This window comes from Brachionichthys hirsutus, chromosome 3 (genome assembly GCF_040956055.1).
Source record: "Brachionichthys hirsutus isolate HB-005 chromosome 3, CSIRO-AGI_Bhir_v1, whole genome shotgun sequence".
Classification (NCBI taxonomy): domain Eukaryota; kingdom Metazoa; phylum Chordata; class Actinopteri; order Lophiiformes; family Brachionichthyidae; genus Brachionichthys; species Brachionichthys hirsutus.
In genome coordinates, this window is record NC_090899.1 from 12,077,202 (window position 1) to 12,358,385 (window position 281,184).

The window sequence follows — 281,184 nt, forward strand, 5'->3', positions numbered from 1 at the left end:
GCAAGCAGACAGGACTGGATGCTGTCTCTGGGCCAATTTCACAAACACTGATGCTTCTTATCAACATCAATCTCACTAATAAATTGTGTTGCTGAGTGCATTTTAATGTTGTGTCCCCTTGTTTGAAAATGGGTGAGTTAGTTTTTTATTATTTCCTGACGATTAAGGCACTGCAATAGAATATCTAGTTCATATTCTTGTAATTTATGGAAAAGGACATCATCTTGATAGCATAAGCAGTTAAAAAGAGTTAAAGTTTGTCTTCTTGAATGTTGATAAATGCTTCTTCTTTACCATAAATGCAAATATTTTCAGTATTTCCATTATTTTTTACCACCTGTATGGTCTTATACAGAAAATTCTCTTCTGTGAAATGCAGATTTTACAATATTTTATTCTTCTGAATCATTAGTTTTACAATGATTTGTAAAGATTAAACAAAAATTGTTTTCATGAACATAAGTTGGCTTTTGAGGAGCTTGATGTTTTTAATTGTAACTATTTGCTCTGATTCCAGTCTTTATATTATCCTGAGCTAACGTGATTCAGGCCAACCAGCATGAGAGCACAGCCATCATTTTATTTAACTCTCAGCAATAAAACAAAATAAGCCCACCTCTCATTATATGAGACATTTCATATAAACAGAATACAGCCAGTGTTTTCATCAACAACTCATCTGCTAAATTTGAGCAAACACCTTGTAAGATTACAAGGCTTGATACGATGCTAAGATAAATTTTGGGTGGAGGATCATTTTAATTTTCCAGCTAAGTGGAACTTTGGCAATGGTTGTGAAGGAATATGTCAACACTTTGAAAGCCGGTTTCAGTCAAGGTTCAACAAGGACCAAAAATAACAGCGCAAACCAAGGGTTAAACAAATTGGAGATAATGTTTATTACTGTGACAGACAAAGAAACGTTAGGATGGAAGCAGGAAAGGAAGGAGGACCTGTGTCCAAATGTAAGATTAGTGTTGGAGTTGTTCCTCCTATATAGTAATTTTAGGGGGCACACAGCTGATTACAGGAGGGCTTTAAACCTTAAAGGAGAAACCAAAGGATGGTGATGAAACTGATGCTGAGTGTAGCATGATGTTTGTCCATTATGAAGCTCAAAAATCACATTTTCAAATCAGTTACAAAGACAACCTCGAAACCCCTGTTGAACAGATTGAAACACTTTCAAACAAACGTGTTATCAAATGTGTTGCATTCATGCTCTATATGACACGACATTTGTCTGTGACACGGTTGACAAAATAATGAATCAAAGGTTTAGTTTCATTAAAATATTTAAAAAGTCATTAGAGTTTAAAGATCAGCAATTTATGAATTTTGCACATTTAGGGGGTAAATTATGGAAATAACTAGATTGTTGATCAAAAAGGAAAACTGATTTCTTCACTTTTTGTATTAGCTTTAGGCATTTCACCAACAAGAGTCGACCTGTCTGTCTATTTCTGCTTAAACCTGAAATTTGTTGAAAAATGACCATTTCAAATGAAAACACGTGTTTGTCAATTTGTATGACTGGTTGTTGTACAGTATATTGATGGCTCACAGATTTGTGAGCCGACCCTTGCTGTTGCACCCTCCAGAGTCCACGGTCACCTTCAAATAGCCACTTATCATTTGCCATCCTTTGGCAGTGGCCTCCCTACCGAGAACACAAAGTAGAATATCAACAGTGATATGTTCCACCTATCAAAAAACAGCTGTCCAACACACACGGTGGTTTCCAGTACTGGCTGTGCCGTTCCCAATGTTTTTGAAGTGTGAAATTGAGCCCAGATGCTCCAATAAAGCAATAGAGTAAGGAGATTGTGTTTGTATGTTTGTTGTGCAGCGATTCCCAGCCCATGATTATTCTCACCAGTCCTGAAGCAACTGTGACTGTCAGCCAGATTTTCATTGAATCCATGTTTAACCAAAGTCAATGTTAAACCATGACCCTGAACACTTTTACAACATGAGACATGACCTACGTGACGTACGTGTCTGTGAGCGAGCTCAAAGTCAGTTCTCGTGCCTCCTCACTCTTACATATGCAGAGCAAATGTAGGCCATTATCTCCGATTCCGTCATCCACCTTAAATGTTCCCTCTGCTGTGGACTGGAGTAGCAGCAGAGAGAGACGCGGAGGATTTTTTTACCACTGGAAAATGAGCTCACGAGACAAGAAGTGTGTTTGTGACGTTACACTGCAGCATCATGTCAGTTTCCGTCCCGGCTAATCACCAGTTGGAACGGAGTCACAATGGCTGCCTATCGCCGTCTGTGTGTTTTTACGTAGGTGTTATCCACTTCTGTGCATAATGTCATTTTAGAAGTCTGTATCGCTCACTCAACTACACACACACACACATCAGGAGTTCCAGATGTTTTGTCTCAGCTTTGATAAAGTCAAGCTGTTTTTGTCGACCACATATACACACTATGTCCAAGCACCATCTGCCTGCCATTCTAATTGCTTGAATGCTCTCTGTCTTATGAGACAGTATTTGTTCTGAATTATGTGCCTGTAATTTTGAGTCATAGTTATATAGATATTAATCTTAAAGTATAATATCTTGTCTCTCAAGCCATATCACACCAGTCATCGACACTCACTGGTTTATACTGGCAGTTATTGTCCATTACTGGTAAAACTAGGCGTCTGAGCCAAAACTAAGCGTCTGGTTTCAATGCACCTCAATGAAAAAAATAACAATCCAATTCACAAATGCTACAATGGGAGTCACAGTGAAAATGTAGTTGCTTCAGAAGTATAATAGAACAAGATCAGCAGTAAAACTACTGATTTGTGGTGGTGAGAGGTGAGACCGCTTTGTTTCACAGTGAAAACACTGAAAATTTAAATTCTGAACAATCTGTGTTAATATCAGGATTAAATCAATCTTAAAGTAATATAAATTAAAGTAACAACAATTGATGTTCTGATAGGAGTTGGTAAAAAAACACAATCCCTTTAAACATTGAGGCCGTTTTATTTTTCAGGGTTATTTTAGACATTTCAGTGAAAGTCAAGTCAAAACTGATATTTTGAGTTAATTTAATTTAGATGATTTATTAAAAAAAAAAGGTTAAATGAGTCAGATTGCATCTTTGTAGATAGTGTCTAGTCTGATAATGTCAATTTAAGGAATGCATTTCAACATGAACATTTTCTGATTCACATATAGATTTTTAACCTTGCCCATCTCAAAGACGATGGAGCCAAGCTTCTCAACCATTTGGAGGAGGAATAAATTTATAATTACCCAATAAGAGTGAGACTATTCTGCTAAAAAAAAAACCTTGGCACCAGCTGCTAGAATGGTTCCATTCGTTTTTACTACAGTTTTCATGATTACTTCAAGAACACCCTGCAGTCTTCAGCTGCTGGTGGTTTCCTGTCACGGCTCAAGCATCTTTATCAGTTGTTTTACCTACAGATATGGAATATGTAACTAGGAGGAGATAATCTCTTCACTCTCTTCATACCACAATGGTTACTTGCATACATAAACATGTAAGAGAAGAAACCACCAACAAGTAATAATATATTAAGGTTTCAGTAAGTGAGGTTTGGCACTTTTATTAAAGAAAGGCGGTATAATTACTATTTCTTCATACACTTTTTTTTCTTTAACAAATCCATTTTCATCCAATGAATCCAGCCAAACTTCAGCCTATAGCAGATATCCTCTAAATCTTAGGCAGTGCAAGGCATTATGGATGCAGTATGGGGCACATAGTTCATTCAACTAGTCAAAGGAATGTGGAAATTTGTGTAATATAAAAACATTTACCCAGACAGTGATCTTTGCTGCTTTTCTCACAAATTATGTTTCTACCTCCCCAATATCAGCATTTCTTCACAAATCCTGGCATGTGATATTGACTGTAGGGAAAGAAGAGGCTTCTTTGTTATATGCTCTTTGGATAAACATGCTCTTTGAGCCAGTTTGTAATTTAAAAGTATGTCGTTCATACCAGCATTTTTACAGTTGAAAGTTTACACCGGTTTCACCCTTAGCATAATTTATAATCATTAAATTCTTTATCCTTTATTTTAGAAAACAGCTATGCCAGCAGCAGGTTCTTATTTTGAAAATTACTTTTCTACGATCAAAAGTACTATTTATGGAAAAACAATATTCTTTGACTGGAAGCAGAAGCCTTTCAGGTAACTAAACACCACAGCCTTGAACGATTAAATAATTCCATAACCCAAAGTTTCTTTCAGATCCTTTAGATGAAAGACTAGTTAGACTTTGGACATCTGTGTTTAACTAAAGGCTCAATGCTAACTGGATAGCTTGTCCTGATCTGTCACCAACTCAGTGGCATTCAGGCAACACCCCACTCCACTCATTTAAACTCTGAACTGAAGTCAGTTTGGATCTTTGTTCCAAGTCTTTTTAACAATGCATGAAATGATTAGAATCACAACATTATTATTTTTATTTTTTATTTTTTTAGCTCCACCAAGTATATTTTGTATTCAGCTGTGTCCCTTTCTTTGTTTCATGGCTTGATGTTTATCACAATTTCACAAGCACAACTGGAGGGATGGGCTGTGGGCTGACCTGGAAGTTTTTTAAGCTGATTAATTACATTTTGAGAGTCAGTCTTTTCTTTTTCCCTGTGCTTTTATGAAATTAAAATGATTTCAATAAATGTGCCATGTATGCTAATTTTTTTATTTAATGCTTTTGATTTAGTTCCTAGTTCTTTAGTTGGATAAAGGAACCAAAATCTGCATGATAATTTGAGAGCCAGGCATGGAAAGGCATTTTATTTATATAGCGCATTTCCATATAGGGCAGTAGCTCAATGTGCTGTACAATAAAAACAAAGGTCTATTACACACAAATCAAATAATGGAAAGAAGAAAGAGAAAAAAATAGTCAAAACATTTAAATACGATAAAAACAATTTACATTAAAATAACAGTGCAAAATTATCATTTTCAATGCTTTAAAAGAGCTCACCCAAATGCACATTAGGATGGGTCATTAATTCTAAATAAATATGGTCATAAATAGCATTGCGTGTCTTAGGTGCCTTCCTGCCATCGACATAACAAGATTTTAAAGAATATCTTGATATATATTGACAAAAAAAACTCTTCTTATAAATGCATAAAGTTGAAGTATTAAAGTAAAAGTATTTCCAAATCTTTCATGCATGAAATGTTTGAGGTGCGATTTTGTAAGAGTCCATGGCATAGATTAATGCTAACAAACCAGAGGGTTCCAACCTGAGAACTCTACTCTTTGACCATGAAATGACATTTTGGTGTCATATTTAAGCTTTTTTTCCTCTTCAGAAGAAAGGAAGTAATCATACAGAAAATTGCAGCCATGAAAGTCAAAAGAAAGATCTGTCGCAGCAGGCTGTAGTCAGTATGTAGGATGCAGGATGTCTGCTCCCCGTAGACATAGATTTTTACCATTCACCTACCAATGATCAACTTTCTTCACAAGTTACTGACTTGAATCCTGTATTTTCTGGTGAGGACCTAGAAAAAAGAAATCAAATTCTAGTCCCAGAAAATGTGCAAACAGCAATCTAGAGCCAGGATAATTTAACTGCATAAAATAAATAGTGATAATAGTCACAGTCCCCCTCAGTAACTCATGCAGCTCACAAAGCTTTAATTAGTGGCTTGGATGGGAGCATTTCATTGCTGCCAGGTTTGGCGGCTGTCCACAGCACCACAATGGCGGTGAAATTTTATGAAGAAAGGGGACTGATGCAGGATAATTTGTTGAGTTTTAAAAAAATATAGCACAAATCAGAGATGTTCACAAGTCTCTGCTCCACTTTGTTCAGGCTGCTAGTAAAACTGAATCCCACATCATTTACGAGCCGGTTGCCGACAGCGCATCTACTGAGTTATTTTATTCGTTCAACTTTATCTGTAATGTACATTCAGAATTCTGTGAAACTAAAAGCCACGGGACAGACACTGTTTGAGATGCTGCTGTGAACTGGTTGAGGGTATCCACCAACTAAACTATTCCGGTTTTTCCTTTGTGTGACAATTTTTTCATAAAATACCAGTGCTAACAAACACATATTTCTGAAATCTTCATTTACAAAATGAACAATGCATTTGTGAGCCCAAACACATATGACTCAGGATTAATATGTACAACTTCAATATAATCCGTACTCCTGTTGCTTTTGACTGGACTTCTAATAAGCTAAAGTTAAATATATTAGACTTTTTTATGGTGATGCAAAGTGAGATGATGGCGCCAGATGATTGGCACGACAATGGGCTGCAGGATCTCAACACAGCACCTTTGTGCATTCAAATGTTACATGTGATCTGTGGTTGCAAGATCAATTGGATGTACTGCAAAAGACGGATTATGGTAATGAAATAAATATTTAAGTCACAGACAACAGCTCTGGACAGTCCTAAAACTGGTATGCCAATTGAACAGTCCCTCTGACCTTGGGACATCTGTGGCAATGTTCATTTGTTTTTCATTCATGATGAGGAAACCATTGCATGATGTTCTTTCTCATATGTTTTGCATGTATGAGAAGTGCTTTACAAATAAAGGGATGTTACTGTGTGTCAAAACTGTCTTAGTGCGACTAGTCCGACGCTCAACTGTGTAAATACAAGACAATGTTTTTGTTTGGTGGCTAAACTAAACTAAAAATCAGATTTCAACTTTGTTTTTGGCTGCATTGGTAAACTTTGTCTGCTGCGCATTCTTGGATCCAAATCCTTGCTCGGCTCGTAACACCCATTTATGGATTCAAAACTCAGTTAAAAATACACACCAACTCCGATTCACTTTTACTTTTGATGGTACGTGTATTAAGATACTAAGACCAATTTAGAACCTTTTGATGATGAGCCAGATCACCATGTGGATGGTGTAAATCCAAGTATGAGGCGAGTGAGCTGCTTGGCGGAGGTTTGCGCTCTCCGGGTGCTTTTCTAATTTATAGGCATTATCATACGAAGAACCTTAACCCTGCTAAATACTCTTTGATCCACTCATGTATTATTTTTGCTTATAATATGACATGGATTTACAGCATTTGACACGATAAGATTTTGAGTCCCAGATTGACCCTTAAACCAGCGCATGCCGGCAATTCTGATTCAAGTTTGGAAAGGAAATGTTTTGAAAGAAAACACAATCCTCTCAGAAACCACATGAATGTTTTTTTTTTTTAATTTGTTTCTTTAATTGTCGCACTCCCCAGTCATCTGGTACTCTTTGTACTGTAGGTGTTTGTGTGTGACGCAGACAAGACAAAGACGTAAACAGACTCGCCGACTCAACCACTGGAAAAGTGACCGCTCCCTATCTCACGTCTCTCAGAGGGAGATATGGTGATGTTGTGTGTGCTTGTGTTTTGCTCCCAGGGAGATTATCAGCTGTAGTAGGCGGCAAGACCGGCTGCTCTTCTGATATACCACTCAAATACAAAGGAGACAAAAGTAGACAAACCCTGTTTGTGTATGAGTGTGTCAGATGAAGTGTGTGTGTGTGTGTGTGTGTGTGGCTCAGAAGCAAGGGGGTTATTTTAGTTGGCACACAATAATTAGCTCTAGGAAGAGTCATGGTGGTTTCAAATGTTGAAACCAACATGTTCTCCAGGAAAATGTAATGCTCTGGCAATTTTTACACCCAACCATGAGCCACAGCTCTTTGTCAGAAGTTTATATAAGGCTGCTTTCCATGCTTTTCATGACTGTTGCAAACACAAAAACATCATGTTTAATATTTAGTTCTACTGATATCTGAATCTGCCTCACAATTTGTTCAAGAAAACTAAGAAAGTTGTAGCACATAATTTACAGGTTGTGACAACAAGAGGCATCAGCCTCCAGCCTGCCTGAGAGCCAAAGCAGAGTAAGAGTTATAATATGAATCAGCACAGCCCATAATGTTCTTTCAAAAGTGTTGTTAACGACGGTTTGAGATGGGCGGGGGGAAAATAATAAACCTGTGTTGGTCTCTCTCTCTGTGTGTGTGTGTTTGTGTTCAACTGTTGAGAAACTTTAATTCCTGGCACTTTCTCAACCAGGTTGATTTTAAAATCATAGTAAACATTACACGCCAACAATTTCACAGAAACAAAACTTGATCGGTTTTCTAACGGGGGGGTTACAGTTATTTGAAACGGGACCTCAAACACAGACACACGCATTTCAATTAAGGTCAAGTATTCGGTTGATTGGTGTTGTCTCTTGATTTAATGTTTGTGGTTGACAACTAATGGTAAATATTATCACACTTTGCAGTGATAATTACTTGAAACTATTTTGTGCACACAGTTTATAGAAAGTTGTGGTTTCTCTTTGATAAACAAAGCACTTTACAGCCCAATGATGAAACACATAAAACAGAGTCAGTGCTACTGTGACATTTACTGTCCCGATTTCCGTTCACGAGATCGGATCGGGACATCCCCTCCTGTAAACTAGTTGGCTCGCATCACATGACAAATGCTAATTAATTTCCTTAATACTTGTCGGACCATAACAAAACACACACTTGCTGTCCAATCCCATTCTTCAACATTAATGTATGACCTGTAAACACGGGACAGGATACATTTGGAAGTGACAGTCTTTACAAATAACTGACTACGCCTTCATGAGCACAAATATTTGTGTGTGTGTGTGGCATTTTCTGGTTTACAAAGATGCATGAATGTTGAACTCTGGTGATGATGGGATGTTTGGATTTGACATTTCTGGAACCCATATCGCTGCAAACATCGACACAGCCCAGCCATTTTGATGACACATTGAAACTTGGAAAGAAAGTGAGGGACTCTGTCTTTAATTGCTATATGGCTGTTGCAGCGGTTATATGATGGTGGGACAAGCTATTAGTTGCCTAAACACTGATGACAGCTAAATAGCTTTGTTCATTCCAGAAACTAGATTAATTTATCCATTTGTGCACACAGAGTTTTGTTTTCTTGTTCAGCATCAGGGCTCATCCTGACAATTAGTCATTTCAAAGAGAATAATATAATAATAAAAAAAAAACAGAACTCCAAGCAGCAGGAAGAGAAACACCAGACTGACAGTAAAACAGGAAATAAAACAACACCGAGTTTTCTTCGACTCCACATCCTGACTTGTGCCATGCACCAGAACATTGTTGGAACATGCCTTGAAGGTCGCTAAGGTTCACTTCAAAGCTTGCAATGACTGGCTGGAGAGTTTCAAGAAACACCAGAGTATTGGTGCTATAGCATGACCATTTGGTGGTTGAAGCCAGGGTGAAAACAAATCCACAAAATCACAACCGAATACTCTGCAGAGGAAATCTACAATATGGACAAGACACTTTCTGAAAGACGCAAATAAAGATCTTGTTCATGAAAATTAGTTATTTTCTGTGCTTACATTGCACAGTTCGAGTTTGACTGATCACTCAAAATACTTTGCAACACAAACCAGCATTCACCCTTTCATTTCAGGTTGCAGAAGCTACCGTGCAAGATTTTACCTGCCCATAACTAGTGATACCTTTTTTCATTGTAGTCACTTCCACACCAATTGTTTTCATTCATTATATAAGGACCTTCATTACATGGTCCTTATTTCTGTCCCTTCTGCAAAAATGAGTTATGTTTGAACCCATGTTTGTTTTCCTGTTGGTTGGTTTGGTCTGTAGGATGGAGGATGTACTTGGAAAGAACCCATTATTTTTGATGCAGCTCAAGAATGAAGGCCAAATCAGATAGATTCCAAAATAGCTTTTCTTAACATCTTTTTAAATGAAAACCAAAACATAACCAACCAAGGACAATGGTCTGAAAGAAAGAAAAGAGGACTATGACAGAGCTTTTTGATGGAGCTTGGGTGAGCAGAACAAAGGTGAAAAATGTCACATCTAATGTATTAGATAATTAGATCTTATATGATCGGCACAAATTGTTTGATCACATCAGAATAAAGATAATGTAATTTCAGTAAAATTCTATTATCTAAAGAAGCCTATTGGCCTTTGTTGAATGTGTACAATATCAACTATTGTTTTTCATTCATCATGAAAATAATATTAGTTGCATAAATAAATAAGATTTTATAAAGTTGTTATAGCAGTGGATTTTCTTTATTCACTGAGTCATGACTAAAGCACAAAAGCAACTCTTTAGAACAGCATATAGAGCTACATACACACACACACACAAGCACCAACAGATGTGCTGTATTGTATTATAGAGTGATGTCACAGTGACTCCCACCTCTTATTTATTGATGCAGAATGTTTTGCATCTGTTGGCCTTTCAAAGCCACTGCTTAGACAAAAGCCTGCGTATGGAGTATGGGCCTCTACTTTTGCAGATGAAAGTAACATGTTAGAAGTATGTTAAAGTTAACTTTTAAAGACCCGCAATGCTTTCCTGCTGGATAAGAAAAATTAAATTGCTTTGTAGTCACTTCAAATTGTGAAGCATTTTAAGTCTTGGTGATTATTTTTTTCAAATTATTAGAAAACAATCAAGAACGCTCCAGCAACGCCTGTGACCTGCAAGGTGGATGAAGTGCCTGTAGATGACACCACTGAAGTTGTCTCATCTACAAGAAAATGAATGGATGGAAGAAGGTTTATCAATGCAGCTTCATAACAAGCTGATTCCGGGCTTGAATCGAGTTTCCAGGGGTGTTTAGCATGTGCAGCTTACATGTTCTCTCCGTGTTTGCATGGGCTTGCTCTCACATTCCAAACACATACAATGTAGGGGGTTGTTTTATCGAGTCATCATTCAGTTATCTTCATGGAATTGGCATCAATGACAGTTTAACCGAGTTGCTTTATCAATAGGCCCTCAAGATACTTCTACTCATGTATAAATTTAAAGGACAGGGTGAAGCGGAGAAGGTTGGTTTGCTGTTTCCACTCCTGACGGGACAAGCCCAAAGTACAGTAGTAGTATACTGATTGTAGTGCATCAAGTTATTGTTAAATCAGCGCTCCTTGATGTGAAAGGTTTACTAATGCATTGTAATGTGTGTTTTTTATTAAATGTAACTTTCTTTTAGTTTTTATATGTGTGCATTAGTGTGGTGGAACAACACACTGCACCTTCGCTCCCTGCACAGCAACCGCTGGAACGGGGAACGAGAGGGACTGACATATGCAGTCAATCTCAGACATCAGACTGTTTCAATTATTTTCTTGGTTCCTATGTGAAGTTTCATGTCTCATTGATCTACTTGTACGCTTTATGGCCTGCCTGGCAGCATTTTGGGCAGATCATGCAGCAAGGAGAGATGCAAGACCCATGATTAAATATAATGCTTAGAAAACTCAAAAGCCAAAGGATTTGAGAATCGGTTAGCAAAGTGAATATGGCTCCACGGTTACTTTTCTACTAAATTTACTGAGTCATGTTTTATCTATTGTGTGGAAACCAGCATATGTGGCCCGTTTTCTATGTCAAACATGTGGAAGTAACTCAGTATGGATGATAGATTTTTCACGGCTGTATCATCAAAAGGTCAAAAATATATATATATTCATCATCAAAGGGTTAAAGCAAATCCTAATATGCTTAATGTGACACAACGAGAGTGCAACAGGTTAACAAATGTGTGAGGAGACTTTTTTTTTTTCATCCGCTGGACTTGGCTCAAACCCTACTTGTGGTCAGGAAGACAAAGCAAGTAGCTAATAATTCAGAGTCTACTGTCCAGATGGTTGGCCAAGAAAGGAACTTGCTGAACAGCATTTTCTGCTTCCTGTACAATTTGGTTATATGTAACAATTCTGCATTAGCAGTTCAATGTATTGTCACAAGCAACATGTATGACCAGGCCTGGGAGTTGCATGAGTTCACGGCCAGTGTTGACATTCAATCACCATGATTAATCCCCATCTTTAATGACGTTAAAATAACTGAATGACATCCACACATTTAATTCCAGGTCAATAAAATGATCTGAGAATCAGTGTATAATATGTTGAAATAGACTCGTTGGTAAATGTCTAAATCTGAATGAAAATGAAATACTTTATGTCACATTCAGTCACTGAGTAGACCTAATAATAGATAGTCAGCAATGAAACAATGTATTGTTCAGATCAAGGTAAGCAGGAGAAGGATTTTCTTGACATGTCATTTTCATTCAATACCTTAATTTCTTGGTTTATGTTGGACTGGTCTTTCTGTTTGTTGGACCTTAGCGTTGCTTCTGATTCTTTGCAAGCTGAATGGAGGTTTATGATCTTGCCACCTCATCTGCCTCCCCTAAACTGCAGTTATTACGTCATGGCTGTAAAGCCTGGTGATTTAATCCAACACAAACAATTTGAGGAAACCTTAAATAATTTAAGTGTACTGACGCAGCTATACTGTACATTCATAGTTATTTGTTTAGCTTAGAAGTAAATCAAGAGCTTATTGGGAACTAGGTTATATATAGGTTATCATTTAAAACTTTGGAAAACAAACACCTGTTGGACGACTCAATAAACGCCCAGATCTGTATTTGTTCTTCACATAATTAACATCAACATCTGGGCATGTAGATCCTTGATTAATCCTAACTGCAACACAACAGTATGTTATAAATTGATGAAATCTGGGAAAATCCTAGAATCAATTTTAGGCTTTAAGGGATTACATTATTAGATGGAAATATAAATCATAATCTTGCCTCACCCAGTCTTTATAAGGGTGTGTTTTTACTTTCAGAAATGAAAAGCAGAGAAGCCTACAAGCACTAGTTATCAATAAAAGCATTAGCTCCATGTGTGTTGTTTCCCCTCTGGCTAACTTTCAGATGGTGGTATCTTACTGAGGATAAAAGGAACCACACCACTGACCTGACTGATAGCTCGCTTCCACGCTACAGCCCTGCTCTCCCAGCCTATTCTGTCTTTCAGTGAGGGGTTCACACAAAATGTATGTGCTTGCACATGGTTTCCATTTCCCCTTCCCACTTTAGTTGACTGCCATCTCTATTTCGAATTTGCCCCCTTTTCTCCAGTCATGGTTGTCCCCTGTGTCTGGTGTACATTTTAAGATGTCCAAAGACTTTCAGACAAAAATAGGTTTAATTCGTCAGATGAAAGGACCTCAGTTAAAACTCTGGACAAAAGTCCCTCTGACAAAATGTTCAAGTTCCTCCAAAATGCAGTAAAGTGAGATAATTTATCTATATTTAGATCTTGCTTCTAAATACAATTAAGTGGAATTCGGCCCAAGTGGTTTGTTGTGGACAAGTCAGTTTGTCATGTTACTTTATTATGTTTAATAGGGACCGTATCTCCAAATTCTTAGAAACCTGCATTTGTGTATCACAAATGCACTCCAATAAAGAGCAGCATAAATAATGTGAACTTGGAAAACTGTGTGCATAATGACTGTTCAATATGTATCCTTACAATCAAAATATTATTGATGTGTATTTATTTGACATGAAGTAAGGTTTGCAGTTGATGATGAAGTTGCACCAATGCTCAGTACAGTTTCTCCTTTGCATCATTTGTGGAAGATGAGTTGAGAAGCCACAGAAGCTTTTTTCCCCTTCAGCTGGTTTAAGGAAGCGTCGGGTCCACAGCTTGGATAGCTGAGCTCACATTCAGAATCTAAAAATACACATGTAACCAATGTTGTTTTTCCAATAGGATATGTTTCAGCCTTTCCGGCTGCCACTTGTAGACGAAGTGACAAAGCAGGATATGTGCCATTCCCCATTGGGACCATCTTCTACGCACGAGTAAAAACACTCACCCACTTCATGAGAAATCAGTCCATACCTCTCCAATGCATCACCGTGCAACGACACAACACGGACAGTTTGCGCCAAGAAAGTACATGATTTTCACCATGAGAAAAGAAAAGATAAAATCCACTCCTGTGAGAAACGGAAATGATGAGCTCCATTCCAACATGCATGGGGATGAATTTGCAGATCGTAAAGATCACAGAAAAAAACACTCAATACAACATGAGTCATAGAAAAATGAGAGCATCTACAGATAAATACAAAAGAAAGAGTGATGGCGTTCACAGATAACTGCAGCAGTTAGTATTATATTTAGAATATGAGTGGGAAGGCTTGTTCTTGGACTGTATAGTATTTTCTGACTGCGATTAAACACGTCATGTGATCTGCAACTTCAGTAAAGCCTAGAACAAATATCTCTGGAAGCACGGCAGAAACTAATGTTGCAGATACTCTTACTGACCATTTAACATGCTAAGTTTAAAATTAAGTGCGTTGATGGTTATTTTTAAGCATTCAGCACTGAAAATGTCACCAGTGAATTTTAACACACATGTTTTATGACTATAATAAAATCTTCACTTCCACTCAACCTTGATAAGCAGGCCTCACTGATCGATCACTACCTTCAATTTCCTCCTTCCTTTCTGATTATTTTCTCTTTAATTCTTGTATCCATCCTTTCCTCTTTCTCAATAGACTTCAAAGGCAATTCCCCCAATTCCCTATGCCTATTTGGCTAAATGGGAAACGTAAACCAGGGCTGATAGTTAGTGGTAAAACACCAGAAGGTAGTTTAGGCCTCCCAAGCACACAGACCTGTCAATCTCCCTAACTCAAATCAGGCAGCCACTCAGATTGACTGAGCGATAAGACCGGGAAAAACTAGGTCATATTTAGGAGCATGGTAGAGTAATTATAGAACCCATATACAGTAATATTGTTACCCTTAAAGCAGGCTGAAACAGATCGGCATCGAGACAGTGAGATTTGAAAGCTTGATATGAAAAATGAGAATTCGAGAAGAGTTGAGGCCCAAATGAAATGGATATTCTGTACCCTATGGCACAAATCTGAGCCTGTCTTTGTACATTATGCAACAGAAGGTCACATGTGACCCATAGGTGTCCAGAATGGGGCTCTGAAACAAATGTTTTACAGCATTGATCCAAGTACTTCACATTGTTGCCCTCTGTTTTACACTTTTAATGCATCGTCCTCCCCAACACCAGCCACTCTCATGTCCTCCCTCAGGGAAGGACACGAGGGAAGGATGGGGCTTGAGATTGACAGACGGATCGGTGCAGCGACTGCTGTGATAAAGAAGGGGCTGAGCCGAAAGGCAAAGCTCTTGATTTACCGTTCTACGTTCCTACTCTCGCCTTTGGTCATGAGCTTTGGGTCATGACCGGAAAGACAAGATCCCGGACACAAGCGGTCAACATTAGTTTCCTCCGCAGGGTGTCTGGGAGCACTCTTAGAGACAGGGTGAGGAGCTCAGTCACCAGGGAGGAACTCTGTGTAGCGCCACCGCTCCTCCACATCAAGAGGAGTCAGCTGAGGTTGCTGGAGCATCTGTTTTGGATGCCTTCTGGTTGCCTCCCTGGGGAGGTGATATGAGCATGTTCCGTTGGGGGGAGGCCTCCGGGAAGACAGAAGACACGCTGTAGAGACTATGTCTCTCAGCTGAACTGGGAACGCCTCGGGGTCCCCACGGAAGAGCTGGAGTCGGTGTCTGGGGCAAAGGAAGTCTGGAAATCCCTGCTGAGAATGTTCCCCCCCCAACCCAGTCCCGGATAAGTGGTGGATGGATGGATGGTTATTTTCCATTCAGGTAAAGATAATCACTCAATGAAGCCTGTGAGACTGGTGGAGTGCAGTTTGATGACAGTAAAGGCAGCATGGAGGTGATTAACCGTGGTTCCTCTGAGGACTATAGCTCTCTCATGCCAGCGCAGGGACAGAAGTGATCGAGGTAAATGAAGAATGTGATTAAATTAGTAACAAGGCAATTAAACTCATATTAGTCGAAGTAGAAGAGACTTGTTTAATCTCAGGAAGGTTGCATCATCCCTTTAGAACTCAAATGCTGGGACAGCTTCTGAACTATATTTATATCATCAAACCTTTGATAATTATTTACATAGTCCACCTGTTACAACTGCTACTATTAGACAATCACTTTTACAAGTATGAAATTCTAAGACATGACGGGCAGGTGACATACCACCGTTACCATGCCAGACTTAATCAGAAATCTCTGCTGCAGAAACAGTACGTCATGATATCAGCATGACAGCATTTGGTTTTGTCCTCTGGCCTAACACGGTGATACGCCTTAATTGGTATAACCATGCCAGCCATTACAAGGATACCTTCTCAAAATACTACTGTCTAGGTTTCTGAGTGAACCACTTTACAACTCAAAAGGTGCCGCCTTCTTTCTGTCACGTAATTTCATAAGGACTCCACGTCACTTTAAGTCAGCCTTGCAGCTCTCTCTGCTCTCTTTATCTGAGCTCAATTCTATGATGGAGGTCGAGCCAGAGATTTTGACTTTGATTTTTATAAACACGCTCTATGTTAAAGAGACGGGGAGGATAATCGATTTCACCGTGACGAGGAGGAAGGGGAAATTGCCTCGCATGTCGTCATGTTGAGCCAGGTTACAGTGGGGGGGGGGGCTGCAGGTTTGGGTTATTTTGTTCTAAAAAGCTGCTTTAACTATTACCATTACTCTCTGTCCTCCCCATACACACACACACACACTTCTTGTATACATGGTGCATTAAATGATTAAATGAGTCACTTGATTGTGAACCTTTTCCAGAGTAGACTGATTAAATCTTTAGGTTAGTTTCTTGTAAGTAAAATACAATATAGAGTATTTACATAAAACATTCGGTATATGTACATGTTTCACTTCACATTTATACATAAACATTTTCCTCTTGATGAACCTGCTGCAAATATGGAACAGGAAAACATGATTAAAGTTGATGCTGACCATATTAAAAGACGTTATGTAAGTGAAGTATTCCCATGCATGTGACTCTCATCCTCCATGGTCGGCTTTCATCAAGTGTGAAATCCATTCAGAGCATGAAACAATGTGAGGCAATGACTACTTTAAAGCTAAAATAAACAAACCAAGCAATAATAGACATCCAATGTCCAATAAAGCAAGCCAATAGGGTTTAGCATGAAGATTGCTATCAGGCGGGGGGGTTGTGGGGGGGCCTGGAGTAATAATTGTAGTTAATGTCATGCTGCAGCCAGAGCTGGACTGTTTTTGGTTTCTATTGGTTCTCATACATTTATTCCACTGCTTGTGATTTTAATGCCATTGCTTTCCTCCTTAGTTATAAATGATTCACTTGAACATATTTACCTTCTTTACTATTTTACAAGAGCTTGATCAATCCATCCCGATATTTTCATTAATTTTCCTTCATCATCAAGTTGCATTTTTTTGTTGCACAGACTTAGTTGAGGCTTGATGATAATATGACGGTTTATGAGGCGAAACAGAGGGGGAGCTAAATACAGGAAGGCCCTCTTGTTGTTTTCAATCTGTAGCTGAATGTACCAGACTAAACTTCCACACTTACTATCCGTCTCACAAACTGCTACACAGCATCTCCTCCAGTGTGCTCACCATCAAATCATTGCAAAAGACAGTTTGGAAGGAAGGAAACGTGGTTTTCATGGGAACGTCCCTGTTACCACAAGCAACATGATGTCCAATGGGCTAAATAACAGCAACCACAACTCTAGCCCATGTCCAGTTGCAGAACTGAGTTGGATTCTTGGTTTGAATCTCAGACAATTTCCTAATCCCCAGCCCAGACTATTATGTTGGGCTGGTTGCCAGGCGGGGAGAACCATTGAAGACCGGTTTCCCCACAAGAGGTGGTTGGGATCTGGGTTATTGGTTTGAATATTTCTCAACAAGTGCTACAAATGTGATATTTAATAGTAAAGTAAGAGCAGAATTTCATCATTTGTAATGCATTTTCAGTGGCTGGCTGCCCCCCCCCCCCCCGGTTTGTTGTTGTAAGTCCTACCATGATTGATGGCCTTGTGTAGGTTTCTCAAGCAGAGAGGAGAGAGAGATAACAGACCAGATAAACCACATAGATGCACACAGAAGTTACGGTCGAAGTACTTTTATTAGAGAAGTCTGTAAAACTATGTTCAGTGGGACTCAAAAACACCAGATTATTGACACAAAGCTAATTCTGTGTTGCTGCACGTCCTTTTTTTTGTGTGTCGTTGCCACTTCTGGTCAATTTCAGACCCTTTGTCTCAGTCTGTCTCTCTCACAAACATTCAACTTCCTGGTTCTTGTCTCTTACTTTAGCGGCTCAGCCCAAACAAAATCAAACCGTTTAAACCACTTTATCTGTCGCTACCCTTCTTATCACTACTTGACTCCGCTTGCGTCACAGCTGGCCTTGCTGATGAAACTGTTCCTACAGGCCAGCCCTGCAGGGCCTACAATCACAACTGTTGTTTTATCATGACTCCACTCAGTTAATATGGACCTTCTAATATGGAACTGCACATATCATTAACTCAAAACAGAATGAAAAACTGAGAACAAAACCTAGATTGCCTTGTATAATGCCATCTGTCAATTTAAAAAAAATCACCAGAAAAAAAGTATTGAGTAAATACAATTATTCTGGCAAATTATTTGCCAATTAGTCTGGCAAATTCATTGGCAGGGGATTTGTCTTGGGTGTGGTGCTATACTGCTTACACAACTTGGACTAAATGCAAGTGTGTGTGTTCCTGTCTGGCCCACATATGTAGAGGTCTGGCAGACAGATACACACCAGGGTGTTCCTCCTGGATAAGTGTGAGAAAATAAAGAAGGCCGGGAAGCGAGTGTTTCTTCAACTGTGGGCCAGATCAGAACGCAAATCTGCCGTCGCACTGGTTTGATTTATGAGAGTGCTGCTCAAGGACACTTGTGCAGCATAGACACACTTGGAAATTATGATTGGTTGTGCAACGCCTTCATTTTTAAAAATATTTTCAGCATTTCAGAACCATTTAACTCGGCATCATCTTGAAAACATTGTAAACCGGTTTTTCAGATTCGTGCATGGTTTGACGGATTGTTATTGAGCAATAGATTGCCGATGGATTGTCTTCTTTATATGATTTCTTTATGTAAGCATCTCAAAATAATTGTCGATAGAGGCTTCTTCATTATGACACTGTGATAGCAGTGACAGTAAGGTGACAAAAAGAAGAGTCGCAATGGCACCATTTTGTTTCCCATTGGATTCATGTTGGTGAACTGGTGTTTGAACTCCTACTCTTCAAAATTACTTAATTATATGGCTGTAAATTTCTCCTCCAAAAAAGAGCTAATCAGAATGATGACAGAATTCTATCACAAGAGTATCACAAAATTGTCCCAGTTGAATATAAATGACCACAAACTCTTCAGTTCTGAGTGAGACACACTGAGCTCAGATCTGTGAAATGGATAGTTTATTTTCTTTGTAAATCTAGGCTTTGACATCTGTCGCCTTTCCCCTCCCCCACAGTTCTTAAATTCCTTTCACCACTTTAATCTGAGGCCTCCATTGTTCATTCTACACTACTGAAAAGACTTGGCCTCAGTTTAAGTGAATCAAACTCAAATCTATGAAGAAAACTGCGCACAGAATAAAGTTGTATCAAAAAAAACATCAACACTCACACATTCATGCCAAATGACCTTCACATCAAAAATGAGAAAATATAGCAGAATGTTCATTTTAAATTGACACTCATTCACATTGTGAACCTGCAGGCATTTTTAACGGCAGGTTTCCATTTTTCTGCAGGCATGCCTTTTAATCCTTGACATCTACGAGGGGTTAAATATGGCCGGAGGGCATATCTTTGCCGTTTCTCTCCAGATTAAGGCACAGGTATCTCCTTGTCAGGCTGTCAATTAGTGATGTAATTACCAGGGCTGGGTAGTAACAGATTATATGTACTCAGGCTGTTCATTCATCATTCATTCAGTCATTGAGTCTGGGTCTTCTGAAATCCTGGTGAAAGATGCAATATGTGTTAATCACATAACAAAAACACTTAGAATTAGAAGCACTGAAACAAAAAGAAACAACATCCAATATGTTGTGTGCTGGCATGCCCAGACATTGCTCTATAGTGCTGTATCGGAAGTGGAGAGAAACACTCATTATTCTTCTATTCAAGCCCCGCCCACCCCACAGGGGGAACAAGCAATCTCTCTCCATTGATTGTGTATTGCACAAAGGTTACTCTTGGTCATTTCTGTCTACAGACAGACAAAAGAATAAAAGCTGCTGCATGTTGTGATGTGCTACCACCAGCGCAACGAACCCTGAGCCGAGTTTTACTAAGCTTGGCAAATGAGAGGGTGACCTTTAATTAAAATAAATGGATCCGACTTGGGGATCCTGACACTCAGTGTGTCATTACCTGACTGGCAGACCACAGTATGTACGCCTGCAGAGCTACATGTCAAACAGAGTGATCAGTAATCCTGGGGCACCTCAGGGAACTGTTCTCTCTCCCTTCTTCACCCTATACACCACAGACTTCAGTTATCGGTGGGCGTCCTGTCATCTTCAGAAGTTATCCGATGACTCGGCCATAGTTGGATAAATCAGCAGGGGGGGAGGAGTCTGAGTACAGGGCTGTGTCAAGAACACTGAACAGGATGGTATGGATTTAAAATCAGAGGCACGTACTGACGGTAGAGAAAGCACGATGTCACCCCTTTGGATCAACTTGGGTGAGTATGGCTCCAATACCGAGGTCAGAAGCGGCAACCTCTACCACAAACTGGTGGTTGGGGTCCTGAAGAGCGAGAACAGGGGCAGAGGTAAAGCTTCTCTTGAGTCTCATATTTGGGGGCTCCACACAAAAGATCTATGGGAAGAATAGAGCTTGTGAAGAGGTGATCCAATGGAACTGTAGTTAAAAATGAATTTCCAGTAGAAGTTGGCAAAACCCAAGAACCTCTGAACTGTCATCAGCGTGTCTGAAGCATTTGATTCTAATGATCATGACATTTTGTTGGATAAACTCCACTCTGTTTGATTGGATGAATAATCCCTTCAGTGGTTCCATGACTGTTGACTTAAGAAATTGTATTCAGTCCTACTTCCTTTTATGGTAAAGCGTCCCACAACATGTCATTCTTGGTCCTCTTTTATTCACTTTGTTAATAAACGGTATTTTCCTGCAATTCTAATGTGCAATTTTCTTTGCCTATTAAATTATTTTCCTGTCACTGCATCTTTCTGGATTTCACTATTACATATCTACACTGGCAATTTCCCTGTTGCAGCTGGACAAACCTTGCTAAGACCTGTGAGAGATATTTCAGGCTTGAAAACCTACTCATTGTTTCAAAATATGCAGAAATGTTCTGTATATTTGCAAAGTCGGGTCACAATTATCTGTGGCTTAATCAGCTGGGGGAAAACATTGATTATGCAGATTTGAAAGGCAAGACAAGTGTTCTGAGAATAATTACAGCTTTCTTATATACTTGGGTAGAAATATATTTGGAGGTTTTCTGAGTGCTGAAAGGCATCCCTTCATCTCAGACTCTAATCTACTTGATGCTAATTCACTGTCATCAAATGTTTCAATATTTGCTCATATTCTACATGATTTTAAACTGACTTGACAAAAACCAACACTAAAGATGAAAAGTCAGCAATATGGCCAGAGTTGGCGATCTTGCCTGTTCTGGTTAAGACTCAAACAAGAATCAGCATTTATATTGTTTGGTCAGCATAATTTATTTTTTTAACCAACAATGTCTCAATAGTGGAACCATGTTGTGAAAGTCTCCTTTCCTCTCCCACAGCCTTTACTCTTAGTGTAAGCCACACCATAAATCTCAGGGGCTAATTATTGCATCACAATATCCAGCCACCAAAGATGAAGAAAGAAACTATGAGGGAAAATTACAGACGTTTCCCCTGTTGTATTACTGATAGTGTAATATCTGTGTGGAAATTAGAAGTTTCTGCCTTTATGAAAAATGCACAAACCCACGCACGGCACGCTCAAGCAAACATGAACATTTTACATTCATACTCTTCTTCTGTTTTCCCTGTTCAGCTCTTACTTTCTCTCTCTGTCACTTACGTTCATACACACAGATGCACATGCATATGAGAGAGAGAGAGCGAGAGCGAGAGAGAGAGAGAGAGATGGTTTTGGCTGCTGCCATCTCCTGTGTTTTGTGAGAGATGGGAACCTAATGCCTTCTGTATGTTCATGGAAAAATCAAAACTGCACAGCTGCGAGTGCCTGTGCGTGTTGTGTGTGTGGCCATGTGCATTCATGCATCTGTGAATTGTATACAAAAGATACATCCAAGTTTGTGGATTTGTGGGGACTTCATGGCAGGGAAACAGCAACTTCCATGAATTACTGACAATTACTGGAAGACTCAGAAAGACAAACAAACAAGCTTACAAAGCGTATTTCATTCTCTCACAATGTGTCTTTCATTCAGGACCACTTGATTAAAGATTAAAGATTAAAAAAAAAAAAATCCAGTTAAATTGAAATTGGACATTCCTATTTTTCTCCATGAGGCATGGAATAGGATGTAATCAAATCCTTTTGGACTGCTGGTGTGTGAGGCAGGGCTCATCTCATGATGATGAACATGGAGATATTTTATTGGATGACTTGCAAACATTACAAAAAAGTCAAAACGCAGAATGTTGTTGTATGAATGATGTCCTTTCACTTCTCACTTATATCCCATACATGTCAGTCATTAGCATTGTAGCTTTGAAAAATGTAAATTCAATTGCATTAATAATGTAATAAATGCATTTCATCTTTGTTTTTCTTGACTATGACTTCAATTCTTCATGCCTTAAAACAACCAATATCCATAGTTACACTGATATTTTAGTAATTAATCAAAAAACATGTTAGCAAAATTAAATAGAAACAAACTGTTTTCAACTTAAATAAAACAATGCATCACGTGACATCTTTGCAGCTACTTAACTGGCTCAAACTAACTTTTCCCTGGCTTAAGATGTTGAAATGCAACAAGCATCATTATCCCCATTAATGCAGCATGGGGAAAGAGGGCCTGCTGCATGTTTACTGTGGCTCACACATGTCTATAAAGGCTTAATGGTGGGGTCATTGTTGTTCCACCTCTGAGCCAGAAGCAAAGGCAGTAGCAGTGCCAAATCAGTGTCTGTATAAATGGTGCCAGCCAGCGAATTGGAAGATTTGAACAACAGCTAGTAGCAATTAGGAGAAGGTTGACCAATAATCTCTTCATAAGGGAAACAATTCAGGAGATCTTCACCCTCAGTGGAGAATGAGATCAACCTCGATAGAACAAGGAAGGCTAATCACTCATCCTTGTTCTTTAGCTTCCATATAAAACAAACTTCACAGACTGCCTTTTATTTATTTTTTACCTTTGAAACACTGCAAAAATCACACCCATCCTGTCCCAAAAGGATGCAGAGAAACTACCGTAGTTGGTTTTTTAAACTTTAAGATGAGATTAATCCCGACTGTCAGGCTGCTTCAATAATTAAAACTCTTCAGCTGATCTAGAATACTCCAGTTCATATACTGATGAGAACCAGGAGAAGTGATCCAGCTGCTCTTCAGTGACACCATCTCCCAATTTCAGTGCAAGAGGCAGACACTCTTTATTTAAGAGTAAACCCAAAATGTTTCTCTTTTCCTCCTCTTTCCCCCCTTTGTTAGGGCTGGACAAGGCTTGCTTTGGCCCAGTTCCGAGTCATGCCTGTTCAGGCTTACTGTGTCGGGGGGGGACATGATACACTAATCTGTTTCTTAACCTCTACAGATTCATGTTTCTTATATGTTGCTGGCTTTGCATTTGTCAGAGTACTTTCTGCGCTTTCTCGTTTCAGAGGGCATTGAGATGTGGTCCTACTGGGTTCCTGCTGGGCTCCTGCTGTTGTCATCTCCGTTGGTCTGATATCAGAACACTCCTCTTGTTGCTCTGACACCCACTGCATTGCCAGTAGCTTTCATCTTTTCTCCCTGTGAAAAGTTTTGTTTGGGAGTGTTTCCTTGTTCGTGCACTTTGTAAAGTTCTGTGAGGCATATCTGTGATTAGTTATACTGGGCTATACAAATAAAACTGAATTGAATCTGAAATTATTAAGATGTTATGTCATTGTTTACAAATTGCCATAACGCAGCCCTATATGCAAAATATCACTGTTGTTGCTGCTGGTCATACTGCTCTCCAAAGTTAAAGTCCAGCATGCCAAACTGTGCTTATTGTTTTGTGTATTTCTTTTTCTTGGAGTAAGCATCAAAAAATGATTCAATACATCAACAAACCACAGGAAAACCTCAAAACACAGTTTTTAAAAAATACATCTCCAAAAATAGTTCGAGTAAAGGTGCTGAATACTGACAAAACAGAGTGGATATTCTGGTCGTCACAACCATGATAAAAACAAGGAGATACGCCGTTTAAACTAAGGAAACAAGAGGGATTTATTCAAAACAACATAATTTAAATCAGGCAAAACAAGTGATCCAAAATAATCAAACAGAAGGAACAACACAATTGCTGGCGCATCTGCAAGCACAAAAAGGAGCAGTGGTCATGGCAGTTCATACCGGCGACAACTAGGCCGGGTGTCGTCAATGACCCTGATCACCACTCCAGGGACGACGCCCTGCCCACAGGGACCGTCACAGGCAGAGAACAGCCCAGAGAGGCGGGTCCAGAGAGGCAGGAGCTGATTGGGTGAGATGTGTAACAGGTGCCTTTCATTCAGTTCAACGATGCCTCCGCAGCTGTGCAGGAGCAGAAATCAACCTGCAGCAGGAGGCTGCAGGTTGACTGTGATCATGACTGTGATTTTTGGTGAGTGAATTGAATGCATATTTTTGCGAGATATGATTTTTTGAAAAGGTCTCAATTATAAGTAAGTGGGAAAATCCGGATTGCGACAGTGTCCGCAATCTGGATCCAGGTCCCCACCCTACATAATTTTGTCAAATTCCATAAACATCGGACAACCGAGGTACTGAGGAGCAAATTTTGAAGCTCCATTGACTGCAATTTTGGCGAAAAATTCAAAGTAATACAGAATCCAGGATCACCGCTCAACTGTTCCTGGTAAAATTCACAACCTTTTCTGAAAATTTTGTCAAGATCCATCCAGAACTTTTTGAGTTGTCTTGCTAACAGACAGACAGACAAACATTCAAACCAACACCGGCAAGAACAAAACCTACTCGGCCGGGGTAATTACTGATGCCCTGCATTAAGGTGCAACGCTGTGATTTTGACATCAGTCTAAAGTTCACACGGAGCTGAAGGATCTAAGAAATATGGACATGAAATGTTAACAATCACAGTCAAATGCTTTGAGTGTGCTGAGAATACACACACACCTACACAACTACACACACACAGTATAATTTTTTTTATAAATATAGTTATATAGTTTGGTACTCGTATATAAAATCCCTGCAATTTGTACAGACCCTCAAACCAGTTACATTCTGAGAATAATCCCAGAGTGACTTTTTTGGTTTGGCCAGCATGATGTAATGAAAACTGTTAACTTCACAGCTCTGTTTGACTGAGTGCGTCTGCTCCAGCAGTAATCCCACCCACACTGACGGAGGGCGAGAGAGTGTGTGCACATGTGCAGACACAATCTAATTTGATATTGTGTTTCAGATTTGCTGCCAAATTTTTTCTGCCTTGTGTTGATTTTTACATGAGCACATGTGGAGCTGACAAATCTGTAATTTCTTGTTGTTTGTGATGTGTGATGTTTGCAATTGACAAGGTTCTAAATAAATCATTCACGTGTCTGTTTATGTGGGACGGCCTGGTTGTGTGTCAAACCCCCTGCGGGGACGAAGGAAGTCATTTCTCACACATGTGGAAGATGGCTGCTGTCACTTTCAACACACCTGCGTACACAAACACCTCACATTAAAAAGTTCCACTCATTCACCCACCCACCCACACAAACACACACTTCCTGTCTCCTCTAAACGCAGACGTGCACTCACAGGTACTCGCACCCAAACATATGAAATAAAGTGATGTCACTGCTGTCTCATGCTCATGACCCAGAGAACCTGAAACAGAAAATGATCCACATAAATCAATTAACCCTCAATCTGTTTAGTGTATGAAATTTGAGACAATCAGACTCTTGCCACTGTGTTTATTTCTCCTGGCATGAACACGCACACACACACACACACACACACCGTTTAGAGCCACACCAGTTAATGAGCATTACTGGGCAGCTGTTCTTAATTGTTTTTTTAGGAACCAAAACAAATAAATGCCACAACAACTAGTGTAGGTTTACACAGGAGGGGAAACCACATGTTTGACCCTCTGTGTCCGAGGTTAAACCCATAGTCAGGCTCAAGCTGGGCCTCCATTGCTACCAACGTTGGAGATCCAGACACAAGAATGCAAGAAAAATATTATCGTTGCACCATATGACACGGATTCAGTTAGGTGTAAAGCAACGCATGTTCACAATCAAAAGCCATGAGTTTTAGGAAAAGTGTAAGTTAAAACAGCCACTCTGTATCATAACTCACAGTAATTACACAATAGCAAGCAGCAGCAGTAGTGCGTATTTATGCTTCCAATTTAATTTCCTTCATGAAAAAGTTCATTTAAGTCTGGCCAAGTGTGGGGAGTCGAGATGTGGGACAGAAGTAAGAACACAATGCTCATCTCAAGAGATAAAATCTGCTTCCAGCTGCAGACAGACTGACGGCACATCCCCACTAACCTTTGAGCAGTCAATAAAACGTAACTCTTAACGGAAGCCATTATTTTTTATGTACAGCTATGCATTTTTTTTCTGGAAGAAAACAGCAATGTTTTGGGCTCTGTTTGTTTGTGTTTGCCATTTAATTTGGTGGAAGTGTTGAGCATTAACATTTGGTTAAGAAGTGGATCTGGATCACAGACAAACACATTTTCATTTCTTTTTCATTCCCATTAACCTGGTGAAAAAGGGCGTTCAGGCCTAGTATAGTAAATTCAGTTGATGGCATTAAAGTTTATAGCCTCTTGCAAAAATATGCAATGACAAGCCAAGCTCTCAGTTACCAGAGTCGCCTCTGCATGTTGTAGCTCAAATTTCAAGCATGCAGCATTATGGAGCCTATTTCACTTTACATCAACCGAGAGGCTGCTTTATCCCCCACAAAGTAGCCATGGAGCCATTGTATAGAAATGTTTACCAGGCTCTAATATTGATGTGGTGTAGTGGGTAGCGCTGTCGCCTCACAGCAAGAAGGTACCAGGTTCTAATCTAATAGAGTTTGTACGTTTTCCCCGTGTCTGTGTTGGTTCTCTCCGGGTTCTTCGGTTTCCTTCCACCTCCAAAAACATGCAATTTAGGTCAATTGATTACTCCAAACTGTCCATAATGTATGAGTGCGTTTGTGTGTGATTAGTTGTTTGTTTATGTGTAGCCCCACGATGCGCTGGCGACACATCCGGCGTGTAAACTTCCTCTCAAGCAACTCCCGTGACCCACAAAGCGGAAAAGCGGCTGTAGATGAGATGATCATCTCACCTACGAGAAAATGGATCGATTTAAAGTCATCCTCAGCACGTTTCACGTTCCACATAGATATGGAAATGGATAATTATGCGAGTCTTTCTGTTTATTTATCGAAGCCTCACATTGTCCTCAGTTGAACCTCAGATGTCGTTTCTGCACAGAATGAAGACTGAGGTTTTTTCCCTCTCACATCGTCCATGACAATCCTCCCAACCGCTGAGCAGAGCCAATTAGAAGCCGGCAGCAGAAGACCATGTTTAAGCTCCAACATATGAATTTGTTTAGCTCAAAATGCATTCTGAGCTAATGCTGTGGGGCCGTAAATCATCCCTTTCCTGTTTACATTTGAATCAAAATCTCACCATTATTATATGTCTTGTATTAATTATGACCCACTCGTTTATGTATTTACATAAAAGAAATTGGGTTTTAAATTATTTGATCAGCTCAAGGACTGGATCCTTTTAGCCAACAACGCATGTAAAATGTTAATCTAACATGTCAAACTCCAGTCAAATAACAAATAAAACGGCAGATATTTACTTGAGAAAGGCACATCTCAATTACACATCCCTTTTCTTTCGCTCTGCGGGGTCGGCCTGGAATCTACCCCAGCTGGTATTGAATAGAGAAGAGGGAACAACCTAGACAAGTCACCAGTTCATTAAATTCATAACCAATTCACCAATAGTTTACTATGTGTTTGGGATTGTGGGAGGAAGCCGGGCCACCCGGACGGAGGGCTGCTGACACATGGACAACATATCAACTCAGAAACCCAGTCCTAACCACTGCGCCACCAGACCGCCCACTACGATGCCTGACACATCAAATACTGTTAATGATACAGTGAAATATTTTGTAGATGTATATGCAAATACAAATTATACTGTGTATTGCAATCATTTTCATACCAGGTCATTAGAGTTCAATCAAAACATGTAGTGTGACATGTTTAGGGCATAGCATCAGTAGCTTTTTTGTATACATTTGTGTAATGGTTGACTAATAGTACCCCAGAAAATACTTGATAAAGTAACAAGGCAAATAAAAAAAGGTTCAGAAGAGAGGAGATGGGCCTAACACAGGCATGGGCAAACCCAGGCCCGGGGGCCATATGCGGCCCGTTGGGCTATTTAATCCGGCCCGCCAAACTTGTCCAAATTATATAGTTAAATTACATTTTATTATAATTAAACCTCATTCATTTGACCTTTTCCCCGTAATGCTACCTGTAAAATGCCAAATCTTTTAATGTAATGTCTTTTACATGTCATTTATATTAGCTCACACAAATACTCCATCCATCTGTTCCTGGCCCGGCCCCTCTGTCGTATTTTAGAACCCATTGTGGCCCGCGAGTCAAAATGTTTGCCCACCCCTGGCCTAACATCTGGGTCAACACCACTCTTCTATAAACTGAGATTGACATTTCAAAAATCCAACCCTTTGTATTGTCCTGCTTTAATGATCTGTTTCTCTCACTCTCTCCCACACAACATGCCAAACTTTACAGTGAAATAGCCCCCCCCCCGATGGTGGATTGTCCTCTCCCACTTAGATCTTTTACGATGGCATTAACATAAAAGCGAGGAGAGGAGTTGCAATAACGGACCAACGGAGTGAACAAAGGCGATATGGTCGAAATGTATGGTTGTAAAATGGGACGTTGAGCGACATGAATGCGAAAATGAAAGGCGGTGACGATGATGAGGTACTGAGCTTGGACACAAGGACGTCAAAGCTGATCCGACTGTTACTTCTCAACAATGGGAGTTCTGCAGTAATGCAAAGCAGCGCCAACAGCATTTAACGGGTGATGGATTTATATTGCTTTCGTATTATTCAGGTCAACTGTTCAACTCATCAATCTGGGCCGATTGTTGACATATTGGATATTTTATGGTACAGTGCAATGATGATAACAAGGTGGCCCTGTTATAGCATGTATATACAGTCAACGTAGGGTACCCACCCTTTCTGGGGGTGACAGAACATTGTGTCAGAGCCAGGACTACAAAAGGTGATTTCTCCCATATGTGTGTGCTGAAATGTTCACTATGTTTGAACATACTTAGAAAGGTGAGAAGAAATAGAAGCCAGATTATTGGATATGTTGGAGCAGTCCGATATCAAACCTAACCCTGAACCTTGACCCATTTCTGGGTGTAGATTAACACAGCTTGCCAAAGGGACTACAACATTAATAAGGTCATAGAGGTCATGTTGGGTTTTCGATGGTTTAAAGAAGAAAACGAGAGCCAGGATCTTTTTTTTATTTTATTTTTATCTTAAGCAGAGTGACAATGAGGGGAACCAGCCTGTTCTGAAATGCTGTTGTACCATCATCCATTGCGATAAATTTGGAGATGCGAGACGATGGAAAGAGTGATCCTATAAACCATTTAGTTCATTAATTAGCTGTGTGATTAAGTCATGTTAGGAAAAAATGAAATACATGTGATGTTCACTGAGGTGTATTACATGAGTCACGCAGCTGCATGATTAGCTACAAGCTTATTTTAGAAACAATGGGAGTCTGTAATTTTTGGGAGTCATAGCAAGCCTGCCTTCATGCTGGTGACACATGGAAGGAAGTCAGTTGTTCAGACTGAAAAATTGCAAAACCACATTAATGGTATCTTTTACGTATGGGCAGTGTGCCCCAGCCATATCCGGACAGAGACACGTTTTACGGCTTGTACTGCTCGATGCCATGTTGTAAAGTATATAATGCTGAGTAGATGTTGGTTGGGTTTTCATGCTGCTGTAAGTTTTCTGTCTCTTGTTGATGACCCACATCATAGCTATAACTGAGGCCCGTATGTTAAAACAGGGAGCACATGTTTACGTACGGTACATATGCTTACACAGACATAACCGCTATGGTGAAGAGGGAGCTGAGCCAAAAAGCAAAGCTCTCGATTTACCGTTCGTTCATTCCTACCCTCACCTATGGTCACGAGCTTTGGGTAGTGACAGAAAGAACAAGGCCGCGGGTACAAGGGCCGAAATGAGCTTCCTCCGTAGGGTGGCTGGGCTCTCCCTTAGAGATAGGGTGAGAAGCTCAGTCATCCGGGAGGAGCTCGGAGTAGAGCCGCTGCTCCTCCGCGTTGAGAGGAGCCAGATGAGGTGGCTCGGGCATCTATTCAGGATGCCTCCTGAACGCCTCCCTGGTGAGGTGTTCAGGGCACGTCCCACGGGAAAAAGACCACGAGGAAGACCAAGGACACGCTGGAGAGACTATGTCTCTCAGCTGGCCTGGGAACGCCTCGGGATCCCCCTGTAAGTGCTGGAAGAAGTGGCCGGGGAGAGGGAAGTCTGGGCTTCCCTGCTTAGGCTGCTGCCCCCGCTACCCGGCCCCAGATAAGCGGTTGAAGATGGATGGATGTCTATAAAATGTGTATAGTCCTGTGTCGTCCTTTCTGTACTTTAACTCACATAAAGATGTTTTTGATAAAATACCACAAACAATCCAACAATACACAGCATGGGCGTTGGCATAAATGATTTGTGCTTCATATCAGGCGTAATTCTGAACTAAACCTGTCTCAGTGTTCCGTCTGTTACATTTCCATACAAAATCACAATGATTTGATTTTTTTGGAGCTTTTGTTGAATCTGCTCATCTTTGTCTGTGATTTGTGGTTTTTGTAACTTGTCTCATAAAACAAAACCCTTACTCATAATTGTTGAATGGACTAGCAGGCTTGAATGTGAGCCTCAGCTAAATATATCAGATTTATATTCTTAATATCTATCTGTAGCGTCAGGCCATTTCTCTTCTCCAGGACTGCTTCCATCCTGTCGTGAATTTCACCTCCTTCACTCTGCTGCCATTTTTGCGGCCCGGAGGGGGAGAAGGAAGAATTATTTTCAAAAAATGTACCGACAGCTATAACAATTCAAAGAAAGCCAAGGTGAGGCACTCAAATGAATGCAGAATTTCCTGTCCGCACAACCAAGTTACTCATGGGATGCTAATTGAGTTGAACAGCGTAGTTAACACTGTTTCAGTGTTAAGAAAGACACAAAACAGGACTAAGGCAAACTCATCAGCTGACAGTGTGCTGTGCTTCTCTCTCTCAATCTCTCTCTTTCTCTCTCTCTCTCTGAAAGTTAAATAGCGCACCAAGCAGTCGATGCCCCTGAAACAAACGGATGATATAATAATGATATGTTCATTACAATATTATAACCAGATCATTTAATCAATAGAGTATTTGCCAAAAGTAAAGAATAATTTCCTCAAATCAATGGATGTATTGATCAAGACAGCCCATAGCAAAAACAAACATGAGAGTTAGTATTTATTAAAGTTCCCATGATTTTAACAATACAGATTTTAAAGCATCACAATTAACTGAACATACTTTTTTTTTTTAGAGAGAGATTAGTTGGAAACCACCATTGGTGATGGCTAGACTAACAGATGAGGTGAGACAGGAAGTATCAGGTGTGTTATGTGATAGGAGCGTATCGGCGAGGATGAAAGGAAAGGTCTGCAAGACAGTGGTGAGGCCAGCCATGATGGACGGCTTAGAGACAGTGGCTCTGAGGAAAAGACAGGCAGCGTAGTGAGAAGTGGAGGAGATGAAGATGCTGAAGTTCTCCTTGGTAGTGACCAGGTTGGATAGGATTAGAAATGAGGGACAATAAGAGGGACAGTGAAGGTTAGATGTTTTGGAGATAAGGTCAGAGAGACTAGACTTCGATGGTTTGGACATGTCCAGAGGAGAGACAGGGACTATATCGGTAGAAGGATGCTGAGGATGGAACTGCCAGGGAACAGGGCTAGAGGTCGACCCTGGAGAAGATACATGGACGTAGTGAGGGAGGACATGAGAGTGGCTGGTGGTGGGGAGGACGATGCAAAGGACAGGGTGAAGTGGAGAACATTGATCTACCGTGGCAACGACGACAAACTTTCAGTTTAAGAAAGAAAAGGATATAAGACTTCTCCTAAAGTCTGTTCAATAAATGATCAGAGCTGTCTCACCATCACTGTTCCACTCCTGGAGCACAGAGAGGGCTGTCAAGTCAAGTCAGTGTTATTTATATGGCGTCACCACAACAAAACTTATCTCAAGGCCTTTTCCGGGAAGAGCAGATCTAGGCTTACTCTTTATTCTTCAGAGACCCAACAATGTCCCATGAGCAAACACTTGAGTGATTGACAGTGGCAGAAAAAAACTGCCTCTTAACAGGCATGAACCTCAAGCAGATCCAAGACTGAAGCAGAGTGGTCTTCCCTTTAGTCAGCTCCACTGATGCAGATAGGTGGAGAGAGAGGGAGTGAGAAACGGGGACAAATACGTGCAATCCCAATAACATGAACTATTATGTAGGACAGCATGGTGGCGCAGTGGTAAGCGCTGTTGCCTCACAGCAAGACGCTCACACGTTTGAATCCGACTTGCGGCCTTCCTCCCCGTGTGTCTGTGGGTTCTCTCCGGGTTCTCCGGCTTCCTCCCACCACCAAAAACACACACATTAGGTAAATTAGTTACACTAAATAGTTGTGAGTGTGTGTGTGAATGATTGTCTGTCTGTGTGTGGCCCTGCGATGAACTGGCGGCTTGTCCAGGGTGTACGCTGCCTCTCGCCCGCTGAGTGCGGGGATAGGATCCAGCACGACTCGCCACCCGGTAACAGACAAAGCGGATCAGAAGATGATTCTTCTATTATGTAATAGAAATATTGAATTTTAGTTCATTAGTATATTAGAATCTGTAATAATACTAGTACTAATAATAATAATAACAACAACAGCAATAATGCTAATAATAATAAATATAATTCTTATTATTATTACATATGTAAATGTATAATTTAAAACCAATTATAAAATATTATATAAAATTCTAATAATTTACATTTGCTGCACTTTTTATTCATTCTTCCATTTCTAAACGTTTATTTATTCTACACTTTATTGGGAGAAAAAAGTAATTTTATAGAAGCTATGGTTTCTAATAACTTGTTACTTCGTTGGTTGCTCGCTTTGGGAGCTCTTGCAACACTGATTGTCTTTTACCAAGGCTAATCTGGAATAAGTAAAAATGTCATATGCACACATTTTATTTAATCTTGAGGATTGCATTCGGTTAAAAAAAAAGCAGTATCTTGCTTCTCACTATTAAAAACACTCTGTCTGTTTTCCATTCCTTTAGTTCTATATAGAAAACAGACCAGGCTAACTGCAAGAGAGGAATTGAATGGCGTTCTTGTCTACTGTCTGATCTCTTCTGTGTTTCCCAACTATTAATGTTATTGTTTCCATATGCTTGGCTCCTGTTCTATACATTTTACCATGATGTATGCTGGGAAACCAAATAAACAGCAAACTAGCTGGGAAAGCACAGATGATGATGATGAAATAATGTTGCCTATACTACAAATACTAAAACTGGTTTAAACTTTGAGACAAACAGCTGAGCATTGGTTCATTTTGCTGGATCACAATCTGAGGAACGGATAAATTATGGATCTTATTCCATTTATATATCATTGGACCACAGATCACACATCCCAGGGAAATGTGGTGTCCCATTCATATTTATTTTTTGATTCTGTCTAATAATGAAATCTCTTTATTGTCTCGAAAGTCGAATGACAAAGAAAAGGGAGAAGAGATGAGTAACATAAGAAAAACATTCTAATTATGACAGTAATATGACCATACAGTTGTCTTTTGAGAATAAAAGTCTTGAGGAAAATTACACTAGAAGTGGAAGACCTTGAGAATCTGTATGTTTGGCCAAAACCCAGAGGTTGTAGAAATTAAGTGAACAAATGTATTTTGTTGAACAATATATCTAACATTTATGACATTCAGTTAATAATTCACAACAATATGGATGCAAAAAAGTTGGGAAATCCTCCTAAAGCAGAAATTAGGCTCACTGGTTTTCGCATTCCGAGTGCAGTCTCTGGGAAGACTGGTAGAAAAGGAGAGTTTGTGTCTAGACAAACAGTAACTGGAGAGGTTGGGATCTTTTATTGGCTTTAGCCATTTGGTCGCTGTTTGTTTTGTCTGAGGTCTGTTTCATGGAAATACAGACACACAACTACACCCACAGTAATCAGTTGTACATTTCTGGTCAAAGTTTGGACACAGTTTCCCATTCAAGCGTATGAACTGTGTGTGTGTTTGCCTGCTCAGGATATGAAAGATGAAAGTAATGTCCTGCCGTGTGTGCGTGCGTGCAAACGGTGAACATTTAGACGTCCCCCTAACCCTAAACAAACCTATCATTATCTGAGCAGCTGCTGTAAAAACGACAGGCAAAGGTATTGACAATGCGGCCTTGCAGAAGTTGCCTTGCCAAAACCACTTGACTTGGTGAAGACAATTTATTAATACAGGAAGGAGACAATCTGGTGAAAGGAAACGCAGCCGGTAGAAGCGGCAAGAATTCAAGGTGTGACCTGCAGCTGCGTCACGGTCAGCGCAAGATGGGTTTGCCAAAGAACTCGGCGGATGTTATTTTACAAGCTGAGGTAGACTTTACCAAACGTAAGAACGCCGCGTTCTTTGGCTCTGGATATTCGTGTCAGCCGGGAGCTCAGCTGGGACAGCAGTGTGTGGTCCTGCGCTTGAGCAGTCACGATGATCTACTATGTGTACGTGTCGCACTACTGACAGTTTAGTTCTACGTAAGTTGTAGAGTTGTTTGTGTCCCATGAGCTGGTGGCTGGTTTGGTTTGTCTTCACCTACAGACTGCAGACATTACAATAAACAAGCAACGCAGTGTATGAATCCGCACACTTAGGTTTACGGAAGCTTGTGACAGTGCCGTCTCGAGTGTCTTTTACACCACGGAGAAATAGTCCACTTCTTTCCATCACCCCAAATCTCACTCTGTAATCCCCAATACTGACAAAGGGTAGCTTTCGGCTGATATAATAGCATTTACCTCCATGGGGCTCCACAGGAAGCACAACACTAATTTCCATGTTATCAATACAACAACTGACCCAGGTGTCGTGAGTTAATATGGGTCAATATCCGGCTCACTCGTGGTAAATGACACTGGATAGGATCATGACCTCAGCCTGCCAATTACAGCGTCCGACAAGTCTTGTGGTTTTACAAAACTACTTTGGAGCCAGAGTGACTTCAGAGCTCTACAGGTAGACCATCGGAATACTTAAAAGAGAAACATCTGTTGAATAGATGTGAGACTTCAGCAGGAGCTCTGCTGCTGTTTGAGAACAAGCGTGAGGAGTAGCCATTTGGTCGGCTCGTGCCTGTGTGTCTATCTGCAAGGGTATGTGTGTGTGTGTGTGTGTGTGTGTCCAGGTGTTATGGGAGGAGAAGAAAGTGACAGGAAATTCTTCCTGATAACAGGAACCAAAAGGTGTTGACTGACTGACCGGCTGGCTGGCAGGCTGAGCCGATATCTCTGTGGGTGGCTGAAGGACTGAACAATTGACCTGTTTGGTTGCCATACAGAATACATTATCTGCAACGGTGCAGCCAGCTGATTGGCTGGCTTAAAAAAATGAATTGAGGGATGATGTTTGCAGACTGTCAATCAGCTTGCAGACAGTGAGCAGGGGGATGCCTCTGCTGGTGTGTTGTTAACAAGGCTGTAACAACATGGTCACCCACTTAGCTTCCTCTCTGTATCCATCCATGCTGTTCCCAGCATCCCAAGGACTTATGCAGAGACTTTATCTCAGGGAAAATCCAGAAAGAAATGCCTTTACAATGCAAAAGTTGTACGGGAACATTTGTGCTGTGTCACATTTACTAAAGTCAAGTTGTCTTTGTTCACACACATAACAGGGGCGAAAATCTTTGGTCCAGTTCAAGCTTTTTATCAGAATTTTTCAATTGCTAGGTTCCTTTAACTTGTTTTATGCAAATCTTGATTATACAATTTGCTTTTATCTTATTATCTGTAAGAGCGCTGATGTAAATACTCAGCCATAAAGAAATATCCTTGTTTCTTATGTTGCACACTCTTAACCCCCCCGGATATTTGTGAATGAAATGGAATGGTGACTATAGATATGTTGTTTTTCAATGCTATAAATTTGACACATTGTTTACACATGACAATACGTGGCCTTTTCTAACTTATTTAACTGAATGACTGTTCTCACTTTAGTACGCTTTTCTGTTTAAGTAGGAAGGTTACATTCATCTGAACACTTACCTGACTTTGACCATTACAAAAGCACAATACCACCTTCTTGCTTGCACAGTTGAAACTAAATATTGTCATGCATAATGTATGTACCTTGCAGAGAAGAAAGCTGGAGTGGCAACAGGAATCAAAGCTAATTAAATATTGGAACATAATACTCAAATAAATTAAGACAAACTTTGCTCCAATGGCTGCTGCTAGTCGCTTGGATATGTTATCATTCTGTTCTCAATGAACTTGCATCTAATTTGATTGAGCAAGTCTCTTCCTTGTGAGATTTGAGTGACAAAAGCAATGGGAGAACGTTGAACACATAGTATATGTTTTAACAGATGGGAATAGCCCCTCCAAATCACAGCAACTCCTAAGAAGTAGTTTCACTTCTGATTACTTTAAATTGATTTGGCAAAACATCTTCCTCCCTGGACAGCAGTGATTTGATTTCCAACTCGATTGGCAGCTCGTCCCGTCTGATGGGAGAAACACAATTTGAACGGTTTTCCGCTGCTTTTTTATTTTCATGATAACATATCTAATTTCTCTCTCTGTTTAAGCTTACAATAATCTGACAAAATGAAAATTTCATCAATTTGTCTATGGCCATGCTTTTCATAAGTAGCCGCCAGTTATAACAGCTCCTGATGAAAAGGAAAAAATTGCCAGTTCCGGAATAAAAATAATGGCCACAATGAGGTTTGGTGTTGGGTGGCTATGCAAGCTTATGGTCTGTGGTTTGAGTGTGATTACAAACTTTGTCCCTCCAATCAGCGAGCGGTAAAGACCTAGTACTACTTTATACTCCCGCAAAGTCTGCATCAGAAGCAACTGTCTGTTCTCATCAAAATTGTTGACAACTATGATGAAAAAATTATTCTATTCTAATACCACTTTTATTTTGCAGTCTGGTGGTTGCACATTTTTTAACCCGTGGAAGATCTAGAGACACAAGGTATTTTTTTTTTTTTTAATAGGAACAACGCATTCAAATACTACACATAAAATGAATAAAAAAAGAGTTTGGATTGTGACAAAGGTAAATTTGCCCCTGAACTACAGGATTCCACAGACTCCTTGTCCCTCTATGTGATAAATAAAGGTGTGTGAGGAGCCTCAGCAGTTCTACCACCTATTTAACTTCTTTAGATAAATTGGTCCAGTCTATGCTGATAAGATTATGCAGCAACTCTCCCACTGTGGTGTCTGTGGATTTGTGCCTGCATGGCTGTGAGTGCCATGTTGTTTGATGCCAGCAATTAGAAAGTGCACTGGCCTCCTTAATTTCCTGTGCATTCAAGATGGTCTAAGAACAACAGGAGGGCAACTTTGGGCAGCTGAATACATTTAGAGAGATGAAAGGTGAAGTGCGACTGTGTGTATGTGGGGTATCTGGCTCCAGGCCTTATTTGCCATAGTGTTACTTTGCTTTGAAGTGAGCAACTGACTTACTGAACTGACTGCAGAGTTACTTGTGCACTTACTGTATGTATACTGTATGCATCACACTACTGGTCAGATTCAATATGATGCCAGGACAAAGGCACTGTAAAAAATAAAAATAAAATACATAAGATATACAATAAAGTGACAAAAATAAAATGTGAGAGGACTGGGAGGGGAAGGTACACTACAATATTTTTACAATAACTGACATGGGGGAGCGGCATCCAGATGTCATGCTGTACACAATGAGATATTCAGTAAAGACCAGGGATTTAAAGGAATGCTTCCAAATCTTTCTTGCAGATGCTCTGTTATGAAAGGATGATTTATGGTTTTTATTTGTTTATACAGGGAAAGTGTCAAATGTAACATTGATCATGTAGGAAAGATGCTTTGTACCAGGTTATAGCAAAGATGCTAATTTCCACCTGCAATCCAGGAATCCAGGTGTGAGTTAGTGAGGATGAAAGGAAAGGTCTACAAGGCAGTGAAGGTTAGACATTTTGGGGATAAGGACAGAGAGGACAGACTTCAATGGTTTGGACGTGTCCAGAGGAGAGACAGGGATTTTAAAGCGTCACAATTAACCCAACATACTTTTTCCCCCCGATAGATTAGTTGGAAACCACCATTGGTGATGGCTAGACGAACAGATGAGGTGAGACAGGAAGTATCAGGTGTGTTATGTGATAGGAGCGTATCGGCGAGGATGAAAGGAAAGGTCTATAAGACAGTGGTGAGGCCAGCCATGATGGACGGCTTAGAGACAGTGGCTCTGAGGAAAAGACAGGTGGCGTAGTGAGAAGTGGAGGAGATGAAGATGCTGAAGTTCTCCTTGGTAGTGACCAGATTGGCTAATTTTAGAACCCATTGTGGCCCGCAAGTCACAAAGTTTTCCCACCCCTGTCATAGAGCGATAAATCAACACCGACTTTCTCCTTTATTGCTACCCAGTCTCTTGAACAAGGGAATATTGTCCCTCATTAGAAATGAGGGACAATAAGAGGGACAGTGAAGGTTAGACGTTTTGGAGATAAGGTCAGAGACAGGTCCATCCTCAATTCGAGAGGGTGCTGGTTTCCAGTTTGCTCCACATGAACACGGGTTTTCTGTTTCACATTTTATTTTTTATTTTTTTTATTTGAGCATCGAACATTAGGCATGAACTCAAAATGAACAAAAATAAAATAAAATAAAGCAAAAAAAAAAAACACATTTTCAGAAACATACATGTTTAGGATGCTCAAAAGGAGTAGGATTAAGTGCGAACTTATAAATTTGTACCCCCCTTCACAAACAGATCATCTGACAACTGTCATATAACGTATTTGCCCACACATAATAAACACCTCCATGAATGCAACCTCTCAGTGGTTTTCCAGTAGGTATTCAAACAAAATACATTTGTAGGTAGTAACTTTTACCCATCAATACGTGCATACTTAAAATACCTCATATTTGTACTTTACTTTGACACAACTTCAATTCATTCAATCTTCATATAATGGAATTGAATGTACAGTTTAAAAAAACAGAACAGCTACTGTTTTTTATTTCTTAGATGAAATGATAATAAATATTACTCCAGTTTAGTGCATGAGGCATGAGCATGAAATATGTGTGATCAAATTGAAAGCAGTCCGTTACATTCAACTTTCAAGGTACTTGTGTTTGAAGAGTTTCTGAACTTTGCATATTATTAATGTGAAACCTGATCCAAATACATCACAGATGGAGAGTTTGACATGTAAAAGATGAAGTGTGTCCTTGGCCTCAAAGAGTTCTAGGCCTGCTTAGTGAACACTACATAGATATTGGGTATCACAGATGGAGACAGTCCCTCTTTCATCAAGCTGACAAACATATCTTATCTACATTAGCACCTTAAGGACACATCTGGGGGGTTCTTTTGAAGCTCTGATACAGGACTTAGGGAAGTGGGTGTGTTCATGTCAAATGGCTTTAAATGGGGTTCCATCGGGTTCAGGTTCGGCCTTCATGGCTTGCTGAAGTTGTGCATACACAATTTGAAAGTAAAAATAGGGATTATTACATAACATAGGGATCTTCATTTCCTAATTAATTTGCTTGTTAACAAGAGTACAATTACATATCTTTGATGCAATTGCATTAAACTTTAGTGTTGTGCTTTTATAGCAATAAAATATATATTTGAATACAATACCCAAGTTGTAATATACCAATGTACAACCTGTATGCACTTTGCATCCCAGGTACACATTCTTGCCACAAATTATGTTGATCCATGCTGTCAATGTAAATGAAAACATTGTGATGTATGTGTTCAATTGTGCACCTACAGGCCTTAAGTCTAGATGCAGAGGAAGAGTTAAACCGTTCATGGTGTTGGGTTCAGGTTCAGGTGACTTTAGTCGTACCCGTCGGTAAATGGCATCTGCGTTGACATTAAACTGAACAACAAAACAACAGAACATCGACAAAAAGGCAGACAAAACCACAACACCACAAAGTACCCGCCGGCTTCCCGGGACCTGAAACCAGGACAAAGGCCCAGCAAAAGAAAGAAAGCCACATGAGCAATTAAAAGACCATTAAAACATCATAGTAAAATACAGTCAAAGACAAAAGGATATGGCTACCATAAATACATAAATACATAAATAATTACAGTATGTGCAATGTTGCTGTGATTTATTCAAGAGAACTACTGTGGCTGGAACTAAGCTGTTCCTATAGCGCTTTGTTCTGCTCCTTGGGACCCCGAGCCCCCGACCAGATGGAAGGAGCTGGAACTCTCCAGACAGAGGGTGAGAGTCAGCAGCTGTAATGGAGCAGCAGGATCATTTCTCCAGACAGCAAATAGAACAGTTCACCGCTCCTCACCAAGCTTTTGACTGTTAATTGAGTAAATTTGAGTGGTAATGTCAAAGCTAGCCTAACGTTACATAACTTTTAAGATGGCGTTCATGCACACCATTCAAATCACAGATAGTTAAATGTAAATTTTCATTCACAATGACAAAACTACTAACTGCCAGGGTTAGTTTATTTTGATCATTTGTGTTCCTGGTATTTCCTTTCATTCATTCTGTTCTCTCTCTTTCGGCAGTGGGCGTGGCCGAGGACAGATTGGCTGAGCGGAGCAGACGCACCTGTGACCCATCTTCCCATCACCAGACTGCTTTAAATTACCGCTCTCCTGACCACTTGTTACCGGGTTATGCTTTTGTCTCTCATGCCGGCCCTGTGCTATGACTATTGTGTTTTGCGCCGTGATGCCATTCTGTGCTCCGCCGAGGTTAAGTGGGTGCTTTTGTAGTATTATCTTGACTGGGATTTTTTATTCTGTTTTTTGTGCTTCCAGTCCTGCTTACCTTGTTTTTTGGTTGGCTGTGATTTTTTTTTTGATTACTCCACGTCCAGCCCATCCCCCCTTAGTACTTTTTCTGAGTGTTTTGAGTTTTGCCTTATTAAAGACGTTGAACTATAATTTTTCTCCGTCTCTGCATTTTGGTCCTCATTCCTGCTAGTTCTTTATTGGAACCTAATACTAAAATTAATAATATAAATACTGGTAATAAGAAATAAAGAAATAACAAGAAAATAAGAACTCTCATTGAAAAATATTGTAAGGATAATGATAATAAGGATACAGATAATCACATTTTCAAAAACTTTTATCCAGTGTGTTAAAGACCTACGCTACCTTTGGACGTGTCCATCAAAAATCTACGCAGGTTGTAGCATGTGATTCATTTTAACATTTTGTTCACTCTTTTCTACTTCACATGTTGCTCTGCTGGTTACTATTAAGTTTACAGTACATATAATGGATTTCTTGCTGTAACACATGTTTCTCCTACATTGCACTGCATTTCAATGATACTGTAAAATATTATCCACAGATTCACAGCCAAGTTTTACAGGAAGGTCTCGGGAAAGTGGTGGGAAAGCAAGTGAACCAAGCTTTGCGGTTCCATGACTGTGCTCCTGAGAATGTTTTTCCCGAGGTTGGAATATAATGTGGAATCTCTCTTTGGATGGTTGAATCACGGAAGACACTCTGACACTGACATAGCCGTCAGTCCGTTATGAATAGCTTAATCAGGATTAAGCTATATATATATATATATAATATAATACGGGCATCCACAGCCTGCTGTACATCATGGAAACTCTTCACAGATGGTTTTAACAACACAGAGAAGCTTTACCGAGTGATAAATGACTCGAGACACGCAACAGTAATCTGTTTGAGCCTTTAGATCATCCACCTGCTACAAGCATCACTAATATAGCTGTGGGTGGATTTTCTTTGTTTAAAATTTCACATTTGCAGCATTCACAAAATCTTTCTAACTGGAATGTTTTAACTGCTGACACTAATGCTTTTGTTCAGCTGAATGGATCAAGACTAAACTGATGCTCCTGTTTATATTGATGCACTTTGTTCAGATTTTAGAAGCTGTCTCTTTCTAATGTTTCTGCAGGGTTATCATGTCCATTGCCTGAGATTTCAACACATCACAACTCTTAACACACAGAAGGCCTGATGCATTTTCTTTGTGACAAAGTGATCCGTGGCAAACTTTTCATATACGATTGGTTTGGATGCAGAACACCAGAAGAAGCTTTGTGCGTCATTTATCTTCAGCACCGATCATGCAAAGTTTTATAACTCGGTTATGAGAGAGCATGTCCTTAAGTCCAAGGAATATTAAGGCAACACTGGACTGACACGGAGATATATGGTTGTGGTTACACACCGCTGGTATTAAACATGTTGAGGGAGTTACAGATTATGGTGTATTATACTCTTAATTTTGCCAAAATACTGATCAGTCTCAGCCTGAGTCAATCTTGGTCTGGCAGATCTTTTAGGAAAGCCAAGTGGGTGGCTAAGTGCTGAAAATGATCTGCTGGAACCAAGCCACAAACATCTCCCAATGTGAACGTTTCTTGTTAAGATGAATTTTCTGCAGTCGTAGACATTACATTTTTTTAAACTTGCATTTTTTTCTGTCATACAGTAGTCATAGAGCGATAAATCAACACCGACTTTCTCCTTTATTGCTACCCAGTCTCTTGATCAAGGGAATATTTACTTTTCTTTCTTTCTGTTGCCAACCAAAGCATTTGAAAACTATATATTCAACCGTTAATAACTTTCTGAGACTGAAATTCTGACATTTTTATACACTTTCTGAAGCACAGGTGTGTGGAGGTGAGACTTTGATATGAACTTCATATTAAATGTTGGGCTGGAAACAAGCCCCTCTCCCACCAATCAGCACTCATCACAATGCCCATTGTGATGCGAACAACTTTTGAATAGGAAATAAAAGAAGTGGCTGCAGTCACTGTGATTCACACAGATTCAATTCGCTTCATTTCACCTCGAGCTGCCAATGAAGGACAAAATCCCTGGTCCCCCCAAAAAAGAATCTAGAACAACAGGAGCAGGATTCGCAACCAGATAGATAGATAAATGAAAACCCATTGATTCCACCTCCTGCATGCGTCCATCACAAATAGATGCTTAGTTATAAGGGAAAACGTATATTCTTAGCTGTGGTCAGAATAGAGGGGCCGGTTCATAGCAGAGGAAGGGATGGTGTCAAGGTGGGTAACTTCCATACCTTCACTCATATGGCCCAAAATGGCCTATTATACACAAATACTTATTCTCAATAAAATACCTATTAATTTAAAGGGTTAGTCTAAGCTTAATGTTAATTAGGTACCAGACAATATCTTGTGAAGGATCGTGTGTTGGTGCTTGATTTTTAAGCTGCAGACGTTACACGTTACTTTCCCGTTTGTGTCACTGATGATATAATCCTAATTCCAAATTGTAAGGTTTTTGAATTTAATTTCTGAGTCCTGCCCTCATTACTGTGGTTAAATTTGTGACTATGCCCTCTATTTATCGCCGCTGTAAGTTATTTCACTGCATTATAATGTTACTTGTATTTATCTACAGATATTTACTACTATTCAGAACTATTCAATTTGTTTCCAATCAAATACCCTCAAAAATCCAATTTGAACCCCATACGTTTTTCATGTTACAATTTTAACAAATATTTAAAGCATTTGACTTTCCCCAGCTTTTAGACAGGGGGGAATACCATTACATCATTGCTAGAACTTTACTCTACTGTCGGTTTCTTAAGCAACACACGGCTCACTGCTGTGTTTCTTGGCACCAAAGAACCTCAATGTAATTCCCTGACTCAATTTTGGCTAAGATCCCAGAAACGTATGTACTGTCTGGTAGACATGACGAAGTAGCTTGGGAACAGAGTTAGGGCATATATATATATATATATAGAAAAGGCTGGATTTAATTCAGAATGGAAAGAGGAATGGAAAAGAGATGCCAAACAGGTGGGAAAGACAGAACACACACACACACACACACAACCTGACAGCAGTTTAAAGCAAAGCTATGCATCCAATAGCTGTGATGCTCCCTTATGAACAGATGCAGCACCAAAGGTGGATGATGAAGACAGAAAGTTGATTTACTTGCATTGAATTCTTAGAGTAGATTGCACATATACTGTAGGCAGTACCCATTTTGACACACGCCTGCCTCTGCAGACATGTGCTCGCTCAGTCTGGATTCTTAACACCATGATAATAAATCCACATATTACACGAATACAAGTTTGAGGAACCGGAGCTAAAAGTGGCAGTGATGAAGATGCTGGGGTTCTCCTGGGCTGGGGCTCAGATTTGGATTTCATAACTTGTTGTGATGGATGGGTGGGGGCCCATGTCTAGCTTCATCTAACATTCTCTTGCTTTTTCTTCCATGGACATCCACAGCCCATGTCAAAAGTATTGAACGTGTATCAGGTGGTGAGAGTAGATTAACATGAATGGGAAGAACCAACCTACATGTGATCAGAAATGATACATCTGGTAAGAGTTAACAGATAATGGACACTAAAACACAATAGGCAGAGCAGCTGTCCATATGTGGGTTTTTGCAAGACTAAAGAAAAAACAGATATGGTAATGGCCCAACTTTCATTACACTCACTTACTTTAAAAATGACATTCAACCGAATGTGGCAACTTGATCAGCAGTGTATTTAAGCAATACACATAATTATAACCTTTAAGTGAAGGTGCTGAAAATAGGCTTCATTATCCGTATGTTTGTGTTGTGAGACGTTTTGACTCAAACATATGGCAACCAAATATATGAGTATATTAACCTCACTATTCACTTTCAGTACTATATATATATATATATATATATATACAGGAAGCCGTTGACTTATAAGGAATGCAACTCACGACTGTTTTTTTTTTTTTTTGTCTGTTTGCGAGGTGTTTTTACAACATGCGGGAAAGCGAGCGAGCAAATCGAGTGTATAACAGTTTCTGCGGTCTCACCCACGATGTCTACCGAGATGAAATTGTCTCTTTTACTCCGATATTTTCTCCCATATCTCGACGCAGCATAATATACTTATACAGTAATTTAACATGCAAAAAGAAATAGGGAGAGAAAATTACAGAAATAGAAGGAATAGATTAATGTGACAGAGAACGAAGGATAGAAGATGGAGAAAAGGACAGGGAGAATGCGAGAGATCAGTCAAGCAGGGAAAGGCATTGTGTGTGTGTGTGGGTGTGTGTGTGGGTGGGGGGGTCTGACTCACTGGTCGCGGGCAGCAGATGTCAATGCAGGGGGCTTTCTTTGAATTGAGCATCCCCCCCAGGAACATTAGTTACTAACATACCAAATGGAGACACGGTGGAGGGGGGTTGTGGAGAGAAGGAAAGTAGAGAGGGAAAGGGAAAAAGTAGAAGAAAAAGCAGATGAAAGGAGGGTAAAATGTATAGGCAGTGAGGAGGGTAAATCAGGAGAAAACTGGGGGTCTAAGGGGAGAAAAAGTGGGGGTGAGAAGAGAGTAAACAGAGAGGGGAAGGAAAGGAGACATTAAAACAGGAGATCACAGGAGAGCATGTGGCCTGAAATGTGGGGCAAAAGTCACATTGTAAATCCAAGGTCCTTGAAGGCAGCGTGTATTAAAGGGTTAAAAGGGTTGCTAGGACAACCATATTGAATTTAATGTATCCTAATTTTGTTGTATGTGTTTCACATAACACAGAGGTAGAATTGTATTTATTAAGAAGAGGAATGAGTCAGCAGTTTCATAGGAGCATAAAATTATATGTGGTCAATATTCCAAAACGTGAGAGAAGGTCAAGGTGCTGCATCCTTTACCTGTCAGTTCCTCTCAGAGATATTAGTTACAGATTTGATATTAAATTGCCAAATCCATCAAGCCACGAATCAAACCAAAATCCACAACCTGTATACGCACACATAGCCATATGAATATCTCTTTAACTTTCCTCCAGTCAGTAGGTGGTCGTTTAATGCTGCGGGTAGAAAACGACTACATATGGAAATAATGAAGACTCCTGGGAAAACAGGAGAGACAGCATTGCTCTCTGTGAGTAATCAATTGCCGCCTGCAGTGTTTTAACTCTGGTTTTTATTATTGGTCGTGGGCTACATATTAGTGATGAAAATATAGGACGGAATGGAGTGATTCCATTGGTTCCTGAACAGAGCAGGCCTGCTTGGTGGGAACAAATCGTAATTAGCACCTCAGCGTGTTTCCCCATAATACAGCAACCTTAAATGATTACGAATCCATAACGCATGTTCTTTAGCTCTGTAGAGTACTCGGGTTCTAAAAATCCCGTCGGTATATGAAAAGCATGCAACCGAGTGTCACAGACAATGAGCAAACGCAGAACACAGTTTCACTGAAAGTCTTGAGCACATGGTTCGAGCCGGTACTTTTGGTTAAGAGCCTCTGACAGAAAATGGAACCAAATCTGTTGAAAACTGTGTGAATCCATCAGAAGCCAATCGAAATGCTGGCGACGCAAATATTGTGCAAATCATCCCTGCAAGCGAGTTCCTGCTGGCGAACAATAAATGTGAAACCACAGTCCCTTCAGAGCTTTCCCAGAAGCTTTGGGAAATATAGTGTTCAAAGAATCAGTCAGACTATTCTCATTATTTTCCCATTACTTGACAATAACCACATGTATTCAGAAGTATAACTTCTCAAAAGTGTCCACTATCTTGGGTCATTATTAACTGTAAATGTGGTAATAAATAAGGGAGCTCTTTACAGGACTGCAAAGTCTTTGTCCTTACCTGACACTGAACAGTCTTACACCTGTAGTGATGTCATTAAATGGTAGAAAGTACCACACTGGAATTGAAAAGATCCTGGAATGCTTGGAATTGTATTCTGTCATAAATGTTAAAACAAATCATAAATTCAAATGCAAGCAGTGAGGGACGGAGGTCTCTACAGGGGACATTTCTCCGGCTGGATTATCTTAATCCACTTTGAAACGAGATGAATCTGGACTGAGCTTCTGGAAAAGGTTTTGTCTGCTCAGTAAAAAAAAAAAAAAAAATCACCACGATCGCAGTTCGTAAGCGAGTTAAAGAGCATGTTTTTGAAGTTGCTTGTAATGACATGTGACATTCGAAACGTAACCTCAACTCGCTCACTTCATTTGCTCAGTGCAAGTAGGAGTCTGAGTATGACATCATAAACGACCAACGCACACACATGAAATGAAAACAAGTTGAACAACGGGGAAATCCCATTTCTTGCTTTCCCCTAGAATAACAAATGAACACGTTATCCGCATGACACAGTGTCAACTGTTGTGGCCTATCATAAGCTCATCTGCAGCTGAGTGACACGTGTTTTTCTTGCATAATGACATGTGTGACAAGGCAAATCACTGATGATTGATGATCGCTGGTCGTTGAAATAATCATCACAGTAGACATAGGAATACGATGAAGTACTTTAAGATTCTATGAGTGCAAGAGCGTTTGGAGCAAATTAGGCTCCACATAGTTCACCTAATGCCAACAATCGATGTGACACTTGAGCGCCAGATTGCTTAAAAGAGAAAGTTGCGTTCTGTATTTGTACCTGCTTGCATGACTCTAGCATGCACCCTTAATGGTCACCAGTTTATTTAAAACCAATCACTGAGAAATCTTTTCCAGCTCAAAGCAATCACAAGGTCCGTTTACAGCTCCTTGATGATTTTCCCGTGTAATTGACCATCGGCTCACTCTGCTGCCGTCGATGGGGAGGAGCAGCTGCTCCACTCTGAGAATGTCCAGAATGACTGAGCTCCTCACCCCTCACCCCTCATCTCAAAGCGTGAGGGCAGACACTCTGCAGGAGAAGCTCGGCTCAGCCGGTTGTATCCGTTGTATTTTTCCCCGTTATTGTGCAGCGTTCATGACTATCGGTGAAGGTAGGAGGCCATACAGTGAAAGGTAAATAGAGCTTTGCCGTGCAGTACAACGGCTGACCCGTATGTGCTCTCTGAGTGTTTGCCGACCTTTTTTTACGCCTTGCTGGGATCTGTAAATTCTGCAGCATAATCAGCTGACTGCGATCAGCTGTGTTGAAGAGGCTTGAGGAGGAATAAAACACTACAGGATGAACAGCCAGATTTCACTCAAGTTCACTCCTTCCAAGAATCAGAGGATAAAAATGGTCTGGATCTCGTGTAGATTCCAAAACGCTTTTGTTAAAATGTCACATCTAGTTTTCACTGCACGATAGACAACCCATGCTGATCACATCTTCTCAACCGCATCCTGACCCTCGCTTCTGTTTCCTTGTTTATGGAAACAAAACTATCAACTGGCCAATCACGTCGTCAGCTATTTTGTTTACGTAACACAGCTGCTTCTAAAAACAAATGACAATAATAATAAGCTGAGGAATTTCTTGTTCTTAGTGTGTCTTAAGTTACACCTACTGCCATCCATTAGTGGCAAAAAATAAGCTTACAATATCACAACACATGTGATGACTGCATGATGTGAAAGTCATCAAATTGAATTTAAATGTAACTGATGCGTGGTTTTGAGAAAACACAACCCTGTTTCCATTCAAATGTAATTTTTCAGCGCTTTGAACAGACAAATGACTCGACATTTTTCACAGCAGCTATAACTTGTCAGAGTAGGCAGAATGCAGGAGTCAAATGTCCCAGTGATCCACGATGGTGTAAGCTTGCGTGACACTCTGGACCTTAAACGTTCCTAATTTATTTGATTTATGTTGGTGCTTATCCTAGTGCGACACGTCAGATTGTCCATCCATACATTCATTTTCTTGTAGACAAGACAACCTCAAGCGTCTCATATTCCCGTGACCCGGCTTCGGATAAACCGGGTCACAGTTTTACGCCGGAGCTCATCCCAGATGACATCGGGCAGGAGGCGGAGCACACCCTGGATAAGCGCCCAGTTTATCGCAGCGCCACACATAGACAGCCCACCGCCTATTCCTTCTCATCCATGGGATGAGACGACTGGATAGTGTTGACTGCAGCTACTGTTTTGTGCTTGAAAAAAGATGTCAATCCATGTTGGAAGAATATGTCAATCCATAACTAAAAAACTTGCCTCAAAGACTCCAACCCAGACATTTCTCCACAAAAGCCTTCAGTGGGGAGAGGCTGGAGTATTAAAGACATGCCAGCGTCCTGCAAAGTCAACCTAATCCTTTAAAACTGCTGCTTTAGTGTGTGCAGAGGCTGCTGGAAAACTTTGCTGCTGCTCTCCCAGTGCATGTCCCTCATCGGAGTCATGATTAGCAGCGTGAAATGAGTGAGATCAACGACGTGACATAATGTCACAACTCCAGGATTTTTGGTAGCTGCTCTCCAGCCCAAGTCTGGTGTTTTCCACCCAGCTTGTCTTGTAGGGATGGTGCCTGGATGCTTTGTTGTTTAACTTCAATGGATAAAAAATGCTCTCTGGGCATATCTATCTGTAATGAGTTCACCGTACTGTACTTCAACTAAATAAAGGGACGTTGTTGTTGTTGTTTTTTACTTTTGCAGCTCCCTCTGTTTTTCACTATTATATCTAAAGGTCTCAACAAACCTAACAATCCAGACCTAAAACCCCCCCCCCCCCCCCCACCCCATAAGGATTTACCCTTGAGCACCTTCAATGACCCATATTTGCACAAAGTGCTCATAGCCAGAACATAAGCAACCCCCCTTTTCACCACTAAATCAATCACATCTCCAGAGTTCGATGCTCTGCCTTGCCTAATAACCTTTGCTCTATCCCCAACTACCCCAGACATAAAATGCCCCAGCTTCAGGTCTGGTTACATTCTCTCCGTTACACCTCCAGAGTTCCTTCCCCTGATCCTCCCTTCAGAAGTATTAGTTTCAGTCCAGCCAGATACATAACTCAGCCTAATCTAAACAAGGCCAGAGCCAGTGTAAAACAGGGCGGGCTTCATATGAAGGTGATGTCACCTAGCAACGCAGACAGTTGGGACTCTGTACGTGGAGCATTTTAGTGTGTGTCGGTGTATGTGTGAATGTTGTGTGTGTGTGTCAGCCCGACCCAGTCTCCAACAACAGACAGTTTTCAGTGCACTTCGAAGTAGGCTTTGAAGTGAACTCATGGGCGCTATTAACCAAAGTAACAGTGCAGCGAAGAGAAGACTGGCATCATGGAAGAGAGAAGGGTGACAGCATTCAGCTAACACATTTTTGTGATGATGGAAATAGTTAAGTGACGTCTGGAGTCAGCGCACTGCATTTTATTTCAGAGAATTATCTTTTTTTTTTTTCTCAAGCTTTCCAACTCAATGATTCAATATAATCTAAATTCAAATCTAATCTAATTTGTGATGTTTTTCTAATTTTCTCATGTCAACATTATTCTTGATAGTCTCATTGCCCAATAATCAATATTAAAAACAAAGGATCAAATGGCCAACATGCTTGACATGGATGAAGTCACAGTTAATTATGACTTTCAGGTCAATGTTTCCGGTCAGGAAAGTTTTCTCTTACTTGAGGGTCACTGTGCACGACCTGCCCAGAGTGAAACAGTAGACGGTTAGTCTACCTGATGGACATGGTGGAGCATTTTACAATTGAAGAGCCAGATGTTTCCCACAGGAGGTGGAGAACAAAAGAGTTCAAAAAGAGAGCGATAGCCATTAAAATGTTGCATTCAATTATAGGTAGAGTTGACAAATAACATCCTGACAGCAAATAATAAATCCAATACTCAGAAAAAAAAAGTATTGTGTCTGTTGCAGGCCTGTAATATATCCACCCAGTTATTTATTTGTACCTAACAGTACTTGAACACTGTGTCCTCATGACATTTAATCTGAGTTTCCGGTCATAAAATAAGAGGATGTGTTGATGAACTGGACAGTTTCCTTTCTTTTAAAAAAGAAAAACTTTGTATATAATAACTTTTATTAAACATGGATAAAGCCATAAGACTTGTCATGTAAATTTCTGTTTAATAAAGAGTCTTGAAACACAGAAGTGGTTCTTATTATCGTTCTTATTATGGTTATCTTGTTATCGAAGCTTCGGGCGCAGATCATACAAGCAGAAAAGCCGGTTGTAATGAGCGTGCCAAGTGGGAAGAGAGTGTGTGCTATTTATATTGTCTTGGATGCAATGCTGCAAGTGTGGAAGGATAATAAGAGGATGCGATACTGTCTACTGCTGTGGAAAGGCGTCACCGTCTCTCACCTTTAGGAGAGGGGGGTGATGTCGGGTGCGTTAGGAAAAGGGTTGCGTCCCCTAAACAGTAGGTGAATCGAGGACAGTGGAAGAAATACAGCGGAAGAAGTGTCAGCAGTTCAAAGAGTCCGCACACAGTAAATCAGCATGTTTAAACATGATTAATAAGCAGGTAAAATAGTCACTTCCACAGACTCCTAACATGAATATGAATATATTTATTAGATAGAATGTTAGAGTACAAGTACAGTCAAATAGTAGCATAACTCATTTATAAGCCTCGTCACACAAGAATGACAGAAAAAGTGCAGCTAATACTTCCCAAGACTAACGCGGTAGTTTGTCTGCTTTAATCCATCCACTTTTGTTTAGAATGCATTTATTAGACTAAAATAAGCTAATGGGGCATTTCTCATTTGGTCAAGAGCTACAGGGCAGTCAATAATGTTGGCACCATTTTTAGCTGGTTTGTTTTTGCATCAAGAAAATGCAGCGTGTTGGACAATTTCAAATTAACACATTACACCGTATTCAAAGAGTTGCTCAACATCCATCCATCCTGCATCGCTTATCCGGGACTGGGTCGTGCAGGCAACAGTCTCAGCAGGGATTTCCAGACTTCCCTCTCCCCAGAAACCTCCTCCATCTCCTCCAGGGGAATCCCGAGGCGTTCCCAGGCCAGCTGAGGGACATAGTCTCTCCAGTGTGTCCTATGTCTTCCCTGAGGCATCCTCCCGGCGGGACATGCCGGAACACTTCCCCAGGGAGGCGTCCAGGAGGCATCCGAAACAGATGCCCCAGCCACCTCAGATGACCTCTCTCGACAGTCAAACAGTTAAAAAAAAAAAATCTAATTTGTTTCAAGATTTTTTATTTAGATAGCATTTTATTTAGCATTCCTGTATTTATGTCATTTTACTTTTACTTCTTCCCATCTTCTCCATCGTTGTGCTCTTTTTTCGCTCTCCTCCCTTCCAAACACTCTCTGTCGGACACACATAATTACAGATACATTTGCACAGTGATTGAGGCGCCACACCCTTGATGAGGTTACACCCTGTTTGCTCTGGCTCATATTTGAACTAGACACAGTGGGCAAAAAAAAACATTCATGCAAAAAGTTATTTGGAAAATACATCACATCTGTTCTGTCATAAACGGATATATTGATGTTTGGAATGGGCAAAATACACTTGAAATGAATAATGAACTTTTTTTTATGGGGGCTGTTTCCTCTCCAATATGACATTTGTATAATGTGTATTATTGGTATAATTATTGTTCCATATGCAGGCTTAATATTCTGATTCTGATTTTGAGTTTGCTTTGCTTTGCAGTTTTTACTGGTCTGAGATTCAGTAAATGATCGTTAATGGCGGTTTGGCATTTTGAGAAGCCCAACAAAAAACCTCACATCCAGGATTTCTGGGTGTGTTAGCACTGTTCACAGCTGCTGCCCCATGCACATGTACAAGCACATTTTTGAATTTGTATGTTAAATAATACACAGCAAAATGTGTATCATGAATATTAAAAAAAACTATTGGCGATTATGATGTATGCTTTTGAGCAAACTCAAATCTTCCATTTACCTGTAAAGTCTTTAGTATCTATACGCTATGTGCATTTATGTCAGCAAGCATGTAGGCACTAATGTGTGCACGAGTCTCCACCTTAGACGTTTCCTTCAAGCCAACCTACAGCGGATGTGAAATGTGGTGGTCCGGTTGTTTGGGTTGAGAGCGGGGAATTTTACAAGTTAACAATAGGTCACTGTTGTTAAGGTGACAGGTATGGTACAAACCCAGAGCCAGTCAGACACAGTAAGTTGAGCAATCAGACTTTGAAGTCAAGGCATTTCGTTAAAAGGACTGCTTCATGTTGCTCAAACATTTGATTCAGGGTGTTTACGCCTACCAGCTCCTCATTGTTTGTTTAATCAAAGCACAAAAAAATGTCAGGAAGTTAAGTGGATTTTGACAAACACAAGGCTGTAAATCCGGCATCAATTAGAGAAGCATACTTATGCCACCTATACATGACACGTGCATAAGTGACATAAGTCATATTTTAATATTAATAGTCAAAGTGCACACTAACTGCTCCCACATCAAATACCACCATGAATGAACACGTTCTTGTAGTTCAATCGCACACATATGTTATGCTGCAGGGTGTTTATGTGTGTTAATATAATTGCCTCAAAACAATACTGTCTTTCTCTGTGCTAAAGGAGCTATAAAGGATGTATGGCCAGATGTTGCCAGGGTAGCTGTCTAGCAGTTTGAATGTTAAAGCACACACACACACACACACACATAGTTTTTGCACAATGTGTTCCTCATTTGATCAGGCAAAGTGACACACCACAGACCCACTATCTCCATTTAAAAGCTCACACAAGACACAGAAGAATAAGCTCTCTTTCAGGGCTTCAAGGAAGCGCACACACATGTGCATGCACACAAAGACAAATGCAATCCAACTTTTACATCCAGCACTTTTGTGACAGCACACAATGTGTTTGGACTAGCGTGAGCTGACAGCATGTTAAACAGCTTTCTTCTATTTGCCTTAAGGCCAGTATTGTGAAAATAATAGAAACCTTTCCTAACGTAAACCCGAAAGACTCACATCTGATGAGCAGTATCTGAGGAAGATTCAGGGCATACCCGATGCTTATGGGAAACACAATAAACCAAACCCTTTAAAAAGGGAAAAGTGTTGCACCTAATGCAGAAACACTCAGAAATGATTAATGATCCATGTACGAACAACCAACTCAAAGTATATGGGATTCTGGGAAAAGAGAAGAAGAGGAGACCTTTCTGTTTATCACCCAAACACAGACCTGGCCAACAAACTAGAAACAACCTGGTAGTGATTTCACAAGACAAAGGTAGTCTGTCTTTTCCTTACACAATTCTGCAGTTGAACAATGCGCTGTGCTGCATGTACATGCACATGAGCATGATGATGAGGATTTAATGGTGGAGATGGAAAGCAGAGAAGAGCTGGCAGTGCTCGGGAGAAGAGGGTGATGGTGAGGTGCGGAGAAGCATGTGGGAGCTCCCAGGGAGCGGGGTGGGAAAATAAAAGCTGGCAGAAGATAATCATGAAAGTAATACCCCTTTAACACGGGATGGAAAAAAAACCTGCAAACATTGCCAACATCTGGCTCTTGTCTTCAGCGGGAAAGGATACAATTGACATTCATTTCCAGATCCAATCGGTCCCAGCTTCAATCGGCACTGATAGAAACATGAGCATGATGCTATGATGCAAGCTGGGGTTCCAGACAATGGTGAGTAAATAACATCCATCTCCATTAAAGCAAGGCTCACGTACAATTTGGCCGGCATTGAATTTAAATGAGGCTAAAGTAAAATGTAAAACTAACCACAATAACGTCACTGGACTCCAACGCTTCCTGGTTTGTGACATTGACACTCCTGTTAATGGAGCCGCTAATTACTACATGTGTACAACAGGACTGAAGTAGAATGTTGAAAAATATCGAAAAAGAACTGATTGCAATGGTGCACAAAACAGTAAGAGAGGAAGCATGAGGTGGTTAATGAATGAAGTACAGTAATACCTCGACATACGAGTGCTTTGACATACGAGTATAACTTTGAGACACGAGCAATTACCAGACGCTGACGCTAAATGGCAGAGCGCTCCAAGAGCGCTTGACTCGTTCAATTCAGGTATTCACCACCTTCCGTACCCGTCTTGACGGTATTTTGGCGGTATCTGTGCGTATTCCTTATAAGTGATGGGTCCAAAGAAAGTGAGTGTTAAGGATGGCAGTGTGAAGAAAACACGCGTGATGACGATGGAGATGAAGCATGAAATTATCGATCAACACGACCGTAAGTGTCCGTAAGTGATTTAGCACGCCGGTACGAGCGGAGTACATCAAGGATGTGTACAATCCTCAAACAGAAGGATGCTGTCAAGAACACAAAGCCTTCCAAAGGCAGAACTATTATGTCTAAGTGTATGTACAATTACGTAATAAATAGATTTGAATGTATTATGTCATTGATCGTTGTGTGTGTGTGTGTGTGTGCATCTATATAGCAATTCAAAACACTTTTTACATTTTTATTAGCGTTGATTTGAGCGTTTTTAGATGGCTGGAACGGAATAAATTGTTTTTAGTTATTTTATATGGGAAAAATGTATTTGACATGCGAGCGATTTGAGTTACGGGCTCAGTCTAGCAATGAATTATACTCGTATATCAAGATATTACTGTGCAGAGAATCAGTTGCCCTGGAGAGTTGTAAACATAACTGGAAACATTTTTGATGTGGATTGAAGTTCCAACTTTCTACAGTTGCTGGTAGAAAACATGAAGATCTATCAACTTGCAATCAGCCTGCACAAATAAAGAGGAAATGCAGTGGAATGCTTATTTGTTGATAGAACATTTGAGGTAAGCAGCCTTGAATGAGTGAATAAAGGCTTCATGCAAAACGCATTAGCTGCATTTACACTGAGTAAACAGAAAAGAGATCTGCTGAAAAGCTTTGGCACAGTCAAGTTTCCTTTTTTTAAGCGATTGTTTAATTCTTGTGCAAACTGCATTAAACCACACATGCATCATATAACGGCGATACATTTGAAATGTGAGCAGTTTAAATTGTGTCCTCATTTGTTCATTCATTCATCCATCTAGTTCCACTGATCTGGGGTCAGGTCGCAGTGGCCTCAGGCTAATCAGGGCATTCCAGATCTTGCTGTCTGCAGCAAATCTTTCAATTATTCTCAAGGATCCCAAGGTGTTGCAGTGTGAGATGACATTTGTAATCCCTGCAGCGACAAGTTTACACTTTCACAAAGAATGTGGACACAAATTCCACTTAGTTCACACACAGAAGAACGTCACACCGGCAACAATACCCTGTACTCTTGTAGTACTCCCATGGGACTCCCTGCGGGACAGGGTCATAAGCCTTCCACAGATCCACAAAACACATGTACACCCCCTCCCACCCCAACATCACCACCCATCACATCACACACGTACTCACAGCCCACCCACACAATTGTTCCTCCTGAATTTGGAGCTTTCTTTCCAGCACCCCCAGTAGACTTTCCCAGGGAGGATGAGCTGTGTGACTTTCCTCAAATGAAACACACGCTTTGATCCCCCTGTTTGAACAGCGGTGCTGCACCCGGGTCTGTCAATCAATAGGCTCGTTGCTGCTTCCTCAGCTTTGCCTGGGATGTGGAAAAGTCTTTCCTCAAGTATTTGGACTCTTCCTTCATCATACGGGATGTGATGATCAAATTCTGGAGCTCCTCAAATTCTTCCTTCCAATCATGCTCCCTTTAGCCAATTTCCTGTTGGGTCCAATCAATCAATAGAAACTAAAATAGTCTGTTTCTACCACTAGAATGATGTTTAGCCAACATGTAGCATGTGATATGGTAATTTCTGAAGTTATTTATGTATTTATTTTGCAAGTATCTAATGAATTTGAGTATTTCGTTTGTGGTCATGGTCATGAAAGACCTTGAAGTCAACACGGACTAGAAACTCTGAAACTGGACTTATTATCTTAATAATAATAAAACTCAAGCCAAAGCCAGCCAGAAAATGCACACAATTTTCAGAAATTACCTGAGCCTATCATTTAATTCAGTGGTAATTCAAATACTTTGCTAGTAGTTATATGATTTATTTGGATAGGGAAAAAATGTTGGTCTTAAAACCACAGCATCTATTGGCTTGTATTTTACTGAGCAAATTCATTGTGTTTGTATCAACACTTGTTGCATCCCATTCACGAACTTAGCTATAAACACACTCATGTCCAAACCTATAATCATTCTACCCACATCTCCTGCGTGTGAGCCTTGGGTTCGGTTACATCCACATATTACAAACGGCACTTCCTGGCATTTGTTATGTGTCACCTTTTCAGGAACAGAGGAAAAAGCTGCTCAGTTTCAAAGCTGACCTCAAAGATTCTTGATACAGGATAATGCATCATCACTGTGAAGCATTGGTGCATTTATGAAATTATGTCTGCAGTGAGATCAAGCTACAGGTTATATCTTAACAATATAAGTGTATCATCATCAAATTGGTTCTCTAATATAATGGACGGACTAAGCAACTATTATAAATTGGCAGAGTGAGGTCGAGATTAAATTTCATGAACAAGGAAAATTAAGCAAGTTAAGGTTAGCATGGCCTGAAGGATATTCTGCGGTGGTCAGTTCTTCCTTTTCAAAATAAATAGTGGTTGGGTAGTTTATTTTCACTGCTTCTAAATGGCTGGGGGGGCTGAGAGACAAGGAAAGAGAGGTAGCGAGAGGTAGCGAGAGAGAGAGAGAGCAGTTTATTTTCACTGTGGCAAAGCAGGTTTGTTTTAACTCAGCAGTGTTTGGAAACGGAGCTACGCAGAAAGTCCGAGACAGGAGAGAAAGGAAGGTGGACAGATCGACAGGAAGCAGTAACAAGAAGGTAGCCGTGAAGGCAAAAGCTTTGGGAGTAAGAGGAGAGAGAGAGAAAAGAAGTTGCAAGACTAATCTGTTCATGGGTGGTGTTGGGAAATCATAGAATCAAAACACAAAGTTTAAAAGCTCCTCTGCCACAGCCAACTCTTTTCCTGAATCCCGCTGGAATAATTTCACTCGTGTGAATGAGTATTATCAAAGACAGCTACGCTTTTGATGCCTTCGCTATGTTATTACATCAATGATTTGTGTGATTCCTCCATCGGGACAAAGGAAAAAAGATGTCTTTGAAGAGGTCGGTACTGAGAAGATCTCTCAATTGCTTCACAAATAACATTTCATATTACTGGGTTATGCCAGACATTGCATCACATCCATTCTTATTTGAAATGCAGATTCTGTTTTCCCTTGAAAAAAAAAAATATAGCGTTATGAAATATAATGTAATAGCAGAAAGCTCACACAAGAAGTATGGTGGTGCACATTTTTTAAAAGCACAAACTGTCAGCTTGGTGCTGTCTATTAAAGTATGATCAGGCCTCTACTTCTAGTTCTTGTTGCTGTTATACATGTTCCTCCACCTGCCCACGACCACGCATTCTTCAAAGATTCACGATCTTCATCATTTGATGAGACTCATCTGGCTTAGATGAGATCTCTTTTCTGTGATGGAGCCTTCAGCCTCCATCACTTCCAGTTTCTGGACTCAATAGCAGAAATTATGTTGCTGCTGCTCAGGGCCATTCGATCATGAAACAGTCTAAACACCAAAGACTCCTAACAGGCTCATGATCACGTAAATACTGCTTTATTTTATTTTGCCATCCGGCATATGTCGTTCAAGATTTAAGTCATACATTAATTGTAATATATTTATAATGATGTGACTGTTACACCATACTGTAAAATTATTTGATTTATCTGAGGTTTCTTTGTCTCTCATGAGTTAAAATCCCATCTGGATCTGGAAAAAGGAAAATTAATGTTGTGCATGCATGTGCGTGCGTGTGTGTGTGTGTGTGTGTGTTGGGGGTTTACAGGATGACATGAGAAATGTGTTTTTATACAATGGTTTTTGTAAAGAAAATGGAGGATGGACAAAATATGTACATGTATGAGTATACATTACATTAAATTATTATCTTTTAAATCCTTATACTTGTCCAATAATGTCTACATTTGACCAAAATACATGAACACTGACTAACTATGAATCACAGTGAATGTCTTTCAATGCCATTTCAATGTAAGCCACTCTTGTTTCATTCATTAGCACAACAAATAAAACCAAACCGACTTATTCAGAGATTCGATAGTTTGCATCTTGACAATAAGCCAAACACATGTCTAATCTGACATTTCTCACACACACTTTGCTTCTGCCAATGTTGCATTGCTGCCCAATTCAATACCCCAGCCATCAACTGTGTTATCATTCAATGTTCATGTATATGTGTTTGATAAAGCAGAGCACTTCTCCAAGTTTTTGAAAACCCCACAAGGAGCAGATCTCGTTCATTTTTTTTCTTTAGTTATTGAATAATACTGCCATTAAAATCCTGTCTCTAAGCAAAAACCCTATTGCTCAACATGATTTCTCAAAGAGCCTTAAAAAGACAGTTTCACCAAGTTATGGTTCTAATTTTACAGCATTGTGTTAGTAGCAGGAGCAGTATTGGATAATTTCGAATGGAACTGCAACTGGATGGACGATAGAGACTGAGAGCCATAAACGTTGAATAGCAAGGTAAATCCAGATACGTCACTAGACTGTGACCTTGTCAAAGAGACCCCTGCATGATATAGTCTAGTTAAAATGCTCACTGTGTAGTTCAGTCATTCTCGAAAAGGAGCTCCTTTGGAAAATCATCTGGGCTTCATAATGTAAAACAGAGGTGAAACATGGCTTGCAGTGTTGTTGTTCACTGATTCCTTTATACCCTCGGGCTGGATTTTCAAGTTGCCACATTGGTCTGCACAAGCTGGATTTTCAAGTTGTCACATTATCTTGACCTTGTGAGATTGAGTATAAATCTTTATGCATCTAGCATTAATCGATCATCTGCATTACACTTCAAATGACCTGTCACCTAAAATGGAACATATTTCTAATGCAATGCTTACTGAAAGGATCAAGAGAGCCTCAGGGAATACAGCTAGCTAAGATCATCTCCATGTGCCCCATATGTCGAAAGACACAGATCAAGTTATTGTACATCTGATGGCAATCAGGATCGCAAAACGCTGTCAGATATAAAACACAGAAGATGCTTTGTGTGCTTAGACAGTGGCTTTGGTGGTTTTGGTGTCATGGAGCCACACTTTGTTTTTAGTTCTGTATATTGCATGTCTCTAATTGCATTATTCCTTCTCTCGTGCCACACAGGTGCAGCTGGAGACAAACCAGCACAATCCCTACGAGACACACCTGAAAGCCTTTGCCACTCGCCAGCAGCCACACTATTTACTCAGACTCCGCCTTCTGTTCCGTGCCGGATGATTATTGGCAGACCTGCTCCCTTCCCTCCTCTGACCACCCGTATTTGTTTTGTTAATTATTTTGCTTATTGATGGCTTTTGTTTTTGGCTGTACATTTATGTTGGTTTCTGACTGGTCTCCAGCCAGTCCTCTTGTTATATATGCTTTATAGGACCTGCTGGGATAGGAATGAAAATCCAAAGATTGACAGTCTTTAAAGACTGTGACAAAACAATACCATAGGCCTCCAACATGAAAGCCCAGAAAAATGACTTAAGCACCCCATCAGAAGACACGCATTCTTTTCTGTAACACACCGTCTGAAACACCATGAACGCTCCTTTAGCCTTTTGTCAGTAACTAAACAGGTATCCAAAGGATGACAGGTTGGAATGGTAACACTTAACGGCTCCCTTTGTAGTGTTGCAGGGTTATCAATTAAGACAGTGATGTATTTGGCCACTGCAAAGCTGTGTCTCTTTCTCTTTGGTCTCTGCCGTACTGTAAGAGAGCATTATGGGTAAACTCAGAGATGTATTTTTTTTCCCGGGGGGGGGGGTTAAACTAAAATCTGGTTTGGTATCAATGCTGTATATGCTTTACTTTATATCCTTAACATTTAGTGCTATTTATTACATTAATATCCTTATATTCCATCAACGTTAACTGATGTAATTACATTTATTTACCCGGATAGAAAACATTTCACTGTTTCATTCACACTTCGGAAGGTTACATTATTTAGGCCGACTTTGATGACCAGACCGAGTGAATAGTTCCTGCTTTGGGAAAGATTCAGACTAAAGAAGTCAGCAGAAACTAACAGCTGGAAATAGACAATTCTGATATACCAGGTAGTAAAATAAAACAAGGATTTACTTGCTTTTAAAACAGGAACAGGAGGCCAAGAAATGTCTGAACATCTAAATTTAGCAGCCTTTCAGATATGCATGCTTTTTCATGGATGCTTGTCAAGTTTTCAACTCCTTAATTTTGCAACTCTTTCATATATGACTCTCCAGCTGCTTTTGTGACCACAGGCCTGAAGGGTCAAATGTGACCCTCAAAACTTCTGGGATCCCAGTCTGGACATTCTACACTTTGACCTCTGAGGCCAGAGATCAAGCAGCCGATTACTTCTGGCAACCAAATCCGATGGCAAAGCAGGATTTTTGGTTGGAGTGTGAACATGTTACACAGATGATTACGCCCAAACACCCAATCAGATTCAGGATTAAAATCAGCTGTTCTGTGTATGCAAGTGATTTAGTCAGCTGTGATGTGTCATCCCAAAAATGGATGTGTTGAGAGCTAAGAGAACTGACTGAGGCTCCTGTAGTCCTGGATCGAGATCAGAATTAAGATGAGAAATGAGTGCTTGCTGTTCCAATGCAGTCCAGAATCACAGTTTCTACAAAACTCGAATGAAGATGACTAAGCAGTTAGAGCAGGGTGCAAACAGCTGACAGCAAAGGTAATGCTGTATAAAGATGGTGCAGATAGCGCTGCTGCTGAGTGCACACTTTATATGCATGTGTGGATTCCTGTTCATCATATTCACACTCCTCTGTACAATGGAGTGGTGAAGCAAAAACAGTCACTTGAGCACTTTCTCACCCTCACGCATGTTCATGCAGCGAAGTCATGAACAATGTGGGATTCTCAGTACTGCATTAATTATTCTTATGTCTTTCAATCAGCCCTATGAAGCGCTCGTACATAACACACTTTGATGTATTTGCAGGCTTCAATGAAGCATCAGTAACCTAGAAAAGCATTCAGAGAGCACAGACCTCCGCCGAGCAGCTCATTCCCCTCATAATTAGATTTGCACCTTCCACATGGTGATCTGGATCTTCACCAAAAGGTTCTAAATTGTTCTTTATACACCAACCACGAAAAGAAAAAATGAATCAAAGTTGGTGTGCATTTTTAACTGACTTTTGAATCCGTAAATGGGTTTTAATGTTAAAATTAAATATTCTTCCTGACCTCACTCTGAATCCGATCCAGATGAATTTCAGGAGTGGGATAGAGACCCCCACCCTACATGACAGTGTCATATACCATAAACATTGGTCATTAATCAACCGAGTTATTGGACAAAAATTGAACAAAGCTTCTTTTACTGCAAAATTACCAAATATTTCAAACTGATCCATAATCCAGGATCTCTTCTGGATCATCACGAAAATGTAATAATTTGTTTCACTTCCCATTTCACGAGTCAGTGGCCAGGAATAAGTCTGCAACACTTGAGTGGTCCCGGCATGGGAAATCTTTCTGAGGAGCCGTGGGCATCCCTTACAGCATCTGGGAAGCATTGGGGTTGAGTTTCTGTCACTGACCTCTGATAAGTAAATGATGCTCTTACCACCTAAGATGTCCTACAGCTGTTAAGAACCAGAGCTGACAGGAAACCACACAATCAGTGTAAAGCAGCACTGAGAATTCAATGTCCTGCTGACACACTACAATAGAGAACGCAATAAAATACCAACTATCCAAAATCAGAGCAGGTTTTGATTGGATTTCTGCACAGAGAACATAGTACTAGTAGAACTAGTATTCCTGTAAGGGACTGGTATTTAGTCTATGCTATGCTCTTCTGAACTTGAGATTAAAGTGGTAGTGTTTCCTCTGGAGATTTAGGTTTAGATACAAAACTGAACACAAGGCCAGAGGTCGACTTGCACATTTTTACAGAGAGCAGTGAAACACAAAAACAAGCTGAAAGGTTGGTCCTTCGTCAAATGCTTTTCCTGTGTCATTGTAAAAATGTTAATCAGCACAAAGCAGATATTCTGAGCAGTTTAAAATCAGTCTCATCTGACACATGGGCACATGTTGCAAGGCATTTTGACATCTCTTGCCAATCAGTCCACTGGACCAATGTAAACAAATCTCTTATTGTGCATTACATCATTTATTATTTAACTGTTAATAACCCTACATATAAGCAGCAGTTTTCCAGCCACAGTTATAACATAGAAAATACCCAGTAACTTCTAGCTGTCCTACAACTGTCAGATAAAAGCCACTTAGTCCCCTGAGTAAGACCATTACTCTGATAATAACAGCCCTTTGAAGCAGCGGCAGTAAAGAACGACCAGCACACTTCCTGCTCCACTTAGGTCGTTCAGACCCCGAGTGTGTTGGACTGTGATCGTCAAAGGGGAGGTGTGAGAGAGTGTTCATCAATAAATCAACTGGTAAATGTCTTTACTGCCTCTTCCGAAGAGGTTATGCCTTCTTCCGTTTGGTTGGTTCGTTTCGTTGTCAGCAGGATCAGACGACAATTACAGGGTGGTATTCCCCGAAACTAGAGAGAAGGATGATGCGTGGACCGAGAAAGAACCCATAAAGTTTGGCAAGGATGGGGGTAAAGGGATGAGGGGAGGGGTAGGGCATAGGTCAAACAAGCACAACCAACATGAGAAGGATTGCTTTGCCTTGGTATGTGATTCACAGAATGTCATTCTCGGTTTTGATGGATTCATGAAGACATTTTTTGAAGGTATGTTTTTTTTCTTTCAATGCCTTCCTCCAACTTTTAATTTAGATGCATATAGTAATAAATGCTTGTGGGAAAATACACAAGGAAAGGAGTGCTCCTCCCTCGACTCAAAATCAACATAGCAGTTGTTCTTTGGATAGATAAAAGAAAAATAAACACAGCCATGGAATCTCACCTGACTTGAATCCAATAGAAAGTCTATGGAACAAACTAAAGATCAGAGTTCGTAGAAGAGGCCCCTCTTTCTAGATTTGAAAGTTGATAGACAAACTTGATAGACATTAAAGTCTGGCTGCATCAAGCAGTAAATTGAAGCAACTCTTCAGCATCTTTTTTTGAATCAAACTGCTATACTTTTCTTGCTGACTGCATTCAATGACTGCACTGCATCATGGGATTGTTATGGGATTATAGCGCATGTACACATCAAGCTCATACATACTCATGCACTTATGATATGCAACATAACACAGTTCAGTGACTTTCTTGGAATCAGAATTGTATAGTTGTTAAAAAAGATGGATGTCCCTCAGAGGATTGGAGTCAGAGGCTGATATATTTCATCTGGAATTATATAGGGAGCAATCAATCGATGTGTATGCCAATGTTGTCTTGAGTACTCTAAAGATTACTCATTACTCATGCTATCATCTTGGACCCATTATTGAGTCAACTTTTAAAATGTAAAATGGGCAGTGCTACAGGCAGTGCTATTGGGACGACACAGGAATATGTTGTTGACAAGCATTCAATGCCAGGTGTGTTTATTCATTTTAAATAGGGCTTTGTGTGTTTTTGGTTTTTGGTTTTTGGCAAATGAACTCTTCAGATGATTTCTGAAGCGACTGACAAGTTGGTGATCATAAATCCGTCAATAGATCTACAATAAATATGATCAAAACAAGACTGCAACTATTTTCTTAAATCTGAGTCTAAACAGTGCCGTGATGTTTATAACATTTGAATATTTAGTGTGTAGAATATTAAATTATATTTTTAAAGTCGATGGCTGATTGTTATAAGGGTGTGGTATTTTAATAAATAACAACTGTGTCACGCCTCGAGGCGGGGCGGGGCCATTCCCTCACTCTCTCCCTGTCTGCACCTCTCAGAGCTCCTGCAATCAGCTTCATGCCCATCACCTGTGCTCCTGCCACCACCTGCACCTCATCAGCCCGGACACTACTTGAGCTCAGCTCAGTCTCCACACCCGCGCCAGATTGTCAGTAATGCTACCTGCTTTCCAGCCCTTCAGACCAGACCTCCCGTGCACCGACCCTCGCCTGCCTCTTCGCCTGCCGGACCTGCCTGATCACCCGGTGTCTGACCCTCGCCTGCCCCTTGGACTCCCTCGTGCCTGCTCCCCCCCCCCCAGACCCGTCGGCCTGACCTGCCTGTCCTACCCGCCAATAAAAGCTCTGTTGGCACTTTTGCTCGTCTGCCTCGCGTTTGGGTCCTAACCTGCCTTAGGCCATGACAAACTGGCAACACTAATGCGTTGTGAGCACATCGCATCATCACCTGCTCTGAGGAAACAGGATTAAACATTCAGAGAGGATCCTGAACGAGCCAAAGGTTATTTCTGCTATCATGTCATTCGTACCTTTGCAACGCTCAGTCCTAATTTTCTACTGTTATTGTCTGGAGCTTTAATGGCACTGTCAGCTGTTCTCGTAAATGTCCAATAGTGACAAACCTTCGTCTCGCTGCTGTCTGTTTAAACATCACTCTCTCTTTACCTCTGTTTCGTCAAAGACTCATCAACTTCATACTTTCTGCAGGATGGGGGGATTTCTATCTTTCTGCTGCTGCCCTTTGGTCACAAACTCACTTTAGACTTAAGGAAAGTGACTTTCTTGACAGACTGAGTGTTACATTAAATTATCATTTGATCTGCTACAATAAACAATTACGGTATCTGGAAGGTAAAAGACCGGAGTCCCGTGTAAAAACAAACAGTTGCCACCACTGTGTTACTAAAACTACATTTTGTTTGGTCTAAACTCAGCAAAAATGGAGCCTATCCCAGCAGACAACAGGTGAGAGGCAGAGTTACACCCCGGACAAGCCGCCAGTTCATCGCAGGGCCACACACAGACAGCCAAACATTCACACACACTCACACCCATGGACAAATTGGTTTACCAATTCACCTAATTTGCATGTTTTAGGTCGTGGGAGGAAGCCGGAGAACCCGGAGAGAACCCACGCAGACACAGGGAGAACATAAAACTCCCCAAGTCAGATTCAAACATGTGACAATCTTGCTGTGAGGCAACAGCACTTACCACTGCGCCGCCGTGCTGCCCTGTCGTCTGAGACTCCTTAATTACATGCACTTAAAACTTACTTTAAAAAAAAAGCATAGAAACCTCCAGATTCTACAAAGAGGAGGCCGGGATTGTATCGTGAATAATGGCTATGCTGTACGACCAGCCGCACTGCCAGAAATGAGCCAATTATTTTGATACATATTGCAAACAGCTGATGCTGCTCAGCCAATAAAGATGCAGCTCCAGGGCCCGTCCTAAATACATGCTCCATAATGTTTTCAAGGAATTACTTAAGCTACTTTGATAAATTGTGAAAAATCTACATTCTTGAGAATATTTAATGATTTTCTTCTGTAAAGAAGGAACTGAACGATTGTGGTTTTCATTAAAGTGGTTTTCATTCATCTCACACATCTCACTGAGTGACTGTCATAAACACGTCCGTCGTGTGCATTAAAAAGCACCAGGGTCTCGCTTTGGGTGCGGCACACATCTGAATCAAATGATGCCTGTCACATTTAAAGCTCACCTTGTTTGTCCTAATAATGGCACTGTAATAAATGAATCCTTGAATGACATCCAGAAAGGAGCGTTGGATAGATGACAGTCTCATATAATCCACACTCAGAACTTAAAGGACTGGAAGTAATGTTTTTGTTGAAAGCACATTTCAGCAAAAAGAGAAGACACAGCCTGCCTGTCAAACACATTTGACACACTTGTGAGCACTTTTGGGCTTATAGTATTATACTCTCTTTGTGCTGTCATGATGTAAACATGTAGGGCTTTTGTTAAATGCTGATCACTGTCCTGTATAGGGGGTATGGGTGGGGGGGTTATGATTGAATGCACGTCAACTGTAATTCTCACAGGCTGTGGCCCTGAGGTCTGCGCGACCTCAAATACCACCGAGTAGAGGCTGAGACGTCAGGCTCCGAAGGATGGGGGCCACTGGAGGAACACGAGAAGGGGGGCGGGGGGTGTAACACCATAGAGATGTTAAGCAAGAAGGACTGAGAACAGAGAGAGGGAAGATTATGGAGAGAGTTATCCTTTAAAATATTAAACTTGCTCCTATAATATTGCACGGTGGCCTGGTTTTTGAGAATGCCATGGTAGCAATACCACAACAAGGTGGGTGGGGTATCCATGTGCACGTTCCACTCACACAGTTTCTCCTGCTCCTTCTTCATGCCTAATGAGTGCACCCACTCTGAGAAAATCAACTCAGACAGTTTAGTTGAATTTCTCAGAGTTTTTTCTCATGATTGTTTTAAGTTTCTTCTCTGGCTCACAAATCAACCATCTTGTTTTCACTCACTGAAAGTCCAGTGTGTGTGTGTGTGTGTGCGTGTGTGTATGTGTGACTACAGGTTCCATCCACAGATGATAGCAGCTCACCAGGCCATCCTGGCATTAGTGGAAACTCAGAAGAAGGAGGAGGAGGATGAGGCAGACAATGAGGAAGTGCTTTCCTCTTAAGGTTCAAAGGTTATTTTTATCTGTTACCCACACTGCTCCACCCCGTCTGTCCAAGTGGAGGAAGAGATTAAAGTGGGCAATTGTGTGTGTTGCATTGCTGCCTGATCAGGATCACTGAGGAAGCGTCTGTCAGTCGACTGTATTTTTAGACTTCAGCAGCAACTCACGAGTCAGTTTTGCATCCAAAGCGGTGAATTACAGTGGAGATCAGCACATTAAACTAAGATTAATAAGGATGCAACACATCTAGATATTACGATACAACCTCTCTCCGATGTAAACATACATGCAAGCATTTCCAGGCTGATGATTTATAGTTGGTTTGTACTGGTGATAACCAGGACAGCATCAGTGTAGATGGTCATATCAAGGATGACTGAGATGTATTGTGATATATATATATATATCAATCAATGTAATATGTTAATTATTATGTAATTCATTGCTCATCTTCAGTCTGGTCATGAGCTTAAGGGACAAGTCCTTCTGTTCTCGTGCCCTCCTTTCTTTTGTCCATTAAAGGCATCTCTAAATTCCTACAGTTTTCCTTGGAGTATTTTTCATGCATGTTGCAAGACGATTGACCCTAAAGTAAGATTTATTTCAAATCATTGACATGACGTTGCTCTTTGCTTTACAGGGGTCTCAACATCACCAAAGATCTCAGATTGGTTTTATCTGGTCTTGAGGGGAAACTGATGGACACACACATTTGGCATTGAAGTCTAATTTGTATTGACAGCTTCCAGCATCATTATCTGTGCTCCCTCTAGAGGCAGCAGTCACATTAACTAATTTCTAACCAGAGAACGTCTTTGCTTGACTTCCGCCCCTCCAAAATATTCCTTCCTGATTATGTTTTAGGGGAGGATGGAAAGAAAATGTCCCCTCTTTTCCTAAATTTGGGCCAATCAAGCATAACATAACCCCCTGAGCGATGTGAGGGAGCTGTGCAGACTGAAGTTTGTGACATATGTGAGAGACACGTGGTACCAATTGGACCTAAACTCCTGGAGTAACATCCACGTCACGATGGAGAGAATAGGGCGTAACCTCTTCTGTGCCTGTTGCCTATTTGTGTTGCCTGATTCACTTTATTTAGTGTGTATGTGTCTACACTTGACTGCTGCCCTTTAAAACCTGAAGCCTTTAGATGCTGCTGATTTGCAACTGTGGTCAATAAGCATGAGCTTTACAACCCATCAGCCAGACACAATCAAACCTCTTTAATACACAACCTGCAGAAACGCATGTCTTACACCACCACTATTCATCCATCCATTTTCTTCTATCTGCTTTTCCGGTCACAGGAGTTGCTGGATGCCAGCGCATCACGGAGCCACACGGAGGCAAACAACCATTCACGCACACACTCACACACTCCGGACAATTTAGACTAATCACTTGAGTTGCATGTGTTTGGAGGTGGGAGGAAATTGGAGAACCCGGAGAAAACCCACGCAGACATGGGGAGAACTTGAACTAAACTCCACACAGACATGATTCAAACCCAGAACCTCCTTGCTGTGAGGTGACAACGCTATTCACTACGCCACCGTGCCGCTCCACCACCAGCATTGTTCAATGTAATTCAATACTACAAATTCTACATTTAGAAATATTAAAACGTATGTTTTTAGTTGACAAATTTGGGTTTGGAAAACAATCATTAGACACGCCTGTACAGTCCGCTGCAAAAACTCGAACTAATTTTACAAACTCCAGATTTCATTCAGTGACAAGAGGAGACATTATTCATACATTCATTTCCTATAACCATCCTTCCATCGTCTGCACGGTCCCGGAGGGGGTAAAGATCATGAAGTTTATCCCCAGGCCAACAGAAACCTTTCACGCTCACGTTCACACACACATGGACAATTTAGGTTCACAACTTGTCTCCAACCTGACAGTATAGGACTGAGTTGGAACATACTGACGAAACTCATATAAATTAGCATTTTTATAAACATTCCAAGTAGAAACAAACCTATTTAGAAAGCTTACGTAATATAAGTAGTTTAAATATGTTTAATTCAAAAGTACATGCACACACACACACACACACAAGTGAGGCAGGAAAAACCAAGGAAGGCTAAATTTGTGCTTCCCATATTTGGTATGTTCTGTATTTGTAGAGCATTCAAACATTCTAACTAAACATCTGCAAACGTGATAATACTGAGTTTCAGCAGTGTAGGTATAAGTGCAGATGAAAACATGTCAGTCGGAATAGTGAGAATGCTTTAGATACAGAAACACAGGGTCTCTGTAACCATAGTAACTTAGTACTTCACTTGAAATATTATTCTCCATTATAAAGTTTTACTCAACACCCAATCATCTCAAAGGATCAGACGTGACTCTAAACAGGTGGTGTCCCCGTACTGACGTTCTTCCTATAGGACTCAGTCATCTATCAGCTCCTGTTGGGTGGTTCAGCCAATGCATCTCCAGAGAGGTGATGAGGGGTATTATGTGTTGTCTTCTGTTTAAATATTGTCTCTTTGAACTTTTGCAAGATTAAATAAAACTACACACAAACACAGATGTACATAGTCTGTACTGTGAAGTGATGTATGTGAGGTGAGAAGTGCAAGAGAGGACAGTAATTAAAGCGTTTTCAGCACCATCACCCACCTGGAACCTCTCATGTCCAGACCTAAAGCAAACATACTGGTGATACTGATGAAGACAGCTGAAAGTAATAAAACTGGAAACGGACTGTCTGAGGACGTTGGACTGTTTGACAGCTTTCCCTCGCCTTCATCTCTAAAGACAAGACCTTCAATGAAAAGGCCCACACAGGACAATGTTTATTTGTCAGCTAGCTAAAGCTAAAGCCAATGTAGGTCTAATCCTTGATGACGTATCCAAAAACGAAACTGCCCCAGAGAAATCTTAAATTGTCTTTAAACTGTGGATCTTGGTGCCCAAGTCTGATTTTTTTTTTTTTTTTTAACTGCCTACTTCCATCTACTTTTAAATGTGATCCATAAAATAAAACATCTGTATTTATACTGGTGAAAACTCAGAACAACATCCTGAAAATGTATACATTTGACCCAAAAATGTTTAGGTTTAAAGTGAAGAAGAACGAGGCGAGTCCTCATTGCATGCTGGCCGTGTGGATTTTCACACTGATTCATTAGGTGTATCTGATTCCCAGCAGCTATTATGAACGTCATGACCAATTGAATCCCTAATCAATCAATAGAAACATCTTAAAGAAGCATTTACCGCCAGCAGAAAAAGGTCTGTCTTGATCAGCATTGCACGTTGCTGCTGAAGCGTGTGACGTCTGTCAGCCCCTCGCTCGGTCTCTCGTCTACGCTGGTCACCATTTTTGGCGCCTGTGGCTTGGAGGGGCATAAAGGTGGGGGGGTTCAATCTCTGACACCTTCAAGTCTGCATGTCAAGTAATCCTTCAGTAAGACAATGAGCCCCCCCCCCCCCCCCCCCCCCGGGTGCTGTAATGGCAGACCACTGCTCCTTAAGAATGGGTCAAATGCAGAGAAGGATCCCTTCCTGTTGATGTAATACACAATACACAGTCTACTCCTAAATACTGCGACTCTACAATCAACTGCCACACACAGTAGTTGAGAGGTAGGTTTTTAAATACATTTGCATGTCCCTAATGAGGATTTTGATGTAAATATTTGTAAATAATTTGGAGTAGCTATCTCGTGTGTCTATGTCAGTTAGCAGCAGATGATGAATAAGCTATCCTTCTTCTTCAACGGGAGAATAATGGATTTAACATCCCTGGACAAGTGCCAGAACAAATACACAGACCCAGCAAGGCAGAAGACAAATATGAATTTAATTTTCTCCGCTGATGCACGGGGTTAAATGCTTTGTTCAAAGAGCTGACAGGCGCTCACATGGGAAGACCATCACTCATCCATTCCCCTCTGAGTGATTTTTATCAGCCAATCCAGGGATTTGAATTGGTTGTATGATATTTTTCTCATAATGTTGCTCCTGTAACGTTTAAGCTACTCTCCGGTTGGGAGACGGTTGCGTCAGTGTGGGGGGATTTGTGTTGAGTCTCAGCCAGTGTGACATGTTCTGTGAACATAGCTTGGTGCACCTCCCAGGATAATTGCTCATGATCTGCTGCTGTTTCCTGTCTGTAGAGTTTCTCAGGAGACATAGAACATATAGAATATACGGTATGTTTATGTTCCCATGGATACGAACTATGCAACCGGTGTGTGTGTGTGTGGTGCAGGCTGTTGATATCTACACAAACACATAGCACTTTTCATTCTTATGTCTATTGGCAATGACAACAATTTTTTTCTTTCTTTGTGTGTGTTTGTTTGTGTGTGTGTGTGTCTGTTTGCAGATTTTAGCATTTGATTATTTCAGCCTGAAATTATTGATAAATTCGTCGTTTGGATAAATGATTTTTTTTTATTCAACAATAGAATCTCACTATAATAAACTTCTGAGAACTAAATGTGGAGTTTGCTCTGGCCCCACCCAACTACTCCGGGTGCGCCTATCTTGGCAGCGCCTTCACTCTCTCTGCATGCTACGGGGTCCCGATGCATGCATATGCATGTGTGTGATTGTTTGCATGCTTCTGTGTAAATGCCCTACTCTCATGACATATCACTGCAGTGTCATGTTTTCCATAAATTTCACCCAAAAGCCAAATATCCCTACAGTTTTGTGAGTAACGTGGCTCCGCGATGCACTGGCGACGCATCCGAGGTGTCCCCTGCCTCTCGCCCATGGCAAGCTGGGATAGGCTCCAGCAACTATCGTGACCCACAAAGCACAGAAAATACATGGATGGATGAATTCTGATCTCTGCCAGAGAATTTTCTTTGATGTGGCTGCAGCAGACCTGCAACGACAATTCTACCACATTGATGTCTCCAGTTATCTGAATAGTCTGGTTGAAGCTGCTGCTAAAGGTGGAACATCAGGGACCAAGCTTTTCATATTGGTGATTTAGGCATTGAATATTCTTTTGGCCAAAACAAATGTAAAACTTGTCTTTGTTTATGTTAAATTCCATGTGAAGATCAGAACAAGTTTAGTACGAAACACACATAAAAACAGGAGGAACCATGTGTGGGTCCGATACCTTTTCATCTTGTCGTACATAAGGTCAGAAAGAGCCCTCGTTTCAACAGTTTCCCACGATGCCATCACTTTCCATCGACATTAACTCTACTCCCTCTTCCTAGAACCTGCATGCGTGTGATTATTTTCTTGTTAAAATAAACACTTAAGCAAATGGACTTGCCCAAAGGATAAAAAGCAAAGTGTAGAAGACTAACTTTACCCCGAAACATAGATGGCCTCTGTCCCAACAATGTCGCTCACTGAGTGGCAGACTCAAGAACAGACCTGCTGGGGCTTGGAAACTGTATGTTTTTATAGCGCCACACATAAACAATGCCGGCCTCCTGGGGCTTTCGTACTACAGGCACCATTTTTATTCATCACATTGATGCTTCTTGTGACTTAGGCTCTGAAAATAAATGATAGTGATAAATATTTTGTTTTGCAAGATCAGATGCATTTGTATGGCCCATAGTCATAAATCTATTTGCAATTATGGTATTTTTACATAATGAAAATTTGAATTTAGGAATAATGATCGTAAAATAATTCCCACTCACTGACCTGATTAAATGCATGGATCACAGATTCAGAGTAAAAATTATCCAAAGGCCGTCTACAAATGAGCAGAATTCACACTATGACCCCCACAGACACATACCACTGTCCTTTGTAAACCACATTGCCCCCAAAGTTCCCGGTTTGCATTCTAATGATTAGTTCTGTGACCGTCCATTCTCAGAAAGTTACATTGGAAATAGCTGTGGCCAATAAAGGAGAATTTATTCCTCAAGATAACCGCAATGATTCAGCATGACCTAAACCCCAACTTTGACCATTTCCAGGTAGTATGGAGGAGTTCCTGTTGATGACTGCTAATTCATTTGACTCATAGCGGGAGGAGTAACACGAGTCCTGATTTTGGCTGGAGATTCCCTTCTGACGGCTTCTGTGCGCGTCAGACTCCTGCCTGTCTGTTTGGAAACACACAGCACTGCCTGCTGGTCAAAGACGGAAACTGCACTCCGAGAGAATCAATGAAATGCTGAAATTGAAATTCCATAATATTCTCACTGCAGCTCACACGTGCGTAAAGTCGCATCGCATGCGCGTCATCTTCCTTTTGTGCGTCTCTTTGCATGATGCATTTCTCGTTTATGCGTCATTTTCAACATCGGCCAACATTATACAATAAACTGTGAGCGTCCTCGTTTTCACACTCTGGACAGGGGTCAGCAAGAACTAAACTGGGAGGTCAGGGACATCCCATCATCCTTCACTGGTCTCGGGATTGAATGGACTGCCGATTCTCTCTCTCTCTCTCTCTCTCTCTCTCTCTCTCTCTCCCCACCCGTCGCCCCTCCTTGTGCCCCCTAAACCATCCCCTCTTATTAAAACAACAAGCCAATCTTTTGTAGCCCGGTAAAAGGGGTTTGGGAGCCGTAAAGGAGGCTCCTCACACGGCCGTCTGGAAGACATTAGCAGCGACAGAGAGACTTTTGACCACTTCTTAGTGCTCTATGTAACCTGGATGCTGAGGGAAACTATAGCAACACTTACTTATACACGTCCCTCAAGACAGCAAAACCCAAATTATCTGACTTGTAATTGATTAGTAGACACTTTATTGATGGGAACTTTTTTTTCGTGCCAATATGATTAATGTTGTTGATTTTTTTATTACTTTTAAGTTTTGATAATTAATTCATCTTGTTGGAGGAAAATATTTATCGTTTTTGCTACTTTTTATTCATAGTTTTTATATCAATGATGCCACCTTTGACTGACATGGTGTTTGTGCACCAAAGATGCATTCGGTGCACATTGAATGGCTGCAGACAGTCTGTTAAAAACTAGAGACAAGTCCTGAATATTTTTGCGCGTCCGGCTGCGCAAACTGAGGCGCGTGCGTGAAACTGATTTCTTCTTGTTTTAATGAGGACCAATTTCATCGGATTAATGAGACTCGTTACCACTCGAGTGCCCTCTGAAACTTTACCGGGACCTTTTTTCCCCGTGGAGCGGGTCCAGAGCCGCCGGAGTTAACCGCATCCTTCAGGGACGAACGAAGACCGCAGCTGCTCCAAGGTAGGCGGCCATCGTTTGGTTTGGTGCCGGCGCAGCGTGATGAGAGGCAGGCTAATACATCTTGTATCATTCTTATACCGGCTGCAGAAGTTGTTTGAAAAAAAAATCTGTTAAAATGATATGTATTGTTTGGGTATGTTGACGCACCAAACTCTATTTAACAACTCTCTGTATCATCAGTGGAAACGAAAAGCAAGTTGCCTTTTTTCAAAACGAGGAAAACTATGTCCATATTTATTTATTCATGTAATTATTTTGTATTTCTCCAAGATGGATTTATTCTTATCCAGCTTTGCCTGACGCGTAAATATGCCAATTACGCGCACACACACTTCTGACCACATATCAGAACGAGTCACCATACCGTTTAGGTACACGACATCAGTGACGTCACACGACGAGCGTCATTGTCTGTAATGTAAGTGAGCCAGTGGGAGTGCTGAATTTTGACACGTTTTCTGGGCGCGTAATTTGACGCGTAATGTATGAAGCGCTATTGGCGCACATAGTTTCAAGACGTAAATGGTTACATAGTGATGTGGAATGAGTGACGCGCGCACGCGCACACACACACACACACACGCACCCATACACACTACACGTATAAATAGGCAAATGGAGAGCATCTGCCAGACTCCTTTGCACTTCCTTTGCATGCTTCCTCTCCACACTCCTCTAACCTACTCACAGTGGGCAGATTCCGCTGTTGGCTAAGATAAAACCCACATATGGAATATCCACGTGTGAGTCGGATGTCTAAGTATTCCAGATATTCATGTAGGATTTACAGAACATTTCTATCCCACACCTGGAATCTGCTTCCTGCTGAGCTTGGTTTTCTGTTTGGGAGGTGCTTAAGTGACTGACAGAACCAGTGTTATATGAAAGAAATGGTGCATTTAGTCCACTGCCAATCTTCATATATCACAGAGAACATTTGCAGAACTCAATGGTATATATAACAAGCATAAATGTTCAGCGAATATTCCATCTATAAGTTGTTATACTGACAAAGATGCAGCTGCCGAGACCCAGATTTACTACGCTGCACTGCAATGTGCACAATGAATTTAAATATTTTCAGTTGTGTCTATATTAATTTGTTTTAATTGAAATGTATGTGTATCCAAATACATTTGGACCATGTGTAATACGTGCATGGATAAGTCATCAGATCTGCACACATATCCAGACCAGTTCTAGCATACTGCTCTGGATCCCAGCCCTTGGGGGAGTAAATCTGCAGTAAGAAGAACATCTATCACTGGTGCCTTTCAGTGGAGCGTGTAACACTACTGCAGAGAAGCAGTAGTGTACAAAGCAATTTATTACTGAGCGGAGGAGGGCTGGTCTCCATTAGGCTCGTAACAAGCCTCATGTGCTATTGCTGCTCACAGCAAGGAGCCTCGAATCCATAGGGATAAAGTTAGAGAGGTTAGCGCAGCAGAGCACAGCCCCTCCCAAACTCAAACACCAACAGCACCACCTACCTCATCTACTCTGCATTAATGCCACTGTTTGTCCAGGTTGCCTTGGTAAAGCAGCAGTGACGGGGCAGTACAGCCAGCTAGTAAACGTGAATGTACGGTAGCCAGTAGGGTCTTGAATCAGAATCCCACTACCTCACACTGACTCACAGCGTCGCACAGGGAATGTTGAAGCCAATGCTAATGCACAGGACTGTGTGTTACCCACAATAAAGCAACCCTTGAGCTGAGTGAAGTAAGATGTGTTCCCTGCTGCTACACAGCAGATACGCCACATCCTCTTTTACTCTTTTTTTATTGCTCTAACCATCGTTTCATTCATCAAGCTGGAGTTGTGTTTCTGTGTTATATATATAGAGAGAGGTTTGGCTGCAGAAGGAGGCATTGTTGACAGATCCAAATGTGTAAATAGGTTGAGTCTTGGATCCTGCCACAGTGGTGCAAGTTCAACTCCTCAGCTGGCAGTGAACCGAGCCAAGTCCACCACGTTGCATCCAGTCCCAGTCCCCTCCTCCTTCTTGAGTCTGCCATCCCGTCTTCTTTCACTATCTCACAACAAACTCTCTCCCTCTTTTTTTTCACCAAGGAGTTCGCTTCATCTCTTTCTGTGTCTTCCTCTTTTCATCGTCCTCTCAGCAGGACAGCTGCATCTCGTCCCTCACCTCTTTCACAGAAACGGAGAGTATGGGGTTAGTGAAACGGAGCAGAATGTCTAAACACAAAATAGCTTAACTATGAATTGCAGCTTTTCTTCCCTTATTCTCTGTTGCTGAATTAAAATAATGCATCCGGCACTGTTGGTGAAAGAACAAGACGATGGACAAAAATGAAGCCAGAAAACGCCGTCTTGTTCTTCTTTCAGTTAGAGACGTGTGAGACCTGATTCAAATTGCTCACATGAGGTGAGGCAGTAAAGACAGACAGTGGAGTTGGGAGGGAAATGAGCAAGTAAAAGTCGACTCCCTTATAACATTGTTTTACTAGTCGTGGCCCTGCTCACATGATTCCAATCATGGAGGGAGCAGAGCCGTGTGGCCCAGTGGGTGGTGTTACTGCCCTAGTTCTTACAATGCTCCCACAACAACAGCACACTGTGACCGCAGGAGGGATTTAAGACAGGAAGGAGGAAAGGGGGGGGCAGAAACAGGAGGAGAGGGGAAGGTGAGCAACTTCTTAGCGGCACCTTTGAAAACTTTCAGTTCAAAGTGCACTTTGATTCAGAATAGAGGAAGGCACATCCCTTTGATTGCAGAAATATATGATTGAAAATGACAAACAGGTTCAACAGTTGATTTCAGGGCCATCAATTAAATATACTGGCATTAAATTGATCTATTATTACATACAACATCCTCATCCTTTTGAGACTCTGGTCAAGAGGATGTGAGTCTTCATAAACCGTAAATGAAAACTCCCATCATGGACGCAGCAGACCAGCAGAAGGCGTCAGCCAGCTCCGTCCCAGCTGCTCCCTCTCCACTGCCTCATCATCTGCCTGGAAACATGTGAGCCTTTCCTGCATCCTGCTACGGCTGTCATGAGAGCCATCTCCACATGTAACGGTGTTTAAATGCATTCAAGCATGTTCCAGTCCTGCCCATTCCTCACTCACACCTGCAAAGTGCTCACAGAAGTTCACTGCAATCATTGCATGTACAGTTTCCATCCTGTGTATTTTTCTCATCTTGCGTGTTTTCTTTTGGCAGGATGTCCTGACTCTGACTTGGCATGGGTGTGAATGATTGTAGCATGTCTGATTATCAAGTACTTTCTTGGTGTTAACATCAACCTGTTTTTATTCAATAATGTAGAACACATAGCCGTTTAGGAAACTATGATTAGCATATCACATATTATTATAATATTCGTTAAATATTTTTTTATTGCGCTTACCTCTAATGTTCGTCAGCCACAGATATCTTCAGAGAGACGGTAACGTTTGATTCGTGAATAAAACCCATCTGTCCGTGGTTGCTGAGTTGTGAATGTCACACTTCCAGTTAGTGAGCGCTGTGCCACAATGGCTACAATCTTTACGCTATCTCAGCTCCACACCCTTACGTCTTGGCTCCGTTTCTAAAGTGTGCGGCATCCACACATCACACAGCAATGAAACTCAAATCATTACAGACACATATGGTACTGTTCAAAGACACACCAACACATAAATAAACACGGTCTGTTCAGTCCTTTTGTATATTCTATTCCAACATAGGCCTTGAAGGTGAGAAACCTTCTGACCAGGGTTTCACTGCTCTCCTGTGGGTTTTGTGGGTTTTGCTAAACCGTCTCCTACTCTCTGCAGCTGGCAAACACACACCCTGCAGACATATTATGATTCACTTATAAATTTGCAGGCTGCCATTGTACCGCTGCAACAGCCAGAGATATAGATGCCATGTATACTGTATAGAAGATAGATTAATTATTGCAGCATGTGTTGCTTCCTGTGTAAAATAAATCATTCACACAAGAATCCAGTGTGGGTACATATGTTTCTGTTCCACATCAGAAACACTGAAGATGCTTAATCTGCCTCTCATTATCAACTTTTGATGCACAACTGTGCGTTAAACGTTTAAAGATTGAACAGTGAACAAATCAGTCACACTCAAGTATACATTTGGAATTTTCACAGAAAAATGCATTTAAATTCAGGTCACTTTTCATAAAGACATCATTATTTTAAAGTCCAATTTTCAGATAGTGATTTATGACTACATATTGGATGGACTTATCCCAACAGCCTCTGTTGTGGTTTGTGAGTATAATAGCTTTTAAATCAAACAAAAGTTCACACAAACAAATCAGACAGATCAGGTGTGATGTCATTGTTCCACGGTGATACACCAACACTGACGCCTACTCCTTGTTGCAGCAGGAGGATTCATGGCTTTGCTCATATTTTGCCAGCTAGACTCTGTATTCTGTGTTTCTTTGCTCAGTCATTTATGCTTTCATTCTTAGAGCTACTAACTCACCATCAATTCTCCAGGCATGGAAGAGTTAAAATTATTGTAATTTTATCCTTGACCATTTTAATCAAGAGGCTGTTGATGATGTCAGATCGAAACTGCATCCAACTCAAGGTCACTTAATGGTCAACAGAAACACATACATGCGTGCATACATGCAACACACACACACACATACTATCGACATGTATAATAAATCAAAGCAGCAACTTCCACGTGAGTCAATGGGATTCAGTGAAAATGATTAGACGCTTTTCCTCTCAGGGGCAACGGTGAGGTTGCCGGTCGGATCGTTGCTCAGAATGCAGTTAATCTTCCAACCTGAGGTAAAGCTAGTTTTGCTGTTTGCATTGGGACCACACTTCCATCTGGGTGTGTGTGACTCCGGAAACAGCGAAGATGCAGCATTGTGTGTCTCAAGAGTTGACTTACTTGAAATCACAAAGTATAATGTGTTTGACAGAATTCAGATGGTCTGGAATCAGAAGTTAAGTCCTACTTTATTTCACGTCTGCCACCTGAATTGGATTTTGTAGTTTTTGTTCTTCACTTTAACCACGAGCTTTTAACCAGGGCAAGAGTTCATGTGCATTAAGTGCAGACACAAACAATCAGTCTAAAAGCAACACCGGCTGTTTGGGGTTTGCATGTTCTCCATCTGTCCACAGTGATTTCCTCCTGGTTCTTAGATTTCTTCCTACAGACTAAATGCAAGCAGGCTAGATGAAATGGAAACTCTAAATTTTAAAGGAGGTGTGAAAGGATCTGTCATGCCTCTGGCCAAGGAGGTATATCAAACATTTGCATTGACTTTGTGTCACTCTACTAGAGAACCTTACAGCATAATCTACACCAACTACTCCCACAGCTGGAAATATTTTGATGGCACATTTATGTGCAACATATTTTCTACCAAACAGTCTAAGATTTCATTCAAAGTAGCTCCAGGGAGACAGGGTGAAGAAGTTTGTTTTACGTTAACTCATTTCATTGTGGGACATTATAGACTCTCACAATTATACGCAGAAAGAAACTTCACGGAGAAAATGGGTGGAGTCTATCTCTATATTATCGTCCAATTTTCCATGTGTATAGATGTGTGGGCATGTAAATATGTGTCAGGAGTCTTGTAAATGAGCTTCTGATAAAAGTTAAAAGCTTTGCCACGGGCCAGAGGAGGCCTGTGTCCGGTTCATCCAACGATCAAATGAGTAAGATATTATAGCCGAGCCAAGTGTGTGTGTTCATATTGCCCCCCCCCCCCCCCCCCCCACTACTACCAAACACACACACAGTGTGTGTAGTCTCTTTCCTGTTGTTCTGTCCCTACTTCAATGTCTTATGTGGTTAGTGCTGTAAAGAACAACTTTGAGGACTTTATTGCTTATCCCAAAGGAATTGTCTCGCTTTTCCTAAATAAACTTAAACATATAACTTACATGTCATGATATACGAAGATGACATTTGCACTATTGATTATCTGTAAGAGTCATAAAGAATTTAAGTGTTTAAAATTGAATACTGTAAATACACCGGAAATTTGCCAAATTATGCCCCAGCATGGGGAAACCCATTGACCCGGTAAAGTATTTAACCCTGTATAATGCCAAATCATTGCAATATGCCAAAGAAAACGGTTTTTAAAATTAGATATGTTTTAAACAAAAAAAAAACACATGTCGTACGCCCACTCCATTCACTCCCTTTATCTTTATGTCCACCACTTATGTCCAAGGAATAATCCTATTGCTGTAGTTTCTATGGGAAGTCACAGACAGGAAGAAGCACACGTGCAGCATTAGAATATCCGAAAAGCTCTCGTCTTCTTCCCACAGTGATATAAGCAGATGACATCACAGGGTGGTCCGCTCTGCATTGAGCTGAGCTGAGCCACGCCGAGTGGGTCTCCGCTGGTCTGCCAAACAGATGGCGGTAGCAAAAATAATGAGGTTTGGTCTCAAATGGCAAGATGCTGAACAGATGTTGTCCAGCAGGGTTAAGGTTCATACATGACTGCCACTTCATATTGTTGCAAAAGCATGCACTACTCTTCATTCAGCTTTCAGTTATCAACCTCCTTTATTGTGGAATCAGCTCCCTGATTCGGTTTGTGAAGCAGACACCATCGTATGTTCAAGAGTAGACTAGACTTTCCTTTTTAGCTCATGGTTAATCAATACAATTATCAATATGTTGTCATAGGCCAACACTGGTGGCATATCCTCCTATAACACACTGATCTCCTCCATCTGGTTATTCATGTTATAAATAATGCTCTATCTCTCTCTCTCTCATATATATAGAAATAAAATTCAATTGAATTTGTCTCCGTATAAAATACCTTTAATAGTCTTATGGATCAGACTCCTTTACATGCATGTCTGAAAATGATTCTGAAATGTCTGACATTGAGACAGGAATTTGTTGTTAATGGCAATAATCAGATGTGATCAATCATGATTAATCACAAGTTTAAAATACTAGTATTTACTTGCTTTTGGAGTGTTAACAAATTAATGAGATTTCCTTCTTTATGTCGACTTGCATTTGTCCTATAACATTCTGTGAGATTTGCAATGACTGAATGTAAATATTTTCTTCACATTATGCCCCTAGATGAAATGTCAGAGAGTCCTCACCTACCTGCGGATAATTGGGACCGCCATGTTCGGCGTGTCCCTCCTGGTCGGTATCTCCACGGCCTACATCATGGGCTACCAGTTCTTCACCACAGCTGGCAATCACCTGTCCTTCGGCCTGTACGGAGCCATTTTGGTCATCCACCTCATCATTCAAAGCCTGTTTGCGCTCCTAGAACACAGAAACATGCGGCGATCCTTAGAGACGCCCATCAAACTGAATAAATCCTTGGCATTGTGCATTGCGTCATATCAAGAGGACCCAGACTACCTGAGAAAATGCCTTGTTTCAGTAAAGAGGCTGACGTACCCGGGGATCAAAGTAATCATGGTGATTGACGGGAACTCGGAGGATGACGTGTACATGATGGACATTTTTAAAGAGGTCATGGGACGGGACAAAGCGGCCACGTATGTGTGGCGGAGCAACTTTCATCACAGAGCACCTGAGGAGACAGACGAGAGTTACGCTGAGAGCGTCCAGCACATAACCAGGCTGTTACTGAACAACAAGTGTGTGTGCATCATGCAGAAGTGGGGAGGAAAGCGAGAGGTGATGTACACACCCTTCAAGGCACTGGGGAGGAGCGTCGACTATGTGCAGGTAAGACATAGAAACTAGAAGCGCATATAGAGGGATTTGAAAGTAAGCAATACATGTATAACGGGGGGAAACTGGGTGAACTAGTGACTGGTGGTGCACATTAGACACCATTAGTGTATATAACAGGTGAGACATTAATTTCAGGCACATGTACCTCCATGTCTTGCAGATGTACAGCATAGATAGTATAAAGGTGAGACAAGGACAGCTGACAATATGATGGAGCAGGATAAGGGCTGTTCCAATTCAAATATGAGGTTTTGCATAAAGTCCCCTGTGTTGTTTTTGAATGAAGGACAGTGGCAGTAGCTGAGCTGATAACAGATCTGTTTCACAAAGCTGAGTGCGACATTACCGACAACAGATGAGTGGCATTCGCAGGTCAAAACTCTGCATTTTAAATTAGGTGTTTATCAAATAGCCTGAGCACTCACTGCTGTGAAGGAACACATATCTTTATCGCATATCGTTGTGAAGGAATAAAGTACATTAAACCTCGTGAAATCAGTGAAACAATAATAACAGGTGCATGTGAATAGCACTTCAATGAGGTCTTTGGAAAAGTCAGTTCTTAAAATTGTGTAGCTGGGTGATACAATGTCATAACAGTGTGGTAATGTAGCTTAAAATATAACCAGGAGATAAGAAATGAATTACAGCACAGGTTGGGCAGCCCACAGGCTGATGAAGTGCCAGGAGGCAGTGAATGTTAGAAATACAGATATACAGGATAAGTGGCCATGAACGATGAGCATAGTTCAAATAAAATTAACTAATCAGATACGTTTTTTTTTATTACTCATCACACATCATTATTAAGTGTCGTTAAAACTAACCATTGCCTAGTATAATACAGTCACAGACCAAGGCAGGGAAGAACCCAAATGCACGACAATGAGAATCCAGCAACTGAGCTTTATTGTTCTTTACCAGGTATAGTCCAAAGTAGCAGACAAATCAGGACAGGGGCAGGCATGAGGTAGTTCTAAAAACCAGGCAGAGGTCACAAACCAGGTAATCAGAAGAGGCAGGCAGGCAGATCCCGAGGGGCAGGCAAAGAGAAGGAATCCAGGAATCAGGCAGGGTCAAAACATAGAAGCGCAATTTGGAACACTTGAAAGTAGGAAACATCAATAACAATCTGGCAAGGGTTTGGCATCTGAGCTGAGTATATGTAGAGTCAGGGCTGATGATAGATTAGCTGCAGGTGAACATGGAAGCACAGGTGACCGGAATGAGCTGATTAAAGTTTAGCGGATCATTTTGTTTAGGACTTGATGTTGCATTGAAAACTTGCTGCTTGCACTGATGAGAAAGGAACTTTAAAACAATCTTTTTGGTGTAGACTTGATCCAAAGTCATCACTAACATTTCTTCAACTCTGGTCGCCATGGCTGTTTCATTGATCATTTGTACATTTCTGGTGTAAATATTGAGGTAAACTGACTTGGTGAAATAATCCACCGGCCTAAACCCAACATGTCACTTTGTATTTGTTTTATAATATTCTTTTAGTAATATTTGGCGAGAGTTACAAAAATACATATTTTCTGTATCAAATATGATTACCTAATCATAAAGTTTGTTGTTGACGATGATGATTTTATTTTTGTTGGACAGTCAAAACCATTTGAGACTGAAACCTCTTGTAACAAGATGCCAGCAGCCATGCCAGTACCCGGCGGAATGTTTTTTCCTATCATCAGCTTCTGCTTTCAGTAGTTGTGTTTTGTTAATATTTTGGGCTCCAGGTTTTATTTTATTTCATCACTGGTTTTTGTAAGGGAAGAAAATGACCATATATAGAACAAACTGAAGAGATTTGCAAAAAGAAGATACTCTCCATATAAAAAGATATTCCCTATTCCACTGCGGTCCTGAAAGGACAGAAGCTTGACCCAAATCCATCCTTAGAATCTGCATACCGTTTTAAAGGGCAGTGGCACTCAACACTTATACACACTATTTATTATATTCATTACAGTTTGTGTTCACTCTCTTAGGTCTGTGACTCTGACACCATGTTGGACCCAGCATCATCAGTGGAGATGGTGAAGGTTCTAGAAGAAGACCCAATGGTAGGAGGTGTCGGAGGAGATGTGCAGGTTAGTTACAAATTGCATTTAAATTCCGGGGTTTTCTCATCAAGTACTGTTACGTTAAACTTCTGCCACTACCATTTTGCTAATACATTTCTCCTTAGATTCTCAACAAGTATGAATCGTGGATCTCCTTCCTGAGCAGTGTGCGATACTGGATGGCCTTCAACATTGAGCGGGCTTGCCAGTCGTACTTTGGTTGTGTCCAGTGCATCAGTGGGCCTTTAGGAATGTACCGGAACTCCCTCTTAAATGAGTTCCTTGAAGACTGGTACAATCAGACTTTCATGGGATCCCACTGCAGTTTTGGGGATGACCGCCATCTCACAAACAGAGTTCTGAGCCTTGGGTATGCAACCAAATACACAGCTCGATCAAAGTGCCTCACCGAGACACCGATTACATACCTGCGGTGGCTCAATCAACAGACTCGATGGAGTAAGTCATATTTCAGAGAATGGCTATACAACTCTATGTGGTTCCACAAACACCATCTATGGATGACTTATGAAGCTGTAATCACGGGCTTCTTTCCATTTTTCCTCATTGCCACAGCGATCCAGCTCTTCTACCAAGGAAGACTGTGGAATATTATGTTGTTTTTACTCATTGTGCAGGGTGTAGCACTGATCAAGTCTTTGTTTGCCAGCTGCCTCAGAGGTAACATAGTCATGGTGTTCATGTCGTTCTACTCTGTACTGTATATGTCAAGCCTGTTGCCAGCTAAAATGTTTGCTATTGCAACAATCAACAAATCCGGATGGGGGACCTCTGGGAGGAAAACGATCGTAGTGAACTTTATTGGTCTGATTCCCATATCGGTTTGGTTCACCATCCTTTTCATTGGGATCATCTACACAGTAATCCTGCAGACTAGAAAACCCTTCCCCGAATCAGAAAAGCTTATTCTGATCATAGGGGCAGTTGTTTATGCCAGTTACTGGGTCATGCTGTTGGTGTTGTACACAGTGCTCATAAATAAGTGTGGCAAGAGGAAAAAGGAAACACACTATGACATGGTGTTGGATGTATGATTAAGATTGCATTCACCATTTACCACTCAAGTCTTATTTCGTTTTTTTTTTTTTTCATTCTCAACATGTTGTTATGCAAATATGTTTCAGGTACAGGTCACCTCTGGATGTAAAATTGGTTGAGTCCAACCTAAATAGATTAAAAAATAAAAAATAAACTTGAACAGCAAATAAAATAAAATAAATTACAGTGGCTGCTTCATCATACCCACCCCCCCCCCCCACCCCTTTTCTCATCAACATTCTATAAATCGAGCATGTAAGATAATTAATCACAGATTTCTGTAAAATCACATTTTGTGCTGTAAGATAAATGCCGAGCCTTATTAGCTCAGTATGGCATGAGTAAATACTGTGCAATTAGTAGCAGGAAGGCTAGATTTTGTAAGATTAGCTACCTCTTAATCCACATAATTTTTCACTGAGCTTCAGTCGAAAGTTAGATTTTGTTTTCTCTGAGCCAAAGTAATTAATGGACTTTTATTTCCACCCATTGAGGTTTAACTTGACCAGTAAGAAGAGCATGTTTTCCTCCAGAGCAATATATATATAAACCATCACACCAAAGCAAAATAGGAATTTATATGCATAAAAATTGTGAGAAGCCAGTGATGTGATGGAATGACAGTAATGGCTTTCACCATTACTATTTAAATTGGGTGATAATATGCATCTTTGAGTATGGATCTTCTCTTCACTTTTAAAAATAAGCATTGATTCATCTGTTCAATAATTTAATGCCCCAAGTTCAAAGTTGTTCAAAGTAGTTGCATTGGTGCCACTTTCCAGCATTGTTCTTTAAGAGCTACAGTATCAAGTGTGAAATGGTGCAAATGGTAGCTAGTTGCAGCTCCTTGATTTCACCGGCAGTCCACAGCTGTTTAATGCAGAATATGTTTTGATTTGCAATTTGAAATGAATTCATACACTTGTTTCAATGTGGTGCATGAAGCATGTTGATGATGATGATGATGAATATATTATTAGATAGAATGTTAGAGTACAAGTACAGTCAAACATCCTGCCTAAGATCAAAAAAGCCCTTGCGGTCTTGTTTCCGTTGAAAGTCTTTAGTACATAAATCATTGACATGTAACAATACCAATACCAATAAAATAAAAATAAATTATTCCACAGATGCAAAATAACAATACATTAAAAATACACATACTATGTACAACGTAATGTTGAATGTGAAAAGATCCAAGATCCATAGAAATATCCACTCTTACTATTGAGAGGCTGTAGATCCATTGTATTCCCAAATTATTTTCAGCATTTTTTTTTTTTATTGATGTTTACAAAGTGAAGAATCTCGAAGTGATCGCTGATTGGTCGGTTTAATTCCACCGGATCAGGTGACCAGGTGAACATGTGACCAGAAGAGAGAGATGGTTTATCATTGCTGCTGTTGCTGTTTTATTTTTACAGAAACAATGCCTTTTGTAGAAAAAAATATGAATGATGGATGTACTTTGCAAAAACACTATATTGTAAATGTATTTCTTTATACCAATTTGAACGGTAACCACGAGAAACAAGGTGGACATGTTCCAATCCGAAGACAGCGGGACATTTCCATTTCATATGCCCTTGCTCTCATTTTTTCTTCACATACTGGCCACATCTTCTCCGCTGAAGTGAGTCGTGTTAAATAACCTGCGAGGGCAAATGTGAGAAGAAAACATTCATGTATCAAACTTTCTACCTGAACAGGAATGTGAATAAGTGCACTTGATGGAAAGGAACAGAGTGTTGGAATGAAACAAGTCCTGTGTTTGTAAAAAAGACGACCAGGAGCAGACATGAGTTTAATTCTTGTGCACTTTTATGTCTCTCCCATTGTCTGGCTGCGATGCTTGACCTAATCAAGATGAAATACCTCAGTGGTTTCTTTGCATTGCATCAACGCATCAGGATGCTGTCCAAAGACTGATGCATTCTGAGGGTCTCAAGTAATTTATGATCTGTTTATGATATTAAATACAAAAAGCGTCAGTTTTTATACGCCGTTTCTTATGAAGTCAAAGCTGGATCTCTCTGCCTTGTCGGCCCTTTGCTGTAGTCATTTACTTATTGTTACTTCGTATTTCATTGCATTTTATATATATATATATAGACTTTTTATTCTATTTTTGCTTAGCTACCAAAGATTCTTTATTTTCACTATTGTTTTTTTATAAGAAAAATGGGAAAATATATTTGTTGTGCTTTAACTGTTCTGACAATGACTTGTAAATCTGACCACACAATGTGAAATTATGAGCTGGGGGGTTTGTCTGCAATAACAACAATAAAAATGCAATTTGTAGGGATAAGTTATTGATTTCAAGAGAGGTGATAAACCTGTGTTTTTGTACTTTGCAGACAGAAAACCAGCATATTTATGTTCATAGGACTGAGTGCTTATTTAGATGTTCTCTGGTATACATGTTAAATACTTTAATGAACAATAACAAAAGAACGACCACCAAAGTGCCAAGTTAATACAGTTTAAAGCAGAGGTTCTCTTCTGAGGTTTAATGAAACAATTTAAACATGAGGTTGTTTTCAAGCCAAAGGCGGTGTTGTCATAAAGCACTTTTGTGTTGTGCCAAATAAAAACTTTTTTTTTTTTTACATTTGCTGTTGTTGGAGTTTTAATTTAGTTCTACATTTGCAAATTAGTACTTATATGCTGCTGCCAGTGAATAGCGCCACCTCTGACAGCAGCATTCTACCAGGTCTTTATTCTTGTCTCCCTTACCCTCATTACTTCCCAAGGAAATATGAGCTGCAGTCACACCACTTTATCTTTGGAAATGCATTATTTAAAAGCCAGTCATCGCCTAAGCATAAATGAACAGCCCATAATGCGTCACAATGATAAACATATTTCACAGCTCAACGTGTAGCTGAGAAACATTTTCATGTTGTTCTATTCTCTTACCACATCCCAATCTTTTTTCAGCCATTTGGACTGGAATAAATCCATGATTTTCCTAACGATTTCATCATTAAAGGAAAAAACCCAGTTGGCTGACATTTTGTGTGGTAATTTCTTTTGTGTGTATATGTACAACGGGTATGTGTGTAGATATGTACGTATTCCATATCTAACTTTTGCGTACGTGGAAGATTAATCACAGACACCTACAAGCTGAGCTCTATCGGAGCCTACAAAGCAGCCGGCCAGTAAAGAAACAAATCGGGACCTGGCCAGAGGATGCAGCCTCAGCACTTCAGGACTGGTTTCTGCACACAGACTGGGAGGGCTTTCAAAACAGCAGCCTCCCAGGGAGACAGGACAGGTGTGGAGGAGTACGCTCGGTCACCAGCTACATCGCAACGTGCACAGAGGATGTTACTGTGGTGACAACCTTCACAACCACAAACCCTAGATGACTGCAGAGGTGCGGTCGCTGCTGACAGCCAGAGCTGCAGCCTTCAGAGCGGAGGACAGGATTGTCGGATATGCACTCTCAAAGAATCGATGCGGCAAAATGTGCCTATGCGGAGAAAATCCAGGGGCACCTCTGTGACACAGGGAACACCAGACGGATGTGGCAAGGAGTTCAAGTGCCGACGGACTAAAAGTCTAGGCAGGGGATCGATGACGACGACGCCTCGCTACCAGACAGGCTCACCAACCTTTTTGCAAGTCAAAGATCTGGTAGGCTGGTGCAGAGAGAACAACTTGGTGCTCAACGTGGACAAAACGAAAGAGATGATCATTGACTTCCGGCGATCACGGCCTGAACACGCTCCTCCCAGCATCAGCGGCCGTACGGTGGAGAGAGTGGAGAGCAACAAGCTCCTCGGTCTGCAGATCTCGCAGGACCTGACCTGGAGAAAGAATTCCTCGGGGATCAGGAAACGGGACCAGCAGAGACTGCACATCCTGAGAAAACTCAAACAAGCCTCTCTCCCTACCAGCATCCTCAGGGCCTTCTGCAGAGGTGTGGTGGAGAGTGTTCTGACATACTGCATCGCAGCATGGTACTCCAGCTGCAGTATGTCAGACAAAAGAGCCCTGCAGAGGATAGTTAGGGGAGCTAAGAGAGTAATCGGAGTTTCCCTCCCCTCTCTCCAAGTACTTTTCCAGGGCCGCTGCCGGAGCAGAGCGCTGAACACTGTCAAGGACCACTTGCATCCTTTCCACAAACACTTTGAACTGTTGCCATCAGGCAAACGATTCCGGAGCATCGGGGGCAGAACCGGCAGGCTGATTAACAGCTTCCTCACACAAGCTGTCCGGATGCTGAACAGCTGATCCGGAATCTTTTGTTTGTTAGTTTAGTTTGGTTTGAAGTATTTATGTCACTCAGCCACTTCAACTCAAATGCAACTGCAATAAGTCGCTTAGTTGCTGTTAAAGATCAATTACGATCTTTAACAGCAACAGAGCATTTAACACCAATATGCTTGTCCACATGATACATAATATAACATAATAGTAATACAACATAAACACATTAAGATTTTTAGGCCCAGTTTTCCTATACAATGAAAAAAAAATCTTAATTACAGTGGTGGTGTTGCTTTTTATATATAGATGACCAAATCCCTAAAACAAAATGCATTGTTCCTTCTAATGTTACTAATATAGACTTTGCATAAACATCATCATATACAATAGTATATTAAAGTGGTATGCAACATTCATTTTGAAGTACCTCACAAACCCTATGCTGCCTCATGTCAAACCTTCTCCTGCAGGTGAAAAGTTTCCAGCTGACGTTTTCTCCCCTGCCTCTCCACATGATGTGAAACATCTTCTCTAACTCTTGTGCACGCTGCATCTGTTTCATTTTCTCCGTCTCTGTGTTTCTTCTGTTTGTATCTCTCAGTGATGTAATTGTCATCCACGCAGAGGAGAATAGCACATGTGGGCAGCGCAGCAGCGCTCTAGAAGCAGCCAGGCTTCCTCCCAACGCGTCAGCAGTCAACCCCATCACCGTTTAATCTATGCCAAAAGACATCACAGTGCTGCTTTGTGCTGTTGCTAGCTAAGTGGCAGCCAGTAGCTGACTGAGTCATACCCTGCGTGTCTCTCTCAGCTCATCGCTGCTCCTCCTAGGATTGTTTTTTTTTATTGTTGTTGCAATTACACTTCTTACCTCTATGTATATACGTGTATAAAATGTGCCCTTATGCCCCAACTGTAATTGCACTGGCCACTGAGAGCAGAAGGCAAATCCCCAGCAGACGCTCTGTGGGATGGATTGAAGCTCAACTACATCTGTCTATAGTTGTGTAATTTTTCAAGTCATGAATACAACAGGATACACCCATAGAAATACTGTGGTTTGTTACGCTTACGCACTAAACTACTCTGTGAGGTTTAGAAACAGGAATACGGTGGTTTGCCGTGGAATTAAGTGAGTCAGGAAGCATGCTGCATGGCTGACTGGCCGTGTTTTGTTTGTTTGTTTGCTTTTTGCTTAGGTGGCAACGACACAGATGGGGAAAATTAAAACAAAAAAATCACATTTCAAACACATTGTTATGCATAATTAGTTTTAATTATTAGATTATAGATTAACCACCATTAATAGATATTATGGACCATTTTACATTTTCGTCTTGGCAATAATTAAATGAGGGTGCAATCTTTCTTAAACTAATGTACTTTTCAATGGAAATCAATCATATATTGGTATATTTAGTGTAAAATTACATGAATATATTACCATAATATGCAGATTAGCTACACGACTCATTATACTAATTGACTCGTTCAGATTGTGAGAGGTGTATCTGCATTGGACGAGCTATTCTTCATTCTCTTCACCATTTTTTCCCCCAGTTTGTTCTGAAACTTGAAGCAATGTAACTGCAGATACAGAAATGCACCTCATCAGGACATATAGTACCACAGGGCCTTAAACTTTAGTCGACTTGGCAGACTTATAGTTCTTCAACGTCTCAACTCCCATGTGATCATACTATCTAATGTGTTTTTCGTGTGTTGGCCCATAATCTTTGAAAGGTTGTCATTTCATATTTAGAGATGTATGAAATTCAGATTTTTTTTTCTCTCATGTTTTTCAAAACAAATCACATACAAAACGACATGTGGTAGCTGTGCCCATTTTCTGTGTTTTGACTCATATTACAGTATGTGTAATTTGTTTAACCGTGTTTGACAGGTTTTCATTTTGCTCAAAACAAAGTCCACCACAAAAGAAGTAGAGCAGAAACGAAAGCTCGACTGAAAGCGTAAAGATGAGTCAGTTTCTGTTAGAATTATGTTTTCTATGGTCTCTAATGAAATAAAGTGGATTAAAGTTAAATTCAAAGCAAAGAATACATATCATCTATTGCAACAGTTGTAAATGTAAACGGGCAAAAAAGCACCCTGCAGGGTGGACAAATCAAAATTCCAAAAGACTTTTGGGTGGGAACTTAACTGGGTAAATCTAAGTTGGTTCTGAGCCCTGGGTTGACAGGGTATGCAGCCAAATATTACAAATCTGAGAAAGCCCAGCCAAAACCCTGTAGTCAACATGTGCAAATATAAAGCTATACATATTACAGCGTACATGTATGAGATGGAAAATCTGAGTCTGGAGACTCAAGATCTGAAAGTGTTCTCAGTGAAGTAAGATTAAAGGTGATGCCTGGAAAAAGAGGAGATTGCAGCTCTGTTTTTTGTGCACCAGAGCTTTAGTTAAACAGGATGTCGTGTAATTGGAAGGCACTCTAACCACACAGTTGGCTACAGAAGCTATGATAAGATTTCACTCCTTAAAACGTCATTCTTGACTGAGTTTGTGCAATTAATTCCTTGATATAGGCATAGTATAGGTGTATTAAATCATCACAATTAAATCTAAAGTAAATATAGTTTTTTTTGGCATTTTAAATTTTTAATTGCGTTCTGAGTAAAAATAAATAAATAATAAATCACTGCATCCTCTTCATGAAGGGACAATTTTTTTTATCTGGACATATGTGATGACGACGTATTGACACAAATATTAATATTAATCAATCTGAACATGTGTAACAATGATTTGCTGGTGTCGATTATGTCCAGCTGTATCTTGCATAAATGGACTGGGCTTAAATTCTGATCCAGATCAGCTTTTTTGGCTGCATGTTTGCAGGGGGGGTGACATGACCACATTGTCAGCAGAAACTGACCTCGTTAGATTCTTCCTTCTGGTTTCTTGTTGTCTTTACTCGTAAACAATTATTCATATAGCTTTCAGTTGCCCAAACTCCCCAGCTCTTTCTTTATGGACATGACTTTTTTTTTTAAAGCTCATTCATGGATTTCAGATAAGTGTAGTAAGATAATTGCTCTTGGACGTTGGTTAATCAACCTGTCAGGGTGGGGTGTTTTTATAGTCTGATGTATCCCATACACCCCTACCCTGTGGAGGTTCTCACCATGTCTCGAAGCGAAGACATTTCAGTTCAAATAAATTAAGCAGCCTCCCCCTCATCCCCTATCAACTCTTGTCTACCCCCCCGCTTCCTTCAGCACAATGATTCCTCCCCTTCCACCTCACTTCATCCAGCTTTCATTTGTTTTCCTCTGTTTTCCATTTTCCCATGTCTTTCTCTTCATAGTCCTACAACTCCCCCCCACCCCCCCGAACCCATCATTCTACTCTGTCATACCTTTTGTGCTTCCTTTTCCTCTTCTCTGAAGCCTCTAACCACATAATGAGCCTCATTCAGTGGGGCTAATTGTTTTAAAAACTCCCATGTGTTCCTATGCTTCAGAGAAAGTTAAAGCAGTCATTGATGATTGTGAAACTGTTTAATTCTGGCCCATCATGCACAAAACACCTCAAGTCATGGCATCATCTCTTTCATATTAAATAGTTGTTTAAATTAAGATTCTGTAAATATAGGGCAATATCGGTAGTCGTTTCTATCTGATTCTGATTAAAGTTGCTTCAGTGGTGGTGTTTGTAGACGCCAGACGTCTGTTACCCTGCAGCAAAATGGCTGGCCACCCACGCACAAGCCGATGAATTAAAGTCGGCTTTGTTGCGCCTTTGATCTCTTTGTTTCTCAGCCCTGATAAGGTGTCACTCACAAATTTGCTTGCTGCGGTCGCCACACTCCTACATCTCCACCTCTCACCCAGGAAAAAAATGTTATTAATAGCCATTATTATGGATGGCAACAGTAAAGTTTGCTGTTTGTCCACTCAACAAATCCGAGGTCTGCTTTCATTCAGTCTCACCAAAGTTACATAGTCCAGAAACAAGTGACAAGAAGGCAGGATGGCTGAGACGGAATGCAGTGCAACATCAATTTTGTTTTTAATCTGCAATTTTAAGGGTAAATAGTTACAAAATGAAACCCCACAGTTTAATTCCTGAAATAAATTGTGGAACAAGTAGGAAATATAGACGCATCAATTATAGCCAATTTGTTGAGGTAATTTGAAGATATTTATCTCATTGCTTCCTGAGGCACCGCTCCAGAGGTTGGCCTGGCTGGGTTTAGAACTGGTCACAGCTCTGGCTGCTCCACTAAAGTACCAGCTGACTACTTCCCTAGTTTTTGTTGTTTGGGGCTGTTGTAAGGTGAAGTTCTCCAATATATTGCATGAAGCTGGTTAATGGAGTGATAGCAGATAGGGGACTATTTGAGATCCCTCTAACCTTGCACACTTCATTTATCAGAACAGGAATGGGCCGATAGAATGCAGGGGAAAGTCCCTTTTTCTGGCCATTTTGAAGTTAAAACTACAAATGATGCTCCAGACGTTCAACTAGCCTAAGGAAAACCTTTTTTTTTTTTTTGCTTCTTTAATCTGTACAACAGTTTTCTGATGTGCTGACATGGTTGCAGCCATTTTTCTGGTCATTAATTAGCTTTTTAACACAACAAACTTAAATCAGCGAACACAGTGTCTGACAACTGGAGTGACTGCAGAACATGGTCGTCTTTGCACCTGTAGGCATTTAATCAATATTAAGCCATTTACAGCTAAATTTACCTGCATTTAATCATATGGAGACAGCATTTCTGCTTTTCTTTTAAAAATCTCAATAAAATTTCTCACCGATCTTTGGACTGTCAGTATATGTACAGTACGTGCATATGTATGTGTTAAATATGTGAGTAACAAAGAGACAGAGAAAGATAGATATCCCCAGCTGCAGCTTGTCTCCTGGTGGGTGTAAGAAGATAATGATTTAATAAGATGAGTTAACAGCTGCAAGGATGGAGCAAAGCGTGTGTGTGTGTGTGAGAATTCCATTTGGCTACTTTCCTCACATTTCAGATTCAGGACCGGTGCAAATGAGGACAAAAGTTGCTTCCTTCCTTTCATGGTTGAAAGTTCAGCGGTTAAGTTTGGGGTCATACTAAGACTCACACACACTAATATGTAATTTCACCATAAGAAATGAAACAATTAATGTTTTTCATATTTGTCATTCGAGACTATTTTTTCCTTCTCTTATGACTCTGAGAACTAATTTCTGTTGGTGTTTGTTACTTTTTGCATCATGCTCTACTTCTATTCCTGGGCATGCTGCTGCCAACATGTTTGCTGTTCTTTCTGCATTACTGATGGAGGCTTCTGATTGGACGGGAGACTGACCTACTTTAAAGTGGCACCTGATGATGCTTTCATTTGCCTAATCACCCTGTATTGATTACTGATTGTCCACTTTTGCATGTGAGAAGTGACCTCATAATAAGTTCTGAACACTTAGATGTATTCATTTATTCATTCATTCATCTTCTGAACCGTTTAGTCCCTTAACGGGTCGTGCGGGAGCAAATCACCGCAGTCAACGGGCGAGAGGCGGAGTACACCCTGGACAAGTCGTCAGTTCATCGCAGGGCCACGCATAGACAGACAATCATTCACACACACACACAGTCACACCTATGGGCATACTTACTACTTACATAAAGGGTGTTACGTACAAATGCCACAAAGTTGGATGAGCTGCTTGTGAGGTGAGTAAAACTACAGCGCTTACAACGTGCTGCTTGATATACATTGTAAATCGTTTTATATGCCTGCAGTCCAGATAGCTGAAGGAGGGGTTCTTGTCCTCGGTTTTGTGCTAGGGTTTAGCTCATGTGCATTCACTTCCGTCTGTGGAATTGAGTATTCATTTTCTAATTCTTTAACCTCGGTTGTGGTGAAGAGCAAAAACCACATTTTCACTTTGGGGAACTACTAAATCCATCTCAGATGGTTAGAATGGTGACAATACTTAATGTATAGAATGTAGTGTATATAGTACACCCACAATCTTCTCTGCTTCTACAGGATGTATTTTTTTTTAAATTCCCCTCTCACCCACGCATACACACTATCCACATTTGACCGTGCTCATTGCACACACTCAAATTTAATACTAGAGTAAATTTGACCTCTCCCAGTGGAAACGGATGAAAGAACCACTGACTCCCGTAAGGGAGGGTCTCCTTATGTGAGTCTGATGACGACAGTTTGGGGACTGAAATAAAAAGACCGAAAATAAAAAGTGTTGTTAAATATATGTATTCCCATAATCAAATCTTCTGTGCAAAAGTGAATCACAGTGTGGGACAGGGGCTACTGGAGCACACATAGGAGGGGGAGAGTTGGGCTCTCTATAGCACTTTGAAGCTAAATGTAAGAGGAGCACATGTTCCGTTTTTCAGGACAATACTGGGGGTATTTGAACTATTTGTTACTACTTCAAATACGATAAGATCTTTGATGACAACGAGTCACGGCGGTGTAGCTTTAACACCAAAACCCCCTGTGGGGTAAACAGCAAAATCATTATAGTTGCACAAAGCAAAAGCATTGTGCTGGAAAAGCCCTGAGAGGAAGACAGCGTGGGGCATGAATGTCTTTACAACACACAGTTGAAACCTAATTCTGCTTCGTTTTATGTAAGCCAAGGACCGCCACCACAACCTCAACCTGTCAACCCATCACAAAAGACTGTGATCCCGCTTCAGACGGACTCTGACGTACAGCAACAATGCAAGGATTAGAAACATGTGACGCTCTAATAATGAAATTAACTCGAGGTTTTCTTTCTTTTTTGACTGTTTAAACTTTTTATTTCCCGTGTCTTTCACTAATAGTCTTCATCAGGAGATGAGAACCACCAGTTTCCCATTTGTCATAGAGCTGAATCGTTTTGATTCCCATATGACCATGAGATGACAGGCTGCTGTGAGATGTGGTTGAACCCTCCAGACAAAGAGTTGCTTCATTTTTTTGGTCATGAGTCTTTTCTTGTCAGCTGTTATTTTTTCATAGTTATTATTATTATTATTTTTACTATTCAGACAATTTTACTTACAGATAAGCAGATAAGCTTCCCAGACTCAGTTTATGACACTGTGCTGAGATTCTTTGATCACGCAAACCAACTGTTTCCTCAGGTGGTTTGCCCCATTTTATTTTGCAGGAGGAGAAACCAGATGTGATGATCCTGTGCTCGGCCTGTTGTTGTGAGGCTGCTTAGAAACAGTGTTCAAGTCTGTTTACGGTAGATAAAATACGCTGGACATTCTTGCTGTCCAAATGCCACTACAGACGCTCTTGCGATAAAACTGCACGTTTTCAAGTTGCCTTTCATTGAAACCCAATGCACATAATTATGTGCAATAATCATGCTCAATCAATTTGCGTATTGATGTGCTGTGTGGTGGCTAGGTCCACGACATGCTAGTAGATTATCCCCATCAAATAACCACCAATTTAAATTCAAACACATTTGAAATCATAAAAGACAAACACACACCAGGTGTGATCGTGTGTGTTAGTTTGTGGGTAGAAGTCGGAGAGCCTGGACAGAACCATCAGAGTAACCAAACATTCATACAAATCATCGAAAAATGCAGAAAAAAGTACTTAAGAGTATAACCCAATTTTCCAGAATCAAAGACAGGTGTGTGTAAAGGTTTTTTGCGCAGCAGCTGAGGATCATTGGGTGTGTGACAACATTCACAGAGCCAGAAGGTCACAGATGTAGTGAAGAGCCAAACCCAGCTGTGTCTGATCACTGAAATGCATGACTGAATAATCAGTGTACACACTGTGAACCACCAGCCAGAACATGAAGATGTTTTAGCCAATCCAGCTTCTTCTGATGGCGTCGCATTTACTGCAAAAGGCTTTTCATTATGCTGGATCCATGCCGTTCCATTCTGGGTTGTTCCCAAAACTGATCACTGGCCTCTGATTTTCCACCAACTAGTTTGGCCTCAGTATGCATCCATATATTCGCTGGCCAGGCCAAAGTATCACTGACAGAGGATGACGCTCAGGCCATGACTTTGTTTTTTTGCTGTGTGTTCTGGTGCATTATCTAGATTCTAGATGAAAGGACGGCCTTGTGTCTTTTATTTCCACTACGCAGCTTGTTCAGACTTGGAAACAAGATAGTATTTTTTTACATTTCTTTTCATTGTTCAGATTAGTGGACTTTCCTCATTACCCTGACACACAAACCCCAGATGTAGAAAACACCCCCACACGGTAACCCCACCTACTCAGTGTTTTTGTTTTGTTTTGTTATTGGTGTGTGTGTGTGTGTGTGCCAACAGCTTTATCATATTAATGTTCCGGTTTAGCCTATTTTTTGGAGGATAGCATGCTGTAACTGTTAAAGTCTTCCCAACATCCCTTTCTCTCTGTCACATACGCATTATTTACCGCACAGCTATAAGGAATAAATCAAGTAATGACTAATTTACATATCTATACATTTACATTATCTTTTGATGAGGATGTCTCTCATTGAAAGGTCAGGGTGGATCTTGATGGAATTTACATGGAATGCTGGGAATGATACCAGCAACAGATGGTTAAATTTTAGTGATGATCCAGAGGAGATCCTGCATTATGGATCACTTTGAAATCTTTGGTAACATTGCAATCAATGGAGATTCAAAATTCGATCCTCAAAATCTCAAGTTGATTATTGACCAATGCTTATGGAATTTGACACACTCATGTAGGGTGGGGGCCTCTATCTCACCACTGAATTTCATCTGGATCGGATCCAGAATAACGTTAGGAAAATATATTACATTTTAACATTGACAACCAAATCAGTGTGTGTGTGTGTGTGTGTAGGTGTGTGTGTGTGCGTGTGTCTGGTCTCAGCGATCAAAAGAATGAGGTCAGGAAAAAATATTAAATTTTAACATTGAAAATTCAATTTATGGACTCAAATCTGTTACAAATACAACTCTAATTCACTTTTACTTTTTATGGTTGGTGTATAAAGATACCAAGAACGATTTAGAACCTTTTGATGATGGTCCAGATCATGTGGATGGGGTAAATCCAATTAGGATGGGAATGAGCTGCTCAGTGCTTTTCTAGTTCTTAATACTATTATTCTGGTCAAGAAGTCTTTTTGGAGAATTGCCTTTTCCTTTTAGGGACAATGACATTAGGACAGTAGGAAAGATGATGTTCAAAACAAAGCTTGCAACTCTAAATAAGCCTTTACATACATTTAGGCTAGAATTATCCAACCGTATCAGTGCTCAGAGCATTGGTTTGTCAACACATCTACAGAAAATGGCCATTTCTCTGGCTAAAATAATGCTAAAATATAACTCCAGAGAGTTAATAGACAACAGGGACAATATGGAGCACATCAACTACATTCACATTGTGTACACACACACTGTCACAAAATGTTACACCCTCTCTTTGTTCTCAGCGTCGAGACTCTTGGTTTTATTAAATTGAGAACCTTTAGATGATCCGATGAAACGATTACTCACACAAATGACATTATAGAACAGCATGTGATTAATTATGACTTAAAACAAGCCATAATAATTACTGCTCTCAGATGTCTTTGCAGTGGGGGTTATATAATTGTTTTCAAAAGCCACCCTTTTGGATAGGAGGTTTGAAAACTTCCCAAAGGCTTAGATGATGTAGAATTAAAGCTCACATATACTTCAAATTGTGATTTCAATGAACAAAGAAGGCTAATGCTGTAATAGAGATCTTTTTTGCGTGATGGGAAAAGTGGGTAAGAACTATAAAAATGTCCGAACAAATATGTGAGCACAAAGAAGGGGGGAAATATAACTGCCTTTGACTTTGAAGGGAGTGAACAGAGAGAAGAAGACATGCAGTCATTTGGCTGTTCCCGCAGAGGGAGGTTATGAGGGGGTGTAACGGGTCAGACGGAGAAACAACCTGAAGTCAGACATTCCTAATTGGGGTCGGCCACGGGAGACTCATCAATACTTAGTTTTTTTCCTTAAATGGATTTGTTGGCAGCAGTAGTATTGAAATACAAATACTTTATTACTCTACTTAAGTTGCGTTTTCAGGCACTTTCTGCAATGCTTTACTTTCGTTTCCCACATTTTGACACAATCTGTTTTTTCTACTCCTTTCTTTTTCAAAGCAGATCCACTACCTTTGTAGATGACTTTTCATTTGACATCATTGCATGCTTTTATGACATCAAGACATTTCAAACTAAATTTACAGTACACGGAAAAGATCCCTCGGCTTATGCACATCAATCACGACAAAGAGAAGCATCGGATGCAAGTGATGAATTTATTCACTGTGTCTTTCTCTGTTTAGGATCTGTCATTATCCTGTAAAGTTGGGATAAATATCGAAATCCCTTAAATTATGATCATATTAATGTGACATGATGTTCCCTTGGGTTCGTACAAAAACATCAGGTAGAAATGTATTGAACGGTAACATTTGTGAGTACACATTCAGAGCCTGTACTTAATCACATTTACTGCAGTAAAGTTGAGTCTTTTTTTACAGAAATAACTGCACATTTCGCTAATCCAAAACTGAAATTCCATCCTGTGTGTATTCAGTATGTGTGTGTGTGTGTGTGTGTGTGTGCATACATGTGGCAGCAGCCATGCTTTTCTGTATTTCTCAGATGCGTAAAATGCTTATCATCTGTAGCCAGACCAGCATGTGTATGACATCTGAAAATAACTTTTGCAAACCCACCTCCCCCCAGTAGGACAGTACATTTTCTTCCCTCTTCACACAAGTAGTACGGCATAAATTTGAACACACCCTTACACACACACACACACACACATTTTGCAAGGATCACTTACAACTCCAGAGCACATCACTGCTAGATGGAGGGACAGTGGCATGCTGCTGGTTGGTGTGGAAAAAGCTAAAAACCTGCCGAAAACAAAGATGTGTCACATTGAGAGTTAATGTGAAAAGAATTCCCGACTATATTTCTAGTCTACAAGGCGTAGTATTAGTTAACGTTTTCAACTTTATAATAACTGCAATAATCATGCCACAGATAAACCTCCTGGGCTACGATTCTGCCAATCAAGTCTTGCCCAAAGTCAAAGCTCTGTCCCCATAATTCATCGATTTAGTTTTTGATTTGGATTCTGATAGGGGTTGGTATCTAACTATGCCATATTGTTTTCACCAAGAATCACACATTACTTGAAAATGGTTTTTAAAAAAAGTGCAATGTTAAAGACGGTGCAAAGAAACATCCTGGATTTTAATGAGGTCTTTTCTGGCCCAAGTTCCATCCTTCCACTAAGATGGATGGAAATCCTTCCTGTATGGTTTGTGTAATCCTGCAGAGAATTTAGCCAATCAACAAACAGACATGGGTGAAAAACATGACCTCCCTGTAGTTAATTACTTTTAGAGAGAAGATGGATTATAAATCATGCTAGCCAAAGCAGACAGTTAGCTCTGACCACCAGCTGTTGGAAAGCTCTCACAAACAAAAGCTGCATCACAACTCCACCAATGCTTCCAGGGGGTTTCAGTCCTGGCTCAGTCCTGATGCAGCACACAGCCTCAAAGCTCAGCCTGACAACATGGCACAGCAATTGATGGTGTCGTTTCACAAAGCAGATTCAGTCAATGGCGCACCAGACTCCTACAGTCATCCCTCTTGTACTTTATACAATCTTGTATTTTTCTTATCTTAACAATTGGTTGATTACAATTTTTGTTATTGGGCTTTTGAAAACAACTGCCAGGGAACAGGGCTAGAGGTCGACCTAGGAAAAGATACATGGAGGTAGTGAGGGAGGACATGAGAGTGGCTGGTGTTGGGGAGGACGATGCAAAGGACAGGGTGAAGTGGAGGAGGTTGAATTACCGACTATAGAACTTCTCCTTCTCCTCTAACTCACATCCTACCTGCGTATTTCCCCTTCGCATTCTGTATACAGACAGAATATAAGGCGGAAAGGGGGTATATTTAAGTTATGCAAATACGTTATTGGTATTATTAACACATTAACTAACATTTATTAGAAAATTAACTTTGTCTAAAATTAATAGGTATTTTCTTTTCAACACATGAATGAACAATATACTGTATTTTGTACTCACATATGATAGGGAATAGCAGTGATGCTGCACTTTGGGCTTTGTTCTGTGTTTTTGTTTTTGTGTGGAGTTGCATCAGAGGAAACATGTCCTTTTTGAAGCTCTAGTAGAAGTCGGGTAAGGCGAGGAGCTTGATGTTGCGCCTTCATAGAATCACAGAACAGCCTGATATTTGTCTCAATGACAGACAAAGTCTGAGAGGTGCTGACTGAATTCTGTCATGAGAGATGTAATCACAGACACATATGTCCTAATTTTAGAGGAAAGTGTGGCCTCTTTGCAGGCTCTTGTTCAGTGTGTTATCAGTATGAGTGGCAAGAAATAGCAGGTCTGCCAACCACAGGCGATGACTTAGTTCAAATACTGGTTGGTCCTTCTCTTTCAAAAACTGGTCAATTTCTCACCCACCGCGGTCGGAGAGGCACACATGGCTTCCATTTCACCTTGTCAGCCTGACTAGAATGCCAGCCCCGACTGCACCTTCAGTGCCGGACAATTCCATCTTGTTCGGTACTGCTTGGCGTGTTTGAAGTTGGGAGTATTCTGCCTTTTATCTCTTGTCGACCATTTTTGCTAATTCTTGTTTTTGTCTTTTAGTAGATGCCGCCTTTGTTCTCTGAGCAGTTCATTATTCCCTGCATCCATTTAGTGTTTTTTGGCTCTTCGTAATAAACTGTCTCTTGCTCCTCGGGTTAACCCCCTGCTCTAAATGTCAGCATACACCAGCAGGGCGGGATACACAACACACAAAAACAATAACCACTGCTCAAGGTGTCGTTGTCGAGGCCACAAATCAGGTGTCTGTTATAATGCCGCTAATGTAGCAGAGTCTCATATGGCTGTCGCAATATTTCAACTGCTACCATTAGTAATTACCGGTATGTTTCCATTCAGGGGTGAGGGAAGGGCAAGAAACATGGGGTAGGGGTGAAAATGACAAATGGGATAGGGCCAAAATGTCAATTGTCTAATAAATCCATTAGACTAGATGAGAGATGCAGTGAAGCTGAAGATGTTTTATCGAGAATGCCAACACTGAATTCCAATGTGTGCCCTTTTCCCTCCACGTCATAATTCACACCTTCCATCACTTCAAAATTTGTTTTGAGAAGATGAACAGACCGGGCCTAGTCTTCTTGGAATCACTTAGAGTCTTAGACAAACAGAAGCATCAGAAACCTGTGGTAAATACAACAGGATGGCAGCAGGATAAATGAGACTGAATACAGTCTGATTCTGGTGTATTTCAGATGGGCTCATCATTTTTAAGAAACTATGGCCCAATGTGGAGCTCCACCTGAATCTGTTAACGCCACGTGCAGCGTCATGGGACTGTGATACTTTGGCTGAGTAATTGCTCAGCAGACGCATGCATTTTCACAAGCGAGTAAATGTGTTTGTATCCGCCCTTATGGAGGAAAATCCTATTTGGGTTTGTTGCTGAAGTTTATAAAGTTAATAAAGAACAACTCTTACTTGTGATCTAAAACATTCACTCTGAAACAGATTCTGCAATTTAATTTAAACTGACCATTTATTGCAGTTTCCACCCTTCCTTGTTTATTTGTTTGTTTGTTTGTAGAATTAGGAAAAAAGTTAACTATGGGTGGCATGTGGGCAAGACAGAGAAGTCAATTTTCAATATGAACAAAGGAGTGTTCTTCTGTTTTTCTCTTAGCATTGTGTTACAATCTATTTTTCAACATTTGTATTTTCTTGGAAAGTTATCCACAATTTCTTTTTTATCTAAATCATATTTATGTAGAATTTTATTATCTATGAGTTTGTACAATATACTGCTGATACAGGTAATCCTGTTGGATCAAAATATACATCATCAGCTGTCTGTTCCTGTTTGTATGCTCAAGTATGTGTAGCTGAGATGAGGGCATTTTTATTGGTCTTCTACAGCTTTAGAAATACTGTATAGCCATCAGGGTTATACTAGTTTTGGATTTTTAATTATAGTTTAGTTTTAGTTAGTTTTGAATTTGTTTTCTCTAATTCAGTTAGTTTTAGTTAGTTTTTAGAGTGGATTTGTTAGTTTTTATTAGTTTTAGTTTTGTTTTTATTCGTTTAATTTAGTTTTTATTAGTTTTAGTTTTTCATACTTTGTGTTATTTGTCAGACGCAGGATTAAAAAATAATAAAATAATACAACTCAACAAAAGATAACATAAAATAATTTATATTTTATATATAACAATATATAATATTTTATATATAACAGTCCGCAGCATAGCTGCTAACGTGCTACAATCTCGCAGTTAGCTTTCTTGTTTCTCTCCGTCGTAATAAACACATCCCACATGGGGCTGGAGCGCTCGGCGTTTCCTGCCGGCTTCCGTCGCTAGTGACGTCACCAACCCGAGTCTCAACGAGCAGTGACGGGAACAGCCGGACGGAGCCGCTGGCTCACGTAAAACTCCTCGAGCAAAATAAATCAATTTCAAAATCGATAAAGACGAAAACGAAGGGATTAGTGTCTTTAATTTTTATTAGTTTTAGTTAGTTTTGTGAACGGACAATACCGTTTTAGTTAGTTTTAGTTTTCTCTTTTAATTTTAGTTTTTATTTAGTTCAGTTAACGAAAATGTTTTTTCAATTCTAGTTTTCGTTTTTTCGTTAGTTTTCGTTAACTATAATAACCCTGATAGCCATCAGACTAAATCTGCCAAATGCTATTTTTTTTGGAAGCGTTTACTTTCACTATCAAAAATTATAGAAAGAGCTTTAGAGCTTTGAGTCTGGTGCTCAAACCTCAAACTTTTAAAAGAGTCCTTAGGAGTGTAATCTTTTCAACTTCTCAGTACCATCTTTGTGTAATAATGTGTACGAGTTGTATACTGCTTAAAAGGAGAACTCACATTATCCCGGTAAATCTTTTGCTGGGTCTTGGTCTTGCTGTTTGGGGGCAAAGCAGGCCATTGAGGCTGTGACACATTGAAACCTTCAGACTGTTGGCTAGTTTGGTGTCATTCTAGACTAAACACTCTGTAAACCACGGTGAACACAAGCATTTTCATGACCAGCGTAACAATAGTCTGTGTGTCTCTGGGAGATGTTTGGGCTCACATCCTACAAGTATGACCAAACAACTCACAAGAGATTACATAATCTGTGATTTGAAGACCAGATTTTGGTGCAAATTCTACATTTGTGAAAGTGTTGCACATTTTAGAACTTTGGACAGAGCCTGTAAAGCTATGTGTTCCTTTTGTAAAGCTAACCTCGCTAGTTGCCGACAGTATCTTTATATATCATGCAGATGTGAGCAAAGTATTATATTTAGCATCTGATGTTAAGCAAATAAACATATTTACATGGAATGAGTGACTCCTCTTACTTATTCTTCTTTTATGTCCTGCTATTTCAGCCTGTTTTAAATGAGTTATGTATACCCATTTCCATATGAGCCAAAGTGCATTGAAGTCTTTATTGTAGTGTGTTGCCAGGTCATAAAATCTGTTCTCTTTCACATAGACAGCATGCATCCACTGTTTATATGGAAACAAGACGTTTACGTGGAGAGAATGTGATCTTACACATACAGAAGGGTACGCTGAGTCAGTGCCTTTTAGTTTGATGTGGCTGTTACCTGCAGAAGACTCTCAGACATCCAGACAACTGTCCAGCGCCACCCATCCCCCCCCCCCCCCAAAAGAAATATGGTCAACCACTCTGAAGACCCATTTATTGGTAATCACATGTGTGAGAGTGTTTTACATAATGTGCCTCAGAAGTGTGAGGCCGCTCGTATGTGCGTTTAAGCGTGTGAGTGTGTGTGAAAAGGGACATTGTGGGGTTTGTCTTCTTTAAAGGATTTCTAGGGTTCACTAGCAGACGTCGTGATGTCATAATCACCGTTGCACACACACAACCCTCAACTCAGCTGTAAAAACATTTGAATCTGTAGGCGCAGATATCGCAGCTCAGACAGGAGCTGTGGTTAACAGTCTCATTTTAGAGCTCACTTTTCCGCTTTGCGGGTGGCGGGAGTTGCTGGAGCGTATCCCAGCTGACTATGGGCTTGAGGTGGGGTACACCCCGGACAGGTCGCCAGCACATCGTGGGGCAGAGTTTGCAATCTCAAGCAGGAAAATGTCATGGTGTGATGGTAAAGGTATAATCTGCATGAAGATTCATCGTGACTGACGTTTGATTGCTGAAATGGAATAATGGAATATATTTTCTGTTTATGATCACTTTCCATTCTATAAGGATTATTGCACATTTGATTTCACCATCAGATGAATGACGCTGAGGATCCAAGTATAGGTTGGATGATCTGCTCCCCGTTAAACCATTCACATGAAGGATACTGGGACTGAGAATTTCTTTTTCAAAAGTAATCCAGTGATGGCATAAATAGTTGCAGGGCAGCAACTCCTGCTGAGCTGCTAACAAAAGACATCACAACTAATTCGTGTCCATGGCAACACACCCTGGCAGGGCATCATAATTAGATTTTGACGTGGGCATTAGCACAACTGGGACCGCCACAGCAGGACAGCATTAAGACTATTGACCATATTCATGAACACTAATAAGTGTTAACAACAGCCTAACAAAGCACTCATTCATTTCAAGAAGACTATGAGATTGGAACAGGAGGTTTCTGAGAAAGAAAACATGCACAGAACAAAGTAAGTAAGTGAGTCAGCCAAAAATTTAAAGCCTAATCAATATTTGCCACGATGTTCTATTATTTGTAGTTCAGATGCTAGCATACATTTCGATCAGGAAAGACGAACGGTTGAAGGAAATTTGTTTTTTACATGCAATATGTGATAAATAGTCTGTAAGAAAGTCCTGAGCAGCAGGATATACATCCCACTCACCATCGGTGTCTGGTGGCGGCGGCTGATGAATTATGAAGTCGGTGTGTCTTGAAGGCTGTGAGGTGATGAAGAGGGGGAGGGTAAACAAAACAGCAGCAGGAATGAAGTAGAGAAACAAAGAGAGGCATATAAAGACAGTAGCCAGATGACGGCTGACAGTGAATGTGTGCTAAGCCTATTAGATCCTCTTATGTATGAAAATTAGAGGTGTGTCTAATCGAATAGTGCGAGACATAAAGTACATTTTGAATGTGGAGCTTCCCTTCTTACACACTGTGTGTGTTTTTTGAGCAGGGAAAGTTGGTTTGTTCTACTGGACTTAGGGAAAGGCAATGTGTCTCTTATAACCTTAAATCTCTGTTTATTTTGTATCCCCATGATGAAATCAGTTGTGTTTAGAGCCTGAAGATGGAAGGGCTTATTTTAGGCCCAACAGACTAAGACAGAGACAATTAGAGTGCAATGAGTGAAGTCGAAAAATGGTTAAATCAAATGCTTCGAGAAACTACTGTTGCGTTGTTCTGTTTGGGTGGGCCTGCAGAGGCACTGAGATTTCAATCACAGCTGTTTGACTAATGTTATACACAGTCACTTTCATAAGCCTCGGCCCCCGAGCTTGTTTAGATGACCGGCAACGGTTATAATGCACGAGTTCTGCTCTCTGTATTTTATGGTTTAGTTAACAACCTCAACCTCCTCTAGGAACAGTTAACTCCCTTTTCTTTGTTTAGCTATCAGCAAAATCACAATCATTTCAGCATTTCAAGGATATTCTCTCCACTCGTCCTGGACTGCGGAATAGTCAGTGAATTTCCTCATTTAAAATAAAAGGTGGGGTGAAATGAAACACTTCTCAGTTGAAGGTCTTGTTGATAATTAGAGGCTGGCCAGCTGTCTAATGCTGAGAGAATGGTTGTGTCCTTGAGCTCAGATGTTGCAGCAAACATTTGTAAGGTATAAAAAGAGGAAATCTTCTAAATAACTGCTTATTCTCACATTTCTATCATGTGTCTTTTGCTCCAAGACTTGTTTTAGTACGATCTGCCTGCTTTGAGATGTCTATCCCAAACTATAAATGTCTAATATTATTCTCACAAACAGTGCAAAGTCAGTGCATAGTTTAATTAAGACCCAAAAAGTCCCAAAGGGACCTTTAATTGCAAGTGATTTGTCCCAACTGATTTTTGTGGCTTTGCAACTGAGCTGAACAGCGAAAGAGAGAGAGAGAGAGCGGAGGATTAAGTCTACTGTGCTCCACCCAAAGCTGTTTAAATGGCACATTTAAACAGAAACCTCTCAGACATTTGTTTTCTCAGAATTTCCGTCTCACACGCGCAAACACATAGATACAGCACTCAAACAAACACACGCACAAATGCACTCCCAGGTGATACCTCTGCTTAATGTGTGTGAGGTAATGGTTCTAGGAAAGCATGGAGAGGTTGAAAAGGGAGGGACGGGGGGTTTCTGGGGTGTGAGAGGGAGAGAGAGAAATCCCAGTGAAAGAGTGTCCCGCAGCTGTGTGGCTTGCATGTGTTGTTGTGTAGGGTGCCAGAAAACCAAGGAGCTCCCCACATGAGTTCCTCGTTAGACTGTTTCAACTCAGATACTCCCAGCGCACACAGAACATGAAGCAAGACGCTGCTGTCACGTTCTCTAAAAATCCTGAACAAAAATGAACCATTTCACTGTTGTCAGTTAAATTAAACATCCATTCTGACCAGTGTTGCTCTAATCTCACATGCTTCTTGGAGCGAAGGATCTATCCTTAGAGAGAAGGGCGGCTTCATTTAGATCCAGCAAACACTTGATGAGAGTATCAGCCCTGTTGCATAGAGAGAAATACCAGCACTCGAATGACAGGCATTAATGAACCTGCACGAAAGGATTACTGCTGGACACTTACTACAGAGTCCAGACAAAGGAATAAATTGAAGAACAAGCCATAAGTAGACTGGTAAATAAGAGCGCAATCTAGAGAAGGCAAATATAAATTAGTGCAACACTGGAGAAACGATCAGCTGCTCCTGGGTATCAGTACACACAATGTCATGTTGTTGGTCACTGAAAGCATCCTCTTTTAAGTTAAAGCTGATATTTCCCACACTGTGTGTCCCTGAAAGCTTTCAACTGAACTCGATCCTCACTGCAGCCCAGTCCGAGACTCACCTTTTAAACATGGCTGTGTGTTTACACAGTGAGGTGATGCATTTTGGGGGCGGCGGTGACCTCATGGTCTCAGACAGCAGCTGGCACGATAATGAATGAGAACCTTAGCGAGCACACACACACACTTCACAGAGAGAGGAAAAAAATGGTTCAAGTAGGGGGGTATCCTTGTTTTTGTATGGGGGGCTGGGAAAAAGCTGCCAGTGCAGAACTATTCGTATTGCCGCTGGACTGTTGACAAGAATCATTAGGCATGGAAGTTGCAGTAGTTTGTTTTTTCCTGCCAGTAGCTCCTGCTTTTATGTTTACAGCATTCCTGCAGGAATTCTCACTGTATAAGAAGCACCACTAAATAGACGCCGGTATATTCAACACAACTATGTGCAGTGGCTGGCCAAGGTGCCACAAAGTGGTTTCAGTCTCACTGTGCCTAATGGTGTCCTGTTAAGACTTCTGCTGCATGAAGAGAATTGGCTGACAAGTCTACAACTGACTACTAATGATCAAGGTCTATAGAGGCCAGACCCAGCCTAACAAAGAGAGGCTTACAGCACAAATTGGCTACGCTAAACCAGAAGAAAAATAGGAAGGATGATGATTGAACTCAAGCAAATCCAAGCAACCATGGCAACATGTTAATTAAAAACGTTAGTATAGATGCAAACCTGCATCTTATGTATGTAATGTGATTCACTCACTGAAAGAGCGTGAGGATTAACTCATGATCCATGGTCCCATCCCAGGATATAAACACTTTGGTTCATATAGTGACACCTCAGGGTTTGGAATAGCAGACTCAAACACAAGTCAGCCTACTCCTCAGAGAGAGACGATTTACAAAGGCCCATTTAGTTACAAGGGTCTCCTGCAGGAACCCAACATGGTCATCCATCTCACACCTTTGGTAACATATAAGCCATGCATCAATTCTGGAACAGCCTCTTTTAAGACTTATTGCATTGTGGTGGCCCAATTTCTAAGCCTCTTTCAAATCCACCCCAAAATACAGCCTTCTTTTCCAGGAGGGACAGATCATCACAATGATCGTGCACTGGCAACCATATTCCAAGAGTTGTTGCACGATGCTGCTGTGTGATGGTGAAGCGTCTCAAATCCTTCTATTAATAAGCTGCACACACTGTTGCTATCGCTTATTACTTACTTATAATCAGTTGTTGAAGGCCACGCTTTGGGAGAACGCAACCTTTGAAGGATACATCAGTTTATGCCCATGTTTACGTGTGAATCTTGCGCTGACAGGTGGCATAGCACACTTCTTTGTTTGGCATTGTGTCAACATTAGCTTGTGCATATTATGGAAAATAGCCTGAAGATTCATTCTGTGCAACATCTTTCACTTGATTTTTGGATTTTTACAGCTGATGTATGGTGAAAAGTTAATTTGGCGACAGTCTCTGTTTGAGTTAGAGCTCCTGAAATCATAACTGACCACCATGTCTAGAAAAGTTACAATTCTATTAATATGTAAAACTGTACCTGCACTGACTAAGTGTGTGCGGCTTGTCATGTCAGCATTTTCCACACACAAAGCACAACAAGAAAAACTATAAGATACAAAACAATAAAGGCAGTTCCTGTAAACTCTTCTTTATAAAGACATGTAGGCCTAATTAAATTCTAATTCTGGCTGCCTCTGTAAATTCAGATGAAACGCTCCTTACTTGGTATCATCATTTTTTATTATGTTTAAGTGAGTTTTCCCCTTCCTCCCTTTGTTTCTATTCCCTCAAACACTATTACTAGTATTATCACTTTCTGGCAAGAGTCTTGTCTTACAGCAAACTGTTTTTTGTGAGATGTGTCTGGGGCTGTTGCCATGGAACCACAGACACACACAGACAAAGCATACACACCTTGCAGCTGGAGCCGAAGATTGTCGGAGTGAAATAAATGTGCAGGTTGCTCCCTCTAGTGGAGCTAGTCTTTCTGGTAAGGTGAAATTCATGCTGCGATGTTGCTGCTATCTCAGGTTCAGGCACAATCCCGCTGTCCTTGTAATGATGAATCACTTATAGTAGGATCAGATAAATCAAAATAATTAGGTTAGGTGGAAACAGGCTAATGGAGGGTGACTAGATTCTGTTGGATGATGCCACACAACACAACTGTCAGTTTTCTCTTAAACAAAGACAGACAAAACATAGATGGGTTTAAGGCCTGAAAGTCTGTCTACATGGCAATTCTGCCGTTTTTTTGTTTTGTTAGTTTTTTTTTCTTCCACTTAAATTTTATTTGTTTTTTTAACAGCAACAGAGCATTTAATACTAATATTATTTTCGACATGATACACAATACAACACAGCATCAAGACCTCAGGTCCACTCTTCCTATACAATGAAAAACAAATCTTAACCACCGTGACGGTACACCCAGGTATACATGACCCCATTATCCTTTTGATTAGCCTCTACATCAAAAAGCCCTCTGCTGGTCGCCATCGCCCCGTAAAAATGTGTAACTGCAGTCGTAGTGAGTAAGTTATCTTTTCCATTTAGTAAAGTTCTTTCAGTTTTACTTTCCAAACGTTAAGCGACGGTGGTACTGTCTTCATCCATGAGATTGTGATGCATTTCAGGGCTGCGCCCTGTCACATTTGAAGTGCCGTACCTTCTCTTCCATCCATTGGACTATGGTTCAGCTGCTACATTTTCTGGAGATATATACAGCTCTCCGCCTCCACTGTAAACAACGTTGGTGACCTCCCACGTAAAAAAGTAGAAAAGGCTGCAAGAAATATATAGTCGAATAAGATAAAAGAAAACGTATGGCTGGAAAAGGTGCAGGTCAATGCTTTGTCATGCATGATGGAGCGTTGAGCTTTGAATTCATGAGTTTGATCCATTTTAGGGATTTGTTACTAAGTGTGTAGTCATGGCCTTTGAGGCACAAAGTGTTTATGTGTAATTTTTTTACACTGACTTTCTCCTTGCACTTTTCTTGTTGCACCAAATTTGCAGAAGTCAGGGAATGTTATATGCTTTCAATATTTACCTCTGCCGAGGAGGTTATGTAATCACCGGCGTTTGTCTGTCTGTCTGTCTGTCCATCGGTCCATCCGTTAGCAAGATAACTCAAAAGAGTCTGTACGGATCTTGATGAAATTTTCAGGAAATGTTGGGGATGTTACCAGGAACAGATGATTACATTTTGCTGATTGATCCAGAAGACATCCTGGATTCTGGGTTATTTGGAAATTTTCGTTAACGTTGGCGTCAATGCAGCTTGAAAATCTGTTCCTAAATATCTCGGTTGATTAATGACCGACGTTTATTAAATTTCACAAAGTAATGTAGAGTGGGGACTTCTATCTCACCCCCGAAATCCACCTGGATCTGATCCAGAATGGAGTCAGGAAAGAATATTCAATTTCAACTCAGATCAAGATACCAAGAACAACTTAGAACCTTTTGGTGATGATCCAGATCACCATGTGGACGGTGTAAATCTAATGATGAGGGGAATGAGCTGCTCGGTGGAGGTCTGCGCTCTCTGAGTGCTTTTCTAGTTCATAAGCCTAACACTTGATGATAAGCAGAACAGCACTCTGTTTAAAAACAAACAAGCAAAAAAAAGGTGTTTTACTCAAAAAAATAAATTGTTGACTATAAATTTGTTTTCTATCTATTTGTATTACTGAAAACCATTCATCCAATCAAAATCAGGCTTAAGTGTCTTAGTATTTGGGCTTATTATAGATACAGGTCTGGTAACCATAGCATTCATTTAGACAGAAAGAAAGAAAGCCTTTAATTGTCATTATATGTACACACTTTTTACAGGACGTCCCATAATCAAAGCACCAGGTGTCTAAGCTAAGAACTTATTGTCTTTCTGGGAGGCTCTATTCACCTACATCTTTCCTCCTCCAGCAGACAATGCAGATTGACCTGAGCATGTTTTGACTATTGGATGGTTTCTGCAATCTGGTCTCAACAGTGACATAAAAGACTTAGATGTTATCACCCAGACGTTGAGTGTGTGAGAAACAGGACAGTCAGTGTTAAAACACAGGAGAATATGCCGAACCATAATTTCAAGTGATGTCACTCTATTATAATAGCTTAACAGTGACTGAACCTCTAAAGCATCGTTATAATGTACAGTTTAATTACAAGGCCGATTATAAGATTATGTCTTAACAGTGTGTATATAATAATTATATGACTGAGTAAATATCTAATAGCATTTCATACTGTTCCTGTTCTTGTGACAGCACGAGGCAGGTGAGATGCTCGGTTATATCATACAAGAATGCAAAGTCACACAGCGAGTTTGGATTTGGCAGTTCAGACATGGCTTTTCCTTTACTCTGCATGAAAAGAGCAATGTCTTCCCTAATCTCAAACAATTGTTTAAGGACTTTAGAAGTAGAAGAACTCTTTATTTTTCATACAGGCAAACTTAGTACACACACAATGACATTTCTTTTTCACCTTACTATGGGGCCTCTAACAGTCCACACCACACATGGCTATAAAGTATTGGGATGGGGATGCTTTTATTTTTCATGGATCTGGGAATAAACTTTATCTACTTATTAGACAAAAATAAAGGCGAATGTCTTTCACAGCAAGACTTGAGCGCAAGTATGAGAAGAGCATTAGCTCAAAACAGAGGAGACTAAGGTAGCGTCCAACAAAGCCATGCAGCCTCTACCATTTAAATAGACAAGTAATGGAGAAAAATGAATGATGAATCTTAATGAAAAATGTGTGGTGGTGGTGGTGGGTCTGCTTCCAACCATCCATGTCATTTAATTTTGACTGTGATGAATTAAAGAAAATGATTGCAAAGTAAACTGTATTCATTGCAGGAGGTATCATTTATCACCTCCTGACCTGTCAGACTACTTAATCAATTAATGCCCATGCATTAATCCATCTTCAGTCTTTCCATGAAGCAAGAACTGGATCTCAAATGGAAGTGGTGATTCATCACAGGCCAACCGTTTGAGAACTTAATGCACCTGAATGTCGACTTAATGCACCTGAATAATTAAAAATATTTCTTACATTTCCATAACACTTCAGTGACAGTCCAGAAAGGGAAAAAATAAAACATGAAAATTTACTTTTTATTGCTTTATTTTATTTTATAATTATGGTATGAAATGTCTTATAATAATAATAATAATAATTAAGAATAATTAAATAACACCATACTTATAAATGTAAGTATTTACAGTGTACAATATAAAACTTAATAAATAAATACATCTATCTCATTTCAAAAAAAGTAATAACTACCTGTTTAAGGGAAACATGAAGTCAAGAGAATTAAAAGGTGTATTTCTTTAAACCAAAATACACAAAATCCATCAACAAATTACAAATAATTTTCAAAAACAGCTGCCATTACATGAATATTACTGAAGACCACAACACAGATATTACATAGGGAGCAGCAATGATATCCAGTTTAAACTCAAAGCTCAACCCAGAAGTAGTTCTGCATCACTATCAATAAATTCAGTAACTTTGGTGATATTAGCTGTTGCTAATTTTGAGTAATAACTCTGTTATTTACCAATATATCATACTTCTAACATTACACTGTTACAAGTATAATATATTGGGGTTCAATGATATTTAAAATTGTTTTGCAGTCTGAAAAATTGGCAACATGATACAACTCATCAAAACAATAAAGGAAATATATGTTCCAAAATAAAATATGTAAAGAAAAAGAAAAAAATATTTAGTTGTAAATGGTCATTATTTACTCAAAAATAACATTAAAATGTAGTTATATTTTAAAAAGAATGGAAGTTGCGAATTAGACAATTGCTAAATCTGAACGAAAAATAGGGAAAAGAGGGCCAAATGAAAATGTAACAATATATAAATAATTTAAAGACAATTGAGCCATTTGATATGATGATACCAGATAATCATTGAAAGAACACCCAGATCAATAATAGCGTGGGGTGTGCTCTGAAAGAAAAAAGCTAATGCTCAACCACGAACCATTGCCATGAAGAGGATATGGACATATGCAATTAAGATGGCACGACAGGACATAGGCAGTGCAACGCTGATGTTCTGAGTTTTGTCCAAATGTCATGCGGCATGTAATCCACGTGTAACTCGAGGCGGTATTCATGAAAAGCGCACCACTTCCTGCTTGTATATGTTGTCGAGCACATATCTAAGGCACAAGTGTACAAATGTACCGTCACCTCGGTTTAACCAATGGCGATCAACCTGTCACGTGATCATATCAGCTGAGGCGGAAAGAGACGCAGACTCGCGGCACGTTGTCCGACGTGACGTATGGGTCGCGCTACGGTACGCCATTTGTGTCTAGCAGCGAAAAGCGCGGACTGTGGAAGTAGTCGTATAACAAGAGGTAATTAAAATGTTTATATCCTAAAATGTTCAATTATTGATTTTGTCGCATTTATTTAAGGTTAGACGGCTATCGTGGGCTTTGTCGACTAATGTTTCTTCGATATATGCCACTGTTCCTGTTGTCGATGTTAGCTTCCTTTTTGGGCCTCTGTGCTGCCGTCGTTTTCCATGCCATGAAGCAATCTAGGCCCGCCTTCGTTACGCTGTGATAGGACCGCACGGCTGACGTTGCGATTTGATTGGACGCGCTTCTCGTGCCATAATGCTGTTGACGAAACATCTCTCGTTAGCGTGTTAGCATGCATTGAACTGCAGCACTGTTTACGACTTCACTTGCTTTGAATCAGGAGTAAGAAGCAGCATTAGTTGCCAAGTGTACAGTACACATCGCAGGGGCTATTTTTCCTTTTTGTTGCAGTTTGCAACGTTCAATCTAAAACGTGTTCGACTAAATTTAAACTATGAAGCTCCTATCAAATGCTTAGCTTCGCGAGACATTTGGAAAACTCTCTCCCTTAGAGTTAGTGGGCTGACGGTGTACTTTATTATTATTATTATTATTATTATGTACTGCAGTTGTTTTGAAATGAGACAGTTGCACCAATACTATTCAATGCCTTCGTGGTGGTTTTCTGTGATTTCCAAAATAGCTGTCCTCTAAATCCGATAGTTTCGCAAGTGAGACGCCGACCCACGAAGATCATCACTTCCCTTTACTTCTGCTAGTACAATGGACATATTCATAGTTACAGTACTGCTTTCATTCAGACCATTGCAAGTATTACAGGATGAGTAATCAACAAATATACAGAATAACATTTAACCTTTGTGACAAATGGAGTGCTGAAAATAAATGAGATGCATGTTGCTCGAGCTATGCCTTATATTTATAGAGACATTGTCTTTGGAGAAAGCTGCAGATAAGCAAGACTTTCATACATATTGAACATTCAGCCGTTATAGTTTACATGTAATGCACAAAGAACATTCCACAAGTAAAGAAAATACAAACACATTGAGCAGCACTTTGTGTTGTGCCTTGAGAAAATACACAATTATGTAAATATACAGTCAATGCAACAACAACAGACATGCTATTTAGTTAAGATATAAAAAAATATATATATACTGATCTAATTTCGTCAGTGTCTTTAGTCACATTTTAAATCTTGTCTACAAGAATTTAACAATGTATTTTTTTAAACCAATAACTACTTATCTATAGGCTTTCTCTGTCAAATATCTGAAGTGTTGTTGGCTCTTTTTTACAGTTTGTCTTTATAGCCTCTAGATGGCGACATTTGCTTGTGTTAAACCAATAAATAAATAATAAAGGCGCGATCACTGATCGGGAATCTTGCCGTTAATTTCACAAGTGCGCTTCACTTGTTTCCAGGAAATCTTCCCTCTGATGATTGTGTTTCAAACAATGTCTTATACTGAAGTCAAGTTCTGTTTTTTTCTCACAGGAATTTGCTTCAACAAATTATCATATAATTACATCAACATATATTATGGACAAGATATTACTATCGGGAAAAGAAGCTGTTGGTGACAAAGTGACTGAAAATGACTCCAGTGGGAGGGAACTGCCAGATGATGTGGAAATAAAAGGATCTGACAGATGCTCCCCCAACAGAAGTGAGCCAGACTCCGTACATGGGGATAAGGATGACCTCTGCTCAATCTGTGGCTTCTCAGCCAAATGTCCGAGATCCCTGAAGATTCACTCTGCAAGAAAACATGGAAACCGCTCCAAGAGCACAGCTAGAGTAGATCAACCAGCTGAAAAACGTGAAAGTATCTCTGACAAGAGTACAGCTGAGAAAACAAATGTAGTTGATGTTAAACAAAGTCAAGAATCTGTTCTTCAGCTCCAGTCAGGGGCCAGTGATGATGACATGAAGACAAAGAATTTAATAAAAAATGATCCTGAATTAGACAAACAGCAGACCTGTCAAGAGGGCACGATCCACGAGAGAAGAATGAGCAAGCGGACCCCAAAACCCAAGATGATCCATTCCTGCGACGACTGTGGTCAAGAGTTCAGGGGCAAGTCCCCCTTAGATGTGCATATCTGGAGATACCACACCAAAGACATTGCGTACACATGTAAGTATATGCTCTTCTATTGCTTAATTAAGGTTACAATCCAGCCTCGTACTGAATTAATACATATATAATACATACATCAATACACACGGAATGAGAATTGAGGTTCATTCAACTGCGCTATCTGTCTGTTACTTCAGATTTCCACAACAATTTTAACAAAACCTTCAACCAGGTGCTAAGATCACCTAAGGTCCCCTGTTAATATTTAAGTGCTTAAGAAAATACATTTCCATGGTTACATGTTGGATTTAGGCTTATTCTACTGATTCATTTCATGTCTGGAGCAGATTTTAAAGGCTGTTTAATATTTTTTATTTAATATTTTCATATATTCCCAACAAAATGTTCTGTTCACAATAACAAGGTACCAAGTCATCAAGCCATACTTTTACTTTTGATGTATGGCTTGACCACGGAAATATTTCCGTGGTCACGAATTGAACTTGGGCTCAGTCTGAGTGGGATATCAGATGAATGTTTCTGGGGCAGAACTTTAAATATTTCAAGATGTTTGAGAATTTTAGTGATTTTTATTGAAACATTCTTGAATCTATTTTCATATATGAATAATTGTAATTCACAGGGACTCATTTAAAGCATTTACTCTTAATTGTGCGACTCAATGACATGCGTCCATAGCAGGGGATCCTGAGTGCTGTATTTGTTTTGTTTTTATTTAAATGTTTTAGTCCCTATTTTAAGCATAAAAAAGTAACCAAATTGTTGATATAGTTTACAAATCCAAATAATTTCCTTTAATTGTGCCTAAATTATCTCTTGGTAGTTTTGAAGAATTTTCACTTATGAATAAAATTAGTTTTATGTTTTTGTTTAATTACAAATGTAGACACAAGTTAATTTGTTCTTTTAGTTTCTGTGACTGTTAAAAAGAGGTCTAAAATATATATGTTTAAAATGTTTTCAGATGACACGGATGAGAACGTAAATATAGACGAGGAGCCTATGGATCCTGGGATGACCTCAAAGGCTACTCCAAAAAGAATTGCAGCCAAACGTACTCTCAGCAGGTTCCAACTCAAGTGTGCACACTGTGAATTTAGGGTCAGCACCCTTTCAGTGCTTGAGAACCATGCTCGGGACAAACACCATGACCAGGGGGGCTACCGGTGTAAACTGTGTGACTTTTACTCAGCCACATCACAGCTGATGGATGTCCACTTGTCCTCAGATCGCCACATGCAGCAGGAGAAAGGGGAGAAAAGTCCAGAACTTTCCTCATTTGAAGAATATGTTGAAAGTGTAAACCTAGACAGTGCTGGAGAACTTGCAAGTATTGATGACTTTGCTCAGGTGAGTGTAGGGGAAGCCGTCGCATCTTTGTCAGATGGAGATAAACAAGTAGAAGAGGCAGCAGAAGCTGCTAACATTGTATTGGTTGAGGAGGAAGATTCAGATGAAGAACCACCCAAAAAGAAACGAGGAAGACCAAAGCATAGCTCCACAACCACTTGTGGATACTGTGGACTTATTGTGTCAAATGCGACTAATCTCAGTGTGCATGTCCGGCGCAAACACAGCAAGGAATATGGATACAGCTGCACTCTGTGCAAATACAGTTGTGTAACCAAAGGAGACATGGATCGTCACTGTATTACAAAGAAGCACGTTAGACATGTGCAAGACTGTGCAAATAAAAACCTGACCAACACTAGCACAAGTGCATCACCACACGAGCTAACCACTACTCAAGCCCAGGAACCAAATGCAGACATCCAGATGACAGAGAAAGAGCAGGTACCTGAACACATCGCAGCCGAACAAACTCTAGAACAAACTCAGGCAGACAGTAAAAGTAGACAAGACGCTGCAAATGCTTGCAGCCATTGTGACTTTGTTGCTCAATCACCCGCAACACTGCACCTTCACATCAAGAGAAAGCATATTAAAGATTCCGAGTATGTCTGTCTTGCATGTAGTTACTATGCTGTAACAAGCAGGGAAATGACTCGCCATGTCAACACAGAAAAGCACAAACAGAAAAGCCAGAAATACCTGGAGCTACTCGTGAGTGAAGGACAAAGAGCAGTGGCACTTCCACTGAAGCTGAAGGAGGGCATTGAGCTTGTGGGGCCCGACTCTAAACCTGAATGTGATACTCCCATGATGCTCCCCGCCGAAGAGTCTGAATCTTGTTCAGATGACAGCCAAGCTGTAGAAAGTCAGAAAACAACAGTTTATTCTGTCAAAACAGAGCCTGCTGATCCTGTGTCTAGTGTGTTAGGAAGTCCAGATGATGAGCAAGGACAACGTTGTTCCAGTAGCAGCGAACCAGAGCCAACCAACGAGTCAACTGATCCCCAGCAAACTGCAGTAGAACTTGAGCCCGAACAGCGAGCGAGCCTGGAGGTAGAGGCTCCCGTACAAAGCTCTTGTCCTGACAAACAAATGTCCAAAGCCATTCCCTTTGATGCTTGTATCGTGTCCATGAAGGACCTTGCTGAGAAGGAGCAGGCACTGCGGGAAGGTCTGGTTATAGAAGGTGCGGCTTCTGTCATATGCCTGACTGGAGGATTACCGGTGTCCTCCAGCTACTTGCCCTCCAGTTCTACACATGTCAAGAAGTTCAAAGGACAGAAAGTGAAGGTGAGAGAGGAGGCCAAAGGAAGCGGCTCTCTCATTCGCTGCGAGGACTGCGGCTTCATGGCCGACGGCATCAGTGGCCTCAACGTCCACATCTCAATGAAGCATCTTTCCAAGGAGAAACATTTCCACTGCTTGGTGTGTGGTAAGTCATTCTACACCGAGAGCAACCTGCACCAGCACCTGACCAGCGCCGCCCACATGCGCAATGAGCAGAACAGCGTGGAGAAGCTGCCTGAAGGGGGCGCGAGCTTCAAGTGCGTGAAATGCACCGATCGCTTTGGATGCGAGCAAGACTTGTTTAATCACATAAAGGAGAAACACGAGGAGCTCCTGAGGGAGGTCAACAAGTATGTGCTGGAGGACACCGAGCAGATCAACCGGGAACGTGAGGAGAACCAGGGGAGTGTGTGCAAATTTTGTGGAAAGGTGTGCAAGAGCAGCAACTCCATGTCTTTCCTGGCCCACATTCGCACACACACTGGTATGTACCCTGCTTCATATTTAGTCAAGCATTCCTCTTCCTCATGTTCTCTGTGTCGCTCATGCATTAAAACAATTCAAATATGTGTTATACACTATGTATGCTGTATAAAAAAAGGTCAAAGCTATTATCCCTCGTTTATGTGTGGTATTGAATGAAGAGTTTATAAAGTGCCTAAACCTTACAATTAACTACAAATGTGTTAAAACACTACAGGAAAACAGCTGAAAAGGAACATCATCCAACGAGCAGTTCGACGAGTAAAGTTTAACCCCCCCCCCCCCCCCAAAAGAAAAAAAAAAGAAAGAAAACGAAATGTGCAACTGATATCTCTGAATCGGTATTCAGGCGTCTTTGTTTTAAAGAACAACATTACTGAATGGGGAGATACAGCCTCTGCTTTCAGTTTCAGCTAATGTTAAGGCTACTATCTGCTGCAGCAAGGTAATAGCCGTTTCACTAAAGGTGAAGGTAAAGACTGATTGAGCTTCAGACCAGCAGGAGAGACGCTAATGGATCCCAGATTGGGATTCCCTGAACAACGCTTGGTCAGAGGCATGTGCGACTCATAATTGATGTGTCCATTACCAAGACTCAGTTGTAATTATAGTCAATAAGTCTCTGTAAATGTGTTAAAGCTTGGGCTAAAAGCATTGGAGGTCCAAAGAGAGGTGGGCTAATAATTTAAAATAATCAATGCAGACGTATTCAAAGCCTTTAATTTCCCTTGTGTCTGTTCGTCCATGTTTGTGTATGTGTGCGTGAGCACTTGTACGCCTAGCAAATGTGTGTATATGTCAGCCTTCACGGCTAGCTGGCGATACTCAATCCATTAAGATTTATCTTGTCATTTATAATGCAAAGCAGGATCGCGCTGGCCAGGGCTTTAGCTTGAAACTGTCCAGCAGGTTAAGAACATGGGGCGCTCCATTACTTTCCCCTGACCATGTGTATTAATTGCTTTTAAAATCAAGTTAATGCAGGAACAAGATGTGAGGGCACCATCAATAAATGGACCTCTCTGCCTCCTATAGTTCACCCTCCTTTCAGCACAAACTTTAATGGGACTAAAATTGAAGTCCATGCAATGTGTGTTCATCGTATGTGTGTGTGTGTGTAGGAACCGTAGTCAGAAACGGTGAAAGTGGAAGGTTCAGTATCTCAGCTTTGTCATGTAGCTCCTGCTAGGAAAACTAAAGATGATACTTCCTCAGTGAATACTGGTTAAGTGCTTAAAACAGTGTGTTGATTTCACTCTACTTTGTCATCATATGCCCATAAATGTAATGGGCTTAAATGCATTGCAATAAAAAGCAGTGATGTGCTGTTACTTCAGTTGCTTCAGACGGGTAACTAGTGTTAGCACAGGCAGAGGAGTCATTTCCCTTAAAGACAATATTTGTTGCCCTTATATAGAGCATGCCAGTCACCTTGTGTGGCCCGTCAGATTGCATAAATTAAATTGTTTAAAGCTGCAGAATTAGAGGTTGAAATCCTGATGATTAATGGCGAGCACCACTTTCTCCTTATTAACGGTTAGTCTATATGTATTCATAATTCTACCGTGTCATAATTCTTGAGTTTTGAGGTCACTTACTTAGTGTTACTTAAGAAAATGAAAGCTGTGACACTGAGGTCCCAACGGATGGCTACAAGTCAAGGGCACATTTTGAGGTTTCAAGTGATGAATACTTTGGTTTTTAGGTTTACGTCGTTTTATATTTTGAGTTATGTTCTTGTTTGCGTGATTACTTTTCCACTTTCATTTATGCTGTTCTTATTTGCAGAACGCCATTTTGACAACATATGCCAGTTGTTATTCCTGCTAAGTTCCCTCATTACAGTGAATGATTCACCTTTTATGTGCTGGTCATTTATTCTGGGCGTTTGTTTGTAGGGCTCTGGAGTCGCACGGTAGGGGTCTGCCTGTTTCTGGGCTGGGAGCACGTCCAGATCCTTTTAATTAAGACCTAGTTTTTATTCACTTGATTAATCGGTGAAATCAGGAGTCGGTAGTGGGAGGCTGCACACAGATTTGTCAATTTGTCCCTTAAAGGAACATTCTTGCATTTTGCAAATGAGAGTACAGCCGGAATTTGCATTTTGAAGTAAATTGGTCATTTTTTCATTGGCGTGAGCTGCCTGACCTCAGACTGAGCCTTAAAGTAATGGACAAACATGCCATGCATGCTTGCCCACATACTGGATATGATTTGTGTTTGTACGGATGCCTTGAAAGCAGCCACAGCTCATGATCACATCACATCTTTAAAGCTCTAGTCATTCTGCGACGGTGGCACAGGTGGCGGAGCGGGGGGGTCGTCCTATGATCGGTTAGCGGTTTGATTCCCGGCTCTGGCACATGTGGCCACTGTTGTTGTGTCCTTGGGCAAGACACTTCACCAACATTGCCTGTGTGAATGTAGTGAGTGAGTGAATGTCGGTGGTGGTCAGGAGGGCCGATGGTGCAAATTGGCAGCCTCGCTCCTGTCCGTTTGCCCCAGGGCAGCTGTGGCTACAATAGTAGCTTCACCACCACCAAGTGTGGAGTGAATGAATAATGCACAATGTAAAGTGTCTTTGGGTGCCTTTAAACGCGCTATAAAAAACCATTGCATCATCATCATCATTATTATTTTAGTTTTATACTATTAATCTCTATGCATTCGATTTTGAAAGCAAGAATGCAGACGTACCAGGTGTAGAATTAAAAAAAGAGAACAAACGCTGAGTCAAAGTGGTGACGGAAAATAGACTGACACAAGTCAGAAGGGCAGCTATGCATTTTATTTGCCTCCCAGCGCCTCCTGCTGCAGGTAGTGAAAGGGACTAGAGAGATGGTGTGTGCAAAGGAGAGCCTGCGGGCCTCAGTAGTCTCCAGCGCAGGACTGCAGGGAGGCACGTGGGAATAACTGGTCCCTCAGGAAAACTGTTGGGTTGCTGAGGCAGGAACTGTCCAAACTTCAGGACGACTACCTTTACAGACTCTCTGAAGGAGCGAAGAGAGCGTGAGAACGCCAGTGGCAATGGTGCTGACCAGATCTGTGTGCAGCCAAACCCTGAGCCAACGTCTCCGTCCTTTCAGACCTCTACGCTGGGAATACCATTGCAGTTGACTCCCAACGTGTCGCCTGATGTTGTAGTAACGGTGCATCGGGGCTTGGAGACGGAATGTTCAGATTCATATGGGATCTGGTGGCTGCATTGTAATATAGTAAGGCCTTCCCAGGTATGCCATTCTGAAGTTAAAGGACATCTTCAAGGTCACTGAAAGAATATTTCAGATTGGGAATGGAAAGGCTTCAGGGATTGTGTAAATTAAATATCACCTACTGCACATCGCTCCTTGGTGTAAAATGGTGGCATGGCTGGGCAGCAAATCATTTTCTATTAGCTGCTGCTCTTGAAATCGACTTGTCAGGTTGTTTGGTAGAGGCATATCGTTGTCTTTTTTGATGTCAAGCACTTCAAACAAGGAAGTATCTGCATTTCATAGATGAAAGAAAACCACCAAAGCAACTAAACAATGATACAAGACAATCAGATCTGCAACCCATCCTACACGAAGTCCCAGCTCATAGCTCTTTGGAGAAAACTGACCAAAGTTAAATAAAAATAACGATCACTGCCGTCAGATTTATCTGATACGGGCTTCAGAAAATGTCTGTTTAAAAGAGGTGAACATTTAAATGACGGGATGTCTGGTGAAACGCATGGAAAACCAACCTGGGAGCTTTGGTTAAGTAATTAATTACACTAAATCTATAATGCTTCAAATTCTGCTCCTTCAGTGTTTACGGTTGGGCCACCAACTAAAGGTGACGTGTCCCTTTCACAGCATTAGCAACCATTCAATCCATTATGAGTGTTTTTGTTGTTTTCTTTTTACTTATTTGACAAGCCTTTAACTCATTCAATGCCAATTGATGCCTAAAGATGTCAATCAAATTTGAAATTGAATGATGCCTCTCTTCAACAGCCAATAACTCCAGACCGAAAAACTGCAGCGATGCGCTTTCTTTTCCCGATGAAAGAAGAGACTTGAATCTTTGCATCGTCATAGTGCATAATATTCTGTGGGTCTGGAAAAATAGGGCAAAATAAGCGAAAACGGCTGGCAATGAATGAGTTAAGAGAGAACATGTTTTTCTCTTCTTTCCTCCCTTGTGGCATTCAATATGCTGTTACCTCTCTGCTCAATTATGACAGATAACAACCTTAAAGTGTAGATTTTCTGATTTGTATAAAGAGATCTCGCATCCTTTCTTTCTGAATCTGAAATCTCGGGAGTGTGCGCCGTTGCGAGGCTTCAGACCTCACCTCGTGTGTGAAACATTGCATTCAGGAAATGAATTAGTCATTCCCCGTCTCATCTGGGATGTGAGGGAGCCGCATCGCCCCAATGTGGACGGCAATATTAATTTAACATGACGCCGCATTGATGGTCAATTTCAGTTTCATGGCGGCTGTTTAAGTGGAGTGGTGGAGTATTAATGTGATAAGATGTGAGAACTGAGGGACGTTACATCTCTCTCCTCTCTGCCATGTCTCATACTCAGCCAGCCATCTGGACAAATCAGCTCCCGCCCGCACGCCTCCCTCGCACCTCAACTTTTAGGCTGTGTGTGTCGGAGTGCGTGATTGAGAAGGAGAGAGCGTGATCGTCTCTCTTTGTGTTTGTCCATGAGGTGATTACCTTTTGTGAATTTAATGTGTGTGTCTGAATGCACAGGTGTGATGTGGCATTTTGCATCTAGATGCGGGTACGTGTCGGCGTGATGGCGGGTGTGCTGCGAGGAGGGTGTGTGGGGGTTTTTATATGGGTGTTGATGACCGTGGTTGTGTGATAGATTTTGTTCAGTGTGTGAAAGCCTCTGCACATTTAGGTGTAAAGCGTGCGGATATGTATGGAGGCGCTGTGTATTTTTCTGCCTTTATTTGTTTGTGAGTGTGTATGTGTGTGTGTGTGTGTGTGCTATAATGTAGGGACATGTGCAATGAGGCTGGTGTGATGTTGCCTGTGTTTGGACCCCCAGCCCCCCTCGTGTTTATGGACCTTGTTAGCGCAGGCTTGCCTCTCAATCTTCGTTACCAGTTTAAAACTTGATGTGTCGCACTTCCAGCTCACAGCAAGTGAACCGTGTATGAACAAATTAGTAATCCACACAAAGTGCTTAATCAAATCAGCAGCTGCCCCCGGAATAAATACAGTATTGTAGAGCGTTGTATATTCAGTGCAAGCCGGTGAGGGTTTGCTTTGAACACGTTCATCTAATTTTTATGTACACTGTATCCACATTATATGACTGAATTCAAAAGTTGGTTTTTATTGACTGTTCTGTGACACAAACGGCCTTTTTTATTTTCTGAGTCGTGAAGGGCCCAGTTCCATTTTTCTTTTTTTTTTTTAGCCTGATGCCGGCACGCAGAACGAGGAGGCATGGGCCCGTCGTGGCATTGCTCTTCAATGAGTGATTGCAGGCTGCGGCTCTGCCATTCTCTCTAACACTACCCCACCCTCTGGACTTATTAATGACAATAATTAGGGAGAAACCTCCCTGCGACGCCCGCCAGAGTGATTAGCGCTTTAATGATGGAATGGGAGGTACTGAGCGCACACAGAATTGATTTACGTATTTGCCCTGACCTTTGGAATCCAATTTACGCATCCACAGGCAAAGGAAGAGTCGGCAAGAGATGAAGGAGAGTGACAAGGATAGATGGAGTGAAGGAAGACATGCTTGGAGTGTGACCATAGTTTTTACTTGAACTCGAGTAAAGGCATCTGTTTTTATAATTCTGGAGTCATTTTATGTCTGGCAGTAGGTTGAAATCCTCGCACAGAACTAATAACACTCTTACTTGCCTGGCATTGAAAAATGATCTGTAATGCAAAATCAAATTTCTGCTCCGCGGTTATTCGGTCATGTTTTATTAAAATTGCCACCTCTTCCTTTCAAACGTAATATTTCTGTTGGATATGAACTCTCTGCGCTTTCCGTTGCAGGATCCAAGCCCTTCACGTGCAAGATCTGCAACTTTGCCACCGCTCAGCTGGGAGACGCAAGGAACCACGTGAAAAGACACCTCGGCATGAGGGAGTACAAATGCGACGTCTGTGGGTGAGTCGCCGTCAGCAGAAAGGATTTAAGAAACAGTCTTTCAATGTTAGAATACAACACTCAGGAAGAGAAACAGGAAATTGACAGTGACAAAGAGGAAAAGAAAGCCTCTGCTGTGTTCCAACTTGTAGAAGTTTGGTGACAGAAGATGATCAACGTGAACATTTAAAACGAAAATCCCACACTTAATAACTAGCAGTGTGTCTTTGTAAACCCTTAGAGGATACAATGACCTCTCGCTTGTATAATTTTAGCATATTTATTTGTAAATATTGTTATGTTGGTGTAGCATAGTGATTAAAGGTACTTTCTGGTGTAGTTTACGGAACAATGGAAGCCAACACCATTCAGAGGGTGATTTTCTTCACTTTGTCGGGAGGTTTCATGCTGGTGTTCGCACAGAACCCATTAGCTAGAATTAGTCTCAAAATAACTCATAATTTAATCCAATTCCTGCTGATTCAAACGGATGTACTGCTTTTCAAAACTGACATTTCAGTATTCAAAAAAGAACATTGAAACCTTTCAGGTGCTCCGTATATAAGCAAAATATGCTTTTTTTTGTGTATGTTTAGAGCATCTTTGACATGCTGAATTTAAATTCAGTCAGTACAGATTGATGTGCATGTTTCTTTAACAAAGCCAAACTAGATAGCCATTAAATATTCTGATTTAGCCTCCAAAGTCATTTATCTAGGCAAGAAAATTAAATTGACCAAGGCTGAAAACAAATAAATAAGTATGAAATAATTTAATGACATTAAATTTATGAAAACCTGTCCTTAACCTTTTGCTGTGGTGTGAATCTCGTCCCTCATGAATTAAGTGTCAACCAATAGTTTATCCAACCATACAACGCTTATTAATGCCATTAGTGCAGGAGGACAATCATTATTCCGAGTCTTGTCCCCTTGACGTGGTCCATATGTTGTGTTTGTCTAGTTTCGTTCCCGTGGCAGAGCTCCTCACGGCTGGGCCATGTTCAAATGGACACGTTGAGCTGTTTCACATGCAGCCGGGGAATAGAGGAAATGGTGGGATTTCCAGCCTTGTGCCATCGAGCTTCTGCGGCTACACACGTACAGTGATGAAGACATATGTAGAGTTATTAGTTTCTCCCTCTGTGTAATTCTGTGCAAAGCGTTCCGTTTAGTTCAGTTTGTGGGCCGATTTCCTTCCTCCGAAGCCGAGTAAAGCGAATGTGTTTATTCGCCCCAGCTGATGTTTGTAAACATATTACGGCGGCAGCAAACAAGCTTTGGTTTAAACACAGCTTCTCCTTTAATGAGACGACCGGCTCATGTTTCACGAGCCCTCCAGACAGAAGCCCCTCTCCTCCCGAGTGCCGCGCGTGTTTGGGCTTTTGACCAAGCGTGTAGCTTGCACATACACTGCACATTTCAGCGGTTCTTCAATATGCCTTTAAATGGGACTACTAAATACAGCCCCTGGGTTCACAAATCATGGGGATGGAGGAGCTCGTGTGCTGCCCGTGCCAGCCATTGGTGACAAATCGGCGCAGTGTGTGTGCTTTCAGTACTGACTGATCACCAGGCCATTCCTCCTCTTAACTAAAGAGCAGCAAACACAAAGAACCCCCCCCCCCAGAAACACCCTCATTAAGGCCTCAGCCATACATACACGTGGTCTGCGGCGCTTCTCAAACTTTTCTTGCCTCTGATTTTTCCTTACCCTGAATCTAAAGTCTGTTACAAATGAACGCTCGTGTTCCAGGCATATTGTGTAAAAGTGGAATTATATCGCGATTAAGTTCTGCATGCCCTCACGGATACGGATAACGGGGGGACAAAACCAGAAAAGTTTTTTTTTTTTTTTTTTAGATTTTGGTTTAGAATTTGCATTATTCACTTAAGTTTACACAAGGCTGTTTTATTTTTACTTGCAGCATGATATATTTCAATAATGAGTCTCAGGTCTACACACCTATAACTTCGGCTGAGTATATTGTTATTACGTCCCCCCAACCCTGTTTTTTTCTTGCTCCCCAGCATCGATTGTCGTCTTGCTCTCTTGTTAAACTCTGACGCTAAAATTACAGAGACTCTGACACCACGAGCAAATGGATGCGCTGCACTTTGGCTGTCCACCTCGCCTTACCGTAAGATGGTCTGCTCTCGGAAGTAGGGGGGGGGGGGGGGACTTGTTGATTGTTGAAGATCATATTGTTGTGGCATTTAATTAACAAATGCAAATCCAGGCCAGGACCGATTGGAACCCTTGACCACGCTGCCACTCAAAGCTGAGTGGGCTGGTCAGCGCCTCGCTCATCACTGAGAACACCTTATAGGCTTCCTGTCCGCTCCCCTCCGATTCCTCCCACTTCTATCAGTCGTCCGTTTGTCTGCATTCCTTCCGCTCTTTATTTTCAAAAAGACTGATCTTTTTTAATTTGCCTATAAAGAAATGCAAAAGCAGCAGAAAAACACAATTTGGCTGTTTACATGCAGGATGAGATTTCTCTCATTTAATTGGTAAAAAAGAAAAAACTTCAGCATGTGATAAGGCAGACTTTCGTGCTTTCACCCAGTGGGTATTGTCCACAGTGGGGCCCCGGCCACTTAATGAACCTCCTCCTCTCCTCCATCAACGACCAGAAAGGCCCTGGATTCAGCATTTCCACGCTCCCGCTCTCTCGTCCTCCCCAAAGATGCAATGGACGTCTACTGCTGTTGTAGGTGTTAAATTATGCATAAACAGTGTAAATGCTTTGAGGCATTGGTTTAATATCCCAGCCCGGGCCTTAGAAGTATTAACACTATCGTGGACATGGATTGTCCTCTTGTGGACTGCCATTTTATGATTATGGGTCATAAGCTGCCCATTTCCTAATGTCACTTCAGGAATTTGAGCAAAACATAAAAACCGTTGTTTCCACACTACTCAAGAAAGTTTGCAACTTGCTTAAGTTTGTCTTCTTTGTGTTTTTCCCTCCCTCCCTCCCGCCTCACAGTTTTCTTGACTTGGTGTTAGAGAGAGTATATATAGTCATGATTTCGTGTTGGGCGTTGTGTGTGTGATTTGACTGTTAACAGGATGGGGCTGGCTCATGTCAGGGTTTTTATGTCCCCCCCTGTCTTGTGAGATTGTCTGGTCTGCTCCCAGAATAGCCCATCAGTTCCGCCCTGCGTGGCTCATCCGCTATAATGTGCCTTAATGCCCGGGCCTGTATGAGTAGTGTTGAGGCCTGGCAGTGACAGTGGAAGAGCATCTTAGCTCGCTGCTTATCCAGAGAAAGCCGTCACTTAACTCAGCCCCTCTATTGTCTATCCACACCCCTCTCCTTTCCCCTTGATGTGATTCCCTGTAATCCTCAAACAGATTCTGGTTAGAACTCCCTGAGAACTATTTTTATGTTCTCTTTTTTTTTTCATCCCGTTTAAACATTAATGGTTGTTGCAGATGAAGAGAGGGATCCTTATGAGGATGATTATAATGTCACTCCACTGATCTCTAGCCGCCCCGAAATAATTGTACATCATCGCTTCATAAGGTGTCAGAGGGACATGTTGGTGGCGTGCAATTAAAACCGCAGAATATAATACACCAAATTACTGCCTGTCAGGCGTACGAACAACACGCTCTGTATTTGAGTTACACTTAATCATCACGTACATTAGCGATTTTGCTCAGATCCCTCCACCCCTCTCCAGCGCCTCCACTCATACAGCAAAGGCGTGAAACTCACTGCTCCTTGCAGGCTGAGGGATTGTGTCTATGATACAGCAGCTCTGGGGAACCTATACATTTATGTTAGCATTAGACCGTCTGCTCATGAACCCACAATGTCCAAAATGACGAGACAGAGAGCGTTACACCAGGAACTTGAAGCTGGAATTCTAATTCATAAACAAACAGCAGATGTAGATGGAGTATTTTCCTCAGATGATTCAGATCCAATAAACCTTTTATGTTCACATATTTCTTTAGTTCTTCATCAACCTTCAGATGGCTGTAAATATGCAGATGCCGGCATGTAAAGTAAGAAAATATACAAAATGACACCAAACCACATACATTTTTTTGTACCATAATATGCATGAATTTATTTTTCAAAAATGTGTTTTTCTTTCTAGGTACCCTGTTTTGCACCCATGAACTTCTGTTTAGAAAAAAGAGCATCCATATATTTATTTATTGTGTACAGTATTGATGTATTTCCCATGAAAGTCTGTATACCGGTACGTCGTTATTTACTTGCTATGATCAATTTGATTAGTTTGTGCTCCTTAGACACGGGGTCATCGCTTTGGACACCAACAGGTCGTGTCTGGGAACATGGTCCTTGTCAGTCAATGTAGTCCCCTTCACCAAAATAAACACATTATGCACTGATGAATTTAGCGAAATTTAGTGCTCCATTATCGGAAATGAAATAAGTAACGTTAAGGTCATTTGGAAAATAATGCAGAAAGGCTGGCCTGGAAAGGTTAAGTGTGGGACGGAGATGTTCCGACAATAACAAGGGCTGCGCGTGGCTTTGGAGAGCTTGGCATCCAAGTTTGACTCGGCACTCTGTGATCGGTCTTTATGACCGAGACAGCTTTACAGCCCGTTACCCCCCCATAACACGATAAAGCGCAGCATAATGGATTGGATGTGTTTAGTAGCCTTGGGCTGATGTTTGTAAAATTAATGTTTTTTGCAATAGAAACACACTCTTGCACAGGAACACAAGCACGCACAGAAAAAGGCAAGAGAGGCAAAATAGAGGGGAGCGAGAAATCAGCCCTCGACAGCATCGATGCATCAGTATAAATCCACCAGTGTACAGTTTTACACTTTTTATTCTTGTTTTGGAGCTGGATTGTCAAACTTTATTTCCTCACAAGTGACTTGTTCACAGATATCTCTGCTGAAGAGATGACAACAAACATATGGCTTCATTAGCTGGGTTTGGATTGTAGGTCCAATACTCAGCAGAAAGGTGATGAATGCTATTAAACTTGTGCTTCAAATCGCACAGCACAATTACTTGAGGGAGAACAAGTCTGTTTTCTCCGTTTCATGTTGGTGTAAGGATGCTTTTGAACAGTTTGCACAGGACCCAGCTCAGCATCTCTGAGAGCGAGAGGCAACAATCGAAGTCTCTGTCAGCAGATCAATCCTATTAGGTTTTAATAACAATCTCATATTCTTCAGTGGGCCCAGGACAGGGACCTGGGGGCTTCATAACTGGAGCATTTCGCTTTAATCAAAGACAAACAAAAACAAAGAACAGGTCTAGCTGCTAAACGGCAAGAGCGATACTGACGCCAAGGAGCCAACACAGCACGTAGGATAATGATATTAAGCTACCGTACGCTTGAGGACCAAACAAGTCTCCGCTATGTGTGACCTCAGTAGCTTTGTTTTTAAAACATTGAACTTCTTGTGGTCTCAGCTTTTCTCCGCTTTTTATCACTTTTCTTCCCCCAATCTCAATCTGCAAGAATTGCGGAACTAAAATGAAGTAGCGGTAATTATAATCACTTCTCCTTATGAGACCATATCTTAATAGCCTTTTTTTTTTTTTCACCCTTAATTTGCCGTCCGGAGATTAAAATCAGTTAACAAAGGTAAATCAGCTCCATTGGTTGGAAGATCATGAGCAAAGTTATCACCCTCCACCCAAAACTAGGTCTCTGCAAGCAAACTTTTTTTCTTGCAAGTACCGGTAGTTGAATCACAAAAGAACGTTGCTGAACAATCTGTTCCGTTGAGCTAATCGTGCTATAGGTATATCGTAAGGGGGGGAAAAAAAATAGAGGGTGAAGTTAATGAGTGATTAACAACAGCAATTAAAAGATGAAGAGGAAGACAGATGAAAAAAGGGGTGTAATTAAAATATCAGTCCTCTCATTGTCAGAAGAGCGAGTGTCATCCATTGTGCACTTATTAAAAAGCTGGGTGGGGAGGAAGGAGCGAACGGCGCTTAATTCCAGCAGCCCAAAGTGTCTGTTAATCTGCCCGTGGATGGAGCTGGAAAAGGCTGTAACTCATGTTAAAGTGTCGGAGCCGTGTCATTGCAGGTTCACAGTCATGCATTTCAGTGTTGACACCCATCGGGGCAGGGGATATTTGGCAGTCAGGAGTAATTTAACTTAATTAATGGGATGCATATTTGATGGAGGAATAAAATATCCCGGCTCAGCAAAGTGGAAAAGGGGAAAGATTTAGTGGGAGCTAAAGGTGGAGGGGAGAGTAATTTGTGCGTTCAGTTACCGGCTGCTTGAGAGACAGACAGAGAGAGAGAGAGAGAGAGAGCAAAGGAGAGAAAGACTTGCTGATAAAGATGGCAACCGGGAGAGAGGAGGAAGGGGAGGGGAGGATGAAAGATGGATGGTTGACACAAAGCTGAGCTGATGTGTAGCGGGGAATGGGCTGTCCCTCCATTGAGGGGGCCATCAGACTGACAACGCTTGATTTAATTGATATCCGGACCGAGTCTGTTCCCAGCGCAAACAGACACATTATGCTGGTTTGCAAACTTGTAGCAGAGCTGCCGGCTGCCAGAACCCTTCTTAATATTCATGAGGGGGCTTTTAAGGGTGTTCTGCAACGGTCGTTTCCCTCCGCCTCCATCCGCTTTCCAACATGTCTTTACAACCATCACACACACACACACACCATTTACCTTCCACACACTCAGTGCAGACACGCGACACGCCGGTTCTCCCAGACGAACCCGTGGCCTGATGAAAAGCTGTCACGCCGCTCTTAATCTCCCCTGGCACTTTTTAATTGACTTCCTGTAGGTATAGATTATTGTCACGGTGAGTCTGCCACCGGGACGGTTGATGCCGTCCCGGAGACTGGCATCTTGTAGCTCGCTGGAGATGACGCTGCCATCGCTGCCTCTTTCGCGTCTTCCATCTCTCTCTCTCTCTCTCCCTCTCCCTCTATCTCTTGCGTGATGGCCAGACTTATTGGGGGAACAGGGGAGAGGTAAAATGTAATCAGTCATTGCCATCATCATAATTGAGCTGATGTACCTGCTGGGGGGAATGTTGGCTTGGGTGAAAGGGAGGCTCTTTGTGTCGGACCGAAGCTGTTAGTGGTATTAGACCGATGCATGCAGGGCAGGTATTGGCCTCCTGGATGTCAGCCAGCGACGCTGTCCTATGGACATGGTGGATGTTCTGTGGTTTGTTTGATTACATACTGTATTTAGTGCAGAATTAATCAACACTCTGCTGCCTGTCGGAGGCAAATTGTCAAATCTAAAATTTGATTGGATTCTAAACACTTATGCATAGAATGTGGTTATGAGTAATAGTAGGTCAAGTTCAGTTATGTACCCCACTATTACTTATAGATCCTCAGTGTGCTTTGCAAACCTACAACATCAGCAATTAAACCAGTAAAAAGCAACAACTCTTGAGTGTGGAGCCAGAAAGACGATTTCTAAAGCGGTTTGGAGACAACAAAAATAATGCAATCTACACATTTCAATGGGTCTGTAAATTAAATGTTTAGCATTTATTCAACACAAGGAGCGCATTGTCTCTTATGTGTCCATTTGCTGTGACAAAACTCTCAGATCTTTGTAAGTTTGTAGATATTTTGGTCTTAAAAATGGTGACATTTCAAGTTATGCAACACTTTCACCAGCTGTCTGCTGCCAGTGGCTCAAATCCAGAAAACATTGTTGGCGATTCAAGCCTTCAAATCCGTTGGTTACAGCAGATCTCACTTTCATCACATGAGGTCCGGCCCACACAGGCCTCGTCTCAGACACGCAAAGCAGACAGGGCCTCCTACACAATACGTCTATTTACACACAAACAGGATTGGCCTTTATTATTATAAAGCCGTGTAGATGCAACGCAGCATAGCTCTGATTTCATGTTTGTCAGGTCTAGAGGCCATAGTAGTACATTTCATTATGTTCTACCAATGTCCGTCAATAAAACACAGAGCATGCGAGTTTGTTTGTTTGGCTGCGCTCTTAGCAGTTTTAGGTGGTCAAGAATAATGTGTGCTTTCCGTGTTGGGAGCATTGAAGGGTGACATCAAAGGTCTGCCTCATAATGCTCCAGATTATTCTCACCACTTGGTGCAGCAAGGCTTGCTACACTTGGCAGACGTTCTGTGTAGTCCATCATTTTGTGGCATCCTTCAGGCTTAATTTCACAAGATCCACATGATTCTCAGATTTATGAAGTGATATTGACCATTGTCTACGAGAAACGGATAATAAGGCGTGATGAATGGGTGACATTAGTGACAAAATTACATCAGCCTTAACAGGCTATTGTATTAACACACCTAGCCAATCCCCACTCCTCCCCACTGCCCGTTTAATTGATTAATTGCTGACATGGATGGATGAGGCGTTGTGGGTCCTGAATCGGTGGCTGATTGCTAGTCAACCATAAACAGGAGCAGCCACAGCCGGGGCCTCAAGGGCAATATTCATGCTCCCCAACCTTATGGTGATTCCTTATCCAGCTCTGACAAGAGGAAAAATATTCGGCCATAAAACTGCTGGTATCGCCGGGCTGACACATAAAGCCCCCTGTCACTCCCTTTCTCTCTCTGCCGCCGTTGCATCTCCTTCAGCTCTCCGTTGCTCAGCACACCCGTCGGACTCTGAAATCACCCATCCTCCTCTGCATGTGTAGTTACAGTCCCTCAGGTAGCGCTGGCTTTAAATATGAGCGAATAATGGCCAAGTGAGTGATGCTGCCTGTGTCCTTGACTGGGATCATCTGTGTGCTATATCCACATCTCACTTGTTTCCGAGCCCCACGGGATGCATAACCCCCCCCCCCCCCCCCCCCCCCCTGCAGAAAAACTCCCAAGGCATCCGTTGGATGGATTCAGGGATGCAGAAAGCTAGTGCGGTTTGTGTTTAGGTTTATTCAAGTGTGGAGAGGGTAGATAATGTTTATACGGCTGCGGGTTTAATGAGAGGCGTGACGTGTCCACTTTAATGTGTTTGCATTTCAGATGCGGAGCAACAAAGTTATTAAAACGTTATGCAGCAGATCGCATCTCTTTTACGTCTCGGTGTTTGCTTGCCTGCATCGTCGCGGCACTGCAGGCTGCTGTTCGGTGGATTAGTGGAAAGGTTGGGGTCATGCTTTGTGGCTGCCACTAAAATCTCCTCATCATTACAGTTGGCTCTGAGTTTCCCCGAGGCTCCCAAAAGGGGCAGATGTGGGTACATTTTGGAGAAGGCTCAAGTGTAAGAAGGGCTGAAAATGGGTAGGGGGAGCTGCTTGCCTTCTGGTCTGCCATCCACAAGTGTCGGGCTGTGAAAGAGGAATGGACGGGTGACCAGGAAAGGAGAAGATCCCAGTGTCAGCCACACTGTCTTTGCTCCCCAAGGCTGTGCCATGTTAACCCCCATCCCTCCGAGCCCCTTCAGACCGAGGCGTAGGTCTGAACCCCTGCAGCCAGCCGTGAAAACGCTGACACATTGATTATCGCGCAGAAAAAAAAAAAAATGTTGAATGCAATCAGGAGCAGCGTGCTGCGTGAAGAGGAAACATTTATTCATTTATTCTGTTTATTCAGCAAAACAAACAGAGGTCAGGATTATCCTGCAAAGCTGATAGCTCTGTGTCTATTACAGTTAAATTTCAAATTAGGGGTTCACTCGGCCCACTTTTATGGTCACTTCAAAGCATGCCTTCTGCCTCCCAAGCCCCCCAGCAAAATCTGATTACTTGGACTTTTACAGGCTACATAAGCTTCAAGTAGAGTGAGAAAAGTAATTTGTTTCCCGAGTCCCGTTAGGTGCTGAGAGAAACATACTTGTTGGTGTTTCTCACTTTAGGTTTTTTTTTATTGGACATTAGATGGCGCCATTCAACTTGCTAGAAAACGGCAATTACCGAGTCGCATGAATCTCAGTTGGAATGCAATTAAGATGGTTTTAATTCTGCTTTAACGCTTTGTTCAAATCTTCGTATCTTTTAACATTTATCTCAATAAATCTTTTGTCATATTTGGGGTAAGAAAAGCAATTCATCTATGTATTGCGTATCAACTTGTAGGTTAGAGGCAATGTCAGAACTGGTGGAAGACCAATAATGTGAAACTTTGCTGCTTTATTTCAGATCATCAAGCATTTGTTAAAAAAAAACATATTATTGCAATAATGTAATGATTCCAGCAAAGGGAGACGACTCATTAAAATCTGCTTTTGTGTTCAATTCTTCCCAAAGTCATCCTCAAACGTGTGACATTTGCAGACATAATATTTCAGCCTACGTCTTTGTGAGCTACCACAGTGGCTTTTGTGCTTGTAAATGAGTTGGGTTGGAGGCTGGGCCTGTGGCGGTTCAGAGGGGTGTCCCTGCCGGTTCTGATTTAACTAGGGCAGGCCCCTCTGTACCGGCGGACCTCAGGGGCCGATCAGCAGGTCTCAGGAGAGGCTCCCCGCACCGCCATCTAACCAGGCCTGTCATGAGGGGACTGATTCTGTGTTTGCCGGCTGGGTGTGGGGCTGCTGTGATGATGGGGAGGGGGCAGCCGGGTGGGTGGGGGGGGGGGGGGGGGGGGGGGCTGACATGCCGAGAGGGCAATTACAGCAAGGACAAAGACTACGTAGTGATAAGTCCCTACAGCACCCTAATGAAGAGAGCAGGTTAGCCTGTAAAGAGGACTAGGGAAACGAGAGCAGTTCGTATGCGTGTGTGTGTGTGTGTGTGTGTGTGTGTTTAACCTACCCGAGGAGGATACATTTTCTGAGGTCATGTTGCTACCATGCTCGCTAACCTCACTGACTGATGTCTTCCCGAGCTGCTGTTTTTCCCCCTCGCGGAGGAAAAGCAAACAACGACGTGAAAATGGAAACTAGCGCGTCTTAAGGGAATTGTTCTCCTGTGGCTGTGTGTAGTGAGAAAGAAAGTCCCAACGCAAGCGTTTAATGAAATGAAACCTTTAAAATATCATACCTTCTGTGGGCAATTGTTGCACATTAGCGTAACTGCAATTTATTTTTTATCACGGACGCTTAATGATTTTTTTTAATGATAGCCCACTTACAAATTCAGGACGTAATACCCGGCATGCTCTGTGTGAAATAAATGGCTGATTCTATAAGTTAGCGGTTGTGGAAAATACACTGTGGAAGAGAAGAGAGTTAAAAGCGGAAAAGGATTACCTGCTCTCCTGTTCTGGTCATTTCTGCATCCCGACGTGATTACAGCCAGATCATGTTATCAGGGAACGAATGCAGACAAACTCTTGACTCCTTTCTTTTTGCCGCTTTCCTTCCCGCTAACCTTTTTTTTTTTTTTTTTTGGAGAGGTGGGGGTGCAGCAGAGGTAGATCGTGTGTACCTGATACTGCTGTGTTGGCACACCCGTCTGGGATCTGATAAGAGAGCCTCTGGAGCGGTGCTTATTTAAATCAGTGCATGTTCACCGTGAATGGGAGCAGGTAAAGGCAGTGAGATACAATGCGATAACCTTTCTGGATAGGGAGAGAGAGCCGTTTAACACTCTGTTTCACAGCTCTGCTGCACTAGATGAGGGATTTACAACAGAACCTAATTGATTTGCTTCATACTGATTTAACTGCAAAACAAAAACCCACGTTTCACTTTTATGTGACCGACAGCACACTGTCCATTATAGTGATTTAATCAGGGCTTCAAAATTGTCATTGTGAATTGATCAACTCTCAACTTCGCCTCTGACTGCGCTCGACACCCGTGTGTGGTTGTGTGTGTGTGTGTGTGTGTTGGAGGACTGGTTTCTGTACCGACCCGTGTGTGTAAATGTGAAGTGCAGTTGTATACATATATACATGTCACATCATCAGTTTAGTTTTTAGTGTCCATCCTTCATAATCCCTTTTAGACGGCTGAAAGATAAAAGCAGAAATATGCCCTGTTTGAGGTGTGTGTGTATATATATATATATATATATATATATATATATATATACACACACCTCAAACATGTTCATTGCATTAGATCCATACTGATCTGCTGTGATCAGTTGTGGAGCCACTGTGCAGAAATCTGAAGGAGGCTTAAAGCTTTGTGGACTGGAGCGTGGTGGGCCAGGAGACTCGGGGTGGGGAGGTTGTAACGTATGTTACGTGCACTCAGTGCACGACTCAGCAGTGATGGTGAAACACTGCAGTGAAATACATCCTCTGTGAGCCCCTGTGTTAATGCGTTTTGGCTTGTGCTGAACTCTCCTGCATTTGAAACGGCGAAGCCGTCGCCCACGCTGAGTGTGTTTTAATGAAACGAATGATCAAGAATATTAAAACATTCAGCATTAATGCACAAATAATACCGTTTCATCAATTGAGCACTTTAGATTTTAAGTTCAATTTAGAACATTATTTGTGTTTACCATATTAATTTCTACTGTTCTACGTGGCCTTTCGAATTAACAAGACGGTGTGTTGGATTTTCATACTCTTGTCTCAAGATGGCTTTGTGTGTGTGTGTGTGAGAGAGAGCGAGAGAGAGTGTGTGTCTGTATGTGTGTGTGTGTGAGAGAGAGAAAGAGAGAGAGAGAGACAAGGAAAGAGATCAGATAAATAAGGCTGCTGATTTGTGTTTGTTGTTTCAAGTCACAGATGCTAAGCAGTTGTGTAATTGCAAAAATATGTAAAAGTAATATTATTCTACTGTATATGCATTTAAAAATGTATTTACAAATTTAATTTGAACTTTATGTAATGCTCAAATTAAGCTTTGTTGTAGAATTCTGACACGGAGCGTGATGGTTTTATAATTTCCAGAGCAGCGGGCTGCAGCTCATTATGGTCAATGGTTTAATGTGGAGGCTCTATCGCTAATTTAATCCCTTCCCTGTTTTCATATGGACTCGCAGCAATGCACTGAAGATAAGGAAACACACTACCTACCCCTTTGCAACCAAACACCACTAATCTGATGTATTAGCCACCCATCATCGGGTACGGGTGAGCAATTACTCTGAAGGTTTTCACATTTTGTCGAGGTGACAAAAGGAATACGGCCAAGGATTGCTGCCGACGCATCTGACGGCTGTTCTGTGATGCTGATAGGCCAAACGGTGGTAGGAACCCGCCACTTGTAATCACGCAGAGGGTGACTGCTTGCAAAAGAGCATGCAGCGACTCTGACAACTCTAATAAGGAGAGGTGACAGAGAAAGTTTCTGTGTTAGCGGAAATGTCTTCTTTTTTTATGCTTGTGTATGTTTTATTTTCCTTTTTTGGAGTGTAAGAGATGAATTTCACAATCTGAGACCGGATTTGTGGTGAAAGAATGTCAGCATTAATAAAGGGCTTTGCGGACAGGGTCACACGGGTCCCTGTACAACAGAGCACCCCGAGTCTGTTTGTGGCTTTTGAGATGGGGAAAGACGTCTCCTTGCGCATAAGGTACCCGACTGCAGCTTTGCCCATCAACGTCTATTCACAATCTAATTTATGATTCTTCAGCCTTTTCTATTCAAAGACAATCTCAGCTCAGGGAGAAAAAAAATAAGTGAAAAGGAATGATGCTTTGAGGATATAATTAAAGATATCGTTCAAAGAACAACTTTTTGCATATTTGAATTATTACTGTCGTTAAAAAACACACAAAATATGGAAATATGATTGCCGGAAGCACATAAATCAATGATCAGCAAGGCCTCGGAGCCCAATAAATATGGGGAGTTAAATACTTTAAAATGCAAATCACATCTTAGCATTTGCATATGGGTGAATTTAAAAGAAGTGTGCCTTCTTAAGACCCTCTGAGGTAGAAGCAGTCAGAGCTGGAGGGGGTTTGCAGGGGACTCAGACAGGCAGCTGGTGCAGTTTTCTTTTCTTTTTTTTTGTTTTCACGTCGTCATTGGTCAAGTTGTTTCATCGTTCTAAGTGATAGCAGCTGAAGTGGGCTGACAGACACGACCGCATCTCTTTTGTGGATCCCGAAAATGCCTTAAGTGATCTGCATAATTAGGAGTTAATTATTCTTCATCCATCTAAATCAGAAAGGGACAGATATGGGAATGGAATTTATAATTTTAGCCCCACGTCCTGTCTTGTTTTAATGTGGTAAACTAAAGTGACTGTGAATAATACCTACTGACCTTCGAGTAATTGCGCCTCGTTTGGTAATTTGCTTGCTGTTGCTAATTGAGGGTATTGATTCAGTGAGATTCGTATTAAAAATACATATGTTTTATGGCGGGGATTTTTTTTCCTCCTGGTTGTCTTTAATGTATTATTAATCCTTATTATTTTATATTGTTTTATTTAGTTTTGTTTTTTTACAATAATTAGCAGACTGGATGTGTTTCACCTGAGGGTTGGAGCGCTTTCTTTGTCCTACTCCCACACTTTTTCGTTTCTTTTTTTTTTTTACAGGTACTTTATATTTTGCCAAAGTTTTAGCTCCATCTAAATTAGTTTTTGTGTTATATGACACTCTGTACTTAGAAGATTGCCTCCCAACTAGAGGTAACATGATTAAAACAATATTATAAGGAGCTTTTTGTTCTTTCTTTTTTAATAATGATGACTCTAGCAACAAACAATGCTGCATTTATTGTTGTAAATTCTAAATTGTTTTCTGCAGGGTTTCCACATGAAGGCTGTGATCCTCACTAGTTTAGCATCAGCCCCGCACCTCATGTTTTCCACCTCAGATATTTAAAGACAGTCTGGAGGCATCACCGGATCAATGGACATCCTGTCCCTTTGTGCACTAAGAATCGGGTTAGAGTGTTAAGTTAAAAACCTGCCCAGCACCTTTGCTGTAAAAAAAAAAAAAAAAAAAAAATAAAAAATCAATTTCCCCCATGGAGTCAGAGGGGTCTTATCTGTTGGTCCTGCATGCATCCCTTTACCGATGTGCATGCCTATATAACAGGGGGAGGGGGTGGCTACAGGTATTGACCACTGCGGAAACGAGGGGGTCTGCTTCGGACGGTTCTCACCACCCTCTTTAGCCCGTAATATTTTAAGCCTCTCTTTCTAGCGGCGCTCCGGTGGCAGCTCACAGCCTTGTAATAACCCAGATAAGGATCGATGGTGCTGGATTTAGGCACTTGCCCCTGCTAAAACTGCTAAACTCATTTGTCTCTCCCGAGCTGTGCTCTCGCCTTTGTTTAGAGAGACACTTAAAATAATTCCTTGAATTAAGATAATGTGACTCTCGGTGTGTGATCAGGCAGGCTCGGCTGAAAGGACAAGCAGCCTTATCTCTTTTATTAGCTCTCTGTCTAAGGGGCCATACATGTTTTGACGGAGTCCAACTCTCTATATTTTATTTCTGTCATGCCGATTAGTGTGCCAGGGAACAGCCGCTCTGCCCCTGCACCCCTGCCCCACTGTATGAGTGTAAGCTTGTGAGTGTGTGTGTGTGTGTGAAAGAGAGAGAGAGAGAGCCAGTGTTAAGCATGCCAGCTTTAAATGAGATGGATCAAAGTGTGATGACCCAACACGAAAGCCTCAACACAAATTCTTGGTGAAGGACTGAATGGATGCCATGACATCATATTTGCCGTACAGCTAACGGCAGAGGACTAGTTCTGCCACGGCGTTCCTCAGAGCAGCAGCACACGTCATTTGGCCGTAATTCACACTGACCGTTTACACTGTACCACACACACACCAGGTTCTATGGATTTGGTACCACGCATGCAGCAGAATTTGCCATGTTTCCAGGAATTAGATAAAACAATAATACGTATATATATATTTTTTGAAACACATAAAAGGAATTAAACAAGTGAAATTGTAATAGTTTTTTAGGAAGTCATAAGAAACCATTTTTTCCACCATCTCTTGGATTTACAACAATCTACGTCGCCCACACAGAGCCAGTTCTGATCCCGAAGGGGAGAGAGAGTCCAGTGGAGTCTTAAGAGGTGCTGTTAGAGGCGTGTCATCAGGGCAGGGGGGTGAAGTGTCCTTCAGTGGGAGGGAACTCCTGTTAAACGACACAAGGAGGAAAGAAGGAAAGGAAAGAGGCATTTTGATGAGTCAGAAAAGTGAGGGGGATAAAAAGAAAACAGTCAAAATTTCCAAACATCAAACGGATCTCACATTCTTTTTTGCCCATGCAGACACACACCACCTCTCTCAACCTCCCCCCTGCCCCCCCTTCTCTCTCAGCCGTCACATGGGCGTCTCTTCCACGCTTCTGTCTGCGTGTGAAACTACAAAGGGCCGTCCGTCCGAAGCAGCCGCTGGATGCTGCTGCTGGTGGTAATTAGGCGTCACAACACTTAGGCCGGGTGTCCTGCACGGCACGGAATGTCTCCTGACGTGACGGAGGGATGGAAGAGTTATTCAGCTCTGCAGTTTCTTCTGCTCTGTTGGTCATCTGTCCTTTTCAGGGCCTATCAGGCTAAACAGCTCGCCTAAAACACACAAACACACACACACCATTGCAAGCAGCCAGAGGCAGAAAGGAGGCAGTATATGTTAGAGAGAGAGAGAGATATCAAAATCCTCAAGGGTTTTGTGTGTGTGTGTGTGTGTGTGTGTGAAGGGGGGCATCATAGTCAATACTGGGCATCACTAACTACAGACAATATGGATCAATACGAGGTGAAGGCACATATATTTAACTAATTACTGCAATAATTAAAAGGGTCTGTTGTGATTAAAATAAAATCAGTAAGCAGTCAATTTTTAGCTAAATGGATTTAGACACAGTGGACTAATCCTGTTTCAGCCTTGTTGCTCCCTTGTCATAAAATCATTTGAGAAAACAACATTAGTTGGGTGATATTTTTTTTGTTTTTAGCCATGGGTCAACCACACAGGGTCACGGGGCATAAAGAGGGAGTGTTATTGTGGCCAGAAATACACCTGGTCTGATTTGGACACATAACTAACATGTTATAATGGAGAGTTTAACAACAGAAGGTTTGATTGAATAATGAAGGAAGTGGGACTGGGGTAGGAGTGGAGAGGGGGTGGGTGGGGGGTCTGGGTTGGCAGAAATATGCTGTGGCAGTAAATTCAGAGTTTGTGTGGCATGCCGAGCATAACGCAGGGCTACAGGAGGGAGGGACGCACTGCTTTCATGTCCCTAAGCCATGTTCACGTCCACTGAAGACTTCTGTTTTTACACAGGTAGGCAGTTTGGGGACCATCTCAGTAAGGAAGAAGGGGGATAAAAAAAGAAGACATGAGAGGAATCAAAGGATGTTCCCCCTGTTAATAATGTAGCAAATATTCTAATTTCTAAAAATAAAACCTCTACATCCTTCCTGCTAATCTGAGCAGTAATTTATTCCAACCCAAGGCCATATTAGTATGCTAGCCAAGGGCAAAATGGTTACGACAAGACCAAGTTCCCTCAAAAAACTTAGACACATATAAAAAGAGTGAAACGACTAAGCTGCAACTTGTAGACACCTGCACAATTTAGCTAAATGGCTGCAATGGATGTAATTAAGCATAAAACATAAAATAGCCGTTTAATGCTTTGTTATTTTTAGGATTAATTCTATGCTACACTAATATATTTGAATTTTTGGACAGGTAGTAATAATGAATGGACACATAAAATAAAGATTTAATCAGAAGAAAAAGGACACGGTTTCAGAGGTAAAATAAATGTATCATAAGACCGGCTGTCTCCGCACACGCAAGCATTTTTTATTTCTGATTAATTGCATCTCTGTGTGTGTGTGTGCGTGTGCGTGTGTGTGTCCGCATGGATATATCGATGCCATTTTATGAAATGCAATTGAGCAATGGGACTTTGGACCAACCATCAAACAGACGCTTCATTATGGGTGCGGTGATAACAAATGCATCGTGTAGGATAATGATGGCACTGGTTCCTATTGTTCATTATACGTCTCTGTGTCACACAGCACTTGGAATTTGTGTGTGTGTGTCTCTTTGTTTTTGTCATTTTACAACATCATGTTTCAGCAAATTAACATCTGAACCATTGGGGAATAAAAATCTACCATCACTTGCCAATGGTGACGACCCGTATATTTCAGGCAATGATTGCTGCTCTCTGTTGCTTTGGTAAATGTGAGGTAATGAATTTCCTTTGTGAAGCAATGAAAGCAAACAGAGATATTATTTCCCTTTGCTTGAATGGGCCTCCTAGACGCATGACGAACTGTATGTGTAAAAACAAAACATTAATAATTTTACAGGAGGAACATGCTAAGCGACTGCTCTGTGTGTGTGATGCATAAAGATTCCATATTCCGTGCACGATATTGCGAGATTCAAATGCAGTTCACAGACACGCTGCCGACGTGCCGTGCAGGAGGAGGGAGGTGTGTGATGTGGCGTCTGACTGGTGGAGGCCTCCAGCATCCTGGCTGCCTTTACCTCATGGTTTTGGGGTACTGGACTCAGTCGATGCCTGCCACGCACATGTCGCGCTCTCGCTCCCTGATGAGCCCTGCAGTTACGCAATCAGCAGTATTATTGCTTGGAAATGTATATATTTAATTTGTGAAACAATGACAGTTTTGCTTGATTTATGGCGCAAGGCAAGGTTTAATTAATTGAAAAATGCATATTACCCCGTGACTTAATTATTAGCTAATTAATCACCGGGTACGTTGCAGTTCCCCCCCCTTCATTTTCCAGTCTTTTCAGGCATATTGCTGTGTGTGGCTGACACTTGAATTTCCTCCCGGGGTCAATTTTATGTGAGGTCATGCTTTTTCTTCCTGAGTGGTTGCTGAGATGGGGAACATGCGCCTTCGACAGCCTTTGGTGAAGCCAGACGGCAACACGGGGAAGTCGGTGAGAGTCTTAAAGCCTTGATATCATATATTGGGGAAAGTGAATGAAAAGATTACAAGCATGTTGTGATGTGCTGCAGAGGATATTGGAGCAGCTGAGCTCACACAAAAGTTTACAAGCTAACAACTTCTTAATGGTTAGTGCATATTTGTGTATTCTGTGCATAAATCAGGGTTTTTGTTGCTCAATTTGTGAGTTTAGACTGAATCCTTGTTTCCGTACCTCTACTAGTTTCTCTGCGTGAATGGGATTCCATCCAAATTTAAAAATAAGGAGAGTGCGAGCAACTACTGGAATACGCCAAAGTTGAAACATTAAGCATTGATGCTCAATGGTGGGGAATCAAGTATGGAACCAACACCTCCTCCAGCAGCGAACCCAACCAACCAAATGACGTGGTTTCAACCTTGGAGATATGTGGTTTCTAAATCTAGCAAAATGCTCTGCAAGCCACTGATTTAAAGGTGTACCTCCATTAATACCCCCCCCATCACATTTACAAATGATAATTTTCACTTCAAACCTCATGAAGACGACAACTGCTGGCTTGTTTCACACATAGAAAGTATTCATCTCTTCTGTAGCCTTGGGAAGCACAATTTGGCAAAGCGGTAAGCTGATCCACGGGGTCACGGTCAACAACGGTGAATAAACGTCTCACTGTTACAGCTGTCAGTGGTTTACCTCTGACTGGCGGAGGCTCTAAATAGTAGCATTCATGTCAGGTTTTTTCCTGCACAAAATGCAGCCCAGACTGATGGAAAGATCAAGGATTTCCCCTCATGAGAGCTTCTCCAGATAGCTGCTGTTAGAAGATGATAGGGAAGGGACACGCTGGATGCAAAAGTGTGAGACAGAAAAGGAGGCGTGGCTGCAGCTAGAGGCCGGCCTGCCAAAACGCCTTATACCACATACCCATCCACCTTGGCTGGCCACTATCTGGTCCGCGTGTGTCTGTACCTAGTAATGGTAAGCGTTTTAAACTATTAGAGCTGCTGTGAAAAAGGCCCGTTTGAGTGCAGCGCTGTCAGTCTGCAATAAGGCAATTGGCAGTGGGGGGCTGTCATGGCTGTCACTCAATGGGAGGATGAGAACTGTTTGGCCCTAATGGATTCCTCCAGGCGGACGGCTTACACAGTGGCTAGAAGTAAAATCGATGCGTTGTCATGAGCGAGTGAGGCATCATCAAACAGCCAGGTGGACGTGGAGCCAAGGAAGGGGAGGCCTGCCCGGGTAGTTATGTCTATATCTGCCTCTGTGTGTGTGTGTGTGTGTTGGGGTGGGGTGGGGAGTTAGAAAGGAGAGTATAGACAGACAGATGCTCGGCTCAGCTTTACACGCCCAATGGGGCCTCTGCTATGATTGTAAGCATGAAAGGGGGCTCTGACCTCCATCATCTCTGTTTCTTTTATTTTCCGGTTCTCTTGAAATTGGACACAGATACACACACACACACACACACACACACACACACACACACACACACACACACACAGATAAATGTGAAGCTGTGCAGACAGGGGTATGTTGTCCTGACAAAAGTCAAACATCATCTTGTGGGCAAAATTACTTTTTCATAGAACTTTTTATTCTGTGATTCCAGGGTTGGACTAGCAATTACACATAATGAGATGAGGCAACTCGATTTTAAGAGAACAAATGAGTTAACAGCCCAACCTTTGCTAAATATTTGATGTGGCAAGAGGAACAGTCTGGACATTCCTGACGGGGCAACATGCAGGAGGAAATGGAAGCAGCGACTGATGACATTTACCAAAATGATTCCTCGTGATCACAGTCTAAAACTAATCAAAACATGCAGTCATGCAACCAAAGATGAATTTTGAATTAAGATGGAAGCTCGTAGGTAAAATAAAATCTTGATTAATTGTTTTGTGCACATGACGCTCAGATGTTATCCACGGCGTGCTAGTTTAGCGATATTGATCTTTGAAACAACCATCAACATGTTCAGCTCATTTTAGCTCCTTGCTGTTTTTGCCCTGGTGGTACGAGGCTTCTGGGGACAGAGAGAGGTCACCCCGTGGCCCCGACCTGGGCCCAAGGAAGACTTCACGTCCATTGATTGGCAGATGGAGTTGGAGGTGATTGCTCCAAGCTGGCTGGAGGCAGGCTGCTGATGCTGAGGAGAGATGCTGCTGCTCAGCTTCCTCACTTGGCCTCGCTGTCTGTGCTCAGTCAGCCTCCGCCAGCTCCTGTTAGCCTGCCTGCCTCTTTGTCTTTGATTTACTCCTAAGGGATCATTCTGGTTATATGCTATTTATGTCTCTGTGTCTATGAATGCCACAAAAAGACAGGAAAAAACAACAATGTTCTCAGACAAACAAATATTTCTTGTGTCGTATCCGCCTGGCACACTGTACTAATCAAAGGTTTGGACATAAACCTTTGACTGGTACTGTGCACCACAGAGTTCTATTTGTGTATTGAAGTGATTTAAAAACATAATTCAGCATGACTGTTACACTGCGCCACATGTCCATTCATTACAATCCCTGCTGTTCATTTTTAGGAAAGCCCATGTGCTGCACTGATAGTTTCCTAAAAATACGTCTTGCATTCCTAATTGTCTAATACTATTGAGAAAACAGGCCCAGGTGTTTTTTAGTAAAGTGACATACGTATGTCAGTCACACGTTTGATCAGGTCTATAGTCTATCTGTGTCTCCAAAATAAATAATTCACACATCCATTGTAGGGCCCCGAAAGGTGTGTGTCTCATAATTGGTTCCCTAACTTTCTTTAGGCTGTTTTCACATTTTTGGATTGAACTGAAGCAAAAGAAGAAGGATTTGATTAGTTTTGGTGCTTGGATTATTGGCAAATATATATTGGCAATATTTTGTGATTAAAGAAAACGGGATAGCAGTCATTCATGAGAGGCAGCTGCTTAAGACAGATATGATTCCAAATAAACCTTATGATTTGCTATTGTATGATGAGGATGCTGTTTTCTTTATAGCTCACCAGGTTTTATTCGTTTTTGTTTTTTTTAGGTTTTGAACATATCAAAGTTCTGCTCTTTATTCAAATCTAGCGTGCATTGTCTAAAAGTGTTCAGATCAGCTAATGCAAATGAAATATGCTTCCTCATTGCAGATTTCATAGGCTAACACAGTTGAAGCTGTTTATTAAAGTCCCGTGTAATGCAGCGGAATATATGTTTTAGCTTGTTGTACAATATTTTTCTTCTTGAACATATTCAATACGCTTGTATTGGAGTAGTTATTTCTTCCCTGTGCTTGGTCGATACTACCCCTCTTCACTTCAGAACTTGAGTTAAGACACTCTCAATACTCGTCTTGTTAGCCTTTGGAAAGAGGGATTTCTCCTCTTTATTGCTGAACACATGAAAGCGTTGGTGTTGATTAAGGAGGCCTTTTAAGCTGTGAAAGCCCTAAATGTGCTGTGTCCTTAGTAAGATGAAAAGGAGATGAAGTTAGCCGGAGTTGTTTCTTACCTTAGCTCTTCCAATGGGAGAACCTTTGGGAGGATGCCTCAGAGAGAGAGAGAGAGAGAGAGAGAGAGAGAGAGTAGAAGCCCTTATTCTCTATGCTAATTTCTCCACATTTTACTTGTAATTATGCCCCGGCATCCTCTTTAATTTCTCGTTCCTCTCGTTTTTCTCTGCTTGTTTCCTATTGCTGATGAAACATTTTCCTCTTTGCTCAGTCTTATACTCGTTTTCAAAGACCAGCCACGTCGTTTGGACCTTTGTCTTCCATTCATCAAATGGCGCTTGATTATTTCCATCCTTATTGGTGTCGTTCCTCTTAAATGAAACAAAATACACGCTGGTTTTTTACTTTATCACCGGCGTGAATTGGAACAACATGGCCCCTCATCGATGTGCAATGGAGGTCTGTTCAAGCCCCGGGGTTTTATGTCCCCTTTCTCCTTCCAATGTGTCACTTCCTCTCCATCGCAACGCTGCCGTTGTCCATATTTATTTTATGTTGCTAATGTGGGTCACCCCTGTATGGCGGCCATCAACAAGGAGCAGTCAAATAGCTGTCTGAAGTCTACCTTTGGCATGATTTATGGGCCAGTGTGACTCTTGGCTCTCAGAAGGACTGCCATTGTCCTGCTTCAGCTCTCAACTGCCGACGTAGGGGCGCTTTGTCTGCGCTGAGGCAAGCCAGACCCCCGTTTTAAAAAGAATCAAATTATTTCATCATGTTGGAAATGAAAAAGCTGTAATTATTTCTAATTAGGCCCTGACTTTTTTCTTTTCTTCTTTCTTTCCCTTTTTCTCCTCCTCCTCGTCTCCTTTCTTCGTACTGTTGAGTTTTGGAGGTGAAATCTTTTTCCAGAGGGTTTGAGATTGCTCTAAATCAGAGTTTAGAGTAGGAAACTATTTTCTGTTCAGTTAGAAATTGATTAATTTCGGCTTTTTGACGGCTCCTCTGGCTTTGAAGTTCAGTGAGAGGGGGAGGTCTGAGGTGGCCTGATGACACTGCAATGTTTGCTTTAAAGCACTACCTTAATGGGGCCGGCTCCACAATGTCATGATATTTCACAAGCCAGAGGAAAAACGAGAAGCAAAACATGACATTTGTGGAGTGCTAAAGCGTGCGTCTGTGTGTGTGAGGCTGTGAGTGTCTACATGTGTGAAGCCTTGTTGGACCATCTACCTCATGGCGCTGGTTCGAGTGTGTCTGTGCAGCCGTGTAGAGTTTCCCTTCCAATAACACCCCTCCATGCCGGAGAGCCATCCTAATCGCCAGCGATCACGGAAAATCATTTTCTGCGTGTCAACTATTTACATGTTTCTTTGCCACACAAGTCTTGTCGTTTTAGGTGGCAAAACAATTTGCTAAACAAATCTACTCGCCAATGTATCTATCATGGGGCGGCTGCGTGCGTGTGTGTGTGTGTGTGTCTGGATAAAGTTTGGGGAGTGGCGGCTGGTGGAGGGCTTTTCAGTGGAGGTGGGGGGGGGGGGGGGGGGGCATTGAGGGAAGCAAATATTTTCTCTGGCTTGCGACAGCCCTGTGAAAACACACTCCTGATGCTGATGTGTATTAGAAGTGAACCGGGCAAATATTAGCACTGCCTTACAGTGGCAGTGGTGTGTGTGTGTGTGTGTGTGCGTGCGTGCGTGCGTGTAACTATAGAGGGTTTAAAAAAATAGGATTCCACAAAATAATGATATATTCCTGCTTCGAGCATATTTTATAGATTTTTTTAGACATAAGTGAAGCTTCAGTCAGACAATGTTTTTATTATTATTTTTTTATATTGTATAATATTATTCTGACACTGGGCTGCAGCTGAGGAGTTTTGTCAGTGAAAAGTGAAAAATAGATTTTGTAATTTCTCAATTCATCTCATAAATCTTTTTGGACTCTAAGAAGCAAATTAGAATAAAAAAGAATGGCTCCAGTTTTCCATTCCAAATTTCAGATTTTGGTGTGTTAACCAAATATGTTCAAATCAGAGGAAAGCAGAATGCCTTCACATTTGACAAAAACAAGCTGAAAATACAGATTACATTTTTTTACATGCTTGCATTTAAATTCAGTTGAACTGTGAGGTTATCAAAAAAGGATCCAGCTGTAAGTTGTAGTTTACATCCAGCAGAGCTTTACTCTGAACTGAATTATGGAAAATGAAGTTCAGCATTCTCAAAATGAGCGACAGCCCACGGATGACACACACACACACACACACACACACACACACACACCTGCCCACCCAGTACACTCATAAGAATCACAGCGTTCACTCAGCCAGTCATTAACTTGTTTAGGTGTGTTGCAGGTGTGCTCAATGGCACAACAGCAGCAGCAGTTGCACCCACATCTCCTGCACAAGTCAAAGGTTGGTAAAAGAAGGAGAAATGAAGAAAGGACAGCAAGGGATGCGGTCAAACACAACGGTGATGCATCTCGTTTGAAAGAAATGTGACAAAGCGCCAGGGGAGGTTTCCAAATCCATTTCCCGCTCTTGTCCGTCTACATCAGCCGCTGACGACGGATCTGCCGGTTCTTATTGTGTTCTGCTGTGGTGTGGTGGTGGATGTGGAGGGCGATGGGGAAGGGGGGGGGGGGGGTGTCTTGCTGGTGCGTACATGCCCAAAAATGATGCGTCTACTTTGATCTGTTCCAGTGTGAGCCACATGAACAGCTCCCCCGCCGGGCACGCACACACTCATAGTGGTACGCACACAGATAGCCCCGCAGTTTGGCCCTTTACACTTTTTATAGCCCTGCTCAGTGTGTGTGTGTGTGTGCGTGTGTGTAGTTTGACTTACTCCTGCATCTTGTTTTTTTCCATCCACATGATTTTTTTTCCCAGATAGATTTGTAGACTCTCTAACAGGAGCCAGTGTTTGAGGTACAGTGCTTATTAGTTTCTTATCTCAGCTAATTACCCATTAAATAACCACACACACACACACACACACACACACAAGTACACACATGCATGCTCTTGCACTCTTATTACTGGATAATTAGCAACCAGCTCATTATGAATATGTATTTCCCACTGCTTAAAACACAGAAATATGAATATATACATTCTAATTTCCTCAACTGACTTGTCACGCTTTTCGAGCTATCATGGGTTATTTCACCAGGCTGCTTCTTATGGGATGCATATGTTTCCCCCATCATGTATGGACACAGCTCAGTATTTGTGTATATAGAGTGCTGATTATACATGTATAGTCAGTTTAGTGTTTCATTAGCAACAATTTAAGTTGGCGGCCTGCAGGTGAGCTCAGGCGCTGGTCCAGCAGGTCTAATTCAGTTCTCACTGCGGTTTTAACTTTTTATTGATGTTGATTTTAAATACTTTTTTTTTTAATCTCTATAATTTTCCAGTATGAGGATTAAAAGCCAATTAATGAACTATTCATTTATTTGGTTCACACATGGCTGCAGGACTGGACAGTCTGTTCTCGTTTCCCTTTGTTAGCTGAACTGCATGTTTGTTGTTTCCGCTCTGCCCGTCCTCTCCGGCCTGGCGTGCAGAGAGGACGCTCGGAGCGGTGTGTGTCACATCAGGTGCGTCAGGATGCCCATTGGCTACCGGCCGCCCGAACTGAGCCGTCCTGGCCAATCAGCTGTCGGCAAACTGACCTTTTTGTGGCTGCTCTGACCCTGATGGGAGGTGAAGTGTGTGGCTGGTAGCAGTCAGCACTGGCACAAGAGGAAAGGGAGGTGGAGGAGGACAAGGACCGGGCCAGCAGGCGAGAGATTGTGTTGGCCGGTCGCTCCTGTACTCGTCTTCAGGTCGAGTCAGGACAGCCTCTCTTGGCTAGTTGAGTCTGTGTTTCGCCTGCAAGTTTAGTTTAGCCTGCTCTAACAAAGTCTTAGTGTGTGTGTGTGTGTGTGTGTGTTTTAATGACCTGTGCGTGTTTTTGAAATGAAGACTCGTCCTGTTCCCCGCTGGACTCGACTGTCCCCTCAAAGGTGCTTAGCAACGGCCTGTTCTGCCAAACGAGAAGAAAAAAGAAATCGGAGGATTCTCAAAAATGCTTTCAAATGCAGTAATGAATGTTTTAGACAAAAAAGGACGGCACTTCCTGCCTCCATTTGCCTTGTTCAGTCCTCCAAACAGCCTTTTTAAAGTCAAGTGATGGGGGTTAAGTTAATTATGCACATTAGGGCCTTCCTCTCTTCCTTGCTCAGGCACTGTGAATCGGTGTGTGCGTCTGTGTGTGTGTGTGTGTGTGTGTGTGTGCATGGCGGGCGGTGGCGGTGGCTTGGGATGCTGAAACTCTGCCTTTAATTAAACACAGATGCATGGAAGGAGAGACTGTCTGTCACACACTCTTTTAACAGCAGCTGCACGCATGCAGATGCACGTGGGCACACACACACACACACACACACACGACTGAAGAAGATGAAAGAGTGTAACAGACTCGGTGTGTGCCTGCATGAGAGGAAACGGCCTCCTTCTATCTGCAAGGGATAAATCTCTTAATCTAGACGAAACCCGTGAAAGGCTTCCTTTAAAAGGCGCACACATGTTGGGTATTCAAATGTTTGCGTAGGAATTTAAAGCTCCGTTTAGGCTTTATTTATTGAGGAATTTCTACATTTATTCATGTGTCAGGCTTTCAGAGACATTGTGCGTCTTTGTTTTCATATTGTATGTCTGTTCGAGTTTCTGATTTTGCCTAGCCCCTTCCGTCCATCTGGATACAGCGACACGTCTCATTATTACAACAGTGTTTGATCGCCGCTGATGCGGCAACTTATTGATGTGATCCGTCTCCGGGAAACAGAGGAGGCTGGCGTTAATAAATGACTTCACTTTAATGTGAAAAAATAGTTTCTTACAATCACTGAGGGTTTATGGAAAACATGGAGCGGTGTGGTTGCAAAGGATTTAAAAGTCTAAAGAATAAATGGTCATCAAAGAACTGCAAATATGAATTACAATGTTTTTTATTTTACTGCACTTAAATGTTTAAGTATTTAAATTCATGGACCTTCTAACTCCACTGTGTTTCTTTTGGCAATATGATATTTTCTGCTACTCCCGGCTGTACTTATATACTATACTACACTGTATTTAGTGCAAGGACATTAGTCTATCAAATAGTGCAGCGTTCAGACTAAAATAAATCAAATGATCTTCACTTTGAAATAATATAAAAATCATTCTTACATGTGTTCGCATCTATAAATTCTAATCTGATAAAATTATTAGATAATAATATGATCTTGCTCATATTTAATATAACTTGTTATTTTTTATCTACTTTTATTGAAGGAACGGATGCGAATATTTGCTCTGGCCCTCTGAATAGTGAATTTTGTGTGTGTATTTTTCTATTTTTTCAGATTTAATTATTTTTTGACGGCGGACGGCGGTAAGAATCTTTTTTTCCCCCTCAATTCTAAATCAAACTCTTAATTGCATATATTTTTTTCTTCTTCAATGATTCAAAGTTCATTCAAAGTGAGCAACATTTTGCTGGTAGACTTTTTGTTACTTCCAGCCTAATTAGGGTAGGTAGGTAGAAGGTTTCCATGCCTCACAGAGGCATTTGCTACCCTTGAAAGCCTTAAATTCACAACCTTTTTCTCTTCTCTTTGTCTCTCGGTCTCTCCTGAACCACAGCAATGGCCTCATTTTTCATTAGAGGATTGCCCCATTATTTCATTTCTTGTGATAAAATGACAAGAGATTACTCACGAGAAATACTAAATACAGCGGCGTTCCGATGGGATCTCCCCTCATATGTAACGCTACTGCACTATAGCTGAAAGCTTCATATTTCCTATTTCTCTCTCTATTATATATAGCTGGCAGAGTTGTAGATACTGTGTGTGTGTGCGTGCACGCTATATTACATTCTGGGTGTCCCAATCTGATCAGACAACACTTGCTGGTCAGCAGACATTTTTTTTCTCTTCTAATAAGAAACCTTATTTTAGCAACATAAATGTAGAAGTTGCGCCACCGACAGAAATGTCAGCGACTTTCAGGGAAGAATAACTTATTTCCACACAGAAGGAGCAGGAGGGTCAACATGGCGAACGGGCCAGCGATGGATAACTGGGAATTAAAGAAATAAAAAATAATAACCACACCATATCTTTATCTGAGATGATTCATATTTTATTTCAAAACACTGGCTCCGTTGTTCACATTTTTCTGTGGTGGATAATAGAAAATGTAAAGATACGGGCGGTGAAATATGAGTCGGTTTGGGGAGGTAAGAATGAGAAAAGATTAGCTTGAGATTAGAATAAGAGAGATGGAGGAGGGAGGAAGATGAGGGCAAAGAGTCTTGTAGTGTGTGTGAGTAGTTTCAGAGTGCACGTTGGTGGGACTGTCACGGTGTGTGCGTGGAGGAGAAGGATTGTACCCGCTCTCACACTACTTTGTTTTCCACCTACCAACACAGCAGCAGGAGTTGGACGTTCCTGACCGACATATTCATCAGCACAAGCTTCCTGCTGACACCCACATGCATCCTGCGTTATCCAAACAGGCCGTCTGCCGACCTCCAGGCCTGGCGCGCTAATAAACCTGTATTTGCTTTGTGACATTGGCACCAACGTTTTTGCATATCATTTGCCTTTTGCTATCGGATAATGCACGAGGTCCAGCTTCCAGAGTTGCCACCATGTCTTTTTTTTTTATTTAAGCAGTTACCCGCCAAAGAGGGTTGTTTTGGCTGCTCCTCCACCTCCTCCGGTCATTTTGGAGGGTCCATGGGGAGGGAGACCCAGTGTAAGGATTAGATTAACTGAGAGAGGGACATGGAACGAGCTGAGTGTCCGTGGAAAGTCCCCAGACAAACTGGTTTACAGCAACAGGAACCAGAATCCCCCAGAATGTTACTGGTCTAAAACGCTGCCAGCACGCACACACACGCACACACACACACACACACACACATGCACAGCCTTTTGGTGAGACTGTGTGTTTATTTATTTGTTTGTTTGCAGTGTCTTTCCCTGATGAGCTGGGCCGCACTCACAAATATTTATCAATAGACAGGTTGAGGGGTTGTGAGAGCCCAGGCGATGCCTCTTGAAATAATCTTATTCTGAAATGGATTCCCACTAACACGATTGTGGTGACACACTTTTATTTTGTCCTGCATACAGAATGTTTAAATTGATAAGTAATTCCTTTCCTTTGCAGCTTTGATTTCTGTACGCCTGAAACCCTGAAGTTGTTTTTTTTTGTCTCCCCAAAGCACAAACGCGCCAGTAAATATAGATGACTGTTGTCATTAGTCAATGACGAGCATTGATTAGAATCTGTGCTATTGCACTTACAATTGATCTGTTCATGATAAATGCTTCTTCAATGACACTTTTTACTGGAATAGAAACTGTGTATTTGTGTCCTATAGTTTAGAGTACGCACATATATCTAAAAAAAGAAAATCAGAAGAGAGGATGATCAGAGTTCTGGCTGAATTATACGAATTAAATGTAGGGAAGGTCATTTCAGGCTGACAGCTGCTGTGAGTATGTCATCCACGAGTCACCAATTTGGATGGCTTCATGAAAATAAGCTCAAACGCATCGTTTTGTGTTCGTATGAAAAGCTCTGTGTTGTTTTTATCATTGTGGTATGAAGGCCTGCTCTGATGGCATCTGCTTTGCTTTAGAGCCGAGCTGAGCGATTCGCAGTGGCGGACGTGGTCGCCCCATCACGCGGGGCTGACTTACTTTGAGTTCTGCCGCGTTTGCGTTGCTTCAGATCTGTCACGGGATCACGTTGACGTTGCTATAGCATGCTTTTGTTTTGTTTTGGGGAGTACGAAAGCCAAACGCTGGGGTAAGGTATGGTGAGTAACGCTCTGTGACAGAGTCAGTCTGTTACTGGTGGACAGAGCTGGCAGAGTGTGCGACCATCAATTTCTGAAATGGAAGAGTTTTTCCACAGATTCTTTTTCCAAGCAGTTTTGTCCTTTGATTGTTTTCTGCCACCATCACAAATCTGTCTGGAAGAGGCCTTACTGTTCCACGTGCTTCAACCTGAGTGCTCTTCAGTAGCAGTTTGGACGTACCTGGATTAGACTTTAATGTGGAAAAGGAAAAACGGCAGCTTTGCATTCACCTTTTTGTTGAACCAACTAATGCACCTGACTCAATGGGTATAAATGAACCAAACTTAGACATCTGACATCTTCATTTTTATTTCTTTAGATATATTTCTATATTGAATTCCATGCTCTGATGTGATTTTTTTTATCCAGTGATATTTTTTGTCTTAATTTTCCTCGTCATCGAGGAATTCTATTCTGAATTAGGAATCGTATGAAATGACACAGCCCAATGAAATGTGAATTAATGTGTTCCACTGTAATGCCATTTTTTTTAAATTGGTTTAAATTACATTTAACTAATTGACTTGAAAGATTCACTAATTGCTCAAAGTTTTTTCCATGATATATGCTGTTCTAAAAAAATCAGGAAACAACTTGCTTCCTGCGTTTGGCAGCAATGTCTCATTTAATTTGCTCAAATTGAGCAAATGAGAAGTTCCTGCTTGTTTTGCTTCGTGTGCACCAAAGATGAGCCAAACTCTCCCGCTTAACATGCCGCCCTTGCAGTGAGTCACAGTTTCAAAGCTTCTGGTCTGCTCTTGTTTTGCGAAGAAAACCGGCGCTTCCTACGACACAAGATGTTGAAGAATTGCTCACGTAGTTAACACCTGTCAGTCGATGCTCCAGCACCCTTCTGTCTAATTAGAGGAGGGGAGTCATTGTCATCTGTCTCATAATGAGGAATCACGAAGGCTTCTCATCTCTCTCTGGTGCCATTTGATATTTCGCTGTGCCTACAAACGAACGCGGGACAAGTTTCCATATTTTAAGGCAGTGCTGTGTGCCGGGTCACTTATTTATTTCTTTTTTTACGCGCACTGTCAATTACTCAGTGGCAGAAAATCCTCGCCGACACAGCAGAGCGCTGCGCAAGCTGGCTGGGTGGCTGACTGGCTTGTCTCTGGGAAACCTGTGAAATATGATTTACATTAAGAGCATGTTGTAGCAAACCCCAGCCCACGGTATGCATATTCCCCCATTGTTTGTGACAGTTGGTTGTACCTGTGCTGGGGGGGGGGAGAGCACCAAGTCGGCAACCAACTTTGCATTTCAGTGGCGGAGCTCAGGGTCAGGAGCACATCTGGGAGGCTTGTTTTGTGGTGTGTCATTTCTGTATCTCCGATTCCAAAGCTCACACACACACGCACACATGCAAACGCACACACACGCACACGCACATATTCATGAGCTCACTTGTTGCTGTGCACTGAAAGTCTGTTGCGTATATCGGCAGCCCAGCACACACACAGTAAACCCGGCACGCTGGTGCACTCCTACACAAACAAACAAACACACCTGCTGCTCCTGGCGAGTCGCACTGACAATCAGCCGACGGAGGGAAGGCAAACAAAACAAACAGTTTAATTTACATGACAGTGGCCTGCTTTACATTAGCATGCCGTGGCAATGATAGAGTGAAGCTCTGCCGGAAACAGCAGGTAATGAAAAGTGATGGTCCTGTTTGCGGTACTGTAAGTACAGGGATGGGAAACTTCAGCAGTCAGAACTAAGCACGCACTGAGCTGCATTTCTCCCAGACGCTCCTTTTGGAGCATATATATATATATGCTCAACCAGGCCCTTTCTGAAATAACTAATTTATTTTTTCACCATTGCAGAATAAATATAAGCAATTTGTTTAGTTGTAGAATTCAAGCATTGTACATGTTTCGTGAGGAGAGAGGAGCTTGACACAACATGAAATGTTTATGCAGATTGTGCAGTTTTAACAAGCAATTAACTTCATCAATAAATAAGTAAAGTGAGTTTTGCTGGTTCTGTAACTGTGCAGGATTGTGTGTATTAGTACTTGCTATATTTCTGAGTGTGTTGTGTGTGTTGACTGACTGTGGTTTGTAGGTTTTGTTTGTTAATGTGCATGCTTATATATATTTTTCAGATGTTGGCATAAACTACTCATCTTGTAATACTGTGTGTTCACACATAATTTTGTATATTTGTTCCAGTGTGTGTGCATGTGTGTGTGTACTGGCTCCAGTGGTCTGCTCCTCATGTAAAGAGATAGCATCTTCCCACAACAGATCAATAAGGGAATGTTTCTAGAATGTTTGCACGTGTGTGTGTGTGTGCGTGTGTGTGCGTGTGTGTGTGTGTGTGTGTGTGTGTGTGTGTGTTTGCGCGTGCGTGCATATGAGAGAGAAAAAGACAATCAGACTGACAACCTCACTTGTGTCCGCTTAATTTGAATTTAACAAACTTAAATCCTTAAATCCGTAGTTTAATTTTTTTCATGTTTTTAAATTTCAGATTTAGATTTCTGGGAGAATTATGCAGTTCCCTTTGGATACATGAACACATGTCTATTGCTTGATAAATTATTGACACACACGTCTGGTTACACGCTGTGTATAGCGCGTACATTATCCACTACCCCCCCACTCTCCACCCAGATCATGTTGACTTGCTGTAAATTGTCCTAAAGGGACTCAGCCGCTGATGATTTATGGCACCAGATACGATTAGATCCTATTTGTTTCACGATGGACACACTTTTTGCATGTGACGCTTAAGTGGGAGCCAGTAGTCATTAATGACTGGCTAGACGCTGCGATCCTTACTTATTAAAATATAGCTTCATGTTTCCTCTCTATTACCATCACGGCAGCGCCTTGGCAGCAGAGGACAGCGCACTCACTCTTTGTTTATCTGATAATGTATAGATAATGTATATTATGTCCAAAGATCGGTCTTGTTTAAAGGCGCGACTAAAAGATGGAGTGTTATGCAGTTTTTTTTCCCGTTAAACCTAGATCTTAGTTCCTCCTTTACAGTATTGGATTTGATGAAGAGCAGATATTTTTGTATTATTAATTAGAAATAAGATCTGATTTTTACTCTTCTTCTGTATATGCATGGTCACGGTGGTGGTTGACGCGCAGCATGGTGCTTGAGTGCATCATTTATGAAGTTTCAGTCTCTAAAGACGGTCGTTTAAATGTTGGTTCATGGACGGCGCTCATGTGTTCACTGTGCCTTCATGTAAAAGAGACGGCGCTGCGTCCATCTGCAGGGCTGGCTGTTTCCTCAACGCTTCACCCGTTCACGCTTCGCTTCATGAAAGTATTCAGGCCCGTTGCTATAGTTTGCACACACATTATGTCCTGCAGAGGTTGAACGCACACACATTTCAAGGTTAGTCCCCAATTCAGCTCAGACCAGCTCACAAATAATAGTCAATAAAATTGATCTTTCCATGTTTTTATAACTCTGCTCGTATTTTCCCTTCCTCCCTCCCTCCCTCCCTCACTCCACTCTCCTTTGCTTCTGTCCTTCTCTTTTCATCTTAGCCGGATAAGTCTGCCTCGACTGCCAAGAGCACCGAGTATCACTGCTTCCTTCCTACCCCCTCCTCTCATGTTCTTCTCCCAGTGCACTGAAGCCATGTCGCAATTTCTCAGGGAGTTTTGATGCCTGGATGTCTCCTGTCCGGGCCCATCTCGTCTGAGCTGCAGGGCTGGCTCTATGCGATCTGAACTTCGCTGCCTCGCTGCAGGTCAGCCTTCACGGCCGATTAGTGTCGAAGCGCCACTTTGGTCACAAGTTGTCGGGAGCGCTTATCGTGAAGATCAACAGCGATCAGTCTCGCTGCTGCGCTCCCTCTGTCTGCATCTCCTCCCTCTTTCTCTTCCCTTTTTGTTTTCTGCCCTCTCCCCTTTTGGCATTACCCCCTCCCCCCTCCGTGTATATTTCCCCCCTCAAATCACCATATTTCCATCTACATCTCATCATTGTCATCCTTCTTTCTTCCACCTTCCCCCTCTTGCTACATCCAAACAGTCTAAAAATATTTTTCCTCCAAACATCTCCTCTTGTTGAAAATCCTCATGAGCTCTTGAGGATTTGAAATCTTAAGCAGTGAGATTAGGAAAGTATTGTTTGAACTGATTCAATCTGAGCAGTTCATGTGATTTCTGACTTGCAGGGTCGGTTTCTGTGTTTTTGCCATAAGAGCAGGGGATTATGTGTCATACTCTTGTCGTGCCTGCTATTTAATACTTTCCTTACCCATTTGGTTTGGCTTCCGCAACATCCATTTTTGAACTATATACCCTTCATATTTCTGCTTTTCCTTTAGTAATAACAAATGATGTAGCACTCGAGGTTCACATCTTATTTCATGCAAACAAATGAGCGTGCTTTTCAAGTTAGCAAATTAATAACCAACCCATTCACTATCAACTCTGTATCGGCCTGCACAGCGCTGTGTCCTGTATGTCCGGTTCAGGAGACATAGATTCAGTTTATTTATTCCAATCCCCCCCCCATCCATCCTTCTCTCGGTGTCTCTGTGCCGTCAGGCCTCGTCTGCAGCGAGAGTCCAGACGAGTCATGTTTGACTTGTCAGTGCGGCTGCTAGTGTCAGTGTTTGGAGCTGCCGGTCTCTCTGACAGCGCTGGAGGGGCTGCTGGTCCTAGCAGAGTGCAGCCGTCACTCCGTGACACGCACCGTGACACGCTCCGTGTCACCGATCCCCTCCGTCTGGTGACACGGTGCCCATCCCCTCATCTTCGCCCACCCCCGAGCCAGTGGCCTTTTCACTGCCAGACTGCACTCACTCCCTCGCTGAAGTCTTCTGTGGGCGTTGACCTACATGTTGGATGGATGGATGGATAGATAGACGGTCTCTGTGCACAGCAGGACTAAATATGTCTGTGATTTAATCTGGCCTCGGCGTCTGCAGCAGTGACAAATGGATGCTCACTATGAAACCCCCTCATCCAAGAGACAGTATTAGTTTTTTGCTTTAATTACCAGCAGCAGTAATGTTTCCTATCCATAACTGTCGGCCTGCTAGAATGCAGCCTGGCAGAGGGGTGAGGGCCTTGTCTCTTTTCTCAGTGGGCCTACTGTCCCCCCACCCACCCCAATCCGTCTATCCTCTTTCCCTTCCTCCTCCTCATCCTCCTCCCCATCCCCTATATGCCCACCACATCTTTCATTTCAATATTTCAATATTTATGCCTCATCTGAGAAAGTTCAAAGTCACAGTAAGGAGGCATAACTTCCTCCCGCCGCGATGGCGCAGAACCCTGCCTGGTGGACAGCGGAGGCGGGGCAGTTAATGGCTGACCTGTCCTCTTCTGCGATTGTCACTGGTGACAGAAGCAAAAGACAGACAGCTACAACGTGGGTGTTAGATATAGGTAATTACCCTCGCCGAAGGGGAGGCGAGGGTATTGCAATGGGGTCCGTTTGTCTGTCTGTCTTTGTTTGTTTGTTTATTTGTCTGTCTGTCCGTGCGCATAAGTCAAAAACTAGTAACCCAATCGACTTGAAAGCTTTACACAAGCAAGGTTCTGTCCGTGGCTCGGTCCTCCCCGAGAATGCCGTTGATCCGGATCTGGATCCAGATTCTAGAATTATTTTTACATGAAAAGGAATTGTGCCTGTGCTGTAACATGGGAGTGTCACTTTAAGAGGGAGGGACACGAATGGCATGATGGGAAAAAGAGTCCAGAAGGTGTCTTATAGTACGTTCCGGAGCAGCAAGCTCGAGCAGGTTTGCCCCCTCTGATCCGGAAGCCCTGTTTACTGTCTCACAAGATCGAATAGTCTTTTGGAGGCGAGGGTCTGCAATCTCTGATTGTCTTTCTAGTTTAAACTTAAATTAGTGTGATCCTAGTATTTTTTTTTTCATTTTGATTTTTGTCACAAATCATTTTGAATGTGTGAAAATAATTAGAAAGTTCTATTTTTTAGAATCTAGGCCAGGCATGGGCAAACCCAGGCCCGGGGGCCATATGCGGCCCGTTGGTCTTTTTAATCCGGCCCGCCAAACTTGTCCAAATTATATCATTAAATAAAATTGTATTATAATTAAACCTCATTCATTTGACCTTTTCCCTGTAATGCTACATGTAAAAGGCCAAATCCTTTAATGCAATAGCTTTCATGTGTCATTTATATTAGCTCACACAAATACTCCATACATCTGTGCTTGGTCCGGCCCCCCTGTCAAATTTTAGAACCTATTGTGGCCCGCGAGTCAAAAAGTTTGCCCACCCCTGATCTAGGCTGAAGCTTATATCAGTCATGTAGTATGACACAAAGCTGGGTACCCTTAGCCAATATTAGCCTGCACACCATGTAGCCCTTCAAAGGTCCAGGGGTCCCATGGGTTCCTTCTGGGGATGTGATATGCATGTCTGAGTCCGTGTCTCTGTACAAAAAACATTTTCTGTTGGTCTCACTGACCATCCGTTTGCAAAATCCAGAGCCAGGATTAATAAATGAAAGTGTCTGACAAGGCCGTCCTTTGCCATAAAGATCATTGACAGCCGCCGTCTGGTAATAGATTAGCCTAATTACAGCGTCCCTGAGTTTAGATCACAACGTCACGTACTCAGCCTGTCGCTCTAATAGGCATTACAGCCACTACTCCCCACTCCCCTCCTGTTAATGTACAGTTGTAAAGACAAAAAGAAGAAAAACCAAAAGGAAAAGGTCGTCCTCATTTGCATGTAAGCCTTCATTAGAATATGCGAATATGCAAAGAACCGGGGCCGGTGCTTTGGATGTGCAGGTGATGAATGGCCAGTGCGTTGCAGAGCAGGCCGAGATAGAGGCTTTGTCACCCCTCATCTGCATACCATGCTTTATTTACTTATTTATTTATTCAGTCATTTATTTGAGTGCGAGCACTCTGTGATACATCTTGCGTCTGAGGAGGATCTTTGCTTTGTGCCCCCCCACCATCCCTCCCCACTCTCACACAATTCGGTAAGGCTTTATTAAATGGCTGAATCGGGCTCTATTTGCCGTCAGAGAGAGGGAAAAAAATGAAATGTTTGTATGGCTCTAAATCTTTTCTTTTTTTATGCGCATTTCAACCACAACATAAACAAGACATCATTAAAGGCGGAAATCTCTGATTGGCTGTTTGTTGTGCGGTGATTCAACCTGTAGAGCGTTGGAGAGCGTCAGTGGAGGTGAGGCCAGGACTCATTTAAGTGAAGCTTTGCAGAAGGTTTTTCATCGAGGGGAGGGGTGTGTGCGGTGGGATGGCGTTTGAGGGGTGGGGAGGGGGCGAGTTTCTAGAGAGAGAGAAACTCTTCACTCTTCTCTGTTGCCGGGGCGGCAGATGGTGGGTGTCAAGACAACGGCAGCAATAGCCAAACAAAGACATCCTTTGTGTGTGTGTGTGTGTGTGTGTGTGTGTGTGTGTACCTTTTGAGAAGTGTGCTAGCTTTGAGTAGGAGGTAACAGCATCTATAATACCACTTGAACAGTGCATTGTATAAATTTAAGCTACTTTCGAAGTACTTTCACTCAATCTCTGGAAGGTCTGTTGTTTTATTTGGCTCCAGACAGCTGACACCTCGCTGAGGAACTACGCAAAAAGTTACGGAGAAAGTACTTATTTCTACTTGTCAAATTTGCCATTCAAGTTTTCGTACGCTGCATGTAAGCTTTCTCTTGGCACTATATTTCCTCTCCATCAACATTTGCGTTTTATTTTTAGCCTAATAAGTCGGTCTTTGATGGGATCGCTGCATATTAGATTAGTACTGTAGTGGTTTATTTTGCTCCTTTGGAGTGTGACCTTAGCTGCCCTTGGTGGAGGCGGGAGGATAATGAGAGTGGTAGCTGGCCGACAGACAGGTCTGACATCCCAGCTATGCCCTTCACTCAGCTGGGTGAGGAGAAAACGTCAATACAGAGGCCTTATGTTTTATGGATTATCTGCTTTAGCGAAACTATAGTGAGAGAAATACAACTCTCACTTGTCATGTTGCCTCGGTTCTTTGTAATGTGTGAGGCGCTCACAAAAACAACAACAGTCACAATTAGAGGCTGTCTCCTTTCCTTTTCCCCCTCCAGTTTTTCACCCCTCTCTCTTCCAGTCGCTCAGGTTAGAACAAGATAACACAGTGTTCTTTGATTTTCGAAATCTACCTCATTTTAAAGCCTCATGGTTTTTGGTTTTGGACATGTGTGTTTTTATTTTACTAGATCTTTGCAGATGCAGCGTAGTCGTGTGTCCGGAACAAAGCGTATAGACATCCTTTGCGAATTAAACATCTCTATGCCTCAATATTTTTGTAAATTTGTTTTCACTTCCGAAATTTAATAATTTATTTTGATCACGCCTTCCCCTTGGCTCATCCCCCCCCCCCCCCCCCCTCTCTCTCTCTTTCTTCACTGACTTTTTCATACATTTAATTTGTTCTCAGAGGACAGGCAGACTGTACTGTAAACAGACTGAATAAATCATGTTTGGGCTTTTTTTTCTTCTCCTTTTATTGTGGGAGGGGGAGCATCAGGGATACTGTTGGTTTTTATCCCCAGGAGGCAAAGGGGAGGCTTGCCGTTGTAAACGAACCCAAGTGGAGCCCTGTTATCCACAGTTTAATCTGCCCACCAGGGGCCAGAGAGAGGTCGGGGGCATCGTCACAGCTCCTGGTCTCTGAAGGAGCGGCAAGTGTGTGGAGGTGAACAGAGGTGAGACGGGTGGCTGGCGTCTTTCCTCTCAGTTTAACTCTTTAATTTCAGGCCTTCTTTTTTGGTTATGTTGTGACGCTGCTTTCAATGTCAGTCATCAATTGGGGAAAAAATGGTCAGTTACGAATATTTGCATTTGACTGACTGATTAGAAATATTAAGCCTTAAAAAAAATTAATATACTGGTGTATATATATATGTATATATACCTCCAAATAAGTAATTTCAGTTTATCAGCAGCGATTTCAATGTGTAAATCTCAACAGGAAAGCAAACACCTTTTGGTTTAAGGAGCCTCTTATACAACTGGCTGCAGTCTGTCCTTTAACGGCTTCCTGTGATGCTTTAAGTGCTTCTAACCTACAAAGAACACTTTTTTGACACTCCAGATACTACATATGATTTAATGCATTAATGGCATTGGTCATATTTTGCCATTTTTATGTTATCAAATTTATGAAACTATATTCAGGGATGTATAATATTTTTTCTTGAAGCTAGATTTGATGCCAAAACAACCTTAATAATATTGAGAGCAGAAGAAGACAGATGGGATCTTTTTTTTTTAATATTCCTGCTCCTCATCCTATACCTCTTCACCCAGCATACACCACACACACCTAAGGAGACCTTATAAACATAAGGAAACCTGCATTACAAATTACTGCACATCAGAGAAATTGTGCAGCAAGCTTTTTAAAATACCAGCGCTGCCAGTGAGGCGCTTTGTAATTTATCCCTTCACGGCTTTTAGCGGCACCGTGCAATGTTTGATTTATTTGGTTTAAGAGAAGTTTTGTTTAGAGAGATAATGAGCAGGACTTCTCTTTAATGATTTAACACGGAGCGGTGGAAAGGAGAAGGGGAAAGAAAGCACATGTATTTTTCATATCTTTAACTGCACTGCAGAGAGGAAGGGAAGGAAGGAGAGAGAGATGCATTAGCAGGAGAAGCCAACGGTCTTTAACAGCCAGCGTTTTTGATTCATTTTGTTTTGCTGTGTAAAATGAGACGTCCTTACCTTACACCACGGCAGTATTTTAATATGTTATATGTGTTTAATTTAAACTATTTCCCGTCCTCAGAGCTGATAATGCCTTCTCCATTCTTTCCATAAAGTACCCCGTATATATGCTGATTCCACACAATATGGCAGCTCCTGCAAGTCTATTTTGAAGTACCGTATCCACTTGTATAAGTGTCTGCACTTGTTCTTTATGCACCGCTCCTTTCATCATTACACCAAATACAGTATTATTCCTTCTTGTTCAGCATTTTCAAGTTTCTCCCCTCACTTAGGATTTAAATCCTAAATTAAAGCAGTTAATTAGAAAATATAATGATGCTGAGTAGAATAATCTGCAAACAGTGCAATGACGCTCAGAGCTCGGGGCTCTGCAACACTGAAACTGCCATTGGCGCATAACGATGGTGATATCAATAATAGATTACTTCATCAATCGCTGTTCTCTTGAAGATGGAAATGCGCTGTTGGGAAGGGACTGAATTTTTAGTTTTCATTATTATAATTTTTTTTCCCCCACCCGCCCTCCCTTTCCAGTCGCTTGAAAATGTCTGATTCATCTCACATTAGGGTGTGCTATGCATAAGTGCAGGTAGAACTTGCTCTCCCTCTAAATGATCCTTTAATGGAACAGTGTGCACTGGAGCTGGGAGCTCTATGGGGCGCTGCCACCGTCGATGAGAACCTCGCCTCAATCAATCCGTCAAGCCCCATCACCTGCCTCAGCAGATGATCCAAAAACCCCTTTGGAGAGGCAAAGTGAGCTTTTTATGTACCTCCTCTAAGACTAGGACACACACACACACTTCTCACTTCACAAGTGAGAGGTGTCCGTTTCATTGAGAGGCTTGACGTTGATCAGCTCTTGGAGAAACACTTGGCCTCTCTTTTATTTTTATCAAGATCATCTTAGAATAGATCAAGTGCCTGCTTCGCTCTGGCACACGCAGGCATGGAAACAAAATCAATTCAGATGTTTTATTTATTTATTATTCTTTTTTTTTTCCTGCCTGGTATCTGTTACATTATGGGATGCTTCCATAAGCGGATCTCTTGGAAGCCCAAGCAATATTGATGCAAAGTCGCCTCTTGCTTCCGTCAAACGAAACGACAGCAACACAAACTGCATCCGCCCCGCTTCTCTCCCTGGTTCACATTCACTCCAGCTTATCCAGATACTCCATCAGGAGTTTTCATATTCCTTCATTTCCTCTCGTCCTCTCCCGTGGCTTTTCTTTCTCCATCCTTCCATCACCATCTATCTCCACATCAGCAAATTTGACACCGCATTTGGTTCAGCCCTTCACCGCGATAGTCCTGCTTGTAGAACATCCATTAAACTAAAGCGTGTAGGCTCAGCAGAATCCTTCCTTCCCTTAGTCCTCGTTCTTGAGGTCTGCCCGTCTGTCTCTTTTCCTGTCAATAAATGTCTTAAATGTCTTATCTCCTGACTTCTTGTTCCTGTCTGTCTGTCTGTCTGTCTGTCTGACATGTCGGCAGCTGTCTCAGCACTCCAGGGTTGCTGTCAGCCAAGTGTTGCTTTCTGTTCTTCTGTCAGTTCACCTGTCTGTCAAAGCTTCTCAGATTAAATGTGTCAATTTAACTCCCTGTTTTCCGCTTCCTCGGGATAAGTTTATAAAAGAGTAAACAAGGGGCAAAAACATTGTGCTTTTATAGAAGAGTGAATTAATTGTGGCAGGGGGAAATGTTCTTTCTGATACAATGCATCAGGCTCTTCAGTGGTGAGTATAGACCAGAGGTGAGCCTTCAGATATGAAACGTGTGTGTAGCATTAGTTGTGGTGTCTTGGCAGAAAAAAAAAACTTTCCTTAAAAAATTAAGAGCCCATTTCTGAAAGGTTTGATAATATTCTTTGCAGAAGAAGAAGGTTGGAAAATGTCAGAAAAGGAAAGACGGAGGAAACGGGGAAACAACAGAGGCAAACGGGGAGGGACTTATGCACAAAGAGAGTAGATAGAACAAGATGTGTGAGCAGAGAACTGGATGAGAGGAGGCCATATTGATACAAGTGGTAGGAAGAAGGAGAGATTGAAGCGAGGGGAGATGGCAAAGGAGGGAGCAGAGGGGAGCGCTACCTGCTGCTGATGGCAGTCAGAGTCAGTGAGGGATGGCGGGCGATCCAGCTGTGACATTAAAGCAGCAGGTGGAGGCCATCATTAGGACCGGCACAGGAGGCTGGATGAGCCTGCTCTCTCATTTCTCTGGGGCCCTCTGGACCACCGAAGAGAGTCTGAGCATGTTTGTGCTCCTCCAAAAGAGCCGGAGCATGGTCCCTTAACTTCAGAGCTCATCTTCGCCTCATGGGGGCCCTTTTCTTCCCCAGGTCTCAGCAGCGATGCTCAGGGAAGGATGAGTGGTTCCTGCAAATGGTAGCTCTCTGCTAATGGTTTTAATTACAACAAGGATATTTGATTTGTTTTAATCCAAATAATTTACTTCATAGCATTTCCACTGTTGGATTCCTGCTATGCCCCCCCCCCCCCCCCCAGCAGGCACCAAACTCAACATTCAATTGTTTTCAAAGTGAAAACTATTAGGAGGAATTATACCAATACTTGTCTCCTGCACCCATAGCTGTTAGAATCTCTGAAATCCATCTGTTCCGTGTCTGAAAAGTGTCTGACATCTCGATGACTAACATTTCCAAGCCATTTCGTTTCTTGCATCTGATTCCGTCCGTTATTACAATATTAATGCGGAGATGTCAAAAGTTACTTTCAGAGCAGATTGTCTCAGCATAGCAGCTGAAAGTAGCTACAAAAGTTGGCAAAGTATGTCATGTCTGACCCGGCTTTATCCCAGCATGCCTTGTGCACAGCTCTCGGGAGTGGGTGCATCATTGTTAGGGGTGTTGGGCTACGGTACTGTTGCTCCGGGCCTTTTCTTAGATCTCCCATCCTTTCCGGACCTGTGGATGGGCCTATCCAGGAACACCATTAGGCAAATGAAGTTGTTTGTATCAAATATTGACATGTTATCTCTTCATCATCAGGCGGCGAGAGGGAAGAGAGAGAGAAAGATTGTAAGTGTGGGTAATTGAGCCGTGTCTCCCCTGCTTATCGGTAAAGCTCCGGCACGTCACGGACCTAACGAGCTGTGGCGCGCCGATTAGTTTGAAGGGAAAGTCGAACGTGAAACACCAGAGCCTCCGTCTTTCTTTTTTATATGCCTGCAATGGATATTATGAGCCTCCCTGGAGGGCAGAGGCACAGCCTTATTAGTTCAATTCATGGGTTGGGGGGGGATTGATATGGATGAATGGCAGATTAAAGTATCCTTTTGTTACAATAACCATCATGGCTGATGTTTCGGGCTGATGATGGAGCCCAAGGCAGCAGGAGGACAAGCTGAGGTCTTGACCTGTAAGGGAGAGGATGCACACACACACGCACACACACACACTAAAAGCAGGGGGCTTATTACACACTCCTTAAACAGATGGCTTTGCCCCTTTAACATTTAGATACGGGATAAATCTGTGTGCTGGTGTGTGTTTATTCATGAGAGGGAGGCTACATGCGGATGCCCGTTTCTGCTAGTAACGTCTCATTTGTCTGAGTTTGTAGAAATATATAGTGTGTGTGTGTGTGTGTAGATCGTATTCCTTATCAAGAACAGTACTTTGGCTGCATTAGATAATCCTATGGTGAATTACTCATTGTGATTGTGTTATCAGCACCATTTGTGTGTATAATTATATTTAAAAATTTCCTTTCGTGCATGGCTATTTGGGGCTGAGCCTGTTGTTATTGTGAATTTTTTGATTTTTTTGTGCATATTAACATCCCTGTGCGTGTGTGTGTGTGCGTGTGGGTGCACACACACCCTGTGCCAGGTGTTTCCACAGGGCATTACCCATCTTGCACTCGTGCCACTGTGAGAATAATCCAGTGAAAAATGGGCGAGATGAGAATCTCACAACATGCCAGTTTGATTTGTACCCCTTGCTATCAAAGAATGCTAATTAAAATCATATTTTGCATATGTCTTGTCTTTCATGCGCATATGCAAATTACCCCTGTTGCCTTTCAGCACTCTGTAATTAGGTTTATGAAGGACAGCTGTAATACATAATTAACAGAAATGTTTGCAAGCTCTTTTTTTCCTCCCCGTCTAAACAAAGCGTGAAGTGTTCGAAGGCTTTGATTTCTCTAAAGTCTACAATATATATTGATACATTCTTTTAACCCCCTCGCCCTCTCAAATTGTTGTGTTTGCTTATTTATAGATGAAGCCGTCAGTCAGAGGCACTTCCAACAGGCCAGAGAAGCTCAGCATTTTGATCTCACATTCTCCCTGATTGGAGCATACGCGATTTAGGACGAGAAAATGTGGAGTGGTGATAGCAAGGCAAAACTGTGGAACATGTTTGAATATTTATATGGTAGTCTTGGTTAGCATCGGCCTCAGGGGCCTCAGTGACGGCCGGGACTCTGGAGGCCGCGATGCGATGGAGGACACAGCCATGTGTGTGCGTCCAGACGGTTGACGTGCAGCCACATAAATGGTGAAATAACTATGCTCTTATGAAAGTTGGAAGGATGTCTTCAGAAAGCCCCAATTAGATTTGAGCTGTTTAAAAATAAAAATAATAAAAAGTAATGACTTACTTTGAATGAAAGGCAAACCTCCATAAAAGGAGTGATAGGAGGAGCGACCCGAAGGTGGAACCAAAGCGAGTCCCGACCGCACGGCGCTCGGTTTAGCTCCTTCTGCCTCTTTCATGTAGCTCCATCCTCAGCTGTCTGATGTGGTCGTTGTACCATAATGGGAAGTGATGGGTGCTAAATGAAAAGGCCAGGGGATGAAAACACTGGTGAAGCGGCTTAGACGTCAGAGTAGTTAGTTCTGTCATCCCTTCATTATGTTTTCATATGCTGTTTGGAAGACATGCTAAACTCGGGGCCCTCAACAAAGTCAGGACATTGTGGTCACCGTCGAGCTATAGCGCCGTAGTATTTTTGTGATTGCCTTAGACTGCCTGCACTGGAGATGCATGTGCATTTGAATCCTTGCATGTGGATGCGTATTTGTTTGACACATTGATGTTTAACATGTGGAAATATTTGGGTAGATCCTCATTCATTCTTCAGTTTGGCGGAAAAGGTGCCCGTAAAACAAATATTCTCAAATTCTCGAGTCCTGTTGTGGCACAGAGTTTGCATTTGAACTTGTGTCTGTTTGGCTTGTCCGTCCTCCGAACTCAAAGAAGATTTTGCAACCTAAATACTTGTTATGTTAAAACTGATTTGTGTTTGAAAGGCTCTACCATGGGAGTTGTGGAAGGAGACGGAATAAAGAACACAGGCATCTGTCTTGTTTCTCATTGTTTGACTTGGTGTCAAACTAAAATGTAATTTTAAGGAAATTAGATTAATGCTCATTTCATGTCATGTCTTTTCTCGCTCCCCTGTTCTGTCATAATCTTTTGGAAATATGGTAAATATTCACTGCGGCGATGCACTCAGAGCAGCAGAAGAAGAGTAGTTCGGATGAACTGGTCGAATCCTCCTGTAAAACACAAGCTGTAGATCGCATTGATGCTACTGTGTGAATAATCCTTGCTCTTTGTGTGTTCAGATGGGCCTTCGTGATGAAGAAGCACCTCAGCACCCACATGCTGGGAAAACATGGAGTCGGACAGCGTAAGGATAGGTAGGTTTAAAGCTTACATGGTGCAATCAGGCTCTAAAAAGGCACATTCAAGAGCATGGTAAATTCAAGTACATTCATGACAGGAAGAATTAGATGTGTGTCCCTGTCCTGTGTCCCGACCTATCAGTATTTGTTTGCCTGTTTGAGGAATGAGAGATACAGCAGGCAGTTAATTCAAGGTTCCTGGAGGATGACTCCTGTAACCCCGACAGAGGCCTGCATGCTTTTAAGCAGACCGTCCGCACTAATTACAGTAAATTTCCAGTTAAATATAACTTGAGATCCTCCCTTTTCCTAATGAGTTAAATGGCTTTCAGTCATTCCCTCTGCCTCTGTTTCTTGCTCACATCCCTTCTTCCTGTCAAACTTTATCTGACTCCCTCCCTCATCTCACTCTCTGCTCTTCCAGCTTGAATTAAGGATGAATGATGTTTCTTTTACCATTTTTGTCTGCGTATGGGAGAGAGTGTTTTCTGTCTATGTGTGTAATGTCTCCCGCTTGGCCCTGTCTATCATAAGCAGAGCCCTGCTGTCAGTGTGTGTGTGTGTGTGTTGCATTGTGTATGTGTGTGAAAAAGAAAGATGAGGAGAAGAAGTTGCAAAGCACCCCCCCCCCCCCCCCCCCACACACACACACACCCTGACAAGCCAAAACGAGACGTTAAACACCTCTCAATCTGTCACGCGAGCTGCTAAAATAGAAACAGACCCGCTTTTTCATTACTAAGCAGCCAAATTGATAACTTTGACAACATGTGGTATTCGATATGACAAGTGGCTTCAGATATTGAAGTCAGCAGCCGGACCAGAGGCATCTCTGTCTCTCAGATTTTATTAACTAAATTCTCACTGTCAGCTGTTCATCTGAGTTAGATGGAAACTAATCCTCACCCGCTTCAAGTTTCTGTTTCCTTCTTGTTGTTGGCGACCAAACTGACGTCATGCAGCCAGTTTTGTGCTGCTGTGACCCAGGACTTGAAATGATGACCTCCCATTCAGCCATCCGTTGACACGTTCCCACCGGGACAAGAACGAATGCAAAAAAAGGAAAGAAATTAAATACCAAAAAGAACAGGTCAGGCCAACCCCCCCCCCAGTTCAGGTATGACTGGGCTCTATAGACGAGTCAGTGTTGAGGGTTTAGGCAAAGAACCTGCATCACTGCAGTAGAATAGCAACTGAAAATTATCGCAGTGCTAACATAAGTTGTGTGAATGATTTAAAACTTAGTTTCCATAGCCACTTCAGTAATGCTTCATCTTCTTTATGTCTTCCCGGGGCTGGGGTCCTCTCTTCTTCCTTGCCCTAATGCCACTTCAGATTTTTATTATATGATGTATTTTATTGCATTGCTGCTCTCACAAACGGATGTAAAAGGCAAAGGGGGAAAACAAGCGTTTTATATATGTTTTAATCATCGGAGCAGCATTTTCTCATCACGGCTGAACTTTCTGAGACCAAGAAGACGATCGATGTGTGGTGGTTTCTAAAAAACACCAGGCTCCGTAAGAACTGCTCTGAAGTCGGCTCCCATGTGCCGGTATTTTCTGTGTGTTTTCCCCACACTGCACAGCCATAAAGCATTGTGCTACACAGGATGACTGCATCAATCACAGATGTACAAATAATATATGTGAAGTGACTGCTTGTTAATGTAAACCTATTTAAGCCCGCATAGTTATATTTGCGCACGTAAACACTCCAACTGTAAAGTCCCATTCCTGCTGGCATCAAACAATCATTCTTTCATCCCTTGTTTTCTTGTTATTTTTATTGCACTCCTCCGTGCACACTTCAACACACGCCTACTGTACACACAGGCAGACACACACTTTATGCATGCATACTCAGAGGGAGGACGGCCACAAGGTTTGTTCTATTTAAACCTGTAAAACACTGTGTCATCGTTTTCCTGACAGTCCTGCAGACAGAATTTATCTCATCATTAATTAACCATCATATTTCCAACACAGTGCAGCTTAATTAGCACAAGGTCATTGGGGAAGGCTTATTAAGTGGAACAAATTTGGGCAAGTGTAAGAGAGGAGGCAGAGGACAGAGGAGACGGAGAAGGAAAATGGAGGAGTAAGGGAGAGAGAGAAGACAAAAGAGAATAGGCAGAGAGGAGATGAAAGAAGGACAGGAGGAAAGAAATGGATAAGCGTGTGTGTGTGTGTGTGTGTTAGATGGGGGGGGGGGGGGTTAGACATGACAGTGGTTGCTCAAAGATTGATAACCACACCGGTTTTGAAAGCCCAGACTGAGAGACTAGGAAGGGAGAAGGGGGAGTGTGAAGGGGGGTACCTGATTTGGCAACGGGGTCCAGTGAGGGAGGGTGTGGATTGAGAGGCAATGGGGGTTGTTGGGGGAGCCAATTGCAAACATATGCTGGCTGGCAGGCGGCGGGGAGATGGATTGCAGTGGGACAGTGTCAGAGAGGCGGTTTCATCACCATCTCTACGGCCCTGTTCACCTGGTATTTTTAGAACACTAGGGAGATCTGTTAGTCAAAAAGGAAGAGAGGAGGAGGAGCAGGAGGAGGAAGAGATCTGACTAGCTGGAGCTAACGCCACGCTCCACGTAGCCGACCCCCATCTGGGCTCGCTAAGTATTTTTGAGCAGGAGTTCACCTGGTTCAGGGTTTCTAAAGGCTGGTGTCAATGGGTGTCGATCATTTCTGGTATAAATCCTATCAGCGCTAACTTTATTGATCTACGATGGCAAATCTGCCCCCATTTGACCTTTTCTTATATACGGTAGTAAACGGCGTGCAGCCTTAACCAAACACCTTGGCGAGAAGTTATTTGAAAGTAAAGGAAAAAAGCAGCAGTTGAGTTCTCTGAAAATCCGCCTGTACAAAAAAAAAAAGTAGCATCAGAGCAAGTAACGTATTTCTATTTTCTGACTGAAACATTTTCTTTTTACACTAGTGTTGAATACAGGAAGACCACATGGAAAACATGTAACATGTTTCATTATGAAGGGGAAAAAAGGTTCATTTGTGTCATCCAGTCAGTCCAACTATCCGACATGGAGAGAGAGAGAGAGAGAGAGAGAGAGGGAATGAGAGCGGGAGTGAGAGAAAGCTGTGGCACAACTAGGTCTCAATCACGCTGCCGCTTCTCACTGCGGCTGTTTGTCCTTCCGACAGCCTGTGTGTGTTTGTTTTGCTTTATCGGAGCAAGTTGACAGAAGACCCTAGATTCAAGATCAATATAATTGTCTTTATGCGTCATTATTTTATAGTTCCCTATAGAAAAAGACAAACTGTGATGCGTGATTGTAATGGCGTGCAGCGAGCGCAGAAGGCTTTTATAGCAATGGCATTTCACAGCTCAGAATTGTAATAAGTTGTCATGTTTTCACCCACTTCTAATGTCGTTCTTAGCAGAATTATTCCCTTTCCTCTGGATGTTTAATCTCTCTTATTTTGGTAATGGATGCACATTCTAGGCCGACTTAGAGGGAAATATGTGTTTGTCCCCGCAATCTGAACAAGGGGGTCCCCATTAGTTTGATTTTATTAATTTTGATTGAGAATTGCAGATGAAGAATTTCTTTTTTCCCCTGACTATTCATCAGAGAACAACAGAATTATCATGATTGTTAAACAAAACAAAAAAATATGAATATGTGGGGCTGATTAGAGCAACATCAAATAAAAGGTGTGTCATTTCAATCCAATCCCAAAACTTTCTTGTGTGACTTGAACTAATAGTAATTTGCAAGCCTGTATTTGTCAAGAACTCAATCTCCTCCTTCACTCTTATTTAGAGAAGACACTTCACTACTTACAAAATATTTGCTTTACTATGATGACTACATATTATATTTATCCTTCTGTGTGTGTGTGTGTGTTTTCCCGACTGTTTCAGTGGGCCTTCAGGCACCTAAATCAACACTTCAATAACAGGGGAGGGGCCAAAGCATGTGATTGACAGCAGCGACCTTGCCTCAATTGCTTGTAATTAGCTCTTTAAAAACTGGGTGCCAAAAGACAACTGACCTGTCTCGCATGCCTGTTTTCATAGGTAATTGTTAAAATGCCGGCCATTTTCCCGCTTGTAACAATAAACTCCTTGTACTAATATACTCATCACTCTTGAACCAGGAGTGCTGACAACCCTGAAGAAAGATATATTTGTTTAAGAAGGAGGTGAAAGTACGATACCGGCAGCTGGAGAGAATGTTTTCACTGTTTAGGAGATGGCTAATTGCTTAAATCTGCTCAAAGATTTTTTTTTTATGTGCAGATATTGGTTGTTACTGTATCTCTGAGCCCAGTAAGCCAGTATGTCCCTTAGAGAAAAACAAATATATAAAAAAAAAATAGCAGGTGAAAAGACACAAACACTGATCCAAAAATAGCTGGCATGATGCATGCAGTCCAGATGGGATGATTCATAAAATAACGACAGGGATATTCAGAACATCCGTAATGACATGATTGCAGTAAGAGGATTCTTTATTCAAAGTGCTATCAGGAAATACGTGTAAATGTGTTGTATTTATATTTATGTAAAAAAAAATATATATATATATATATATACACTTCTTATTATTAGTATTATTGTCATTGTCATCACTTAATGACTGAGCTGGCATCTGGCTTTGCGGTGCCGGACTCTGGGCGTGCTGCCGTGTCCCAGCATGCCGAGCAGTGCAACCATATTGTCAGGCACCGAGGGCCAGGAACATCCACGCTTAACGTGTGTATCAGAGGCGGAAGAGCCCTGCCTGTAGCCAGCATGGTCGCAATATGGACCACATGGAGCAGGCAGGGGTCAAGTCGCACAAAACCGTGTGTGTGTGTGTGTGCACGCGCACCCCAGAGAAAAGAGTAAATAATGTACAAGGCCAATAAAGAGGAGATAACGACAGCCTCTGATTTATTAGAATAAATCCTTTCCCTTAATTATTGATAATGTATCTGCTCTTTAATCTTTCTCTTTCTTCCTCCCCTTATCTGCCAGCGTCAGCACTTTGTCTGTCTGACTTGGTGTTGGGTGGTAAGGCCTAGTTTTCAGCCACCCAAGGGCAGCAGTCAATAACATCCCGTGTTGCCGGTACTGTAAGCAGGGATGTGATTAACAGCGTGGAGAAGCACAGGAAAAATATTCACTTGAAAGCATTCAAAGATAAGTTTAACCGCTGTGGGACGTTCAAATATCCCAACATTCTGAAAGCATGTGAAAGAAAATGAGCTTTTCTTGTTTTTATTTCCAAAAAGATAAAGTCAATGTCAATACAAAGCTGCTGTAACGGCACAGAATAAAGCGGGCTCTGCTCGGTGCGAGTGTTGACCAACACACACAGTGATCAGCGGCCTGCATTAACCACAGTGCAGCATCAGCAGACCAAATCGGTGTGCTTGCACTCATGAAGCTCCATTTCCCAGAGGTCTGAGCAGCTCCTGTAATCCTGGTTTGGCTCTGGCAAGGCCCCGGTGACCCCTAGCTCACCTTTGTGTTTGCTGGCTGCTCGTATGAGCAGGAGCCAGCGGACAGCGCCTTGGTGTTTACCCTACTCAATATTTCATGGAGAATGAGGGATCGTGTTAATATTGCTGTTAAAATTAAGCGATAATTAAAATTTGTTAGTTTAAAAGCCATTGCAGTCTATAAAAGTTTGATTACTGGAAAATTAGGTGCATTAAGTTTTTATGGGTTGGGCTGTGCTATCGCTTGGGAAAGATTTTTATGCACTTGTCATGGGCATATGGTGCAGTTGTGGGAGTGTGTGTGTTTGTGGATATTGGGGGGGGGGGGGGGGGCGCTGTAAGGGAGCCATGTTGGTCCTCTAAAAAGCTGACACGCTTTAATCTTAGAATGTCTACCCCTGTGGTCTTCGTCGTTATTAGTTAAGCGCGGTACTACCACTCCCTGGAAGCGGCAACTGTGACAAAATGCCAATTATAAACCTGAGTCTGTATCTTTGAGCAGAGAGGTCAGAGGCCACGTGTCTGTCTGAGCTGCTTTATGGTCGTGCCGTTTAGCCAGTAATGTCACATCAGCCCTCTCATCGAGGCCGCGTCTTGATGTTGGTCGCCCTAACATCCGACTCTTTGATACAGGGTGCAGCAGGGGCCCATGGGCTCCTATTACTAATAATAATGTTGGTTAAAAGTCGACAGCTCGTCCTGGACTCGGGAACCACTCGTCATGTCAGAGCAGCATGACCTCGACTTGTGGAATAAATCCGCAGCAGTAGTTTGTCTGATCGCACAACAGCGTCTACCTCATCTCTGCAGTGCAGCTCCAACAGTCCCTCCAGCTCGTGAAGTTGTTCTTCCTTTAAGAATGATGTCACCCACCGTTGATACCCAAGTGACATTACTCAAGCAGACAAGAACGGACAACGTGCACAGTTCACCTTCATAGTCATTTCACATTGTGGCTCGGCCACCGGGCTGTTACGCAGGGACACAATTGTTCAGCTAACTGTTGACAATGGTTGGACATTATGCACAGTGGGACTGTGGAAAAACTGGGCTGTTGCCAGCCTGTTTGTCTTTTCTATTGAAACATCAGACTGTCATGGCAGAAATGGATGTTGCCAGGCATCACTAATGAGCCAATTAATCAATGAATTAGCCGAGCAGCGATTAAATTAATGTGAGCTGGACAGGCGAGCGGCAGTCGTGGATATATCCTGAGGAAGGTGATTAACGCACACAGAACAGGCAGCGTTCAACAAGGCCGCTATTAAGTTGGACAATACTTCCTGAACTTTTCTCATTTCAGCTAAATATAGTACAGCTTAATTCATTTTATTTTATGTGGCCTTGAGAAATATCACTGTATTTCCCCGGAGCTGAGCCGCATCGCTGTTAAGCTGTCGAGCATTTTTTTTTAATGGTGTTTTTTTTTCTTACCGTTACATAATTGTATTAGCGATCATTTCCAATCAAGAAAGATGGACTATCTAATAATAGCAATACCTGAAAAATAATAACCAATAAATGACCCTTTACCACTATGCATTTTTTAATTTCATAGATAAACAACACTGAAACATTCGTTAATAATGCTTATCTCTACTGAAATCAATTACATGACCTAATAAGAATAATTTCCATTGTGGAGACAGATCATGGTTGGGTTGATTAAATTATTCTCCAGGTTATGGTTCCCCCGCCCACACACACACACACACACACGGACACACACGCCTCCACAAAAACAGTTGACTTCCTTTGCATTGATATAAAACACTCCTCCTATTATTGTCTGAATACCAATCATTAAATATGTCAGCTACGGCAAACCCTTTTGTATTTTTCAGGGTCAGATGTTCTTACACAAGCCCTGTTGGACATGTTGGGACATAATTTGTGCCTGATGCATCATACTTTGGACAGTTTTTCCCAACTAGGGCCCTGTGGCCCGTGCAGTGGACAGTCTTCAACCTGGCTGGAGGGGTCTTTCAGGGCCTCAAAGGAGTCTCCAGCATAATGAACAGTCCCAGTTCACTGCAAATTAGTCAGTTTGGAAAATGTATATGTGACTGCAAAAATTCGATTGAGCCCACCAGAAGTTGTACAATTCATTACTCCATTGACTGTAAGAATGTTACTTTATACATATTATACACTGAGAATCGATGAGATCAACCCTGATGGATTCAACGCACCGTACCTCATCGTCTCCCAATGTCCCAAACCCCAGACACTCGTCTTGCGCCGAGACATTGCAGAATGGGTGGATGTGTAGCAGCGATGGGGAGGCTCCCTTGATTATGTGACATCCTCCGGAAGACTGCCGGAGTTGTTTCCTCCATTACTTAGTAAGGGGGAAAAAAGAGGCCTTTTCACTATTGAGATTGTCACTCTCAATTTGGACTAACGGTAAGCATGCACAAGGCCTCCTGGATACCCCCCCCACCTGCTCTAACCCCCACCCCACACACACACACACCCACAATATCTCCACGCCCCCTCCCCCTGCAGCGGATCGCCGTGGTGACAGTTTGATTAGATCATCAATCGTGGCCGTTAACAGCGGTTTTCCTGAGCACCTGGACCAGCAGGTCACAGCTGGCTCTGAGCTACCGCTGTCCCCTTGACCCAGAGCTGTGTGTGTCTGTCTGTATCTCTTTGTGTGTGGAAGTATGCTTGCACACACACACACACACACACACACAAATCGCTGCTCACACATCCAATTGGTTTTTGTGTGGTTTACCAGCCTGCACTGCGTTTGTGAACTTTCAAGTACATCCATGTGTTTTTGTGTGTTGCGTCATCTTGTTTTCCACATGCATAGTGACTAACATAGTGATGTGTCTGTCTGCACACGGCCACGTCTATGTGCACACAAGGCTGTAAACACGCTTTATTTTGATGTCCTTTCCCATTTCAGTACAACGAAACACTTTCCTCAGTTGGCCTTTAGAACTATCGTGTTATTGTTTTATTATATTTATTATTAGTATCATTATTATTTTCCTCTGACCTGGAAGGTTGAAATAATGAAGACGCTATATATATATATATATATATACACACACACATTTTGCGTGAGATCATTTTCTCACAATTGAGACACAGCGGGAAATGTCTGTTAAGTAAAAAAACATTTTCATAAACCAGTAGAAGTGTCAGAAATGACTAATTCACACGTTTGTATCTCTACTTTCTACTTTGCAGCATGGTGCAGATATACAGATACTACAGTGCAGTAGTTAAGACTACTCGTATGTTACCGCCGCGCTCCCACCTGCCCAGCCACGCACACACTATTAACTGTTGCTACAACACAGTGTACACTTCACAAACACACATACACATAAATTCACCTGCTTCCCCACGTTTGTCTTCGCCGTCTGTATCGGGTTCCTTGTCGTTCGGGGAAAGCTGTTAAATTTATGGGCTAACAATAATGGGACAAAGTGTGCGTCTCATTGCGATTCCTCAGGTATCCCATGATTAGATAAACGTCCCTGGTCTTTTCATAAAGCTTGTTTATGGCAGCGTGGCACCATATGCTACTGCTTCCACCCCACCCACCATCTCTTTTGCTCTCTCTCTCTCTCTGTCTCTCTCTCTCTCTGTTTAATTCTCTTTCTCTTTGTCTCTTTCACTGTCTGTGCTTCATGCACCGCCCGACCCTGCCGCTACCAGATGCAGCCAGGCCATTATTCCATTACGGCTAAAGTTGTGAATTAACATGTAGAAGACATTACAGGGGAATGATGATATCCATCTGCACTATTCATAGGTATTGCTTAGTGAATTGTCTGTGCAGAAATGGTGCCACGATAGCGGTGTGATCCTGTTTAATAAAGTCTTGGATGCTGTGGGTTTGAGTGTTTCTGCTTTTTCTGAGCAGGGTTGTGTAAATTTTCTTGAATCATCTGTAGTTGTAAATTAATCCTAATACTTACTTTCTTGTAATTTTCTATTGACTAGTAAACCTGCCGTCATCATTTCCTATTTCAAGGCTGCTGTTTGGCAGGATGTGCTGAACATGTTACACTTTATAACAAGCTAATTTTTTTATAATTTAAAACTTGTTTTAATTTGACATTTGAAATTAATAACCTAAAGATATACAGTATTTTGTTAAAGTCATGACATCCAGATGAAAGCTGCAATGCTGTATATAAAGACAGAATTGTTTGCCATCATCTAAATGATGCTGCAGTATCTGCTTGCCTTATTGCTATTCTCGGGGAAATCTGTAGGAGATCATTCAGTGAAATGCGTCTGTACAGATGGCGATGATCATGAGTTCAATCAGGTTAAACGTGTAGTTTCTCCAAAGCATTGTGTGTCTCTGTGTGTGAGAGGACATAGGAAATAAAAACAAGACTTGCTACACAGCAAGTAAGAAAAGCAATTAACTTCCCCAGCCAGAGTGTGGCAGGGCACATGTTTGATTGTTCATTATATTGTCTTGTTGGGCTCCTGAAGTTGTGTCTTGGTTGAGGGCCAGCAGTAGAGAGAGGGGGGGGGGGGGTGCTCACGACTTTTGTCGTGATTATTAATGGCCATTTCACATTAACCTCGCCGTGCTAATATGCTCGACAATGGTCCAAATCACCTGAGCGATGAGGACGATGGAGGCGGCCCTGTCCCCCAGTCCTAGCCGAGGCTGCAGCAGCTACCCCAGTATACCCCCCTACCCAATGACCAAGATTAATGAAAGCGCCGCCATTTTTAATTAGCACGGCTGCAGTCATCAATTATGTCTGCCCCACCCCAAATACAAATATTGTTATATTTGGGAGAAAAAAATCTTGATTTATTTCATTGTGGTGGCCGAAGGAATGAGATGAATGGCCTCTCATCATGGTCATTTGCAGGGATGAGGAGGAGGAGGAGAAGGAGAAGGAAAGTGGATTGGAGGACACGGTCAGGGAACCCAGTAGGTTTTAGTAAACCTACGCAAAGACCTGTTTCCAACTGTCCAGAAACTTCATTAGACGTCCGACCCAGAGCTCCACCAGAACCTTGATATATCAGAAGCAGTTCACACCATTTATTTGCCTGTCACAGAACAGTTGCAAGAACAAGATGTGCATTTGAATTGTTATCTAGAATTTCAACGAGACTAACAAACCATGAACCCTTTCAGAGGCTGTAGAAAACTGAAAACTCAGGATGTTCCATCTCATTTGCTGTTACAGCAGGTTTTTGTAGTGTCATGTGGAAATCTTTTGCTGGGGCTCCACTTTTTTTACAGTGAAAACCAGTTTATCCAGTCTGCTCTCATGACTGACGAGATGCCGCAGCTGTATCGTTTGGGCATCCATCCACGAGGCCTTGTTGCTGTCTTAAGGCCCTTTTCACTCATGACAACTTTTCTTGTTGTCCCTCCGCACTATTCTTTTCCATTATTATTCTTGTTTTGTTTGTTCCAGGACAAATGCTGGAAATGAATAACCTAAAAGTGATAACTGCTCTCTCCAGTACTGATTCTGACCCTTGAAGCACTAATTCTGTGCTCACTTTTCCATGTTTTCCATGATCATTTTAATCAGATAGTACCTTTTTTTGTTCTGGATGTAAGCCTTTTGTTAGCTGCAGCACAAATCCCAACAAGCATCTAGTGATTATTACTCACAGAGCATTAACATTTTACCCTTGTGAGTTTAAATGTGCTTTTTGCCACTGGCTTGCGGGTTGAAGCTGCCCCCTCAGTCTTTGCTGCAGACATTGCATCCGTCATGACAGCTCATTCACTAAGCAAGGGCACCCAATCCATAAACCTAGCTGTTGAAAACAAGACAGCATTAGTAAAATACTGTGCTACAACTTAATGTGTTTGTCCTTTTGAAAGAAATGGGACCTGTGCCAGATCCTTTTCCCTCTGCTACTGTGTGCTCCATCCATTTCAGCATTGGCGAATGCGGCCTGCACTCATCCTTAAATCCTGCCGCCGAGTGTGCTTTGACACGACACAGCGTAGAAGGAGAGAAAGAAAGTGTTTGTTTCAACACTCGGGAGGGTTTTGTTTTCCCACAAAACAAATGTAGAGTTTCTTGTCTTCTATTAGCATTCTTGCGTGAATAGAGCTATGAAGAAAAAATATATGTTCCTCCAAATCAATTATTCAAAATGAAAAGAAAGCTATAATATTAGAGTCATCCGTACATTGCCGGCGTAGTGCAGATCCTTTCTTTAAACTTGCTAATGGCAGCTGAGGATGTGTTGTAATAATAATGTAAGTATGTGGCTTTATGACTTGGAGATGTGCACGGCTCACCTCTGTGGTTTGGGAGACTGTGTGTTTGCCCTGCATTGAGCTAACAGCCATTTCACTTGTGCTGGCCATATGCACACACACACGCACACACACACCAATTTTATACTCTTGCTGCGACGACCATTGCCTGCCCACTGACTCCAGAGAGAAGGGTGGGAAACATGTTGAATATTTTATGAAGCCCAGGAACCCCACCTCTGTCTTCCCTACCCAGCAAACCACAAATGCTCTGTCCAGCAATGTGCTTGCACACACACACACACACACACACACACCAGCAGAAAACAGAAATAATGTTTTAAATGCAATCATTGTCAGGCCCAAACAATGTCATTTATCAAGGGAGCATTTGGGACTGTATAATAAGTTTCACATTATTAATACAATTTTTCATCCTCTGTCAAGCCTATCTGATTTATGGCACGCGTGTGATCTAAGGTGATCATTGAATTACAATTTCAGTAATAAGAGAGAGGATGGACCTGGTCTTTTACTTCTGCCCAGCGAAGCAACCCCCAACACACACAAACACACACACACACACACACACACACACGCATGCATACACAAACTCTCCAGCCTCCAGTTGCAAAGCACAGCAATTACACCCAATATACGGCCTCCACCGCGCTATACGCCGCTGCTACTGTATAACTTTTAACAGTCACACCACAGAGCAAATGTGCTAAATATTTACGTGTTAAACCAATATGCCATCTTCCTAATTTCAGTGAGAAAAGGAGGAAGGGGAGAAAAGCAAATGGACTTAGGGCCCCCTGTTAATTAGATAAGGGACAAAGCTCATTATTCTAAAATGATGTTGGGGCCCAGAGAGTAAATATGAGTGGCCTGTTAGGGGCTCACTAATGGGACAGGGATGCGCATCCTTACATGATTTACAACTAGATGCTTTTTGATGTATAGAGTGTACTTTTTATTAAGTGGCTGCTGTTACGGTCACTGGCTCAGTCATTTCCCTTTGTGTCTAATCAAAATCCATTTCCAGACACCCGACTGTCCGTCCAGACCCGGCCGCTCCAAATGGGAAAGAAATTACGGGAATGTCTGCACTTTCATGTCTTTCAAGCAGCCGCTCGACTCACAGTCGGCCATTTATGCTGAGGATGCAGATAATCTTACAACCAAAACAACAAATGAACAAATGGAAATGTGAAATTATTTTGAGGTAATGAAATAACAAAGACAGACTCCCATCATAACATTTGGATCCAGTTTGAAGGAGTATTTGCACTATTAGCAGACTTGCTCTTCTCTTATCAGATTAGCCGCTCGTTGAGGGCTCGGTGATCGGCGTCATGCATCATCCTGTTTGATTTCTGTTTAGAGCAAATTTGGGGAAGCTGCTAATTGGATTGTGGGAGTGTAGCCCTGGTTATAGATGGTAAACAGCAGAGCAGACTTCTCTCCCCTCCTCTCAGCCCTACAGGCAGCGAAAACGCCAGCTCTCCTCAAGATCGCCACAATTTATGACACATTTTCTCTGTATTCTTAAAAGATAATTAGGTTTATCACCCCCCCCCCCCCCCCACACACACACACACACAGCCCCCATTCCTTCCCTTTTGTGTACCTGAGAGTACACAACCACAGCATAAAAACATAAATATTTCTGCAGCACAGCGGCACTGGCAGGTGAGCCTAATGAAATTCTAGGAGTGTAATTTGATTTACGAGGTGCTAATGCGGCCTGATATTAGAGAGAAAAAGCTCTGATATGGCTGCCTTGTGCTGTATTTAAGGCCTATCAGAAGGCTGATAAAGAGCATCCTGTCCTCAGCACCGCAGCTGAGTTATTGTTGCAGATATTCATATTGATAGTAATTCTCCCCGACGCAATTTAGTGCCAGCAATATATAAATATGGAGATAATAGTTAATTTTGCTCGGTGCTCAGATTGCGATGCTTTAAATTCAAGACTTACCAAAAAAAAAAAAGCTTTTGAGCAGTGAAGCATCTGGACACTTTTTAAAGTGCCATTTAAAGGATGGGTATGGGTGTGTGTGTGTGTGTGGGGGGGGTAGGAGAGGCCTTTGACCGAACCATGTCACACAAATCAGACTTCCAGTACTTTTCAGTGACTGCTAATTTCAGCAGGAAGCTTTTTGGTGCTTTTGATTTGCAGTTTTTTGGTTGAAATGTTGTTATTAATAGTCTGATATCTGTTCAAGCTGTTAAGCTTTTAAATGAATTGTGTCTGGAAGCGAGACATCGCACCAGCAGGCCTACGCCTCGCTGAAAGGTCATTCCTTCGGGTGTTTTGCCAGAATCACGGAGTTTAATTGTTTTGCAAAGGAAAAAAAGAAATCTACTTCTTTTAATTTAATGTCTTTGCATGCGTGTGGCTTGTTTTATGCAACGGTGCGTCTATCTGTGTGTGGCCAACTTCGCAGGCTCAAATTTAGGTCTGTGTTTTTCAAAGTGTGTTTGGGACTATTGATCTATGAGTCATAATAAAACAGGCAATAACAGGGCCACCACAGAGGGACCTGGCCTTTGCGCCTCCCTGCTCCGCCTCGCTCCCGTCTCCTTTCTGTGCCACCTCCTTCTCCTGGCTTCTCCCCGCCCCCTAAGTTATGGGCTGAATAACAGTGCAACAATATTAAGATAACATTTCCTGATTGTTTGTCAGGCAGGAGGCTTCTTCACCCTGCTTTCATCACGTCCACCGTGTTCATTAAATTGACAATTTGTATTTGCCCTACAGCAGGATAAACAGGAGCTTATCTGATGGGCCTGGTCTTTTATTATTTATTTCATTACCCCCCCCACCCCCCCTTCTCCTTCCCCCCCTTTCTCCCGGGATTGAAGGTAAACATAAATCAGCAGCAGCGTCTCTGTTGTGTGCTGTTGTTTATATTGCGGTCATATGCAGCAGCGGCAGTCCTCTCGGAGGAGGTTCATCTACAACACTCTGCAGACGCATGTGGCCTCTTCGTGGAGGTTTTACTTGTTGTTTGGTGTGACATGCCGGCCACACACTCCTGTGGGCCTAAGCATGTTATAACTCGATATATATTTCACTTGAAAATGCTTTGCTGTTGGGATAATTCTTGGACTCCCTCCTGAGAGATCCTACTCTTCGCTCTGCAGCAGTTTTTTTTTTTCCACTAAAGAAGGCCGGAGATGACTGTGTTAACTTGAACATTAAACTAGTACCAACTGGGAAACTTTTTATTACATGCAAAAAAGAGTGTATACAATACAAGAAATAAGAACCGACTCGAGATGATTTTACTTGTCGAACAGTCGTAGTTTCAGTTGGTCCCAATAATTCGGAAACGATACAAGGCTAGTAAATAACTTTTAAAGCAAGATCATTAATCTCAGGTTCCAAAATCTTGCGTTCTATTTCCGGGCAGAACTACTTGCAGCGTACCTGTGGGCCGCATTGACTACAGCGCTTTCTAAAGCATTTCTCTTAAGCGCAGTGAGAAATGATGTTGCCCGGTTCGATATCTTAGCCCGGGAACAAGCTTGTCATCGGTCGGCATTGTGCGCCTGCACAAAGACTAAAAACAACGAAGCCTGCATCCTTACTTAGGAAACACTTGTCCCAGAAATGTGATCTTTTCTTAATTTTTTACCCCCCCCTCCCCCTCTTCTAATCAGATTTCAATTGACTGCCACTGAAGGAAGAGCCTCTCCTCAGACACATGTATAGGTCGAAACCCAGTCAGCCACCATTTAAGGCTTACTCTGTCTTCCTCCCAATATCTTGGAGAGCTCAGGGCCAAATGATTTAATCTTCATTCAGCTAATTTAGTCTGGATTTAAGATGCCGGGTTTGTCGAAGTGCAGAGTGATGGGGTCTGAAAACAGGATGAGAGGAAAAGGGTGAGGAGGGGAAAACGGAAGGAAGGAGAGTGGGAAACAGAGTGGGAAAGAGATAAAGATAGAGCGATGGAGGGACTGGAGTAAGGCGGGGCGGGTGGGGGGACTGAAAATGATGATCCATCCTGACCCTAGTGAATGCTGTCATGTTCCCCCCTCTAGGTAATCTCTCTCACTCACTCGCTATTTTGCATGCGAAAATGCTCTCCTGACAGTTGCATATCAGATAAATTGTCTCCCCCCCCCCCCCCCCCCATTCCCTTCACCAAATACCAAATAAACAACAGTCTTCACTTTGAAGTTGTCTGTTTGTGTCAGTTTGGCTTGAGGCGAGAGTCGGCCTTGCTCCCTCTTTCTGTCTTTGTGTTGCCGCGTTGGAGCGCTGGCGGATCATTTCCTCTCTCCAACTGGCCAACACAACATAAAATACAGACGGATGCCATAATTGTTCAAAAAGGCCAACATAATTAATCCAGTCCATTAAAAAACAAATAGTTTGTTTACATGACACTTGAGGATCAAGGGTGCCAGTCTAGTCGTAAACCCTTTTTTGTGTGTGTAATTTATTGAATAATGGGGTTAGGAGGGAAAAAAACACATATTCAAGTTCACACTTTTGCAAGATCCTTCTCTTAAAGCACCACCTTACCACTTGGGGGCGATAGTGAGTGTGTGGTACTGAGTCAGGCCTTTTTTTCCAGGGACAGTTAAACACACGGTTGGTCCTGAGGGATTTTATTTTATCACAATTAGGGCCAGTGTGGCTTTTGATGTTCTGACAGTTGCCCTACATGCCTGAACTGATCGGAGGACCATGCCACAGTATAAATATGGTAATGAGTGACGGGGCAGACACTGCAGCATGCAGCTTTCTGTGCATGCAGCCAAGAGTCCCACCTGGGTGTTTGAATATATTTGCGCAGGGTGTCAGTCGTGTCGCCTTGTTTTGTGATCATATAGGAGAAGAGGAAGGGAGATGAAGAGTAAGAAAGCAGTGAATATGCTCATGATTATCTCGAGGCACCGATTGACTGTGATTTGGTTTTACCAAATGTAACACCTTAAATCATATGATAATTTTATAAAAAATGCATAAAAATACACATCTGGTTCATGAATACAATATTAAATTAACAAGCATGATAAACAAGCTGATGTGACAGATTTCAGAAATAATTTCAGACATCTCAAAATTAAACGTCCCATCCTGCACATATAAATGCAGTAAAGTCATTGTGGTGGCGCATTTTTATGTTGAGCATTAATTTTTCGTCTCACGCAGGCTTTAAATCATTTCCCAAGCAGTTCTTTAACTCCTCTGTGCTGTTGTTTGAACTTGCCATCCCTAAAATCCTAACATGTCTCAGTCTCAGAATTTCCATTGCCTTGGATGAGTCTGAAAAGCTTTCGCAGCATTTGTGAATTAATTGAGGTGCGTTTGTGTGTTAAAAATTATGTTCTAGCAACCGTTGTAAATCGACAGTATTTGATCTTTTCTTTTTTCTTTCGTTCATACTTCTGTCTGTCTTGCCTTCTACTTTTATCCGCATGCATTTAAAAACAATTCCTCCGACTCTCTTGGTCTTTCTCTCTTTCTCCCCTCCACCCCCTAACTTCGGTGTGTTCTGCACGGTGCCTGGCTGTTTAGAGGCACCATGCATATGTATGGGCGAGACGGTGGATCGTGACGGGATCTGACATGCGGGGACAAGATCAAAGCGCTCCATCGGATCCCATAAAAACAGACGCAAGCCCTCCTCTCATCCTTACAAAAACCCCACTGATAGTGAACTCTGCCAGCCCCGACTCCTCCATCTTCTTTCCTCCTGCCTTTTTTCTCTCTCTCTTACTCTTCCCTCCATCCCAGCATGTCGCATGCCCACGTCACTGCCTGCCTGCCTGGTTTGCCTGGTTTTGCGATTACGCCCTGTGATATACAATTGCCCCGTTTAACTCATGAAGCGGGAGTGTTGTGCATAATGCTTACAATAAAAGATAGCATCTCTTCACTCATCTTCTTTACCTCTCCCACGGTTGCATGAGCGGCGAGCCTTTCTATAAATATGAGAGAGGGAGGAAGAAAGGAATGGAAAAAGAAATGCAGATGCAGACACACATCTGTTGGTCAAATAAAGCCCCTTGCCCAGTCAGTTTATGAGCTCAAGAGGAAAACAATACTTTTTAAATGTGCATTTGAGCTGAGAGCCAGGTGATGAAGGCGCCATTTTAAAGCCGTGCCGTCGTTTCTGGTAAGTGAGCTTAAAATGTCCCCTCTTCTAGCACAGGATGACACCCATATGACATTTAGATTCATCTTCAAGGGACATACATTTAGACACGGAAGCCAGGACACACTTTCACTTCTCCCTTTCCACTCTCCCCACTTCCCCGTCTTTAATTCCCTCCTTTCTCTCTTTCCCCCCCCCCCCCTCCCTTTCTCTTACTCTCCTTTGCTCCCCTTCTTCCAGTAAGGAAGATGTATGAGTTTGAATTATTGATTCAGACACATGCTACATGCTGCTTGGAGTCATTATTTGTTCAGGTGAGTGTCATGCTGCTCGCTATGAAACAGATACCACGGGGATTAAGCGACACAATCAGGACTTAAAGACAGCCGCCCTCCCTAAAATAACATAGCCCTCACTGCAAGACGAATGCTTCCCAAAACCCGACTTCATTTGTTTATGACGCGCACATTAGTCATTCTGTGCCTAAATTATAGTGTGAGGGTAAAGATTAATTCAAGCATAAGCCTGTTCTATTGTTTTCACGTGTGTGTGTGTGTGTTTCTTGAAGCCTAATAACACAGGAGATGAATATAGGTGCAAGCATCCTACACATTGATTAAAAAAAGCCACAGCTTTTGTTGTGTGGTAGGCGTCAGCATAAGGAGGAGACAGTCGTCCAGAGAAAGGAATGATATCAGTAGGTAGTCATTTTTCTGATGTGGAAAGAGGCTTTTGGAACCGCATAACGGAACAACATTGTTTCCAAGTGATTGGCTGGATACACGACTCTCCGGAGCAGAGTGAGTCGTGATGCTGATCACGTCAGCAGAGATTAGAGTGATGCGTTTGGGAGGAAGCTGAGATTGAGAGAAGCTCTGATGCGGCTGCCTTAAGAGAGAGCTAGAGGGAAAATGTTGCTAACTGCTCATTTAGCCCTGGCTAAGTGGTCAGGGACGCTGGACAGGTGAACTCCATTCTCCCATCTGGCCTTTCAGGGTGTGTGTGTGTGTTTGGACTGTAACAGAATTTCTCCGGTCCTCTGGGCCCTGGTGCAAAGCAGAGAATAAATGGTGGAGGTGGCAGGCCAGGACAGAAAAATCAATGCCTGCTTATACAGACATGACACACCGGCAGCCAGCTGAATGCTCTGTGTTGTGTTATGTGCGTGTGTGTGTGTGTGTTTGGGGTGTGCAGCACACAGCCGTGGCTCTCTGCACTCCGGGGGTGCAGGTACCCGGCAACCTCCATTTCCTTCACACGGCATAGATTGTCTAGCATTTTACATCAGCTTTGGGATCAGTAAATAACTCTTACTTTTTTTCCCCACTCCCTAACTCTCCTCCGTGTGTCTTCTTCTGCTGCAGGAAGTTTGAATGTGACTTGTGCGACCGCTCCTTCAGTGAAAAATGGGCCCTGAACAACCACATGAAACTGCACAGTGGGGAGAAACCGTATAAGTGTGCCTGGCCATCCTGCCACTACGCCTTCCTCAACCTGTCAGCCATGAAGGACCACTACAGGACACACACCGGTGAGTCACCGAGCGCCAGGAGGCTCCACGGTGAGCCATTACTGCCGCACTCCTCCATGAACACGATGACTGACACTCCTAACTGCATGAGATTTTCTTATTTTCACAGGCAAACAGTGTTTTTATGAGCGAGAGACAGAAGGTTATTTATCAAGAAACACTATAATTGGATCAAACAAAATCCATAGCTGTAGACTGTTTAACAAAAAGACGTTTATGTCTTATAACTGTGAAAATCTCACATTAATTATGAATCTTCACAGCTTTGTTTGGAAAAATATACACTTTTTTTTTTTTGGCTGATAATAGTCACGACTTGTCCATCTGTACTTATTTTCAACATCCAGAGAAAGTTGAGAACTAGTTCTTGGCGGCCTTGCAGACACTCTGTTCGATGGTTAAAATCCTTGCATCCTGATCCCAGAAGGACCGTCACAATTATTTTATGTTTTACCAGCCAATTATATTTAAACAGAGACAATTAATAGCCAAAAGGAAAGAAGAAAAAAGAGGTTTGGCTTTTATATACATCTTTTTTTTTTCTGCCATCGTCCAAACATAGGGGGTTGCTTGATGAGGGAGGAAACACAGTGTGTATTTCCCCAGAAAAAAAACCCATCTGGTCACCGAGTGTGTGTGTGTGTTCTCCAGACCAAGCCGGGCAGCGAGTGTGTGCTTATCAAATCCATCTGATCCTCGAGGGTGTGTTTTCCCACATTAGGCTGATCCAGTTTATGTGTTGCTCAATACAAAATGGTATGAATGTACATGTGTGTGTATTTGTTCATACCGTTTCCTCTTTGTTCTAAAAAAGAAGTAAGAAGAATAGGAAGAAGATATGCACAATTTTATTACAATCCTATTTTAATTAAAGTATCAAGGATTTTAAAACCTCAAATATTTTTGCACAGATTAAATCACATAAACTGTATGTATTTTTTATTTATTTTTTGCCTGTCTCCACCAAGACACATGAACCACGATAAATACTTGTGTCTTTCACTGTTGCGAATTCTTTCAACAAAATAAATATTGGATGGTTTTTATGGAAAGTCTATTTTTAATGTGAATCTGATGATTGCCTGTCATCCTGTACAGATTATATCATATATAAACCAGACAGTCTTGTTTGTTTCATGGACAAATATGTTTAAGGTGACTAAAGGTTGCTTGTCGTCTTTGTTCTATGTTTAATCTAAAATAACAGCCTGGAGGCTCAGGAAAGGAATGCAGGGTGTTCCCCATACTGACGCACCTACTTTAAAAGCCATGTTCCGTAACCAGGAAGGAGGCTGAACTGGATATGAAACACCTTGCTCTGTGGTCGATCACCAGTACTCTGATACTGGCGATGGTGCTGCAACATTATCAAACCAACAAGGAAACAAAACATTAGAATATTTTTTTTATGTCCTACCTGCAGTGGTTTCTTGCTCTCATTCCATCCTTCACTGCTGTATGGGCACTCAGAACACGACTGCACTGAGTCATGTCTCCTTACTTACTAAAAACTCTGGATAGACAGAGCTGTGGGAGGATACTCTCTTGCATAATAGCTCCTCGATAGGAGCCCAAGTCAGAATCTCTGAAAGTGTCTTTATGCTGCAGCCCAGCAGTTTCCCCTCGGCCTCAGTAATGTCCCACACACGGCTCCTTGATGCCCTTTTAAGTCAATGACAGAAGCAGCAGCAGCCAGCGGCCTGACAGCCTGAGTGAGCGCTTGCAGGAGAGCCCTCCATCCGTCACGGGTGCCCGTTGTGTGTGTGTGTGTGTTCAGTAGAAGACCTGCTGGATGTTATTTTAAATGTGTTTTAACAGTGATGTAACATCAAGGCGCCTCTGACATAATTAGTCGTTTTATTTTCATTTGTTTCCAGCCCTCATCATTCCCCATCAGCGGCTGCTGTCATGCTGTCACCTCGCCGTCACACGGAGAGGCGTGAGGTAGCGCGTGGCGGACGTGCGTGCGCTCAAATCTTTGTGAAGTGATTAATACGGAACAGAAAAGTGCAGAAATTAGAGATCAAGGATGAAGAAGTATGAAAATATGAAAATAAGACAATTAAAATTTCACCTGAAACACCTTCCTTTCAGGAGGCTTGAGCTGATTAGCATCCCAAAAGGTTCATACTGGTTGCTCTTGCGTGACCCATGACTGTGTGTGAACCAAGAACTTCATCAGCGTAAGAAGTTTAGAAGGAGTCAGTCTTTGTCATGTGTGTGTAATTGGTTCATTATCCCTTTACATTTACAGAGCTGTCAGGATGTGGACACGTGTTTAGTCTCCATGCATGAGCCTGATGTGGATTTGTCTCTGCGACACAAACATCTATGGAATAATGTTTTGCACAGTGTGTTCTCACTTCAAAAGGTAGTGTGTCCCATTAAGGAAGGTCTGCAGGAAATGCAGCAGTAAACTAAAGATGCTTAACACCCAAGCCAGAGCCGTCGTGCAATATTATGTTGTGTAATTCCAGATAATTTCACGTCAGGTTCCAGAGTCTAACATTTTAAACCGGCGTGACCTGAGAAGAAGCCACCAAAGACGTTTTTTTTTTTATTTATGGGGCTGACATAACGGAAGAGCTAATCAATAGCGTAATGAACAACATTCATGGTGAAAGTGAGAGAAGTCTGGTTTTGTCAACCTTCGTTTGAAATGTGAATATTTTTAGAACTGTTAGTGGAAGAAGAAGAAAAAAACGTTTTTGCGCAAATTCTGCTCCCATTATTATTAATATTATTATTCTATTTTAATATTTTTTGCCATGAAAGTGCATCCAGCGTGAAAGGCATAACAACAGTAGTCAGGGTGGCGACTCAGTAAACAACAAACAACTTGATAGAGGCAAAACATTTTAGAATTTCCTCCCATAACTGCCTTTCAGCTAAACAACAACAAAAAAAAAAAACAGGAGATTAAGGGGTCCCTAACGGAGAATCTCAGACGTTATCGTAAATGGATTGAGCTGCTGGTTTTACTTGCAGATCCGTCCCCAAAAAAGAAATACGTTAACACCTCTGCTTTCCTTCTCCTGCCGTTAACGGGATTCATTGTTCCTCTCTGATTTGTGTGTTTTTTATGATAATCACTCCCTCCTCTCACACCAGTCATGTCTGAGGGAGGGGGGGGGATTCAGTTGTCAGCCACCAGGGTCATTTGTAACGGCTGATGAATGAGCAACTCAAATAAATAAATAAGTGCACTGCTCCTGACCCACCCAGCGTTCCCCAGGATCCCGGGTGCTGTGGGCTGTGGGGTGGGGCAGTCGTACACAGCGACAGGACCACAATTGATTTCTTCATTGCTTCAGTTTGTCGCTTAATCTGGCGATATGCTGATAAATCTTCGCACTTTGTCAATTAATTTCCCTGAAAAATGAGACCCAAAATGGCGAACACATCAATACAGCTGCGGATTCCGTGTCAAAAATTAAGCGGTAGAATTAATTGCCCTCCCATTCGCTCCTGCTAAAACATAACTAATGAGGGAGGCAATTATAGCTGCATGCAGTCGCCTCCAGGGTTATTTAAAACACACACACACACATATATACAGTACGTATATGTGTGTGAATATAATATATATATATATATATTATATTCACACACATGCAAAGAGAGGTTGTATATTTTGACTTCAAAGTTCTTTTATTGTCTCCCAATAAGGCATATTTAATTCCACTAAAGGGTGGCTAGTTGGCGAGTTATCATGGGAACAAAAGAGAAGCAATGATGTGAAGCGATATTCAAATTGCCAAAAAGTTTAAGGGCTCTGAGTGCCCATTAGCAGGGAATGTCATTTTATGACAATGTGTTTTTTGTGTGGAGCTAAACTTCCCGTACGCTGCGTTGTGGAGGCGTTTAAGCTGATGTTTGTGACCTATAGCTCGCTCTGTGACTGCAAATGTGTGTGTCTGACCTCTGCAAGTGGGCAGCCATAGCAAGAAGTGCCGTCAGCCCATTAGTTAAAGTAAGGTTGAACTTTTTTTGTGTGTTAATGCTGCTTAAGGACAGAGCATCAGGTCACTGTCAGATGTTTGTACACTGATATGAATGGAGTCAATGCAAGGCTTTTTGTGGGTTTCTTCGGGGGGGGGGCAGTACTTTAACGGTCAGTGGTGACAACATGTCACTCTTTTGCTGCTCCACCTCCCCCTTCCCCACCCGGATCGTCGGAGGGCTCACCGCCACAGAATAGCAGATGAAAAGCACACATGTAATTCATCGCCAAGCTTTCCTCCTCAAGAATAATTGTGGCGACCGCGGCTCGGCGCAGGGATCGATGGCTATGGATTTTTTCTGTGGTGGGGTCTTGTAGCGTTGGACGTAATGAGAGATGGAATGCAGGGAGGGAGAGGAGTGGAGGAGTAAACGACATTATTTTTCTAAGGGGGTTTAAAGGGCTAACCAGATCCTCAGTTACTATTCTAATCGTTACTAGTTTAGAAATGTGTGAATAAGTAACGTTACGTTTTGTTAAAGGGTCAAAGGATTTTAAACACACTGGTTTGTAGTGGGCGGGGGTCAGCTGCAGAGAGCCGTGGTCAAGCAGAAAATAAGGGGGGGGGGGTGGGGGGGTGAGCTACTTGGCGGAGGCCTGCGCTCTCTCAGTGCTTTTCTAGTATATATTTTTTTCACCTCCTCGTGAGCAAAAGCCTTTTTTTCGAACATAGACCAATTTTGTTTTGTTGTTTCAAATGTTAACTTTTAAAATCAAATGATGCCGAGAAATACTGCTGATTTCAAGAATTTGCAAGACAAGGAACACCAGCAACCACTTCATGGGAGCTAATGGGGATCCTAAACAATAAACAATTTAATTTAAATATTTATGCGGCATGCGTCTGTATGTCTGTATACGTGTGATGCCTATAGGTTTTCCATGAATGCGGATGTGTACATCATGAACTTGTGTGGAATCGTGCTGCTACCACACCGCCTGCAGATTGTGCGTCTGTGCATGGGAATAACAGCCTCTTCCTTTTGGAGTGCACATCTGTGTCCTTTCCATAAATGCATTTGTATGTTTGTGTGTGTGTGTGTGTGTGTGTTTGTATGTGCATGCATTTCCCTGAGTGATTCTTATCACAAATGTTTCTGTGTGTGTGCAGAGGACTGTGACAGAATGTGTGCGATGGCAGAGAAAAAGAGAGAGGGAGAGAGGCCATCATGCTGTTAATGACAGAGCCAGCTGAAGGGGAGAGAGGAGGAGTGTGAAAAAGCTCTCCACGCTCCCCATCTGGAAGGCATCGCCCCCAAATGAAGTTGTTCAAAACCATCCCATTGATAATAAAGCTAATTTTTATGGCTCTGACAAGTATGTAATTATGTTCAGCGGTGCTTTTCAGATTTTATCACAGTCAATAAACCACACTGGCAATTTCCCGTCCCCCATTTGACATATTTACATGGATCCATCTGATTGGAGGAATTAGTTAGCTGTGAGAGCTCTGATGGATTTACACTAGTGATCTGTGACTTCAGCTCGGCTCATCTGTTAGCCAGCCAGAACCCCTGTTCATCTGCTCGGTCTGTTTTTCCTCCTCCTCCTTTATACATATTCATCCAAATCCATCAATGCACCATTTCGTCCTTCTTTGTGTTTAGTTGAGCTCTCGGATCTTTGCTCAACGGCACCTCGGCAGTAATTTTCCAGACTTTTCCATTTGGAAGATTGAAGGGTTTTGTGAATGTACCCTCAATATGTTCGTGCCACTGTCACAGGATGTGTGTCTGTTCATGTTGATGTGAATGCATCCAGCAGGTTTAAGGTTTACTGTCTTTTTACAGTTTTGTGATTTAGTGTTGGTTTGTGTGGATTCCAGGGAACTGACAAAGCGGACCAGTATTACTGTTATTATTTTTTTGTATACAGTACACGTATAAGGTCCTAAAATAGTTTTAGGTTATTACAATTTCTTCACATTTGAAGAACTTCTGTTACTTTTCTAAGAATGTCCTTTGAGTTTTCTGAATATGAAATGGAAAAAAATCTTGTGAGTGGTTAGATGGTCTCGTAGGTCCTAAATATTTAACAATTTAGTTTGAAGAAAACTTCATATATAGTCCATAAAAAAAGCTAAGTGTATTAACTCTTGCACAGATAAACAGTGTATGATTATGATTATCCATCCATGTTCTTCTGCTTTGCGGGTTTCTGGCGCATATCCCAGCTTGCTATGGGCGAGAGGCGGGGTGAACCCCGGATGAGGGCTGCACAGACAGACAACCATTCTCACACACGCTCACACACACTAAGGACAGGTTTTTGGAGGTGGGATTGAGTTTTTACGATGGGTTTCTTGTAATTTGCCTATATTATTAACTACTTTGCTGAAACATATTCTAAATCTAATGAATTTGGTTATATTTATTTATTTTCTCATGCGATAGCGCTGGATTTGAATGAGTGTCATAAATTATAACTATCCATCCATCAATCTGTATTTGTAATTTTAAATGACAGGTATGCAATTGTTTTTTTCTCTCATCCTTGGAAAACCCATTTCTTTATTCTGCATTTCTCCTTTTCCTGCTCTGCTTATAGGAGAGAAGTCTTATCTGTGTGACATGTGTGGCTTTGCTGGAGGAACAAGACACGCCCTCACCAAACACCGGCGCCAGCACACAGGTGAACAAGACACACACCCTGACCTCACAACACTACTGATCGAAGTATGCACCGTGACTGACGCTCCGCTTAGACACTATGTCTTATCACATAGTGTTAACGGCTGTTTGCTGTCACACACACACACACACACACACACACACACGCCGAGGCGCATCAGTGTGACATGCTGCTCTCCGTGATAGGCATATGTAGCAGTATGGCTGACTGAATCTGAGATTTTTAATTTCAGTTATCATTTCACCATGTCATTCTGTCGCTCAGGGAAATTGTGTTTTTCAGATATGGCGTCAATAACCAGTGGTTTTTTTGGGGGAAATTAGGGTATTGAAAAAACACCCTTCTTAACTCTTGTCTGGCAGGCGTCCAAGGATCAAGGACTCTGTTATAAATATTAATTTGGCTTTTCATAATTTATCTTGTTTGCTCCTCAGTCTCTGCCATTTCCCCTCCAAACCTCCAATGTTGGTCCTCCTCTCCTGCGTTGACATGTGTCAATTCCACAGATTTACAGTAGTTGCATATCCCAATCTGTTGTCAAGCAGCTGTGCATGAAGGGGCCACACTGCTAACACTGGTTTCCTGTCACATTTTTATTGTGACATTTTTTTAAAGTCCACTCCTAAAGACATTTTTAGCCCAGTTGTAGATTGCTTTAGAATCTTAAGATATTTCCAAGTCCATCATTTTATCCATTGACTGTTATTATTGAGTAAAACACTAACTACCGGTACGCATACATTTGAACTAAACAGTTAATAAAAAATTCAAATAAAAACCAAAGCATCCACGGAGAGTAATCCTCTTCAGCTACCAACAATGTCCAGTCTAGCATTCTTACTGACAGATATCCGTCCTGCCACTTTGCTTTAAGTGAAATTGATGATCTGAGCGTTTGAGCGAGTCGCCGTCTCTTTCAGATAAATGGCCATGTGTCAAATACGGTAATAATCTCTGATCCAGCGCTAGAAATCTCCCATCTGTTTCCCATCTAGATCTTTCTCATCACGTTTCATGAAGATGAATTCATAACTTTAAAAATATTCTGCTGACAGAGCGATAAACTATCTTGGCTGGGAACACAACGTTTAACAACACATTTTCACCGACACCCATTGTCATTGCCGACACATTTCAGCTCCTCTGCATCTGATGCTGCATCTGAAACGAATATTTCAATCCCTTCCACTGGTCAGAGTTGACGTGACATTTGTTTATATTTTATTCCAAAGAATGATCATTTAACTCTTGGCGTTTGTCTCCAAGACTGAGAGCGAAGAATAGACATTGAATGCCTTGAGTGTGTAATCAAGATTTTGCTAAAGCAATCTTCATATAGTAATTAAGAATCTTTACATAATCAGGTTTGTGGATCAGAAAGGAGTTCAAATCTGTTTTCAGATCTGGAGTTGTATGGCAATTTGAACATGCAACCAATCAGTGAACGTGTTAATAAAAAATAATCTAGAATAATATAATATATTTCACTGCTGGCAATATAATCCTGATGTGATTTGCAGTGGGAGCAACCAGAGCACTGACAAACAACGCAACAAAGACACGGCATGTTTAGGCAGAAACAGAAGATGAGCAATAGACCCCTCAGACATCAGTCAATGTCCATCACTGATTATGCCAGTGTTAGTTCCAGGGCTCCTGGAGCAGATACTGGTATAAAACCATCTCTGTACTGCATCCCTTGTCATCACACTGGCCACCATAGGCCAGGGAAGATGAGGTGGATTAGTTTGGCTACCAGTTAGCAGTTAATCTCACAACAAGTAAAGCTGTCATTCCAGCAAGAAACTCAAATCAGGCACTTTAAATGAGAAAGTGGTTTCACTTGAGGCATCACAATGAAAATCTGAAGTCCTTCAGGTAAAGTTTTATTGTTGTTTTTCCCAGCCTAATTCATCTCGTATTCGTTGTCTGATCAACACTAAATTCATCACATTCATTGCCCCTTAAAACTACCTGAAGGCGAGATGCACTCAGCCCAGCAATGCCACTCCACAAATCACAAGGTGTCACCTCCAACTGGTGACAGGCTGAGGAAAAGCGCTGGGAAATCTGACCTCATTACGCTCACATTCGGATTCTGAAGATACATTTGTGCATCATTATGCATTTAGAGATTCTTTTCAAACATTTACAAATCTAATTACACCCAAACAGCTTGAGATACAGTTACACAACTCTTCAATCACATTTGTTAATAATTGATTACAGTATGCCTCTCAGTGTTAGCTGGCAAAAGGACTAATAACGGCAAATTCAAATCATTTAAGCAATTTCAACTTAATATTTGGGGTAAAACTCCCATACATGTAATAGTAACACCCTTTTTTAGGGTTGTTAACCATCTTTGCAGCTGTCATCCCTCAGGTCCTGAATTACTACAGAACCCCATGACATTCAGGAAATACTGCAGCTCCTAACACAACAGACACAAAGTTGATGAAACACTTCCTTTAAGGCACCTTTTTATGATTTTCACAGTTCATGCATTCTACACTACAGGCTGGACTGTTGCACCTTCCACGGTGAAAACGCACTGCATTGCTTCACAAAACTGCACAGCTCTTACATTACCGTACTTTACATTGCATTACATTTTATTAAGGATGTTTTTTGAAATATATTTTTATGCATTATGATTTCTGTTCTCTTTTCTAATTTTACTTATTTGTCTCTTGTACTAGATTTCCATCTTTGTTGTTTGTTCTTGCATGTGAAAATCTACGTATCAGTTATTTTGCTCAAGCAAATAAAAGTTTATTTGTGGTGGGATTACGGTAAATTATGAATTATTAATGTTGTGTCAGGAAATATATGCTTTTGCCAGCCATGTCAATAATTGTCAACAAGTTATTGACATATAGCATTATGAACAACTTCAAAAGTGAAAAGGGTTTATTTATGAAATAAACAAATTCATTCCTCATGTTTTGACCAAGTTAAAAAAACAAAATTAGATTTTGAAAATGGTTTAACATCCAACATACGAGGTTTGGTCTTGGCCTAACTGGTTTTTGTCATCTAATCCCAATAAACAACCTGCTGTTAAACTAACCCACCATTAAAACAGTCACCAATAATGGGGGAGAGAATCTGGAGCAACGTAAGATGGATAATACATTTCTGTCTTCTTGGTCTCATCGTTGTTTACTGTCTCTAATCTTCTCAAAACCTCCGCCCACAGGAGAGCGACCCTTCAAATGTAAGCTCTGCAGCTTCGCCTCCACCACCCAGTCCCACCTATCACGGCACAAACGCGTTCACACCGGAGAGAAACCTTACCGCTGCCCCTGGTGCGACTACAGGTACTGGCTCATTGATCCGCCCACAGTTGGAGGAGCTGATGGTGCTGACGATCGGGGGGGTTGATAGGTGGGGGTAAGAGGGGCTGATATATAAGTGAATGAGTGTGATAAGATAGCAGGTGGCATTGTAAGGTAGTTTGGTGTGTGTGTGTGTGTGTGTGTGTAGGGGGGTGATGGTATTGCTGGAAGGTGTGTGTGTGTGTGTGTTGGGACGGTGGAGGGCAGACGGGTCTAACACAGCACGGCTCCATCTCATCACTCTGCCATCATCAACAGGCCCAGCTAGAACTCACACACACACACACACACACCTTGATGCGTCTGTCACCGGCAGGTCCCTGTCATTAAAACACCATCATACCACATCAGTAATTACACAGGAAATTGTCGGTGAAATTGAAAAAGTTTTGGCTGGCGTTGCACATCTCTATCTCCCTCTCCCCTCCCTCCATCTCTGACTGTCTCTCTGTCTCTCTCTCATCCCTTGTTTCCTCGTCATGTTGTGGCAGAAGAGTGTGAAAGGGAATGATCTCGAACCCATCATTGGTTTTAGATGTACTCTTCATTCATTTTTTCCCCTCTGTGACAAAGTCATTTCAGCAGCTTGCTTCAGCAGCTCCGCTGCAGTGAGGCGCTCCACTTATTTCATGTCTTTTGTATGCAGTCCAACTTCAAAAAAAAATTAAGTGCTGAGAAGTAATAACAGTAGCCGGGCTATTATTTTCTACTTACCCAAAGATTATCTCACCTTGTACCTCAAGTTTCCGTTTCTTGTCCAATCACATCTCTTTATGATAACAATTAATGATCATTCCAGGATTTCTAACTGATATAGTTTGAAAGACGATTCTTCAAATAATTTTGTGTCTCAATTTGTAAGTGTTGTTTAACAGTAGGAGAATTTCAAAGCATCTTTTCATTTCAACTACAAGGTCTTTGAATTATTATTTTTTTACAATTATTGGATGGGATTTGTGCTATAGGCAGCTAACAGACAGCTACGTATGTCAACACAAAAAGATGATTGGTTTTTCATGGAAATTAAAGGAATTTACTTGTGCAAATTTCAAGACAAACAGGAAAGGTTCACAGCATTTGTTCATGTATCATATCTTGTGCAATGCAAGCACTGTGTTTCTACATATGAGTTTATTTGTATTTATTTTTTAGAGGCTTTTGTTGATTTGTTGATGAAGGAAAGACAAGTGATTGAGCATTGAGTCTTGTCTTGTATATCTGAACAGGTTTTTGCCTCTACTTAAAATGAGCTCAGTTCAGTCTGAAATATCTCAACATGAAGTTCTCCTTTGAGGGTGACTGCTGTCATCCATTCATTCATTCCTGCTTTGCGGGTCACGGTTGTTGCTGGATCCTATCCCAGCTTGCTACGGGCGAGACTGAATGTGTTGCCAGCGCCACACGGAGACAGAGAACCGCTCACGCACACACATACCTACGGACAATTTGGAGTAATCAATTCACCTAAATTGCATGTTTTGGGAGGAACTGTATTTAAGAAAAACTCTTAACTCTCTCAACTCAGATGATGAACCATGTACATTCTAAACATCAGTATGTCAGCATTGTTATTGTTTTATTTACAGCAGCCAACAAAGAATGCTTTTGAAGCAACTATTTTTTTTTACCTCAAATAAATAATGATAATTTTGCTCAGAATTCCACATTTCTGTGACAAATATTTGAAAACATTTGAGACACAATTAAAGCTCCGATCCAAGAAAAGACTGAAGGACGAAGAAATACTTAATAATTGTTGAATCCTAAGTGTCTCATCATTGTCTGTCCTGTCAGGGAAAATACTGTATGCATCAGAACTATAAGTTAAGTGTTGATTGTTTTATTTATTTGATTTTATTTTTTAAGGTACAATTTGATCCTGGACAAAACAACTGAAGTGGAACAACCACCAGACATTCCTGGTCTCAGTGTTCCTCCACCAGTTCTTAATAATCATTACAGATAATGGCAAATGAAACAATAAATTAGAAGCCTAATTAACATTGTGGTAGCTCCAAAACTCCAGGGGTTCTGAGAGGTCCAGAGGGCAGGGAACGGGAAGTGGGGTTTGGCAAGCTGGAAGGAGGAGGAAGGATGGGGTAATACCCCCAATGGCTTACTAATGTGAGGATGAGGGATTGAGTGAGACAGCCAAGAACAGCCCCGTATCCATTCTGCTTTTACAATCTGAAGACATGTTAAAACCTGTCGTCTCTAGTGGCCTGACGATGACCTCTGGATGCGTTGCACGTGTGACCTCTTAATGTAGCCCGAATTTATGGAATACATATGATGCAGTTGTATAGATTAAGATTCAAGGCTGATGCAAATGAAAGCACCGGTTTGACGTGTCTTTTGTTTTACAGGTATACTGTCTACATATAGTTTTCACTGTTAAACTCTCCTTATTAAATGTACGTCTCTGGTTCCCTCTTGATATGATGTGATCTCCATCAAGACTGCTCATCAAATGCATGTAAATGAGCATGGAGTGAGTGATCTATCAAATGCCACTCATCTCCTATTCAGACAGTGATAGATAATAAAGGAAGCATAATTATAGTTGGGTGCTGATAAAAATATTCTAATGATATTGCACTGGGAGTCCTGGGCTGTCAATTAACGATAGCTGCTTGACGATTCTCTAGCAATTTATGCAAGCCAACTTTGCTTCACTTGTTTAAGGAATCATTTCTATTGTTCACATTGAGAATGGCTTTTTTTCCTGTTCTCATTAATGTCACAGTGGCATCTTAAATGGTCTAATTGATATGTAGCCTCTGACTCCATCCTTACCATCCTGCTGGGGCTCGTATTGTTTATTGAATGCTGTGGCATTCATGTTTCAATCTACCTGTGAGAACTCCATTTCAGTTGGAGGCGATGGTGCCTTTGAGGATGGCTTGCTCGCTGTCAGTGCCAGAGAGGTTTGCAACCTTGTAAAGTGGAGTAAAAGATGGGAGGGAGGCATTAATGATGATAACCCAGCCTTCTTGGCAGAATAAGTTCCAAATAGCATCATCGATCCACGTACACTCCCTCCCAACTCTTAACACACACAAAGAAACACATTTAAATCTCTTCTAACAAAGCACCGCTCAATTACACCTCTCCCATTACCATACACTTGTTTGGGAGGATGAATATGGAAATGGCTAAAAGAAAGGGGAAAGCGACGGAAAGAAGCGGGGAAGGGGCGATGCATCTGTTGAGCATCAGTATTGCCGATTCCCATGGCGAGTGCAAGGAAGCGGGGGGGGGGGGGGGTTGAAACAGTGTTGGACTAATTAATACAGAGTATGGTAGGAGGGCTGGTGTGGGCTTTCACTAACTGTGACACCTGCTGACTCCTAAACGCACATTGTGTTGTTTTAATATGACAATTACACCATTACCATATCTGAGAGACCGTATGCCCCCCTAGGAATCCACCCGCGCTCTCTTTGGAACCTTTTAGCTCCGCTTCAAATTTTTATCTATTTATGATCCCGCGTTGGAATAAGAAATCAGTTCATTTTTAGTATTAAATGCATTTTTAGCGGCATGATTTACCGCGATTCATTAGCGTGTGACAGTTTAAATCCTCTGTCTTTTTCATTATGCAGAAGAACAGCCAGCAGATGTGCCCATGATTTGTCTGCAAGCCTGTTATAGATTGCTGATAAAATAATCTTTGTATTTTCTGACCTATAAATGATTGAGAATATTTGTAAATATTTATACCTATCTACGTAGCTGTTAGCTGCCGATCTGTCAACCTAAATCTGTCTCGATCAGATGCTAAAAAGCAATGTTTAATATTGCCTTGAACCTATGGTCATTAAATCTATAGTTTTTATATCAGGTTCACGTGGGCCAGTTTTAATCTTCAACCTTGCTGTGCTGCGTGTCACAACATGTGAGGGGCGGGCTTCCCCGTTGACCCTCATTTGTTTTTCTATTCCGCCATCATTGGACATCACTGCATGTGATGAGAGAGCAGCCACCCAACCTCGTGTAGCCTTTAGTTCTGTGAAGCCCTCCAGTTGCTTACAAGTACTTACAATGGGTACCACTTCGTTGTATTTCATACGGCGTGAACGGAACCCACAGAGGGACTGCTCAGTTTTTTTTAGGCCCCATTGAAAACTGGGCTGGACTGTGGTCCTATGATGGAGAGCGGTGTCTCTGCAAAAGTGAAAACAAATTCTCTCCTTGGCTGGCGTGAGCTATGGCACTGTGAGGCTTTATTGTCCCGGCCAAGGTGATAAGGGAGAGTAATTGCGTATTATACTGTCCGAGAATGTCAGGTCCAAACTGAGCCCGCGTGCCCCATCCATCAACGCGTGATGGTGTGTGTGTGTGTGTGTATGAAACTGTGTTCTACACGTATGCTTGCTTGCATGATGCATTGTGCATGTGCCGTCCTGTTTGTGCACGGTAGCGTTTATGACTTAGGTATGTACATTTTCACCTGTGTAGTCAAATCAGAGATTACATTTTTATTTTGCCATGAGTGAAGGTGTGCTCGTGTCTTTGCATGTATGTAGTGTTTGTGCATGTTTGTCTTCCCATTAGTGTGTGTGTGTGTGTGTGTCTGTCTGTGGGCAGGTTTAGATAGAGCCTGGGAGCAGGTCAGGCAGCATCATTAATCAGGACAGGGTTGTGTGTGACTCTCTGAGCTGACATCATTACATCCTCCACCCTGCAGTCGCTCACTTCTCGGCCTGCCCTATCTGACCAGCCCAAACACACACACACACACACACACACACGCACACACACAGCATTCACTGCTATTCCTACACCTTTCATGCAATCTGAAAAGATAAATAATGCATAATACGTGCCTTTAGACACACCGTATCTCTATCAGGCCTCTATATCCACTTTCCCAGCACGCTTCAGCCAGAGCTCCCAGCACATTACACATTAAACCTGAACAACTGTAAATAAGGAAAAATATCTGAGATATGTCAGAGAAAGACAGAATATGAATGAATTTGTACTGTGTAAATATCGTTGGCCGACTTTAGTTTTTTGGTGGTTGTAGGCCGGGTTCGCCGAGGAATGTATGAGCAGTCGATGCTTTTAAGATATTTTCCCTGAGTTCCAAAGCCTTGCTTGAATTTTGTATGTGATTGTGTATCCTCATTGGAACAAAAATAAAGAAATGTTAGTGCTGTAAACCTACTGCATCTTGGAAAAATCACAATTTTTGTTTTAAGCTCGTGATCTGAAGTTTTTTTCATTCTAAATAAAATGAGGCCTTTTCCTCTTTGTCCTCCACAGATCCAACTGCGCTGAGAACATCCGAAAGCACATTCTCCATACAGGCAAACATGAAGGTGTGAAGATGTACAACTGTCCCAAATGCAACTGTGCCACCAACTCTCCCATGGACTTCCGCAACCACCTGAAGGAGCATCACTCTGATATTGTGAATCCAGACCTGGCCTACCTACATGCAGGTAACACAAAATGAAAGGAAAATAAAGAAACACTATAAAGTATGTGGGTTAGTCAGGAAGTGCATATGTTTGTTCCACAAAGTCTCCAGATTTGGAGGGTCTGGATGAGTGGTGGAACAGCTGGGTTTGAGCCTAAGAGTGCACATTGGCATCATCCAATTCCTCTTCCACATGCACAAAGCATGTCAGAAGTTTGATTTGTATTTAGATGCAACCGTGCCTGGAAGACAGTTTTGAATGTTGAGTTTGAAGGTCATTGGCGCTGTAGGCTTATTTACAGGAATATCTTATTTAACTATTAAACATGTGGGAGCTGCCCGCTGTTACCAAGGACTCGTTCTGTTGGCTGCTTAGCAGCTCTACTGGATCAACTGAGCGTAAAAACGATGCTCCTCCAAAGATCAGTTCAGCACTCGGGGGAAGATCCACTCATCTGGCATGAAGTTGGTGTAATGTCTCCATTTCTGGAAGGAGCTCTCCACTTTGATAAAATAACCCAGATGATGTCATATTGATGAAAACCTGCATCACAAACTGTTGGTGTGAAATTTGAAAGATCCATCTGGGAGGTTTAATGAAAAATGCAAATGAGTTGCATTATGGGACGTGTGGGATTCAGTGTTTCCAGAGTTTTACCCACAAACTAATTTCTAAATGTTGGGATGTATCTTCCCGTATGTCTGGCTTTATCAGTTCTATTGTTATTGTTATTCCCGCCACATAAGAATGGTGGCTATATAGTCAGTAATTCATCACCATTATTATTATTTTACTGGAGGATATCTTCTATATAAACTACTTTCTTTAAATGTTTCATTTTTTTTCCACACATTGTACAGATGTGTGGCAACTCTTAATATGTAGATTTTCTATGGATCACGTTTTCCTTGTTTTCCTTGGAAAGGTGATTTCAATGGGACTCCAAAGATTGGTCATCTTCTCCATAGACAAAAGTTACTGCTCTAGTCTCACCAAAGAAATGGAGGATATCCTGTTCAGAGCTTCAGAGATACTAGTTGAGTCTGTTTCTTTGAGTCCCCCTTGACTTTATGGATGTGCGTTTGTAAATCGCTGGACTGCCCCTTTAGCTACTGTACCTTCCCTCAGACTTTTTAAAAGGGTAGGAACATACGGATGTTAATATAGATTTTATTTTTCTATCTCAACGATCTAAGCCCCTGTTACATTCTATTTGTCAAATGTACACACACACACACACACACAAATGAACGTTTCACATCATTCGACTGAATGAAATCACCTTCCTGCTCCTACAACTTTGCCCAGACTCCTATTATTCCTCAGAGGTCAGATCTTGCAGAATCTCTGAGTGTGTTTTTGCTGCTGGACCAAGTCTTGCCATTCACCGCTGAAGGAGCGCACAAAGACGCAGCACTGCCATTGCTGGTCTGTCCATCGGTGCCAATCACTCAGGCCATAGAGTCAGATGAAATCTTGTTCCTCCTCTATTGGTTCTTTTGTATCACAGTGTTGTTCCTTTGTCCTTGAAGGCCACCAAATCCAATCGGCAGAGTGCTTGTCCTTCAGGGGAGCAGGGAGGACAGCCTTTATCCTGTTATCCCTTTGACCTTAAATAAAAGAATCCGAGTTGGAGGGAAGCTTCATGTGAAGAAGTCCAGGCAGGGACATAACTGGAAAGGTGCTGCTTTCTGGTGGCACTGTAGTTCATTTCCTATTTCAGATGAATAGGTATGTGTCTTTGTGCTGACACTAAAAAGTTTATTTCATTGAATTTCTCAAACAGGCTTATTCCTGTGTAAATCCTACTCTTTAAATTCAAGGACCGACTTTTACCTCTGATCTCCTTGACTTCCATGCTCTAACCTCCCTACGGAACGTTTCTGCCTTCACTTACCCTTACAAACGATATTCTCTGTACCCTTTAACCTGAGGCCCGACGACACCATTACACTTTTGCTTTAACTTTCACCCCTCGATATCCCTCACCTCTATTTGTCCTTTTGCATGGTGACCTTTGGCGAATACGTCTCACAGTTAGATTCACGTGCCTTGTGTCTCCTTCCCTCGGTTAACCCATGTGAGAATAAACCAAGTCAAGAAAGAGAGGTCACTGTTTGTGGCATTAAAAGCTGTTACGATCAGACTGTTTCCACACACGTAGAGCTGACACTAAATATGGGCTTCAGTTTTCTGAGCAAATTCCACCAGTAGTCTCGATGTTGTGTTTCAAACCTGTACTCATCTTTCAGTGAAGTTAATCAACACATTTTCAAGATTATCATGTCACAGTTATGGACCTAAAACGCACAGTAAAAGAAATTATCCTAATTTGTAACCGTTTTTTGCTCACATCACTTATCTCCCAAATTGAAAAGGCCTCGTCCCACTCTGGTTTACAGTTTGCAGTTTCATGTTAGTGATATGTAAATAAATAAACCACTTCAGGACTGGAGAAAATCAATGACGTTCTCCCCGAATTAAACTAAAGCAGTCAAGAGCACAGGTGGGTCAAAAAGAGTTTGGAAGCACTCTTATGATCTCTCCCTCTTTCAACAAGGGGGGGAACGGGAGGCCGGAAATGGTCTCCGAAAGATCAGTACTTCATCTAAGGAGACAGAACAAGACCAAAAGAAAGAGACAGGGGAAAAAAAGATTACGAAGGTAGATGTTGAATTAACCAGCTTGTGATTGCTCTCTGTCAGAGTGGCGCCGCGGCCAGCAGCGAGAGGCAAATAGTCTGTGATGGCCCTTCCCACTCTTCCCCCTTTGAAAGACACAGATCAAACGGGCCCTTGCAGCCCCTCGCGCCGGATTGATTGGCACCCGAACATTTCCCCTGCTTCTTTGTCTTTCCATATCTCTCTCTCTGTCTGTCTCTCTCTCTCTCTCTGTCTTCCCTTCTTTATCCAGCATTGCACTTCAAATTAAAGCCCTTCTCAAGGATGAAAGCAAAGGTCCTTTGCAAGTGAAGGGAGAGAGGGAATTAGACCCAGCAAGTGATGGAGGGGAATGATGATTATAATTTTTTTGAGGGGAGGTTAGATATGTGAGGGGGAAATGTTGCTGATGGGACACATTTTAATAAAATGGTAATGACATTTGTCTTCCTTGTGCGATCTGCAGAGAGATATGCCAGAAGGACGTGGCAGTGCCTGTGTGATCGTTGCATAGATAGCTACAGGTACCTCTGAGTGCTGCACCTTTAATTTACCCCTCTACTGGAACTTTCTTTCTAGTTAAAGCGCTTCAAGTACGCCGTGACTGGGGAAGGGTTGGGTAGCGGGTTATTTCCTTCTTTGCTCTCTGCAACCAGGTGTGCTTTGGTTTCAGGGCAATTTCTCTTGTCTTTTTCAGTACCAAAATCCATGTTGTATACACAAACACACACAGATCCCAATATGCACATACACGTAGGTGAGGTGTCACCATTAGCTTTGTCATAGCACCCTCATACTTCTATTTTTAATTGTGAAATATTTCCCTAATTTCCCAGCAAAGTTGTGATTGCACATCTTCAGGGCACAGAGATCAAATGATTTCTAATTAGCTAACAGTGAAAGGAGTACATGGATGCGCTGCTTACTGCCTAAGAAGATTAAACAAATCAACTTCAAGGCATTGTTGCTGCTTTATGCAGATTCTATTTTCCTTAATAATGCTTGATGGAGGGGTTCTGTAGAGGGTTAGAGGAGACCTGGCCTTGTAAGTGATGATCTTAATACACATTTACAACCACAGGCCAATTCACTTGTTTGCATATATTTTCCTGATTAAACAAATCTGTAAACAAATCTGGGCTTTGTTGGCTTTTACTTAAGTTATGCATCTGTGCTGCTCCTCGCCCCCGAGCCCACCCCACCCCCCTTTTGCCTTCTGTTCATCACGCTCATCATGAGTTTTACTTGCGTATTGTGTTACAACAGCATGGTGTATTGCGGAGGACAGGTGTGTATGTCTTGCAAATATGTGCACGTATGACACTGTATTGAAGTTGTGAAAGAAGCCACAGACACCAGCGGTAAAATCAACATCTGTTTCTAATAACAATGTGTTATAAGTGACATGTTTCTATGTGGGGGGAAATTGTGTAAAAAAAAAAAAACCACACAATGCATCACAGTTTGTGTAAAAACACCTTTACAGGACATCAAGTCGTCAGCGCTAGAGTTGAACCTGCGTCTTCGTGTCACCTTCCTTATGTTGCATTCGCATGATGGGCATTAATGAAAAAAGTCATTCTGCTCAGTGGAATGTGAAAACTGATTAACACACCCTCATTTTTCCGAGGTTGTCACGGTGTAAGTTTAGCTTTTTGGAGTTGGATCTTGCAATGTCAACAATGTAGGATTTGCAGGCTTGATGGGACACCAAAAATAGAAGATTTCATATCGGCATCGAACAAACAAACGATGACTGTTGTTAAAATTAGCAGATCAGTCTCGTGTATAAAAGCACAATATCTGCAGTTTTCTAATGTTCACAAACTTTTATCACAATGTGTTTAATTTTCATCGTCATATCTGATTTTTCACGCAACAGTCACACGCAAATGCCGTTGTTGGGGTGTTGACTAGGAAATGACATCAATGTAGTACATCTCCCAACTTATTCTGGTCTGGAAACGCTCGACCTGAGGACTGATGTCAGTTGTGTTGAAGCCACGCACATCTGTACCCCACCAGCCCAACCCTAAATGTCCTTTTATGGGGCACATTGGTTTGCTCTGTGCTTATCTTTCTATACGCTCGCACCCCATGTGGTCTTGGTTGAGAAGCAGATGTTCAGGACTGGTCTCTTAGGAGAGAACCGACAAGGGGTGTGTGAATGTGTGTGTGCTTTTGACGGATAACTCACACCGTTGGTTTCATACATCTCAGTAAACCAATACTGGGCCAGTCTGGGCCGAGCAAGCAGCAATTCCTGAATAATGACCTGCTCCAATGAGCATGAAAACTCCCCCAACTGGCTGCATTTATCACACATCAGCCACAACAAACGGCCTTTTGTTTCATCCTCTTCCTTCATTCCCCTCCTGTCTTCCCGCTGCCAGTCCTCCTCTCACCCATTTAGTGGCCATTCCAAAGCTGACAAGTCCTTTCCTATCAGGGTGAAGACACAGAAACAGTAAGTTTCCGGCTGCTCTAAATGCACTAGACGTCTGCATTGCTCTTGCAACCTTTAGGTCAGAGCAGCTTTTTCCTCACATAGTGATTCGTGAATGACTAGAAGTGTAGCATCAATGGCAGACTTGGTCATCCATTGCCTCTGTCTGGGCCTCTGGAAAGATTCGAGGTAGATGATGACCCTTGATGTATGCTCCATGGTGGGGAGCTGCCCCCCCCCCTTATGTTAGGCACTTGCTTGTGTTGCACCACTTTGAAGCAAATGCTGCAAAGTCATGAAGTGTGCATCCAGTAGCACAGTGTGATTGCAAGACATAATATGAAAATGCATTGTTTATTCTTATTATTACATCAGATCATTCATTTAACGTTAAATAGTTCTGTAGCTGCAGATAAAAAAATCTAATTTTAAGTTATTAAAGAGCACGTTAGAAGATCGGACAGTCCCATCAGCAGGTATTATTTGTTATCTCATACACATTTGCTGTTATTTAGATGATTTTAGATTTTAGCTTATGTGATAACGTGTGACTTTGGTTCATATTACTGAAATATAAAAGGAAACATGTTTGCTGGCAGCGTGCTTTCATAGATGTGCAGCATTTCTATCTTGTGAGTGATGCGTGGTGTTGATGCTCATGGACAGGACTGCTCCTCCTGAATGGGACAGTGAATATATGACCAGCCTCATCCATAACTCCCCCCCCCCCCCCCCCTCAGGTCAGTTATGCTGTATAAAAGCAACGGCAGCTAACAACCAGAAATAAATAACAGACTGTACGGCGAGGCCAGACTGCTAATCACTGCTAGCCCTGATTGCCCCGTCTTGACCTTTACTGAGTAAACACAGCTCCAATAGTACCAACACGTTTCCCTGATCTACGTCCTCATTGGCTGGAGTGCACTTGTTACATATCCAGCTTGACCTTTGCTCCTTTTACTCTGCCAAGGGCCCTTGCGTTTCTCCTTTGCCTCTTTAGCCTCTGTGTGTCATCTGTTTGGTGGCTCTACAAACGTCTCGCCATCTCTAATTACCAACAGGCTCAACTTTCCCAACTAAACAACCAATTACCAGCGCTTTAGCCCTGCCCAATCCCATGTTTCCTGATACAGTGTCCTATTAGGGCCCCTTATTTCTCCCCCAGCATAATTGAATCCCCTGGCTGCTCATCAGTGGGCTAATTTAAGCCAATGTGCAGAGTTGGTAATCAGAGGAGCTGCCTATTAGACTATCAGACCCCAATTAAGTGCCTCTTATTTCCAACATAACAAGCCACTATCAGCCCCGCTGTTATTGTACTTCCCTTTTTAGTGCCCAGTTTTGTTTGTGTAAATCTGTGGTCTGTTTGGAGAACAAGAAGAAAAGAGAGGAAAAAGAGTTCCAGTGCCAAGTTAACATGAATACAGGGTGTTTCAAGAAATATGTGCATAGTTGAAGATGGCCATTAATTAGGGTGACCGTCCAGGAGCAGAGACCTTGTGTCTGACTGACACAGCTCAGTGGCTTGAGTGTGTCCAGCACGTCCTTTACTGTGGAAACGCTTGCCGCACATTTTTCAAAGGATTTCTTGAACCACTTGGATACAGCCGAGTGGGAGGTCCATGTTTCAGAATAGTAAAATTCCCACCTAAATCACAGACAATTTAAAATAAAAAAAGCAGTCTTCTTCATGCTGCCACCTATTTTTCCAAAATCTGCTGGGACTTAATGCAACTGAAACTTGACGAGCTTTGAAACAGATAAAGTTCAGACATGAATGCTTTTGGTACGGCACCTATTTCTGTCCTCTTCCAGCTCCCCCCTCTTTTATTGTTCCCCCTGCCGGGTTCTCTGTCCTGTCTAGTTGACTGGTGCAGCTGAGGGGAGCCGGAGTGTTAAGGAGGCCCACCGAGGGCTGATGAGGACTGTCTCAGCAAAGCACATCTCAAGTGTGGAACTGTTTCGGCACTTTAGTGGATGTGTGCACGTACAGTATGTTGCAGTCCTCGGTAGCAAGAAATGGTCGTGTGTGTCTCGAAGTCTAAGTGTGCATGTTTGGTGATGGTGTCGACTCCCCACAGCCTAATTAAAGGGTGAAGAAAGCCACTCACAGGGAGATTAAACCTAAAAGGATAAATTAGCACCCAAAAGGGGTGTGGCAAATTCACACATACGCACAGGCCATGAAATCGCTTCTGACACCTGTGAAAAAAGGGGGGAAAAGAGAATAAGGATGGAGAGAGGGGAATAACTTTAGTGTTGCTACAGCAGGGCAGTACGCTATGTGTTTAAGAAGACGATTTGGACAGAGCACTTTATTTGAAATTTAGAGACCATAGTTTTGGGACGCTGCTGGTTCCACAGTTTGTGCTTGTGCTGGCTGATTTCCTGGAGGACCTGTCTGTATTACTTTATTAATTCACTTACTTTGTTGTTGTAAGTCACTTTAGATAAAAGCTTCTGCCAAACGACTGTAATGTAATATCATTTCAGGGCTGCAGAGCCACAGCTGTCTCAAAATATCAAACTGACTTACGATTATCTAAATATGTAACTTGAGAATATCAAAACAAGCTTCAACTCCTCGTTTCTATTCTGGAACAAAAAATATTTTGATTCCACCTTAATTGAGTCATGGAGACGTTAACGCCATCCTGGCTGTTTCAAGTCAGTTGCCTATACTTCTATTCTAACTCACTTTGCTTGCCAAATAAAACATTCAATTTAATTGTCACCTTAAATGAATTTCAAGGGGTCATACTCCTTTTCTCAGGACTTCAAGTGTCTTACATCGCCATTAGTTTTGGCTTTATAGCCTTAAAGGTATATTCCAGGGATCTATCGTTGCACCATAACACTAAACTTGACTACACTAAACACTTGCACACCAGGTAAAGACAGATAAATATTCAAAATGATGTAATGTTTACAGTATTAATAGTATTTGTTGTAAACGTCCATATCCCGTAATTATAAAGTCTTCACTGAGACATCTTCAATGACCTCATCATGGTGTCATCAGTGTTCTGTCACAATTTCCATTAAAGTTACAAATGGAAATTATGACCTCACCTCTCAGTGGGAGTGATTTAAAATAATAATAATTATTCAGTGCCTGTGCTCTGTGCGTGTGACAGATATTCATGCTCACACATGTGAAGGACAGATGTTTCGTGTCACATCGCTGTCCAGTCACGGAGCCCTTGTTGCTTTAATGCCCGGGGCTTCACTGACATCTTTTTCAACGCGTCTTCCCCTCACTGCCCTCTCAGTACATCAGTGCTGCCTCTCCTCCGGTGCCGTGTTTGTGTGTGTGTTGAGAGTGAGTGATGTGACTCTTGGCTAGTCTCTGAATCTGCCATGCTATCCGTCTCACTATCTGTTTGCCAGTCTGTCTGTTGTCTCTCCTGCTTTGTCTTCTACTTCTGTTCGACTGCTATCAGACAAGTGTGTGTTTTTTTTTGAGGGAGAGTGTGTGCACGTCATCTGTCAGTGTCTCTCTCAGACATCTAACACATACTGTACAAAGATACACATGCATGCACAAATCCAGGCAGAACTTCATCTCCAGTCTTGTAGTTCTTTGCCTGGAGGATTAAGTGTGTATGTTTGCACAGAGAAAATAGTTCACATGTAGTGATGTTCTTCTGCGAATACATGCACACACGCGCAGTCTTGCATGGCTTTCTGTTTGTGGGTGTAAGAAAATAGATCTGTGTTGTGTCACGGCTGGGCCTGCAGGCGTAAGAGGCCTTAACGGATGTCTCTCTCAGGGCTTCGCACAAACAGGTCTCAGACCCTCTCCCTCCTGGACTCGCAAGGAGGAATACAGATTCAGGCTCCTCTCTCGATAGTGATCAGCCTCGCTGTGCCTTCAGAAATGCTATCTTCACCAGGCGGCTGAATTGATAATACTCCCCACCTACGCATTTTATTACAAAGGCCTAGTTGGTAAAAAGGTAATCATTTACTGTTGCTTCTATCTCCCCTGAGCCATACATCTTCTGCCTTCACAGGACAAAGTTCTCATGCTGCTACTGATGCTGTTTTTCCATATATCTTTTTTACTTTGTTGGTTTGTAGATGGCTACTTTTGGGTTTATCACCTTTTGCTACCTCTGAGTTTTACACATTCAACAAAGCCACCTGCTCGGATTAGATATAGTTATATATGTTATATCTGTTGTGCTCACTTTTGCATAAATGTGTGAGTGCATGTGCGTGTGCATGTGCATGCATACACAGATAAGCTGAAAATGACGAGCTGAAAATGACAGTGAATGAAGGACTAATCCTTCTGGGTACACAGCAGAATCCAATACCAAGTACCAAATCTCATCATTTCAATTATCATATTTATCATATTTATTCATTTTCTCTCAGTCAGACTTAATGCCGTCTCTCTTCTCCTCCCTCACTGCGCCTTTTTTCTGCGCATTAATCTATTTTTCCCCTCGTTGCTCTCTCTCCAGCTGTGCGATGTGAGGCTGCCAGTCATGTTGACTGACATTACTCAAGTGGCCTACGGAAAAGCGGCTCATTTTTCCTGTTTCTTTTTCTTTTTCGGTCAGACGTCGGTCTGGTGATGCCGGGGCCTTATCAGGAAACCCAATTTATTGCAGTTTCTCTGGGCGAAAGGGGTTGTCACTCAGGCTGACTGACAGCTCTCAGATTTGCTAGTTGCAGTGCAGGGATTTCCTTCAAGTTGTTATGCTTTCCTTTTTTCACGTACTGTCAGATTATTTTACAGCAAATGGACATACATTCACACACTGCACACAAGATGTGGCACTTCCTCCTCTCTAAACCGTGTTGATTTCGTCTGACCTTGGCGGTGTTTTTGACTGGCAGACGGTGACGGCGGTCCTGCTCGCTGCTCCCCAGGTCAGGTTCAACTTTGTGAACATCTTTGTTTGGGCAATTGGTTTATTCTGCAGGAAGAAGCAAGAGTATAGAAAATAAACTTCTAAGGTAAAAACACACTTGATTCATGAGGCGTTTGTTTTTATGTGCACGTGCAAAAACATGTTTGTTTTCACTTAGAAAACCACGCGTGGGAACGTGGGCTCAGGCAAGAATTATGTTCTCAACTGTGTGCTTTTACTTTCTCTGTGTGTGTGTGTTCATGCGTGAGCCTCGTGTATGTATATAGGGAAACTAAAATGCTTGCCTTCATTTTATATGCCTTTAAAAGCACATTTATACACGTCATCATATGAGTTTGTGTGGGTGTGTGTGTGCGTGTCAGCTCCCGTGTGTGCATTTGTGTGTCAAGTATGACCTCCGAATCTCGAGGCTTATCGTGCCGGTGTTCCACATTATTGATAGCGAGCAGAGATATCGACAGGCCAAGCGCCGGCAGCTGCAGGAGCGCCGGCAAGCGGGATGGGACTTTGATATGACATATTGTGCTTCTCAGCACCAGCCATAAATAATTCTGACACGTTTTTGTATGCATGGGAAAGTCCTTGATTCAGCCTCCCATAAAAATAAACTTCTATTATGGAAGGTATTTGTCAAGTGGGTGCGTGATGGATGGTCTGGCGTTTACCCCGTGGCGGGACGATGGGTTATGGATGCCCACCGCCCCTTGCTGGGGGAGGAGTCGCACCCAGCAACGCTGACACCAGAGTAATTACTGCCGTCCTCACCACGGCAACAGAAAGAGGAAAGTGGAGGAGAGATGAGGGCACACACCTGCACTTCCTTCCATCCTTTCCTCCACATTTATGTTAGGTGACGAAGGTGATGAAGGCTATGGGTGGAGAGACGGATGCTGAAAGGCAGGCCTCCTGAATGGGGGTCAGTGAATGTGGTTGGATGATGTTGGTGATCTTTGTAGCAATATCTCTTCATCGTAAAGCTGCATCACCACATTGATTGATCAATCATTTATCTGAAGTATTAGTTCACGACTATTTTAATAATGATAATAATAATCACACCAGGATGGATAGTGTCCCCTTTGAGCCGGTCCCAAATAAATTCAGACGGTTGCGGCAGGAATGGCTTCCGGTCTGAATCTTTTCCAAAATTAACCATGCAATCGACTAGAAGGTTGAAAGCCGAAAGAGGATGTAGAAGAAGACATTGTCCATGCAAAAGATTTGTGAATGCACTCAATCAAGAACACACTGATACATAGTACAAATACATACATAGTCAAACAAATTTGTCTTGCCATTGTTCACACTTTTTGATCAAAGGTTATTTTGCTGCTTTTCTGCATTCTGCAGAATTAATTGTTAGATTGATTAATCAAATGTCAGCAAAATAACTGACGGCAGTTCTGATGAGATGAATGGCTTTGATCGCCAGCCTGCAGATGTAAAAGTGTCGCAGCAGCAAACGTAGGTACAATAAATCAATGAGCATCTGCTGAAGCATTGAAAGAAAAATGAACCAAATATTTTTAAACCAACATGGACATCAAATTATGGAAGATTAGCTTTTTTGTTTTTATTAAATGTCTCTTTTTACTTTTAATTTTAGACAGAAAACTGGAAAATATGCAACCATAACTTAGACGACACAAATGCAAAATCAGTTCATCAAAAAATAATTATAAAGATTTTGTTTCATATTTTATACGCTTTAACTTACCTTTGACCCTCTAACTGCCACCTCCAGTTTCTTCTTGCTGTGAGATCCTCTGTATTTTCCTACCAAATCTCTCCACATGAACTCCAGACGGCTTTAAACTCAGAAACATATCTTTAGTTTTCTTCTGCATTAGTTTTGCAGATAAAGGTTAGATTAGAGCAGAACATGAAGAGGATGAGCCCTCTCATGTTGGTACACTTATGAATATGTGCAGGTGTTTGCTAATGAGCGCACATGTGCACATTTCTACGTCAATCTGTTTGCCCGGGAGACATATTGAGCAGAGGCTTGGGTGCCATCTGAGGAAGAGGAGGAAGGTAGGCGTGGGCTTGCAAACAGGTGAGGGACGGGCGCTCTTCTAACTGCCATTATCCCCGTTACCCTGTGTGGGAGTCTGGGTGGGGCGGGGGGTCAGGGTGGGGGGGGTCAGAGTGGCAGCCTGTCAGTGAGCGAGTGGGAGTGACACCTGTTCGCCGATGCCCACCCCTTTATCCTTACAGCTGCTCTGCGCTCTCTCCCTCAACCTCACTCTCCCTTCCATCATCACCGGCCTCTTCCTCCTCCTCCGTAGCAGTCAGTGCGGAGGAGAAGCTCGTTACAGCAGGCCGGTCCAGATGTTCCTACTCGTGAGGGAGGAGGGAGGGTTCTGTCAGGACACAAACACAAACTCAGACAATTACAGTAACATCAGCAGATTGTCTCGGTGCCACTACGGCTGCTGTTAAGTGAAATAATTGGTACAAGATGGTGTATGTAAGTCTTCTGGCAAAAGCCGCTAACATGCACACACTGTCTTCAAAAACACATGTGAGCACAGACCTGGAATCTGTTTCATGTGCAACCCTGTAGTATGTCTAGATTGAGAAGCAGAAATGCACATCATACCTTGAAGTATGTTGCCCAATGTTAAAATTATTCCAAACCCCAACAAAAAGTTAAAACATGTTTTAGAGAAGATTCAGTTGTGTTTTTGTCCCAGTTTCCACCTGCTGATAAGTATTTTGCAGGTATTCAGATAATCAAACCATCACAGTGACGCTGATCTGATCTTCATGCAGCTGCGATCTTTAACAATAGAATGACTGTCATGTGACGCTTGTAGTACAAACATGAATGAAGTTTAAGTACTGCACATACACATCCATCCATCTTGAGACAACCTCAATCGTCTCGTCGTTGCGGGTCACGGGTCTGCTGGAGTCTATATTCCAGCTGGCTACGGGTGAGAGGGGGGGGGGGGTACACCCTGGATGAGACGCCAGCACGGGGCCACATGAAGGACATATAACCATTCACACGCACGCCTACGGACAATTTGGTGTGACCAATTCACCTAAGCTGCATGTTTCTGGAGCTGGGAGGAAGCCGGAGAGATCGCACACAGGCACGGGGATAACATACAAACTCTGCACAGAGCGGAATCAGACCCAACAGCACTAGCCACGGCACCTCCGTGCCTCCCCTGCACACATACAAATGAATTTTAATCCGTTTCTATGATGTTTACCCTCAGATTTGAACCTTTACATCAGGCTACATAGCTGGTTAACTGTTACACACATCGCCCCTTTCACGTCAATGCAGACAGTCTGAAGAGATGCTTGCTTGCATGAATCGTGCCTTGTTTAACCTGCTAACCCTTTCCCGAGGCCCAGGTAGGTTGAATGGAGCTGCCGTTGGCCGCTACAGATGAGGGGTCAGGAAGAGGGACAAGCCTCGGTCAATAGGCTCAGAAGACCATCAGTGAATATTGATTGTGGTGGACAGTGAGGCCAGCTCTGCACTAATTGTTTCTCTACTAGCCTGTGGCAAAGACAACAGTCACAGGCGGGGACTCATGAATCTTACATCTGTTTTGTTGCCAAAGCACCAGGAGTTAATTATCCTTTGATTACCGAGGGGATTGTCTCTCTATAAGTGTGTGTGTGTGTGTGTGTGTCTGTGTGTGTGCACGTGGATGGGGCACGTGTAAGAATGTGTATATGTACCAATCGGCGGTTGGTAGAATGAATGGCACGTTTATACATTAAAGCATTCATGCATTTGATTGATTTAATGTCAGCTACAGAATTACTTTATAATTTTACCGTGACATCAGAAAATGGCCGCAGTAGGACATAAAAAAATGAATGATTTTGTTTGATGCACACACTGGTGCTATGATAATATTCTAATTGGGTCTTTTTTTAGCCGATGTGAGCATTAAATCATTTGAAGGAATGATAGTATAAGAGGTGGCATTTTTATTTTAGAAGTATATTTTTAGTTTATGTGAGATGCTGGTTTGTGCTGGAACTACATTTTTCCAGTTTTTTCATTTTAACTTCTTGCAGCTCAAAGATTAAAGTTAAAAATCGACATCGATTGAACCCGCTGTGACTTTAAGCGAGCGCTTTGTCCTGAAATCTGAGTCACTTGTGTAATTGCTTTACGCTCTGATCATTTGCACAATACAGCAGTAGTTTTTCTGCTGGGCACTTTGTTGAGGTTTCCGAGGGCAGTTTTCCATACAGGAGTCATGTCTGCTATTCTAACCCTGCTGCAGTGGCCAGGCTGTGGTTTGTTTATTGCGTACAGCAGCAGAGTTTGTTTGTGGCCAGCTGTCAGAGCGGCCAGCCAGTTGTGATGAAAGACACTTGGACCTTCCCATCCATTTCACATTTGCTCCAATCAATTATTCAACAGGACAGCCAATTAAAAATGAGGGAGAGCGGTCAGGGCCTCGCCCCCTGAAGGCCGCCACTAGACAACTCTCTCCGTGAATAATTGGTGCAATTAATTTAGCATTGAGCAATAAAGGAGTTCTCACTCTCCTCTCTCCCTCATCTCTCTCACTTTATCTGCCTATATAATGCAGAACCTCTCAACACACCAGTCATTACAGACACACATCACAACAACACACACACACACACACACTATGGCAGTGATAACAGTAGAAATACTGTATAAAAGGCAGGTGAGCTAGCTTCATCCACTTGCAGTTTTCTCTTCCTCCTTTTTTATTTAAAGCAATAGTCAACCCATCCAGAATGTAATAAATCTTTGCAAAATCCTTTTTAGTGTGAAACTAAATTGAATTAAGTGTATTTTAACAAGAATCAGAAGGCATAAACCTGAAAAGAGAACCCACTTCTTTCCTTGTATTTGTGGATATTTACTTCATAATGATCACCATCTGGAGGTAATGCTTTATCTTGCCTGTTATTTCCCAGCTATATCCCTGGAAGTTTAGTCACACACACCAAGAAAAACACAGCTGTGCCCTCTGGGAGACACACACATTATCAGGACGCGGTGGGAAAGAATCTCGGCTACATTTTGAAGGATCTTGATCCGACAGTAAATTATTCCTTGGCTTTATTCTAAACATTTCTCCCTCTTATTGTTCCTTATCTGCAATTCTGGTTAATTTGCTGCTGCCCTTGTGAGCTGGTGCCTGTATTAATAACACACACACACACACACACACACGAACGTGGTATGACGGAACAAACATCCTCCACAACTTACCCCCCCCCCCCCCCCCCCCTCTTTATTGATCGATCTCTACCTCCTTGTATAACCCCCGCCCCTCCTTTCCACAATCAGCCGCCACCCTCCTCTTTTGATAGCCAGATTGACAGTTGAGTAATTTCACTGTCAGCGCTGACTGACACATTGTAATGAGAAGACGTTTCAGGGCAGCATAACAACACAAAATAATTTCCAATTTACCGGTCATCAAAAGCACCGTTGCAAAATGAACAGAGCAAGGGAGGGAGGGCGGGGGAGGGGGGGGAGGGGGTGAGGGGGAATACAACAGTGGATTTATGGCTTCAATTACTGATATTTCACATTTAGTTTAAAGCGACATGTTTTTGTAATATGACAGGCTTCACTGGATTTGAAAACCTCTTCAGACCTCTCCAGTCTCCTCTTCCTCTTTTCTTTCCTACCCATTTCTCCCCCTTCTTTCCGTGGAGATAATGAAAGGGCAGGCGATGGGGGGGGTAGGTTGAGGATGAGACTGATAGCTGTGGCTCCTGAGTCTCTTTTGAGAACCAGGGCGGAAGGAGGCCTGGAGCCTGGAGATGAATCTGACTTCATCTCACCCCATCATTCACCGGCCGGGCCTCAGTCTCCACCCAGCCTGTCACTGGCATGATTTACAACTGAACCTCACTCATCGTTGATGGACTTAAGCTGTCTCCTCACAATAACTGGTGGGTTTTAGCTTTATCCCCCCCCACATTCTTACTTGTCATTTGGCACAGTATACATCTTTCAGGAAAAGGGATTCCTTTTGTGTTCCTGTTTGATTTCACATCGCTCCAACATCTGTGCTGGTATCTTGTTTACGCCCCACACACAGTCCTTAGATCAGAAAACTTGTAGACAGCATAAGATGGCGTGGAAGGGAGCATCTTGTTCCTTTGACCTTTCACCTTTCACTGTTTATTTTGCAGAATAAAGTCAAGTATGTCTTTCTGTCAGAAACTGATAGTACTACTCGTCAGATCGGGATCAATATAGGATTGATCAAGCAAGAAAAAGAAACTAGATAGGCGCTCGGGCCTAATAAACCCCACCCCTCAGATAACCTTACAATGCTTCATTCACCTCAGATTTGGCAAACCCTCCTCTCTGTGCCCTCAAGCGCACGCGTCTTGCATGAAGGTTCCGACAGGTTTCTTCTGGGACAAACAAACGTTATCATATCTTATCTTCATTAGAGCAGTGGCTGCAGAAGGATGGGATAAAGTTCCAGTTCTACGCTTTCAGGCTCTCACCTCCACAATGCCCTCTAGCAGCAGCAGGTATATCAAGTCCATTGTCTGTTGAGTGGAATTGTGTACACCAGTGCCTGTGGTTCCCAGCAGGAGGCTGGATCGCAAAATAACTACACAATTTTCTCCACCCATGCACACATCACTCTTGTTACATGTCAGTATTTGGCACAGCCTGCAGGTCATTCTCCCAATAATGCTGGAGATGGTGATATCCTCAGGACACACTGGGATGCACACAGTTCACTTTATGAGGGGAGCCAATGTGATTGGCTGTGATTATCACCAGCCCCTAATGCTAAGGTTCTAATGAGGCCTGATCTGATTTGCACTGCTGGCTCTGACTGCACCTCACGTGGGAATGATCTTCTTTATTTGATAAAAATCACTTTTAGTTGATTTCTTTCTAACTTGCATGATGCCCGAGGAACAAAACAAATACTTGACAAATATGATGAGCAGCCATTTTCATATTTCAGATCACCGAAAAACTGATGTTTTAGTTTTAGGGCTATAATTCAATGTTCTTCCAATGTCTTTGAAGTGGTTTCAGTTCACATGTTGGTTGTTGTTTCAAAGGAAAATGCTACATTATATTGATAAGGTTTATTCAGTTGGCTTATCTAAAATATACAGGCTTGATAGTGATGTAAATCCCTCCCACTTGTAATTAAAGTACATTAAAACAAACAATAATCTCCAATAACCTCTTCCAAGCTGCTCCTTGAATTTCACCCCGCCCCGCCTCACCCCCTCCTCACCCCTGCTTCCGCCCCGCATCAGTGTTTCTCTCCCAACAGAGCTGCTCTGCCTCCCCATTCACCTGTGTGCTCTTATGCAGAATTCATTCACATAAACAGGTACACGAGTCACCGCCCACAGCGCTCTCCAGGCAACACTCACATTGTGTGTATATGTACATGTACTTGCGTGTGTTTATACTGCATGTGCCCCATCTTGCAGCCTGCCCTCCACCCAGCTGTTAGCGGTGTCACAAGAGAGATTGATAAGTTGATGCTAAAAGCTCTTTGTTTGAGCAGCCTCCTGGAGTGAGAGAAAAACACCACCTGCTTGCCACAGCACTATGAGAGTACACACACACTGTACACACATGTCACTCAGCACACACACACACTGTACACGCATGTCACTCAGCACAAAAGCCCAACCAACGTTTGACTGCAGGCAGATTTAATGAATGCCTCCCAGCAGCCTATAATAATCACAATATACTAGGTAAAACTATATAATTCCATTAGTGATATTAAACCAAATCATTTACGATAAACAGATTTACTTAGTATGATAATACTCAGTTATGTAGTATGTCACTTTTTATCAAACTTTGGTTCTCGAGAGTATTAATCCCAAACTTCCTGAAGTATTTATCGCTCTGTCGATCTAAACAGTTAAGAAAAGGTGAATGAAATGCTGAAGTTATTGCTCTTTCTGATGCAGTTATCATCATTAATTTTAAATGAACACAGCTGGATCATTAGAACCTATTCAGCGGGATATGTGAGGGGTTGCATTGCCTACAACTATCAACATCAATTATGCACAAGCTGCACTAAAGACGACATTGCCGCCGCTGATGCTGGACACTTAATGTATATGAAGTGATGGAGCAGCAGCCTATGCAGATATCAGCTGAGATAAACCTTACGTTTTTGAGTGTCCACAATTCACTGTGTGCGCCTGGTTAGCTCCACTTGGCAAAGTTACCACCGACTGTCTGCCTAGAACGCATGAGAAAAGAAAGCACAAGTCACTAATGATGTGAACTGGCTGCTGGCTGTAGCTGAGGTGATCACAGGTTAGAGAAATGGTATTTAGCTGTAACTGTTGTTTAAAAATAAAAAAAATCACCTGCCAAAACTGCACCTACAGAAATAGAATTTCAGGGTACATTTTATTGTGGGCCTAATTTTTGAGGATTTCAACTCAATTTTCAATAAATCACATTTTGCTTTGTATTCCTATACTTTTCTTAAAGTTTATTCCAGCTAGATTCAAGGCTTTAAACTGTGGATTCCCAGTGACCCAGATGGAAGTCCCAATTACCATTCCTGAATAAGGTCTATTCATTCAGAAAGATGTAGTGGTAACACTAAAATTACACTTCTTTGTGTTCCTGCATTGCTATTGGAGAGTTGGGATGTGTGGTCCAGGGAGATGGTCTGTTTCATCCCCAGTGGAATGACTTTTCATCCCCAGCAGTGCTCATGGCCTTTTGACAGCATTTATACATCAGCCTGTGCGTGCACATGTGCTGTATGTCTCTTTCCCCAGATACAACTTCATATCAGCTCCAGAAAGCGAAGGAACCGAGCCAAAGACTAACGTCCACCCACTGCACACTGCGGTCTGCACATGCCATTTACACAAGTACTTAGTAACGGTGGAAAACAAGGTATCTACCAATGACTTGTATGGTTGGGAAAATAAAACCGTCGTGGAAACATTTTTATGCATGCATGTGTGATCCCATGTGCGTGTTTTTTGTTTTTTTAGTTTTGTCCTCGACCGTAACACTTTATCCGTCCTCTATTAGAATCCCTGAATCCAGACTTCTGGTATTCAATCATTTTGATTAAAAGCCGCGGTCTCTAACAGAAGTGTTGGGAGTGGAACTGCACGGCGGCCTGCCACGTTTGAGAATTCATATATTTTCATAAACTTTTAACAATGTCAATGAGACACGTCTTCAATCTTTGGCCGTGCGACGGCGGGGCATTCAATCTTTCTTTAGCTTTTTCGACAGAAAATTTGAATACGAGTGCTGGGTTATTAATGTGACAGTTCATATGGAGGACTTCATGGGGGGATTTGTGAGGGAGGTTTTTATTAGTTTTGGAGACACTTGAAGCAGAGAGAAAAGGAAAGGGATGAATCACGCTCTGGTGGGTCAAATACAGCTGAGGGGGGGCTCTCAGCGTTCCCAGCTAACATTGATGTGCATTTTAATTTTGCACGCCCAATTAACAGCGCTAACTAACCGGATACATTCATTTCTGCTTCGGCTTCAATATTAGATAACCAAATACATGTTTTCCATCTTGTGAATGTCTTGTTTATTTATCATTGTGTTTTGCACTCCCCCCCAATGTTGTCATTTCATTGCAGTCGAATGAAAATGGCTCCAAGGATGATGCCTTCAGGGGCATACCTATTCTGTTTGGGATGCATCAACATGCTGGTCAATCAGCAAATGGATTTTGATAATTTACTGGGTTACCCTAAGAATAATGTGAGTAATTTTCTTATTAATAACATTTAGAAATCCATTTGTTTGTTCTTGCCATACAGGTTTTTAAGCTATACCCACCAGTGAGTGATGCAGGATGACTGCTGACTCCTATTCATATTTAGAGGCCTTACATTCAGCCTGATGCAGTCCAGTTGTTTGCCCTTGATGTCCTAAAGAGCAAATCCGGGCTGATGCAAAATGGGACGTCAATGCCAGATCAATGTGTACATCTTAAATGAAAGCAAACTGGCCACATAATCCAAAACAGCAGCAAGGTAGAGCAGCCCGGCGCTGTATTGAGTGTCTGTTGTCTTTGACACATCTTTGGTGTCATGGGTGGTGCCATTGAGGCGCCTGAGAAGCAGGCCAGTCTCCATTCATATAGCTTTTATTACCGTTCTCCAGTTACATGCCATATTAACAGAAGACTTTTCATCAGCATCTGGTGTAGATATCCATCTGTCAATATGCAAACACTGCCTATTGACCATGATCACATTTGTGGGATGTGTTTATCCTGCTTTAAAACGTTGGAGAGTAAGTTGTATCTCAATGTGTCTGTCTGAAATTATGCATTACAATGGTTAAAGGTTTGCTTCTCCCAAATCCCAAAAAAAGAAACTTCATCTGATTTCCAGTTGTTTACGTTGCTCTGAGCAGGTCATCTTCTTTTTTATTTCCAGTGGTTTTGGGAATCCATCTTTAACATTTGTTTTCCATGTCAATGAAGCGGAGGTTAATGGAATCTCTCCTGTGGCTCTCACATCATCACAGCAAAAACAATTTAACATTACCAGAAACAATATTGTTGCGCTACTTTTATTTCATATCCTCTGAGTATTAGCGCCTCCATAAAGGGAAAAAGTGGTGTAGGAAAGTAAGGAAGCAGAGGTTGATGGTGCAAACTCGTCTTCTCGATGAAGGTGTTTGGCCTTTATTGGCCTGTGAGTTAGCGCTCACTCTGGTGATTGTTCTTCCGGCCTCATTTGCTAAAACTCTTTATTGAATGAAATGATGGACAATCCTGAACACAAAGTGAAAGGAGCGAGTTAAGCAGCAAAGTAAAAAGACCATAAAAAGAGCTGGGGGAGCTATTGAGAATGATTAGTGCTAGCATGATCTCAGGATGCTGGACCAATCGTGGCTACCTCTGCAGCCACAGCGGCTCGCTAACTAGCCTGGCGGACACTGCCACTGCTTCAGGCCCTGCGTTCCTCTTTATGATCTCAATTGAAAGACAAATTGCTGTTGATTGTTTTTCTAAATGTGGTTTCATAATGCAGTTCTACTGATATGAGCAGTGGTGGCAGAGACGGTAGCTCACTGGGGTTCAGTCTGACCTCCTACTGTTCATGTGTGTCAAACCGCCCTTCGGATTAAAAGACACCGAACCCCATATTGCTCCTGATAATAAGGCCGGCAGCCTGCAAGGCTGCTCGCTGTGGCTGTTTGAGTGTGTGTGTGCAAACAAGCTTTTCAGAGGGTGATGTAGACGATGTATAACTTTTGCCTTATTTAAAAACTGTTGTCACAACCATTGCACTAGGGTGGGGGTGTCTGCCTTATTCAAATGAAACCCAAATCATTTCCTCGAGGTGCCGGCGATATGAAATATGTCTTTGTTTTCTGTTTGAACAGACCTGATGAAGGCCGACCATTTCCGACGCTTGTGTCTTAGCCTTTTTTCGTTAGCTGCTTACTCTCATCTGCTACCGGGCTGTTTCTTCAGCACCGTGTTGCATACATGTTCCAGTTTGGTGCACACAGTTTCTGTATTGCTGTTGCTGTTGGTGACTTGTGGCCCCTTACCGTCTACGAGTTTCTCTCATCCTCTGCTGTGTATCATTGCCCTGTTGTCAGGAGAATGGATGTAGTCGGTTCCCCCCAGTGAAAACCTGGTCAGACACTGAGCGCTAACCCACTGGATAACAGATAGACACAGACGTCCCACATCCCTTTTGGGAATTTAAAAAATGGGTTCAGAGTTTGTCTGTGTGTGTGTGTGTCGTGTGTGTCGAGAGCAATCCTGTGGTCGTTTGTAACCCTGGCATTCTCGTAGCACCTGCGACCCAACCCAGGCAGCCTGGTAATGATGCAGACTGATGATGTTAATAAGGAGAGGTGCCCCCTTTGGCTACAGAGCTCAAGCAGGACACACATGCCCTCTTATCCCAACGCACATCCACAATCATACATAGCAACAAAAATTCATACACGGCATGTTCCAAATAAAACAAACGTGGACACGATTGAGCATTTCACCAAAACCTGTAATGTCTGGTTTGCCCCCCCCCACATCTGCATTAAAGGTCACATGTTCTACCCTTTTTCCACAAGTTAACGCAGTTCCCAGACTCTTATATGAAATATATGTGACAGTCTTTGGTCAAGATAGCAAACAGATGCTGCGGGACAGCATTTTTGTCTCAAACAGAAACGCCTCTGAAAATGAAACCAAAACCGTGCCGCTATGGCAGTTTTTGGGTTGCTAATGGCCCGAAACCACCAAAATATTAGTGTAGAAACACAATATGTCCCCTTTAAGATACAGAAATAATAATGTAAATAGAAATGTGGTGCAGGCAGCGGAAATATTGCTGCCGCTGGAAGGAAGAAAAAGGAATTATCACATCCAGCGGCCCCTTATTTCATGTAGCAATAGTCTTTCTTTCTATTGAGCAGATAATCATCAGTAATCGCCGAGTGATGTATGGATTGTTACTGCAGGTACACATATACAGCCATTCTCTGAATCTTTGTGGATTCTTAGGTTTCAAATATGTGTTTGTGGTCTGGAGAGCTTAGTCTCTTCCCTCTGTCCCGATGCTACACTTGTAAAAAGCAACTGGAGCTCAGCTGGTTCAGGTTGGTAGTTACTTTATGTCTCAATTTATCGTGTCCCCTTTTTATTTTGCCTCGCGCTCTGTAGGAATTGATGGAGTTGCTATGTTTATTCCGGCCATGTCAGCACAGCGCACACACTTTGTCTCTCTCTCTCTCTCTCTCTCTGTTTCTCTTCCTTCATCCCTCTCTCCTTTTCTCTCACGAGGTAAACGTATTTTGCAGAAAAGCTGACGGAGAGCTTGTTTTAACAACCTCAAGGTCAGCAAGTCAAAGCTTGCAGTCGTCACACCAGCCTCGCTGTGTGTCGGTGGCCTTTGTGTACTGCTGTGTGTGGGTGTGGGTGTGAGACTGTGCTTTACAGCCGGATGGCATCTCCATGGCAGATTTATACCTCACTCTGCACCCTCAGTATTTCAATAACAGGGCCTGCGTCTCCTCCTCGGCTCTCAGTGTCATTATGGAACAGGGCTAAATGCCACCAGTCCAAGCTCATCTCTCCATCGGTGTCAAGTACACAGCCACAGCACACACTCACTGACAAACACTCCCATGTGCTTTTCTGTGCTGCCCCACTTTTACAATCCACCAACTTAGCAGGCTGACTCTTGTTGCAAACTCAGCTCTCTGACTGCTACGTTGTCCCAACAGTAGACCTGTTTATTACCAACAACAACAGCCTTCTTGATGAAATCCTGGCGCTTTCTACCTTGATGAGCATCCATTCCATTGTTCCCTCACTTCTTTCAAGGCCTGTCGGAGCCTCCTCTTTGCGGTGTGAGGCTGTTTTAACCCCCCTGACCCATCTCCCAGCCCTGCTTAGCTGTATTCTGGACATCCGTGACTCCTCCGGTATTACGGAGCTCCTTCAATCTCTCTAAATCGATCCGACTCCCCCTCTGTTGCTATGTGCTTCAACCTCTCTCTGACCCATCCTCTACTGCCTCATAGCCCTGTCTAGTAATGTGCCCCCGAGCAATGCCCTCCCTGTATATGCGTGTGTGTGCCTGTGCACGCGATTGTGCATTCACCGCTGACCTGAGTGATGAGCAGTGACCCTCTGGCTGGCGCCTGGCGTCCTCCTCACTGCTATTGATTAGATCTGAGGTTTCATACAGTAGCCTCCTCACGTGACTGTCATTTACTGTCTCTCCTCTGTCTCCAACTTGTCTTGCACGCATGCACGCACGCACGCACGCACACACACACACACACCTGAATTAATTCAGTCACTTACAAAGCAAGCATTTTAGGTATGAGCTCTTTGTCGTCTGCGCTAATGAACGAAAAAGAGGTTAAAGGGCTGGATTCCATATTGCATGTATGAACATACAGCGTCATCCAGGAAGATTAGTTTAATTAAGAGACAACAGATGCAGCATGCGAGACGCTTGTATCATTTAGCTTATAGCCACGGAGCGAGTCAACAGCCGAGTGAAGTGTGAGCGAGGGATTAGAGAAAACGGGGATACAGCTGTCGACGTTAATACACATCTTATGGTGGGATTTGATTTGATGGAGTGCGATTTGAGAGTCTTTCATTTCTCAATGTGCCAGTTTGTTTCCAGCCCTCCAAGCCTTTGGTAAACAGCGTCCTCGGGAAAGCTAGACCTTTACGTTTGTGTGTCTGTGTGAGCGCGTGTGCCTCTTCCACTCAGTCTTTGCCACAGTAATGCTCAGGTTAAGTGTAGTTGCAGGCTATTATACATCATTAGGGTAAGTAAGGCTCAGGCAGCACAGCAAGAGAAATGGACTCTTTCAGACGGTCCATTCCTCACCGGCCAGGGCTCAAATAGGACCTGACGTCACACTCGCACACATACTTGTACACAGGCACGAACTGCTGCACGGAGAAAGCAGCTCGCCACTTACCCAGTCAGTCAGTCACAAATCAGCCTGTCAATCAGGCGGTTTATAGAGGCGAAAGTCTCCTGATTACTGCTTGTCAGTCAGCCGCGCCTGCCACTCCGCTGCCATGGTGGATATAAAAGTATGCTTAATGGATAGATGTGAGTGCTTTATTGTGTTTTCACATTTTATGATACATGTTAACAGCCCAGGAGGGTTTAAAGTGTGGTCATTTCTTCTGACCGTATCAGAGTCAGGCCGGTCAGGTTAGATACAGGCCTTCATTAAAATGAGAGTTTAACCAGCCAGTTTTAGAGGATGCAGGTAACTCAAATCTTAATTTAAGGTATTGCTTTGCTTTGAAAGTTGTCTTATGGCGTGAACAATATTGTCTTTCTGAGCCTGGTTCTTTTCTTAGTCTTTAAGATCACAGGTACGGAAGCTGCGGTATCCTGTCATTGCACTTTGCACATTTCCCTTGCAGGGGGGGGGCAGAGGAGGGGCTTTCAGCTTGGTTTACAGACAGTGGCTAGCTAGGTGGCACAGACACGGGGACATAGAGGTGATAGATGAAAGGAGGGCAGGAAAAAGCCTAATTGCTCTCATTACAGAACAAATAAAAATCAATCCCTCTCAAAGCAAGGGGGGGGGGAGGTTGCTGGCGGCCTTGACGGCCACTGTAGTTATTGCATAGGAGTGGATTTCATTGGAATTACAAGCAGCAGCGATGGTTTAGTGAATCCCATCACATTTGAATGCTAATTCCAATAAAGGACAGTTAGATTAATAGACGTGGCAGTCAGATGCTGCTCCTGTCCCCCATAAAGAGGTGGGGGTGTTCGAGATTGTTTTAAATGCAATTAAATGAGAAATCACAAGCCAAAAACGGGGAGCTATTTCCCCAATTCTTTCAAATTAAAGCAGGAAATTTCATTAAGAGAGGAACATATTTTATATAGACAATTACAAGGTTAATACATCTTCAAACACCCCCTGAAAACACTCCTATATCTGCTCAGCGATTTTGTTCTTGCGTTGTAGTTTACTTAGCTGTCCAAGACATCCATGTCGTCCCACCCACACAGTAGGTTCTGTGTGTGCGTTCTCAAATGGAGAGTGCGTCTGGACTGGGTTTTCTCTGAGACAAACTACACAGCATAGGGTACACAGGATTCTGTAAATATGTTTGTTTAAGCGTGTGTGTGTGTGAGTTAGCTCACTTCCAGCAGGTAAAGCAAAACCCAAGTGTTATGCTTTTGTCCTAACTTTGTAAATCAATCTATTCTAAAATAAAATCAAGTGAACAAATGTGAATTCAATCGTTATTCATGAAGCTGGTTTAGGAAAAGAGTCGGAGGTTTAAATCACCGACGCAGTTTGCGCTGTAACATGTCGAAGCCAATCTGCTCAGAACTTCGTCCCTGTCAGGTTGTTTCTCTCTGATTTAGGCCGTCTTACAGCCGGAGAGACAACACACTGTATGATAGAAATTCAACAGTGAAGCAAATTGGCAGAGCCACAGAGGGCGGATCGACAGCGAGAAGACAAGCTGAGAAGGAGGCGGAGAGCAGAGGAGGCAGTGTGAAAGATAAAGAGCGAGTGAGATGGAGATGATGATGATGATGGAGGGAGAAGAGAGGCTGTGGTGGTTTACATAACATCTTCACGATGGTCTTTGGCATGCATCGGGGGGGCCGAGCCATCAATCACTCCATCTGTGTAAAATCACAAGCCGACTCCAATATTGCTAAATATTTATACTGTCACATACACACAGGCGTGCAGATGAGAAGAGCCATTCATTAGGGCCTTCTCAGTCCTGTCAGCCTGGAGATGGAGATTAGAGGAGCAACCTCCCACCGCGCCTGCCGCTCCTCACCAAGCTCCTCAACCCTATATATAGAGCCATCGGGACGATAAATATCCCCAGCATGTCTCTGTTAGGTAAATACCCAGTAAATATGGCAGGGAGGATTGGAGACTAAGCTAAACAGAGCTGTGTGTCTCTGAGTGTGTTGTGTTTTTATGAGTTTATGTCACTCAACAGGGAACAATGGGGACTTGTCATACGGTATTCCCATTTATGTCTATCTCATCCAAAGTTCACCTGCAAAACTTGTGTAGAAAATCGTTACGATACCCCCCTCTGCCAAAAAATAATAAAATACAGGTTAATTAAAGCCTAGAAATAGCAAACTTTCATTAAATTATTACAACACGACCACCAAAATCAGACTTTGATTCCTGCGTGGGAGTCGACCATCGTAATAATTAAACCATCTCTCGTGACCTTTTTACTGGACTAAAATAAGTCTTTTTTTGTAATCCTTTTGATGATACCAGCGGCCCCTCTGTGCCGCTGTTATTAGTCTACAGAAAAACGTTGAAATGCGGAACGCCCAGAAGACATTCCATGAGTGTTGACGCATATGTCATCCACCTGGCTCCATTCTCAAAAGACATTTGTTTCTGAAAGATTTCATGTGATGATCACAAGTCAGTTCAGACTGCACTGTGAGGATTTGTTTCTCATATATAAACAGGTCAATCCTGTGGTTTGTTATGCTTGACCCCCAGCGTGCACCGTGTCCACACAACTTCATTGTAATGTTTTAAACCCATTTAATGGGCAGCACCGCCATCGCCTGCAGCATCGTTGTTAGTCGCCGTAGAAGCAGCTACTAATAGATGAACAGAATTGCTATTTGTCTTCTTTGTGTGCAGATTATTCTTATTCTCTAAAAGTCTGTGGCCTAATTTCTCATTTGATTCATAATATCATCCCCCAAAAAAGTAATAAAATAATGACAAAGCCAGTGCAAACACATTGACACAGTGAAAGCAAGCAGTTTACACTTACAACAGGAATAAGAAGGAGAAGCGAGAGCTTATTGTGAAAGTTCGGTCCCTGCTGACTTCCTCACCTCCACATTCTGTGCAAATCGCAGCTTGAAGTAGATTTAAATTTCAAATCTTCGGTTTCAGAGAGTTGCAGAAAATTTTGGCCAATCAGGGCAGTGCTTACTGGTCATGTTGATGCCTTCATTTTCTCAAAATCACATTAATCTCCTCTCATCTTGTCTGAGCAAAGATCCAATACTCAGAGGAAAATAATTCATTCTCGAAACTTCAGAAGCTGTAATTTATTAAATAATATTTGGCAGTTGTTTGTCTTGATTTAAATGTATTATTGAAATAGATGTAGCGTAACCTTCATACCGATATTAATCAATCGGCTGCATGAGTTAGGGTTAGGGTTTATTGATTCAGACACCAGTGTGTTTGTTTAAGTCACTTAATATGTATACCAGTATATGAAGGTTTTATTCGTATTATGTGGTCATGAATTTGACATTTTTTGTGTTTTAGACTGTTGATTGGACAAAACAATCCATTTCCGGCGTCTCTTTTTCTTCCGTAGCCTCTGTTCTGACTTCCTCAGTAGCTGTCTGCTTCTCTTTGTCTTGGTTCTTCTTTTCCTCCTTATTCGCCCCAATCCCTTCCAGTCTTCTGTGACTTCATTTTATTATTATTATTATTCTGAGACCATTATATTGTGATTATTCATTTCATCCGTCTTGAAAGACCTCAGATCAGTGTAGTGGCCAGACCTTGGAAAACAAGACATCAGCAACATCATCTTCACGCTGTAATTACAAGAATGGAGGGGGAGGGGTCATTTTGATTAGCGTAAAAGCTTTTATTCTCAAACTCACATCCATAATTAATCATTAAATCATGGGAGAGTATGTGAGTGAAAGGGATAGATGAGGGAACAAACATGCTGGATGGAAGGATGGATGAAGCATTGGAGAGAGAGAGAGAGAGAAAGACATGCAATTATCTGCAGAAGTTCGACATCCCCACTAAATCCACAGAGCTGTCTGACACGGCTAATTAAAGAAGCAATCAAAGTCCACCTCCAGAGAGAAAGACAAGAGAGGAAGGACAGAGGCCAGAGAGATAGACGGTCCGGGGGGGGGGGGGGTATGGAAAAGAACGATGTTGTGATCTTTCATATACCAGCCTTTCCTCTTGGATTCTTGGACGAGGCCTTTTCCTTTCCATCCTGTCTGCATCAGCCCATCACTCTGTGATCATTGTCTAACCTTCATCTGTGGACTGCAATTAGCTGCGATTTACAGAGTCGCAGGGGACAGAAGTAAGTAGTGTGTGACAAGTCATATCTGTTAGTCATTTTAAAGTTCAAATCAATCACCTTCTGATGCTTTTCCAGGGCACACAATTACCCGTGGATCCTACGATGGTCAGGCGTGCCGGGCCTTTGGTCACACCAGATGCCCTCTCAGCGGAGGCTGATCAGAGCTCAGTTTGTAGCAGCCGTCCACATGTTCACTCTTTTCATCGAGCCTGATGAATTACCAGAAGCTCCTGTGTTGTGGTTTGTCATGCTGCTCTTATGTGAGCGCAGGGCCTCCTGTTGGTGGTCCCGACTAACCCAGCCTTTGTGTTTCCTCTTCATCTCCCTCTCTCCGGGTTTAAATCAGCATTGCAGTTTCGGCTGACTTCTTTCTGTCATTACATCAAAGTGGTAAAAGCCACATATCTACTGCACATTGTTTGTTTATAACCTAAATATTTTTGTTGTGTTTATAAATGCTAATCTTTACCTCAGAATTAACTTGACCTAAATGAAAATGAAGTTAAAATCCTGAAAAGACTACAAAGGAAAGAGAGAAGCAGTGGAGATGGTTTCCCCAATAAAATCAAATTTGTTTCTGCACTTTTCACCTCCCTCTCTCTCTCTCCGTCTCCTCCTTGCAGCCTCCCTCGGGGGGGCACAGACCTGGGGGGCATGAGGTAGATAGAGTCACATGACACGCACCAGGTCATCCTCTGTCAGCAGAAAAAGGGCTGAAAGGAGGAAGCTGACCTGTGTTCCCTCTGACCGTTGTTGTACAGTGTGTGATGCTATTTCATTATCCATAGCTATGAATCATATGATATTAACTCTGTTTGACCATTTAATTGGTTCCCTTTTATATATTTTGTTTTATGAAAATGTAACTTTAAAAAAAAAAAAATCCCCACTGATTCATCTTTATGGCCAAATTCAAGACAAAAGAAAGCTTTAGATTTTTCCCCCCCTCTTTTTGTTTTTACAGTTTGAAGCAAAAATGATTCAACCCCATTGTATATTACAATATTTGGTAACGTACACAATTGTTCATCTGTTTTTGCAACCAAATCAAACAGTAGCTTAGTAAAACAGATTCCCATTTTTTTCTTCTTCAAAATATAGCTCTAAATATTACTTTAGCTGCCGGCGTCTCAAAATGATTCTGCTTCTTAATGACGGCACGTCTGAAAGTTTGCAGAGGCCCTTTAGTTGCTGCTCCACAGAACGGCATCCCGGAACGTCTGTGTCTTATCCAGCCAACTTCTGCTTGGTGCGTTTGGGTCAGCAGCGGGGAACGTTTTACGGTTCAGACTCAGAGCCCTTATGTAAATTCAGGCCTCGGCAGAAAGAGTTTGGGACTCTGCTGCTAAAGTACGTCTGTGTAGGTCGCCAAAGAATTTTAACACCGTCTGATTTGCAAATGCCTGCTTATATGAGTGATGCTATTCAGAGAGAGAAAAAAAAAAAAATCCAGACTGCTGTTGGCAGTAAAAAGATGCATTTGTGTTAAATGTGAAAAATACTTTTAACATCAGTCGTGTTGACCGATTTTAACTGATTTTGTTTGATTCACTTTATCAAACAGCTGATAAATTATAGGATTTTGAAGCGTTTTGCTTCAGGCTTACAGAGCGAAGCACATCAATGTGTGCCCATGTTCCTGCATCGCTCTTGTTTGCGTCTACTTAAGTAGGGATTTCCTGTTAGAGGAAAGAGGAAGTCGCAGTGTTTTCATGTCAAAAAAAAAGTTGTTATCTTTAGCAGGTGAGCAAAGAAAAAGGCTAAATTATTCATTTGTGAACATCTCTTCACTCTTTTTTGGAAGATAATTATGTACTTGTGAGACGATAAACTATTTAAACTGGCCCTTTTTACACTTAACAGCCAAACACATGGCCTTCCTCTGCGTCGAATGACTAACATTAAGAAGCGCCTTTGAAAGGTTTCCTGAATATTTTGATGTGTTGTATCACCTGACAACAAAGACTAACGGCTTGCTGTTGTAATATTGGCCTTCTGGAGCCACCGTATCACCGTCCCATAAGGCCCGCTGTTAGTCCGTGCCCTCGTTCTCTGCTGTTTATTCGTCCTTGGGGTGTGTTCAGCGCGTCTCCATCTCTCTGGGTGCCCTGTCCACTCGGTGTCAATCTGCTGCTGTATAATTGGTTGTTTTTTTGGTCATCCGGCCTCTCCTCCTTGGCGTTGATTCATGGCGTTCGTAAAGGTGACAGTAACGCCTGTCCAATCCAGACAAAGTAGAGTCATCGCCGGCCGGACATCATCTGACCTGTTTGTGTGCACTGGATCACACACACACACACACACACACACTACAGAATGAATAGTCAAATTATAATAAACACAGGAAGAGTGATATTCGTTCAGCCCTTCATTTTTATTTGTCCAAATAAACACAGATAAATCTAAAACTGTATAAAAACCTACCCAAACACACGGATACACTCTGGAATGCCGGCTTTCCCTGGTGACCTGGATACACCCAGAAATGACACTTTATCTACTTAGCAGTGTCACCTTCAGACGCCTGTGCGTGACACACACACTCCACCTTGTGTGTAAAATCTCCCCACAGATAGCAGCCGTGTGTGTGTGTGTGTGTGTGTGTGTGTGTGTCAGGTCCAGGTCTCCATCAGCCTCTTCTAAGGCACCAGCTTCATATCTATAATTGAAATTAATCGGCTAGTAAAAGGATTGTGAAGGGGTTTTGTGTGCAGTTAAGACCTGATCATTTGCCCCGGCTTCTTCATGGTCCTGCCATTGACCTTGTGATAGATTTGTTTGGGGGGGGGGGGGGCTTTGTCCCTCCTCTCTTGTGTTATGCCTTGATATAGTATAATGGCCCCAGCTGGCTGCAGCGTCGATGCAGTTGGGTTTCTTTGTCTCTCAGCTCGTGTAGTTTTGTGTACGTCCATTCAGAGTTAGGTACATTTAGAAACATTTTGGTTTAAGGGTTGCAATCAGTGCAGTCTCCTCGCACGTTCGGCAAGAATAATGTGCAGCCGTGTGTGTGTGTGTGTGTGTGTGTGTGTGTGTGTGTGTGCGTGCGCTGGCTTGATTAAACGTGTATGCACAAGTGAGCTTACACTTGCACCAGGCTGACCTGTGGTACAGAGACTGTAATTGATTCTGTGTGTGCTGGTGTCTCGGTGTTAAGGTTAATTTCTCTAACTGCTGGTAAGTGCTGTCTGACCGCTCCCCTGGCGGCCTCTCCGAGCTGAAGTAATGCCACTTAGAGGCCCCCGCCGCCGACCAGCGCATTGATCCGCTGATCAATAATTGCATCTGTACCATACACTGAGCAGGCTCCTGCGCTGACCTGGCGCTAACGTACCGGCTGATATAAAGCAGGCAGTCACACAACACAAATAGTTAGCAAGGTGCAGTCTGGGGATCAGCGGATGGTCCTGCATCTGGGTCCAGGAGGGTCTCCAGCAGAACCGGGTTCAGTTCAGTTTAATGGATGATCATGTTTTTAGGATAATAGCTTCAGCCCGAGTGCTATTAACGCCCCTCTACTAAACAAAGTGCTTACTAAACACAAATAAATAGACTTGAAAAAAATGTCCTGTATACAATAGATTGTTTTGGACAGGCTTTACTTTCTTGTTCTTAGCAGTCTGATCTGAAACATCAGTAACAACGAGAAACACTGAGCATCATCCAAGTCCCACGGTGGATTTATCCTGGCCAAATGTGGAACAAGAATAATGTTTATTCTGTTTATTTGTTTATCTTCCCTTTCCTCCACCGACTCTTTGTCTCTCTCTAACCTCGTCCATGTTGCTGGTCTGCCCTCGAATTCTCTCCTGAAGAGGAGTCGTCTGAACTGAGAACTAAAATGACTAACATAAACCGCAGGTTGTCCAAATCTATCATGGACTATTTATTAGAATTCCTCTCTTGTTTTCCATCATTAGTTCTGTTCAACTTTCCTAAGGACATTTCTGCCGAGTGTAAATCATGACATCATCACCCATTTCTGAATCTCCCCCGTCGTCCTAGTGTTTTATTCCTCTCAGGGAGGCTCCATCTTGTTTCAGATCACAACCAATAAAGCAGCCTGCCTCTCTCCCTCTCCCTCATCCTCTCTCCCACTTCCTGTTAAAGGAATCAGTCAGTCAGAACACTCAAAACACATATTAAACAGGCATCAGCCTCTTGCCGGGGCCAAATCACGCTGTTCAAATGTTGTTCTTCCACCGGGAGCACAGGACAACTGAAGAGATGGGATCTGCAACATTAACTTGATTCACGGCTGCGGCGACTGAGTGACACCCCATAAACCTCAGCGGGCCGCCGCCGGGCCCCGCCGACAGCGCCCCATGGCTAATGTGAAACACACTAGCAATGCATATCCTCACCACCCCCGCTGCACTACACACCGCACGTATCCAAGCAAGCACATGCAAGGGCTCGCAAATACATAGGAACACGTGTAGTGATAAACGCCGTAGGTACACGCAACAGCGAAGCACGACGCTAACATTCCACCCACGTATCGGCACACGTGTGCGACACGTGCATTCGTCATCGTCATTAAATGCATGCACAAAATGGCCCAGTAAGGCAAAATATAGTTATATCTAGCCGAATCTAGAGTCAGAAAGGCTCTCGCTGAACACACACGCACACACACACACAAAGGTTGTATGGTAACCGAGCAGAAACTGCACAACTACTGAGTTCTTGTCCTCTCAGGCCGACCTCGCTGCTCGCAGCGCAGTTAGCAGGCAGTTAGCATCAGCCCGGTAGCTCTTTGTAAGCAGGTCGAACCGAGCCGACTCCTTCCACACAGTAACTCCTGCTCCTGTCGTTGCAGATGCTACTAGTACAGATCAAGCTTATGTTTACTCCACTGACCTGTTGCCTGGTTACTGCAGTCACAATGCAGTTTTTTATAATTCTTTTAAACATATTGATATCTTCTACCACATTAAAGGGAAATAGTTGTGCAGTAGAAATGAACAGATATTCAATTAGAAAGGCAGAATTGACTTCATGTGTAAATGATGGCATTTAAAACCGCTTCCGGGTTAGAACCTGGACCCTAACCCAGCTCGGATTGTGCTACTCCTCTTAACACAGCCTGTAGGCACAGGGTCACCCGGCTTAGAAACACACTAAGAGTGAAAACGTCAGCCGTGAAAGGACTTTGTCCACTTATGCTTAAAAGATGACTCCCTTAACTCGCCGGGTTTTGCTTGTGTGACTTTTGTGTAATTTATTACATCTATTATGATTCAATATTTAGAAGCTCTAGTTTTTGTGAAAATAAATTGTGGGCATGATACTGTAATGATGAGATAGTGGCTGAGGTCTAACAAAGGAAATAAAAGACGGATCATTTTTAGAGAGGTAAACAGTGAAAACAGGTTTTGGTTTAGCCTAAATTCATTTAACTCTTTGACAGACAACTTGATTCCTTTAACTTTGCAGACACTGAGAGCCGTTGGCGGGTTCTTGGACATCAGCAGCTGCAGCTTCTTTCCATTCGCGTCTCGATAGCGATGTCAGACGAGACGTGCCCACCGTTGCGTCCAGTACCTCGTGTAAAGCCTCGTAAAGTTTTCAGATTCTGCAGATGCGTCTGTGCAGGATTAACAGGCTGCTTGTCCAGAAAGAACACGCGATAAAGCGAGCACGTCTCCGAGTCTGTTTGCCGTGAAGGCGGACCGGGCACCTTTGGGTCACAGAACGTTAGCGGTACAACTCTGACTTTCTGATCGCATTGTGATCTTTGTGAGTACAGGACATGGAAAGTCTCTGGGAGATGGGAATATCAATGATTGATGAGTTTGTTCCTGTGTTTTCTATGAGATCTTTGTGATCTCATCGCTTCTCTCTGGGTTAAAAGTTGTACCTCCAAAATGGCAAGTTTTCAGGAGCCGTGCAAAGAACAGTAAAATATTATTTCCTGTAAAGTTGAAATGTGAAAATAGTTTTTTGGAGTTTGCTATTGTTCCATGAGGGCTGGAGAGTTTGTAAACCCTTATTTAAAACACTGCCAGTTTGTGCCAGTGTGTTCTTGTGACAGTAGTGTGTGTGCCTTTTAATTATTAGCACAATGAACCGTTGGCACTCAGAAATCAAACCGTGAGCGGAGTTGCCTCCTCGCTGTCTCTGCACAGATCAGCCTACAGGTGTCTGAGCCAGGTGCCGTTGCAACAATGACATTTCTCACACTGCGCCTATCACCTTGGAAACGCCATGGCAACCTGTGATCTGAGAGGGCACGTTGTGGCTCAATTAGCACCAGATGTACCTCATCACACTCATCCTGACTTTTACGTAAACTCGGTTTTCCTTATAGCTCCTTTCCGTATTGTCGGCGATGGGAGTGTAATCAGAGCAGCTTCAACAGCTGTGGTTACCAAGAAGATTAGCGAGGACAAATACGGCCGGCCGTGTGCCGGTCTCGATGTTTAGTAATCACCATGGTGATTTTTTTTTTCTTCTTTTGGCTTTGATCCTGATGAACGTGCTGCTAAAATTATCTTTTTAATAAGCTGTGTTTGGACTCCATTTATACTCGTACAGTGATGGAAAAGGAAGATTTCACATTTCAGCAGCCGGAGAGTTTAAACTTATCACACACAATATCAGAAATGTTAAATGTGCGCTGATTTCCTGTGTCTCCATTCTCTCTAGGTATTGTGTCCAAGTCTTTCGAGTGTCGTCTCAGGGGTCAGGGGGCAGCATACGTGGAATCAGAAACAGCCGACTCCCCCATGAGCAAGAAGAGCTTATCTGAGGCATCTGTCCACGACGAGTCTGTCCAGCAGGTCATCATCATCCAGGGCTACAGCGAAGGGGAGGTGGCCATCGACCAGGCGCTGGAGGAGTCTGCCGCCGCCACGCTGCAGACGCTGGCCATGGCCGGCCAGGTGGCGGAGGTGCTCCACATCACCGAAGACGGACAAGTCATCTCCTCGGGCAGGGAGGTAGCGTCTGGGGGCGCCCACTTGGCTGGGGGCAGCACCCAGTATGTGGTGCTGGAGTCGGGGGAGTCCAGGGAAGGGCTGCGGGCCGTGGCTAGAGGAGCAGCCTCAGGACACAGCCACATCGTTCCAGAGTCGTCGACAGCTCTCGATGCTCTCCTCAGCGCCGTAACCGAAATGGGCCATCAGGAGGAAATGCAAGGGGAGGCGGGTGTCGTTCACGAGGTCTTGACCACGGAGCTCACAGAGGCCATGCAGGGGGGAGGAGTGCTGCCGGACGAGAAAGTGGAGCAGGAGGAAGTGCAGGTCATCCAGGAGACCGACCAGGAGGGGATGCAGGAGGGGATGCAGGAGGTCCTGCAGCTTGCTGCCTCCCAAATGATGAAGGAGGGTCTGACCCAGGTTATTGTTAATGATGACGGAACGCATTACATTGTGACAGAACTGGACAATTGCACCTTACAAGTGGAGGAAGCCGTGTACGGGGAGGCCGGGGGGGGAGATGGCGAGGTGCAGCAGGCGGAGCAGCAATCTGGCGAGGGGATGGTTGTCTATTTGGATGGAGCAAATCATAATATAGTTCTGGATGGGTAGAGGAGAGAGAGACGAGGTAAAATAAGATTCTTTATTTTCATCACTTTGGTTTTCAGTCTTTGACTATCCTCTCTTGGGCGATGCTAAACTCAGGTTAAATGCCATTCAGTAATGGGAAGAAGGTTTTGGTGCTAAGTAATCCTCACATCCACTGACTCACCATTACACCAACAATTATTACCATCCAGCCGGGAAAGTGTGGAGATTTTCTCCTGAAATATATTTTCATGATGCGTCAGATATTCAGTTTATTAGTTCATTGTTTAAAAGAATTCGGCTTTAGCTTTGTAGAGATAACTGGTTTTCTTTTCAATGTTTTTTTTTTTTTTACTTTATTCATTTCTTCGTGTTGTTTCTCATGTTGTCATTCCCTCTATTGTAGATTAGTATGTTATCAGCAACAGGTTGATGGATTTATGTAATTTCATTTCTTCGAATGTTCCATCAGAGCCTTTAAGCTCAACCTTTGGAAACCTCATCTGATACTATTTCATTTGTGACAATAAAGAGTGAGCCCAACTTTTAACAATTGTGTACCCATTTTATTTCACACGTTTCATTGTTGTAATTTGTGTCGCTTTTTCAGCATTGACACTTCAAGAGCCGTGCACGTGCGTGCATCACCTGAGGGCTCCCCATCTTGCTTGCTGAACATCAACACCGTCATTATCATCACTATATCGTTATCGCAATCATGATCACTGTCACTCTAATAGTCATTGTTCTTCTCTGGCCCCATCAGGCCCATTCTGTTGATCGGATGCCCCGCCCCCCCACCAGCTCTGATTCTGGATCAATATTCATTTAGCGCACTACACAGGCCTGGATTCTGATGGAGTGAGTGGGAGAACAGTATGATGGCCGCAAACACAATGGCCTAACCCTGAAAGTAGACGCAGCACTCGCACACACGGAAGGCCTCGTAAGATCATCTTTTTATAACACACACACATGCACGGCACACGGAGCACTAAGGTGGGCTAAAAGCGGCGAAGGAGTGGGCAGGAGAAATGAGAGGATTACAGATGGATGCTGGGCGAGGTGAGGCCAGAGAGAAGCAAGAGTGCAGTGAAATCCACATCCACTCAGAGAGACTGGCGCCTGTAATTTTACATAACACCTGTCTGCCTTTCAGCCCGTCTTCCTCTCCTGCCTCACGTTGTGCTCTTAAACTCCGCCTGTTTATACGGGGGGGGGGGTTCCATCTGGTGAATACGTTTAACAGAGGTCAAATTCTCTCTGAGCATCCATACATTCCCATAAGAGAAAAAGTTTGTCAGCCCCCACTAAGTGGTTAAAAAATGCAGCAGCAACATTTACATGCCTCACATTTAATAAGACCATATGTTGCTCAGCAGCATCAACATTCTGACAGAAGCCTGTTTACACGTGTGACCTGACTTGGTCTGTATTCTTTAAGCATCTAGAAGTTTTATATCCAGATTATTACTTGAGGAAAACCATTTCTGATTTCTTTTTTTCCTCTCAAGTTGGCCTGAGCTAAACTGGGTTCATGGCCTCCGCCGCCATGCCTCGGCTCGCTTTGCGTGATGGTGTTTTCATCCTCCATGTGGCAGCCCGTCTGTCTGTGCCGGGGCGATCGTGTTATTCTACATGTCTGAGTGATTGTGTACTGTATTGTCTGCGTCTCCACCCTCCTTGTGTGTCTCTAATCAGGGCTGGAAGGCTCGTTATTAGCTGCAGCAGACCACTTGTGTGACATGGAAGAGGGAGAAATTAGCAGCTGTCACACGGTGATGAGTTCATTTCCTGACAGGCCTCTGCTCTGAAGAGTCCTGCTGCAGACAACCAGACGGCTGATGGAAACCTGCTGCCGAAGCTTAATTGGAGAGCCGGAAAAGGGCAGGGGGGGGAGACGGGGGAGGGGGGGATAAGAGTCGAGCAGTAACGTTGGGAATAAAGCATCTGAATATGAAGTAACTTTTAGAATAAAGAGATCCACTCTAGTATTGTGACTGCTTAATCAATAGAATGCTGTGTTGGTGTTATCCTGGTGGTTCCTGATGGTTCCTGATGGTTCCTGATGGTCCCTGGTGGTTCCTGATGGTTCCTGATGGTTCCTGATGGTTCCTGATGGTTCCTGATGGTTTCTGGTGGTTCCTGGTGTTCCTGATGGTTCCTGATGGTTCCTGGTGGTTCCTGATGGTTCCTGGTGGTTCCTGGTGGTTCCTGATGGTTCCTGATGGTCCCTGGTGGTTCCTGATGGTTCCTGATGGTGCCTGGTGGTTCCTGATGGTTCCTGATGGTGCCTGGTGGTTCCTGATGGTTCCTGAGGTGCTGCTCAGAACACAACGTCAACTCAATGATCACAATCTACATCAGTACCGTCAGACTCCAATACACTCCTGTCCCGAAGGCATCACTCTCCTGGGGAAAACTGAGAGGGACAGGAGTGTCAACAGAGGTCTCTCTCTCTCTCTCTCGCTCTCTCTCTCTCTCTCTCCCTCTCTCTCTCTCTCTCTCACTGAATATGATAGATATAGCAATTCTGTTTAGTTGCCATCTATAGAAAACATATCAGCCCGGGGATCATTTTCTTAATGTCTCTGCTATTAGTTTTGCCTTCCCTTTGGCGGTATTAGCATGCCGGCTGATACGCTCTGCTTGTGTGTCCATGTCCTCCGGGCTCCAGGTGCAATTCTATTAAGCCCAACTTGTTTGTCTATTTCCTGTCTGTCTCCTTCTACATGTGCCCTGCAATGACACACATCCTGCGAACGTTCAGAATCCACGGTTTGCTCGAGTCATTTTTGTCGCTGCAAATCGATAGTTGTTTGAGGAGGGGAATCCACAGTTCAGTTACGGTTCATCTCTTCCATGGGGGCTATTATGGGAAAATGGGGAGGTAAGAGGGGGGGCGGGGGGTGAGCTCTGCACGGCTCTTCTCCCTTTCTCTTACTTTTCCTATGTGGCTCTGCATTTGTGTCTTTGATCATGTTAATCCCTGCCTACTGCCCACCCCCCTGGTCTCCCTGCCATAGACCCACTGCCACACACACCTCAGCGCCTGACAGGAATTGACAGCCCACTGTGTCCCACGCTTGCACCCACCCCCCTTCAAAATGGCAAGCGTTCTCCATTCCTCCATAGAGCAGCTTACCCTCTCCCCAAAAAGAATAAAATGAAACGCCACGCAGGAAGGCAAGGCAGCCCCACTGACAGTCTGCAGCGCTTCATTAAGGAGACAAAGTGATTGAAAAGGGATCTGATTAGCTCACCGTAATGAGATAGCAGCGTTTCAACCTTGAACCAGAAACAACTGCAAGTGTTTTTTAATCAGGCCCACAAACACTGAGGAATAACACGTCAAAGCATTCAAACGGAGGGAGAGATGGAGCATCTCAGGCAGAAGGAGAGTAAATGTTAAGGCAAAGAGTGGATCAGCGGGAGAGTGATTCCCTCCGCTCTTACACCAGCGTCACTTTTTCAACACCGTGCACATCAAATGGTTGAGCTGAAGTGCTCTCAGACCAGCTCAATTTGTATTTACAGTATTGAAATTATACGGGTCTGTTAAGGGTAAGAAAATGTCACGCTTTAAATCTCTCCTCTTGAATTAAACACTTTGACATCATCAATCTTATGTCTGTTGGCTTCGCGGAGTCTGATTCACGTGTGCAGACTGAGAAGTCGTGGCGCCATCCCGTGCCAAGGCAATCTGTTTCAATAGCGGCTCTTCACTGTCAGCCTGCGATAGCACCTTCCTGCATAGCTGCTGCAGCCATCTGCTTCATGTCAGCCCTGCCATGTAGGGGTTAACTTTGTTGCTATGTTCGTTTTAGCAAAACAAACAGCATGACAGATGATGAGAGGGGAAAATGGCGTGATAGGTTCTCTTGACTGAGAAAATATTTTGCAATGATGAGGTAAAACTGTAATGTTTTACTTGGCAAAAAAAAGTTGGGTAAATTTAGCAGGGAATACAAACCGATCCAAAAATATGAGAAATAATCCTAGTCTCAGTGTGAGAGTAGTTAAATAAAGATGTAATCTGGATGCATTTTTGATGCTTGTTGCTACATCACCTCCGGAGGACATCTGGGTGAATACAGTCATTATTATATGAGCGAGCAGCACTATAAGAATGTTAGTAAATGATGAGAATACATTTCCTCTATGACAAACTCACAGTGATGATGCTAACATTAATATCATGTTTAATGTTTGGCAAGTTCTCCATAATAGTTCGGGATGTTAGCGTACCAACATTCGTTACGCACGTTGAACTAAAAACATCGGACACGTTTAAATCCCGTTACAATATATCCGATATTCGTCAAAGGCGTTTGAAATATTAAACTCATAGAGGAACATTCAGATCATTAAAGGTCATTGAGGTTCATCCTCTGGGAACTGTGACTGTGTGAAAGTTCACAGTGATCCATTCAAAGACCGACTCCACTGGATCAATGATTTAAGCAACCACAGATCAAAGGCATAATGTTTTTTAGCGTTAATGTTCACCTCAACCATCGTCGTCTCTTCCACATTCTGCCAAAAGAAATACAGAAAACAATTGTTGGCATGGAGGAATGACACGCCGGCCGATACTAATCCATTCTCCGAAGGCTTTACTCTTTTTTTTTTCCGACGCTCACGAAGCTGATTGATCGAACACATCACAGCCCAATTCAATCGTTATTAATCTCACGCCTTCCGAAAGGTGACTGGGAACAAAAATGGTTCGTATCCTTTACTCATTTAAACACAATGACTTTAAATGACTGATTCCAGATTGATGCGGCTGCAGCATTTGAGCGATGCATTTATATTCCGGCACCACAGAGAGAAACAGGAAAAGATTTCCAAGTCTCCTCTGGATAGATGTGAGGACTGAAAAACGCTCCTATGGAGTTTCTATTCATTAAACTTACATTTCAGTCAAGTCAGATTAACATCAGTGCATGGAATGTTTACAAATGGCTTCTGTGTGTTTGCATCTCTGCATTAGAATTGACGTAACTGAGACTGGCAAATAAGTTTTATTGAGCAGCAGGATTTTCTCCTCATCGTGTCGTTGCTCTTATTCTCCATGTCCTGTTTCCTCTCTAATATACAAGAAAGATGCCGGGCCCAAACTCTCAGGCTGATCTCATTTGCTGGACTGAGTTTTAGTGTCCCTGATAGTAGATTAGATGTGATACTACTTCTGTCTGTGTCACTGTAGAAGTGCAGTCACAAATTTATGGTGCTGCCAATGGCTGGTGTCCGTGTCATTCAGGAGGACTCGTATTATTGGCTAATTCCCTCGTCCCCAGTGATCTGGTTGGCATTTAGGTCCACAAAAAAAAAAACTACATCGGAGTTAGCCTTTCAGTATAATGTTCTCTAGGAAGAGGAATATGTCATTCGCTAGGATTTATTCCCAAATTGATCTTAAACATATCTGAGCTTGTTATAATTCCTCTGGTTTTCTCATAGCTGGGTATTTCAAAGCGGGGCATAATTGCAGCGCGCCTCCCTCCCAGCCACCCTGACCGTCTGCCTTTTAACAATCTTGCACGGTGAATTGAGCCCCGCATTTGTGAAGTGTAGCCCTGGGAGTCCCCTAGTGGCCCCTGCCTTGCTGTAACAAGCATGGGGGGCCCCTGTGGTAAGTGCTCTCCAGGGACTCTGGCTGTGATCTGGCCGTCCCTGGGGCCCTGTTAATTCCTGCTCCTCTCAGAAAGCCTTGCCACTCTCCACTGCTCTCCTCCTCCTTATGCTGCTCTCCTTTTCTCCATCATACCATCATACTCTCTCTCTCTCTCTCTCTCGCCCGCCCTGTTCTTTATGTAGAAGTTGTGCTGTCAACAAGGAACTCGGCCAGTCTCATTAAAAAGACGGTGGAGGTTGTGAAGTTGTGATGGTGACAGAGATGTGCAGGACTGTGCCATGGTGGCAGAAACAGGTCATGAACCAAACGCTGCTGTGTTCCGTTTATTTTATGGTGTGCGTGAAAACTGCCCAGCTTCCTGAGGACTTCTGCCCAGAGTGGACGAATCTGCACCTTGTGATTCATGAAGAACGGATGATTCAGGGCCAACGCAGGACATCCTGTGTCTGAAGTCTTCCATGGTGGTAATTAATGTTTATGTTTGGGCAGGTGGGTGAGCATGTAGCAGTCAATTCATATATCTATATGCTATACATTCACAGTTCACATTTGATCCCAATCTGTTTTCTCCCTCAGGTTGCTGCAGCTGCGGGTTGATTTGTTTAGTGTAGCCACGTAATGAAGTTGAGCTACAGTTTGTTCTTAAACCTCTATTAAATACCTTTTCTTTATCAGTTCAAGCGGTATTTGACTTTTACAATTAGAACACTCATGACTTCTGACAAGCAGAATGAAACCCAGGCTGCAACAACTAGTCAAGTTCATAAGTCAGCTGAGCCACGAGGATGCTGCAGGTTTCGATTCTGTTTTTAATGTTAATGTTTCACAAAAACTGAAGTTATGAGGTCAAATCCCTTCCTCATGTCTGTGAATAAAAGCAGCCCATGCTGTCTCGATAAGGACGTCCTTCAAACGAGGCACCAAAAGGCCCCTCTGCCCCTTTCCTTCCTTCCCCTCCTTTTCTCCCTGCCCTGTGACTGGGCCAAGAAGAGCTGGGGGAAGGGGAGGGGGGGGGGGGGGGGGGGATGCAAGGGGAGGTGTGTATACTTGAGGAAGGAGAAAGGGGGACGCACCCAGATCATGCCGGGCGACTCCACGGGAGTGATAAGAGCGAATAAGCTGTCAGCGTGGGCGTCGGATGGGCCTTATTGTTCATATTTAGATGGAGGAACAATGGCGGGGTGTCAGGCGCCTATAGTTCATAATCTGCTGATGCTGACCAAGTGTCAGTGTGATCCATGAGCACTGAGGCTCCCGAATCCTTAAGCAATCCCCCGTAGGAATGTCACGGGGGAGAGTACAAATGGGACAGCATCTGCTGGACTATAGATAGATAGGTATAGCAGAAAGGGAGGGAGGGGAAGGAAAGAAAGGGTACAAAAAAGAGGTGGGAAGAAGAAGGGTGAGACAACTCCAGAGAGGAAAATATAAAATGCATAAAAGGGAAAAAAAAAAGCAAGATGAAGCAAATATTCCCCCGAAATGAAAGCAGCTAATTGTGAACAAGTGTGGAGGAAAGCACCTGTGAGGATGATGGATGGATGGAGGATGAAAACCAAGAGGCAGGTGGGAGAAGGAGCCCCCCCCCCCTGACTGTGAGGAGGCCTTTAGCTGTGTGAGCTCCCACCTGCAGGTGAGACAGAGAGGAGAATGGGTGTCAGATTAGAAGGGGGCCCTAAGAGCTCCTTCCCCCACAATGAGGGCTGATTCTGGGCAGAGATGGCCCCGAGGCGCCGGGCGCACCCCGGAGCTGTCACAGCCAATCAGATGCTTTTCTGCACTTGTCTTGATGGAAATGTAACGGCTCCGCCCTCGCAACACTTCAGCGGTGACACATGACAATTAATGACGATTCTTTGATGGAGACTTTGAACGGATCTGATCAAATTGAGCGTGTGTGTTTGTGATTCCTGACATCGCTTTGAAGAACTGAAGCTGCACGCACACACACACACACACACACGCACACACACGCACACCCTCGAGTCACATGTCTCACTGCTGTTCTTCAACGTGTCACAGTGAAAATGCACCCCCCCAGGCATTCTTCATTTACTGTCACAACTATTAGACATGGAAGCGAAGAAAAATAAGAGATGGTATCAGTAACGCATGAGCTACAGTAATTAGCCTCCTGATGCAAGTATTTGTATGTGTTTGCTTGCGTGTGCGTGTGTGTGTGTGTGTGTGTGTGCGTGTGTGTGTGTTGCACGGTGAGGCTGTGTTAATGCAAAGCACACAAATGAATAGCAGGATATTCGGGCTCTCATCAACAGAAGCCGTGTAAAGCAGAATCGCTGTTTTTTTTAGGGCTGAGTCGCAGAGTCTCTAAATTATAAATCGTCTCCAGTGACTCATAGCTGTACTGTAAGCTATGCTAATGCCTCCATTAGTTCATGGGTTGACATGAGATGTAATGGGAGTCTTGTCATGTCATGCTGATTCCTGTCAAGCCTCCAGATCTTCACTTTCTCTCCCAACTTGTTTCCTGTGCCACCACCTTAGCTTCTCCTCTCACCTCTCCTGAGCTGTGTGTGTGCGTGTGTGTGTGTTTCATTCTTCAGCCTAGCTTTAACACGTCGAGTCGGTGTAAGGTACGGTTAATGCTTTCTGTTATTAGTGGCTTGTTATCATGGGAACCAGGAGGTTTCTGTATTTTAGTGTGGTTATACACTGAGTGCACATGGATCTCTGTTTTGTCCAGCTTGCAGCTTAACACTAATGCTAGTCCTTGAAATATAGTCACAGGCGTGTGATATTTTGACTAAAAAACCCAGTTGTCCACCTGTGTTGTGTCTCTTCCTGCAGCTGTAAGATGCATTTTGTGGAGGAAGGGATTGACTTTACAACAACAACAACAAGTAACAGCAATGTAACAAAAAGAAGACAAACATGGAAATGAAATTAACTGCAGTATATAGAGTCTGCTTACTAAAGCAAAGCACTCAGAGTGTTCAATTTGAGATTGATACAGTGTTGCAATGATGCATTTAATGTTTGTTAAAGCAACACCCGCGTGCCCTGGAGTTAGGAAAAAGCGTTCAAGAAAATAAACGAATGGGTAAATGCAAGTTACGATAAATTTGTTAGAACAATCAAGGGGAGCTGAGTATGCATCAAAAATTGAAAGAATTAAAGAAGGAAATATGAGCCTCGTTCTTTCTGTAATATCAGTAATGTTGTGCTAATCAAGACAATAATCAATAGATAATTAAAGGGAAAGTTTTTAACACTAAAAAACTAACTAGTCACATCAAATGAAGCTCAGGCAAAGGTCAGAGGTCATTCCTGTGCTTACTTTCTCTCACTATTCCTTCCCAATTCTCACAGATGATTGGTCTTAACTTCTCGTTTTCATAGTCTGCGATATCATCTCTTTTCTTGAGCTAGTACCTCTAGCTATTTACCCATTAGCATAGGGACACACCTTCATTGTCAGCCTATCATCTTGCACCCATCACTGCCAAGTCTTAACAGACACTCCAACATCCTAATTTCATCAGTCTCAGCAGTTTCATCGGCCACCAGCACCTGTGTCTGGACTCCATGGGGTGTTAGCCTTGTTGCCGTTTGGGGCAGATGCCCTGTGACAACCATCTCCCTAGAGACGAAGGACCACCAAGTGAGAGACCTATTAACACGCGACTTCACTTGTCTCTTGTTTGTTCTTTGCAGGTTTCGTCGTGACGACTGGATTCAGATTCAGATTTATGACTTTCTGTTGTTGGGAAACACAAAATATCATCAGTGTAAGTTTTATGATTAGTGAATAACGTGGGCACAGAAAGTGGAATAATGACTTCAAATCCATAAAGCGTGACAGGTTGTCATGATCCAGCCCTGGTCTCGCCGGATCTCATTACCCAGAATGCCACAGGTCCTTCCGCCGTTCCCCTTGTACTGTGTTGGCCTGCATCTGGGAGTCTGTTCAGCATCAAGCATCACATGCTGACATCCAACACAAACACTCAGCATTCGGACTTGGGTCCAGTGGGCAAAACTGCAGCGGCTTTCTCTGCCACATTAAACGTCACTGACATCGCTTAGAGCTTAGCCAGTCGCTCGCCCCGCTCCCAGAGTCCGGTCCCTCGGTAATCAGCGGGTAGATCCCGTAAAACAGACATGCACATACACGGAAAAAAGAACCGGCACTCATTCATTTAGACCAAAGAGGACAACAAAGACACTCAGTGACAGGAGGCATGCAGAGGCATGCAGCAGTGTGTATAATCAAGATGCAGAGCGTTAGCCACAACATACTGAATTTCAGGTAAAAACAAAAAAGTATCCCATTTCCGTGGAATTGTTTCAATTTATTTTCTCAAAGAGAAACTTGGAAACTTTAACTTTCAAATTTATGACAACTGAAAAACCCAGAAATTCTGATCTCAGACAAAAAAAACAAACCACAAAATCCAGTGTGGAGAATATTATCAACCCAAAATGCGCTCTTCACCGTTGTGAATCATTCTCGCCATGCGCCACACTAACTTGGTGACAACAAAACTCTGAGAAGGCTGAAACAGTTCTACTTTTTTCAACAACACCTGCATGCAAACGTGTGAAGCGTGCATTCATCGTGGAAGAATGAATAAAACAAGAACACCTACTCAGCGTGGACAAAAGAAGTCATTGTATTCTGAGGATTCAATACTGTGCCCCGAGTTAGAATAGAAAACAAAAGGCTATGGCTCATCTCTGACACTTAATACCGTCTTGCGTTGCACGATCAAGGGAGTCCTATAAAATCAAGCCAACAGAAGAGCGACCATATGACACCTAATATACTGTACTGCATTCCAGGTTGCAGCCTTGTGCCTTGGGACGAGGACATTATGTGCATTGGTGATAAGCTTATAATTTAGCTTGTTATAATTGACGATGCTGAGCCAAATATATTTCCCCCCCACATGACGGTTTCTTTATGGGATCCATGCATGCACCAAGTCTCTCGGGTGTTGAACGGCAACACGTCTGGAATGTTAGCCCACTTTCACAGACGAGCCTCTCGCCTCAGCAGAGGTGTGGCGGCTGCCTGCTGTGGTGGCCTCAGACATCACTGCAGGCGAGCAGGGCTTGGCCCTGGAGAGCAGCTAGCGGGAAGACGGCAGCTGTGGCGCAACCACAGAACATCCGCGGCGCTGCACACGGCAGCCTGGGAGCCGACTAACTGCCTCGGGGTCAACTTAAGAGCTCCGACTTGCAGCCCGACTCATCGTTCGCATCGGATGCATTTCTTCTCTCGCAGTCAGGTCACAACTGGTCAGCGCCAGTTGGCATTTGGGGACGGAGCAACATTTGCATCAGATCACAAATCCCCTGTTTCGGCAGACCGTTTCTCTTCTTTGTCTGGAGCAGCAGCAGCAGCAGACATCACAATCCACTGGCTCTCCAGAGGACGGACGTTACAACGAAATAAAGACTGAGGGGACATTTTCATTACTTCATTTCCCAAGTGTCACTGAGAATTTGAATCTACTAACTCAGAGAATCAGTGGGTGGATTTTGAAAGTCTGTCTTAATTAAGCACATCTCATGTTTGCTCAGAAACAAAATTGTTTCTTTAATACCATTTTTCACTGGTCAATTTCAAAGTAAGCGGTGACATAATGTTCTGTTGAAGCTTGTTACTCTGGCTGGTGCTCTTCTCTGGATTAATCAAAAGGTAATTCCGAGGTAACAGATAATGCATTTGTGAGCGCTCACACCTCGTGTTGAGGCTTGAATCCTCTGACGGGGGGGGGTTATGCCACCCTTTGCTCTCTCTCCCTGCCATTCTCCCACATTTTTGTCACCTCCTCAGATGCTAAAAATGCCCCCCCCCCCCAAGAAAAAATGAGAGAAAGCCAGTACGACGTGAACCTGCGATGAAATAATTTACTAAGAGGCTACAGCCGTCTGCAGCTTCTGCAGTCCCGAAAGAACATGTCGACATTTTGACGAGTCAAGGTTCCCTCCTTTTCACACAACTCTCGTGCCAATTTAAAGGGAGAGCGGCCCGCGTCAATTAAAGATGTGCACTATTGAAATGTTCAAGTGATAGAGGGTAATAGTAGAGAACATGTTTTATTACTTAATTGAGTGGAGTTCCAGCAGGCCTTGTAAATGAGGAGTGACAATAGGCGTTATCGCAGAGCGCTCTGGGTAATTATGTTCAGCACAGTCTGGCTTGGTGGAGGTGAGACTCTCGCCGTTATAAACGGCAGCGGTAGGAGAACACACACACACACGCACACACACACACACACACACACACACACACACACACACACACACAAGTCGTGTTGTTTCTAAGGCAAAGAGCTCAGTATGTGTGCAGAGAGAAGATTGTCATGCATTAAAATAAATGTGTGTCAGTTTAGACTTCAATCTCAAGGCAGACACTGACTCAAGAAGGTTTGCACGCCACAATTAGCACACGTAACGACTCTGAAATCAAAAACAACAACAGGCGCGTCTGACTCACTCTGTCCTGGTGAGAGGTGTAATCATGTTCAGGGCAATTAAGCAGGTTTGTTGTTCTCTACATCCATGTTGCGTACCTGTGGGATGCTGATTGACTCAACGATCTAATTAGATTTCGTTATGTAGGTTCGGCAACATGTTACAATTAGCGGCGAGGCCCGGATCACGCAGGGCGGCGAGGTCATATTCTTGACGCATCACATGCAAGCGGCCATCCTCAAAATCAGGTGTTTTTTTTTCTAATCTAACACCTTTGAGTTCAACCAGATGATGATGATGATGATGATGATGATGATGATACATAATTTTGACATACAGCATAACATTTGGTCCTGCTCATGACAAACTAATATTTGTATTGTCTTGCAGTATTTACCAAGTAAAAAAAAACGGACAATTTTTGCTGCATGAGAAATGACGGAAACAGCGAATGAGACGGCTGCAGATGATCTGTAGACCAACAAATAGACAGTAAAAAAAACTACAATAGAGCCACCATCACTAATTAATTAATTAATTAAATAAATAAATAAATAACCTCAGGAAGGTTTTGTATTATCTGTGCAGGTCTGTTGGAATTGCCCGTCCGTGAAGTGAAATATCTGACGAATAGGAAAGATAAAGACCTGGAAGACGAATGAAGTGTAAGATGGAGAGTCGCAGATGTTATGGGGAGGGGGACGCGGTGGCCGTGTGACATGTTATCTATGAAAATGGATAAAGTGAGAAGAACAGAAGATCAACACTGTGAGGGCAAAGTCTCCGTAGACTAATTATTCCTGTGACAAAGTGGAAACTGTGCCACCATTGTCCCCGCTCCACCCAATCACACATGTAGCAAAAACAAAAAAAAAAAGTCTCTTCTCTGATGTATAATTTTTTATTTTATTTTATAACTCTAGGTGAAAGCAAAGGAGAGCCTCTGATTAAGTGGAGCGAATGTACGGTGTCGCCCACCTTTGGGGCCCTCCTTAAGTGGCCTTAAACAAGATAATAAGGGTGGTGGGCAGAAAAGAGAGGGCTTTGTCTGCTGGCATTAGTGCGATGGCCGTGTTCACGGTGATATCTGTGAGGGGGGGGGTTAGTGTGCCAGTAATGAGACAGGTTTGCCTTCCCTTGCCGGCCTAATTAATCCTACATTTTCATAGCATATAATCACTGCCCACAGTGCAGCCTTCTACTGGCCAGAGAAGAGAGACGCCGGCGCAGCCTCTATCTGCCGCCCCATCTCTCTCGCCTCCTTCCTTCCCTGTGTAATTTATAACACTGGTACCCAGAGTGAAGTGAAACCTCCCAGTATGAACCTATCTGTCATCGCTACATTATCAGCAAAACACACTGCCTAGCATATTGTGCTACAAGGGGCTCCAGCAAATTACTATTTTTATGGAATATGATAAAGGAAATACTGCCTTATGTTCAAACATTTTACTGTCTTAGAGGAAATACGAAGGATTGAGTGTGTGTGTGTGCGTTGTAGTTGTCAATTACAGTCATGTAAAAATGTTCTTCTCAAGAGTTAAAATGTAATAAAGGTTTTTATATGCAAATGGAAAAATAACGTCACTCTTGTATTTTTTTTTAATCTGTGTTGAATGAGTTTGGGATTAAAAAGGTCCTCGGTTTATTTATGAATGAAAGTCAGATTTTGATCTTATTTCACATACTAATTCCCCTTCTGCTTTCCTAGTTTCCATGCTAAAGAACCATAATTCAGTTCGTTCAGTGCATCTAAATGAGTCAATAGCTCCAGCTCCTTAATGAACACAGTGAGTGTCGAGCTCTGTTACGCTCTGTCGCAGACAGAACTCTGTGACGTGCATCGGCGTCCTTTGGACCGTGTGCTGTGACGACTGCAGCGTCTCGCAGCTTGGCGGCGTTGAAGCCATGTTGCAGAACGATCCCTGAGATGATAAAGAGAGGAAAGTGAAAAGTCACGTCCTGTCACATCTCATGATCGCTCAGCTGAAATGTGAGGCCTGCAGGGCCTTGAGGGTGACATCCTCCATATACCAACACAGCGCAGCGCAGCCAATGAAGGAGGCGGAGAAGCAGGGGGGGTGGGGGGGGGTGGACAGTGTAGAGGAGAGAGGGGCGATGGGTGGAGCGTGTAAAGGAAACAGAGTGAGGGATTTAATGGTAAACAAGCCTGTGTAGAAGTAACCGATCCTGTCCTTTCCTATCTCTCTGAAATCCCCCCCCCCTCTGTTTCTATCTCTCGCACTCAATCGCTGTCGGTGTGAGACAGATACCCCAACCTCAAAGTGACAGGCCCTCAAACGACTTGGCGAGGAAACCAAGCATTAATTAAGTCATTGCCGGACTGTAATTTCCTCAAGAAGTGAAAAAATGCACGAGAAAAGGTTACTGAGACCTTTTCTGTGTCAAAATTACCATTCGTCATGAATATTAATGCACCTAATGAAGACAACCTTTGCTTCATCAAGAATGTTCTGGAGCAGGGTGCCACGCTGATAGACTCTCTCTGGCTGTTTTTCTCCTTCAGTCAGGAGTGGAAACTGGCACACACACACACACACGCACCTACACACGCACACACCCACACACACACGGAGTGATGCACACACACACTGAGGTTTACCCATCTGAGTCATCCACATGCATCTTTTTCTTTCAGATGGGAGGCGCCATGTTGGAGCAAAGGAGAGAGAGGAAAGAGTGCTGCTCCTCGAGAAAGACTATAAGTCACAGATATTAAAATGTACGGGGATAATGGTCTATGCTAAATGCTAACCTATAAACTAGGTATTCAATAGGAAGTGTGTTCTATTATCTTATTACTATCCATCCATTTGCTGCAATTACTTTTGCTTCTCAGGGTTGCAGAGGAAGGCTCACACGCCATTTGAGTGTAATTTCTGCACTATTGAGAACAACTGATTATAATCTGCACCCACAACCTTTAAAAAGAAAAAACAAAACAATTGTGCATAGGCCGCACTTGTTTATAAGCTGCTGGTGTCTACGTTGTAACATAAAATATTAACACAGAAATATTTTTTTTAAACTTTTAATTAAATAAATATTTTTTTCCCAAACAATGCCTCAAACAGGGCAAATACAGTGGCCGACCAGAATAGTCAACGATGCTATCTTCATCTTCCTCCTGTGCACTAAACCAATAAAGTCGTCTTCTTCAATGTCGGAATAGAACAGCCTTAGAATTAGTTCACACCCGTTCTCAGCCTCACTTTTGTTGTTGCTCTTATTTTGTCACTTTCAGTTCTTCGTGCTGATAGTCAGCTCGACCGTCTTTAACTTGAAAGCCGCATCATATGCATTTCTTCTTCTTGGTTTTTTTTTCTCAAGATGTGCGTGTGTGCATGAAGCGCAAATTGACTCATTTCCGTTTCATTGGTCCACTGTGACCTGTTTGGTAATTTCATTGGTCTGATGTGAAGAGGTTAAATATATTGGTGGCATTAAATTAGCTGCATCGTTGTAAAAGCCACAGGGTTCAAAGCATGTGAAAAAAGTAGCATCTTATATTATTGACATTACAGTATTTATTTGAGGCTGACTCCACCCACAGGAGGAAATGTGTTTGCTTTGAGCATCCCCTGTTTTTTATTTTAAGTGAAATTATGCATGTGGACTCATTTAAATGAAATTACATTCTATGAAATATATATATACAGGTATATATAAATAAAAAAATATATATTAACAATCAAATTACCCCGATTTCCAAAAAGGCCGTCTTGATCTACGTAGTGTTTTGTGATGATTAGCGAGTGCATTAGCATGCTAACACATTAGCTCAAGATGAAAAGTTTTAGCTAAAAGACACTTTTGAGTTGAGAGCAAATCTAAAAGTGTATTCATACGTTCATTTGAAATGAAATTTCCTGACACAAAACAATGAAATTATGCTTTTAAACCATAGCCACGACTGCTCAGCCACCATCTTTGCTCGCCTTACCCCTCGATGTCTGCCCCCCCTTGACACATGCCTCTTATTAATTCAGACCTGTCACACTGACACACACAAGCTCAGTGCTGAGTGACAGCAGCTCTGTCTGTCTGCTACAAGAAGATCTTCTGCTGCCTGCAGTTTTGTAAAGTAACCCTCGACTGTCATTGCAAGAGAGGGAAGGGTCATCTATTCCTATGCCTGCCTCCTCAAACTGTAAATAGCTTTCAGTGATGTCGTCCCTCATCCATTATTAACCGCTTTTGAATTAATGACAGCCTTTTATTTTGCACCGTAACTGTGGTGTGTTTGGCATCGATTCGACATTCTAGAATATGCCATCTCCATATTCTTGGGAAACTAATCCCTCTAACTTCAGTGTACTGATGGAATATCCACAAAGCAGGTATGTGGGAAAATATCTCGATTGAACTTGATCATCAGCACAACATGAGGAACTTCTATCTCACAAAGTCACCACTCTCTTTTTCTACAGATGTGTTTGGCTCAGTGTTTTGGGGGGTATTTATTTTTGTTTGTTCATGTTCTTGACAACTTGGGCATGTAGAAAATGGAAAGGAAGAAAGGACAACGTACAACAACGATTCAATACGGGAACCCGAACCCGAGCCATTACCTGGTGCTTGTTTAACCAGGTGAGCAACCTTCTGCTTGGAACGAATGAAAAAAAAAATATGCCTGCTGTCACATAATCCTCCATCATGTGGCTCAGCAAAAAACGGTCAGAAACATGGCGGTATGCGTGAAAGGGCATGTTGGTGGCAGTTTTAAAATGAACAGAATAAGACCACAGACCTGGAACACAAAGACAGGAACAGCCTCACAGCGTTCTTGCTGTTCTGTCCATGTTAGTTTAGTCCACACGGTGATGGTAACCTGTTTTCAAAAGTTCTAAAGACACGTTTGTTGTGTAAATGACTGGCCAAGCTGCGACTGAAATGAACTGTTCTGAACTTCTCTCTGTCTCCAGTCGTCCCCGCTGCTCGCGGGCGGCCGCATTATGGCACCGTGCAGTAGGGTAACAGTGGCAAACGTTTCCAGCCTACAGTGGTGTAAAAGCTAATGGTTATCATTCGAGGTGCCTGCTCAATATGGTCTGGTTTTATGAAGACAGAACAAAGGGAGCATTCCCCCGGCAGAAGTCTATTGCTGTTCGTCTGCGTGTGAGACAACGAATGCCACAAGCTGCAGAGGAAATAGTGACAGCCAGACAGACATTCCTGAAGTGGAAGTCCTTTGTTTGCCCAAAGAACCAGCATGTAATTTGTCTTTGACAATGTAGGCGCCAAGTGTCAATAAAAGAAACAGGTCAAACAAGTTATTCTGTCTTTGGTATTCTTTTTTTTTTACCTTCAGATCATGCCGCTTTTTTGCTTTTTCTTCAAGAAGATGTGCATGTTTCTTATTTATTGCACTTACTTTCAAATTGGAGACTTTTATACTTAAATTTCCACTTAAAAAATGGTTCCATGGTTCAATGCAATTAAATGTTCCATTACTTTTGGGGTCATTTGTAAAGAACAATGATAATAATTATAGCAGAATACCCAGATAGTGTGACTTTGTGATATTTCGAGGCAGTTGTTTCTTTATCATACATGGAACCGAATCGGGAAAGATGCTAGTGCTTTTGCTCCTTGCGCTCCGAGGTCTTGGACCCTGATCCTTGTATCCTCACCAGGTGTTCCTTTTGAGCCAGCAGAGCTCCAGGTCTTCCACGTCTTTGCAGATCTTTCCACAGAGTACTGCACTCGTTTTTTGTATTTGTTTGTCTTTTGGAGCCACATTATAGTCCCTTATATATATTCAGTGATCACACATACAAAAGATACCTGGTGAAACCAACAAACATTATGCATTCAACAGTCCACATCAAACTTTCAATGCCAGCTTTCAAATCAAGAAGATAGGAGGCCAAAGGAAAAAACAGAAAAAAAGGCGCACCACTAAAATACACAACAAAGGAAGCAGAACGGCAAGTACTGCCAATTATTTTTAGAATTTAGCGGTTAGATCTGTTCCTTTAAGGATTCCTCTTTATTTTCTGACCTGTGTGTTCATAATGTGGATTTGGACTGAGTTCAAATTTGTCTACTACGACTATGGAGGATCTCTGGCATCCCCTAGGTGAGGAGAATAAAACTGTGATTTGTAGTCAGAAGTTCTGCCAAAGACGTCCAGCGCTGCAGGGCTGTGAGATGACCAAGACAGACGAGAACATACAGTACACTGATCCGGCGAACGTCAGAAACACAGGTTCCTCATTCATTTGATCTGCTTCACATCAGTCTGAGAGAAACAAAATAATTGGCCGTTTAAAGGCACAAAAAGAAACTTTGCCTTTGTTCTGAATCTGCATAAGAGTCACCGCCATACATTATCATGAATAATACATCCATACTGTATCTCCATAGCCACGGGTGGTAGGGATTAGATAAAGCGCCATAAATAAGCTTCAAAGCCAGCTGTATGCCGTCTTGTTGCACCTCGCCATAGAGGCCTTTCCTTTAATCACAAACTTAGCCTTCGCTGGTGGGGGCCCTTTGGTTGTGATTGTGCTGGTTTCACTATTAGTGTGGGGCGGCTCCGTTTGTACACGCACATATTCATTTACCTAATTAACACGGAACTCACACTGGGAGTCAAATGAAAGCTACCGTAGGGGAGTCACAGAGAACAAAGCCTGGTGAGGAAGCCCGCCGCCGGAATCACTGCGGGGGAAAACAAGCGGACACCCGGGTGGGCGTTTGGTTAGCTGCTGTGTAAAACCGAGCACTGATTGTCATGTCTCATTGTTTCTCATGTTATAATATATTACATAATGAAAAATGAATAAAGTTTGTTGATTTTGATGATAACAAAATACGTTCCAAAATTGCAACACGTGCAACCAATGTTTTGACAATATTGCTTTCAGATATGCAGCGTTGATGCGATATTAACTCAAATGGACTGGGAAACCTGCTATGCGATTTTATTTCCACACAGTCTGGCAATGCTTTCCAGAAATGCTTAAATTTTAAATCCTAAAGGTTCCATTCATAAGGTCAGAAGGTCAACACCTCCATCAATTGGTGAGAGGAACGTTTGGGAGGAATTGAAAGATTTCTGGTATCTGAACCTTAAAGGAGACGCATTATACCCTTTAATGAGAAGTTAGTACAATTCCTCGTGGTCTTAATGAGATGTCCGTGCATGCTCGGGTTGAACTAGTGTAAAGGGGTCAAGCACCACAGCATCGTCTCATCCTGCTTTGTCAGCCTTTCTTTTAATGCTGTTGAGAAACTTTTCATCTTTTTCTCCTCAAACAAGAAGACTGCTGACAAATCTTTAGCAGAATTTAGGTTTTTGGATCTTAAATAGTTAAGTCATTGACATAAACATCCTTAAGCTCTAGTTAATCAGTAAATCTACGAAGTTAAACGGTGTTTCATTGTGTACAGCAGCGGCCAAAGGGTTAAAGCATCACAGAGATTATTCAACATTAATAATGTTATTAAATCATTGTACTTGGTGATCTATGCAAAATCTATCCCTCATTCAAATGCACATCAGAGAGGAGGCAGTTTAAGAGCATTAATACAAAAACTACTGCAAAAATAATACTGCATTCACATTGCAAAGAGAATCAGGCAATGGACTTAAACAACTTCAAGTGCATTTCATTGAAGCACAATTCTCAATGAAATAATCAGAGACTCTGCAGACGCCTATACACATTCTCTCAAATCGTTAATTTAAGATTAAATTAATCTTACAAAATTCATTTACCAAGCTACATCAGCAACTCTACATGCAATAATTACCTCAGATGTTACCATAACCTTAATGAGGTGCTCACCAGGTGAACGGGGAGGTCACAAAGGTCGTTTTCATGCCCTGGATAGATACACTGATGTCTGGGGGGGGGGGGGGGGTATTTGTAACAAGCAGCTGCATATTGGAATGGTTTTTTTTTACTACAAATTGCATATACTGATATAAAAGAGTTTTAATGACAATGGCATTGGCAACAGCGTGAGACGCTTGAGTGCTCGCTAGTTCAGTCGTCATCAGAAAGCAAAAATAATTGGGCAACCGCAACACGGGATCCTTAAGGCGTAGCGCCACCTATCAGCGCGGCCACAAAGCAGTCTGTACACAGGCTGCACTTTAAGCTAAGATAGTGTTTCAAAATGGGAAAGGTCTGTAATCACAGGAGGACCAATGAGTAGTGAGGTGGATAATCAGAGGTCACTGAGAATGCAAAATGCGATTGGGGCAAAGAGGATGCCAAAAACTAGAAATAGCATCAGATTTGTTTTTTTTTATTAACAACTTCTGCTTGTGATAGATCTTTAGAATGCTGACTGTCATACCGTGATGTAACACTGTAGCCATTTGGACTGTTTATTTACCATTAGCAGGTCATTTGGAGGTCATTTGGAGCTTGGACAACAGTTATTCAAACATTAGACATCATCTGATCTCTCTGCCTGCCAGACAACATCCAGCTGATACAGATACAGATACAATCTAACCAAGGACTTACCAACCAAGCTGACAAACAGGGGTTGCCTGCGGTTCGGATGGATCACCAAATGCAAACTGCTTGGGTCCAACCATGAAGAGGAGGGAACAGATCAGTGACGATGATGAGTCATTATCAGGAGTCTCATAATGTCTCACCTGACAAGAAAATGTTTTAGTTGTCCCCGTGAGACTCGTGAGCTTATGATAATGCAGGTTGAAACACAACAAGATTGAAGCAGTTTTTATATTCATGTTAAGAAAAACAAATATAAATGGCATGAAACTTTTGTTTTTGGCTGACTTTGGAGAGACCACTGTGCAAGAATGAGTCTCAACAGGTAGCCTGGACAGCATGGGGGCCTGGAACTCGCATGCTGCCCTGGTAGATCCTTTCACATGTTTGGAAGTCATAGTGTTCATGAGTTTTTAAATTGTTATTGTGGGAACTAGATGGACATTATAAAGTCAAACGTTTTTATTCTTTGCTGAGTGGACACGGAAAATGTTCAACAGAGTAAAACGAGAATAAAGTCAACGGTCCGCCCTCAACAAGTTAGACACACAAGTACACGCATGCAGTTTCATAACAGAGAGTAATAGTTATAGTAAAAGCTATATTTCTTGCTTGTATTCTATCACTGCATCTGTCCACTTAAATATCTGTTGATTTCTCTGTTGCCTTTCAGAGGTCAAGTCTTTTGCTGGATTACGGCTTAGACAGAATCCCTTGCAGGCAAGTCTCCCTGTTCAAGCTGCAGCTCCATCCGGCACTCAAAGAGCGGAGGCAGCCACCGACCCGAAGCCTCCATCCACAGTAAGATCAGGCCGAGTCTCGCTGAGACACACCGGAGCCCATCTCACTATCTTACCAAAGTAAAAGAAAATGTTTTTTTGTTTTTTTTGGGAGGGGGGGGGGGGGTTGTTGGTATGAGTCCCTCTTTTAGAAAAACCTGCATTGTGCCATCACTGGTTGTTGTGCTTTTTATGACTGTAGCTGAGACAAAATACTTTTACCTGCTACATTGTAGTGACTGTAGTGTTTAATGTGTAATGTTTCTAGGCAACGGCAGAGGGGATGTGATGCAAAGTCCTCTGGCCCTTTAGCCAGCTTGTGGCTGCAGGGCAGAGTTCACAAAGGTGGTTTTCAAGCCCTTGATGGATATACTCTGGTATCAGGCAATGCATCTGGAATTCACACAGGCACTAAATCTCAACACAGCTTTTATAATCAAATGGTTTCTGTCATAGGAAGTTTCCACAAAAACAAAAACATCACTAAATTGCTTCATTTCACAGTTTGTGGTTTGGAAAACACTCCAGATACCCAAATATTTGTATCCAAACAGCTACTAAGGGACTTTTTCTTAATATGTCATTTAAGAAATCAACAACTAAAGCTAGTACAGAAATGCTGACATTGAAGGTTAGATTTCTTACTGGTCAAAACCTAAACTGAAAATACAATATATATTATTATAATTTCATTTTCTAACCGCTTATTCCGTTATCGGGTCGCGGGCCAAGCTGGAGCCAATCCCAGCAGTCAATGGGCGAGAGGCAGGGGACACCCTGGACAAGCCGCCAGTTCATCGCAGGGCTATTATTATAATATATTACTAAAATATGGAGAATAAATGAGAACCCTTGCATTTGTTCTGGTGAGAGCTCCGTGCCAGATTTAAAAGTAGTAACCAGCTACTTATACAGCAGCGATACAAATAATTATCGCCTCATTTTTGGGCAATTTCAAGACAGTGCTAAAAACCTGCTTGACATTTAGTGAAAGCTACTTCTGTTCCCGGCTGTGTTTATGGTACCCTGGTGCAGGACTCACCACCTTGCACTAATTTAAACAATGACTGGCTATCATTAATGAGCACAGCGAGATAGAGGAACATTCTCTGGCTTTATTTCTTTCAGTTTGCTTTCATGGCCGATCAGCTTCATTGTAAGAACAAAGACCAGCGGATGTGTATTATGTAAATACTATAAACTGTAAAACTGCTCCAAATAAAATGATTCTAGTAAAGCTTTGTAGTCCTTACACAAACTATCTTTTTTTGGGGGGGGGGGGGGTCAGGCCTTGTGAAAGTTAATATTCAACATAATCAGTACAATCATTTTTTTAGGGACTTTGTACTACTAATATTTGTACTTTTTGTTATAAGGAAATTAAAAGCAATTACCGTATGTGCTGACTAATAAATCAGCTGGTTAGTAGCAGCAAATTATGAAATACTGTAGCTTTCTACTGACACTAAAACAACAACAACAAACAACAACGATGATATCAACATGCATGTATGATTCACAACATTTAAAAACCCTATTATAGGATGTGTTATATTATAACTGCAAACATTTTGTACATATCATTTACCATAATTCTACATATTACTTTCTAAATCTGGCAACTATGGCATGTAGACCGATCCCAGTTTTAGCAAAGACGGGAGTAAAAGATTGGTTTGGGTTTAATAAATAAAAACAACTTCTGTAAAATCAGGTTAAAAAACGACAAATAACAAACAGATCTGTGACATGAGGTCATTTTTTTATCTTATATTTTTAATAAATACGAATGTTTTAGCATTTGATTACATTTGTACTTGTACTTACACTCATTAAAGTCATCATTATACATAAAGAATAAAGAACATGTATTTGCCACGCACGTGTGAACACGACCTCTGATATTACCTGCAGTGGACTGAATGTTGTAACAGCAAAGAACCTTCTGTCTTCTCAAGCTTTCCTGGAACTCAGATCCTCATCAGCGAAATGGATAGGAGTCAGAAAACATATTAAAATCAACAAGTACAGTCACAACAAATCCCGGCCTGCACAACTAAACTCTAAACTATCAAGAAGAACGAGGGATGGAGGATGTAACCTGGCCAGAAGCCGCAACAAACCGAGGAAAGAATGGAAGGATATGTGAGAAATGAGTAAAGTATTTAAGCTTCATTCATCCAGGATTCCAGGGAAACCGCTGGGGACTGCTGGGTAGTTCCACAGGAGCAGAACAGCTTCATTCAAAAGAACGATCAAAGGTTTTCCTGGAACCTGGAAGTTAAACTGGACAAAAACAGAGAATGGTTGAGGTAAAAACAGCGATAGCGCCTGTGGAGGAGGAGAAACGGCAACGTGAGCAGAGGTGATCGACGGATGACGGAGGCAGAGAGTGAAGGACATTTTGTAAATGATGTTCAGTGAACACAAATTCGCCTCTCATCAGCGTTTTGACCTCCTCTGACTTAGACAATCCTTGTTGTCATGGCGACTGGCAAAACAAGTGTGACATGTTTCTGCTCCCCCCCCCCCCCGTATCAGAGTGATGAAAATGAACGTGGCCCGAGGATCAACACGCAACCATATCTGCAAAAAATCAATACTCTTTCCCCTGTGCCTTGCATCGGTCCAGTAAACTGTAACATATCAATCTATATATGTGCAGAGTACACACTAATCCTCCATAGGTGTGTGTGTGTGAGTGTGAGCATGCACGGGAAGACAAAAAAGAACAAAAGCTGCCCAGTGTGTTTGAACTGCTCCATTAAAACAATCTTTGTTTTTGATACAGAGAAGGAGAAAAAGAGCAAGCTGCCTGCACACAGACTGGATGTCAGTCTAAGATGGAGGGGGCTCTGTTGTTTTCTGTTGCTTTTCTTTAATTCTGTTTCTCATTACTGTGCTGAGCCTCAAGGAGTGAAGAGAAAAAATTCCCAAACCAGAGCAACTGTGCCTGAGCCCAGGGGCCCCCAAGAGCAATGGGGGGTCCCTACTTTGATGGAGGCCTGAGCATCATTAGAACAGATAACATGATGGGGTCAGAGACACACTGCTACCGCTGCTCTGCACTACTTCTGCAAACTCCTAGCAGCTCCCTGAATAATACAGACAACAAAATGTGTTTCCACCCTGCTATTTCATCAAGACAGGAAAGTAGATAGATAGATAGATAGATAGATAGATAGATAGATAGATCGAGAGTATATATTAATTATGTAACTGAGTGCAGTTCTCTCTGAAAGTTCATCGTTCATGAATAAAATGATGTGATCTCGCGCTTCCTTTATGGCCATAATAAAAATTATACTGTTGTACTTAAAATTTTTAATAAAGTGTCTGAGAGCATTTAAAGAGAGTGACATATGTTAATAAGACTGAGAGGAGCAGACTGTCCAAACAGCATTGCTGAGAAATAATCCTGCTCTAAAACACTCCTGGTCCTTAAAGGTCAACCATATTTTTATAATAGCAGCCCTACAGCCAAATCTAAATCTGTCTCAGAACACGGAGACTGCCCAATGAGAAGGTGTGCGAGATAAAGGCTAGTTTCTGGTCCAGGTATTTGTTACGACGCCGTCCTCAGGCGGACGTGGACGGGATAGAAAGATACGACCTGCAATTAATTTCGTGTTTTATTAGCTGGCTTTAAGTTCATTTCGGTTCAGTGATGAAGCACAGAAGCAGCAGTATTTGTTGCCCACTGATTTTATTGGTGTGCTGATTGGTGGAGAGTTTTATATGCAATCTTTACACATGATCAGTTATTGGTCACAGCACCAACATTCCCTAGTGATTGTTACCCATCAGTCAGGTGAAATGATTCACAAGATTTAATTATGCGCTAATCAGAAAATATGTGATCAATTGACCTGCATCATGTACATAGTACATACAAGTATATTAACGCATAGCCTCAGAGGGTTGGTTGATGGGAGTTTTAGCAACTTGCTTCTAAAGTTCCCCGCCTTATTATGTGTGTTTAAATGAGAATGTATGTTGGCTGTAGATGTCAAGGCTGTTGGGATCTCTGATGAGTTGTCTCCGTGTGTGTGTGCGTGTGTGTGTATGTGTGTGTGTGTATATGTGTGTGTGTGTGCCCTTGCAGTGATGAGACCCTGTCTCTGACACGATGCTGCTCTGTTAAGGTCAAGCCCTACAGAATGCCAGGGATGATGACACGCACTGAAAGGTTTCATCTAATCCCTCCATTTCCCCTCTTCTCCTCCGTTCCTCCAATCTGCCCCCCCCGTCTCCGGCCCACTCCGTCACAAGACTAGACACACATATACCAGCTTTCACCTGGAGTCTCCATCAAGACTCTTTTTGTCTTTGTGTGTGTAAGCAGCATCAAGCTATTCCATCCCGCCAGCAAGGCCGATTCAGGAATGCCCGAGGCCACTGTTTCTCTATCTGTATGGTCGGCTTGGTCTTTACAACCTGCTGTCAAACATCGCTGCTTCAGTCTACGGTAGCTCCACATGTACTGATACCGAACAAAGTGGGATAGAATAAGCAGCAATCATAGAGATTACCAGCAGCCTTTTATTATACGTGTAAGAAATGTTAATTACATCGGCCAAGGAGGTTCTGTTTTTCATGCTGTTTGCCTGTTTATTAACAGCATTATGGAAAAACTACTGGATGGGTCTTGATGGATGGGTCTACTTTTGATCCCATTAAATTTTGACAGCGATCCGGATACCCGTCTGGATACAAAAACAAAATCTGGTTTGTCCCATTTACTTATAATGGAGGCTTTAAAAAACAAAAATCACATCTTATAAGATTCAATTCACTCACCAAAAATCACAGTCCTAAATGGGTCCGATGCTAAATGCCTTCTGGATCTGATCCAGAATGACGTCAGGAAAAATTATGAAATGTTAACATTGAAAATCCATTTATGAATTCAAAACTCAGTTCAAAATACACATAAACTCCGGTTCCGGAGAACAATTTAGAACCTTTTGATGATGATCCAGGTCACCATGAGGACGGTGTAAATCCAATTAGGAGGGGAATGAGCCGCTTGGCGGAGGTTTTCTAGTTTTAATTACATCAGAATGAGATCTGAAATACATTTGTCAACATCTTGCATTAATATAAATGTGAAAACCTTTTCCATGCTACTTTTACATCTCAGCAGTTGAGCCACTTGCTCATGACTGAATTACAGACTAGATTACAGCGCAAAATGGAGGAATAAAAGCACTGTAAGAAGACCTTGACAATATTGCGTATTCAATCATTGCCATATCTAATCGCCGATTTCTTTTCTTTTCACCTCAGCAAAGAATGACAGTCTTTGGCTGGAAGCCGGTCTTATTCTGCTATTTTAAAGGAATTAATTCAGGGAAGCAGCCGTGGGAAGGAACATTATTTACAATGTATGAGCTTACCTGGACTTCATTTCCCGGGGTTTAAAATAATCGACAAACAGCATGTGTGTACTTAACTAAGCCTCATATTATGCGCACAGTTGAACATGTCATCAGTTAATCTGAATGTTTTTTACTCTTACTTTTTTCCGCCGTCCCTTGCTCAGCTGCTTCATAGTTAACACTTATTAAATTAGCCGTCATCCAGTGATCAAACAGCAACTCTCTTCCGTCGCGCCGGCTGAAAGACTGCAGAGGTCTCACCAGCATATGGCGAGATGCCTAGCTCGGTGCAGATGAGCGCAGAAGCTCCGCTAATTATGATATTACAATTGCATGCAGACTGTTCTGTGAAAGCACTTACACGCTGGGTTTTGCTTTAAACCGTCACATGCAAAGAAACAATGCTGGATTCAAGATGCCTGGCTTCCCATGCACGCTCTCAAATTGTCATTTATCCTCTCACCTCTGAGGATTTGGGTCTGGATCAGTGTAGAAATGGTGGAAATGGAGAGAGCAGAGGGAAGGGAGGGGGGATGAAGGATTATATAAAGAAGAAGCAGCACTTGACGGTAACTGGTTGAGATTAGCGCCTAAGGGGTACAGCGGTGGCTGTGATTTTGATACTGCGCCCCTAGCTAAACGCTGAAGGCCGCCTTGCCTAGAGGAGTCTGCCTTCACCTGCAGGCAGTCAAAGATTGTTTTCTTACCAGCATCTCCTCCTCCTCCTCCTCCACCCCACAGACACCTGTCATCTCCAGTGTCAGAATTCACAGAAAGGAAAAGACAATGCAAAGAATAAACAAAAGAAACATGCTTTTTTTTTTAAAGGTGCACTCTGCATACAGATGTGTGAGGCTTTACCTGCAGCACTCTGAGCCGAACGCATCATCATGAAAGACGGCGAGCCGCTGGCCACCGAGGACAAAGCGTGGATAAAATGAAACCACGCCATCCTCAGGTAGTTAAAACTGGATGTCGTTCAGCCCCGACAAAAGCATGTTTCAAGTGTTTGAATTTTGATTGCACATTTTTAAAAAACTAAACAATAATCATTGTTAATGAGTAAATCATTTTCTTTCAAGCTTCAAGCTTTTCTCTTTGCTTGTAAAAGCAAAGAGAGATGATAACCACACACAGTTCAGATGTATGTCCAGTGGAAACATTTAACAGAAGTTATGATCAAAATAAAAAACTTTATTTTGATGGCTTGCTTCATTACTTTAGTCATTCTTTCCATATTTCTAACACGATTCTAAAAACCCTAAACCTAAAACGTAATAAAATCTAACATTTCAGTGTTTATAGTCAGTAATCAAACTCAATCACCCTAAAGACAACACAGTAATGACTTCAATGTCATAAATACCACGTAACTTCATTTAAACTCAGGATGGCTGAAGGAGAATGTTTCCTATCACACTCAGTGGAACGGCTTTCCTCGTCTACTCGATCCTGGTGTGAAGCGGCCCTTGTTGTCCACGTAGTTAAACAGAAGCAGGCGATGATGTGACAACGACGGCGCTGCCGCAGCCAATGGGGGGCAGAGGACACACTGGAGAGTAATGGCTGCTACATGCCATCAGCCGGGCAGCGACACAAACACACCGGCACGTTTCAGCTGCGGCCGCTTCTCTCCGCTTAATTCCTTCTGTTTGTTTGTTTGTTTGTCGACCTTGGTGTGTCAGCTGACCTTCCTCCACGCAGGACCCCGAAGAGAGGCGTAGGGGGAAAAAACAAAAAACAACAACAACGAGACGGACGCTGACATTTCTGCAGAGAGAAAGAACAAACAAAATGCCCCCCCCCCCTCCACTCCCCTCAGACAAATGTACTCAAAAATACACGTGTGTCTTGAATGTCCGAGTCTGCGGCCGCAATTTGCCAAGGAAGTGTCATGATGTCGTGACAACTTCAGGAACTGGAGTGCGATGGGTGACCCTCGCCCGGCAGAGGGGGGCATTGAATCCTCCGCCCACCCTGGATTATGACAGATGTCATATACCTCCTCCATGGGCACCTTCTGTTTCCTGTTCACCTTTCTCCATCCTGCAGCGTTAGGGCTCCTGTCTCCACCTCGTCAAAACACACACGCACACACACACTCACACACACACACACACACACACAGGTAGCAGGATAGACAAAGACATGAACTTGAAAGATCTTTGTTTTAACGCTCTTGCATTGACCGTTCATCATTACAATAATAAATAAATACATAAAATAAAATAAGCTTTACTCGTGAATTCATTTGCCATTGAGGATTCCTGCAACCGAAGCCCAGCGTTGTATTAATGAAAGCCCGCATTGGTCTGTTGGCTCGGACTCCAAGCCGTGTGTGTAATACTGCGTTTAAAAGGCAAGCGCTCGCCCTGCTCTCTCCGGCATGCCTGTCGCCTTCTCGCAGGATGTTTCCTGTTATTTACCAAAAGGCTTTTCTCTGAGAACAGTTGGCATTTTAGTCTTAGCACACCCCACTCAAAACCTGCTTGCACAGATTTTCCCGATCATCCTTCAGACCATAGTTTGACAGAAACACTTCACCAAAATGAGATCCTGCCTCGTTACATTGTCTTATACTGTTACATCAAAAGTGTCGCCAGCCCACTCCGTGAATAACAAGTCTAACAAACCAAAGAGCCTCATGATATTAGATTTCCATAAACCTTCTGCCTCTTCGCAGGGATTGTGTATCATCCACTCAAAATGCTATACTAGATGGAAATGCGTGGACTAAATCTGATCATGGTGCTCGATAATGTTCACTTCTCACTCCTGAAACACAGAGTTGGGGAGGAAACGGAGGGGATCCGGTGACTAACCCATCAATCACACTGACGTCGGACTCAAGTGATGGATATTCTAATTTCCCTTTTATATACAGGTGCACAGGATGGATGGATGACGATTAATGGACGGGCAAGGCAGTTTCCAGAAAACAAAGGAAGACGCAGCACAGCCTGCGGCATCACTTTGGAGGGCTGGGAAGCTACGTTTCCTTTGTTTTGAAGCTGATACCTCGCATTTGGGACCTGATTTCTCTGTAAACACAAGTGAAATATGCATCCTGAGGTGACAAAGGTGTTGCTAACACAACAGTTGTCGTACCTTTGGGGACCCAGGCCAGATCCTCCAGTCGCGTCGACGACAGCCCTCAGCACCCTCACCTTGCCACATTTTCACACATCCTGTTTCTCGCATTCTGCCATTTATATCACCTCCATAATGATTCCTTAAGCTTCACCCCACCCAAGCTTGCTTAGGCTGTAATCTAATTAAAAACAACATCCTCCTCGGGCCAACTAATCCAACATGCCATGCTCATCTGTCAAACTCCTCAAAGTCAGAGTGGTGCCAAACACCCTTTTGATGAAATCTTCTGACGGGTTAGTGCTGCAGGCCCAAAACCTAAGATGACTCATCAACAATCTGCAATCCCGTCTTTACAAGCAACACTTTCTTCTCTCTGTTCGGCTTTTAAGAAAACTCCTCTTTCATTCCAGCCCTTTTGTTTTAGCTTATGTTGTCGAAGGTTAAATAATTTCACCGAACTAATTGTCCGAGGACGTCACGTCGTGAAGATGGAGGCAAACGGCGGGGAGAAAAAAAAAATGACCCCAATGTGACTTCAGTGTGAGAGAAATGATTTTTCATGTTCATGCATTCACCTTAATGAACATAAATGTATTTATCTGGCACTAAAGGGCCAGGGTTATGATGCTTTTACTGCAGTAATAGAAGTAAATATTTGACCTTCGTCTCCGCACGCCAGCTGATTCCCTGGGAGACTGACTGGACATCATTTGTGAACTTCTTCCCCTCTGCTATCCAGCTGACATTGAACACGGGTATTCATAAACCATCCAGAGCTGGAGAACGTTCACCAAGCCTGAGATCTCTCTTCTACCTCTGTCTCTATCTCACGTTTATCTCTCGCTCTCCATCCCTCCCTCCCTGTCTGAAGCTGTCCTCCCAGCCATCTGTCATGTGATGTTTATGGGCCCTTTTGCTTTTGTGTCCTGATGACCACTGTCACAGAGAGCTACCCATTACCGATGCGGCCTGATGAACGATGTTACCCAGACGCGCCGCTGACACCTCTGTGTCCTTGGCCGCAGAGACGCTACCTCGCGAGCCAGCTCAGGCCAGTAAAGAATGAGGACAGGGTGGACCTGGGGGAGCCGGACGGAGGACCTGTCTTTCATCCTGCCGACCGCTCCCTCCCTCCACTGTCTTCTCTCTCCTCTTTATCCAGCCAATGGAAATATGGGCCTGGTCAGCAGGCAGCAGCGATGATGTTGTCATTAATCCTGAGGTGGTGAATAGCACCCTTACCTTCCACCTGAATATAAATCTACATCTGAACAGATGAAGTGAGCGGCCAGGATGGGGGGGGGGGGGGGGGGCTAGGGGAGCGAGGGCCTGGCATCAGCACCAGGCAAACCTGGGATATCTTCACATCTTAATCAGTTGAAGATTTACTCCAGCCAAACCCGGAGAAAAAAAGGTTTGTCGGTTATCAATCGTGTTTCTCTTCATTTCAACCTATAAATCCAAAATTGTGTTTAGCAATAGTCTCTGAATCGGTTCATAATGAGTGGGTAAAAATAATAATTTAAGATCAGCCAAATTCTGTGGCGTTCTTCACGGGCGATTGCAACAGAGGAATCCAACAGAGAACAATTTTCTCACAGCAGTGTAAAAATAATTCAAACAATCTGCTGGGCAAAATAAGAATCTCATTTCGTCAGCGAGGCCTTCTCTCCTCGCGTGTCCCCCGTCCCTCCCGTCTCTTTCTGACTCTGGGAACGTCTTTACTGGCCGGTGAAGCCGCTGATGAATTCTTAAGCAGATCACACTGATAATTGTATTTCATAACTGTCAGTTGTGCGACGGCTGCCAGTGTGCCCAGGAGCTATTTGTGTCTTGGCGTGTCCTCCACACACCTTCTCCCCCCGGCTCTGTCCAAGCCCCCAATCACCGGGGATGTGCTCACTGTCTCCTGCCCCGAATTACTCAATCAGGAGGACACATTTACGGATGACACCTTTATTACAATTAATCAGGGGGACTTGATTAAGACAGTTATTCCTCCCCTTCATTGAGACTTGCACAAGTGGTTCTGCTGCATATTGTAATTTATGTCCCACTGAGCTCTCGCGCCGCTGACGGACAGAAAGGCCGACAGATTGCCAGCCATACTGAGACGCATGTGGACGTGTGAGGGAGGGAGAGCGCCTGCAGCCCGCCTGTGCACATCTACAAAGGCAGATACACATGCACAGCCACAAACACACACACAGTCCTATCATTCTGTCATGCACAACTCAGGTTTCGTAAAGAGTTTAATAAATGACTTTAATTGGCTGAAGGGATGTGCTCGCTCAAGGAGGCTTGGACATTCCATTTCCCTTTCTTTCTTCTTGTCTCTCTTTCTTTCACTCACACACACACACACACACACGCGCGCACACACTCCTGAATGAAGCCATCTCTTTACCTTTACTCACAGTTCCTGGGTCTGCTGTGGCTAATTAGTTGAGTGGGGTTTTAGGTTTGGTAATTAGGCGGAGGGAGGAGTGACGGCGGCTTGGGGAGTTGGGGAGTTGAGGTGGTCTGACTGACTTGCAGGGAAAGAAACTGGACTGTCTGGATCCTGGCAGCACCAAGCAGCCAGCCAGCGTCTCTTAGGTGCCTGGAGGTAGAGGAGCATCCCACACTACAGCGGTGATGTCTTTGTTTTGTGCCACATGTTCCACGAAGGAAGCCTGTGGAAAAGAAGGGGGGGGGGGGGGCTTTTAAGAATTTCAAAGTGAATATAAGATGTGTGTTTGTGTTTAAACCTACAAGATAACCTGATTCAATAGTCACTATCTTACTGGCTGTTTATGCATCCTAACCAGCATCACAATGTCAGCTATACCAGTTCAGTCTGGAACTGTTAGCCAGCATTAGCAACCAAAAGCACGGTCACGCCGAGTGTGTTGGAATTAACAGAAGGTACAAGACCATTTGTCATTTACATAGAAATATGTTAATTCGTTTTTCAGAAGTTATGGCCTCTCTTTCAGGGACAGTGTTATTAATCAGCATCAGAGCAAAAACAATATTGCAGCATTTGATAAGATATATATATAATTTACTCAGGGCAATAAAAATATAAGTGGAAACCAGCACATTCATCCTATTCTCTTCAATCCATTTGATAAGCCATGCGTGTATTTAAATCATTCTAGTTTACATCCACCGACACGGTGATCTAAATGTGATGGTGTATTATCAGCCCCCTCCCTCGTCCCCAAAGCTGGGATGAAGTCATTGCCTCGTCTATTCTTTGCATCTCGAGTCGAATCGAGTCCTAGCATCTGACTTTCTGGGCCGAAGATTGAAGCTGATGCTTTTTGAGTTTTTTTTTTTTTAACTGCAGGGGTACTGCATTTATGTACTATGTGTTTCATTTTAAACACAGTGTACTTAAATTCCCTATGCTTCATCACTGCAAAGTGTGGTGTATGATATTTCACCTAGTGTACCTGAATGCATCAGAAACTCCTGTCCCAGAAACACACACATACACACACACACACACACACACACATACACACACAGCAGAGGACAAACAGATAAATGACCCCCAAACACAAACACTCTACAGAGGAGATTTGACTCACCTCAGACTTCAACCCTAAAGGTCCAGTTCTCAGTCAGAAGAGAAGTTTCACCAACACATAAACGTCTTCTGAAGATCTTCTGTCGTGTTTCTGCCCTACAGTTCAATACGTCACCAGTTAGCAGCCTCCGCCTGCAACACAATCCAATTAAATGAAGAGTGTTGTCTCTCCAGGTTCCTGTGTTCTCTAATTGGGGCTGTGACTGCTCACTAATCAGCGGCGGTACAGGTAGGCCCTCGAGGATGCCGAGACGAGGCCTCTCCTGATAATTGAAGACATGCTAATGCTGGCAAGCGCCTTGATGTGCAACTTGGACGCACGCGGCATCGAGGCGATCGAAATTTATCCCCAAAAAAACCCAAGTCCATTGTCACGTCTCATGCAGGAGCTTGGACACCTGACCAAGCCATGGTTCTACGGACGGGACTGGACTAATTCGGTTCTGTGGGTCAGAGAAACTCAGTTATGTTTTTAACTTCTAATAATTAAGTGAATTCAGACTGAACCACATGATTTTAGATCTCTTGTCCGATAGTTCTTCCTGGCATTAGAGGTCAAACGTAACGGCTGTAACGTGTGCAACCAATGACAGCAATTCTGATTGTTATAAATGACAAGTGGAGGGTAACTTCAAACATGACTGATCTTTACACGACATGCAAACACACAGTGTGACTTTCTAACATGTAGTGTTACAGAATGCAAACAGGCGGCGATCTGAATGGAAATTTAGTGAGAAATAAATAAATTGTGACGAACACAGTGAGCAGATGAGGCTATCAAAATACACCGTTTTCCTGTTGTTGCATTCAGGTATATTAATTCACAAGGATTCATGATTTCCCATTTCGACTCATCACAACCGCTTCTATTTGGATAACTACCACTTACGAAACCACCGAGTGCACGTGAAAGACCTTCGAGGTCGTAAACTGTTAATCACCGTAACTTAATCTGAAAGCAAAACGCTGCCTTTGCCAAAAACTAATCAGTTTAGTTCTGCCTTCCTTCACTATAAATCCTAAACGGCCTCGCCGTTGTGTGTTTCTGATTCCCTGAACCGTCTGTTAAAGGTAGCGACTTCTCGTGCCGGGGTCACACCTGTAAAGTATTTCACGCTGGGTTATACTTCGAGAGGCCACCTGGATGAGGAAATAACATTCTCCCAGTGCATGACCACTACAAGCCCCTCCCAGCCCGGCCAGGTAGGAACAGGCGTTTGTGTTCGGCTGATCTTTTAACATCCAAATGGATTTTTAAATCAGACGGAAACACTGGAATGAGGAGAAACTTCAGACGCTCTTCTCTAATCTCACCTAGAAGATTTGGAAATAAAGGCTACGGATATTAAGAATATCTTGTCGAAGGAGCGCTGCCCCGCCTCGAGTGCGATCTCATGGGGAGGCAGATCTCAACATGGGGCGGACGTGACGCAATACTTTTCGTCTTGTTTCAGTGAGAAGACGGCAGGATAAGTTTGGATGAGAAACTGGTCGCGCCAGTCGATGCATGTCGACTATTGTTCAGTGACGAGTGGGATTTAAGTCCAGCAACGTTATCACGTCAGCTAATATCAGCCTCGAGGGTCGGATGTTTCTCCCTGTTGCTTACCAACGCCACCGACGCCTCGATTACACCGACCGTCGCTCTTCTCAGAAGCCGGACCTTCTTAGGACCTCGTCTCTCTTCCCTTCCTTTATTTTTTTAAAGACAAACGGTCATTTGATTAAAACTTTCTATTTTCTGATTTGCTTCTTTGTCCATCGTTTCCAAGCTAAAATAAATGCAGAACAGGACAAGGATAAACTATCAAAAGGGGCATTGCACAACGCATCGATCACAAGTGATTCTCTCACATGCTTTGTAGTAAGTCTTATTTATTATGTCCAGCTTCTAGACGGTGAATGAAAAAATGGATACAAATACAAACACATCTGAAGCAGCACTCAGACACCCGCAAGATAATATTACCCGCCCCTCCAAAAAAATATATATCATAGAATGTTTATGACAGATGAATGCATGTGAGCTAAAAGCAAAAGAAAACATCATGGCAGCAGGTCTGAAATAATTTCCGAGGTGCTTCCAAAGGGCGGTCGAGCAAGAACAAGAAACAGCGAGAGAGATAGTCCTGAGTGAATTTAGAGAGGCCGTAAAACCAATAATTAACTTAATTAGAAGATTTACAGAATTTATGTCACAAAAGTCTCAGTTTAATAATAATAGTTTCTAAACAAATAAATCACAAAATTAAGTTGCTTATTGCTTTATTCATGAAACTATTGTGTGGCTTTAGCTTTAAAGCGTAACCAATAATTATAGAAAAATAATGCTGATCTGTATTTAACATTATTAAAGCTTATTAAAGTAAAATAATTTTCTTATTTATCTTAGCAATCATTTCAGTTGAAGTACGGTATACTTTTTTTTTTTTTTTTAATTGATGCATTAGCAAGATCACAGCTTACTAGCGCTAACAGAGGGCAGAGCCACATCCACCACCACCTTGCCCAGGTTTTTTCCAGAATACATGTAGTCCACGGCTCGGAAAACCGACTCCAGGCCCACGAATCTTCCCTCCTCTGATAAATCACCACCATCAACCTCACACACGAGCTTCCCCTCTGCAAACATTCGCATCATGCTACTCAGAGCCTCCTTGTAGTCACCGGCGAAGTGGGGCAGGAAGAAGCCCCGAATGCTGGCCGACCTCTGGAGCAGCTTCATCGGGAGTGTTGCCCCTTTGAAGGTTGGGATTCCTGACGCCGTCTGGTACCCCGAGATGAAGCCGATCACGATCAGTCGACCCTTTTGGGCCAAATTGTTCACCGCCGCTTCGAAGACGCTTCCCCCGACTGACTCGTAGACCACATCCACGCCTTGTGGGTATTCTTTCCTCAGCGTCTTGCTGAGATCTTCCACGGTGTAATTGATCGCCCTGTCGCAGCCGATCGATTTAAGGAAGCCGGCTTTCTCGTTTGATGAACAGGTCCCAATCACATGACAACCGGCCCGTTTGGCAAACTGCACGGCAAACTGCCCGGTCCCCCCCGCAGCTGCCGTGACCAGGACGGTCTCACCTTCGGCCAGGTCGCCCAGGCGTTTCAAGGCGATGTAGGCCGTGGAGCCGCTGACCAGCAGGGTGAGGAACTCCGGCTTCACCGCCGGGACGGGAACGCTTTCCTTGGTTTTCACCACTGTGTACTCTGCAAACGCACCTCTGCTGAAGTAGGCCACCGCATCCCCGACGGTGTAACGGGAGCTGGCGCTTAGGCCGAGCCCAACCACCTCGCCGATCCCCTCAAAACCGACATCAAAGGGGGGCTTCACCGAAGGGTCGTAGCGGCCTGCAGAGTAATTGATATCAGAGGCGTTGATCCCCACAAAACTGAAAGAAAGAGAAAGAGAGATGGCAGATTCCACGTGAGCAATCGGACGGCATAATATTCACGTAGAGAAGTGTGCGTTCCTGAATTCCTGTTCGGAGGTCAAGACTTTGCTCCACGTCTGCACAGGGGACACGCATTACAGCTCATTTGGGGGCTGATTCCTTTCCTGCGGAAGAGAGCGTTCCTTCTCTGACAGGGAAAAGACTGCATCACAAAACACATCGTCTTGGGAGACACCCCACAACAAGCTGCACCTCTCAAATATTAGATCGTCGCTCCTCGCCTCAACACCGAGATGGCAGTTTTCATCTCACCGGTACTTTGCCAACACGCTGGAAGCAAATATGTGACAAAGGAATGCATAAATAAATCATTTACCAGCGTCAACAGCAGCATGCATGCTGCACCTCATCACTGGGCACGGCACGCATGCACTTTGAGCGGTTAGATAATACTTCTGAGGTTTATAGGTGGGTCACAATGACATGACGAAAAAATACTTTCTCTCATTGCCTCTATGGAATCGGTTTCATGCATAACAGAGAAATAATGAGACGTTTGCCTAAAACAAATTAAATAAGTGGCATAAATAAAGTCGTAAAAAAATAAATGGATTTATAATCTGTGAAATGTTCACTACCCCCCCCCCCCAGAATATAATCCCACAATACGTGATAACAGATATTTAATTAAATGTTCCCATTTAAAGGCCTTTTTTGATTTATATAAAAAGTAAACATTTCTTTTTCTGAAATTATCTCCATCTGTTCTTCTCAAGCATTAAAAGAGAATCCGGACTGGCTCCACCGGACGGTCCAGGTAAAAAAAGGGAAAACGAACAGCACAATTCGATGCCATCTGTCGGCGTGCAGGTCATGCCTCTGTGCATTAATGTGTCTACGTGGAGGCGGATTTAATGCTTTTTCTTTTAAGACTAAATTGAATTAAGTCACCAGTCCACTTCGACAACAAGGAAATGTTTAATTTCTTCCTTACGGATAATTCCAATATTGATCGTTTGTCACACTTGGGATGCCTCTTTCTATTTTCCTCTGAATATTTCATTCATAAGTTTTTCTTAATTTTCACCACAACTTCTCAAACGGAAATATCAATTCCCACTCTTAGTTCAAATATCCCCCCCGTTTCCATAAGTAACTTACCGTCCTGCAAGGCCACAAAACACGAATGCTTTCACCCAGTCTGATGGACGTATACTGCTGATTTTACTGCCAGTAAAACATACAATAAAACCTGAGGTGCATTTGTGTATTGTTAATTTACCATTTAAAACCAGACTGGGAACCTAATAAATCTAAATGAGAATAAAACACTGCCTCTGCCTGGAATCTGAAATAAAACAATTGCACTAATTTCAAAAAAGCC

At 42.3% G+C, this 281,184-nt stretch overlaps 3 protein-coding genes across 3 annotated transcripts in view; 2 read left to right on the plus strand and 1 right to left on the minus strand.

Annotated features, from left to right (window-relative positions):
* Window positions 1-81,995: 81,995 nt before the first annotated feature.
* has2 (hyaluronan synthase 2) lies at window positions 81,996-85,755 on the plus strand. The gene is made up of 3 exons (XM_068760268.1): window positions 81,996-82,622; window positions 84,626-84,727; window positions 84,826-85,755. The coding sequence occupies exons 1-3, from the start codon at window positions 81,996-81,998 to the stop codon at window positions 85,753-85,755; spliced, it is 1,659 nt and encodes a 552-aa protein (XP_068616369.1).
* A 31,210-nt stretch (window positions 85,756-116,965) lies between these two features.
* Window positions 116,966-243,528, plus strand: znf407 (zinc finger protein 407). The gene is made up of 9 exons (XM_068758761.1): window positions 116,966-117,563; window positions 118,492-120,651; window positions 126,659-126,773; window positions 172,108-172,182; window positions 191,335-191,501; window positions 198,052-198,135; window positions 201,338-201,458; window positions 206,748-206,926; window positions 242,133-243,528. The coding sequence occupies exons 1-9, from the start codon at window positions 116,966-116,968 to the stop codon at window positions 243,014-243,016; spliced, it is 4,383 nt and encodes a 1,460-aa protein (XP_068614862.1). The 3' UTR covers window positions 243,017-243,528.
* Window positions 243,529-278,283: 34,755 nt separating this feature from the next.
* The window catches only part of LOC137915579 (prostaglandin reductase 3-like), a 4,299-nt gene continuing 1,398 nt past the window's right edge, over window positions 278,284-281,184 (minus strand). The window contains exon 2 of the mRNA XM_068758778.1: window positions 278,284-279,797. Coding sequence (XP_068614879.1) covers window positions 278,867-279,797 — 931 coding nt within the window. The 3' untranslated portion in view covers window positions 278,284-278,866. The remainder of the gene's footprint in view (window positions 279,798-281,184) is intronic.

Bases quoted from the DNA above. Each gene is read 5' to 3' on its own strand.
- has2 (XM_068760268.1), top strand. From the start codon at position 81,996: ATGAAATGTCAGAGAGTCCTCACCTACCTGCGGATAATTGGGACCGCC. The intron at 82,623-84,625 runs GTAAGACATAGA...TCACTCTCTTAG, and splicing joins GGAGCGTCGACTATGTGCAG to GTCTGTGACTCTGACACCAT. The intron at 84,728-84,825 runs GTTAGTTACAAA...ATTTCTCCTTAG, and splicing joins GTGTCGGAGGAGATGTGCAG to ATTCTCAACAAGTATGAATC.
- znf407 (XM_068758761.1), top strand. From the start codon at position 116,966: ATGGACAAGATATTACTATCGGGAAAAGAAGCTGTTGGTGACAAAGTG. The intron at 126,774-172,107 runs GTGAGTCGCCGT...TTGTGTGTTCAG, and splicing joins TACAAATGCGACGTCTGTGG to ATGGGCCTTCGTGATGAAGA. The intron at 172,183-191,334 runs GTAGGTTTAAAG...CTTCTGCTGCAG, and splicing joins GTCGGACAGCGTAAGGATAG to GAAGTTTGAATGTGACTTGT.